Below are 288358 nucleotides of genomic sequence, written 5' to 3'. Positions count from 1 at the left end.
CACACCCCAATCTGGATCTATGCTGGTTATGTGATATATATATATGTACCTCGTGAACATTGTAACTGATACTTGCAATCCCCCATAGCCCGACCCCAGATGTACAATACCTTCCCTCTTAACTTTTGTAAATTTGATTTTAAACATTAACTTTCTATTGTAGGAAGTACTTGACTTGGTTTCTGATTCACTGGAAAGGAGCTATAGAGAACTGTGCAGTTTGCTAGCAGGAGAGGAGCATTTCCATTGATAAGAACGGAAAATGTGGGATGGCTTTAGGGTTACTGTCCAGGCCTGATTAACACTTAGTTGAGAGAATACATTTTGGTTCAAGGAAATACAAGAAGGGCTGATTTCTGGCCCTAACTCTGAGGGGAAAAACTAGTCTGAACAGGTCCCAGCCTTTTTATTTGGGGCATGCTTGGGTCAGAGTCCATCTTTTTGACAGATGTTCTCGCTCCCTATCTCCCCACTCCAATCCACCTCAACTTTCAATATCACGCAATCTGAGTATAATAAATACTTTAGAAGTGTGTATCCAAGGCACTGCAATGACTAGCCCTGCATTATTCATACACACTGTCAGAGAGATGGAGAGGAAATACACAAGCATAGGAGGAGACAGAAGAATTATTTGTCATGTATTAGTGATTTGGAATTGAGCCACAAATGAATTATAGGTTATTTAAAACAAGTGAGAAGACTTCTCAATCCAACTCCCCATTCTGGGTGTGTTGCTTCCACAGTTATTGGAAAATGTAGCTTGTTTTGTTTTACATAAAGCCAAGAATTCGCAACTCTAAAAGGCACATGACATTCTATTCCCATCCTTGCTGGACAGAGGGATCAGAACTCTGAGAACATTCCTTGGAATTATTGGAATTAGATGTGGATCTGAACAAGACCTCCAGATTCAGACAATCACAACTTCTGGGATTCAGGCTTTAAAATATTGGAAACGCCCCTCTGTCCCCGTAGGCTTTAATCAGAATCATTACAAGATCTAGTGAATATCTGTGAAGCACTTGGAGTACAGAATGCACTGTACAAAGACTGAATATGGTCATAAGCCACATGATCAGCTACACAGCTAAGGTGTTTTTTTTTTAAGTCCCATACATCATCAACATAAGAGTAAAGATGCACCCCATTTGTTTTGCAACACAGCTGAAAATTTCCCTCATTGTTTCCCTAATTTCCCTAAAGACTTGCTTCACCTACCTCTGCTTCTCATCTCATGTGCAGCAGGGCCTTCTCCATTGCCTTCCCTGATGATTTCAAAATCAAGCACTCTCTCTCTCTCAGCCAGTGACTCTTCCTGTATTATCCAGTCTTAGCTAGTCTGTGGAAATGGAGCCATTTTTTAATTTCTCATCTCTATCACCTGAACTTCCTGTCAGCTAACAGCATCCTGTCTTTATTACTCTTACTACCATCATCATCTCTTACAAGTCAAGACTGATTAATATTGTCCAGGAGGCTTTATTTGATGTGATAACCAATCGGATAATCCCCTCTAGTAAAAACAGGGCTCTCTTCTAGCTCTAGAAGGGCAGCAATATGCAGTATATTCAAAAAGTGTTTGTTGCATTAGCATCTTGGGCCAGATCCTGCTACCTCTAAAGTCAATGGCAAAACTCCCACTGATTTCAATGAGAGTAGAGTCTGTCCCATAACACAGCTGGTTCTCTAAGAATACCCATTCTTACAGGGGTGTTTTTTAAAGGGGGGTCTGCATGCAAGTAGGTGCCCTGAGATGATGCTCAAGAATACACAGTGTTGTTTCTAGGTTTTGTTGAAGCAATAAAACTGCTTGGTATTGTGCACAGCACATGGTTTTTTGTGTGCAGCTCTGTACATGGTGCTCTTACCATCCATTTCTCTCTTAGCATGTTGCTTGTTCCTTCTCATCACAGGTGAGAACCTATTGAAGACACAATCCTTTCTCGAAAGAGCTTCCTTGCAAAGATGTGGATTGGACAGATTTGGCATGATGCAACATACCTTGAATAGTCAATATCTAAAAAAGCCACAAAGTTTTGATTATTCATGGATTCTCTTACTGGAGGTCTTACTAGTGATCTCAAGCATGTATGGCAAATCACTGGAGGGGATATAATGTTTAATGGACTAAGAGGAATACTTGCCACTTACCATATTAAAGGCACATTATAAGTTATAAGTAATTAGTGCTCACAGCATCCCTGTGAAGTACAGTAGTTGTTAGCCCCATCTTATAAATAGAGAAACAGAGGCAGAGTATTTGTGGTGGTCAAGACTGTAGGAGTCAGTGGCTGGACTAGCGCTCAGAAGCCTTTGGCTCCCACTCAGAGCGCAGGAAAAGGTTTAACTCATGTTAGACTAGTTTAAAGGAAGATTGTTCAATGAGAAGGCTTGGACTAGACACTTCAGAATATTCATCTAGCTCCTTTGTAAATGCTCCAAGTGAAAAACAAAACTAGGCCTTCAAATACAATATTAGATCAACATTCATGACTCACCCTCACTTCAGTGATTTCAAAAAATATCATTTGGGTGATGCTTTCCCCACACCCACACCCCAGACTTTAACGTTTTCTGCAGCATCATATTTGAATAGGATTTATTAAGTAATGCAGCAATGTTAACATGAAGCAGTGTAGGTAAACTAAGTTGCTTCCAGGAAATTATCGTATAGTTATCTCATTGTCACAATGTGTGTTATTATGAATGCTCTATGGAATGGATCAATCACTTTACTATTTAGTTTCCTGAACTCTTCCTCATATATCATTCAAGTGAAATGTGCACTTCCACATGATTTGTAGCAGACAGCAATACCACTGGCAGCTTTGATACACTGTTGTTAACCAGAGATTATAATATTTATGCCAAGTTTTAAATGGAAAGTTAATTCTTTTGTTAGTGCAGGCAGCAAGATATTTACGTTGCTCAATTCTTCCTAGGAACTGAACTGGAGAGCAGGAAATCCAGGGAAGCTGGATGGATTCAGCTGAAAAGAAGGCTTTTCTTTTTCTTCTCCTGTTTTGATGCTTGTCGTCATTGAGAATGGGTGAAGTGTTGTATTATTCTGAGGTTGTACTGGGCAGTTCAGTACAAGAAAGCCATTCAAAGAACTTGGTACAAAAAGCCAAGTTGATCAAAACCTAATCCAGCTCAAATCCCAAATGGAATACGCTTGTCAATGAGCAAGTGAAACTTGCGGAACTCGAGTCTACCTTGCAGTCCTGAGGAGTGTCACCTCAGGACCCACTTCACAAGTATAATTAGGTGGAGTACTGCACAAATAACACTTTCTGCTCAGTAAAGGCCCGGCACTGAACTAGTAAGAAGTACAGATTTTTAGTTCCTCTAATTCAAGGAAGGAGTAATCAGCTACTTGTCAGTAAAAACATACTAACACTAAAATGTGGTAATTTCCCCAAAAGTCAATCAGAAGAATGTGAAGGAATCAGCTGAGTTTATCCTGCAAAGGTTTCAGAGACTCTGGGCCAGATTTTGCTTTTACACACCACTGTAAACCTCTGGTCAGATGGGTCAGAGCCTCAATCTGGATTAACTCAATGACATTGATGAAGATTTACACCAGCAGAACCAAGAGCAGACTCTGGCTCTGTAACTTCAGGGTTGAGAGAAGGCCAATGTAGAATGAATTATACTGGCACATTCACACTGCTGCTGGCTAAAAGCTAGAGGTCTGCACCCAATTTTCTCAACATTAAGTAGGTTGCAGGTGCCTTGATTTTTAATTCAGTTTCCTCTTTCCTGATCCATTGCATGCTAGGACCATAGTCTTCGCTGGGTCATACCTCCATATTGCAGATGCAGTTGGCCACGTGCCACCTTGGAGAACTCCCTGAACTGCATTTTGGCCACAGATTTCCTAACATAATGGTACAAATTATCATCTAACTCAATAGGAAGTGTTTAAACTCTCATCCACTGTTCTAAATTACAACTGGAGAGGCCAAGCATCCTTTGTAGCCTACCTAGTCCATAAAGGCTTTATGACTTGATCAGGGAAGTTACATAAATACTTTAATCTTGATTTTAAAAAGCCACTACCTTTGGAGTGTTCTTAACAGAGGTCTCTTTTTTCCTCCATATTCAGCATATTAGCCTAATTGCCAAACTGTGCACTTAATATGGATTAACTTTAAAACCAGACAATGCATTCATTTCAGTGCTAGTATTTATGGCAGTTAAATTAGACCTGTAATAAGTTCAAAGTGGAAAAATTAGACCACCACTAACAATCGATGTGGCAATTAATTAACTGGCCTTTCTATCATTCACTAAGGTAAGGATCCAATCCTGCATTGTAGTCAATAGTAGCTGAGTACCTTGCTGGCTCATGCTGTAAACTGGCTGAATCTAGAATGAGACATTTTAGGCCCAGTCCTGTAACTGCTCTGCAGCTGGGACCTCCTCCAAAAATACAAGACACTATTGTTAGTAAGATGGTTTGCATAAGCCTACCTGATGCTCACCAGCTATCTGTTAGTGCTCTATGGTGGTTCTTCAAATCCCTGCCAACATTTTTTCTAGCCTTCTGGATTGCATTACCCCTTTCCAGTCCCCTCTGACATGTCATATCCTTTCCAAAGCCCACACAGTGTTTTCCTTTCTAGAGCACATTTGCTTTCTATGATATTTCTAAGCACAGCTCTGTTTCCACTGACTTCACTTGGCATTGACTTAGGCCCTAAGAGAAGCCCTGTATATATTTTACCATGGGCTAATCTCAGCATTTCTTTGAAGCTATCATATGGTGATTGTATCTCTTGGCTTGTATTCAGACCAATGAATTTACACCTGCACTCACAAATCAACTTAATACCCATGTAGTAGTGTCCACTTACACTAGCTTTGAATATGACCATGTGTCACATTTAACACTGGAATGCAATAGTCCACGTGGTGTATTTATGACTAACTGAAGCAGGTCTTTGTGCAGAAGAGTCAACATCTTATTTTGCTTACATCAGTTCAAGTTTCGCTGGTAAACTGCAGTGTTATAGAGGCTTATAGGTACTTAAGAAGTTATTTCCCATTGTCATGGTATAATTCCCCACTCTGAACCTTATCGTCCAAAAGATGGGGTACCAGCATGAATTCCTCTAAGCTCAATAACCAGCTTAGTACTTGTTGTGCTGCCACCAACCAGGAATTCCAGTGCCTGGTACACTCTGTTCCCCCCAAGACCTTGCCCAGGGACCCCCAAGACCCAGACCCTCTGGATCTTAACACAAGGAAAGTAAACCCATTGCCTCTCCCAGGCTTCCCCTCCCTGGGTTACCCTGGAAGATCACTGTGATTCAAACTCCTTGAATCTCAAAGCAGAGAGGAAAATTCACCTTCCCCCCTCCTTCTCTCTCCCCCTCCCAGACTCTCCCTGAGAGAGAAAGTAATCCTAACACAGAGAGAAATTAACCTCTCTCTCCCCGTTCCCTCCTTTCTTCCCACCAATTCCCTGGTGGATCCAGACCCAGTCCCCTGGGGTCTCACCAGAATAAAAAAACAATCAGGTTCTTAAACAAGAAAAGCTTTTAATTAAAGAAAGAAAAAACAGTAAAAATTATCTTTGTAAATTTAAGATGGAATATGTTACAGGGTCTTTCAGCCATAGACACTGGGAATACCCTCCCAGCCTAAGTATACAAATACAAATTAAAATCCTTTCAGCAAAATACAAATTTGAACTCCTTCCAGCCAAATACACATTTGCAAATAAAGAGAACAAACATAAGCCTAACTCACCTTATCTACCTAGTACTTACTATTCTGAGCACATAAGAGCCTGTATCAGAGAGATTGGAGAGAAACCTGGTTGCACGTCTGGTCGCACTCAGAACCCAGAGAGAACAACCACCAAACGCTAACAGCATACACAAAACTTCCCTCCCTCAAGATTTGAAAGTATCCTGTCCCCGATTGGTCCTCTGGTCAGGTGACAGCCAGGCTCACTGATCTTGTTAACTCGTTACAAGCAAAAGAGATATGAAGTACTCCTGTTCTATTAACTCTTAACTATCCGTTTATGACACCCATCTTAAAGTATCTCTTCTTTAACCTGTTTGAGGTTCTACTACATTACATCTCGTGACCTATACTGAAGGGTATATGGATTTGTAACCCACTGGAGGGTTGTGGTTTGTAAGATACAATGAGATTAATTTATACCTAGCTTGGATTCAAATCTTAATGCTAATTGTAACTCAAGTGAACTAAAAACCATGAAGAAAATTATAATCTGAATGAATTTAGTGGCTGGGATGGATAGTCTTGGACAATGGAGTCCTCCGCTTATCCTCAGTACAGATACAAGCTTCCCTAAACTGTGTGTTTCAACAGTGTTCACCAGTGTGCTTCAACACAGACCAAACCATCAAGCATGTACCTACTGTTTGAGTACAGCATAAATTATAGCCAGGGGTGGTAGCGCCGCCTATTATTAAGGCTACCTAATATTTTCCTTTGTAAGATTTTTTTTCAGTTACTTATTACTTTGCCAGACTTTAACTGTTTGGGATGAAATTTTCCTTGTTGAGTGTCCGCCCGAGGCTGAATATGCCTGGAAAATTTCAGCCAAAATAGTCCAGCCATTCCAAAGAACAAGGCTACAGGAAAATATGTTTCAAAGTTTAAGAAAATTCCTTTTCTTTGGAAAGATTTAGCACACATGCACGCGCACACACACACACAGAGCGCTTGGGAGCAGGTACCTGAAATTTGGCAGAAAGAGACCTTTGTGTCAGAGATGTGCCTTTGGTCATACCTCTAAAAATCCCCCTAAATTTGGCCAAGTCTGATAGGTGAGAGGAAGGAACCACAACACAATTTGAACATGCTTAGTAGAGACTTCCTTGCATTTAACAGGTAAAAATCTCCAAATAGTCCATCCTCACGGAGTGTGCTGAAGTCTCTCACAGCTCCTAGTGCTGATTAGACTACACCTGTTCCACCACCACAACGCCACTGAGCATGCTCCTGCCCAGGGCTGCAGGAGAAAAAACAGATTTTCCCTATTATGCTGCTCAGAGCTTGAAACTAAGGTTTTGTGGGGGAGGGCCATGGGAGTAGATTGGGACAAGGAGTCTGGGAAGCAAAGATTGGGAGCTGAAGGGCAGAGACTAGATCTGGACCTGGTGGGGCAAAGGTGATTAAATGGGGCAGGGAGAGAGCTCTGACAAGGATCTAGACTGAGATCTGGTCAGAGAGACTGGGACAAGGAGGCGAGGGCACTGACTGGGGAGAAGCCTGGGAGGGAGATGGGGACTGAAAAGCCACTGAGGTTGGGAAACCTGGAGCAGAGGTCGGTTGGAGACTGGGGAAGATAAAGAGATTGGGGAGGCTGGTTAAAGAAACTGGGAAGAAGGAGCTGGGGGTTGGGAAGAGTGGAGACTGGAAGTGGGATGAGAAGCTGGTTAGGGCTGGGACAGGTTGGATGGAATAGGGCAAAATGGTTTAAGCTTGGGTGAGGGTAATAGGCTAACAAGTCTGTTCTCATTTGAGAACACTCCCTTCCAGAGCTTGGAATGGAACCCAACATCTCTGAGTCTTACCATTCCTGTGCAACCTTAATTTATCCCCCTTGTTCATATGCATGATATAGTCCTAAATTACATTTTCTTTCTCTCTTATGTCTCAGTTCCATGTGGATCATAGGATCCACTTCACCACTGCCTTTACACCTCTCCTGCTGGAGTCTTAGCTTTCAATTCTGCTTCCACTGTGTGTTTTCATGTTGTCCTCGGTCTGCCTCATCACTTCTTGTCCTAGGGGGTTAGAATCCAACACCTGTCGTGTTATGTTGTTTGGGTCTTTCCTCTGTGGAGATGGCTAGGACATAAGCTTTCATTCCATAATTTTCTGTCCCTCTGGTTTCTCTTTTGTCTTCCTCCAGAGTTCTGTGTTTTTTCTGGCCATCTGATATTGAGGATTTCTCTAAGGCAGCTGTTAATGAAAATGTGGAGTTTAGATGATAAGGTCTTAATTAGGCTCCAAGTGTCAGTGCCATATAAGAAGACCAGCTCTACAATGGTGTTGAGTATTCAGAGTTTAGTTTAGTGGGCAAGATTTCTTTCTCCAGATCAGCTTTAGAGTTACAAAGCTTTCTCTATTCAGGCTTTACTATCTTTGTCTGTTCCATGGATTGTACTTAGAATTCTGCCAAGATATGGGAAATATCAAACCTCTTCTATGTCAGTCCCAGAAGGTGTTATTGGTGTTTCTTATTGCATGTTGTCTCATGGTTTTAGTTTTCTCGGTGTTGATTTTCAATCCTAGTAATTGTGCATAGACTTGGAGAGTATTTGTTTTGGCTTGCGTATCTGTATGAGTATTGAATAGCAAGCTGATGTCATCTGCAAAGTCAAGGCCCTCTAACTTCTGTGTGAAAGTCCATTGGCTGTTCCTATGGTCTCATTATTGTAGTGGATTGAGTAAGAGGATAATGGGTGACATAAGACATCCTTTTGTCCCACACCTATAATAATCTCAAATGGCTTAGTCAGTTTGCCATTAAGTATTACTTGGCATGACATTTTCATAGAAGCTTTGAATGATGCTCACAAATTTCTGATAGATTACATAGTGGCATAGCTATTTAAATTACACTCCCACAAATGGTGCTCACTTAATGAGCAGATACTCTACATTTTGTTTTCTCCTCAAAGTTCAATATGTGGGCCCAAGCCTTATTTACTGTAAACGATTCAAATCCTGCTCTGAAGACAGAACCATTCAATTCCTCAGATTTTTCTATGGTGCTCATTACCATAGTATCTGGCTGTTTGGCAAAGATTAATTCATTTATTTTCACAACACCAAATTTGAGATGAGGAAATGTTACCATCCTCATTTTACAGATGGCAAATGGAGGGGCAGAGAGATTAAGGTCAAAAGTAACCACGAATTTTGGGTGCCCAATTTGAAATGCTTAGGACCTGATTTTTAAGAGTACATAACACCTTATATATTCAAGCACAGCTCCCATTATCTTCAGCTGTGAGTCCTCAACACTTCTGCAAATCAGACCCCAGAGTCCCAAGTTGGGCACACAAAAATTAAGGAACACACAGTTAGTAACCAGCTGGGAAAAGTTTGGTTTAAATAACTTGCCTAGCATTACACAGGAACACTTTGTCAGAGGCAGGAACAGAATCTTATTCTCCAAGGAAGTATTCAACTGCCTTAAACATGAGATGAGCCTCTCTCTTCCTGTAATCTTCTGCATCATTCACTACACACCTCCCAACTTCTGCAACAAAAGAGGCAGTGGTCCTACAGACAACAGCCTCCTTCAATATACAGCCCTGATTCATCCCAAGAGCAGAATGGAAAAAATAGTATGTGATCATGTGATTAAAAGACTAACATAATGCATATGAACATGGGGTCAAATTAAATTTGCAGAGGCAACATTACTTCTGTCATTTCCTAACTTGAGTGCTTGCTTTTCAACCTTAATAATGTTATATTACACATTGGGAAAGAGCTCACATGATTTTGACCAATGGTGCAAGTCAGCGCACAGTATGCAGCATAATTTTTCTTCGACGCCCATCCATCAGCTCAACAGTGACAATGGAACTGAATGAAGTCTGGCTACCACTTTCTATCTTGTATCACAGCTTCATTCATCTTAAATATTTTTGTTTTACTTCATTTGTCACCATGTCTATCCAATGCATCATCAGTCTTCCTCTACCTGTAGTTCCTTGCTCAGTCTGGTATGCATCACCGTCTGCGATATCCTTTCTGGGTCCATGTTTGACATGTGTCCCATCAGTCATCTCTCTTGAAACACCAGTGATAGCATTATTTCTTGCTCTAGTCATTTTCTTATCACTTCATCTTTTATTTTCTGCAGTCTTGAAACTCTCATTATTCTCCTTGGCCAGTTCATTTCTGAGTCAAAAATTTTCATTCTTTCCTTGTACTCTGCCTTCTGACACACACCGCAGTACTGGCACAATAGTTGTTTCACATATGCCGATTTTTGTTTTTTTGAAATATCTTTTGCCTTCCAGATCTTGCACAATTTTCCAAATGCAGATACAGCTAGTTCGATTCTTCTTTATGCCACCTCCACAGTTCCCATTCCTTGATACTAGACCCCCAAGATGCACAGATTTTTCCCACTTATTCTAATTCTTTGTCTCCAAGTTTGATCTTTACCTCTTTTCTTGTTTTCCCTTTGCTGATCTTCAATCTGAATTTTCTGCTTTCCTGGCCTACCTTGTCAGTTATTGTCTGTAAATCATCCTTGGTCAGTGCTGGAAGGTCAATATGATCTGCAAATCTAAGGTTATGCACTGTGCTACCACATAACAAGACTCCTCCCATTTCATCTCTCTGTGCTACAGCCACCACTGCTCCCAGTACTGAGCTGAACAAATCTGGTGTGCATTATCCAAAGTGAATTGCACTCACTCACTCAGGAAGAAAGATTAAACGGTTTTTATTAGTTCCAAAGTATAATAAAAAGTCACACCACTTATCAGCTGCTATGAAGCCACAGAATTGACATGAATAGTCTCCACCTCATTTAACTGCATACGTATGGAAAGTCCCGCTTCATCCAGTACTCTGAGATAAAAGCACAATCAGAAAGTATGTTCCAATACTTCATACTCTGCACTTCTGTAGTACCTTTCTCCCAAGGATTTCCACATGCTTTCTGAACAATTATGGATTAAAGAAGTGTTTCCCGAACTGCGGATCACCACCTCCAGTGCTGGGTCAGAGAGTGCAAAACAGTACTGGAGGGGCTGCGAGACGTGCGTGCCCTGCCCCTGCTGCCTTGTTGTGCCATGAGTGCAGTGAGATATGGCTGCATGCCTCAGCCCTGCCAGCCGCTGCCCCCTTGCTATAGTTTGTGCTTCACAAGGAGAAGAACAGCAAAGTGGCTGCAGGGACTCAGAGCTGCCATGCTGACCCCATGGGCAGAAGGAGGGAAGTTGGCCTGACCGAAGCCCAAGGGGGATGGGTTGTTTTCTGAGCCCCAGGTGCCACTGAGTTGAACCCAAAGAGGCTCACAGCATGACAAAGTCTGGGAACCTCTGTGCTAAAGCATCCCTAGGAACTGGGTAAAGTGGGATACCACATTAAACCATGGAGGAAATGAAGGCACAGGGTTTGGAAGTTCAAAACTTCACAAGCTAATCCTGACTTCAGTAAGTCAGAGGCTATCCCAACACTCAGTGTTTCTCTAAGTGCATTTTGGGCAGTTTCCTGTGGCTTCAGCAATGAGGCCACTGGGCAACTAGAAAGGGGGGTAATCAGTGTCACCACAACAAAACCCCCTCACAACTGAACATGTTTATCACTGCTTGTATTCTCATCAAAAGAAATGTCATCTGCCTGTATGTGTACGATATTATTTGTGTTACAGTCATGCCTAGGGCAGACATTCTCAAACGGTGAGTTGTGACCCCATTTTAATGGGGTTGCCAGAGCTGGCTTAGACTTGCTGCGGCCCAGGGATGAAGCCTGAGCCCCATCACCCCACAGCAAAGCCAAAGCCTGAGGGCTTCCGCCCTGAGTGGTGGGGCTCAAGTTATAGGACCCCTGCCTGGGTCTGAAGCCTTTGGGCTTCAGCTTTGGCCCCCCCTCCCTCGGCCAGTGGGACTTGAGCTTTGGCTTTGACCCCCACCCACTCAGGGCAGCAGAGCTTGAGTGGGCTGAGACTTCGGTCCCACTTCCTGGGGTCATATAGTAATTTTGTTGTCAGAAGGAGGTCGCAGCGCAATGAAGTTTGATATCCCCTGGTCTAGAGCACTCCGAGATTGGGCCATGTCGTATATAAACATGCACCCAAAATAGACTAGACAGGCAAAGGGTGGGAAGAGAAGTGACTTGCTTCACACGCTAGTTCTAAGGCAGAGTCAGAACAGAACTGAGGCCTCTCCCAGGCCATTGCCCTATGAACGGGACTACACAGCCTCTCTCTGCCATGCTGTTTGAGTGGTTATTTTGGATATACATTTAATACACAACAACATGTGCTGGCAGCCTACTTAGCCTCAACATGCAAAATGTCATTAGTAGCATAACAAGAGACTTCAACATTTTGTGCAGTTCATGGCTGTAATCCCCCGTGGAAGTCCAGCCTGGGAGAAAGATCTTGACGTTCTTAAAGTTCTGTCCTTCACTGGGGAACGCATGTGAATCACAGGGTAAGAGTCATTAAAGCCCACAGAGCATTCAGTGGTGGGAGTGGATGCTGGGGAAAGTGTATTGAATGTAGACAGAAATAATCCCATGCCATCATCATCCATATTAGAGTCTAATGAGATACATTCATAGTATTTAAAACAGTTGAAAGGAGTCTTCAACTTAACTAGTAGGGTGGAATACATGCAGCGCTCAGTATGTTTGTGGCTTTAAACATCCTGAGATAACTCAGGTATGAGGTCTATAGTGTTTCAGACAACCATGCCCATAGCTATATTAAGGAATCCAATTTCAGGCATAAACATTCTCTTCTTGTCACCAGGAGACATTTAATAATGGGGTAGAAATTCAGAGATGGAATTATGCTAAATGACTTCTAAGAAACACAAGGACAATATTGATTGGCATTTACAATGTGCAGCCCTTCTGAAATTAATGACTATATCAAAATTGTACTATGCGGGGCAAATTGACTGTATGCATTAGCATTACTTAGTCACTCCCTTTCTGTGTCATAACAATGGTGATACAGTAAAATGCAAAATAAAGAGAAACTCTCACAAGGAGATGTGACATGAATTCAGCTATACCAACAGTTTTTATACTGAAGATACTAAAAATGAAGATCTTACCATGTACGCTGTATGCAATTATAAAAACATTATACACACCACCAAACAGAGGCAATAGCCACATAATAAATTGCAGAGCCAGATGTAAACAACTGTAGCAGGGATTATTGACCACCTCACCTACACTCTGCCCATTAATTCAGCTTTTCTGAGATGTATTATAGTGTGTCTCAGAATCTCTCAAACACATCCAGATCAGAACTTTAAACCACATCATCACAGGTGTATTCTCCAGAGAGAGATAGCACTATATTGTGCATAGTGTGTGTGTGTGTGTGTGTATGTATATATATATATGTATAAAATCTAGCTGTGTGTATGCACATGTGTGCACAGGATATCATATATATATATGATATAGACATACCTGAGTCATTTGCTTATTTTTTTAGGTTAACTTTGTTTTCAGATTGGGAAAGAGCACTGGCAAAATAACACTTTCTAATCAGGAAGAAGCTTACCTGAAAGCTCAGTCTGACTCAATTTCCAGTAACGATCATATTCTCCTAGAGGGAAGTCAGGTTGAGGGAAGCTGGGTTGAGGGAAGTTGTGAATATCAGTTTCAATCTGAAGGGCAGAATAAATCACTTGGGAAGACTTGCCAATAGCCATGCTAATCATAGCAGGGTGTACAATCTTGATTAAACTTTCCATATCTAAATTAAACAACATAATTTGATACAGAAATGGTTGTTACATCATCCTCAAGCTTGAGTTAGCAAGGCATCAGTTAAGGTAACAAGCCCTCTTTTTACAACTATAATCCTTAGATTTAACTCCAAAATACTAGTTGTAAAATCCTGGCCCCATTCAAATCTATGGGAGGTTTGCACTGACCTCAATGGAGTCAGGATATCACCCCAAACATATGTTCTGGAATAATACAGGGAGAAATAAGCTTGCTGTGGAGTGTGATTAATATGTTGGTTATACATAAAATATGGGAAAAGACTATCCTTGGATAGTGCTACCTCAGGTTCACCTGCCACACCAAGAAAAGGGAGTATTTCTCGTTCGAAGTACAAACATTGTAGAAGGCAGAACAGTTTTTATAGTATCCTACAAGAGCTTTAATCTATTAAAAGCTGCACACAAATTCAGTTGCTCTATGGCAAAGACTTACATCTGCTTATCCACGGCTCACCTTTCGTTCTGTTCTGAATCCACGGGGATAAACTGCTTTCAAATTAAAGGTCTGGCTTCATTTCTTGTAGTAACTCTTGACTTCTATGAGAGCTGATCCCACTTGTGTCAGGCATGAATTTGGCTTACTATATCTAAAACTGAAATCTTGATCTTTCCTTTTAAAGTACCTCTTCCTCCCCTACACTCTGGTCTGACTGATTGCACCACCAGCTTCCCATCACTCAAGCTCATCACATTAATGACATCTCTGACTTCATCCATTTCTCCTCTCAGATCTGGGCCCTTGCAAAATCTTGCTGCTGTTTCCTCCACATCATCAACAACATTCATTCATTCCTCTCTATTCCTATTACCAATATGCTAGCCAATGCAGTTAGCTATATGTCCTTACTGCTGCAGCCTTCTACTCCCTGATTTGCTGTGTAGAGAGAGAATCAAAATAATTCTTTTCATTGAACTAGTGGTGAGATAAAGGAAGACAGAAATAGTCAGTTTTTCTTAGAACCAAAATGTTTAATTACACCATCAGACACAAAATAAACTAACACAGAGATCCCTTCCCCAAAGTGATAGAAATTCCAAGACAACCAACTGTATCAGAAAAAACAACTAACACCGCCACTCCTCTGACACCTGTTACTATATCAGAGTAATTAAAGGCCAAAAGCTGTCCAAACAGGTCAGTGCCTCTGGGCCTCCTACATGTGTTCCCTACAAGTTTTGCTACCAGTAGACACTACCTTCTCACTTGATGCTATCTTAATTACAGTCATTTGAGAATGAAAGGAGCCTAATTTATCAAGGCTCCAGATCCCTCCCCTTTCTCATCATGCTTTGCTAAGAAGAGAGCAATAATGATGCCTCCTCTTCCCCTCTCCACTCCCTCCTCCTCCCCATCTGTTACCAGAGCTGCTCAATCAGTCTTAGGGTATGTCTACACTATGGGATGAATTCGATTTAACATAAACCGATTTTATAAAACAGATATTATAAAGCCGATTGCACGCGGCCACACTAGGTACATTAATTCGGCGGTGTGTGTCCATTGTCCGAGGCTAGCGTCGATTTCTGGAGCGTTGCACTGTGGGTAGCTGTCCCATAGCTATCCCATAGTTCCAGCAGTCTCCCCCGCCCCTTGGAATTCTGGTTAGAGAGCCCAGTGCCTGATGGGCAAAAATCATTGTTATGGGTGGTTCTGGGTACAGGCTCACCCCTCCCTAAGTGAAAGCAGCAGACAACCATTTCGCGCCTTTTTTCCTGGGGCTACATCTACACTACAGCATAAAATCGAAATTACTAAAACCGGTTTTATAAAACTGATATTATAAAATCGATTTTATGCGTCCACACTAGGGCACATTAATTCAGTGGTGTGCGTCCATGGTCCTAGGCTACTATCGATTTCTGGAGCGGTGTACTCTGGGTAGCTACAGTAAAAGAATGAGACCACTAACTTCGATTTCTGTCCACACTAACACTAAATCGATATAGTAATATCGATTTTAGGGTTACTCCTCTTGTTGGGGAGGAGTACAGAAATCAATTTTAAGAGCCCTTAAAATCGATTTAAAGTGCCTTGTAGTGTGGACGGGTACAGCATTAAATCAATTTAACGCTGTTTAAATCGATTTAACTGTGTAGTGTGGACCAGGCCTGGGTGAACTGTGCAGACGCCATAGCACTGCAAGCATGGATCCCGCTCTGATCAACACTGTGATCTTGAACTTTGTAAACACCTCACACATTCTTGCGCAGTCTATGGTGAACCATGAACTGCAAAGCCAGACGAGGAGGAGGAGACGGCTACGGCAGCGCGGCAACGAGAGTGATGAGGACATGGAAACTGAATTCTCCTTAACCGTGGGCCCCTGCGCTTTGGAGCTCCTGTTGGTAATGAGGCAGGTTCTACCCATCGAACGCCGATTTTGAGCCCGAGAAACAAGCGCAGACTGGTGGGACCGCATAGTTTTGCAGGTGTGGGATGAATCGCAGTGGCTGCGAAACTTTAGCATGCGTAAGAGCACTTTCTTGGAACTTTGTGACTTGCTTTCCCCTACCCTGAAACGCCAGAATACCAAGATGAGAGCAGCCCTCACAGTGGAGAAGCGAATGGCAATAGCCCTGTGGAAACTTGCAACGCCAGACAGCTACCGGTCAGTCGGGAATCAATTTGGAGTGGGAAAATCTACTGTGGGGGCTGCTGTGATGCAAGTAGCCAAAGCTGCTGCTACAAAAGGTTGTGACTCTAGGAAACGTGCAAGCCATAGTGGATGGCTTTGCTGCAGTGGGATTCCCTAACTGTAGGGGGGCAATAGATGGAACCCATATCCCTATCTTGGCACCGGCGCACCAGGCCACCCAATACGTAAACCGCAAGGGGTACTTTTCAGCGGTGCTGCAAGCAATGGTGGATCGCAAGGGACGTTTCACCAACATCCACGTGGGATGGCCAGGAAGGGTTCATGACACTCGCGTCTTCAGAAGCACTGCTCTGTTTAAAATGCTTCAGCAAGGAATTTACTTCCCAGACCAGAAAATAACTGTTGGGGATGTTGAAATGCCTATATTTATCCTGGGGGACCCAGCCTACCCCTTGATGCCATGGCTCATGAAGCCATACACAGGCAGCCTGGACAGTGATTAGAAGCTGTTCAACTACAGGCTGAGCAAGTGCAGAATGGTGATAGAATGTGCATTTGGCTGTTTAAAGGTGCACTGGCACACATTACTGACTCGCTCAGATCTCAGCCAAACCAATGTCCCCTTTGTTATTGCTGCTTGCTGTGTGCTCCACAATCTCTGTGAGAGTAAGGGAGAGACCTTTATGGTGGGGTGGGAGGCTGAGGCAAATCACCTGGCCGCTGATTACGCACAGCCAGACACCAGGGCAATTAGAAGAGAACACCGGGAAGCGGTGCACATCAGAGAAGCTTTGAAAACGAATTTCATCACTGGCCAGGGTACAGTGTGACTGCTGTGTTTATTTCCCCTTGATGAACCCCACCCCCTTGATTGACTCATTCCCTGTAAGCAACCCACCCTCCCCCTTCGATTACAGCTTGCTTAAGAAAATAAAGTCACTATCGTTTAAAAATCATGTATTTTTTATTAAAGAGCTCATTAAAAAAAGAGGGAGAGAACTGGCAAGGGTGCGGTTTGGGAGGAGGATAGGAGGGAAGGAAAAGGCCACTAAAATCATTTCAATGTAATGACAGCCTTTTGGTTGGGCTGTCCACGGGGGTGGAGTGGGTGGGTGCACAAAGCCTTCCCCCACGCGTTCTTACACGTCTGGGTGAGGAAGATATGGAACATGGTGAGTACTGAGGGTGGTGACACAGGGGCTGCAGCGGCACTCTGTGACCTCGCTGCTCTTCCTGAAGCTCCACCAGACGTCGGAGGATGTCAGTTTGATCACGCAGCAGCCCCAGCATTTCATTCCGCCACTGCAGATCTTCCTGCCACCACCTCTCATCTCGAGCGTCTCTCCTCTCTTCACGTTGGTCCCTCCTGTCCTCACTTTCACTGGCATCTTTCCTGTAATTTGATACCACGTCCTTCCACTGATTCAGATGAGCTCTTTCATTGCGGGTTACTTCCATGATTTCAGAGAACATTTCGTCTCGCATCCTCTTCTTCCTCCGCCTTATCTGAGCTAGCCTTCGGGATGGAGTAGGGAGGCTTGAAAAATGTGCAGCTGCATGAGGGAGGGAAAAAAGGGAGAGAAGTATTTAAAAAGATACATTTTACAGAACAATGGTTATACTCTTTCACAGTGAACAACACTATTCACCTTACACAGCACATGTGATTTCACTACAAAGTCGCATTTTGCATCTTAACTTTGAGTGCCTGGGCTCTGGTGTTACAGATCTCACAGACGCAGGTCCGGGCATCAGAATTCAGCTTGCATGCGGCCATGGTAAGCCATTGTCTTTCGGTTTCAGCAGCCTTCACTTCCATTCACAGAAGCCATCCCCACCCCCCCTCCAATTCTCTAGGATGATCGCTTTACCCCCTCCCCCCACCCCACGGCTGGTATCATGGAAGATTACTGCTAATCACCCCCCTTCCCCCTCACCACGTGGCTGGTAGCTGGGAAGATTCCTGCTAGCCAAACGCGAGAAAGCTCAGCGCTATCCTTCTTCCCCTCCCCCCGCTTGGCTACATGCACGGAAGGATTTCTTGTAAGCAACAGGCAAACACGCCTGTAGGAAAAAGGCCATCTCTGTCCCCTTAATTAAATTCCTGAATTTCAACCAGGTTACCATGAACGATATCACTTTGCTGAGGATAACAGAGTGAGATAAAGAACGGATGTTTCTTGAATGCCTGCAATCACCGGGACCATATGCAGCTATGCTTTGTCATGCAGTGATACCCGATTACTTGCTACATGCATGGCGTGGTAAAGTGACCTACCATGGAGGACGGAACAAGGCTGCCTTGCCCAGAAACCTTCTGCAAAGGCTTTTGGAGTACCTCCAGGAGCGGTTCATGGAGATGTCCCTGGAGGATTTCTGCTCCATCCCCAGACATGTTAACAAACTTTTCCAGTAACTTTACTGGCCGCGAATGCATCCCAAGCCCTCAGGGCAAATCAATCATTAAAAAAAGCTTGCTTTTAAACCATGTTTTATATTTACAAAGGTACATTCACCAAAGGTACACTCACCAGAGGTCGCTTCCATGGCTTCACTGTCTGGGCTCCATGTCTCGGCGGTGGGCCGCCTCCTCTTCTTCTTGCTTCCTTCTGTGGGCCAACTCATCTTCTGCTTGTTTCCTTCGGTAGGCCACCTCTTCTTCTTCTAGTTTTCTTTTGTGTGCTGCCTCTTTGGCTGCCTTTTTGGCTGCCTGTTCTCTTTGGTAGGCTGCCTCTTTGATCTGTTCTTCTCTTTCTTTCATCTCCATCTCTTTTTTGTTTTATTTCCAGTTGTCGCCTGTGTTCAGCTTCTTTGATTTGTTCTTCGGCGTCAATTTTTGCCTTAGAAGTCATGGTTCCTGTTTTCTTGTGTTGGGGTGCCCTCCGGTGTTTATCTTCTGAACTGCAGGTTTTCTGTTGCCTCCTGAAGTCTGCCTAGCAACAGTGCCTTTAGCTAATTTTCCTTTTCTCTCTCTAGCTAATGTTCAATGAAGGGAAACCAGAAAAACCACTTTATTTGCATGCCTATAAGTGCTGGTACTCGCCTCCTAATGGGAGGGCAATTGCATGACAAAAGACCCTTAACATGCAAGCCACAAACTGCGAGAGAGAGCAGAAAAAAAAAATTCTCTCTGGTTCCCTTTTAAAACCAACCGTTTCTCTCTGCTAAAAAGCCCTTAGCAGAGAAGAGAAAAATAAAATATTTCCACTGGCTTCTGGATTCTGTCTATATCCCACCGCTGCCACCATGACATAACCTTAGTCCCAGATTTGGACCTTAGCGTCCAAAATATGGGGGTTAGCATGAAAACCTTCAAGCTTAGCTACCAGCTTGGACCTGGTACTTGCTGCCACCACCCAAAAAATTAGAGTGTTTTGGGGCACTCTGGTCCCTCTGAAAAACCTTCCCTGGGGACCCCAAGACCCAAATCCCTTGAGTCTCACAACCAAGGGAAATAATCCTTTTTCCCTTCTCCCCTCCAGGTGCTCCTGGAGAGATACACAGACACAAGCTCTGTGAAACTACACAGAGAGACTCCCCCTCTCTGTTCCCAATCCTGAAAACAAAAAGTACTTTCCTATTCCCCCAGAGGGAATGCAAAGTCAGGCTAGCAATCCAACACACAGATCTCCCCTTTTCTTCCTCCCACCAATTCCCTGGTGAGTACAGACTCAATTTCCCTGAAGTAAAGAAAAACTCCAACAGGTCTTAAAAGAAAGCTTTATATAAAAAGAAAGAAAAATAAGTACAAATGTTCTCTCTGTATTAAGATGATACAACACAGGGTCAATTGCTTAAAAGAATATTGAATAAACAGCCTTATTCAAAAAGAATACAAATCAAAGCACTCCAGCACTTATATTCATGCAAATACCAAAGAAAAGAAACCATATAACTTACTATCTGATTTCTTTGTCCTTACACTTGGAAACAGAAGATTAGAAAGTAGAACTACTTCTCCAAAGCTCAGAGAAAGCAGGCAGCCAGAAAACAAAGACACAGACACTTAATTCCCTCCACCCAAAGTTGAAAAAATCCAGTTTCCTGATTGGTCCTTTGGTCAGGTGCTTCAGGTGAAAGAGACATTAACCCTTAGCTATCTGTTTATGACAAAAGGTACATTCACCAAAGGTACACTCACCAGAGGTCGCTTCCATGGCTTCACTGTCTGGGCTAGTGGCTTGGGAGGGCTGGGACGGTAATTCCGTCTGGGTCAGAAAAAGCTCCTGGCTGTTGGGGCTAACAGAGTGCTGTGTGCTCTCTTCAAGCTCATCCTCCTCTTCCTCCTCCTCACCTTCCTCGTCCACATAATCCTCAGGCATGGCTGAGATTACAACCCCCACCACGGAATCCAAGGACGGGCGGGGGTAGTGGTGGCGCAGTCCCCTTAAATTGCATGCAGCTCAGCGTAGAAGCGGCATGTTTTCAGCCCTGCCCCAGACCTTCCGTTTGCCTCTTTGGTTTTCTGGTAAGCTTGTCCGAGCTCCTTCACTTTCACTCTGCACTGCACTGAGTCCCTGGTGTGGCCTCTCTCCTTCATGGTCTTAGAAATTTTTTCAAGTTTTTTCATTTCGTTTTTTTGAAAGGAGTTCTGTTAGCACTGAATCCTCTCCCCATATAGCGACCAGATCCAGTACCTCCCATGTGGTCCATGCTGGAGCTCTTTTTCGATTCTCAGGAGACTGCATTGTTACCTGTGCTGATGAGCTCTGTGTGGTCACCTGTGCTGATCAGAGCTCCACGCTGGCCAAACAGGAAATGAAATTCAAAAGTTCGCGGGGCTTTTCCTGTCTATCTGGCCAGTGCATCCGAGTTCAGATAGGTGTTCAGAGCAGTCAGTGGTGCCCTGTGGGATATGGCCCGGAGGCCAATACCATCGATTTGCGGCCACACTAACTCTAACCCGATATAATAATACCAATTTTAGCGCTTGTCACAAACAGATAAATAAGAGTTAATAGAACAGAAGTGCTTCATATCTCTTTGCCGGAAAGGGTTAACAAGAACAGTGAGACTGGCTGTCACCTGACCAGAGGTCCAATCAGAGGACAGGATACTTTAAAATCTTGAGGGACGGAAGTTTTTGTGCTGTGCTGTTAGTTTTTGGTTGTTGTTCACTCTGGGGGCTCAGAGGGACCAGACGTGCAACCAGGTTTCTCTCCAATCTCCCTGATACAGGTTCTTACAGATTCAAAATAGTAAGTACTAGGTAGATAAAGCAAGTTAGGCTTATGTTTGTTTTCTTTATTTGCAAATGTGTATTTGGTTGGAAGAAGTTCCAATGTGTATTTGGCTGAAAGGAGTTCAAATTGGTATTTTGCTGAAAAGATTTTAATTTGTACTTGTATACTTAGGCTGGGAGGGTGTTCCCAGTGTCTATAGCTGAAAGACCCTGTACCTATTCCATTTTTTAAAATTTACAAAGATAATTTTTACTGTTTTTCACTCTTTAATTAAAAGTTTCTTGTTTAAGAACCTGATTGTTTTTTTTTTTTTATTCTGGTGAGACCCAGGGGACTGGGTCTGGATTCACCAGGGAATTGGTGGGGAGAAAGGAGGGAAGGGGGAGAGAGAGGCTAATTTCTCTCTGTGCCAGGATTACTTTCTCTCAGGAAGAGTCTGGGAGGGGGAGAGAGCAGGAGGGGGGAAGGTGAATTTTCCTCTCTGCTTTGAGATTCAAGGAGTTTGAATCACAGTGATCTTCCAGGGTAACCCAGGGAGGGGAAGCCTGGGAGAGGCAATGGGTTTACTTTCCTTGTGTTAAGATCCAGAGGGTCTGGGTCTTGGGGATCCCCGGGCAAGGTTTTAGGGGGACCAGAGTGTACCAGGCACTGGAATTCCTGGTTGGTGGCAGCACTACAAGTACTAAGCTGGTTATTGAGCTTAGAGGAATTCATGCTGGTACCCCATCTTTTGGACGCTAAGGTTCAGAGTGGGGAATTATACCATGACAATGGGAAATAACTTCTTAAGTACCTATAAGCCTCTATAACAGTGCAGTTTACCAGCGAAACTTGAACTGATGTAAGCAAAATAAGATGTTGACTCTTCTGCACAAAGACCTGCTTCACTTAGTCATTAATACACCACGTGGACTATTGCATTCCAGTGTTAAATGTGACACATGGTCATATTCAAAGCTAGTGTAAGTGGACATTACTACATGGGTATTAAGTTGATTTGTGAGTGCAGGTGTAAATTCATTGGTCTGAATACAAGCCAAGAGATACAATCACCATATGATAGCTTCAAAGAAATGCTGAGATTAGCCCATGGTAAAATATATACAGGGCTTCTCTTAGGGCCTAAGTCAATGCCCAATGAAGTCAGTGGAAACAGAGCTGTGCTTAGAAATATCATAGAAAGCAAATGTGCTCTAGAAAGGAAAACACTGTGTGGGCTTTGGAAAAGATGTGACATGTCAGAGGGGACTGGAAAGGGGTAATGCAATCCAGAAGGCTAGAAAAAATGCTGGCAGGGATTTGAAGAACCACCATAGAGCACTAACAGATGAGCATCAGGTAGGCTTATGCAAGGATCTGGGTCTTGGGGGTCCCCGGGCAAGGTTTGTGGGGACCAGAGTGTACCAGGCACTGGAATTCCTGGTTGGTGGCAGCGCTACAGGTTCTAAGCTGGTAATTGAGCTTAGAGGAATTCATGCTGGTACCCCATCTTTTGGATGCTAAGGTTCAGAGTGGGGAATTATACCATGACAGTGCTACTCTTCTCGTTGAGGAGGAGTACAGAAACCGATTTAAAGAACCCTTTATATTGATTTAAAGGGCATCGTAGTGCGGACAGGTGCTGTGTTAAATCGGTTTAACGCTGCTAAAATCAGTATAAACACGTAGTGTAGACCAGGCCTTAGATGGCTTACTCCTCTCGCTTGGACACAGACCACACCCGCTGTATACCACACTCTGAATCCATCCTTTAGATAAGGAGATAAAATTTGCCACAATTACTTCCTGGTCTTATCCTCTCTTTGACCCACCCTTGTCTCAGATCTCCAGTCCATAGGTGTGGAGAACAAGTGAAGCTTGTTCTCAAACACTAACACTTTTCGCAGGTCCTGCTCATTGTCTCACCTGGATATTCTTGCTCCAGTTCTGCCATATGTCTCCACCAACATCATCTTTCCTTCCTTATTCTCTGACCACATCTGCCATCTCTTTGAATTTCTGCACTGTTGCTTCCCCTTTTATTCAGCTAAGTTCAAACTTTGTCTATGCACATTCAACATAGACAAATGTTAATATTTTCCCCCAGCTGCATCCCTGCCTTCATCCCCTCCCTTAGCTCTGTTGCCAGAGCTATTGTGCCTAAACCACAACCCTCTGCTCCCTATGCTCCAGTCACCATTTGTTTCATCTACCCTTTCCCAGCTTTATGCCTTCTTTCATAGCAGCATATGCATGTGAAATAGACTCCCTGTTACTATACAACTGGGGTTCTCAAACGGGGGGTTGGGATGCTTCAGGGGGTCATGAAGTTATTACATGGGGGGTCGCAAATTGTTAGTCTCCACCCCAAACCCTGCTTTACCTCCAGCATTTATAATTGTGTTAAATATATTAAAAAGTGTTTTTAATTTATAAAGGGGGGTCGCACTCAGAGGCTTCCTGTGTGAAAGGGGTCACCAGTACACAAGTCTGAGAACCCCTGCTATACAATCACCTTCTTCAAAAACCCAACTCATTCCATTAAGCACTCCACTTATAATCATAGAAACTGTGCAATGTTCCTTCTTACCTTGTACCACTATGACTGTAATTCCTGTTAGAAAAGGGTCTGTGGTCTGGCACATCACCATTTGGAAATAAGACAGAACATTCGAACAGCAGGGTGTACTGATTATTGGAGACACTTTCCACAGGAACTGGCAAATTCTTCACTGCTTAGAGTCTTCATATCAAGACTGGATGAAATATTGGGCTTGATAGTGTTCACTGATTTAGCAGGGAAGTATAATTTCTTCCAGAGCAGAAATTACTGGGTGAAGTTCTATGACCAGTTTTTATAGGAATTTGGACTAAATGGTCCCTCCTGGCTTTGAAAAACTATGGACAGTGCCTTAAAGAGAAAATAAAGGGCCTTACTGTAACTGCGAATCAGAACCTAAGGATCTATGGATCGATCCCACCAAGGGTACAGCATGGGATACACTTACAGAACTATATAAATATTATTAGTACTAATGCACAGACATTCTGGCTCAGCCCTTGCGCTCGGTGATGCTGGTGTCCGTCGCAGGTAACTCCACTGAAGGCAATGGACTCAGGATTTACACTAATGGACGTTGCAAGCACAGTCTGGCCCTTTGTGTTCAACACAGATAACTACAACAGGCTGTATAAATCGGAATCATCTGTAACCAAGGATACCAAATGACCCTTTCTCCTAACAAATTTTAAAACAGGCTTAAAAAGAGTAAGTGTTGTGCTGCAGCAAAAAGGCATGAAGTTAATATTCCTTCAAAAGGAAACTATAAAGGCTTGGCAATAGGTGAGGGTATAAGGTGCCTCTGCTTGGAAGCACACATAATAATTCTATTAACAACAATAATGACGTAAAGAATGTTCCTTTGTTTTTTAAATGACTCATTCAGAACTTTACATTCACAAAAGTGTCTGGGGGGGAATCTGCACATCTCCTAGAATAGCTCATTAGCCAGGGGATTTTATTCAGCACAAAATTAGCACATTTTAGTAATCACATCAACTCAGTTAGTAGCAGGGAACAAAAGAAATTCATCTGTATGCTTTTTAATGCAAGCCTTTCCAATCAAGAGCAATACATGTGGAGAAGGCAACAGTGATTCACAGGTATTCAGATAGTATTCATTCTGTTTTTTTGTGACAGAGTGATGATGACTGGAGCCATCTATATGACAGTGCAGTTATGAGATCCATGAAAAACATGCCTATAACTGATATTAAAATAATAGAAAGTTGATGGTGCTTATTCCTGCTTACATTACTAACAGAGGTGAAATCCAGGTCTACTGAGTAAACTGAGCAACACATGGCCTCTGCTATTTTTGATCTGTTCTTTTCAGGTGCCTAAACCAGATCTATGTCATAGCTGAGCTCTAGAGACTGCAGGCTGCTTCTTTGCTATGCTCTGGGACAATTGAGCATATCATTCTTATAATTTGTAACATCAGTAGCTACAAATGGCAGTTGTTCCAGATTTCCTGCTTTGGCTTATTAACACCTATACAACTGGTGCCTTGCTTTGCACATCCCATGGAGTCCCTAACCAGTGCTCTCTTTTAGTTTGTGTTTGGCCAATTTCCATGATCCCAGGGTGACAAGAAGAGTAAATGGAAGGAAGTGATATGGCTGCTATGCCGTGGTACAGCTGGTGTGCAGAAAGTCACACCTGTGAATATTTCTGGTGTATATTTGAGGAGCGTAACAGCCACAGGAAAGCCATGTTCTGGCCACTGTAATGAAAAAGGTCTGAGGTCAGTGAGAGGAAACATCCTAGAAATCTTCAGCAGAGCCCATGTGCAGTCACTGGTTTGCATTTTAGCTTTATTTAAAGAAATTAAGATAAGTCAGAACTAAACTGCTCTTAGGCAAACTTTACCTTAAAGATAACTATACAGTGAGTGACTAAACGAGTCAGATGACAATGTGAAAGAGAGGCCAGAAGACGGCTTAGGGACTAAATGTATGCATGACACTGATAAACATGGTACTGAGTCTAAAAGAGAATGTTTGGGAGGTGGATATATTGTTGAATGGAGGATTAAGTACAGGCTGGGTGAATGGTATTGATGACTACATACGGTCAGTAGATTGCCCTGGGGGACACTTTTTCCCTGGTTATTGAAAATAGCATCACTGCTCATTGCAGCTGAGGCCTCACTTCTTGTAAATGACTTCAAACATAACAGGATTAGTGAGACCACAGCTTCAGAGTCAGGTGAGGCTACGTTTGTCACTCAAGATTCTTCTACTGAGCCTCTGCAAACCCATCTAGCTGAGTTAACTAGGTTCTCTGGGCAGCTGTATGGTTAATGAATACAGATGATTAACACAATATTTTTGCTGCTGCAGCAGCAGGCTCTGGAAATTAACTTATTGTGAAAGAAAATGGGGCTGCTTTTGTTGTGAAAAAGATGCAGAAACACCACAATGAGCCTCTCTATTATATATAATCAGCTCAAATATTCAACTAGTATCGTATGACTGAGCAGCATTAGACCATTCCAGGTACTTGGCTATCAACAATAGAAAAAATGAACAATCCCCCTCAAAGCCTTTGTTTCCTCTCTAGTCTTAGGGTTACAGAGACCACAGACATCCCCATAAGCAGTATGCTATTTTAAAATAATTTATTCCTTACTCATGATAAATATTACAATCCTCCTCAGATAATGCAAAAGTAGAAGTGCTGTTCAAATTCCTCTCTAGCATTTTGCCAGATTAACTATTGTCTTCACCTGACATCCACAGCGTATAATCAGAGTGGGGAGAACAGAGCAGAGCTAACAGAGGCCTGGGGATAACTGTCTTGTAATGTACTGAATTGTATTTTGGTGTTTGTAAGATACTATTTGAAATGTTTCAGTATATATGTGTGGTGATTCCATTGCTGGCTATGGGAAATATTGGTATTAAATAAAAATATTACTTATAAAACCCCATCAGTCATAACAGAAAACAAGGGATTTCACAGTTGAAGGAGCAACAAAAAACTTTGGGCTGGAGTCTGGTTCTTTTCACTGCTCTTGCAGGCAGCCGACATGTAAAACAGCCCTGTAGGCTCCCATATAACGGCCAGCAAAGAGAGCATTCTGGGAGTTGGAGGTGCAGCCTCATAGCACATATAGCTGTGGGAATTGTCAGCTGCTGTGGAGTGACCCAAAGGCAGCTCTAAGAGATGGGGGGCCACCTGTTGTTCTACTTTATGCTGAGGAACCCCGCAGTCCCTGACAAAACCCAGAACAGGGAAGTTGCCAAGCTACCTTTGCCCCCCACCCCTTGGATTGCATGCTCTGGGCTGCACCTCCTAGAGGCACAGCACTATATCCTTTAAACACTGCTTTGACTCTTTTCCTTGAGCCATCCAATAGCCCCTTTCCATTTAAGGACTAAATTCTTGCTTAATTACTGTTCAAATGAAGAAAACTGAGCTTCTTTTAGAAAGAGGTGAAAGATAAAGCCTACCCTCACTACCAGGCAGGTGATTTTAGATCCAATTTACCTTCATCCCAAACCAGTCTGTTATGCTCTCTTTTTACTCTGGAAAATTGACATTAGAGGAGCTGAATCAGGATAAAGCATCTTCCCCTAATACCCCACCTACATAATTTCATGCTTTGTCACATATTATTAGGCAAGTGTCACACACTGAGGTCCTAAAGGGTTAAGAGACACTACACTATCTGCGGGGGAAATAATCCCAGCTGGCTGCAAACCTGTTTGGCAGCATTTGTCTTCCAAAGAATTTTTTTTCAGCAACGCCCTTAACCTCTGAAAGTATGCTGTGTTCATGAGTTGCTTACCACCTCTGCTGCATCACAAGCTAATCAGTACTTCTCCAATTTACATTTCCTCACAGCTGCAGTGGGAACACTCTGCTTTTGGTGACTGCTTTAAACCTTTAGAATTAAATAGAATTTAGGTGTGATAACCCCAGCTATGGGAACTGTGCTGGGGGAGGGGAGACTAGATGTGGTGTAGGAGTACAAATTGTGAAAGAACAGCTTTAGCAAATTAGCTGTGACAGTCTTGCTATACTGTTAAATATTTGTGTATTTGACATTTTTGTAAGCTTACACCTTTTCAGTACTGTCAAATCCTTAATTGCTTTTGGGTGTTCTTAACCTTTAAGCTAAAAATATTTAGTATTAAATATAAAAAACACTATATTACAGTCCAAGTCCCCAAACTGGCATTAACTTCTAAAAAGAAGGTGAATTAAGCACTGTAAGAGGTTTCTTAACCTCCAAACCCTAAAGTGACTTCATTAACAGTGTACAGAGCCATAATTATATAGCCCAGTGCTGTGGATAGCAATATGCTACCTTTTGAATTATCTGATGCATTCTGTTCTTTAAAAGAGTTTCATAATTCTCATTTTTCAAGGAAGTGTGTGAACATTTGGGGAAAGCACGAGGTTAGGGGAAATTTAATGTGGATGATTTCTGAGAAGGGGGACCACTGCCCCACACTCATCATAGTGACAGAGTGCTCATGTCTTTCGGAAGTAGGTGTCATTTCTGCACTGTGATTTGGTGATGTGGTTTGGTTGTGTATGAGAGTAGCTTCTTGCCTACAGCCTTGGAATTTTGTATGCAGCTATTAACAGAAATAAGACAAGCCTAAGCAAGAAAATTACCCCAGACAAGGGGATGTCATAGAATCACTCCTTCACAAACCATGCAGAATGCAGCCAAGCATAGTACAAAGGCAGTTTCAACAAGGTTTTGTTTCTGAGGTCAAGGGGGGTGGGGGGACGACTGCAAAAAGTGTATATTTATTCAGCTCCCTTGCACTTTCCTTCTCAATATTAAAATTTTCCCCTGGACTACACCTAAACTTTGAACATCAAGAATCAACCGTTCCTACTCCTCCAAAAAAAAAATTCTCACTTTTTATGAAATAAGGCATCTCAGCACATATGCAGTTGGCCTCCCCATTAAAATAAAACCAAAAAGTTACACTCCAGTACCCTGCTCCTATTGATTTATAGCGGAACTGGAAAAAAATCCAATACAGACTTATCCTTAGTGTACTCTGTCTCATTTCCATTTCTTTAGCTTATATAGTACCTGAGACAAAGAGCAGGTCTGTCTTTGACTGCAAGCAGCACTAATGTTACTGGACCAGCTCCTCAGCTGGGGGTAAATCAGTGAAACTTTGACTTCAGTGGATTACTATGATTTACCCCAGCTAAGGACTTGGCCCATTGTCAACTCCTAACTGAAACACAGCGATCAGAAAACAGAACCCAGAAAGACACCAGGGATGCTATTTTTTAAAAACTTTCACAATAAAGTTTATTACATTATTTTCATTAGAAATATTATAAAATAGAATATTCTGCCCAGCAGAAAAATAATGCCAGAGTTTAAGAACCCTGGGTTTGTGCAAACAGTTTGTGTAAACATAAGAAGTCAAGTGTTCAGGTTCCATCACAAAATACAGTAAGTTGCTACAAAAATAAATTTGGTCACTCCCAAACAGACTAAAAAACCCAGATGTCTTCACACATCTCTCTCACACACACATGCGCAGTTAATGCTGTTATTTATATCTGAAATGGGAAGGATTTCAGGTAGTCCTTTAAAACTGGATTGAGAGGGATGTGGTTTAAATTCTCTCTCCCGAATGTTGCCACAATGCTTTTCCGGCAGAGCTCCTGCAATGGCCGTAAACGGACTTTGCGTAGTGGGGTGACCAGCACCTTCCTCGGGGAGCTTATATAATGTTCCAGTAGCTTAAAGAGACAGTCGAAACTCTCCTTGCTGCCATCCAGGTTGAAACGCCCAGACTGGAAGTTTATTCGGATGCTGGTGGGCCCAGTAGCAGTCTTAACACTGATAGCAAAGAAGCAATTTTTTTGTCTGCTGTCCCTGATGAGGAAGGTGCCCTCGGGCTCAGATTTCAGCTTCTCATGGGCTGCGCTGACAGTCAGTGGACCCCAGTAAAAGCCACATGCATCCAGCAGGGCACTCGCTCGGGTGATGCTACTGAAATCTGCCTGCGAGCGGAAAGTTCGAAAGTGTGTGTTGCTCTGCGCCTGCCCAGTGTTGGACCGAGCCGGGCCATGGTAACCTCTAGGCAGAGAATGATCCCGTGCTGGAGGGTCAAGTCGACATCTCGGATCTGCTGCAACTGCATTATCTGCTGCCACCTTACTGTGCGCTACCATCCTATAGACTAGACCAGCGGATGCGGTCTTCCATAGCGTCAGTGGCCAGGGCAGTGCAGCTTTCCAGCGGCTATTCTGAAATTCCAAAAGAAAAGAAATATTAGATCCTCAATCTGTGTCAATTAAGTGACAGTCCTCCAATCACACCCCTCTGCTCCCTTACAAAATAAAGCCCTTACTCTGCAAATTTACACCCAGCAAACAACTGATAAACAGCATCACTTTCTGGCTAGGTTAGCAATTCATTATTCTTGCAACATCTGAAGCTCAGAGGTATCCAGCCAGAGAAACAGTTACAAATGATGCGGTTTTCCTACTATTAGTCATAGAAATGCATCAGACTCTGGATCTCTTTTTCAAAGGTTACTTTCTATGTATATCCTTCTCCATCAATTCCTTAACCTTGCATAAAACCACTTATTATAAAACTACTGATTTGCTCTCTCTTCCCCCTCCCATTTCACAGATGTAGATGTCTGAACTCAGACTGTATTGTTTGTTGCATTATGTGGAAAAAAAGCATGGCTAAAGGAAAGGTAAACTCCGCAGCTGGGTACAAATCCCCAGAAAGTGGATGGAATTGGCTGAAATGAATGGGTGGCATTGTTTGACTCAAACGTGATTGGCAGTGAAATTTGTAACACTGCCAATTTACACATAATCCTAAATCTACTCTCCCTTCTTCAATAAACTGGAGAAACAGCCATAGAAGTCCATTTCCAGTCCCTTGTTCCATCCCCCCAGGGATAGCAATGTTACCATCACTAAGCCTACACAAAGCAACCTCTATGAACTCTTAAAGCATTATTCCTCTGGCTGTCTCTCTCCCTTTTTTGTATTGCATGCACTTTAAGTGGCCCAATCTAAATTGCTTCCTATTGATATATCTTTCAGCACCAAGGGCCAAATCCATCCCTTGAGTAATTCTTTTGAAATAAGCATTGTTGTACCAGCAATTAATTTGGCCTCAAATGTCTACCCCGACAGCATGGTTCGATACATCTCTGCTGGCTGCCTTGACCTTACTGGAAAGCATAGATTTTAGGATTTATCCCTACAGTCAGTTATAGATCTGCACTGGCAGACTGTTGAGAGAGCTTGAGGTATTCTCAGAAATGAATCCCCACCGCTGTCTCACAAGTACACAGCAACATGCGGACATAGATGCAGAGACAGCACTTAGCTGGATTCCGGTCTTTTTAAATGTGACAGCCGGACATTTGAGTTTAGTTTCATTAAGATCATTTTCACTGACTCAAATTGCAATTATAAAATCCTGACATTAGCAGATAACTTAAAACAAGAAAAGTATAGTTAGATTTTCCTTGTATAGCACATGAAAAAAACTGATGTCAGCTTTTCTAATCATTGGGTGAGGATCACTATTCAGCATTCAAATTTAAAAAAAAAAAAAAATCAACGTACTCTGAAGGGTGAATGGTTTTAGGTTTAAAACAGTAAGATTCTCTAGAGTAAACCATTCACCTCCAGGAGAAACAAAACATTTTCTCTTTTTTCTTTTGGGTAGGGGAGGAGGAGTACAGAAAAGGAGTTCTATGCACTCCCCTGCCGGTAAGCTTGAAAACACAGCTGCTTTCCTATGCCGCATTGCAAGGTCCCATGGCAGTTTTTCCTACGAGCAGAGGGTTTGTCCTTGTGTCCTTGGCCAAAGTTTCCCCATCCCGGCCCAGCTAATGCTGGTGTGTCAGTTCGCCGCTGCGCTCTACCCCAGAGGTAACTGCTTTTCAACGATGCCGCAGGATAGACACTTCGCAACGGGCAAGCAATGTGTTAGCTAGAGACTCAGCGACGTGCAGTATTATGATGATTCTGATACCTTATATTGCACCGAGCTTTAGCGCTTAAAAAAAAAAAACAGCGTCGTGCAGGCTCGTGAGTTCTTGTGTCAGGGCCAGAGATCATTCGCCGCGCTTGGAAACTCCTTGAGCGCTTCTCGCTAGGACTAGGGCTCGCTGCGCCCTAGGCTAAGGGACACCAGAGGCTGCGCCTGGAAGCCCGCTCGGGACTGCCCTAGCAATGGCTTACAAAGACAGCGTCCCTTACCTTCTCTGCCCTGAGCCGCGGGGATCAGCGCTGCTCCTGGAACGGGCACGGGGCACCATAAGCCCGGGCGGCGAGCCCGGCCGCCTTGCAAGCCCGTAGCCCCCGCGCGGCAGTGGTGCACTCGTAGGCCTGGCCCCAGGAATAGCACAACCATAATCTGCCTGCGAGTCCTGCCTGGCGCCTGTAGCAATCCCAGCCTGCCAGGGGCTGCGCGGCGCGCTGGAGCCGGACTGCTCTGCCTCCGCTCATGGCTCGCAGTTTTATGGCTCGGGCTTTGCTCCCCGGCCGGCTCCTCCCCCCGCTGCTCAATTCGCAGAAAACACGTGTCCCCGCCACTGGCCGCTCACTTTCACTTTCCATCTGCGTGAGGCGGCTGCAGCCTGGCAGCTCGGGCGGGCTGGGGGAGGGGCGCCAGCCTGTTGCTTTCGTTTCCAGGGAACCGCAAGGCCAGTTCAGAGGAATCCTGGGGCGCGCACAAAGCGGCCCGGCAGCCCGCCCCGACCTGCCGCGCCGCTTCCCCAGAACAGCCGCGCCCTGGGCCCTCCCGTGAACTTGGCTCGCGCCGGGCCGCCTGCAGGGCGGCGCTGGGGCCGGGCCGCGGCTGGCGGTCGCTCGTCTCCTGGCGTCCCTCGGAGAGCCGCGGCGGGACCGCGTCCTGTCACCCCCGCAGAGGCCCGGACCCTGGGGGAGCGGCCGCTGCGGGCAGGTTGGTCCCCGCCTGTGGGCGGTGCAGCGCAGGGAGGGCTCCCGGGCAGCTTGCTTAGGCATCCTCAGCCTCTGGCCATCACCCAGCCTCTTGCTCCCTAATAAAGTTTGGGGGGCTCGCCTCCTCCCCCCCTTTCCTCGTGGCTCTGGGCAAACAAGGCTCCCAGTCGCCAGTAAGAGGTGGCCAACATCGTGTTGGAGAAACTGAGGCAGGAGGAAACGCTGGAGGGGGAAGGGTGGTGGGACGGTAATGCACCACAGCACCAGAGACCGGTAATAGAGATGTGTCGTGACTGAGGGCCAGGCAGCTGGTGCAGGCTATGGATTTACTGGGGCGAACTCAGGAGCAGAAGCCAAGAAAACAAGAGCAACAAGCGGTGGTGGAGCTTATAGTATAAGGGCAGAGGGCTCCTCAAAGGTAGCTGGTCAACATGGATGCCCTGGTGATTAGCCCTGTCGATTAGCCCTGTTGGTTATTTATTAATTAATTATTAATAAAAGCAATGTGTTTAAATGCCATCCAAAATGTGAGGCAATCAGGCAATATGGGTATAATAAAAAACACAGGGGTAGTTTTCTCTGTCTCCACTAGGAAATTTGGAAATCCTCTTTGAAATCTTGTTTGAGCAATTTGCCCTAAACTATGCCAAAGTGTGTCTGTTCCTTGAGCAGGCTCTCCTGAACTTGAGCTCTCCCTGAGCAGGAGCTTTGTTAAGTTACTAAACAGCACCTGTTTAAATGGCAAGGATACCTTTGTTAATTTCAAACCTGACCATGTCAGAATGCCAGCTCACCCAGGGGCTTGCACAGAAACTGAGTCAGCTGATTGTTAGCTTTCATGAAAGCAAGGAGAACACAAGCATTTGACTGCCATTCCTGCAGGCAGTGCTGGCTCTAGCTTTTTTTGCTGCACCAAGCAGCGGGGAAAAAAAAGAAGAACCTGATCGAGCTGCTGCCAAAGTGCTGCCGAGGAGCAAGACAGCGAGTGAAGGACCCGCCACCAAATTTCCACCTATCTGGAGTGGGCCGCCCAACGCACTGCCACTCCTTTCCATTGGCCACCCCAGACACCTGCTTCCTTCGCTGGTGCCTGGAGCTGACCCTGCCTGCAGGCTACAACTTGTTTCTGCCGTATGTTTTGTGGCTTTGTACAATGAGAGGTAGAAATTATGAAGACACCAGTCCTCTATGCTGATGATTTGGGTTGAGTTTTGCACTTAAAGCAGAGTTTTAACATATATATGAAAACTACAGCACATCCTTCACAAAATAAAGCCCTTACTTTATGAGCATAGAATGAATAAACAGTGCTCTTTCATGCCTGCAGAGTGCACATGCTTTGGGATATATGTTATGGATGACAGAGGAGCTTGGATTTCTGAGATGGCTGTTACCGGTTATGAGCAATCGCAGGAGTGGGATTTTTTTCCCCTTAATGGTAGCCGTGGTCTTCTGGGGCCATACAAAAGTATGTTTTCCATCTAACAGAAGGGTGTTGGTATCACCCATGAGTTCCTAGTCTGGGATCAGTTTAAGGGAATATGTTTTCTGCTTGTTCTTGAGTGTAAATATTCCTTTCAAAGGTCTTCCCCATCACAGACAGGACTAACATGATGGTGATGTCATGGCTTGCAAAGAATTCAGTGTTAAACTTGTAGATTTATGCTGTGGTATTTAGACCTTGATCTTCAAAGGCATTTAGGCACCTAATCCCACCTGAAATAATTATCTTTGAGGATCTGGGCCTTAGTTACCTAAAGAGGCTCCTGGTGGTTTTGTTCCATATTTGGATGGCAGCTATAACAAACCAACTCAGTATGAATTGTATGTATTGTAATTAAATATAGAAATCACCATCTTCCAAAGAATTTCTGAGCAATTGAGCTTCGTGTTTGCTTTTTGTGAATATTCATGCTAGTGAAGCTCAAGTGTGTGAATACTTGTGGAAAGTGAATGTAAAAGTATCAGGAACATGGTGAACTGAAATTTTCTTTTGAATTTGAATATATGTTAGTGGAAATTGGTTTGCATTGTTTTCTTAGCTGCTGTGAGTACAGTCAACACAACTGAGCTGATCTATTGGGTGACGGTCTCTGAGGATTATCTTTTATTTGTATTATGGTTGCGTCTAGAGTCACCAGCCAGCATTAGAACTCCATTGTGCTAAGTGCTCTATGAACCTATGCAGTAAGACATGGTCCCTGCACCAAAGAGCTAACAATCTAATTAGACCAGGCAGACAAAGGATGTGAGGGCAAAGAGATGTGAAGGGACTTGCCCAGCCCCAGAGTCATACAAAAGATCAGTAGTAGAACTCAGATCTCCTGAGTCCTAGCCAATGCCATATCCACGTAACCATATACCGCTGGAGCATGGAGCTGAAGTGTTGCTTCTCATTTCCCCTCAGGTATGGGGCAGCTTTTGCATTGCAGCCATCATGCAGTGTAAGAGGAAAATGTTACAAGCATCTTCCAATTGCTATAAAAGCTATATGCGGCTAGGTATAGGCAAACAAGATCAGGTGAGAGGAAGGGGACAGCTGCTTAGCTATTGTGTGTTTTTCTGCTGCAGGGGAAAAATCCCTAGTGTGCATGTGTAGGTATGTCATCAGGCACTGGGTAGAACAGCAGGCAAAGGTCTCTCCAGGAGGGAAACAAGCAGGACTGCCCAAAGAGGTAATTCAGGCCTCGTGGCTCAGCAGGAGGGAATGTGGAGGTCACAGTTGGTAGCTGAGGGTCGGAGCTGGGTAAGGCTCAAAGAAGCAACAGAACTGGTCACTCAAGTGGGAGGAAGTGACGTGAGTGAGTGTTTAGGCTTGGCCATTGTGAAAGCCATAGAGAGCTGCTTCCTGTGAAAGTTGGCAGCAGCCTTAGGTGATCACAGCTATACCCCAATAACCTTGAGGGGAGGTAGTCAGAGACCCTGTAGTGTCCTCCAAATAGTTGATGATACTCTCCTATGTGACAGCCTGTGGTGGATATTCATTTTGTGTAGTGAAGAGCTATTAAAACTGGATGGAGATTATTCCTTTGTGACAAAGTGTTGTAGGGGGACTATTCCACTCTGGATGGAGGAAACATTACAAAATGAGCAGAGTGGGCACAGGGATGGTCATGCCACCTCACCCTATATGCTCTTTAGAATTCCTGGAGATCCTCATTCTTTTAATCACTCCTGCCCCCCAGGATCCCTCCATTATTCCTCCTTCCTTTGTTCCATCTCCTCTTCCCCCACTCACTCTTTCCCTCTCACAGAAGGTGACCAGATATTTAAAATGAAATACAGACTAACAGAATCTTGTTGTTGGAGAGAGAAGTAGAGAAGATGCTCATGAGAGGGTTTGGCCTGCTGGAGTGGACAAGGTCATATTTCACCCACTAGAGCAGAGGTTCTCTTGACAAAATTTTTTGTGGCTTCAGAGTGCGGCCATCAACTCTTGCTGGTGGCCGCACTGACACTTTCCCCTAAAATTCTTAATTAATTTTAGGAAAAACAAATAAACGTGCATGAATACACATCTAGCTCATTGTAATTTACTTATGTAATGTTGGGGTTTTTTTTGGCAGACTCCATAAAAATAATGCTGTGAAAAGTGGTCTTTGTATGTTAGTTAATATCACTTTTCACAGGAAGTCCTGGCAAGTTAAGACCTGGATGGGGGGTGAGGCAGTAGGGGCCAGGAAGGATGGATGGGGGGCCCCACCACTGCCACCTCATGGTCGGAGGTGTGGGTCAGTGCCTGGGGCTGAGGGTCTCTGCCCTAGGCCAGCACCCACTGGAGCTCAGGATTGGCGCCCGCAGTTGTTTGGCCAGGGCTGGGGATCAGCCCCCACTGCCATGCAGCTGGGGGATCAGCATCCAAAGCCGGCACCTGCTGCTGTGTGACCAGGGCTCAGCGCTTGGAGTGTGCGCCCGCTGCTGCACAGCCGGGCTAGGAGTCCGTGTCCTGGACCAGCACCCGCCGGAGCGTGCTGCTGCGCAACCGGGACGGGAGGTTGGCGTCCAGGGCCAGCACCTGCTGGAGCCTGGGGTTCGTGCCCACTGCTATGTGATCAAGGCTGGCGACCTGCACCCAGAGTTAGTGCCTGGGCCTGGGGATCAATACCTATGGCCAGCACCTGGCTTGACATCCAGGAGCAGTGCCCGGGGTCAGGGGCAAGGCTGGGGGTCGGAGCGTGCGGCCAGAGTTTGACTGCCACCATGATTTGGGGCTGGCGCTTGGGGTCTGCCACACGACCAGGGCTAGGGGTTGGCATCCAGAGCCAGCACCCACTGGAGCCCAAGGCCAGTGCCAGGAATCTGCACCCAGGGCCGGTAGATGGCCAGCGGCCAGGGCTGGAGGTTGGAAAGCATGGACTGGTGTCAGCACTTGGGGTCAGCGGCCACAGGCAAGATTTCAGGTTGGTACCACATGGCTGGAGCTGGGGATTGGAGCCCGCCGCCGCTGCACAGCCAGGGGTTGGCTTCTGAAGCCCCATGGCTGGAGACCTAGTCTGCAGCCAGATTCCTTAAGTCCTCTCTGCTCCAAGCCCCTCATCCCTGCCCCACCCCAGTAAAGAACTCACCTTGCCCCTTCAGCGTTGTTCCCCACCTGTCTCCAGAGACATGCAGAGCGGCACATCCAGAAGCAACAGGGAGCGGAGTGGGAGGGGCCAACGCTTTGCTAACTCCCCTCATCACTGCCTAGGAAACCCCTGGTGGCCACATCTGAGAAACAGTGCACTAGAGGGCAGTGGCGCACATAAACAGCTGATACAGGTTTACAGACCTGCACTGAAATGAAGAAAGAAGGCTTCATATTACTGCAGCAGGACCCCCTAGAGCAGTGATTCCCAAACTGGGGTTTGTGAACCCCTGGGGGTTTGCGAAATGTTACAGGGGGTTCTTGGGAAAAAATTCCCTTATGATGGACAGAGCTGTCCCTAGGGATCCCGGGCAGCATGGGGCCAGCAGTCTGGAGCCCTAGACTTCCAAGAGCCAAGCAGATCAAAGCAAGCATGTCTATAACGCTGAGGAGATTTAAACTTCAAGACTACTTATAAGAAACAGAAAGGGAGGTGAATATTTTTTGCTGTTTTTAAAATTAAATAGGCCACTAGCATTGTTTTTTAAATTATTATGAAGAACAAGTTTAAGCTTTGTTGTAACGTGCGTTGTTTGCCTGGGCTGCTCAAGACCTGAATGCTTGTGTAGGAGGAACTCTTTTGAGTGAGATCTTGGAATAGTGTTGCCATTTTTATAATGTAATAAAAATACTGTAATGATAATTAATTAATAATAAATAGTGTGTAATAAGCATGTCATAAAAACAAACTTTATATTTCCAAGATCACTGCTTTTATAATTTATACTCAGGTATAGGACAGAATCCCTGGAAATATTCATTTTTAAGAGGGGGTTTGCGAGACTTGATGTGCTAATGAAAGGGGTTCACAGGCTGTTAAAGTTTGAGAACCACTGCCCTAAAGCTTGAAGTGTGCCTGGCAATTCATATGTTTCTGGTCTGTGTTTTATTACATTTCTCACGGGGTATTTCTCTGTCATACTCTGAGATGCACTGGGCTCTCATTAGAATCCATCCTCTCTGGTGAACAGCTGCTTCCTTATCAGACTGTTCAAAACTCCTCTCTTCCGTATTCAAAGTAGTGTTGCCAACTCTGATGGTTTTGTCATGAGTCTCATGATAATTGTTGTTCTCCTTAAAGCCCCAGCTCCTAGAGTCAAGTGATGATTTTAGCCTTCATTCTTAAAGAAAAAGTACCTTTCTAGCACTGGCATCTATGAAAAAAGCTTCAAAATGTGACCCCAGTGCAGATGGCAAATAAAAAGAACACCAAATCTATTACTTTTATGTAATCTCATGATTTTAAAGCCAGTCTCATGATTTTTGGTGAGCCTGACTCATGGGTTTTGAACATTTGGGGTTGGGAATACTGTAGTGCCATTTCTATTGCATAACCCTGCATAACCCTGGAGGGACAAATCCTGCTTGCCTTATTTAGTGTTAATAGTCTCACTAAAGTCAGTGAGCAGGAGGTAGAAAGAGGAGTGGGAGGGGTTATACAGTGACCCCTTCTTCCCTGTCCCTTGGGGTTGGGAGGTAAGATGCCTAGCACTGACGCATTGGAAGAGGCATGCTGGAGCCCTTGTTTCACCAAGTCCCTTTGGTCCCTGCAAAGGACAAATTCAGCTTTCATTTTAAATCAAGGTCCCCAGCCCTGTTTCTTGCAAAGACAAACTTGGAATCATAAACCAATTGCTAAGAAGTCTACAGCTGGGCTCCACTGCTGCAGCAGATTGGCGAGTGGGCAGGACTCCACTGAGCTGGGGCTGAGGGAGGATTTCCCTGAGATGCTGGTGTGAGGAGGGTGGGTGGGGGAGCAGATCTGCCCAGGATGCTAGTATGGGAAGATTCGGGGTGGGGTGGTGTAAATTCCTCCTCATGCACGCCATCCCTGATGAACCCAACAGGTTCTGATTCCCACAGAGAGGACAATTTGGCCCTGCAGAATCAGTTCAGAAAAGAATTCAGCACCTTATTCTAGCTCAGTCACCTATTTTTGAGAGCTCAACCAGAACCTGACTGAAATATTGTGAGGCTTAATGAATTATTAGGGCAGTGTGTATGTGAAGTATCATTGTTCTTCTGTGGACCTGACGGTACCAAATGGGCAACCAGCACTGAAAATTTTGTTAAAGTGAAGTCAGCGTAAGAGTGTTATTTCTGCAAGCAGTATCAGAAGACACTACACTGATTAATTAAAATGTGCTTCCCTGCACCTTGTACATTGCTATTTCCAGAAAAGAGCAATCCAAATAAATAGGGTCATTTATTATTCTGAGACGTGTTAGTGTTAAGGTAGTGCCTAGAAACCTCAATTGAGATTGGGATACCATTGTGCTAAACTCTGTACAGAGAATTACTGTCCCAGTGAGTTCATCATCAAAATTGACAAGACAGTATTATTGGCCCCGTTTTACAGATGAGGAACCAAAACACACAGATTACATGACTACCCTAAAGTCCCTCTGGGGGATCTGTAAAATACCTGGGACATGAACCCAGTGGAAGTCAGGTTACAGAGTCACTAGCTAGCGCCTTAACCACAAGACCAGCCTTCCTTTATTTTAATTGGTTTTTTTTTCTTCTCTCAAAGCTACAGTTTCATTTAAAATGAAACCCCTGAAATCTGAGGCCTTTTCATTGTATATGTAAATCAAACAGCACACTATTTTTGGAGTCTGTCTCCACATGTACGGAAACCTGTAGCTCCAAGAAAGGTGTGAACCTTCCTCATTCTGCTTAACTAACTATTAACATCAAAGTCTGAAGCATTTAAATGCTGCACTGGTGAAAGATGGTAACTCTCATGTGGCTATCCATTCCCGTATTTATCCTGATATTCCAGTCATTTGACTACATCTGACCACAGCAACCCAAGCACAAAGCAACCTGATGAGTCCAGCTTTAATTTTGTCTTGCAAGGCCAGATTGTCGATTGTCTGCCTCAGATCTTTGCCCAGATGAAAATTATTGTAAAAATTACTCACTTTCCACAGCTGTAAGTGACCATGCTAGATGTGAGACAGTGGAGAACCAAGCCTTTATTAGTGTCCTGATGGCAGAGATGTTGCTGACTGGGTAAGTATTCTTACTCAAAGAACAGAAACACAGTATGAAGTGGTGTGAATCTTTATCAAGGCTTGGAGGAATAGCACTTACAGCCAGATAAGAGCTATCCAGTCTATATGGAACAGTAACTTATGCCTAAAGTTAGAATTTGTGGTGTTCTGCAAATAAAGCTTCCTGTAGATTTCCTCACCCCCACCCCCTCAGTCTTTGCCACATAAATCTGTATTGCTCTTGCCTGTTGAAGCCAAGGGTTTAGGAAGATTCAAAGAAAGATGAGACATATCTATGGATAATGAGGCTAGCCACAGTGACATCTGACAGGATGAAAGGCTGTTGTCTTAAGGGGAGCCTGTGTTATGTGAACTAGCCCCTGCGATTCGAAGAGACTTGGGCATCTCCCTTCCTTAGGTTCTGAAAAAAACAGCCAAAATGTTTCAAAGCTATACACTGTTATGCTTCAGGGCCTAAGGCGACTACTAACTGGGGATAGCAAGGGCTAGATGCTCAAAGATATTCAGGTTCCTAAGAGCTACTGAAATCAATGGCAGGAACCTAAATACTTTTGAGGGTCTGGGCCAGAATGATGCCTTTGGGCAGGTTATTCCATAATTGTTCATTAGAAAGGGGTTTGCTGCCTCCTATGGAGCAGCTTGGTCCTGGCCAGTAACAGAGACAGGATACTGGACTGGCTGGAGAATGGATCTGAGTCAGTCTAGCAACTCCTGTCTTCCTATAAACTCAGCCAAGTCTACATAAACTTGAGCCTTCAGGATTCAAATACTAACAGTTACTAGCAGGAAATGTGGTTTTGGTTTTCCACTTTTTGGTAGTGTAGACAGCTTTTTTGGTAATTAGGTGAGTTTAAAAGGGAAAGCCTCAGTTTATTGGTAAGATCATTGTGTAAGGCCAGCTTGCTTTCTGGTGGTTTATTCATGCTGATGAGATGTTAGTGTTTTGGTTTGGTTTTTATAGGGTGTGCCAGAAATGAGAAAAACCTTCTGAATTCCTTATTTCCCTGTTGGTGTCAACTTGCATAGCTAGCAGACTGGTCCTTTGCAACAGAAATCTTAGCTCAGGCATATTTTTAAGCCCAACCCTCATTTTGTAAAGGTAGGTTGGTTTAAGACACTTTCAGTGGCTACGTTTACCATCAAAGTTGGTTCTATTTCCTGAAATTGGTTTCTGATCCTCCTGAAAGGCTGAAACTGTGGTTTTGCCTTTTTTTAAAGGTTGATTTCGGGGAAACTGAACTGCATGCATGAAACTGTAAAATATCAACTGTACAGATAAACTGCGGTAGCAAGATTGTTACTCATATAACCAGCCTCCAGTTCCCTGAATTCCAATTAATTCCCTGCTTCTAGTAACTGGTGACAAACAGCTCACACTTTGGCTATTTTCTGTTGAACTTTGCCAGTGTGGTTGAGGAGAGGGATGAGGGTGGGTGGGAAGCATTGCACTCTTTCTTTAGAACTGCGAGGTAAATTCATTTATTTTATAACTATGGTCTCAGTTGATTTGGGTCAGAGCCATCCTTGATTGCATCATGCATGCACCATCTTCATGTGATAGGTTCTCTGCACACAGTCTATACTTTTGGTGCAGCCTGCACTTATTCAGAGTATAAACAGACTCTTGTAATTCATTCAGCATCCTCTCTCCTGTTTGCAAGTCTGTCTGATCCCTTGCCTATGCATTGAAAGGAGATGTCAGGGATCAATCATCTAAAAAGTAAAAGTGGCAAATGTCATTTGTGCTGCATAAAAAGCAACCCCAATCCTACAAGGTGCTGAATGCCTCAAACTCTCATTAACTTCAGTGGGATTTGAGAGCACTCAGTACATTGTGGTAGGTGCTCACACATTGCAGGATTGGGCCTTATGCTTATACTGGTCATTAAATAAATAAATAAATGATTCTAGTCTCTAAATATCCAGGGTGCCCAAATTTTGTGATACTGAGTGTGTAACTGTCAACTTCCCAGAAGCCTGTGGGCTGAACCGAATTTGCATATAGAGGTGCATACTTAAAAACTCAACAAGAAACAACTGCATTTATATGATTAGCTTGTATTTGTATTTTCCTCCCTGGGTTAATTCCTATCCTTTTTCCAGGAGCAGGGGTTTCTGACAACACTAGATTGGGGAGGGGGAACATATTTGGGGGATCCTGTGCAGGGGAGTCACACCCCTCCTGTGCCATGGAGTTGTGCTCCAAGAGGGGTTGCCTACACCCCAGAGCATAAGAATGATTTAGGGGTGGGCAAAGAAGGGATAAGTGGGGATCTTCAACTAATCACTCCTCCCAGAGAGTAAAAAGGATTAGTTCAACTGAGGTTGTGGAGCAGCTCCACTGTTGTATGGCCTTGGTGAAAGCATTCCTTCCTCTCCAGCTTTAGTTAATTCCCATACCAGCTCCTGCTGGATTCCCTTGCACGTATGTCTATGATCTAATATATTTCAAAACAATATAAAAATACATTACAGAAATGTTAATTTAGTTTGCAAAATCAAGTATTTATGAGAAATGCTAGATTTATAGTTGCCCGTGCAACCTTCATTCTGCCCCCATGTGCATCCAACATGTGCACTGAATGAGCCAGGGTCCTATGGAAAAAACACTATGTGATCCTGTAATTAAAGATCACAATTTATAAACTCAATAGGGCAAATTACAGTTGCATGGACCACTAGATGGGCCACAACTGCAAATCTGGCATTTTCTAACCTTCATATGGTTGGCTTTGTAACCTAAATAATATTCTTTTAATATAACTTTTTGTGCATAATTTCATAGGTTTTTAAGATCAAATTCTATTATGTACAACTAGAACAATTCCACCCCTTTATTATGCATCATCAGCAGAGTTTGAACCCTGAGTCTTCAGCACTGACTTCTGTTACTTAAACAGGATCAGTTACATTAGCCAGATGCAAAAGGCTGTTATCCCAGATTCTGGGGGATGGGCATCTGGCACCATGTGCTAGGCCCCTGGATGCGATCCACCTGTGCCCTCACTCTTCCATTGCAGGGCCAGGAATTGAGGGAGCTCTTGCCTCATGTAGTGGCCAAGTGGGGCCAAGGAGAAACTGAGGCCATATGCTCATTTTAGATGTAAGCACTTTTGTACAAGTAAAACTGTGTCCGTCCTGGAGGTGTCACCGATTGTAACTATGCCAGTTAGACACAGCTAAAGCAATACAACAATGGAGTGTAGCCTCTGGGCAGCTCAGCCAAATTGGAATTGAATTTCCCAGGACAAAGGACTTGGCTATAGGGCCACATAGTGCCCGGCAGGCTGGGGTGTAAGTCTAAGAGCACTAACCAACCCCACGCTAACTGCTGCTGCTGCTCACTAACAGTTTGGTAGCACACTTTGCATACTGCTGTTTGAAATGGGAGTAGCTCAGAGCACATTACAGAATGTTCATGTTTGGCAACAGGGTGCACATGACCAGTTAGTGTGTTGCAGATTTACCCCTCAGCTTGCTGGGCACTAACTTTCCATACATCTGAGCCCAAAGATAAGGCACTTCTGTAGCCTAATGGGTTTCCCCTTGCTGAATGTCAAAGGCCTGCAGCAACGGAGGTGTTAATGTGTCTCCAAGAAAATGCCACAAGAATCTTTTATAACTGAAAGTGTGAGACAACCTAAATATAGCTACCAGCTACCCTTAAAATGTAGAACTGTCTTTATTCCTGTGAATTTTTAACCATACAACACCAAACATATGTTGTTTCTAAGATAATAAATCAGAATAACAAATAACATGAACTCTTGGCTTTTTTGTGTTTCACAGAACCCTTTAAAGAATAAAGGCATTAAAGCAGAACTGTAACCTTCCCCTGGTATTCCAATTTCAATCAACATTTGCGCTTAGTTTATTTTCTTGCTCATTCAGCTGTTGATTTGTATTAGATAAAGTTTTAGCACCATTTGCCTGCCATCCTGTTTTAAATAATAATAATCTCAATGAATACAAATGAAGAAAAAGGAAACAGACTGACAAGTGTCACCCATGGAATCAGTGCCAATTTGTAGTTAGAACAGGACAATTCTTCGTCCAGGGATGAGATAGTCTAGTGGATGGGTCACTGGATTTGGAGACAAGGCCTGGATTCAAGTCCCAGCTTAAGTTCAGGATTCCAGTGTGATCTTGGACAAGTCATTTAATCAACACTTTGCCTTACTGAGGACTGGGCTACACTAGTGCGGGGGTTAGAACTAAGATACGCAACTTCAGCTACGCTATTTGCGTAGCTGAAGTTGAAGTATCTTAGTTCAACTTACCTGGCCATCCTTACAGCAGTGAGTCGACCGCCATAGCTTCCCCTGTCGACTTCGCTTACTTCTCCTGCCGAGGTCGAGTACGGGCATTGATTTGGGGATCAATTTATTGCGTCTAGATGAGACATGATAAATCGATCCCTGATACATCGAACACTATCCGCCGTTCTGGCGGGTAGTATAGATGTACCCTTAGTTCCTCATTTGTGAAATAGGGATAATACTTCTCTACCTCACTGGGATGTTATGAGGAGGGAATCCATTAATAACTGGGAGGTACTCAAACACAATGCTGAAGATCTAGAAAACTGGCTTTGGTTTATGATACCAAGCAAATGACATAACTTCACAGTGTGACTTACACTAGTCACCTTTAAAATGGGTACAATAATACTGATCTACTTCATGGGTTATGAAAATGCATTCATGTTTCCAAAGTGCTTTAACCAGCTTGGTTATATCTGTGTATCAGAGCTAGCCAGAAAAGTTCCCTCTAAACATTTTTTCAGTGTGAAACTGTTTCCCATTTTTTGACAAGATCCAACACATATATGGCAATGTGTGAACTTAAGCCTGTGAGGAATTAATCAGTGGGACTACTCGCATGCTCAAAAGTATAGACGAGTTTAAGTACCTTGCTGAATCAGAACCTATATATCTTTAAGAAAGCCTTCGCTCACTAACACTCTTCCATAATAGCAATACATAGAAACAAATGAAATCCCGCTGTGAAGATATAGAGATACTTGGAAACTGTCTGCAATGGATGTATCCACATCATCAATGATGATAAAATGATGATAAAATCGTCTACTGAGCTAAATCAGATGGCAGAGCTGGAATATAGCTGTGATCAAAGAGGTAGGTGGTTTCCTGCTAAACAATCCTTCTCACTCCTAAGAACTCACTGTGACTCAACTGTTGTAGTCACTGAGACCTCACAGTAGTGTTTCAGTGAGGTATTTTTGCTCCTGGTTTTGCACCTATTCAGAGTGGTACTCATTCATTTCCTCATTTCATAAAATCATAGACTTTAAGGTCAGAAGGGACCATTATGATCATCTGGTCTGACCTCCTGCACAATGCAGGCCACAGAATCTCACCCACCCACTCCTGTATCAAACCAGTGTCTGAGCCATTGAAGTCCTCAAATCATGGTTTAAAGACTTCAAGGTGCAGAGAACCTTCCAGGGAGGAATTTAGGCCATTATTTGTTGCCATTTAAACAGTGATCTTAAGTTACACAAACAAAATGGTTTGTTTGGATCTCTTATTAGTTAGCACGACGGCAAATGCTCCACTTCTGCAAAGGGATCTACATGGGGTAGGGCTTGGCCCATGTGGATCCCTGTGTAGGACACTACATCTGTAAATCCTGTTCGGTTTGAAAACACTTTGGGTCTGTCACTTTCATCAGTTTCACACCAATGTGTCAATGTATCATGGACTAGAAATAGAATCACCCCTGATTTCCTCAAGTGTAAGTGAGAGAAGGATCCAGGCCATGTTAGATTTATGATTACTTTAAAGAGTGTGTGTTGATGAGCTTTCTGAGTGGAAGGAAATTAGCCAATTGGTTACCACATGTTTTCTGATGTAACTACCATTCCTTCAATAACGGAATCTCTTTGGAAAGACATGGTGGAACTCAAGCAGTTGTGCCCTTAGCATTATGACAGAAATAGATAGTCTAATCAGATTTGAAGGTCAGCAGCATTATAGAATGTCACTTGTCTTAAAATACCCATTTTCAACGGTCAAATGTCATGTCCCTATTTTTCTGGGCTCATCATTTTGATTTCTCTTCTGTCCTTAAGCTTTGTCACTTTCATCTTAACTGACAGTTCCCTCTTTGTGCAAACAGTTCTCTGTCTGCAAGGCTTTAAACTACTGGATTGTGGCAGGTAAGAAACGTATATTGCAGATAGTTGCACACAGAGCTGCTGGGAGATTTGTGGTGCCTTTTATGAGCTAAGTTAAAACCAGCCCTTATGCGATGTTCTCTGTTCTCCTCCTGTCCTTGCCCTACCCTGTCCTGTATCTTGTTGCTTCTTTTCACATTCACTTCTTACCCAGCTGATCTCCTCTACTGCGTTTGCCCTTTCCCAATCTTTCTCTTTGCACTTCCCTCCTTATCATCTCACCTCAGCCTGGCCCCTGATTCCCTAGCACTTATGGGAAACATGCTGCTTTGGTGTTCTGTTTTACCCCAGCCAACCTTTCTCTGTGTGAACTAGAACATGGGCATTAAAGTCCCAGTGTCCCAAGAGGTTTGGAACAGTGCCCAGGGGAATTCAGGAACGTGAGGGATGAACAAAGGTTTGTACGGTGCTTCCAGATTCTCAGGTGAAAGGTGCTCTTGAGTATCAACACAAAATAGTATGTTCATTAATAATGAATGAGTGGGAGGTCACTGGCAGCTTTTCCGTCTTGTGGGCTTTTGTGTAGTTTTTTCTATTACTCATTTTTCACACAAGGGAAAATCTTGTCTTGTCTGGCCCTGAACACAGCAGAATCACTATGATGCTGCTGTGCAGAAGGAAAAGGAGGGTGAATATTGAGTCCCACCCCCCTCCACCACCACGGCTCTGCGGGGACGACTTCTGCTGTCAAACCACAGAGTATTGCAGATAGGGAAGGGGAGTGCTAGAGGCAGGGCTTGTGGATCTGTGCCCCCATTAGCTCCACAGCAGTGGGGCTATTCCTGTATTGCAGCTTTGAGGTTGCTGCAGCAGGTATGGAACAGCTTTTCTCCCTTTTCAGCTCTCCTTATGGAGCTCCCAGCCTGTCTACTGGAGCAGTGCACAATGGCCAGAACATGACTCTGAGGGACAGGGAGATCCTGGTCACACTGGGCTGCATGGCTAAGGCAAGTGACTGTTTACATTGCTGTATGCCAAACACTGAAAATCATGTCCAGTGCCCTCTAATGAAATCTGGAACCTGGGTTTCTTATCCCACAAAAGGATTTTCCCCTCCACCCCCAAGCATAACAGCCAACAGGGCCGTGGCAGGTTTCCATAGTAACCTACAAAGCATAGAGGAACAAAATACACACGATTCATTCAAGGCTCTGCGTATGTCCAAGCTCCACTATAGCTGCCGGCGTTCAGGAAAGGCTGTTGGTAGCTGGCTCCTTTCTCTATCTGAACGCAGCAAGAACAGGGTGAAGCAACTGAAAGGCTCTTCAGACAGTGGGATTCTGCTGGGGCAAGCAAGCTGGTGACCCATTCCATTCCCACATATGCACAGATCCCTCCAGTAGATCATCCCATAATACTTCTCCTTATTAAATCCCTGACCTTTCTTGTGTGCTTCCCCAAATTCACAGGAGTGAGACACTTGGCCAACTCAGGTGCATGCCTCATGACCTCTGCCCTTTGCTCTTCTTCAGCTTTTACCTGACTCTTTCATCACAGTCTGTAATGTATCTTTTCCATTTAACGGCGTCTCAGGAATATTCCCTAATCTCTCGCTGTCTCTGTAGGATATTGACTGAATATTCTTCAGTCATTCTTTGCCTTCTAGACTTGAGTCTGCCTTCTCCCACTGAGTCCTGATTTTGCTTATAATCTGACAATTCGTCTGTGACTCCTTGCTAATGAACTTCCTTTATGAAAAGTTCAATCTTGTATTTTGACTCAGGTTAGCAAGGTTTCAGTAAAATCAAACCAGCATTGTCGTTCATGTAAATTCTCATGACGACACAACTCCCACCACCTTCTTTCTCCTCTCTTCTCCCTCCCTGGTTCCCTCTAGTGCTCACAAGCATGTACTGCATTGCCTCACCATGCTCTGTGCAGTAAGGATTATACAGTAGAAGCTCAGAATTACGAGCTCCTTGGGAATGGAGGTTGTTCGTAACTTTGAAATGTTCGTAACTCTGATCAAAACATTCAAAACTTTCAAACATTTACAACTGAACATTGACCTAATACAGCTTTGAAACTTTACTATGCAGAAGAAATAATGCTGCATTCCCTTTATTTTTTAGTAGTTTATGTTTAACACAGTACTGTACTGTTTTTGCTTTCATTTTTTAAATCTCTGTTGCTGCCTGTCTGCATACTTCCAGTTCCAAATGAGCTGTGTGTTTCACTGGTCAGTTCATAACTCTGAGGTTCTACTGTACACCACCTATCTTCTCTTTAATTAATTTAAAAAAAAAATTAACATGCAACAAATTAATTTCAAAGAATTCTGTATTTAAATGATCACTTTAGTTTTTCTCGACAGATACCCAGACCTCTCATCCTCTTATCTGATATGCACACTCACATTTTAATCTTGAACTTGACAAAAGTTGCTAGGCTACATGAAGGGGGGGGGGGGGATTGACTTACCCTTCAGCATTTACCTGGGAGTGGGGAGAGGGGGCAGTGGCTAGGCAAAGCCATGGCTGCCAGGCCTGGAGCATGCTGATCCCCCTCTCCCAAAGGTTGTTGCAAATGACTCTGCCCTCCCTGCATGAAGATGGGGAGCTGTAGCCTGTGGGAGGCACTGTGCGTCTCTGAGGAGCAGTGCAGCTCCACCCCACCCATTGCTACAGGTGGTGGGTTAGTCATTTACATCCTATAGGCACCATCTGACATATGACGTGCCTTATATCTTGCGTTGGATCATGGCTTTCAACGTACATCAGCATTCCTAACCACAGTGACAGCAGCGCAAGAGGGTGTCAGTCATAGCCACCATGCTGGACTCGTTGCACTTGCACTCCCCCATCTGTCTATAAACAGCTGTTGTCTCTTTTCTTATACTGAGATTGTAAACTCCTTAGGGCCGGGACCAGCTTTTTATTCTGAGTTTGTACAGCACCTACCACAATGGGCCCTGGTCCATGACTTGGGCTCCTAGGTGCTACAAATAAATAAATACAGGTGGCAGCTCATTCTCACCTGTTTAGAGAGATTCTGAGATAAGTGCCTTGATTCCACCAACCTAACTCATGTTGAGAGTGGTACTCTGCAAGCCATCAGGGGTGCCAGAATGAGGGGGAAGGGGGTTTCAATGTCCTCCCACATTTTACTGGCAGTAAGGGCAAGCAATGGGCGGGGTGGGGGAGGAGAGGAGCAAGCATGGGTTGGAGTTTGGTGGAGAAAAGGCAGGACCGGAGCAGGACCTCAGGGGAATGGGCAGTGCGAGGGCAGGGTCTCAGGGAGAAGGGGTGGTGCAGGGACAGGGTGGGAGGGGCACAGTTTAGGCTCTGTTGCCCCCCCACACAAACACACACACTTTTAGGGACTGTCTACTGCTCCTGCGAGCCATCCCACAAAAGGACTTTCTCACAGAGTAAGGCACTACTCAACACGAGTAAGGGGGGCAGAACTCTTCATTCAATTAGAAAAATGCACCTACCTGTGGTCTGCTTTTGAGTGAATGGAAATGCAGCAGGAACACAATTCTGTTGGTACATCTACCTCGAATGATCCTGAACAATGTGCCAAGCCAAGCCAAGCCAGCCTTCTTGGATTCAACTCAGCTTCTATTTCTTAAGCTGTGGGCAATTTAGTTTTAGTTTGTGAGCCCTGATTCTGAGCTGTGGCTCCGGTGCAGCCTTAAGGGTCGGTGGCAAAAGGTGTCTTTTTGCCCCTCCTGGATTCTGGGCCTGGCCCATCTCCTGTGTAATTTCGAGCAGCCCCAGGTGTTGCTCTAATTTATGGCAACTATCCAGAGCTACCTGGGGCCACTGTGTAGCCCAGAATAACTAGAGTTTGGTGTGTGCCAGCTACACCTTCTACTGTCATCAATATTCCAACTCCTGCCTCAAGCCAGGCATAGGGGACAGTCATAGATCTTCATGCTGACTCTATTCTGACTTGGAAGAGCTTGTACTGGGGGTATTCCTAGGGGCTATCTCCATCAGCTTTCTGACCACTTCATGCCACTAGAACAGTTTACAGGGGGCAAATTACAAAAGAGAGGAGGGTCAGAGTTTCAAAGACGTTAGGTACAAAATTGTAGACCTAATTTATGCACACTTATTCTGATTATCTAAATCACTATAACAGGCAATTTGAACTCGAGTCATAATAATTGTATATGCAAATTAGAAATGCAACTGCTCTTTCATTTGGATGCACACCTGGGTACCTAATTAGCTAAAAAACTTGGCCTCAATTGCAAATTAGCTGTGCCACAACACTATATTTCTTGCACTAAGCTAAAGCACTCCATTGCACACAGTTATTTTAGCACTAATGCAATTTAGCATATATGTATGTTGTATATAGTTGACAGGGCCTTCTGCTGAAATAGACAGGCCATATTGAGGAGAAAAAGGAAATAGAGAGAGCCAGAAAGCCACTTAATTTTACTTGTGTGTATTTTATATTTGCATGCATCTGTCATCTTCATAGGAAGTTCTCTTTTTACATACCGTACTTTGCAAGTTCCTATAAAAGTCAACAGTATTACTCATTTTCCAAAGAAAACTTTTAGTTTTGTATTTAGATAGTTTACTGCAAAGCATCCTCTGCCAGAAATCATTAGCTGGAACAATTACATTTTCATCGTAACTACTGCTTAGAGCTGGTTGAATAGTAAATCTCTCCTCCCCTGATTCATGCATTTTTTTGCACATAGAGATGCTGAATTTGGACCACCATGACTTATGGGAGTAGTTTGTTCATTGTTCACATCATGAAAATTTGGCAACTGCACTCGCCAAGTTTTCATACTCATTTACTCATTTGACAATTTAGCCTGGAAATTAATTATCATCTTGTTTAAGACATCTATCCAGTTAGATGAAACCATATAATTGTCCTGTATTTTCCTCCCTACAGCTTCTTTGTACATATTATCAATTGTTCTCATCAATGAGCAAGTTGATATAATTAATGTATATTTTTCATTATCTTTCTTTTCACAAAATAATAAAAGAACTTTAATTGAGAAAATAAAAATGTAAAAAAATCCTTTTATTTAGTAGTCAGAAAATTCAAACTTTTTCAATTACCAGAACTGAGGTCAAGTCCTCACTGGATATCACAAATGGATTTTTCGGATATAGGCAGGGCAGGTTCACACAAGATGAAAAGCAGAAGGTATTGGGTGATCATAACAAGGAATAATAATAATAGACACGATTTACATAATGCTTTCATCAGTAGATCTTAAAGCACTTTGAAGAGTTAGGTAAGCATTTTACATGGGGAAACTGAGGCACAGATAATAAGTTATTTGAGAGGAAGGATGGTCCAGGGGTTAGGTTACTAGCCTACGACTTTGGAGACCTGGATTTAAATCCCTGTTCTGCCACAGACTTTCTGTATCACCTTGATCAAGTCACTTAGCCTATCTATGCCTCAGTTTCCCCTCTGTAAAATGGAGATAATAGTACGTCCTTAACTCACAGAGGTGTTGCCAGAATAAATACGTTAAAGAGTGTGAGGCGTTCAGATACTACAGTAATGGGAGTCTCTAACCACGCCTTAGTGGGTCACAACTGAGGATGACAAATTCAGAATGAACTGCTGAGATACAGGGCAAAATTGGTGGTTATTTTTTATAAGATATACCTAGGGTGACCAGATGACAAAGATGAAATATCGGGACATGGGGGGGGGAAGTGGGGAGGTGGTGGTGGAGAGGAAAAAAAAAAAAGGCTGCCGGAGCGCCACATCCCGCCCCCCGCCACCACTGCCACTGCCACCGCCAGAAGCAGGACTGGAGCAGTTCACAGGGTGAGTCCTGGGGGCCACCCCCTCCCTCCAGGCTTGCGCCACCATACAGCTGATTTGCGCAAGCCTGGGAGGGAGGAGGAATGCGGTGTGCTTGGGGAAGAGGTGGGGCCAGGGCAGGGATTTGGGGAGGGATCCAATGGGGGAAGGAGGCCGTGGGGCTGGGGGTGGGGGGCTGTGCCACAGAGGAGGGCAAAATTGCTTGTTTGTCCAGTGTCCCGACCGACGCAGGACAAACAAGCAAATATCGGGACAGTCCCGATAAAATCGGGACATTTGGTCACCCTAGATATACCAAACCAGCCACAAAAGTAAACTTCTGTTTCACCACACTGGCTAACAAGAAAACATAAAGGCAGTTTCCTCAGGCATTCCACTTCTTGTATCACCACCAAAAACACTGGATTCAGAGATAAGTGGTTTTTTACAACCAGTCTCATCAAATAATAGGTTCTTCTGATCCCAAAGGACCAGCCACACACCCAAGTCAATATATAACGTAGATCTTACCCAAAAATGACACCGATGCCAATCCTTTAGTATCTAAAATCTAAAGGTTTATTTATAAGAAAGAAAGAAAGGTGAGAGTTAAAATTGGTTAAAGGACTCAATTACATGCAGTAATGGCAACGTTCTTGGTTCAGGCTTGTAGCAAAGATGGAATAAACTTAAGTCAAGTCTCTGGAGTACATCCACAGGTTGGCTGGATCAGTCAGTCCTTTTTTTCAGAGCTTCAGTTTGTAGCACGGTTCCTTCAGAGGTTAGAAGCAGGATTTAAGACAAAATGGAGAAGATGCAGCTGCTTTTATAGTCTCTTGCCATGCGGCCGGTGCTTCCTTTGTTTCAAACACAAGCCGCCCAGCACATGACTTGGAAGCCTAGTGTTCTGGCCATAGGCATGTTCCTGCATGCCTTACTGAGTCATAAGGTGTATCTGCCTTCTCTCAATGGATCACTTGTATAGCTGATGGTTCTTAATGGGCCAACAAACAGGCTAGGCAGTGCTGATGCCAAACTGTCTGGGGGTGTCACCCAGAAGACTAGCACAAGTTTGAAATAAACACATAAACAACATTATCATATCTGTAATTCTGAGGTTCTACTGTATAATCCTTACTGCACAGAGCTCTATTCCATGGCATATCTGGCCATAGGCGGCAAGTTATACACATTTGCGATGCTCAGGCTCCAGCAATATTCAGGGCCGGGTGCCCTGCTCCAGCAATATTTGGAGCTGGGTCTCTCCCCTCCTGCCTGGATCAGGCCCCGGCCTCCGCGGGTCTCCCCCCAACTCCGCGTCCCTGCCTGGAGCAGGTCCCAGTCCCCGCTTTCCACCCCTCCCCCTGCGTGTCCCCCCACCACCACGCCGTGTCCCTGCCTGACAAAAAGCAGCAGGGGCGCCTCTCCCCTGCCTGCTCTGTGCTCTGGGCAGAACTGCTGTCTGCTGCCCCAGGGTCCGAGTGCCTGCCCTCCACTAATGGCAAAGCAGGCTGCCCTTACCCTGCCCTAGCCCTGAGCCTCTCCAACACCCCAAACCCTCATCCCCAGCCAAAGCCCTCATCCTCCTGCACCCTAATCCTCAGATCCAGCCCTGAGCCCCCCCTCAGCATGAACCCCTCATCCTCAGCCCCACAGCCCTCACCCCACACCTCAACCCTCTGCCCTAGCCCTGAGCCCCCTCCTGCATCATGAACCCCTCATCCCCAGCCAGAACCCTCATCCCCTCGCACCCTAATCCTCAGCTCCAGCCCTGAGCCCACCCCCGCAGCATGAACCCTCAGCATCCTCAGCCCCAACCCTCATCCCCTCGCACCCTAATCCTCTGCCCCATCTGAGCCCCCCCTACATCATGAACCCCTCATACTCAGCCCCACAGCCCTCATCCCACACCCAAACTCTCTGCCCTGAGCCCCCTCCTACATCATGAACCTCTCAGCACCAGCCAGAGCCCTCATCCTCCTGCACCCTAATCCTCCAGCCCTGAGCCCCCTCCTGCATCATGAATCCCTCATCCTCAGCCCTCACTCCTGCACTCCCTCCTATCCCCAAACTCCATCCCAGAGGGTACACCTCTCACCCCTTCCTATGCCCTCACCTCCAGCCCAGAGCCTGCACCTAAACTCCATTCCAAAGCCTGCACCCCTCACCCCCTCCACCCCCTGCCCCAGCCCGGAGCCTGAACCCAGCACCCAAACTCCATCCCAAAGCCTGCACCCCCCCGCACCCTAATCCCCAGCCCAGGATCTGCACCCCAGACCTTCCCCCCACTCCCCTCCCAGAGCCTTAGGCAGGTGGGGGTGGAGTTTAGAGGGGCAGAGTTGGGGGGGCGGGTTCTGGGCACCACCAAAATTTCTACAAACTTGCCACCCATGTATCTGGCTGTGACTAGTGTTCCAGTGTTGGATAGCTGTGGTCACTCAATTAGGATGAACTGCAAAGAATGGGGCAGCCAATCCCCATAAAGCTGGTGGGTATTCCAATACTTACAACTTCACATATGGAAATGATACATGCATAGAGATAGCATAATCATAACCAGCAAAACCTAACCTTGTCATAGACACCTCACTCGACAACCTTTATACAATATTTGCTGCAAATATATAACAATGGTTGCAACAATGATGTAGATGGTTATATTTTAATTATATATTGTCACAGGGTCATAGAAGTACCTCAGATAGGTTTGGGATGGCGCTGTGAGGTCTTCTGTAGGTTGTGAGGAGAGAGAGTCTGGAGCCAAACAAAACTAAACCTTAAAGAAAGTTCATGTTGAGCTTCTAGGAAGGACTGCATTTTAACCCTGTCCTTTGGTTCATCCATGGAACCAACTTGAGCTAATATGAGTAAGATGGGCTATGCGTGATTCCTGAGATACATGGAATGACAGGTAACCCAAATTCAGAGAGAACCCATTTCAGACCCCTCAAAATGGTGTGTATGTGTTTTTTACATTTTGTATTGGTGAATTTAGAAGTTAAAGGCTTTTCCAATCAGATATTTGCTGATTTATTAGTTTCACTCACATATATGCTCTGATCTTAAGGCATGGAGAGGAGAGCGAGCGCTGTGTGCTGCTAAGTGCAACAAATAATCAGGTTGTCCCTTTCCTCTCCCTTGCAGGTGAGCTGCCTGTTGGAGGAGGATTCCGTGACCCAGGATATTCTCAGGGTACATCTATTCTATGATCGAAGGTGTAACTGTAGCGCCGGTAGCGTACCCCACGCTAGCTTTAATCTAGCCAGCATGGCTAAAAACAGTAGTGAAGACGCAGTGGTGCTGGCTTCAGTGCAGCCTGTACAAGCCTGCCCGGTACCTTGAGTACATTGCTAGCCCACACCACTGTCTGTGCCATCATGTCTTCACTGCTATTTTTAGCTGTGCTCTCTAGAGTAAACCTAGCATGGATATACCTTTATGAAAGGGGGGAGGAATAGCTCAGTGGTTTGAGCATTGGCTTGCTAAACCCAGGGTTGTGAGTTCAGTTTTTGAGGGGGGTCACTTAAGGAGCTGGGGCAAAACTCATACTTGGTCCTGCTAGTGAAGGCAGGGGGCTGGACTCAATGACCTTTCAGGGTCCTTTCCAGTTCTAGGAGATAGATAGGTATATCTCCTATTATTATAACTGCAATCACACCTTTGATTGCAATGTAGACATATACTAAGTAGAACTTGTTGCTCTCACACTATATACGCCAGTCCTTGGACAAAGGTGGTCAAAAGGGCATGCAACCATCTTTCAGGCATCTCGGCCAAAACACCAGTGTTCGGTTCCTATGCCTCAGTAATTGATTCTTAGCAAGATTAAGGCACAGAACAAAGTCCTTAGCTGCTTGCTACAGCTCCTCCACAAGGAAAACACTTTTCTAAATTCATAACACAAGTATTTCTTCAAAGACTGAACTGTGGTCACATACTGTACTCCGAAAAAGAACCTGGAAGACTATATGTAACAGCACCACTGAGGAGCACCTGCTGTAACAATAATACTTGACCCTTCTGTAAAGTCCCTTTTTTGTCTACGAAACTCAAAGGCCTTAATTATGAATGAGACCTCAGAGAACCTCTGTGAAGTTGTAAATATTATCAGCCCCTTTTACAGACAGGAAAACTGGTGCACAGGAAAATTAAACAGCGTATCCAAAGTCACACAGCAAATCTGTGGCAAAATGAAGAAAAGAACCTGGTGACTTCCATTCCTGTGCTTCAACCACTAGACAAAAACAAAACCTGGCATATTTCTGGCATGTGGCACGTGGCTTCCTAGCAAAAACATGCAGAACTTTTCCCTTTTCCCATTTTCAGTGCAAAATTAATCATTTTGCTGAAACTTGGAATTAAGTAAAATGTGTGTTGTGTGATGTGTATGTATGAAATGCAATGCACCTAAAGAGGGTGTGTGGGAATCCATGATATTCTGTGAAATGAAAATCATCAACTTTGCACAGCTCCATAGTTCGTTTAGTTTGAAAAATTGTGACAGGTGTGCCATAAAATCAAACACTGGCCAAATGGTAGGGGGGAAAATGCACTGAATTGATGTTGCATGCTAATAAATCCATTTTTAAGTGGTTTAATGTAATTGTATTTCCAATGACAATGTGAACTAATTAAAAGTTTCCTATAATATACTGTAAGTACAGCATGTGTCCTACTGAGGTTAAATGAGTATTTAATCTTAGTGATAACATCCAATAAATGCTAAAATTAGTGATGGGCCTGAATTGGAAACAAATCCAAATATCCCCCAAATTTTGGAGAAATTAGGAAACCAAAACCAAGCCCAGATCTCAATTTGGGAGTTACAGTTCCTCTCTGTATGGGATGAGCCATAAACCTGAATGCAAACAAACCCAAACTTCATGTGGGTCTGTGTACACTAACTATTTAAAGTACATGGCTGCATTGCATCTCTGCTCAAATTCTCTGCTACTCTAGATTAATGGCAAAGCTGACCCAGCCCCCACCTGGGTGAGTGAGGAGACTTGCTGAGCAGCAGAATGGGCATGCCCTCGCAAGAGCAGGAAATACACTGAAGGTAGGTGCACTCACTGGTCTCCAGTTGGCGAGAAAGCGCGAGCTCTTTCACACTTGGCTGCATCACTGCTCACTCATGAATGGGATGGAGCTATGGCTGGCCCAGTTAGATTCCGACCTAGCCACTTGAAGCCTAGTCCTTCTAAGCCATCAGTTCAGTCTGGGCCAGGACACTAATGACAGAAAGTCATTGGTCAGTACATGAAGCAATGAAAGACAGGCACAGGGATAGATTTAAGCAGCAGGCCACACCTTTAACAAAGGGGTGGGGTGCTATAGGTCAACCCCCCTCAGCAGTCGTCCAAGGCAGGGTTACACATAACTAATAACTTGACTCAGGGAGACCCTCTTCAGATTACCCCTAGTACTCAGCTCACATCTGAATTCCTTTGCCTCCCTGCCTGCTCCCATGAGGAGGACCACAGGGTACAAAGGGAGCTCTCAGTCTATGAAGACTTCAGGTCTCCCTCTCTTACGGGCACATGATCCACCAGAAAAATCCCAGCTCTCACTTATCTCTGGAAGCTGTTTCTCTTCAGGCTTTATGTCCTAATATTACTTCCCAATCCTGTTTTTTACCCAACTGTGCCTCCACAGTACTGTGAGGGAGGCAAAAAGCCTACCAGATTGTTGCCAATTGGACCCAGCAGAGAAAAATTCCATCCTGAGCCAGACGGTGGACTAGAGCTAATTTGGCAGCTTTACCTGCTTATCTTTAAAATCTGGATAAAGGAGGAAATACCCAGTGAAATGTGGGATGCCCTGATTGTCACTCTCTTCAAGAAACGGGGTAAAGTGGATTGTGGAAATTATCATGGTATCTCCGTCCAAGCCATTTCAGACAAAGTTCTGATGTGGATCCTTGCTACCCACCTTCTGCCCCGTCAGAAGAAATTTTACTGGAATTACAGAGTGGAACTGTATCAGAGGGGTAGCCGTGTTAGTCTGGATCTGTAAAAGCAGCAAAGAATCCTGTAGCACCTTATGGACTAACAGACGTTTTGGAGCATGAGCTTTCGTGGGTGAATACCCACTTTGTCAGATGCATGTAGTGGAAATTTCCAGGGGCAGGTATACATATGCAGGCAACTAGAGATAATGAGGTAGTTCAATCAGGGAGGATGAGGCCCTGTTCTAGCAGTTGAGGTGTGAAAACCAAGGGAGGAGAAACTGGTTCTGTAATTGGCAAGCCATTCACAGTCTTTGTTTAATCCTGAGCTGATGGTGTCAAATTTGCAGATGAACTGAAGCTCAGCAGTTTCTCTTTGAAGTCTGGTCCTGAAGTTTTTTTGCTGCAGGATGGCCACCTTAAGGTCTGCTATAGTGTGGCCAGGGAGGTTGAAATGTTCTCCTACAGGTTTTTGTATATTGCCATTCCTAATATCTGGTTTGTGTCTGTTTATCCTTTTCCGTAGAGACTGTCCAGTTCGGCCGATGTACATAGCAGAGGGGCATTGCTGGCATATGATGGCGTATATTACATTGGTGGACGTGCAAGTGAATGAACTGGTGATGGTGTGGCTGATCTGGTTAGGTCCTGTGATGGTGTCGCTGGTGTAGATATGTGGGCAGAGTTGGCATCGAGGTTTGTTGCATGGATTGGTTCCTGAGCTAGAGTTACTATGGGGCGGTGTGCTGTTACTGGTGAGAATATGTTTCAGGTTGGCAGGTTGCCTGTGGGCGAGGACTGGCCTGCCACCCAAGGCCTGTGAAAGTGTGGGATCATTGTCCAGGATGGGTTGTAGATCCCTGATGATGCATTGGAGAGGTTTTAGCTGGAGACTGTATGTGATGGCCAGTGGAGTCCTGTTGGTTTCTTTCTTGGGTTTGTCTTGCAGTACGAGGCTTCTGGGTACACGTCTGGCTCTGTTGATCTGTTTCCTTATTTCCTTGTGCGGGTATTGTAGTTTTGAGAATGCTTGGTGGAGATTTTGTAGGTGTTGGTGTCTGAGGGGTTAGAGCAGATGCAGTTGTGGAACTGTGGATTTGATCTTCACAGCACAGCAGCTGCAAGAAAAGTGTTGAGAGCAAAACCGACCACTGTACATGGCTTTTACTGCTCTAACTAAAGCCTTTGATTCAGTGAATCGCCATGCCCGCTGGACTGTACTTTCTAAGATTGGATGTCCTGATAAATACATCAATGTCCTAAAATTGCTTCAAGATAACATGAAGTGACTGTTCTGAGCAACACTGGCTCCCAAAGTGAACCTTTCAAAGTACAAACAGGAGTCAAACAGGGCTGTATTATCACTCCAACCATGGCATTCAGATACTAATTACAGAGATAGGTGCCATATGAGTACCTAAGGGAAATCAGCTGAATTACATTGGAGGAAGATTATCATGTTGCCGTCCATGCTGTAACAGCAGATATGTGAATATTACTCTCCATGGCTCTCAGTCTAACCCATCCTTCGTGAACAACTAATTCACTTCTGAAGAAGGCCAGTCTTAGGATATACCTGCACTAATGTAACAATGTCCTGTATGGCTCACTATACACATGCCTTTGGGATTAAATAGTAGGGCACATAACTTGCAATATAGGTGCAGGCTTTTTTGAATTCAAGAACAGAAACCGAACCTTCTGCCACCATGCTTGCCAGTCAAAGCATGCCAACAACTCTCGTTCTGAGCTGGTGCCATCTAAAGGGCGTCTTCCTAACTGTTATCTATTTACAGCACTTGGCAACTGCAGGAGAGATTTGCAGATACACAAAGGCAGCTACAGTGATTGGTAGCAGGGAAACTCCCTGTATGAGAAAGGAGAAAAGGGCACAACAATAAGTGAGTGAGTTCACCTTAAAAATCATGAGATGAATGGACAGGGTCCTGTGTCTGCTTTCACTTTTGTTCCCTTTGGTTGGGATTTTTTTTTCCTGAGATGATCATGCCTCCAACCAAAATTCATGGCAGTCAATCATGACATTTATAGGAAAGAGAAGAGAAAGTAACTGCAACTGACAGAAGATGTGTGTAATGGTTCACTGAAGAGTGAAGGCATCTTAATGGGTGAAGGCAGCTAATGGCAAACATACATCTGAGGCACGGGTGGGCAAACTTTTTGGCCCAAGGGCCGCATCGGGGTTCTTAAACTGTATGACGAGCCGAGTAGGGAAGTCTGTGTCTCCCCAAACAGCCTGGCCCCCACCCCCTCCCATTTCCCGACCCCTGACTGTCCCGTTCAGAACCTCCAACCCATCCAACCCCCCTGCTCCTTGTCCAATGACTGCCCTCTTCCCAGGACCTCCTGCCCCTAACTGCCCCTCCGGGACCCCACCCCCTATCCAAGCCCCCCTGCTCCCTGTCCCCTGACCCCTAGTTGCACCCTTTGCCCCCTGAAACGCCCCCCCAGGACTCCCATGCCTATCCAGTCCCCTCCTGTTCCCCATCCCCTGACCGACCCCCCCTGCCCTATCCAACTGCCCCCTGCTCCCTGTCCCCTGTCCCCTGACTGCCCCCCAGGACCTTCTGCCCTTTATCCACCCATGCCCCCCCCCCCGCTCTCCACCCCCTTACCATGCTGCACAGAGTGGTAGAACTGGCTTATTGGAAAGCCTGGGAGGTGGGCGGGTGCAAGCTGCACTGCCCACGCCATGGCGTGACTGCAGGGGAGGGAGGACAGCAGGGGAGGGGTCAGGGGCTAGCCTCCCCAGCTGGGAGTTCAAGGGCCGGGCAGGATGGTCCCGCAGGCCATATGTGACCTACGGGTGTAGTTTGCCCTCCTCTGATCTGAGGCATAATGCTGTGACCTTTCCTGAATGAGGACTGTCACACCCACAAGTGACAGCAAAATCAAGCCCACTATGACAGAGGTGTGGATTTTTCACATTCCTGAGAGGCATAGCTATGGCGATGTACCTTTTCAGTCTAGACCAGGCCTTAGGCTTTTCCTGGTATAAAAGTGTCATTAAAATACCACACACCCCAAGCGACCCCCACTATACTAGCAAAAGTTTTAAGTGTAAATCTGTGCCTAAATTCCCCATCTCTAGCATGAAGATCCATCTCTACAATTTGTTATAAGGATAATTACATTAAAGATAGTGAGGCATTCAGATGATGATGATGGGCAATCACTCATTACCGAGTATGATCATCTTCCATGGGAGTTATGGGTGGCTAATAAGGCCAATCCTTGAACCACATGTTCTATTACAATGAGGGCAGATGTTTTCAGGCTCAGCAAAAGGCTGCTGACCATGACTGGAAGTCAGTCTCTCCTTCCTCCTGTGCCTCTTGTCATCTTCAGCTTGTCATCAAGCAAGTTCAAAATGCAGGGGACCATCACATAGGACTTCACTCCATTTTAAGCGATCCTGGGCAGGTGTCTCCCAAGTGTCATTATCAATATTACACTTTTTTAGGTTGTCCTTCAGCAAGTCCTTATAATGCTTCCATTATCCACTCACGTTACGGTACCCTTCTCTTAGCTGAGAGACCAGGACCTGTTTTGGGAGGCAATGGTCTGGTATCCGGAAAACGTGACCAGTCCAGCAGAATTGCTGATGGATGATCATTGCCTCAATACTGGTGGTCTTTGCCTCTTCCAGAATACTAATATTGGTGCACCTGTCTTCCCATTTGATCTTCAGAATCTTATGAAGGCAGTGTTGATGGTGCTTTTCAAGGACTTTCAAGTGTTGTCTAAAGGGTATCCAAGTTTTGGACCCATACAACAGTGTTGGAAGAATAATGGCTTGATAAACAAGAAGCTGGGTGTCTGTTTGAATGTCATGATCTTCAAAAACGCTGTGCCATGAACAAGAAAACGCTATACTGGCACAGCTCTGGCGATGCTGAATTTCTGCATCAATATCTGCCTTGGATGAAAGATGACGTCCAAGGAAATGATCAACATTCTCCAGTGCCACTCCCTTATTTTGATAGATGGGGCATATAATACCTCATTTGGAAAGGGCTGATAGAGCACTTTAGTCTTCTTGATATTAAGAGTGAAACCAACACATGCATAAGCATCAGCAAACACATTCAAGATAGTTTAAAGATCTTTCTCAGAGTGAGCAAAGATTGCATTGTCATCAACGTACTAAAGTTCCACAATAGATGCTGTGGAGATCTTACTCTTGACTTTCAGCCTGATAAGCCTGAACAGTTTTCCATCTATTCTGCAAATGATTTCAATGTCAGCTGTAAATTTTCCAGCAATTAGGTAAAGAATGACAGCAATAAAAACTGCATTTTCATATTTTCTGTCTTATCTATCACTTTCCTAGTGATTCCTAACATTGGTAGCTTTTTTAACTGCCACCGCTCAGTGAGCAAATGTTTTCAGAGAACTACCCAAAATCACTCCAAGATCTCTTTCTTGACTGGTAAGAGCTCATTTGGACACCATCATTTTGTATATATTGTTAGGATTTTGTTTTCTTATGTGCATCACTTTGCATTTAAAAATATTGAAGTTCATCTGCCATTTTGTTGCCTCATCATCCTGTTTAGTGAGAGCTCTTTGTAACACTTTGTAGTTTTCTTGGACTTAGCTACCTTGAATAATTTTGTATCATCTGCAATTTTTTGCCATCTCACTGTTCACACCCCCCTTGTCCAGATCATTTATGAATATGTTGAACAGCATTAGTCCCAGTACAAATTTCTGGGGGACACTGCTATCTACCTTTCTCCACTGTAAAAACTAACCATTTAACCTTACCCTTTATTTCCTATCTTTTAAACAGTTACCGATCCATGAAAGGACGTCCCTCTTGTCCCATGACTGCCTACTTTGCTTAAGAGCCTTTGGTGAGAGACACTATATCCACTGGATCATCCTTGTCCATATGTTTGTTTAACCCCCTCAAACAATTCTGATAGATTGGTGAGCATGATTTCCCTTTACAAAAGCCATGTTAACTATTCCCCAACATAGCGTGTTCATATATCTATCTGATAATTCTGTTCTTTACTACAGTTTCAGCCAATTTGCCTAGTCTTGAAGTTAGGCCTACCAGCTGTAATGGTCAGAATCGCCTCTGGACTTGCCATTTTTTAGAAATCAGTCTTGTATGAGCTATCCGCCAATCATCTGGTACAGAGGCTGATTTAAGTGATAAGTTACATATCACAGTTAGTAGTTGTGTAATTTCATATTTGAGTTCCTTCAGAACTCTTGGATGAATAACCTTGGGTCTTGGTGACCTACGTGATAGTAGCTAATCTGAATCTAATCATATCTACCTATGAATTACTTTGTCTACCACTGTTCAGTCACTTCTATGGTAAAAGTTGGGCAGTATTTAACAATACACTGGAACACTGTACAATAGATTAGGACAGAAAGTGAAACTCACTGAATCCAGCTGGGATCACAGAGTGAATTTTTATAGTTAGAAAGAAATCACATGTTATAGCTTCTCCAAGACACCAGTGATAACAACTCTGATCTTCTAAAGAGTGCCATCCGTTTTTACTGGCCTGATTTTCAGATAGTTAGATGCATTATTTTAGTAATTGCACATAGACGTGACCAGTCATGATTGGAAATGGCAATTTGCAGACAGTTATGAGTGAGTGTGGAGTTGCAATATTTATGTACTGTAGCGGGATGGTCACCTGCTCCTGCCTTAAAAGGCTTAAATCAGGCCTGGGAGAGGGCTGAGGCTGTCAGAGGGCTGCTGCTAGGAACAGCAGCAATTCTCGGCTGATTGGGGAACCAGCCACAGATGTGACCACACCCGGGGCCGGATCTACTGTTTTCACCACTCTAAGCAGTGCGCTGAATTGCCGCACGTGCATTTCTGCGGCAGTGGCAATTCGGCTGCAGCTTCTGTCTTCAGCCGGAAGACAGAAGCTGTGCCGCCGTGGACAGCTGAACATAGAAGCTGCCACTGAATTGCTGCCGTGGAAACACACGTGCTGCCCTAACGGCACATGGACTGCCCCCGCATCCACAGCGGCAATTCAGCGAGCTGCTTGGGGGCAAAAACACACAGAGTGCCGCCCCTTGCAGATTGCCGCCCCAAGCACCTGCTTGGAATGCTGGTGCTTGGAGCTGGCCCTAGCCATGCCCCAACCAGGGCCCAGCTGGCCCTTATAAGAGGGCAGTGGGCCAGGAGTACACAGAGTCCCTCTCTCTAGTGATTGAGAGGGATGGGCCTGGCTGCTGAGCAGGATACCTAGACTGGAGCAGGGCTGGGGAAAGACCAAAGGAGCTGGGGAGCTCCGGCCTGGAAAACCCCCAGGCTGCAGGCCTTGCTAAAGGCCAGAAAAGGTACTGGGGTTGCAGAGGGCAGCCCAAGGGTAGGGAAAGGCAGCAGGTCCAACCCCCCTGTGCTGCTGATGAGTGGCATTTACACTGCAGTCTGCCCCAGTGAACGGGGGCTAGATCAAGCCTGGCAGTAGCCATAGTCTGAGGTGAGGTGGGGATCAAGCACCCCAGCCTGAAAGGGGCACCAGGGTCCAGGAGGGACTCAGGCCCAGCGGCAAGCAGGACAATAGCCTGCAGAGGGCACTCCAGAGGCTGGCAAGCTAATTCCCTGGACTTGCCATTTTTTAGAAATCAGTCTTATATGAGCTATCCGCCAATCATCTGGTACAGAGGCTGATTTAAGTGATAAGTTACATATCACAGTTAGTAGTTCTGTAATTTCATATTTGAGTTCCTTCAGAACTCTTGGCTGAATAACCTTGGGTCTTGGTGACCTATGTGATACTAGCTAATCTCGCCGGCCGAGTTGTTGCCCTGTTACATGTGCAAACTTCTATACTTATCTGCATGCTTAAAGTTCTGACAATCAATCCCCTTAATGACCAGGACCTTGATTCTATATCCAAAAGATGGCAGGTTACTTTTTTGGTTCTCTTCTTTCTCCTTGGTACTGCTTTGGTGGCTCACTGGAGACTTAAAGATGCCCTAATGAGCCCTGAGGACTCTGCCCAGCTGATGTACAGCTGGAGTAATTAGCTCTACTCCAGGGGTCTCAAACTCAAATAACCATGAGGGCTACATGAGGGCTAGTACATTGGTCCGAGGGCCGAATCACTGACACCTCCGCCCCCTGCTGCCCTCGGCCCCACCCCTACTCCACTGCTTCCATGAAGCCTCACCCCTGCCCTGCCTCTTCTCACCCCTTCCCTGCACCCATTCCAACCTCTGCCATGAAATCCCCACCCCAACTCCACCTTCTCTCTTCCCCCAGGGCGTGCAGGAGGGATGAGGGGTGTGGTGGGGGTTAAGGAAGGAGGTTGGGGTGCAGGAGGAGTGTGGCAGAGGTTCAGGGCAGGGGCTTGGGGTGCAGGAGGGGTGCAGCAGGGGGTCAGGGCAGGGGATCGGGGTACATGAGAGGTGTGGCAGGGGGCTCAGGGCAGTGGGTTGGGGTGCAGGGCGCTGCAAGGGGCTCAGGGCAAGGGGTTTGACTGCAGGAGGGGCTCGGGGGGTGGGCTCTGGCCCTCCGGGAAGCGGCTGGAACGTGGGGGAGCAAGGGCACAGGGGTGTGTGTGGGTTGCTGTTGCTTCAGGCACCATCCCCAGCATCTCCCATTGGCCAGGAACGGGGAACTGCAGCCAGTGGGAGCTGCTGGAAGCGGTGCCTGAAGCAACATCAACACACACACCAGCACCTCTCCTCCCCCAGGTTCCGTCTGCCTCCTGGAGCAGTGTGGGGGAACACTGGGGAAGGGCGAGGGGCCTGCGAGGAGCTCGTGGGCCGCAGAAAATAACCTTGTGGGCCATATGCGGCTCGCGGGCTGCGTGTTTGAGACCACTGCTCTACTCCGTCCCTCCCAGTGCCCATGGTGCAGAGAGGGGGTGTGACCGGAGTGCGCTCGGCTCCAGTGATCTCCACTGGTAGGTTAGCCTTTAGGGACCCATTAGAAGATAATACAGTTTTAAGAGACGGAGGCATGGGTAGTGTAACAGGCGGTGTGGCTCCTCTCCTCATCCGGGAGGGCTGAGCCCCGTCAATCATCCATAGGGGTGGGGCCTCTAAGTGGAAGTCCCGCCTCTCAGAGGGTCAAGCGGCGACCTGGAAGGATAAAAGCCGGCCCTCAGCCCTCAGTTGGAGCCCAGCCACCGTCAGGAGCAGACCTGTCCGCGGGAGCTCCTGACTGGGTAGCTGCTGAGGCTGCAGGCCGGTGTCCAGACTGGCCGGAGCTTCCCCTCGGCTCGCTACGACGAGGGGCTGCCAGAGCTTCCCCTCGGCTCGCTACGATGAGGAGCTGCCAGAGCTGCTGCGGCCCCGAGAACCCCCCGGAACAGGCCTGGCCGGACTTCCCGGAGGAGGCCGTGAGGAGCCTACGTGGTGGGACATCCCCGAAGCTGATCCCACGAACCAGGTAGGCTCGGAGGGGGATACTGGAAGTAGCCTGGGGGCAGCTGACCCGAGTCAGGCTGCAGATTTCCTGGTACCCATGGCAGTGTGTTGCGGTCAGGATCCCCACTGACCACCTGCAGCGGTGATCACCACTACTAGGGCCCCGGGCTGGAACGCAGTGGAGTGGGTGGGCCTGCTTTCCCCCTGCCACCCGTCCATGGGTGGCAGAATCCCCCTCCACCGGCCTGAAGAGGCCAGCTAAACTGGTAACTGTGTCTTTGGTGCCCCACTCGAACCAAGGGCTGGGCCCCCTTTGACAGTGCCACTGCTCGGTCCTGTCCCAACAGACCCGAGCAACCCGCACTCCTGCCAGCCTACCCCTGAACCAAAGGGCTGGAGCTGAGAGAACTGTGTATTTGGTGCCCGCCCGAACCAAGGGCTGGGCCCCCTTTGACTGTGCCACTGCTTGGTCCTGTCCCAATGGGCCCGAGCGACCCGCACCCTTGCCAGCCCGTCCCTGAACTAAGAGGGCCGGAGCTGAGATAACTGTGTATTGTTACTCAGCCCTGCAGCAGAGGGCCTGAGCCCCGAATTGACTGTATATTGCTGCTCCACCCTGAGACAGAGGGCCTGAGCTCCCAACAGACCGTATATTGCCGCTCAGCCTTGCAGTAGAAGGCCTGAGCTTCTAAGTGACTGTATATTGCTGCTCAGCCCTCAGACAAAGGGCCTGGGCTCCCAACTGACTATATATTGTTGCTCAGCCTTGCAGCAGAAGGCCTGAGCTCCTAATTAACTGTGTGTTGGTGCCCGCCCGACCCAAGGGCCGGGCCCCCCTTCCCCCTTTGACTGTGCTGCCATCTGGTCCTATCCACAGGGAGCGAGCTACCAGGGCGGTGGGCGACAGTTCTGAGAATCGAGACTCTCAGACGACAAGTCGAGGCCGGTGTGGCTCCCCTCCTCATCCGGGAGGGTCGAGCCCCGGCAAGTCTCGCTTACAGTAGGGATAAGAAAGTGGTAGGCAGCTATTTTCCCCCACTCCCTCAAATGAGCTGAGTGTTGCTCCACCTGCATATATCTCTGATTTAGCGCTTCCAATATACCAGCACCTCCAACAACAGGCTGGGGTACTGGGTCACTAAAAAAGAAAACCAATTCATTTTGAATTACTGGAATGCAAAAAAGTTGCAGTGGCTTGTATCAAGCAGGAGGTCAGATTAGATCAGGGGTTGGCAACCTTTCAGGAGTGGTGTGCCGAGTCTTCATTTATTCTCTAATTTAAGGTTTCGTGTGCCAGTAATACATTCTAATGTTTTTAGAAGGGCTCTTTCTATAAATCTATAATATATAACTAAACTATTGTATGTAAAGTAAATAAGGTTTATAAAATATTTAAGAAGCTTCATTTAAAATTAAATTAAAACACAGAGCCCACTAGACTGGTGGCCAGGACCCAGGCAGTGTGAGTGCCACTGAAAATCAGCTCATGAGCTGCCTTCGGCATGCATGCCACAGGTTGCCTACCCCTGGATTAGATGATTATAATGGTCCCTTCTGGCCTTAAAAGCTATGAAACAAATAAAAGTGATAATTTAGGACAAAATCTACTACAGATTAATTTCTGGCATCTGCAAAAATAATTATCTGTAACCACAGTGTTATCTGTGCTTGCAAAGATAAAGTGTGGTAAAAACAATATCGCTAGAGTATACAGAGCTGCATTAGTAGGAAAAAGAAACTATGTTAATTTCTCTTTCACTAGGATGGTTTCCCGTAAATGAGGCTGTGTGATCAGTGGCTGAGGACTCCAGGTGGGTTTGGTTTGCAAATTCAGGTTCTTGTTTCATTCTCAATGGTTAGAAAGTATCTCTTATCTGAAATTGATATGAGCTTAAGTTGTATTAGACATGTTTGAATTTAAGGACTTGATTTTCATGTCTTCAAACACATAGGACAGAGTGCAAAAATGTGTGCACAATTTCATGCCTAATTTGCACAAGCTTTTCCTCTGATTGTGCATGCAAACGAAGTATTTACATGTATGAATAGCCCGGGAGGCATGTTCTGTCCATTTACCCTTGTGAATAAAGATTACTGCAAGTACTCATAAGAGAGCAAACAATTGTGGGTACATTTCTATACCTGGACCTGCATGTCTGAAGTTTTGCAGATCAGGTCCATTGGCTTCACTTTTGTGATTTATGACCAGGTCTTTATCACCCAGCTTTTCCTTATTCTGTCATTCTCTCTCTCTCTCTCTCTCCCCCCTCTCCCCCACCTGGAGTCAGATCGTTGGCTGGTATGAACTGGTGAAGCACCCTTGGTTTCAGTGGAGCTAAGCTACCTCACACCAGCTAAGAATCGGCCCCTTTGTACTACTGTATAGCTTGTAAGATGGGACACTCAAGAGTCAGTTATCCGTCTAAGCTGTTCAAGGTTTACTGTGTTGACAATACATAGTCTGATCCCCATCCCATCAAATTCTTATTTGACCCTGCCTGTTCGAGACCTAGTGGACACAGATGTTTCCTAATTGGGCTGGAAAGCCTTAGTGAAGTGTTTAATAACAAATGGTGCCCAGAATACAAACCAGTATCTTTGCTTAAAATCATTAAAATCAAGATATAGAAGAGGTTTGTGGCATTTTATATCAAAGTACATTTCTGAATTTGACATTTCCACTTGATTGGGAGATTGTATCAGTAAATGGGCTAGACACTTCCAACTTGTGTCTTAAATGACCGATTTGTCTCCAAAAAATATTGGAAGCCCAACCCCCTGTGCAAAAATGCACAAGCAATTGTGTACTAATTTGTGCAGAGTGAATGTGTTTCTGTGACAAGGGCCTGAACGAGACCTGTCTACCATGTAGATCTTACCTAAGGCCTGTTCTGAGGGATGAAATGGCTGTTCGGTGGTAGATAGGCCTTAGGCAGCCCTCTGCACTGGGGTGAATTTCATCCAGAATTGCCATTACTATACACAGCAATACGCAATATGCATGACAGTAGCCATATTTTAGATATTCTGTTACCAATTTGCATGTGTAAATGCATATAATATAAATAGTAAATGCATTCTAAGGTTAGGTTTGCAATCTCGCTCTCATTTTGCACATAGCTGTATCCCACAGATAGTTTGAAAACTGGGCCTTAAAAGAGTAAGAAGCAGGAAAATTGAGTTCACTGAGACAGCAGTCCTGCAAAGCTCTTAAGCAGACACTTGAACTTTAAGCATGTAAGTAGTGCCATTGAAAGGGCCCTAGGCAAGAGTTTCCCTATTCTCTACCTCAGTTCGCAAGCAGCGGTACATGTACCACTGGGTGTACACAGAGGTCTTCCAGGGGGTACTCAACTCATCTAGATCAGTGTTTCTCAACCTGGGGGTTGCGACCCCAAGGGGGGTTCTGGGATGGGTTTGGGGGGGTTGCAAGGCCACCATTAGGGATAGCAAGCAGCACAATTGCATGGGGTCCACACCACAGGGGCCCCCACAAAGCTAAGTTACATGCATCAGCCCTGGGCAATGGGGCTTGGCTTCAGACAAGACTCACAAGTGAAAAACAGGCTTAAGTATCACACTGAAATGTAAGTACAATATTTATATTTCAATCAATGTATTTAATTATGATAAAATGAGGAAGTAGGCAAATTTTTCAATAATATGGTGCTGTGACACTTTTGTACTTTTATGTCTGCTTTGTAAGCACGTAATTTTTAAGTGAGGTTAAACTTGGGGGTACGCAAGACAAATCAGACTCCTGAAAGGGGCACAGTCATTTGGAAAGGTTGAGAATCACAGCTTGACCTTATTTCCTCTTCACTCATTTGTACTTTTGCACAGTTACTCAGTTGTCCCTTCTACATTTATGCTCTGCTGCCTCCTCACGTGGAATCTACAAACCACCTCACTTCCTTGGCTTTGATTTCTGCTCTTACCTTTTGCACCTGCCGGTAACAACTTATCCCTCATGGCTGGCCTTATGGGTGGGCAACCACAAGAGGCCAGGAGCAGGGTGGGCCTAGAGTGAGAAGCCGTGGAAGGGAGCTCAGAGCAACGTGGGGAAAGGAGGCAGCAGATGGAGGGGTAATGGAGGGGTGGGGACCCCGGGGAGGCAGTGGGGACTGGGTGGGGACAGGGGTGAGGGGGGTGAGCCTGGGGAGGTAGTGGGGGCTGGGGCAATGGGGGGATAGGTAGGGAGCCCAGGGATGCATTAGGGGTCAGAGGCTATGTGAGGGGAACCTGGGGATGCAGCAGGGACCAGGGGCAATGGGGAGATGGATGGGGAGACAGTGGGGTCCACGGGTACCAAAATACAAATTCACCTAGGGTGCCATTTTCCCTAAGGCTGGTTCAGGTAGTTCTTTTAATCTCCATTTTTGTTTCTTCCTCCAGCCCTGTCACTCAGTGAATAGTGAAAGAAGCATCTTACAAAGTTTAGATCATCCAATCAAGGACCAAAAACAATACCATGTGACTTAGGTGACCAATCACACATCTCGAATATTAACTCATTAAGTCGCCACAAGCTCTTTATTAGCATTTGACTCAGTATGCTAATAGACTTCTATAAGAAACATAGTATATAATGGGTCACCAGGGAAATATGTCTCCTACCCCCTGTCTGGAGAAGTTTGAATCCAGGCATGCTCCTTCTGAGTGACCTGTCCGTGACGTTTCACTCCATAGTCTCTATGAAAATATGCTTATGTTATGAATATGACATTGGAAAGGTTATAATTTACTGAATGTGATCATCCAATTTGTATGCCTGTATCATTTCTGCATCTGAAGTTAGGAATACTGACTGTATCTGTATTTCAACTATGCTACTTTGGGTATCACCCACTGCTAACACTTCAGGTACAACAATGGAAAAGGCAGACAGGGCTGATGGCCCATCAGCGAGGACAATGGACTGTGAAAAGAGTTAGCCTTCCTAGGGACTCTCCATACAGCCAGTGAGTCATGGAGGCTGTGATACTACAGAGTCAGGTGGGCTTGTCACCTGATACTAAAACAGTGGCTCTCAAACTTTTGTACTGCTGAACCTTTTCACATAGCAAGCCTCTGAGTGTGACCTCCTCCTCCCCTTATAAATTAAGGAGGCAAAGTGAGGTTTGGGGTGGAGGTTGACAGCTCGTGACCCTCCCTCCCCATGTAATAACTTTGTGACCCCCTGAGAGATCTCAACCACCCAGTCTGAGAACCCCTGTACTCAAAATAAATAAGTAAATTTACCTGGCACTTCTTGTAACTTTCCACTGGACGGGAACAAAGGATTGGGAAACAAAGGATTCCCGCCTTATGTAAATCCTGCTTAAGGGTGGGGAGGAAGGCAAATGTGAATAGGGATCAGAAGCAGTTAACAGGGGAGTTTTGTGAGGAAGCTTAGAGGTGAGCTGGGTGTGGGGGATGGGGAGCTGCCAGTGGGAGCTGAGCACCCACCAATTTTTCCCCGTGGGTGCTCCAGCCCCCGAGCACCCATGGAGTCGGTGCCTATGCAGAGTGGTACATAGATGAGACTTTCCGGGACACAGTAGAATGGTCCCCCACTCTGACAGCCTCTGTGCTGTTGAGAAGGATGAAAGTCCCAGGGAAGGCGAGCATCTAAGTGGAGCAGAGGGAAACAATCCCATAGTTGGGACCCTCCTTCTAGATGATGTTGAGGTATCCTCAGTGCGAGAGGATACATCTCTGGGGGAGGGAACTCCAGCTATTAGAAAGAGACAGGTAATAGTAGGCGATTCGATCATTAGAAACACAGATAGCTGGGTTTGCAATGACTGGGAGAACCGCATGGTGACTTGTCTGCCTGGTGTGAAGGTTGCAGATCTCTCAAGACATCTAGATAGACTTATGCGTAGTGCTGGGGAGGAGCTGGTGATCATGGTACATGTAGGAGAGAGGTCCTAAAGGCCAAATTTAGGCTGCTAGGTAAGAGACTGAATCTTACTTCCAGCCTGGCAGCTGCGCCACAATGCCGTCCAGGACCGGCTGGTGAAGGCCATTGCCCCACACCTGGGTGAGGTCACAGTCAACCACACCATCCCCGACACCGACAGCCTGCTGCGCCCGGACATCGTCATCACGGACGAGGAGCGGAAAAAGATCATCCTCGTCGACGTGACGATCCCGTTTGAGAACAGGACCCCAGCCTTCCGTGAAGCCCGAGCCCGTAAACTCGAAAAATATGCCCCCTTGGCGGACACCTTGCAGGCAAAGGGCTACGAGGTTTACACCGATGCCCTGATTGTCGGGGCCCTGGGTGCCTGGGATCCCTGTAATGAACGTGTATTTAGGGCCTGTGGGGTGGGCCGTTGCTATGCACGGCTCATGAGACGTTTGATGGTCTCTGACACTATCCGGTGGTCTAGGGACATTTACATAGAGCACATCACCGGCCACCGCCAATACCAAGAGTGAGCTGGCGTAGCTCTGTGCACCCATGGGGGGAGGAGGCCTATAAACCCCCCCTACCGAACCATATCCCCTAAAGCCACCGAACTAGATTCCACCATGCGAGGGTCATCCTGTCCCCATTAGCTGGCCCGCTTACTTATACCCATGACGGCGTGTAACCCACTGTATGAGCGATGTACCCTCACTGCTTCCTTACTGCTTCTTGATCCCACCCACCATACACCCCACATTGGGGGACCTTGCAAACTGTATATGTTATGTGCTAACCAATTCCCACATACCAGCGTCCCCCTATACTCTGTATGCTGCCCTCAATGACCAACAACTGACGCTTTGAACTCTTTGTATCATTTTTATTTAAACATTCTCTCACATGCTCCCAGTTTCACGTGCAGGGCCAGTTAGACAGGCAGAACTGTAGCGTCTCAATGTGTGGATGAGACGATGGTGTAGGGAGGAGGGGTTTAGATTTCTTAGGAACTGGGGAAACTTTTGGGAAAGGGGGAGCCTATACAGTAAGGATGGGCTCCAGCTTTGCTGGCACTCAACATTAAAAAGGTTGTAGAACAGTTTTTAAACTAGGGGCTGGGGGAAAGCTGACAACAAAGTAAAAGAAGCAGTGGGAGGCAAAAAAGGCATCCTTTAAAAAGTGGATGTTAAAGCCTAGTGAGGAAAATAGAAAGGAGCATAAACACTGGCAAATTAAGTGTAACAAAAAAAAAAAAAAACAATTAGAAAGACCAAAAAGAATTTTGAGGAACAGTTAGCCAAAGACTCACAGTAATAGCAAAAAAATTTTTAAGTACATCAGAAGCAGGAAGTCTGCTAAACAACCAGTGGGGCCACTGGATGATTGAGGTGCTAAAGGAGCACATAAGGCCGTTGCAGAGAAATTAAATGAATTCTTTGCATCAGTGTTCACGGCTGAGGATGTGAGGGAGATTCCCAAACCTCAGCCATTCTTTTTCATAACACAAGAACTAGGGGTCACCAAATTAAGTTAATAGGCAGCAGGTTTAAAACAAATAAAAGGAAGTATTTCCTCATACAATGCACAGTCAACTTGTGGAATTCCTTGCCAGAGGGTGCTGTGAAGGCCAAGACCATAACAGGGTTCAAACAAGAATTAAATAAATTCATGGAGGTTAGGTCCATCAATGGCTGTTAGCCAGGGTGGGCAGGAATTGTGTCCCTAGCCTCTGTTTGCCACAAGCTGGGAATGAGCGACAGGGGATGGATCACTTGATGATGATCTGTTCTGATCATTCCTTCTGGAGCACCAGGGACTGGCCACTGTCGGAAGACAAGATACTGGGCTAGATGGACCTTTGGTCTGACCCAGTAGGGCCATTTTTATGTTCTCTTCTCCATGGCCTGTCTGCCAAGGAGAAACACTGCTAAAGCCACCTGAAGGGGGTGTGGGGAGAGTCCAGTCTGAAAAGAAATATAACTGGAACTCTGAAACACAGAAACTTTGCAATCATCTGTCTAAAATAACATAGGGTGAGAATTTACATTTTGTAACCCATTTCTTAAGTATATTGAGCTCAGCTTGCATATTTTGCTTTATTTGGTTAGTAATCTGCTTTGGTCTGTCTGCTATCTCCTATATTCACTTCAATTCAACTTTTGCAGTTAATAAAATTATTTCTTGTTTATAATATAACCCAGGTTATGTAATTTCTAACTGGGGGGCGGGCAAGAAGTTGTGCATATCTTCCTCCACATTGAGGGAGGGAGCGAATTTCATAAAACCTTTGGGTTTGTACTCCTAAAAGGGTGTGGGCACCAGAGTGTTGGGGTAAGTCCCTAAGGCCGAATCTTTCCAGAGCAGATCTCTGTCTCTCTATGCAGCTGGGTGTGGTCCTGCCTCTGTGGTTGGCTGGAAGAGGCTTGTGAGCCTAATCCAGCAAGGCCAGGTAAAGGGGGCCCAGGCTGGCAGAATAGGCTAACTCAGTAACATCCCAGCACATCAGGTGACACCTCAAAGTGCCCAAACCCATCACACTGTCTTTAACTATGAGGCCTAGAGAACATAATTTTCAGTATATTTACACAACTCCTCACACACTTTCTGCACAGACATCTTGCAATGAGTATGATTGATGTGATACAAGCTTTTGTTAGGATATAGCTATTCCGACCTGTCTGCAAAGGCCTATATTTTAAGAATTTAGGTGTATTCTTATCACTTAGCTAGTTATAGAGGTATAAAAGAAAGAATCAAAGATCACTGTCTGTGGAATGTCCTTCTCTTACTGTGACAGGCTAAGGTCTTCAGCTAAGATGTAGTTAGGCAGCCATAAGCTGGGAAGTGTATGGTCACATCCTCACATTCCAAACTAGTCACATTGAAATAAGGTGCTAGTGGGCTATTTGGAATACAATCCTGCCCTGATATTTCTATCACCTCCAGAGAAAGAGAAGAGCCTAGAAGATGTAAAAGGAAACTTAGTCTGATAGCATCCTGTCTGGCAAGAACTCACTTATCAATAGACACAGCTGGAAAACCCTTATGTCTGTATAGATGTAGTTGTGAAATCCTCACTTCTGTATTGTTTTGTATGTTTATTTGCATGGTCTCTGTCTGGTTCTGTAATTGTTTCTGTCTACTGTATAATTAATTTTGTTGGGTGTAAACCAATGAAGGTGGTGGGGTATAATTGGTTAAATAACCATGTTACAATATGTTAGGATTGGTTAGTTAAATTTCAGTAAAATGATTGGTTAAGGAATAGCTAAGCAAAACTCAGGTTTTAGTATATAGTCTGCAGTCAATCAGGAAGGGGGAGGGAAATGGGAACAGGGACTGGGGATGGGGAAATTGGGATCATGTTTTGCTAAAGGAGAAAATGGGAACAGAGGATGGGAACAGGGACACAGGCAAGGCTCTGTGGTGTCAGAGCTGGGAAGGGGGACACTAAGGAAGGAAACTGGAATCATGCTTGCTGGAAGTTCACCCCAATAAACAGCAAATTGTTTGCGCCTTTGGACTTCGGGTATTGTTGCTCTCTGTTCATGTGAGAAGGACCAGGGAAGTGAGAGGGTGAAGGAATAAGCCCCCTAACAGCTTTCATTAGAGACTGCACACGAAATTCTTTTGGTGAACCAGGGGATCGCTGTACCACTATGTACTCTTGTGCCCTCTGCCAGATGGCATCAAGAGGTCCTTGGGTCACAGGAATAGGTTACATTTGGGTCATGGTGGGGACAGCAATGAAATTGCCAAGTATGGTAAGGTTGGCTATGCGTGCTGAAATTTCAGCCCTCTCTGAGGTTGGAACTGAGCCAGCCCTTGCACACTCATCTGCAGCACTGTAGGGGCACCTGTCATTGCCTTGGCAGCCATTGTAATCAGACTCCCTGCATGTGTCCCCCACAGACACCACATGCAGCATGCACTACTTTTTTCCTGCACCTAGCTGCTCCAGTAAGCACATGGGAAGGTGTTTTGCACCTGTTGTACTGTATGGGAGTCCTGCAGCTGTTGTCTCTTACCTTTCTCCCCATTGGTTCCTGTCTGATTTACATAAGGAAATATAAGTAGTGCCAACTACGATTGCTAATTTCTGAGAGATCCCATCAATACATTTTTGGCAGCACTTCACTGTGTAAGAATTAGCTTCTGATGCAAGGCTGGTTTTATGTCTGCTACTCATGGTTACACTCCTCCTCCTCCAAAAGTTGCTGGAATCTCATCTATGCAGGGTTATCTCTCAGCTAAAACTCTGGCAGATCCCTTAGAATTTTCATGTCTCACCATACTATTTGCTTGTCTCCTAGATTAGCATTCTAGACTAATCAGATCCAAAGTTTAAAGGAGAGGTAGCAGACTCACATATTAGGGAGGTGGAATGTGTCTGATTGTTAGCTTATTAGCTTGGCACTATTTAAAAGCCAGTAGAGATAAAGATGTCATAAAAAGCTGGAGGCTGAAAATATCTTCCCAAATCTGGCTCTAATATCCTGTCAGTAGATCACTGCAGCATCTTCTGAGCAGTGCAAAAGCAAGGACCAGCAAAGCATTACATTTTACAGTAGTGTGACCGATTTATATTGCACCAGTCACACACAACCACATAACCCAGTGCTTTCACAAAATGAAAACGTGACCTCTCCCACAACCTGTCTGCCAAGCTGCTGTCATCTGAATACAAAGGAAAGGAAGATAATTTAGCTTGGAGCTCTTTTTCACTTACATAAAGTAACTCCTTTTCATGAAGTACTGTTGTCAGTCTTGTTCCTATTGTACTTCATTTCTATAAACCACTTCCTTTTACTGAAAAGGATCTGCAAGAAACAATCCTGTCACTTGACTCTACTGTTTACAATATGGTTTGAGACAGTAAGGCCCAGAGCTACAAAGATATTCAGGTGCCTAACCCCTCCCATCTCTCTCTCCCATGGCTCAATGATTGCTCAACTGTGGATACTTAAATAGTCATTGAGCGAGAGAGAAAGAAAATGACTCTAGTCAGGTGGTTAGGGAATCTATGTGAAGGCGGGAGACCTAGGACCAGTCCCCCAGATACAATCGCTCTTTGGGAGTCACACATTAGAATACCCCACAGTGATTAGCACACTCTCCTGAGAGGTAGGATTTGAACAGGGGTCTTCCTTCACAGAATATCAGGGTTGGAAAGGACTCAGGAGGTCATCTAGTCCGACCCCCTGCTCAAAGCAGGACCAATCCCCAACTAAATCATCCCAGCCAGGGCTTTGTCAAGCCTGCCCTTAAAAACCTCTAAGGAAGAAGATTTCACCACCTCCCTAAGTAATCTAATCCAATGCTTCACCACCCTCCTAGTCAACAAGTTTTTCCTAATATCCAACCTAAACCTCCTCCACTGCAGCTTGAGACCATTACTCCTTGTTCTGTCATCTGCCACCACTGAGAACAGCTGAGCTCCATCCTATCTGGAACTCCTTTTCAGGTAGCTGAAAGCAGCTATCAAATCCCCCCTCAGTCTTCTCTTCTGCAGACTAAATAATCCCAGTTCCCCCAGCCTTGCCTCGTAAGTCATGTGCCCCAGCCCCCTGATCATTTTTGTTGCCCTCTGCAAGACTCTTGCCAATTTTTCCACATTCTTCTTGTAGTGTGTGGCCCAAAACTGGACACAGTACTCCAGACAAGGCCTCACCAATGTTGAATAGAGGGGAATGATCACATCCTTTGATCTGCTGGCAATGTCCCTACTTATACAGCCCAAAATGCCATTAGCCTTTTTGGCAACAAGGGCACACTGTCAACTCACATCCAGCTTCTTGTCCACTGTAACCCCTAGGTCCTTTTCTGCAGAACTGCTGCCTAGCCACCCAGTCCATAGTCTGTAGCAGTGCATGGGATTCTTCTGTCCTAAGTACATGACTCTGCACTTGTCCTTGTTGAACCTCATTAGATTTCTTTTGGCTCAATTCTATAATTTGTCTAGGTCCCTCTGAATCCTATCCCTACCCTTCAGTGTATCTACCGCTCCTCCCAGTTTAGTGTCATGTGCAAACTTGCTGAGGGTGCAGTCCACGCCATCCTCCAGATCATTAATGAAGATATTGAACAAAACCAGCCCCAGGACCGACCCTTGGGGCACTCCGCTTGATATCGGCTGCCAACTAGACACGGAGCCATTGATCACTACCCATTGAGCCCAACGATATAGCCAGCTTTCTTTCCACCTTATAGTCCATTCATCCAGCCCATACTTCTTTAACTTCATGGCAAGAATACTGTGGGAGACAGCATCAAAAGCTCTGCTAAAGTCAAGGAATAACATATCTACTGCTTTTCCCTCATCCACAGAGCCAGTTATCTCATCATAGAAGGCAATTAGGTTAGTCAGGCATGACTTGCCCTTGCTGAATCCAGGCTGACTATTCCTGATCACTTTCCTCTCCTCTAAGTGCTTCAGAATTGATTCCTTGAAGAACTGCTCCATGATTTTTCCAGGGACTGAGGTGAAGCTGATTGGCCTGTAGTTCTTCAGATCCCCCTCCTTCCCTTTTTTAAAAATGGGCACTACATTAGCCTTTTCCCAGTCATCCGTGACCTCCCTGTATTGCCATGAGTTTTCAAAGTTAATGGCCAATGGCTCTGCAATATGTCAACTTCTTTAGCACCCTCGGATGCAGCGCATATGGCCCCATGGACTTGTGCTCGTCCAGCTTTTCTAAAAAGTCCTGAACCACTTCTTTCTCCATATAGGGCTGGTCACCTCCTCCCCATGCTGTGCTGCCCAGTGCAGTAGGCTGGGAACTCACCTTGTTCATGAAGACAGGGACAAAAAAAGTATTGAGTACATTATCTTTTTCCACATCCTCTGTCACTAGGTTGCCTCCCTCATTTAGTAAGGGGCCCACACTTTCTTTGACTTTCTTCTTGTTGCTAACATACCTGAAGAAACCCTTCTTGTTACTCTTAACATCCCTTGCTAGCTGCTACTCCAAATGTGAATTGGCCTTCCTAATTTCACTCCTGCATGCCTGAGCAATATTTTTATACTCCTCCCTGGTCATTTGTCCAATCTTCTACTTCTTGTAAGCTTCTGTTTTGTGTTTAAAATCAGCAAGGATTTCACTGTTAAGCCAAGCTGGTCATCTGCCATATTTACTATTCTTGCTATACATTGGGATGGTTTCTTTCTGCAACCTCAATAAGGATTCTTAAATATACAGCCAGCTCTCCTGGACTCCTTTCCCCCTCATGTTAGTCTTCCAGGGGATCCTGCCCATCAGTTCCCCGAGGGAGTCAAAGTCTGCTTTTCTGAAGTCCAGGGTTCATATTCTGCTGCTCTCCTTTCTTCCTCGTGTCAGGATCCTGAACTTGACCATCTCATGGTCACTGCCTCCCAGGTGCCCATCCACTTTTGCTTCCCCTACTAATTCTTCCCAGTTTGTAAGCAGCAGGTCAAGAAGAGCTCTGCCCCTAGTTGGTTCCTCCAGCACTTGCACCAGGAAATTGTCCCCTATACTTTCCAAAAACTTCCTGGATTGTCTGTGCACTGCTGTATTGCTCTCCCAGCAGATATCAGCGTGACTGAAGTCTCCCATGAGAACCAGGGCCTGTGATCTAGTAACTTCTGTTAGTTGCCGGAAGAAAGCCTCATCCACCTCATCCCCCTGGTCTGGTGGTCTATAGCAGACTCCCACCATGATATCACCCTTGTTGCTCACACTTCTAAACTTAATCCAGAGTCTCTCAGGTTTTTCTGCAGTTTCACAGCAGAGCTCTGAGCACTCATACTGCTCTTACATACAATGCAATTCCCTCACCTTTTCTGTCCTTCCTGAACAGTTTATATACATCCATGACAGTACTCTAGTACTCCCCCTTCTAGGAGGAGAATTGCAGCTGGGTCCCACACATCACAGGTGAATACGCTAACCATTGGAATAAAAATTATAAGGTAGGCATCCCCTCCTCTGGTAATTTTGTGTGGAATGAGCCAGGTGCTGAACTCATTCTTGCAAGAAACTACTTAAGTGCCTAAGGGTATGGCTACACTTACAGTTTTGTAGCGCTGGTAGTTACAGCTGTGTTCGTACAGCTGTATAGGGCCAGCGCTGCAGTGTGGCCACACTGACAGCTACCAGCGCTGCAGTGTGGCCACATTTGCAGCACTTGCAGCGCTGTTGGGAGTGGTGCATTGTGGGCAGCTATCCCAGCATTCAAGTGGCTGCAACATGCTTTTCAAAAGGGGGGGGGGGTAGAATGTGACAGGGAGCGTGGAGGAGACAGACAGAATAGATTTTTGGAGTTGACACTGTTCTCAGCTCCCTGCCTTGCAAGTTCTAAGGACTGTGCCTACTTTCAATCATTTTAAAAGTTCTAACTCCTTTCCCCCACTCCTCTCTCATTCACTAATTGCAAATTATTTACTGCTAAATACCCGTCAGACGAGATCAGCAACTGCTGAACACGGACTTCCCCCTCTCCCCCTGCCGTGTGAGCGTGCTGTTTCTCTCTTCAAGCAAACAGCTGTGAACATTCCAAAGTAATTCCCCTGCCTGCCTCCACTCGCTCAGCAAACAGGAGCTGTGTTTGTTTTTTAAATAAGCAGTTTGGATGAACTCCGAGCTCTCCCTTTCTTCCGGTTTGTTGTGGACAGGAATTCTGGGATACCTCCTTATACCCCGGAGGTCAATAAAAGCGCTGGTGGGTGTCCACACTTGCTGACCAGCGCTGGATCCCCAGCGCTGAAATCGCTACACCCGAGGCTCAACCGGGTGTAAAGCCAGCGCTGCAACCAGGGAGTTGCAGCGCTGGCCGTGCTTTGCAAGTGTGGCCACATCCTAAGTTGCAGCGCTGTAACCCCCTCACCAGCGCTGCAACTCTCTAGTGTAGCCAAGCCCTAAGATGCCTGACTCCAGGCAGTGGGTTTTAATTCGTGAATTGCTAAGCAGAGATAAGACACCTATCTCCAGGAAAGGGGCAGGGCTTAGCACATAACCTTGTCCATGGCATCTCCCACTGGCTAGCTCAGGCAGCTCCTTGTCTAGCATTCTGGCTTTTGTGGACTGTGTTCCTAGGCGCCTCTCTCTATCCATTCATTGTATAGGGAGCCTAGGTGCCCACTTCAGCTTTGTGGATTGCAGTTGTTTCTGTTATTTTTTAAGCACCTAGAAGTTCAGCACCATTACTCTCAATGTTGTAACAACTGTGTCATTTTGTGGACCCCACCTTCAGTGTCTGGAAGTACACAAAGTATTACAGAATCTGCAAACAGATTCTAGAGCTGTAGTCAGGGCCGGTGCAACCACTTAGGCAAACTAGGCGGCCGCCTAGGGGGCCTAATGATTGGGGGCACCTAACAGTCCCCTCAGGCGAGGAGGTGGAGTGGAGGTGAGCTGGGTGGGGGGGTGCATGCGGGGAGGGCTGCCCGCAGTAATGGAGAGTGGGGGAGGCGCACAGGGGAACAGCTCCCCACCCCAGCTCACCTCCACTCTGCCTCCTCCACTGAGCACATAGCCCAGCTCTAAGTCTCCTCCAATCGGTGCCGCACACCTGGGCGCGGAGGAGAATTAGAGCGGTGCCAGCGTGCTCAGTGGAGGAGGCAGAGCTGAGCTGAGCTGGATGGGGGAAAACCCAGGCAGGGTTAGCTGCCGTGAGGTGAGTCTCCCCAGGCAGGGTTAGCTGCCATGGCGGGGGAGGGAGAGGTCTCCCCAGGCAGGGTTAGCTGCTATGGCGGGCGAGGGAGAGGTCTCCCCAGGCAGGGTTAGCTGCCATGGGGGGACGGGATTGGCTGAGTGGGGGTGCAAGGTGGAAGTTTCGCGGAGGGCACAAAATTTCCTTGCACTGGCCCTGGCTGTAGTTAGCACAACCCCCAGGGGATGCTCCTCTGAAGTTCTGGGGCTGGCATCAACAATGTTTCCTAAATCATTTGTTTTGAGAGTTTCTAGGCCATTCAAATGTTGTCATTTTAGCCCACATGTTGGTTGGTCTTATGCATCATGTTTCATCTTCCAGTCACTTACAGGTCATCTGTCTAATGCTAGTATTTTTTTTTTTAAATCAGTGACGAAAGTCTTGGTTGTTTTGAATACCATCACTGCCTTTAAAAGTTGTTTGAAAACCAGTTAGCGTGGCTTGCCCACCCTTTTGGATTTTGGGGGCAAGAAACCGTGAGGAAGAAAACTCAAGCAACTCTTCTATGTAACATTAATCAAGGGCTGGGACACAACTCCCTCGCTTCTATCTGATGGGTATGTTGTTGTTGATGGTCACTACAATGAATTTCTGATCTGGGCAAAAGCGTGATTTTCTTTTCTTTAATTTGCTCCTTCTGCTTGTGAAATGCTGCTTTTCACTTTCAACAAAAAATAGAGGGGAAAATTTAAAGAGGCTTAATATTTCAGCTGACCCTGTGATTGGTAGGTAGTGGTTGAAGGCATATGTCCTGAAAGAATTTACTTCAGGCTGCTTTTTCTTAAAAAGCAAGGCTCACAGTCTCTTCTCCTTTACCCTGCCACCACCCAAGGGAAGCAGTGCCAGTTGTAACTGGGGAGAATTTGGTCCCAAATATCTATTGAACTATATATAATACTTGTCTTTATATTGTCTGAGTTTATTACCCAAAGAATACGATCCTCCCTCACGTTGGTGTCCATGAGAATAATCTTGACCTCCTTGCCAATTTTTTCAAGGCACGATATATGGTGCAAGAGTGGGCAGAAGGTGATGGCTTGCTTATTTTTTTCCCAAGGTTAAAAGCAAAATCAAAGCAACAAGTAGGCTAGAGTAAAAAAACAAAGCAAATAGGAAAAGTTTAACCAATAAATTAAAACAGTTTTGTTGCAACACTCACCCCTCTTTATCCTCTGACAGGAGCCTGCATGTTCCCCCCCTCCCCAGCTCCTGCGAACCCTACCCATGGCGCTTGTTACCGCAGGCAGCATGGGCCGAGCAGCCTCCCCGCTCTAAGGCGAGAGACGCACGGGCATAGCGGCCTGATGCGGCCAGGCCTTAGCGTGTAATGCCCGGGCAGGGCCCCTGCCTGCTCCCAGAGCCAAGAACGCGGAGAGCCATGGCTGGACAGGGCTGTGCTCAAGGCCTTTCTCCCCACGACACTGCGGGGCCCTGGGGATAACCACGTGCTAGCGATGGGGCCGCGCTGCGACCCCCGGCAGCCCTGAGCGCACACATCCCTCCGCCCCCCGCGGCAGCCCGGCGTCCGCCCACCCCCCTGCCCGCCACTGGGGCCTGTGGCGGGAGCCCCGCCCCAAGCGGGGGCGGCAGGCGGGCCCGGCCGCGCTGGGTGCAGCATGGCAGGGGAGCCGCGCAGCCCGCCGGTGAAGGTGCTGGCCGCCCAGCTGAGGCAGTGCCGGCGGGCCGCGGGTGGGCCCTGGCTGCTGGCACGGGAGGAGGCCGGGCGGGGCCCGCTGGCGGTGCCGGTGGTGTGGATGCAGGGCACGGTGCTGGCGGTGGAGGCTGGGGGCGCCCGGGGCGGCTCGGCCCGGCTGCAGGACGAGAGCGGCCCCTTCACGGTGCTGGGGGTGGAGCGGGTCCCCAAAGGGCGGCCATGCCTCAGCGCAGGTACCGGGGGGGGGGGGAGTGTGGGGGACCCGTATCGAGGGTGTGTACTCCCGCCCTGGAGATCCAAACTGTCCGGCGGGGGGGACCCCCCCCGTCCACCGCCATTTGCGGGGGGGGAGCTGTGCCTACCCCGTGGGGTCCCCCACACCAACTGCCCCTAGGACCACCACCCAGCGCCTTCAGGGGGAGGAGCCCTGCTGCTCCTGCCCTATAGGGACCCCCACACACAGGGGGGCCTACTGTTCCTGTCCTTGGGGACCCCCATACACAAACAGGGGGGGCTTACTGTTCCCATTCCTTGGTGGGCACTCCCCCACATGCTGGAAGGCCTACTGTATTGCCTTGTGGGGTTCCCTGCACACACACACCTGGGAGGGTCTACTCCCACCCCATGGGTCCCACACATGCTAGCAACATAGTGATTTCAGTCCTACAATTCACACGAGCACATACACAGCGACTCACCACATGCATGCAAGGGGGTTATACTGCAGAGGATAGGCAACCTGCCAGATGCTTTCAGGCCCAGATCCTCAGTGCACATAATCATACACCTTTGGCTCAGGATTGGCCTGGCTGCCCCCAAACTTATATGAATAGTGCTGTTACCTGTCACACATGCGATTCTAATTTCGCACAGTCAGAGGGCCAGCCACACCTGAGTGTCACTGCAACCCTGAGTGTCAGGGGCCAGGTCATAACACCTGGAGCATGAAGCCAAGCCCTGTCAACCCTGTGTGACACAAGCATCTTCAACCAGGACAGGAGGTTTTGGGGTCAAAAAGTCCTGCAAAAGTTGGGACTGTTGGGAGGTATGTATAATTGTTGCATGAGGGCAGGAATTTCTTCCTACCTGGTGATCAGTTTATGCTTTGAAGCAGGAGGATGTAATAGCCCACCATATATGAGCTAGTGGGACCGCAGATGCTGTTCTTATTCATACAAATACCTAATCATTTTTCTTAAATGTATGGTCTAATTTTGTGACATGGTAAGAATTCTCAGCTCTTCACACTATCAAGCCTTTGATGACTCTTAACATTTTTCTCAGAGGCTCTGCTCTGCCTCACATTTTGGCAAGTTTACAACAAAATAATTGAATAGTTTAAAATGAAATAATCTTGTTTCCTGAGCAAGAATAATGAAAATGTTGAATGTTAATTGCGTTTTGTTTTCTCTTTTTTAGGAAAGTATGTAATGGTGATGGGCTTGGTACACTCCTGCAGTCCAGAGCCTATTCTTCAAGCTGTGAAGATGACAGATCTTTCTGATAATCCTATACACAGGAGCATGTGGAGCTTTGAAGTGGAGGATTTGCACAGAAACATTTCTTAGATGCCGTATATTTTTGTCAGCAGCCTAAGGGACCTGGAAACATAAATGTTTGCTTTTACGCCACATAGACCTCAGCTCAAAGCATTAGACTGTCAAGAATAGTTATAGCCTCATCTAGAGAATACTTTGATAGTCAAATATCTTAGTCCACTAACTAACAGTTTTAAGAGTTATGGACAGGAGACCAAATTTACCATTGGAGAAAATGGGTACAGCTCTATTGACTTCAGTGAATTTGACTGAGATTCAAGATTTAGAGATCTTTATGCTCCTGATAATCATAGGGAGATGGTTCATTCCCTGCACCAATAATGTTTTATGCCAACAGCATGAACTGCATTAACTTTTCAAATAATAGTGGGTATTTCAATACTAGCTCCATTATTATAGCTGTCATCTGTTAGAATGTAGGGTTAGGCAGTCATCGTACTATATTCCGTCCTCCATTTTGCATAATACTCTTGCTCCCAATGTGAATTCTATACCTGGAATGAGGGCAGAATATGGTACATATTGTTGAGACTGTGTTTATGGTAAGGAAATGGTACCTTGGCTCCATGTTTTTTCTTTCAATAACATTCATATCCAGTTTGCTTTGTTTACAAGACATATGTCCTTTCTAACTGTAACTATAGTTTGGTGCCTAAAACTCTGCAGGTACAGCATTCATCCCTACAATATTAAGAGTAGCCTGGTAACAAAACCTATACTTCCAGTAAACTAAACAGAGATTTGACACAGACTCACAGGGAGAAGATATATCTAGGTCCAAAAAGTAAGTACTCTCACCACATCACACAGTAAGATTACCTCAGCCTAATTATGCATCTTTATATTAAGTTTTCTCTGCCTGGAAAGACAGTGTTTTCCAATATACACTCTCTTTAAAGTTACTGTTAAATGTATGTAGTTTTTACCTTTGTTACTTCCTTTTCCTGTAAAGGACAAGTGTATGATACTGCTCTTTTGCCCCCAAAATAATGTATTTGGTCAAGTTTCAATGATAATTCGTGCATCCTAAATAAATACTACATTATCCATAAACTGTAGCTCTGTAGGTTGTGGAGAAAGAGACAAGTTCAACAGTATCAAATAGTTAACAATGTTAACTAACTTTGAGCATATGAAAACAAGCTTTTTGTCTTACTATAAACCACAAAGTGAATTTAAGATCAGGTATTGTACTTGGAATAATGCTTTTTCTCACAATTCTATTTTGAAGTAAATATTGTCCCCATATTTACAGAGGCTCCTTGGAGGGTGTTGATGAAAGCACTGGGATTAGAATTTTGGGACTGCGTACTTCCATCCCTGAGTTTAGTATTTGAGACCATGTCACTTCAGAGGCCTGGGTATAACTAAGGGGTTGTATTAAATGAGACCTTGTTGATTATACGTGAGATTAGCCAAGACAAGTGTATAGAATTTTGACAGTATGGGTTAAATTTTTTTTTTAAATGTTGAGGAAAAAGTCCATTTGTAAAATGTAGCCTGCCAGCAAATTCTCGGTGTCAACATTGTCAGACAACCATTTTTATTTGTTTGGTAGCGGGTCCTTTCACATCTTAGTGGTTCTTAGTCTAAGAACTTGAATTTCATCTCAGAATGAAGAAAAACAAAGTTCACCTTGACATGCATGGGAATTAGATTGCGTGTAAAAAGTTTTGATGAAAAGGGCCAAATTCAAACCTCGTGTAAGGGAGTGCAACTCTGCTGGCTTCAGGAGACTTGTACCACTCACATCACAGCTAAATATGGCTCAAAGACCTTTTACTCATAGTGAGCAAGTACATAATGCAACAGATGTGAGTAGTTCCTGTTCATTAAATGTATATCTCAGAAGCAGTCTTTACTCAGTGTTGACTTAAATATTGCTGTCCTGAATTTAATTAACAATATCTCTATGTCCTCCCCACCCTCCTGTTCATGAGTCAGGGAAGCCCCAGGGATCCTGCTGCCATTCTGGCTGCTGCCAGGGGCAAGCCCTGGGGGTCCTGCTGCCACTCTGGCCTCTGCCGGGGAGGGAGGGGGGGAGAACCCCAGGGGGCCAGCCACTGCTCCGTCTGCCCTGGGACTGCTGCTGGGAGACACTGAGCTGTGGCGGTTCCCACCGCCCCTGGGGCCACTGCTCAGGCATTCCCTGGGTCAGCTGCATCAGCCATTGCTCGGGCAGCCACAGGGCCAGCCACACACTCTGCTACAGAAATCATGGAGCCCTACTTATGAGCAAGCTATGCAGCTCTAGTTTTTGGTTATTAACTATTCTGTTCCTTAAAGTTGAGATTGGCCCAAACTAAATCACTAGATCTGACCACCCCAAGCTTTGAGATGTTCCAGAATCTACATGTGGATCTAAACTTTGTAGTTGGTGTTCTCTACTTCTATAAAAACTCAAAACTGGAGACAAACTCTAGGAAAATTGGTGATCTTTGGCCTAAAGCTATTACTATATTTGACAATTGTTGGCTTGTAGAAGTGGCCTAACTGTAGTGCAGCTTCAGAGTTTCTTTGTAACAAAAAGCAACTTACAAAGTATATTGCAAAGATTTTGTGTGGATATTTTATAATAGCGTTAGATCGTTACACCAGCCTGAGTCGTTGAAACTAGGTTCTTTTCTGGGAACTCAAAACTGAAACAGGTTCCTAAGAAAGTTGAACTTGGAGCATGTTAGCAAATGAACAGTTCTCTCTTTTCAGAACTTGTGCCCTTGCTTCATGTTTATAAAACAGCAACAACCTTGTGTTTTGCTCACTGAATTGCTGTTGACTAGGCATGTGGACAATATGTCCCAAGTTTTATGGTATTGTCTGTGGTACTTGTGTGTGGTTGTGTAACTTATTGTGCAACAATGTGAGTAGTGAAATAAGTTTCCTTCAAGTCTTTCCATTTCCTAGTCCACACAATGACTTTCTTTTTCTAGAGCCTAGGACTCAGAATGGGAATGGGAGGGGTACATATTTGTGCCCATATGAATTTGAGTGCTTTAGGGTAAATAAAGGAAATCAGAAATGGTTACTATATGAGTTGTGGGCATTAGAAATACTGAGTACTTAGTATTTTTCAAAGGGCTCAATACTCTCCATCTCCCTGGAGGGAAGGCCAGTATTGATATGTATGGTTGTTGAGGTACAATGAAGTGAACTGATGTAACTTACCCAAACTGACACAAACTTCGTGATAGAGATCAGTTAAGAAGTCAGGAGTTCCTGGCTCTTGCATTGTGTTCAAACTGCGCACCTGGTCTGACTAAACCACACGCTTATTTGAGAGAGCATTGATATGTTCCTTATGCAGCCTTTCTGCTGTTTGCCATTTGCCAGTCTCATTGGCATACTAAAATACTGTCTTTATGTGAAGCATAAATATGTCCACAATACCTTTTTGCAAAAGCACTTCACAAATCAAGCTGTCCTGAAATCTTCAGTAGCAACTTACATCACTAGTCCCACTCTAGTTAGCAGCTTAGTGACCAAGCATTTTTTAAATATCTAAAATCCTGAAACTGCAGGTTTGAATAGAAGCAGAGTCAAATCCCAGTGACTCTTAAGGGGCATATTCTAGGAGGGCTTGTGACTTCTGAGAATCATAAGATTTCATGTGGTCTGAGTGATGGTTTTTGCTCTGCCTCAATCTGTGGCCGCTGTATGTTTTACTCTTCTTTGTCATGTTCAATAGATGAAATAGAAATGCACTGCTGGCATTTTAGCTGCAGAGCTCCCTAAGCCAATCAACAGGAGGTGCAAGAATGTGTATTTTGCATCCTCCTCCTCCCCAAAGGCTCTGACATAATCCTCTGCTAGTTTGAGATATGAAAGACCTGATCTGATCCAGCTCAGGGTTAACGGGAGCTGCTTTACCATCACGCCACCGTTTCTAGGGGAGGCTATAAATTGCCCATTTAAAAATCAAGAAGAAAACTTATCATGCAAAACAATAACACAAGAATGCTTAAAAAATGATTGGCCTGTTTTGTTAACAGGAATGGATAAGAAAGATATTACAGGTTTCAGAGGTTGCTGCTTTTTAATTCAACAGTATTTTTGTACAGATGTTCACTTTACAAGAAGCACTGCTCAATGGCTACTTATTGGCATCTCTGTTGGCAGGCTCTGCAGAGAATGGAGTAGTCCCTCCAAGACACAGCTGTAGCACATTTATGGGGCAATGTGGGGAAACTTGTGCTGCTCTTGCCCGTGCTGTACTTATTCTGTGGATAAAGCAAGAACGTCAGTCACAGACCTTTCACCAACCCTAAATTCACCAGCAAAAAAACTATTTAAAAAGTAGCTTTGTTTTTTAAATTGGTATCTTGTTTTCAGTAAGTGCATTGTACAGACACTTTTAGAACAACCTGTTTTCTTTCTTGGTTTGAGTTCTATATTAATATCACAGTTTACTTTGTTAGGGTGTTTGGAGAGAAGCTTTTCTGTGTTTGAACAGCAGAGATAAGAGGCAAAAATCAAAAGTTTTCTGTAGAACTTGGTGTTAGCACCACCTCCTGGTCATTCAGTGGCATGAGTGTACTGGTAATACATGTCAGCATAGCTCAGTATGCATGTGTGACTTTAGGTATATTACTGAATGCCTGTTAGCTCTCTCTCATGTTTTACTGATAGGAATGAAAGGGTGAGCATCCATATACCTATAAGGTGGATAGATCTTAGACTCAGAAAGGCTCATGATGGGTTTAGTATTGCCCATCACACCCCAATTGTATATCATATTTGACATTGTTTGTAATAGAAAATGTTGAATATTTAAACACTGATTAAAGAGTAATTTTTTTAATGGTTACAGTTATTTTAATGTTAAAAGTCAGTATGAAAGCATGATGCAGTCTGTTAAACACGTGTTGCATTTTGTGCCAGAAGTGTCTGCACCTTGTACATCACCTAGTATCTTTCCTATCTTGCAGGGGCATGATGTGAGACTTGATTTTTTAACCTGTGGAAAGAATTTTGAGCTTGCCAGATACTACAGGAGAACAGAATACTCCACCACTAGGCTTTTGCTTGGCACAACCCATTTGTCAGTGTCTTGCTTAATCTCCTCTGGGCCTTCTTCCATGCACCACCCTCCTCGGTGGGTACAACCACTCAGTATACCTCCACAAGGCCCCTATTCCAAAGTCCCTCTTAAAGACCTCCTGCCTTGTCATCTACAACTGATGTGTATAAAAAACTCCTCTGTCTACTTGTCTGTATGTCCTTAAATTGTGAGCTCTTCAAAGCCAGGATCAACCTCTTCTTGAATGTCTGGCAGGGGCATAGTACAATGTAGAGGCTAAACAAATAATAATTGGCCTGAATCTCCTTTGTGAGCTCTAACTGCTACTTTAATATAAATACTAAAAAGTATTAAGAAGAGCTCTCATTGTTGCTTTAAATTAATTTCTATCTGACTGTTCTCATTCTCTGTTGCTCTATTTGCTGACATTTCACTTTGTCCTTGCATTTCAAATGTTTCCATGAGTATGATCTCAGCAGGCATATGAGTACTTGGAATTACTAACACAAATTGGCTCATTTAAAAAAAAAACAGATGAAATTTGTATAACAAAGTCAATATTCACCATTTACAAAGCTCCTATAAATCATCAGACCAACTTCCAAATAATTTCATGGCAACCTAATCTTCGTATGTTTAAACCTCATGCTTGCTAGCACCACTTTTTTGATCAGCGTGGGTGGGATTTTTTTTTGTCTTCCTAAAATTATATATAGTATAAAACCATACTATGGGCAGTCTCTCAAGGAGCATAGAACTTGGTTTTTTCTGGGGTGGGGGTGGGGGTGGGGAGAGTCTCTGTCCACACTGGTTAGAGAAACTAGGCTAGCAATGGTCATATTAAAATACCTTAAAAACAGCCCTTACTATAGTTTCAGATATGTGCCCTGATCACAGATCTACTCACAGGAAGTCTCCTGTGCTTGCAAGAACTCCCACTGACCTGAATGGGGCTTCCAGTCTGCCCATGTGGAGCAGCTTTGCAGAATTGGGCCTGTACAGTGGAAGAAGCCTCTCTATTAACATCAAAACTGTATTAGAACCATGATATGGAATTGTTCATTAGCTCTGTGAATGCTGCTTAAATATGATAAAATACATAGTGTACACAGGACCTTAGAAACTAACAATGTTGCAAAAATGGTGGAGCCATAGATCACATCCTGGATTAGAAACTTTTTCTACTGTCAAGCTACATTAGCCATGAAACGATATCCCCATCTATTCTTGGATAAACATCAGGGACAAAGGCAAATCATTCTTGTTTGAACACCTCGTAAGGACAGCACCTACTCTCATCCATTGATACAAGTAACGTGGAATTTGACTGTTTTAGCTAAGGGTACGTCTACACTACGGGATTATTCCGATTTTACATAAACCGGTTTTGTAAAACAGATTGTATAAAGTCGAGTGCATGCGGCCACACTAAGCACATTAATTCGGTGGTGTGCGTCCATGGTCCGAGGCTAGCGTCGATTTCTGGAGCGTTGCACTGTGGGTAGCTATTCCATAGCTATCTCATAGTTCCCGCAGTCTCCCCCACCCCTTGGAATTCTTGGTTGAGATCCCAGTGCCTGATGGGGCAAAAATCATTGTCGCGGGTGGTTCTGGGTAAATGTCGTCAGTCATTCCTTCCTCCGTGAAAGCAACGGCAGACAATCATTTCGCGCACTTTTTCCCTGGATTGCCCTAGCAGATGCCATAGCACGGCAACCATGGAGCCCGTTCAGCTTTTTTTTACTGTCACCGTATGTGTACTGGATGCCGCTGACAGAGGCGATACTGCAGCGCTACACAGCAGCATTCATTTACTTTTGCATGATAGCAGAGACAGTTAGCAGTCATTCTGTACCATCTGCTGCCATTGTAAATTGTCAATGAGATGACGGTTATCTGTCGTTCTGTGCTGTCTGCTGCTATCATAGGTGCCCCTGGCTGAAGTCAGCTGGGGCACAAAGGCAAAAATGGGAATGACTCCCCAAGTCAATCTGTCCTTTATGGTATCTAAAAATAGAGTCAGTCCTGCCTAGAATATGAGGCAAGTGTACTAGAGAACCAAAGAGCACAGCCACTCCGTGTCAGATCCCACAGAAATGATGAGCTACATGCCATTCACTGGGGGTGCCCCGCAATAACCCCACCCGTTGCTTCCCTCCTCCCCAACCTTCCTGGACTACCGTGGCAGTGTCCCCCCCATTTGTGTCATGAAGTTATAAAGAATGCAGGAATAAGAAACAGTGACTTGTTAGTGAGATAAAATGAGGGAGAGGCAGCCTCCAGCTGCTATGATAGTACAGAATCTTTTCTTTACACATGAAAGGGAGGGGGCTGATGGAAGCTCAGCCCCCAGTTGCTATGATGAGGACAGTTACCAGCCATTCTGTACCATCTACTGGGAATGACCAGGAATCATTCCTATTTTTACCCAGGCGCCCCCAGCCAGCCTCACCTGAGACCAGCCAGGAGCACTCACGGGCTGATGATGACGACAGGTTGCTCTTCTTGCAAGCAGTGGACAAAGCAGGGGGCGGCCAAATGATGTTATAAGGAAGCATTGTGCAACTTTAAACGAGTATGTTCCCTAATTGAGCAGCAACATAACAACGTTAACCGGGACGACTTTAAGTGAGGAGTTACTGTACTTGGCACTGGTGAGGTCCTAGGCGGCGTACCGTGTGTCATACTTTAGGAAAGATGTGGACAAATTGGTGAGAGTCCAGAGAACAGCAATGAAAGTGATAAAAGTTTTGAAAACCTGACCTCTGAGGAATGGTTGAAACACCTGGGCATGTTTAAGCTTAAGAAAAGACAATTGATGGAGGGACCTTAGATAAGAACATAAGACTAGCCATACTGGGTCAAACCAAAGGGCCATCCAGCCCGGTATCCTGTCTACCAACAGTGACCAATGCCAGGTGTCCCAGAGGGAGCGAACCTAACCTTCAAATATGTTAAGGTCTGTTATAAAGGTCTATGCCTACTGAAGGTAGGACAATTAGTAATGGGCTTAATCTGCACCAAGGAATCTCAGATGATAAAAAGGCAATTAGCGAACCAAACTATATAAAATAAATACAATCAAATGTCACACTGAATTGACACCAATAAAAGGGATCAATAGAAATAAAAGTTTCATTGGGTTATTCCAAAGCAGGACAGGAAGTTTTACTTACACTATGAATATGTGACTTTGTACACTTAAAATAAAATCAGGCCCAGATATACTCCACCTTAGGCTGTATTTAGAAGAAGGAAGTCCTTTTTTTTTCTTTTTAATGAAAGTTTGGCAACACAGACAGGATCCAATACTGAAATCCCTACTCGGGAAAAACTAGCATTTAAGTCAGTGCCAGTCTTGTTCGAATGAGAACTGCTAGCATTGGCCCAAATGTTGAAAGGTCCCCAACAGTACTGAACTCTTAAGGAATTATATAGCTTAATACTACTAGCTGATTTCACAAACTTCGTCATCGGCCTATTGTAAACATGGTTTGCAGATATTAACTGAATAGTCAGACACTTTTTAAAATTTAAACATATCTGTCTCTGTATTTAGAGAAGTTAATTCCTCTGTGTGTGTCTTACATATGCTATTAGAGATGGAGCCCAAACAAAACTGAATACGCCTGAGATTTAGTGGGTTTAGAATAAAGTCCAGATTCAAATTTTGCAGCTGGGTTCTGTCTATATGCTGGGCAGCCCAACCCCCCGTATTCCCTACTGATTTATCACTAGCTCCTATGAGAAGTATGTAATACAAATGCACACACCTAGAAGTATGCATGCACATACACGTGTACTGAGCGTTCTTTTGACAAGGCTTTATTTATGTGGCCTCATTCACAAATATCTGATGATCTTCCCCTGTGGTCATGTGTAAAAGAATCTTATACTCTTGTAGTTTTTCTTGCTTCCTAAAAATGTAGTTGTACATTTGTAGTCACCAAATCAATCAATCTTTTGTGGTGGCAATGAGTTTACAAATGCCAAATAACTCGTCATATCATTTCATGTATCAAGAGAGCCTCCATTTTCTCATTTCCAAGCCTCAGCAGTGCATACAGCAGACAAATTAGGAGCGTAAATCTAAGTACTTCAATCCTAGCAGCTGCATAATTGCCTCATCTGCAGAGTCCTATCAGTTACATACAGTATATGCTTTTCTTTGCAGTAAACAAGTTGTAAATGGATCATTACATCTTAAATGATTATTTGGACAAGTGTGGTAGTAATTAGCATGGCAATGATTTGTATGTCTGTTTCCTTTAATGTTCTCAACAAGTGAAAGTGATGTAAGGACTTCTTTTCTCCCAAATAAAGGACTGTACTGTACATGTAAACAAAATGGTAATTATTGGGGTCAGTTTCAAAGATTCATATGGCCATTTTTCTGAAAAGATGATTACAGCCTCAAATGTTCCCATATTTGAAGCCATTCTTTATTGCGCTTAGGCAGCATATAATACAGAGCAAGGAACCATGTCAGCAGTAGTAGTAGGTTTTTAATTATCTATCTACTGTAGTCAATAAACAGCACGTACAGTTCAAGAAGGGTGCTGTTATCTATAATATCTGGAAACAAAGAGCCAAAAAGAGCCAAAAAAATTATATGTGCAGGAGAAAGTTGAGGTGTGTTGTAATAATTCAGGAATGCGTTTGATTATATAGAAACCACCTAAAGTTCAATGTGCAGTTATTGATAATCCCTAAACTACAAGATGTATCAAAACATTGCAGTCCTGCCTAACCAGATTGCTTTTCATTTAGCTACTGGTATTGCACACTTATGTTTACAATGGCTGAGGATCAGCACTAGAGCTACAAGTAGGGAGGCAGAGGACAGATGATTCCAAACAATGTAAATGGGAACAGTAGTTGTCTCTTGCAATTGTGAAATGAGCACTATAATTCAGCTGCTTAGAAGAAATGGAACAAGAAGGTAACCAAAATATAGATGGAATAATGGAATGTGCTACTCCATATGCTGTTGGGCACCATCACTTAGATCAGGTGATGGGCCTGATTCTAATTTCTAATTTCCACACCAGCGTAAATCATAAGTAAATCTGTGGAGATTTATCAACCTACAGCAGCGGCCCAATCTTTCTCTAAATTACTCAAGAGTAACAAACATTGTTTCATCTTGGCAGGGACTCTCGTCATGTAAATGGTTACAAACCCCAAGAATCACTCCTTTGAAAGTTTTCTACCTCTGCATTCTAACGAGAGAGCAGCAGAGAGATGGATCTGAGATAACTGATGGTCAGATTAAAATAGTGGTTTTGATAATCTTGGAATTCTAAGGAATACAGATCTCATTTAAAAAGAGTGGAAGGAAGGGAACCTTTTTTGTTTTTTGAATCACAAAATATATATTTTTGATAACATGAATCCAGATAAATTATTCAGAAGAAAAACAAAGGAACAAAGCAAAAAGATCATCAGAGAATTAGAAAACATGGGAAAAATAAGTTTATAATACTGTAAAAATGTTTTCACTAAGCAAATTCAGAGGAAATAAAGCAGCCAGCAGGGAATAAGAAACGGAGGTGGTGTCTGCTCTAGAGAGTTAAAAACAAAAGCTGAAATATAAGCTGGAGGGACAAAACTGAATGGAGATGAGCAAAAAACTATGGAATGGTGTTTCTGTTACTTATAGCCACGTTACTAGATAACATTTGAATGTTAAGTCTGGCATCCCAGGTAAAGTGTTTGGGATGACCAGAAATGAAACTTACCACATTGAGAAGGAATTTCCAAAGGGACAAAATTTCTGCTGCACAAGTGGACAAATGCAGCTGCCAAGTTGCAGGCAGCTTTCAGCTCACTGGAGTCACAAGCATCATACACGCACATGCTGTAGAATGGTTTGGGGTCCACCTTAAACATGAACAGAGTTATACGTAATGTTTCAGTTACATGAAGCAAAGTACACAACTCTTCTAACAGGTTGATGATAATATGGAAATGTGAATAAACCTTGTCTTGGGTTGTCAGCCTCAGCTGCACATGAAAACTTAAGTGAAAGGAAGGTATTTAGACCATATCAATAGTCTATAAAATAACTCTCACAGTTAATTTGCCTATTTGCTGTAAAGAATGAAATCAAGAACTTCAGAGGAATTGACTTTTTTCATTCCACGTCTGTTTTCTGAAATTATTAATACATCTTTTATTATGACTGATTCTAGGGTTCTACTGTATTTCCATATTCTAGACCAGTATGATAAACTACAATGTCAAGCCAAGGTAACATTTCATAGATCAGAGAAATGTATTTATGTGGTGAAGAGTGTGTGACATTTGGATAGTCCTTCTGTGATACTGTTCTGATCACTACAGAGGATGAGTTTCAACTAAACTCCTGATAGTTAAAAGTAATGACACTGTGGAATGTTCATCCTCCCTGCAATCTTTCATAATTCATTAATGCAGCTTTGAAGAGTGGTGTTAGGAGGTTCAAACCTTCCTTCATTGATTCTTAGTAATACTTACAACTTTGAAACAGTTCCTAAGAAGAGAGTGGGGTTCTTGAAAAAACACTTTACAAACGTTTTGCTTAGCTGTGATGGAACACGGTTTCACCTTCTTCTGTACATAGCTGCAGTGACTGCTCACCTGAGAAAATAGGACTAGTCAATGAATAAACACGGTTTTTAAAGCACTAATGCACTGTAAAGCCCTCCATTTACATTGGGAGATATCACTGCAAGCACTATAGATGAAGGCTTGTTAGACTTTTTTTTTTTTTTTAAACACTGCTCTGAATAATAGTTTATTATTTCATTAATATTAGGATGTGCCATGCACTCTTTATAAATGAAACAAAGATTGTATTGTCTTATAAATATTACAGGTTACAAACATTGTTTCCTTTTCCTATTGATTTTTGTGATTCATTAAGGATTTTTTTGTATAGCTGCTGAAACAAGTTGTTGGCTCGCTGTCTTTTTTAATCTATCATTTATAAGGTTATTAAAAGTAGTGCTTTTATTAGGTCCTTTTATAGAGAGAAAACAGTTACTCGGATTCTTTCTGACCACTGCACTTATTAACAAGAGTATTTATAAAGTTTTAAGAGAAAATCACAAGTTGAAAGTAGCAGCAATGACAAACATTTCTGCACAATGAGATGTGGGTGGATTTTCGTGATGCTTGGTTCAGGTCCAAACACAAAGTGGTGATATGCAACATCAACAAAATAAAAAATGAGCAGCATTCAAATCACTGCAGCTTATGCCATGATTTGTTTGGCATAAACATTGCAAATGCACATTTGTGCATCAGATCAGTACGCCATGTGGTCAGGTTCTACTATCTCCTTAAGGAGAGAATTGTAATGTGACAATTTAGCCTCCCAAACAATTCTTTTTCTATGCAGGCATTCAATTGCATGGCTCCTGGCCTGGAAAGTCTCCTGTGGCCTCATGTGCTGCTCCTTTCCTCGCTACGGTTCCTGGGAGAGTTCTGCAGTTCAGGGCTCTCCTGGGAACCGCAGTGAGGAAAGGAGCAGAACACCAGCGGCTCCTCCGGCATTGCTCTGCTGTCCCCAGCCCTGTCCCCCAGCAGGGCTGCTGTACAGACCCCAGAGAGACGCAGCTGCGGGGAAGGGCTGGGTGGTAGAACCACGGCAGAAGAGCTGCTGGCATTCTGCTCTTTTCCCCGTTGTGGTTCCTGGGAGAACCCTAAACTGCAGGGCTCTCCTGGGAATTGCAGTCAGGAAAGGAGCAGAACGTGGGGCCACCAGGCAGCCCCACACCAGCAGCTCCTCTAGTGCAGCTGTACCACCCCCAGCCCTATCCTCCTGTGGAGCTGCTTTACAGACAAAGGAGACCCCGTGTGGAAGGGCTGGGGTGATATAGCTGCGCCAGAGAAGCTGCCGGCATGGGGCCGCCCAGTGGCCCCATGTTCTGCTCCTCCTGTGTCTTTGCAGTACATCATACCAGCTATAAATATCGTGCTGGTATGGCATACCATACCATACCATATCACCCTACTTGCACTGCTGGACAGATGTAAGCTCCATTTCTCTGTCACAGCTAAATACATTGTCCAGCAGGTTATTTCCACTGTATTGTCTCATCCTACCCCTTTAAAAAAAGTCTAATAGTTAGAATGAATTCCTGACTTGGCATATTTGTATTCCTGGCCGTTGCTTTAATGATGTATAACAATGGTACATTATCAGCAAGTCAATCTTTTTATTACTTTTTCTGAACGGGATAGGAGACAAACTGACTGCAAGCAGCACACAGAGTTCAGCTAAAGTCATCTATAGATTCTTCTTGGCGGTGTTCAGCACTCCAAAGATGCTGTGTGGCATACAAATAAAATGTAGCAATCAATACTATAAGCAGAGTCATTATGACATCAACCACTTCAAAAGGTCATGCATGCCTCCATAGCTTATTTACGGTATTACAAAAAGTTTCTTTTATATTGTGTTAAATTAATTATTTTTACTAACTCAGGTTGCCCAGGTGCTTTTGCATTGGGTGCTAATATGTATTCTTAAATAAACGGAAGAAAATTAATAATAAATAAGTAGCTTATTTTAACAATACACCTCTGTCCGTTCCACCAAGATTCTGGCCATATTACCCATATAAGTGTACTCTGCACACTCATTAGAATCCATCTGATTCTCCAATAGCAGAGCAGAAGTAAGATATCTTGAACCCTTCTGCTATTTAGGGCAGAGTTCAGAAGCCTTGAATTGAGTTAGATTGTTGCAGTGGTTCTGGGTGTGGAATTAGGTCATGGTCTTGCAAGTGAAGAGAAAGGGAAGAGCCACAAAGTCTCAGTGGCATCATCTGCGTTGGGTGTTTTTTTGAGTAAGTTCTTTAGTAACTGATGTGGAATGGCCACAGAGGAGTTAATACCAACCAGAGTTGGTGCTCTCAAAGGCAAACAACTTGGCCAGGCACTGCAAGCTGAATTTTCCTTTCTCTGCGTTAGTCCTGTAGTACAGCTTATGAGCTCTGTTCATTTTTCCTGGAGAGAATGCTATCAAATACATATTAACTAGTCGCAGTCTTGGCTTGACTAGCTATAGGCCTCATTTAACTGCACACCTGGGTCCATTTTAGAATTGGGTGCATGTGGTTGTAGTGGCTGAAAACACATTCAGTGAAATTGTCTGTGCAAACAATCAATGTGATGTTACCTGGTCATAACTGATGCATTTATTTGCTTAAACTTTCCAAGAAAATTCACCTTCAGGCAGAAACCAAGCATGGAAACTTTCAGCCCAGGGGAAAGATCCCAAAATTTCCATGCATGGTTTCTGCCTGAAGGTGAATTTTCTTGAAAATGTTAAGCACTTAAATGCAGTTTTCCCCCAAATAAATGTAGGGTGAATATTTTGGTCCACATTTCCAGTATTCTGTGGCTAACTCATGGGTTCCTGCACATTTTCACTGTATGGTTTTAACCCCTTCAGTAAAACAGAAGTTCTCTGTCACATATGTATGGTACAGGTGGCCCTTTGTGTTCCAAGTGCCACATGTGATCTCAAAAGACAGATATCTTGCAACAGTGCTTTCTGATAGCAGTGAGATAGCCAGCATACCTGCCAGCTCCGTGTGAATTCCTGCACGCTACCAGTGTAAGAGTGATTGGGAAACATCCATTCATTTCCAGCTTCGTTATCATTGGTACCAAAAAGACCAGCTGATACACCTGGAACCAAATGAAAACAGAGGAAGATAAAAACAGAGCCACGGGAGAATTCTAGTTTTAAAAGTCACCTCTGGCCTTTTACTATCCTGCCTAATGGAGCTTAGGTGTAATGCAGAGGTAATGAGTTTGGGTTCCAGAAGGATGGTATCCCTTGGCAGAGTAACAGGTTGACGGAGCTACCATGTGTTAGCTTTTCACTCTGCCCTCCTGCCAGAGAAAGGAGCTGCCATGACAGAAGACGTATGTCTATAAAGATACAGGGTGGCGCATTGTAAAGTTTGGGATGGTGCATTTCATGAATGGTGAAGCCATGAGTGGGGTATGTTAACCATACCAAAAGAATGAAGGTTTTGTACCACACATTCATATGCTCTGTTATATCTGACATATTAGACAGCAACTCTCAGACTGGCTTGCGGAGGTGGACTGGCTGGTCACAGGTCACCTCAAGCTGCTATACTCCATTAAAAGACTGGAAAATTATAATAATTCTATGTAAACACTTGCTGCTGTTACTATAGGAACATATTACATGTCTCATCACATTCACTGGCAGTGTCTTGTGCCATCTCCAGGGCTTGAGGGAAAGGCTGATGCAAGACAGCCTGTATTCTGAAACCTGAGGTTTCTAGAATTCAGAGAAACAAATTTGAAGCAGAAGGGAATGGCTATGCTGAATGTTTAGTACTTACCATGATGCCATCCATCCAAGGTAACAGTACAGAGATCATAGTGAAAGTCACAGGAGACAGAAATTCCATTTTCATTCAATACTTCTATTCTGTTAGCTTCTTTTCTCATGGTGATGCCGTTCTTTTCAAGGGAGTGATCCAGACTGAGGCAGTTCTCTTCCATCAGGGAAAAATTGTACATCTTGTATGTCTATTTTAAGATGATGATAAAAATGTTCAGGGTAACTAACTTAGGATGGACCTTGCAAGGTGCTGATTCCCCTGAACTCCCCAATGAAGTTGTACTTTCAAATATGTGGAACATAACTTATGTTAGAAATGGCAACTCCTGGTTACTGGGTCAGCTCAGTTTGCACTTTTGAAAATGGATGATGCCATTTATGCACAGCCCCATGTGGAGGATAGTGTGGAGCTCCTGAGGGAGCAGTGAAGCACAAAGCCCCTCAGGTGGACACAAGGAGTGAGGTACAGCTTGTTTCTCCAAGCACAGGTGCTGTAGTTCTTCCTGGCTTACATGGGCCATGCAAGAGTTGGGGAAAGATACCTTGAGCCTTCCCCATCCCATGTATCCACATATGGGCCAGGCAGAATGTGGTCCAGGATTGATGGTATTAGTTTCTCTTATTGAGGGCTATTCCCTTTTGCTGATATATTAGTGGGATTTTCCTATCCTTGCATTAACTTATGTGAGTCACTGTATGCTAAGTCTGAAGTGCAGATAAATTCAGGCTTTGGCTTCTTTGTCAAAGTGCAGTGATTTCAGTCTGGCATATTCTCTCCTGGAAAGGAATGAAGTTTGAATCTCCCCTCCTACCTTCAGTCCTGGGTAAATATCAATGGTAGTCTGGTTCATCTCCACGTGAAATGATCTTAAACCACTACTCTCCTGGTTCAGCACTATGGTAAAGGTATTGTGAACAAAATCCTTGGCAAGAAGCACACTGCACTTTGATGTCAGATCATATATTCTTCCATCAAAAGTCCTAAAATGCTTGTTGCCCATCAGCACAGCATGATCTAGAGGATGATATTGCAAAAGCAATGTCATTGTGTTGTTCACAGAGCTCAGTGGGTGGCACTTATTAACTGCTTGCCAGAATCAGAATACCACCTTTGGCTATGTGTTCTCTGGAAAACTTTCTAAGATAGCCATCAGCATAAATTCTAAAGCAGTTACAAATTGTCCCCTATCAGCAAATTCTCCAGCAGGAAAAATGCATCAGTTTCCTTATAATTATATACCATGCTGGATCCCAGTGTCCCGGAACTTTGGGAAGTATGAAGACAGGATCCAAAGTTTACACTTGAGCCCATCTCGGTTTACAATTTTACTGCTAAATATACATATTCTTATCCAGGAAGCAGGAATAAATATGAAGGGTGTGCCTCAAACAGAGGAAGGCCAGCAAAATCAGAGATAAGACTGGGACTTTCACAGGTGCTGAGGATTCAACTCCAACTGCAGTCAGTGGAAACTGTGGGTGCACAGCATCTCGGAAAATCTTACATCAGAAGCATCCTTTTAAAGCCCTCCATTCTGGCCAGGTATTGGAGCCAATGAAGCATGAGACACACTGTCCAAAAACTACTGTTTCAGGAAGATATGTTGTCTAGTAATTGTTGGTCAGATGTTCAGTGAGGATTGCTCCTATTAGCAATACTCCCTATCTAATGCAGTCTCTGAAGTGTCTGCAGAGCCATCTTGTGCACTCCGAAGTTAACAGGAGTTATGTCATTGACTTCAATGAAATCAGGATCAGGCCCTCAATATGAGACCCAGATATTACCTCAGCCAAAATGCATGCTCTGAGACCTCATCACAATGGGATGTAGGTAAGATACAGATATAGTCTTCCTGCTCACTCCCCATTTCTCAACATAGTGATGTTATAACACAGCTTTTTTTACGGTATGTAATTTAAAAAATAAGAAAAATTCTCATGGAAATTTGCTGGAGTTGAAAGCTCACAAAAATGGCTTATTTACTGGTAGATGACTGTTACTCCACCAAAATATCAGTCTACATAAAATACTATAAAATGCCATCCATTGAAATATGGTGTTAATTAACAATCCTCTCTAGTTATGCAAAATTCTGTCCGGAGCTCAGAGGGGACTGGGACCAGCTGAGAAATATATTAGAGCTGTCAAGGAACTTACATTCAAAGGGACTCTCCATCATCCTCTGTTTGATTCTATAATACTCTGCTACTGGGTTGATGTTGTAGAGGTCCCAGAGGGGCCTCATTAGCTTTTCTTCAATGAGGTAGTTAGTGATGTTTGCCAGGTCCACAGAGTGGTCTCCTTTAGGCAGCATTGGTAGTTTCACTGCCACTGAACAGTTCCTGTGGGACACAAATGATTCATTCGTGTTGTTACTGGTGTTAAATTGATTCAATGCAGTTAATGTATCAAATGTTATAAAATGGGAACAAAAAGTGCTACTTAAGGCTGAGTGTACCAGAGTTATTCTATTTGTTGGTGGATATTTATTCTCCAAAGTGGAAAAAGCGGGCCATGATAGTAGATGATAACGTACATTGTCAATGTTAACTGGTATAAAGGGTGTCCAAGGATAGTTGCTTGGTTCTGTTCTCTAATAATGTAACTTGATGTGAAAAAAATATGTAAATATCTGTTTAGAAGACTCTACTGCAGGAATACGCATATCCAGGAATACCCATTGTTACCTGGCTGAAAAACTGTACAGGTTTGATAAAGGCTTTCGGATCTTGCTCACAGCTCTGGAAAACTTGGCTTCTGCCCACCTCAGCATCTGGTGTGTTGCCTAGTGGGGAACCAGAACAGCACATTATAAAATCAACCGTGACATTTTTCGGACCAGCCAGAACATTGCCTTGATATCAAAAGACGATTCACAAACACAATCATCCCTCACATTTGTCACTTGCCTGACAGCATGTCATCCTGTTATTTAGAGATAGCTTGTGAATGAGAAGTTAGCCATATTGATATCAGAGAGAAATACAGCCTTCCTATGAGGATCTCATTTAACATGTACCAACACTTCAATGAGTTGATGTGCTACAGTTGCTACTACAGATGATTGAGATCTCTGTTATATGCATTGGTTCTGCAGCACAGACAGCCTTCTTTAAATAGTTTTAGGTATATCTTACCTCTGAAGGTTCCCAAAGCTATTTACAAACTGTAGACTGACAGGAATTACACAGGTAGCTCTGGGGTGGGAAGACAGTAACCGTGTGGACAACAAGCACAGTGCTAGTGGTGTCATTGTGGCCAAAGACACCAGAGTGACACACCCTCTAATATGAAACATGTCACTGAGATACCAGGCCACTTTTTCAAAAGTAGCAAACAGCCATACCCATATATTAGCGGTATATGCACAAAGCAGGAAGAGGGAAATCTACCTGTGCAATTTGCATACACAAAAATGTTGCTTAAAATTTTAGGTGCAATTTCAGTAGCTAGTTTGAGGGCAGGTTGAGAAATATGGCCCTTGATGTTCACACAGAGCAGGCAAAACCTTGAATTTTATTAAGATCTCATGTGAACAGCCCCAAAACAGAAAGGGATCCAATGATGGCATCTACCTTGAAAAGATTCAAGGTAAATCAGCCTGAGTGGGACCTGAACCAGACCTGTATATATAGAGATACTCTTGATATTTCAAAGCTGATGCTTAGACCTGTAAGCTATCCCCTCTAACCCATATAAAAATGAAGCATTGTTTTATACTAACCATATCCAAGCCTGTTTTCATGGCTCTTAATGTCACCTGGATTGGTTCCATTAACCATACATCCTTTACAATACTGGGCACAAAATCTTGGATTTTCTTCATATATGCCTCTGTTTTCTCTTGCCAAACGTCATCCAGTGGCTTCAAAGTCACATCATAGTAGGCATCCTTCAGCGTTGCTAATGGCTCTGAAACAAGTGTGAAACTGACCTTAGCAAATAGATTTTAAAGTGGTCCCCAGCTGTACCTCAGGACAAAATCTTCACTGCCCCAGCACAGGTGGAGGGTGGGAGTGCAAGAGGGAGAAAAGGGGATCTTTCCCTGCACAGGAGATGGGAGCTTCAGTCCTTAATCTTCTCTGCAGGACAGGCTATTGAAAACAGGTATGGCCCTGGTCTGCCTTTCCAGCATCCAGCAGCAGACACTGAGATGGTGGGGAGTGCATGCTGCTTTTTCAAATCCACTGTAAGGAATGTTACATAACATGCTTTCCTCGGGCTCCCTCAGTCTGTTCCTATCTGTGCTGCATGGGCAGAATGCCTCAGCGTCTGGCTGCTCTATCACTGCAGGCTTCCCTCCCACCTCGCCACCCTCCAAGGAGGAGCAAGGGGACAATTTGGTTATTATAACCGAAAGCATAAATACACATTGAACTTGAGTCCAAGGACTAAGTCCTGGTATTGGCAATAGGGGGACAGATCACATTCCGTGACTTGGGTAGAAGTTTTCTCTTGTACCATGATGGAGACAGCTGATAATCACAGATGAATACAATTCACTTGATTTTCCTCTATTAGTTTGACTGCAAATGTCATCCATCTGAAACATCATGCGAACTGCTAGCAATGGAATGGCCTGGCAGCATACTACCCATAGAACAGGTACAGTGCTCAGAATCTAGCTAACACAAGTTCCAACAGGCTAGTCCTCAAGTTAATGGTCCTTTGGTTTAAATGCTAGGGGTGGGGGTGGCATTTTCAGCATGTGCTCCTTCACTGAGGAATCCACTGCCAGTCTTAGGCCTTGTCTACACTACAGGGGGAGACAGATCTAAGTGATAACGATCTGCATAAATAACGTAGCTGAAGTTGATGTACTTAGATCCACTTATCATGGGGTCCACACTATGCTATGTCGATGGGAGATGCTCTCCCATCAACTCCCCTCGTGCGTCTCATTCAGGGGGAGTACAGGAGTCGATGGGAGAGCAATCTATGGGTGATTTAGTGGGTCTAGACCTGCTAAATCAACTGCCAATGCATCAATCAGCCATGCATCTTTCCCCCGGTACGTGGGGCACTGTGGCAACTGGAGAAATGATCTGTGTAAATATGGATCCAGTGGAGTTTGTATAGATATTTATAAATAACCTATCACAGCCCAGAGTCTAGATTAGTGCTTTTTCATAGATCAAAATAAAACCTATTCAGCATCTAAATTATTAGTTTTCTAGCCCCTGCTTATTTCCTGCACGGACTTCACCCTGTGCAGAATACCCCCGTGCTTTAGATGGTTCTGCTTACTTTGCAGTTCATTTTGCATTTGTTGGACAGTGTCTTGAATTTTTTCCAAGTAAAGTGGGAGGTTATTCCTCAAAGTTTGCCTGATTCCACTCTGCTTCCACATCTGAGTGACAGCTTTCCCCCCATTTTGGAGGATTCCAGCAACCTCTTGGGAGGCTTTCAAAGGCCAGCCAGCTGCTTCATACAGGAAATCAATTTGCTGCACCTGCAGTGGGCCCCAAACAAGAAGAAATGTAGACATATGCAGTGATTTTTAGCAAACTTTTGGAGCCTGTTTTCCTATGACAGTAATCAGTGCTTTGGAGCTGACTACCATGTCTTTATCAGCAAACCTCACAGCTTTCCCATAATGCTTTTGTGATGAATGTGGGAATTTTCTGTACTATTTGTATGCACTAGCTGTACGACTCTGTACCCATCAGCTTCGCATCACTACCTATGGGGGGCAGAATTGGTTTTCTCCTTAGGCATGGGAGATCAGATTAGGTATGTGAGGCATACAGCCACTAGAACTGTCTGGGCTGGAATCAACACATTTGACTGGAAGACCCTACAGAAACAATAGGAACTCCAGTGACCAAAAATTACCACTTAGCTGCAGAGGCAGCTGCGGATGTGAACACAGCATGGTTGTGTCTGGAGAACAAGCCAAGAGGTATCAGGTGTCTGCATTAAGAGGAACAGGGTACACAGAGCACTCCTGGAACTAGGAGACAAAGGAGACAAAGCAGGCAAGCATGGGCTCAGGGAAAGTACAGCATGGTAACACCCTGGCTTCCACCAATAGGAACCATATCCTAAGCCAGACCCTCTCATGCTAACCCAAAGACTTTGAGATTCTGCATGCCAGGTGACTAATACGTTGTTAGCTCCTATTGAAGAGGCTGCTGGGTGTAACTGCAGATATATAGAGTAGTGCACCCTAAAGGTGTAAAGAACAAGCCTCCCACAGGAATGTGGCCTGTCTGGGCTCACTGTAGGGAGTCACAGAGAGAGACAGGGATTGCTGGTGCCCAAGGCCCAGTTTCAGACTTGTGGGGGCCATGGGCCTGCCCCTGTGGAACTATGGGGACCTTTGGGGTCTGGCATGCTAAAGGGATCACTCCAAAAGGACTGGCTACAGGCTGGCACGTAGAACAGAGCCTGTGAATCTGTGACAAATTTGTATCTTTCTTGCTAGATTCCTATAGAAAAGGGCTACCTGATTTATTGAAAACCAAAGGTAGGTTTATAGGACCAGATCCTGGAAGGTACTGAGTGCTCATAATTCAACTAAAGCCTCTGGGAGCTGAGGTGGGTCAACATTCCTTAGGGTTTGTTACAAAGACATGGAACCTTTATAAGGCTGGAGTGTGCTTTTCCTTTATATGAACAGCAGTGTCCACAAAGGATGAACCATTTAATAGTTCAAATTAAACAAAACAACAAGAGTTAATACAATGATGTTTAATTTGTATTAATGACTGTGACCGAAAGCACCAAAAGACCTGTATTCACACCATACACACTATTGTCATAATCTTTGTACAAAATATACCTTGTGAGATATCATTTGAAAACTAATAATTCACTGACTAATAATATGATGGTGAAATGCAGGCAGCAAAATTATATGTAAAGTTATAATTCCCCCATATAACATTGTTAGCGTATATTCAAACTCATGTAGCCCTGACTAGGCAGAAGTTGTTAAACAGTCTGTCCTAAACAAAGGCAAGTGTGTTTACCTCAGTTTACATATAAGTAGTAAACAGAGTCCCTGAGACAGCAAGAGAGGGTAAATCAGTTTTGCAAAGATAAAGGAAAAGCTGATGCCTCTAGCCAGGTGTCATCGATGTTGACTGTAAATCACCAGTTAAGTAGCCATTCTTTGGTAGTGAAGGGAAGGCAGGAACAGATTGATCTGAATTTTAACAAATAAGATGGAACATCTTTCACCACGAGCCTCCATGTCTCAGTCTTCATAGCGGGAAGGAACTTTATCTTGGGGGTAACCCTCAGGAAAATGCATTTCAAAGGTGGACTGGACTATAAAAGTGAGGGGCAAAACCACCCCAGGTAGTCTGTGTCTCTTGTTTCTCTTTCTCTCCCCCACTGAAGACGACAAAGGGATCAGCCTGTTGACTTTGGAAGGGATCCTGACATGAAAATTTGCTGGAAACACATGGCAAGGATTTTACCTGGAACCAAGAGTAGTTTAAGTTTTAGCTACTAGAAAATGTTCTCTCTATTTCTCTTGTAACCATTTTTTACTTTAATACTCTGTACTTGCACTCACTTAAAATCTCTCTCTTTGTAATTAAATGAATTTGTTTTGTTTTTATTCAAAACTAATCCAGTGTTGTGTTCAAACTGAACTGTTTGGGTAACTCCAGTTAAAGGAGCAAGCTGCTGGATATTGTCCCCTTACAGGGGCAATGGACCTCTAATATCTGAACTGCCCAGGAGAGGACTAGACTGCGCAGAACACAATTTTTTGGGACAATTTGGGACTGGGAGTGAGTTGGGATCACCCTGCAAGTAGTAACCAAGGCTGGTGGAAGCAGAGTGTGAATGACAGGCTGCTGGGATCGAGCTGTTGATCCAGAACTGCAGCTATACACAGACCCTCAGTCTGTTACCTACATGCTGTTAGGCTGTTTGTGAGCTGACTAGCTTTGGAGCTACACCAGCAAAGCATTGAGAGACACCCAAGGTTGCAGGGCAGGTGGTGAGACAACCCCTCACTGGTCTGGACTGCACCCCACAATGACTCCTTCCCAGAGAATAGCAAGGATGGTTCTTGCACAGAATTTCATGGTGCTCTTGGGTATACCGCATGACAGAATGGAACCATCCTGCATTAGGTGATTTAGCCATTTCTAAGATGTTAATCTTTAAGCCAACTGGTCATGTTCATTACTTACTGATCTCCTGAATTTCAAAACAGATTCATCAAACTTCTTGATCTTCTCCATGAGTTTGGCTTTAAGGTGGGACCCAATTTCGTTAAGTTTATTCTGTGAAAATATGAAATATCAGGATTTTATGATTTAGGAACCACTTGTGCTGGGCCAAAATCAATAAGAGTCTAGTCAAACTCCAGCAGAGCCCCCTGGTTGTTGAACTTCCAGTGGGGAAACAAGCTGCACATTGCTCCAAAAGGGTGCAGCCTGGGCTAGAAAGGGGAACAGGAGATATTTGCTGACTCCACAGCTCTCTGAAGATTCTCCTTCTTGCAGCACTCCTAGGGAGCCCTGGTGAGAGTTCAGAGTGGGAACTGAACTAGGATTCAGGAAACCTGGGTTCTATTTCTGCTGGATGACATTGGGAAATTGCTTCCCTCTCCCCTTTTGTCTGTCTCTTCTGTTTATACTATCAGCTCTTTGGGGGCAGGGTCTGACTCTTACTATGTTTGTACCTAGCACAAAGAGGCCCCAGCTGAGATCAGGGCCCCTGGGTGCTATTGTGATACATATAATCTCCACCCCTCCCCCAATGGATAGCACACAGGAGGCTGCAGCAGAAACTCTACCCGCCCTCCACGGGAGTGAATCTTGCAATGCAAGGGGCCTTGCCAGTGCAGTAAGGCATGTTTTCCATATCTCTGCCGAATCTGGCCCACTATCTTCTTACAGTAACATTGTCACACATGTTCTATACTCTCCCTGTGGTCTGAGCACAGAGTTCTGTAGGATTTTTATGCGGTGACAGCATCCTTACTGTCTAGCTCTAGGTGAGTTGATCTTTTCAACTCCACTTTTTGCAAGACCCACCCAAATGTTGATTCATCCCAGATATAAAAATGGTAGCATAATGTACATTGTTATCAGGGGAGAATCCCAAACACCTCTAATGTGCCATGTTATTGGATACAATCCATAAATGAAACCCATCTGGAGGATGTTCCACTAATTTGATGAGGTAAGACAGAGATGGGCAAACTACAGCCCGTGAGCAAACTACGGCCTGCGGCCCCCAAGCTCCTGGCCCAGGAGGCTAGCCCTAGTCCCTCCTCCACAGCTCCCCTTCCCCCACAGCCTCAGCTCACTCTGCCACTGGCGCAATGCTGTGGGCAGCAGGGCTGCGAGCTCCTAGGGCAGTGCAACTGCAGAGCCTGGCCTAACCCCGTCTCTGTGCTGCGCGGTTGCAGCGCAGTCCAGTTCCAGCCGGGTGATGCGGCTGTGGTGCCACCAGCCACTGGTGCTCCAGGCAGCGCAGTAAGAGGGCACAGAGCAGGGGGGGTTGGATAGAGGGCAGGGGAGTTAGGGGTGGTGGTGTGGATAGGGGTCGGGGGGAACAGGGGGTTGAATGGAGTCAGGGCAGGGGTCCTAGGGGGGCAGTCAGGAAGGAGGGGGGGTTGGATGGGATGGCAGGGGGAAGTCAGGGGCAGGGATTCCAGAGGCAGTCAGGGGACAGGGAGAAGGGATGGTTGGATGGGTTAGGAGTCCCAGGAAGGCTGTCAGGAATGAGAGGAGGGGTTGGATAGGGTGGCAGGGATCCAGGGGTGGTCAGGGGACAGGGAGCAGGGGTGTGTGGATGGGGAAGGGGTCCCCGGGGGGGGCATCAGGGAACAGAGGGGGCAGATAGGAGGTGGGGGCTAGGCCACAACCCCCTCCCCTAACTGGCCCTCCATACAATTTACGAAACCTGATGTGGCCCTCATGCCAGAAAGTTTTCCCATCCCTGGGTTAAGAAAATATTCTGTAGCTCAAAATGCAGCACTACTATCAACTGCTGCTAAAGGCATCTCACCTCAACTTTAACTACTGGATCTCCACAACCATGAGCCACCAAACTCAAGCTCTGATTAACTGCAGTGAAGATCAATTGTCCCATCCTTTCTTGCCTTATGCCATTAACACTGAGATAAGCATTAACGGTAGCCATCTGTTGTCCATCAGTACATGCAGTGAGCTCTACTCCTTCCTCCAAGTCCCCTGGGAGAGTAAAAGGAGATATACATTTGCCCAGACAACATTGCCAGGCATTGGTGTTTTAAAGCCAGCTTTATAATTAATTGAATAGAGCGGTATTTATGCAATAGCTAGAGGGGTTATGTCCTTGCAGAGAGAAGCAAGGACTAACTAGGAGAAATGTCAAATCAGCTTCATTATTAGGATTTCTCCCGTTGTGTAACTTGTATCTACTATACACAAAAAACGTGCAGGCTTTTTGAAGCATTGGATTAATATAATAAGCTGGTGACATTCTTCTCAGATCTCCATAATGAGTCTTGTGCTCTCCCTTGGACTTCCACAGGCTTTCACTGCTGGAGACTAATTCAAATCCTGCAGAGGTCACAAATGAAAATGTGTTGGGCAGTCTAATCACTCATTCACCCCGCCAGAAATGACTATATGCAGTAGTTCCACACACTGAGCCATTTCTGTGCAAGAGAATCCCAAGAAGGGAGAACTGAGGTGTTGCATGGCTTTTGCCGGCATTTCTCACAGCCGCTACATACACAGGTTCTGAGTCAAGCCATTGCTATCAGCCATTGATTTGCACATTAAACCCCATGTAGGCAAGGGGAGGATCAGTCACTCAAGACAGCTTTTCAACTACATCACCACCTATTCAAATCCAGACTTGGTTAGGAGTTATTCACAAGTCACTACCACACAGCCTATATGAAATGAGTTGTTGGGCTCAGTACACAGGGTCCATATAGTGAAAAACTATCATCATAATTGGCACCTTTGTTAATAGGCTCAACTCCTCAGATTGAATGGCAACGAAAACTGAACGGAGCTGGCACTTTTTCCTCTCCTGTGTGTGCAATGCAACTGGCTGTCAATCGCAGCTTATTTTTAACAATTGCAGCCCTTATATACTTACCCTTTACATAGCCCATGTAATACTGATGACACTCCTTTCCTTTAGAAGCAGTTACTTTCACTTTCTCTTTTGGATCAATATTTCCCTCCATCAAGACTTGGCTTTGAACAGCTGAGGAAGTAGCAGTTCCTGTCAGGCCCAGCCAAATATCCTCAGATGCTTTTAGCTGCATTCATAAGAAAAAAAATACATTGATGCAGAGCCAAGGCAAAGAATAAACGAAGCAACATTCAGTGATGATGTTGGAATGCCAATGGATTCTACATAAGACTCGATGGCAATGGAGATATTTTTTCAATGCCTGTGTTGAAAAGTTCAAGCAATAGGATTATTGACTTGAGACAGAACAATTTGATAGCAAAGTGGAGTCAATCAATTACAGCATTGCACACTATGCCAGGCATGTGGATAATCTTTTAATGGTAGCAATGAAAAAAACACTGATCGTCAGTTACTTGCTATGCTGTCAGCTTGTGCCACTCATTGATAGTGCATGTGCTGGAGCATAAAGCTCATATATGCATGAGTTGAGTCTCCCACCTTTAATGTCTCTTCTTTTGATATAGTTCTTTTAGAATAATGTCCAAATCATTAAAATATTTGAAGTGGTAGCGAATGTTGCATGAAATAATTATGCTTAGCTATCTGTGTTCCTCCCCTAAACATGCTCAACACAAGTCAGGTGTTGACCTCAATGCTTTTCTCTTCCCCAGGAGTTCCTCTATCTTACTTGCTATCTACAAGTTAAAAGCGAGAAAGAAAGGTGTTTGCCTGACTGATGATCATGGTATCAGGCAGTTCTCCATCTCTCTTGTAGAGACCACTGTTGTTTTCTGGCAATGGACCCTTTGTTTCCCTATTAATATAATATGCTTGTTTTGGCTGAGATCCTGTTTTATGCTTCGTCAACTAGGGCAGCCACTTAAACTGCAGGTGCTGAATACAGTAGCAGGCTGTGGAGATCATTTTAAAAGCGTAACATACACTCCAGTAGAGGTACACTTACTGCATTTGTCACCAAAATCTGCAGCTGTCTAGTCTTGGTACTTTCTTTTCTCTTGTGGTCACACTGCATCTGCAGTGCATACTAACATGGTAAAGAGGGATACTACCAAAATCATGAAGCAAAATCCTTTTCAATTTTAAGCTTGCATTTTCCATATTTTACTTAGTCATTTACTGCACTCGCACAGACTGGAGGCTAGATGGCAGTATGCCTTCAACAGAGAAAAAAAAATGACAGTGCTACAAAGCCGTTATTTTAAAAGACTTCACAGATGTCCATGCCCAGCATTAAACTCACTTCAAATTCCATCAAATATTTCTTCACTTTAGCTGTGCTGTTATTCTTTAAGGCTATTGTGAGCACCCCATCATCTCTGACATCACCAGTATGGTGGAGTCTGCCTTCTGACTGCAGGATGACGTCTCCTCTGTTGAGCTGATGCCTTCCAGAGAGAATAATTACCTGAACATGGAAAACATCCCTATTTAGGCTTAGTTTTACTATGGAAATTAAGAAGAGTAAGAGAATCTGCAAGAGTTGCCACAGATCTTGGCATTCTCTCAGTCACACAGCAAAATGATGAACCACACTTGTCATTTCAGAAACCAATGCCTCTTAACACTTGCAGCTCCCTCTTACTCTATTGTGCCTCTAAATCTTTGTGATTTAACTACTGTACATTCAATGATCACTTATCTCTACAAGACTAGATGAATGGCTGAACTAAAATTGCACTTCTAATAAAACAAGTGAATTTCTTTCTGGTCTTGTACTGAACTACTGCAGCTGTCATTCTGGTAGATATATATAAATAATATATATATATAATATATACACACACACACACACACACACACACACACACACACACACACACACACACACACATATGAGCAGAAGATTTTTAAAGCAGAAGGATATATCAGATTTTAAAGTGACATGGTAAAGATAGGTCCAAACTTCAAAAATAAACATCCACCAAACTTTGAAAAAGTTTTACTGGGACCGAGATGAGAACCTATTTTTAACTGGGCTCAAACCAGAGGTGAAAGTACGCTGCTATGGGCTGGCACTCTGTTCCGGTAAGAACAGCACCGGCCCATACCCAGCCGTGGCAGTGCTTTAATGTCCCTGCCCCTTTTGCCTCCCATGTTGGCGGCACTGCCGGTAGGGTCCCATACCGGCAGAGCTGCCGACAGGGGAGGAAAAAGGGGCAGGGACATTAAAGTGCTTTAAGGATGGGTCCTTTGCTGCGGCAGCGCTTTAACATTTCTGCTTTAATGTTAAAGTGCTGCCACGGCAAAGGATCCTGAAGAGCTTTAATGTCCCTGCGCCTTTTGCCCTCCCCCGCCCCAGCCTCCAATGGGTGGGGGAGGAAAAGGAAGCAGTTGCATTTAAATCAACATGGGAGTCCTAGACAGCACAGGCCAGGGGGCCTGGAAGGCCTGGTTGGGAGATGCTGACCCCCAAGCCTCACCCCTTCCGCCTGAGGCCCCACCCCTTTAGGGGGGGCCAGAAGGACCCCCCCGGCCAATACCGGTAATTGTCCTGACTTACTTTCATCCCTGGCCCAAACCTGCTGTGCTTGCCAACAAGGGAAGCAGCTGGGAAGAGACCAAATTTATTTTACAAATACAAGACCTTAAGTATGCTGGTGAATATTGTGACGCTTTTAATATCTACAGGGAGCTCTGGATTCTAAGCATGAAAACAGGACAGAACACAGAAAGATGTCCAGTTTGGGGTGTAAACTAAAACAAACATCAAGCATGGGACCAAAGCTTGACCTCCAAATTCTACCACTAGCACCAGAGCCAGCAAAGGCTGGGAATGCTCTCAAGGCAATATAGCTAGGGCTGAAGGAGAGCCCGATATATTGCTCTCTGGTGACCTCTCTGACCAACTACTGGAACTGCAGAGATGAGCTCTGGGAAAGGTGAGGGCCTTTGAGTGAGGGCATGGGAATGGAGTGACTGGCATTCTTAAGGGGGACTAGAGAATCTCTCCAAATGGGACATATATAAAAAAGTAATGAGAGTTTGGTGGTAACAGCTCTTTTTCCCCATCCCAGAATGCCATTCAATTTTTATTTATATTTTGCTAAATTCTAGAAACAAATATCTGGTGGTAATTTTTGTGGAACACTGAGGCTCAATGAAAATCAGTCATTTAACTTGCAAATACTTGTGAATTGCAGTAGGAGCAATATACTAATATCCAACTTACATTTGGAAGGTCACACAGTGCAAGACTCATGTAATTATCCAGCCAAGTTGAGAAGTCTGTTTCTATTTTACCTAGAATATGTTGCCTGCTGCACGAGGTCAGAAAAACATTTTCCAAAGTGGCTTCTAACTGAACTTTATCTGGATACAATGGTCTGTTTCTCTGTATTAAACCAAGAAAATACTCTGTTAATGTAGCAATTGAATGAAAAATTATAGTTATCCAAAACAACCGTTTTCTCCCACACATGAGGTTGCCAACTTCACTCTCCATCCCATGCTCATGGTTTGCTTCTGAACCAAAAGAAGGTCCAATATACATATATTGCCAGCTAACTGGTGGTGTCAGTGCCATGTCTCACCCAACTCCTGTTACCCAAAGAGCCAAAGCTTCAACATAATCCAAAAATACAGTTCTTTCACTAGAAAGCATGTTGGTTTATCAGCATAACTACTGGGCCCCAATACATACCATCACTACAGTATCATTGTATACTCAAGGCAGAAGTGATGCCTGTATTTTATTTCATTTGATTTATTCTTAGCTATTCTACAAATCTCTCTCTTTTTCCATGTGAAAATAAAGGAAATCCATAAATAGTGATAACTTACAAAGTAATAAGAAAGGAATCTCCTTCAGCTCCATGGAAAATGCTTATAAACTGTGCTTCAAAATCCATTCTTGAGTTTTCACTGAGTTCTAAGGTGATTCATGTGAAATTCAAAAACTAAGGATAAACCCTGTCAACACAGAAATTGCTCCTGCAAAGTATACGATGAGTAAACAGATGTAATAGTCTTTTGATACCTCATATGTCAAATTCTGTGAGATTTTTTTTCCATCCCAGTTCAGATCTAGATATTCAGTAAACAAGACTGTTGTTTGTTTTATAGACCCACATGCCTGAAGACTTCCTACAGTTAGTACTTTCTGAAGCTGGAAGAGAGAAAAATGGAATATACATGTTAGTGCCTTTGCCTGTCTTGTATTTCCTTTCTGGAAAATTAGTTTGCAGTTATACAAAATGCATTTTATAAACTCCTAGAGAATTGCTATCATGACACATGCGCCAAAGCAGAATCCATCCCGCTGCAGAGAGCTATCACAAGCGGAGCCTTTAAGTTCTGCTTTGTTCCTGTTGCGAAACCTAAGTAGTGTGTAGCCCTTGCCATGGTCATCAGCACAAGAGTGTTTCATTCCAAATGCACAAATTATTTTTAGACTTGAAACGGAATTTGTCTGCACAACTGTGAGAACACTTTAGATGGAAGGTTTTAGTTTTTTTCAAGCTCAGAAAGTAAAATGTGCCTACTAATATTGAACTCCAAATTCATACCTGACCTGAAGAAATTGCCACACAAGCATTCCAAAGGGTGATGTTGAACTTAGATTTATCTTCCAAAGTAATTTTGAAGTCAGCAGGCTGCCCACCATTCCAAGTGAGCTGTATCTAAAACCAGAAGAGATGGATTTCTACATTGATCCTGGGCTGCAGGACTAGAATTAATGGAACAGCCTGATAGAATGCTCCCAAAGATGATGTCCAATGGAAACAACCATATTTGTTGCAATAACTACTATGGAAGGCCAGTATTTTCTATTCACAAAATGTTGAGGCATTTCTAAATCCGTCCATGTTCCATGTCCTGGTGAGTGTGAATGTTCTACTGACTTGCATGCTGTCAGACCTCAAAAACCACCTTCTGCACCACAGGAAAACTGCACTTTTAGAATGAAGTCAATGAAAGTCTTTCTGTTGACTTCATTGGGAATTGGTTTGGGCCCATAGACCTTCCTCAAAAAAACTACCCTTGAAATTAATAATTCTAGTGGGAGTTTTGCCTGTATAAGAACTGGACAAACAAGACTTATCCCTAGGCAAATACTGATCACTACAAATACAATCACTTTTGTACGAAAACAAGTTGAGACTCTGTTATCTGTGCAAGGATCAGAAAGAAAACCCCAGAGAGAGTACTGCACAATTCATGCAGCTTTATTATTGGGCATTATTATCAACTTCAGGTGATAACTCACTGTGCAAATGCCCTGATACTGCAGTGCAAATGCTGTGTCATGCATACATCTTTCAGATAGGTCATGTAATATTTTCCATTTTTCTTATTTTGCGGGGTGATTTGCAAACTATTTTTTCCATTCCTAGCATAAGCACTTTGCAGACAAACCTGGTTAAAATGTATTTTAAATCCTTTTTCCTTTCATGCAACAGATTTCCTCGTTGCTCCCTACCTTCTTTTTTGTGTGGGACTTTCATCTGGAGCCTAAAAACTGAAGTTCTGTCTGCTCTGTGTATACATTAAAGAACTCAGAGCAGTTTTTATAGGAATAGAGATTTATGTGGCCGTTCTAGGCCAAAATTCATTTGAACCCCCCCTTCCCACTGTTGTGCCCACCAAAGTGTCATACGTACACTGGACATCAGTAAAATGTTATCAGTTCCCAACAGTTCATGCAAGGGTATCTGATAAAGCACATTTGTGTGTCTATACTTAGAAAAGGAAATAAATCGAGGTATCTGTGACACTAGGACACAGCAAAGTTTGGTAACTTACATCTGTATAATGATGACCACTGTATACGGCTCTGGAAATGAAGGATACAGTATAAATATATTATTATAGATATTATTTAATTTGCAGCATCTCATTATCGTACCTGCTGGTTGTACTTTCCACCTTTTCTTTCAGACAGGGAACTGACCTCCAATTGTCTCAAGGTGAAATTAAACGGCTGCACAACAGTGGCTCGGTACTTTACATGCTCTTTTCCAAATTTCAGGGACGATGAAATTAATACCTGGGCAACATCAACAGACACAGAAGTGGCATGAGTAACAAACCTCCTTACACGCACTGAACTGGGAAATCCAGCATAAAGCTGGTTTTGTAGTTCTTACTCACATGAATGCCATGCTTAGCACTAGAAGTCAATTTTAGAGTAAGGTATTCTTACTATCTAAATCTCCTCTGTGGTTTCAGCAGGATGCAGCATTTCTCTTTACCAGTGCACTAAGGCCATGATCCTGCAAAGACTTACGTATATGTAACGCCAACAGATGCCGGTTGTCGGCAGGCAGGATCAAACTTGGGACCTTTGGGGCTAAATACATGAACCTCTACTGCATGAGCTAAAAGCCATATGGCTGTTAGCTAAGACTGTAGAGCAGATTCATTAAATCTTTCTCACTAAGTGGTCTCAGTGCCACTAGCTGGGACAGAATACCACACCCAGGTCGTGTGTGGGTTACACAGGCACTTAACTTTAAGCACTGCAAGCAGTTCCTTTGGCTTCAAGAAGACTTCCCATGGCATGTGAAGTTTAAGTATATGCATAAGTGATGCAGAATTGGGGTGTAATTGTGTAGTGTTATGCAAGAACTGTTTAACATCACACACTACAAATGGAAATGGCAGTGGTTGAAGGGTTCCCTGTATATCCCTCTTCTACATTTCATTAGGGATTTTGGTGCTTGTACATTGTTACTCTAAGGGAAGCCTGATTCTTTATGGAGGCAAATTCATTTTCCGTTATGGTAACGGGTTTTGTACTTTACTTTTCCCCTTCCCATCATTAAGAAAATAATATTCTTTGAAATATACCTGTCTTGAGTAACATTATGCCAGTGTAACAACCTGTTTAGTGCCTCAGTATGTTGGCAATTATACCTTCAATACAAATTCAGAGTATACACAATATGCTTTAAGTCAGTCAGAGCTTGAGATGAACTCAATTATTCACCCACGTTTTTATGTTATAACTGAGATGATTCTGATTAAATTATGGTCCTTTACCAATTATTTTTAAAGGCAGATTTGCTCCTTTATTTTAAACACTGAAACTGGTTTACCTGTTACAGTGTCAAATGTATTAAACATTTTATGCCAAATGTATCATTCTTATTGCCAATTAGGAGAAATCAAAAAAGAAAAGGCTGTAATTAAATCACCAATGCTAAAAATGCCTGCCACTTGGGGTATTTATTGTCTAACTCCTGTTAGTATGAATCTGACCCACTTCATTGAAAGAAAATCTCTTAATCCCTTACAACCACCTCCCCCACTTCAGTGGCTTCTCACCTAATTCAGAATTCTTCTTTAGGCTTTGAAATTCCCCAAAGACTTTCTCCATTCTACCTCTTTGACCCTATATCCATCCTCTGCCCCATCCTGGTCATTTGCTCCTCCAATCTTGGCCTGCATGTTATGAACAGCTGTTCTTTGCCCTTTAATTTTCAGTTCAAATTCCTTCAGTCTTCCACTCTGGACCATTTCCATTTAGCCATTGGTTGCCTCTCTTTGTAAAGCATTTGTAGGGTTGCTGTATGAAGGATGCATTTAAGTAGTTCCACTCATAAAGACCGCTCCACAATCGTAGTTTTACAAAGTTCTTAATAAGTCTACCATTTTTCTCCTGCTCAAATTCCTTGACTATCTTTTTGTCTCATTTAGTGTTTTCAGACACACTTGATATTCTACAAATCTCTTCTGTGCTGTGTGCTGTTTTACCTGGTCCTTGTTGTTCCAACCAATGGCAATGTCATCCTGATGATTGCGTGTTGAATGCTCCACATACACGTTGACCTTGGAATGCCAGGGAAAAGGGATGGAGAGAGGATGGAAAAACTCCACTAAAAGAAAGAGTTCAGACAGATTAACTTCAGATTACCATGCTGGTTTTCTGTTACTTTTAATTAGTGACAGGACACATGACATAGCACCTCAAGAAGCCAAGGACAACATTTGGCACTTAGCAAGAATATCTTTTTCTTATAAAATCATTTTTTTGTGCCATGTGTTGATTTCTACTGAACCACAGAAGGGGGGAAACTTCTGTATTTACTAAATCAATCAATCATACAGTAATTAAAATTATGACATCAGCTCAAAGGAAATTCCCATAGGGAACACCAGGAAAGTTGTTATTTTCAAATGAAGAAATCTCAGCATTAGGGGCTAGATAGTCTTTCTAGACAGATCCCTTAGGAAGGTGGGAGCAGTAGAGGGCCACTGTCCTAGGGAGAACACCACAAGGCAATGTGCATAATGCCCCTGGGGCTCCTGGGCTGCCTTGGTGGAATGTAATTTATTACAAGCAGTTTCTGAAGGCCATATGAAATAACCTAGCTCGCTTTACAGTCTCATCCCAAAGGACAAAAACAAAGGGCCCAGTCTTGAAGTTCTTACTTCTTGAATTCATTGGCAACTTTGCCTGAGAAAGATCTCTAGGATAGGTTCAAACATTTTGGGACCAATCTGGCATTAAAATATTTAGGATAACCAGCTTTTGTGTCTTTCACTTTTAAGTTTCCTTTATTTTCTGCTATCAAGGCTTCCTAGAAATTTGAGAAACCTACCCTTAATGTCATGACCTCCAGATAACTTTGGGAAGAGTCCAGTGTAAGTGCCTGTTACTTTTACCTCCTTGCCGTTCCACAGCACAATGTGTCTCAACAAATGAGTTCTGTTACTTTTTTGGTAAACCGTCATGAACACAAGCTGCCTTGGAAGAATTTTTAACTGAAAATAGAATGGGGGGAGGAATCCATTAAAAACCAGGGCTTTGGAGACAGAAACATCTAAAATGTGTAATTTGAGATTGAATTCACTGGGGCCGATGGTCCGATTTTAAATAAATGTTTGTCTGGTGTCTTTAATGGAACCCTGATCCTTCACTGAGGCTTTTAGTTACTACCATTATATAAATGACAGTGCATGTCTGCTGTCAAATATCCAACTCTCTCTAGTGTAACCAAACACACAGTAAAGTACTGTAACCTCTTAACAATATGTTTTCGTACACTTATTGCTTACTCTACCATCTCTAGCTTACCACACATTACAGTATTCTATTACACCACAGTGTCACCATTTAAAAAAAAAAACCAGCGTTTGTACAAGCAGTTACTATAAACATGGTAGAACAAGTTTTCACAGTTTTCTTCTCTACTAAGACTAGGAAGCAATAAACTGATCTTTGATTATTAGCAGTAAATATGTCCGATGGCCTGTGATGGGGTGGGATCTGAGTTTCTACAGAGAATTCTTTCCTGGGAACTGGCTAGTGAGTCTTGCCCACATGCTCAGGGTTTATCTGATCGCCATATTTGGGGTTGGAAAGGAATTTTCCTCCAGGGCAATTTGGCAGAGGCCCTGGAGGTTTTTCGCCTCCCTCTGCAGCGTGGGGCATGAGTCACTTGCTGGAGGATTCTCTGCACCTTGAGGTCTTTAAACCACAATTTGAGGACTTCAATAACTCAGACATAGGTTAGGGGTTTGTTACAGGAGTGGGGAAGGGGGGTGAGATTCCGTGGCCTGCGTTGTGCAGGAAGTCAGACTAGATGATCATAATGGTCCCTTCTGATCTTAAAGTCTATGAGTAGGTGTGGTAACTGTGCAGCAAGAGTTGGTCAATATTCAATTTTAAATATATTACAACATTTTCTATATAGCATGTATTTGTATATACTGTGCACTGTCTGTATGTATGCGCAGACAAATCCCAAACCAAACAGTGGTTACATTGTTGGACACTAAACTAAACTAACCGTGATCCGTAGAATACTATAGGCCTGCTCCTGCTGCTAATATAGTCAATAGCAAAACTCCTAATGGTTCCAACAAGAGCAGGGTTAGTCCTGAGCATGAAACACCAATGCCTGGCAATGTTGTCTGGGCAAATGTATATCTCCTTTTACTCTCCCAGGGGACTTGGAGGAAGGAGTAGAGCTCACTGCATGTACTGATGGACAACAGATGGCTACCGTTAATGCTTATCTCAGTGTTAATGGCATAAGGCAAGCATGAACACAAAATGACAGCGGTTATTTAGCTAATGGTACCAACCTGGGGCATTGTGTGCATCATTTCAATTACTTTTCTGTAGCTGGTCCCAGTGAAAGTTAACTTAGTTGTAAGATGGAAATCCTTTTTCTCCATCCTGATAGAGAACCTGGCTTCTGCTTCCCTCATGGAGTAATTTACCTACAGGAATTGCAGTTAAAGTGAAAGAGAAAACCGACTTAACTAGACTCAGACTATCGTTTCTGTGGCAGAGTATATTACATGGAAAGGTGGGTATGATTTGTCATTTTCTTTCTTACATTCATATTGTAGCATGAAAGGTTACAAAACGAATTCTGTTCTCAATGCTGACCCTCTCCCTAAGAGCTGCAGCTGTGGTGGCTCCTTCTGTGATTATGTTTGGAGAGCAGGATGGCACGTGCCAAGTGGCTCTGTCTGCACCTAAGCAGATCCACAGGGACATGCAGCGCTGGGTAGGGAGACTGCCAGCCCTGCCAACTATTCCCCCACCCCAGCACCAGCAGGGATCCCAGGACGTGCGCCACTTGTCTTCCCCCACCGCAGCACCAGAGGGGGTCCTGGGCCATGCACTGCTCACCCCCCACCCCCTAGCACCAGCAGGGGTCCCAGGCCATGTGCCGCCCACCTCCTCCCCAGCAACAGCTGGGGGTCCCAGGCCACCACCCCAGCACCTGCGGCACCCCTGGATCTCCCCACCAGAGCACCCCCCTCAGCCCAAATCATGGACAGGTCATGGGCCGTGAATTTTTGTTTATTGCCTGTGATCTGTCCATGACTTTTAGTAAAAGTACCCATGACTAAAACATAGTCTTACGCATAAGGAATTAGGCTTTGTTACTCTGGCAATAATTGCTCACACACAAATTGTCTCCAGTGAACAAATGATCATGCTATTTTCCCTCCACTTTGTTTTGTATTCCACATCCACTGCTTCTAGCCAGTCTCCAGACCAGTTTTCTCACTGACCACTGTTTTTTAAAATAACCAACGTAATTATAAATACAGCTTTGGAACTGCAAAAAAAAAATTCTTTATGGATACAAAATTCTGGCATTGCTTTATCCAGTGCTTAGGAAGTGGAATCTACTGAGCTAAATGAATCCCTCCTGTTGTGTTAGGAATGCTGATAGTATTACCTTGGAACATATCCAGCATCTTGGAAATGTGCTGTGCCAAAAAAAGCCGCCAATAATAAAAAATTAATAGTAATTAGTGCTAGAAATCCTGCTGTCAGAATCTTGAAAAATTAGATAGGTGTAGCAAAAGACATGGAGGGTGGATAACCTGTAGATAGTTACCTTTGAAGAAAGTTCAGCTGTGCTGGGGAAGTATTGAAGAAGGAAGGGGGCATTCTGTAGGGCTTTTATATTCAGTTCTTCACTAGAGAAAAGAAATACATTGTTTGGACAAAAATATTTCTAAAACTACCCCGAGTCACTGGAACACAACACTCAAAAGGGTCCAGACCACTGCTGGGATATGTGAGTGCCACTGCGTAAGCCTCTGAATCTACCAGAGTCTGTGAATTATGAATTGCACTTAATAGACTTGTTTAAGGCAAAAGAAAAAAAACAACAAATCCTGACCTCTATGGAAGAAGATGTGCATTCCAAGGAAGTATATATAGGAATATGATTTTTTTTGAATGTATCACATGTGCACCACTGGTTTGAACGTGGGACTTGCACTAGGGAATATGGGGCTATTAATGTATTCACAGTCATTGTTTCCAGATGAAAATTTGCTATTGTCGGAATTCTAGCTAAATGTGAATGAGTTCTTAGTGCAAAGGTCTCTGGCTGGAATATACTGAAACACATGAGTAATATTCCAGAATTTCAAGAGCCAAAATAATACAACCTCTCTTAGACCCCTTAGAAAGCTCATAAGTTTGTGCATTAGTCTTTCCAAGTCCTTTCTATCATGATATTGTCTATCTAATCCTTCTGAAGTGAATCACATTTCTATTAATCTTTCTTAGAACAGCCTTGAAAAGTTTTAGAAGAATTCTGGAAATAAACACCATAAATACCACAAGTGTTATGCATCAGAGTGCCCCCAAATTAGAAGAATCAGGAAGTCTTCTCTATTTTTATTGATGCTTAACTGTGCTGAAGTGACTTTAATGGGAGTTAAAACACATGCTTAAGTACTTTGCTGGGTCAGAGCCTCAATCGTCTGGTCCCCTCCAAAGGAATGCAATGGCAAAACTTCCATGGAAATGCTGCCTCTCTCCTGCATGGGTAAGTAGGGAAGTGAAGAGTGCTTGCAGAGGGATTCTACTCTCCATGCTGCATCTTCTTCATAGAAACGTGGGAGGAGGCGGCGGATGGTCAAGAGGCCAGCACAAAACATGCATCTACTTTCCCAAACCCCTGTGTTTGGAGCAGGCTAGGGGAACAGCAGACTATGCCTGCTAAATTTTCCCCATCACCAGCAGTTAGGGACTGATACCATTCTTCAGCCCTGCATACATTTCCCTGAGCTAACAACCGGTTTATTAGGGCTGTGTATTTTATTTAAGGATTTACTATCCATTTCATTAGTATTTGGGTGATTTAATAAGGACTTAATTGTATTTCTGTGATCTCACCAGCCTAATTAAGTCTTTATAATTACCAAAATCACCCTCTCACCTTTGCTGTTCATTTTTCACAGTGATGGTGACTAAGAGGTTTGTGTTTGTTTCACAGGTCAACTTCAGAGAGCCTTCAATTTCATTTGCAGTCAGGACTTCGAGGAATGCTATCTGAGGAGTAAGCAGAAAGGCAGCAAACAGAATGACTAAAGGGCAGTCTCTCACTACAAGGCTCTCTGGTACAAGGCTAGTCTCTACAGCTATGGTGTTGGAGCTTCTAACTCAAGCAAAGCCCAATGCAAAGTGCCCCATTATACAACACACAGTAAAACATGCAGGGTCTTTTGGCTCTTCATAATAAGTTATATGGGTTGTATACCCCATGCAATGTTCCTCAGAGTTTCCCAAGTCTTGATGTTGCTTTAAAGTATCTTAAAGTGTTGGGCCAAGAAGTAACGAGCTAACCGGCAGATGATAATTCTGCTTTGTGGCAACTTTCAAGGTTTCAACATTTGCTTTCATTCCATGAACAAACCTTCTGAATGATTTAATGAAAGTGGGAGTGTACGTTTGTCAGTCAGTCTCACTCAATGTAGCCTGGTGGTCCGAGCACTGGCCTTGGGAGACAGGAAGCTCATGTTCAAATTGCTGCCGTCTGATTCAGTGCAAATGTTTTCATCCCAAATCAGGCAGAGCAGAGACTTGAACCTGCGTCTCCCACAAAAGGTTTGTGGAAACCGACACAGCTCTACAAAGTGTCTCCGCTTTAACAAAGCAGCGTATTTACTGAATGAGCTCTACTGCTCACATTTGATGATGTAATAGTTGGTGACTTTAAAACTGAGCTATAGTGGAGCTCCAGGAGACTTAAGTCATATTAAATGGTATTACCTGCCTTCGCAGTTATAATGCTGACTTACATATTTCTAAATGGGTTTGTTTAGAAGTAGATTCCCCCCATTTTCGGCCTGGATCCCTTGATTATCATAGTTAATCATCTTGAAACAGACAATGCAGGCTTAACTCCTGTAACCTCATTTGTACCAAACTCTGATGCACTCCAGAGCTGTACTACATTAATACAGTACTGTGTCCATGAACACCAGTTAACATAAATGTATCCATAGGACTTACATGTTCATAGACTTATTGGGAGATACTTCATTTAGAGCTTGATCCTACAAGGTGATGAATTCTCCCTCATGGTACTGAATACCCTCAGCTGCCACTGAAGTCAGCATGTGTCATGTATGCTGAGTCAGCAGGAACTGAGGGCATTTAGCTCGTCGCTGGAATGCTCAGTAATTCTGAGTTACACCCATGCTTCCTACATGCATAAAGCAGTGAAGGAGTCAGCCTCTCAGTCCTCTTCCTTTTCTCATGGAAATTTTTAGAGGATAAGATATTACAATAGAAGATCTCAAGGTGAGAAAAGCGAGAGGGTAGTTCCTGTCCTCTTTAGTAAGATGTTAGCATTAAATACTTAATATTAATTTCAACACTGACAATATGAGGATCCAATATGGATCTAATATTTATTTTAAGAAGAATGTACCTTACTCTACATCGGTCTCCTAGCTACATATTATCTCATCTCAAGTAGGAAGCTACATCAGGAGCTTACTAGTACTGCTTCTATGATTAGCCAACAGAAGGTGAGGAGATATTCCAACCAGTACCCTTCCCAAGAGATGAATGTGTGCAGTCTTTGCTGACCCCTGGTGAGTGGCTTGGAAACTTCAAAATATTGCTTGAATAGTAAACGAGTATGGTGAGAGGCAGTGAAAAGTGCGGCAGTCATTGCATCTGGTCAAACGTCCCTGCTGAAGTGCTACAAATGACTTAAACCAAAACACAGGAATTCTATATCAGGGTTGTGTGTATAAAGCTGTTTTCAGTAAAGTCTTTCTGATTTGCTAAGAACCTGTTCACATTAGAAAATGTGTTCACCATGGCTTATTTTAAATCTGCTCCTTTTTCAAGTGCAAGTTTAACCCGTAAGAACAGAAATTTCTACTACCTACTGGATTTACTTGGAAATGGACTGTTAGCTCTGCATGATATTTATTTATATTAAATAAATATTTGGATACACTGAGCCAAGGCCTGCTCTCACCTACACCATTCTAAATCACGAGTACTGCTATTGAAGTTGCAACCGATTTGTGCCAGTGTAACTAAAATTAGAATTATCATCCATGGTAACTCAACACTCTCCTCTAATCAAAGCACACAAAGCTATCTATGTTTTATTACCTTAATCATGAAGGGCAGTCCCAGATGCTTGAGACCAGTTATTGAATGTTTTACCTCTGCCATCAGTTCAAACGTATCATACAGTTCAAAGTCAGTAACAACATCCATATTCAGAGTGATATATTTCTCATCATATTGAATTTCAAAGGTTGCCTTGGCTTTGTTTTCTAAAAGCAATGAACAGAACATTAATCATGCCATTTGAATGGGTGCCATCCCATTCAGTGCAGGCTTATGTAAAACCAAAAGTGCCAGTGAATATGCACCTTTTGAGTAAAGCCATAAAACATCAGACACTCTAGAATGGCATGGGCTGTGGTCTTGGGTTTGCTGAGCCCAAACACTGGCTTCTTTAATTGCATTTGTATATATTAAGCCAGGATCTAGCAAAGCATTTAAGATTGTGTATAACTTATGTATGCAACTGGTCTCTTAGGAGTCAATGTGTTTTGCAAGATCAGGGCTTTATTGTCTGTCAATACACATGGTTTTTATAGCACCCAGCATACTGGTATAGTTTCCTTTAGCAAATAAGACCTGTTTTGAGGTAAATTGCTCCCCTCTATTACAAATAGAGATCATCATCATATTTCAAATGATATTTTTTTTCTTTTCCCCCCCTTCCACTCCCACTTTTTCAGTAGCAAAATGGAAAAAGGACATAAAAGGAGGGGGAAAAACAGGAGGGAAAAAGGGGGGGGGAACCTGAACCCCAGAAAAGCTTTAGAGAAGCAGAGAAAAATATGGAGAGGCATGCAGTATGCTGGCTTATGATCCAGTCTCTCTTTAGTGGCTGGCTCAAGAGAGAGTGAGCACCTATTAACAGCTAATAGAGGCACACCTTTTGATTTAAGTAGTAGGGCTTTAGCTATTGGTACTGAAAGTATTAGCTTGGTCTCTGCTGACCTCCATGACACCTGTGCTTATGTGACTGTGGATTCCTTACATCACACAGAGTTTACTTAAATGTGTCCATTCTTCCATTTGGGCACAGAAGACACTTGTTGCAGTGGGAGATAGGAAGTGAAGATGGAGATGAGGTCTGCAACCTCTAGTGCCATGCAGCTGTGGTGGCTCCTTCTGTGTTTATGTTTGGAGAGCAGGATGGCACGTGCCAAGTGGCTCTGTCTGCACCTAAGCAGATCCACAGGCCAAGCCATGTGTTGCCTGACCACTCCAATGCAGTGGTACCTGGCACACAGGGTTGCAATGCAACTCAAATTTGGCCTGGCCACGCCTCCATCCAGATATGGGGCAACACCAGAAATGGTGTTGGCAACCTGGCACAAAGGAAATCTGTTCCTGTACAGCAGAGCGCAGGGGGAGTCTGCCAAGAATTCGACTCCTAGCAGCACTGGCTGTGTGAGCAAGAGAGGGGGAGACTCCTTGCCTGAGGGAGACCCGGCATCCCCATGGAAAGAAGGGTGGGGGAAGATGAGCAGGAACCAGCACATGCTATTAGTGTCAACGGCTCTTTCATTTTATCTAAGCATTATGAGGCAAATCTTAGTGATTGTATATGGCCTGAATAACTGGACTGTGTGCTCAGGAGTTCCATATGGGCTCGAGGAAGGAACTTTTCCCTCCACCTACGCTCGGTTGCCAGGACTGCAGCAATGTGTGCTCCAACGGAGTCCCTGTCATCCCTATTGACAAATAAACCCTGCACTGTAAATCCCTTTGGATCCGTGCTCTGCTGCTGCACACAGTGGTTGGTTTCTGCACCCTGTGTGGGGGCTCCCAATCCTACCCTCCCGCCCTGCATACAGCAGAACTGCATTGGTTCCCTGTGGTCAGGGCCCTCCTACTAAACCCCAAATGGAAATCTCATCACTATTGGAGGCACTGCTATTTTGGGGATGTAGGGAGAATTTCATGCTGCAAGTGGTGTTTGGTGGATCTGGTTGTTCCTTTTTTTTGGGGTGGGGTATGCAACAGATGGCGATGGGTGGGCCATTAACCAGATTGATCATTAATTGGTCAATGTTTGCCTTGTATCTCAGTTCTTCTACATAAATGGAAAGAATGTATGTGATGGAGACATATGTGCAATAGTTTGACTGCTTAATAAAAAGCCTAGAGACTCATCTGTCAGGGCATTAATGATTTTAGAACTGCTGAATTGTTTTCATCGGAGGCAGCTAAAATAGCCTATAAAAGCTGGTTGGAAGCTGAAGACAAAATTATAGCTGAAGCAATTTGTGGTAGAGAGAGTGTCCTCTTGGGGTTAAGGCTCTGACCTAGGACTCAGGAGATGTGGGTTCAATGCCCAGCGCTGCCACATATTCTCAGTGTCACCTTGGCAAGTTATTTTCCTCTCTGTGCCCCTCATTTCTCCATCTATAACACAGCAATAATGCTGACCTTTCTCCCACACTTGATCAATTGTGAGGTCTTGGGGCAGAGACTGGTGTTTTGTATTGTGTTTGCACAGCATCTAGTACAATGGGGCCCTGACCTCAACTGGAATACAAAAAATAATAGATCTAACTCATCTCATGACATACACATTTTTAAGTGCTACCATTTTTATTGGAGAAAGGAAATACTGTGACTTTTTAGACAGTAGCGATGGCACACAACAAATTAACTTGCAAATATTACACAAAACAGTAGTAACGACCACAAAGTCCTGTTGCATAAAAAGACTACAAAAAACAGCATCCTACCTAGTTTTTGTAACACAAGAGTCAGATTGGTCGCCTTAGGGTAGCCAAATGTCAGTAGTGCCTCACTGTTATGTACACTTTGGCAGAAAATTTCCATTTGCTGGCCAACATGACGAGAGTTAACTGTGTACGTGACTGATGTTTGTCCAGCCATAATTTGCATACGTCTCTCTTGAGCAGAATTTAATCTTTGAAGGGATACAACCATCTGATAAAAGATATGTATAAGTACTGAAAACAGACATTCAAAAACAATATCCTGGCCTGTTCCTTTTCAGAGAAGGGCAGCAGAAGGAAAAGTGACTTATCTATAATTGTTACTAAAATTGTCCCAAACATAGCAGAGCTTTAACCCATTCAATTGTTATCCATTAACATTTCTAGTATCAGATAGATCCATTGAAATGAACTGCCATTTAACTTAAGTTTAATCAATTGTAGGAATCAATTTTATGTCACATATTGCTCAAGTTACACCTTATCCCATAAAAAGATGAAAATATAACTAAGATTATACAATAAACTCTTGATGTGCGCGCACACACACGCACACAAAGTTTAGAAGACAGGAGGATTTTTCTCCTAATTCCATGAGGGGACATTTAAGAAAATATTTCTCTGTGAAGTACACAATTCCCATTAAAATCATGGGAGCTGTGTCTTACCGAGCAATGCAATGCTCTGAAAATCTATTTCTTCAGGACTTGCATTGCATTTTAAATTCCTGATCATTGTATGCGCTACACTATCAACGATCAAAATGGAACAGACTGGTTCACAAACCAGCAAATTCATCCTTAAGGTTCATATTTTGGCCTTCCTTAGATTGTAAACTTTTGGGGGCAGATACCATCTTTACATTCTGTGTGTGCATAGTGCCTAGCATAGCAGGATTCTGGTCCACGACTGGAGGTCCTTGGTGCTACTGGATTACAAATAATAAGTAACAATTCATCAAACTATTTTAAAATGAAAAATACCTGGATCGATGCTGAGACTCCAAGTTGTGTCAGCCATGGCCAATTGTGCTGGAAATTCCCAATCAAGTCAGTTCTTGCCTCAGTCTTTTGGATTTGTCCTCCCAGAACCATCAGGCAAGAACCATAGAGTGTTTTGATACAGAAACTCTTGCTATCCTTCAGGTCAATGGTAGCCTGTGAGTGATAATATCAACGGTATAAAAAAGGGTGAGTTTACAAAAGTTAGTCAGGATTCTCTTTTCAATTCAGGATGGATCTTTGAGATGAGGTATAAAAGAGATGTCTCAGGAGCTTGTGGGTCATTAAGAGAAAGTTTAACTTTGGTGTTCAGCATGAAATTCCAATTTGGGTAATTACATTCTGGTTACCTCAGTGTTCCCAACCTCCATCGTGTCCAGATGGTTTGTTTCTTCTCCCTTGTTTTTCTGTTCAATGTTGTTAAACACGTGGTGCCCTGTTTCTCTGTTTGCTCTCAGGTGCAATTCAAGGTAGTATTGACATTGATTTATAAAGCCCTAGCCGGTTTGGGGCCCTGCTATTTGAGAGTTTGCCTCTCTCCTTGTGCATCAGCACAACAGGGGAATTTAGCTCACACATCCTCCTTCTTAGTCACTGATTGCCCAGGAATAGCGGAGGGCCCTTGGTTCTGGAATTTATTTTCTCCCTGAGAGAGCCCAAATCTCAGGGTATACGGCAAAGCCAGTGTTGCCTGAGGTGGCCCCTTCACTTCCCTTGTTCCTTTCAGCTTAATTAATAGAATCAGCATTGAAACCCTGCATTGACGTTTATCCAAACATTTCTGTATTGCTTTGCAAATGTCTGTGCATGTGCCCAGAGACCTACTGTGTGAAAGAAATTTTAAAAAATAAATAAGGAAATAAATTTCTCCTGCATTTTTTAATTCCATCAGCTGCTCTCTCTTCCCAGTCTAAAATGCTGCATTGCTACATGTTGTTAAACAAGTTGTGTTTCAACCTAGAGGTGGCCTTAATTTGGAGATGGATCCTTAATGGGTGATGCACTTTGAGGGGAAAGGCATTATATACGTGTCATATTACTAAATAGAAGTGTATTACCATAGTGAGGCCAGGACAATTAATTGCAATTATTGTTCATTAATTAGTACATTATGAATTTTTTAAAAGCATAAGGTGTGACATTTACAAACAGAAAATTAAATTCTATTTTCCAGAGACGTAGTGTACTATAAATGAACAGAATACCTTTCATTTGTCTATCTAGGTTAAAAAGTTAGTAGTACCAGACAAACTTTTATTGGGTGTCTGCGATGATCGAGCTACTATTAGGAGGAAGCATTAAACTGTTTTCAGCTTCTGCTTCCTACCCCATAAACAGAGTGTGTGGTTCTCTCCATTTACTTCCAAACCCTCTGAGGGAACCTGGTGTTCTGCAAATAAATGTCAAGCTTCAAAGCCACGTTTCCCAAGTATTTATGTGGCACAATCTCCTCCCATCAGGCCACTTTACTGCAGAAGAGTACTTGTAGATATTTCAAAAGCTGCACATTTTTTTCATATCTCTCCAATTTAACCCAGACATTTATTCATAAGCTTTTACCCTAACCTCTTCCATGCAGCTGTGGTGTTAATGGGCAGCTGGTGCCATTTCAAGGGTCTCTATCTTACGAAGGTTCTCAAGTGTTTAAATTTCATTAGGCCATTTCAGCTACATATTGTTGAAATGGAAGAGCCCAAAATCATATGAATAAAACCTGTCCAGCTCTATATATTGCATTGCTGAAGTGGCTCACAGCATGTTGATCACCTGGGGACAGTGTGCTCACACCTCACCAGTGTGCTGCACTGGGCAGTACATGATGCCTTGGATCAGATTGCCCTGCTGCACCATTATCAGGTGGTGTGTGTGCAAAGGAGCATCAGCAGGTGAGAGGCATGTGAGGGAGGAAACCTAAATGTTGACAGTTTTAAAAGAGGAAGCAGGGCAGGCTGCTTCAGTTTTTCACAGGACAGAAAGGGGGAAAATAAAGACAAGTGCAAAGTGCTTCACTTAGGAAGGAAACATCAGATGCACAACTGCCAAATGAGGAATAACTGAGTAGGAGGTAATACTGCTGATCAGGGATCTGGGGGTTGTAGTGGATCAAACTGAATCTGAGTCAACAATGTGATGAAGTGGCAAAAATGTCAAACATCATTCTGGGGTGTATGGACAGGAGTGTTGTATGTAAGACACCAGAGGAAATTGTCCTCTTCTACTCAGCACTAGTGAGGCCTCAGCTGGAGTACTGTGTCCAGTTCTAGGCACCACACTATAGAAAAGATGTGAACAAATTGGGGAGAGTCCATAGGAAAGCAACCAATATGATAAAATTTTGGAAAACCTGACCTATGAGAAAAGGTTAGAAAACTTTGGTATGTTTAGTCTTCAGAAGAGAAGACTGAGGAGAGATCAAATAACAGTCTTCCAATATGTTAAGAGCTGTTATAAAGAGGACTGTGATCAATTGTTCTCCATGTCCAGTGAAGGCTGGGCAAGAAGTAAGGGGCTTAATGTGCAGCAAGGGAGATTTAGGTTTGATATTGGGAAAATCTTTCCAACTCTAAGGGTTGGAATAGGCCTCCAAGGGAAGTTGCAGAGGTTGTTAAGAACAGGTTGGACAAACACCTGTCACGGATGGCTAGGTTTACTTGGTCCTGCCTCAGAGAAAGGGGCTGGACTATACAACTGCCCGAGGTCCCTGCTAGCTCCACATTTCTGTGATTATATGAAAAGGAAAGTGGAGCAGGCCCTGAGCAGCTGGGCTCTTAACAAGCTAGAAGCCTCCTTTGCCTCCTGTGGAACGTATATTGGTCCAGCTTACTCCCTTGGGACTTTCCCTCCTGGGGAGCAAGGCCAACTCCTGGGCTCCCCCTTTTTGAGATTTGAAAGCAAAGAGCAGAGGCCCAGAGCTGCTGAAGCAAAAGTGGAGCTCTGCAGATATGGTAGGGCCAGCCTAAATTCATTGCCTTTGGGTTAAGAGGTGAGGGGCAGGAAACCTAACTTGACTGCACTGGAAGCAGCCTGAGACCATCCCTGCTCCCTGGAAAATCTTATCCCACAAGAATCCTGGTTTATTTAAATAATATGGTGAGAATCCTGGTTTATTTAATTAATATGGTGAGAAAGTTACTCACCTTGTGCAGTAACTGAGGGTCTTTGAGATACGTGTCCCTGTGGGTGCTCCACTTCGGGTGTCGGTGCATCCCGGAGCCGTCTATCGGAGATTTACAATAGCAGTGTCCGCGCGTGCACAGTCGGTGTCTCGTGGTGCCATTGGTGCTGCATCTAGCACGCGCACAACCCAATCCCGCCAGTTTCTTCTTTACCACAGAGTCCTTCCTGCGAACTCCGAAGTAGAGGGGAGGAGGGTGGGAGACCCACAGGGACACACATCTTGAAGAACTCAGTTACTGCACAAGGTTAGTAACCTTCTCTTCTTCTTTGAGTGCTCTCCTTGTGGGTTCTCCATTTCAGGTGACTGTAGAGCAGTGCCCCTCAAAAGGGAAAAAAGGACTTCGCGTTTGAGTCATAAAGGTAAGTACGATTAGGCCAACTATGGCGTTAGCTCAGAAGTCTTAAGTAATTACATAGTGGTCAGTGAATGTGTGGACAGAAGCACAAGTGGCCACCCTGCAAATCTCTAATATCGGAACATTGTTTAGGAATGCTATCGAGGTTGAAACTGAGCATGTAGAATGAGCACTGATGTGCCCAGGCGGGTTCGTGTTTCGAATACAATAGCATTGTTGAATGCATGTGGAGATCCATTTTCACAGTCTCTGAGTGGACTGCTGGGAATGTTTTAAAATGGAATGCTCGGTAGTAGAAACAAAGTCTGGGAGATTCTCTGAAAGGTTTTGTTCTTTCCAAGTAAAAAGCTAATGCACGCCTAACGTCCAAAATATGCAAGATGGTCACTGTTGGATTCCTGTAAGGCTTGGGATAGAACATGGGAAGATGTATTGGTTGATTCATATGAAAGGATGATGTGACCTTTGGTAGAAGGTTGGGTGTGGTCGTAGCATGACCTAGTCTTTGAAGAATATTGTGTAGGAAGGATCGGCCATAAGAGCCCCATCTCACTTACCCATCTGGCAGAAGTAATAGAGACTAAAAAGGCCACTTTCATGGACAAATGAGGAGGGAACAGGTGGCTAGGGGTTCAAATGGTGGTCTGGTGAGGCATTTCAATACCAGACTGAGGTCCCAGGCCATAGTAGGTTGGGGAACCTCTAGGTACATGTTCTGGAGTCCCATGAGGATGCGTTTAATAATGGGGTGTGAGAAGATCAAGGTCCCATCAATCTCATGACGGAATGCTGTAATGGCTGCAAGATGGACTTTGATCAAGCTCATGGATAAACCTAAGCGTTTCCCCTCCAGTAGGTAACAGTGTAGTGGAGGCCGTCAAATGTTTTTCTTGATACCAGTAGGAGAATCTCTTCCATTTTTTAAGGTAAGTATTACGCGTGTTCACTTTCTTTCTGTTTAGTAATACATGTTTGACTTATTCCAAGCAGGCTAATTCGCCATGATGGAACTATTCAGGAGCCATGTTTGTAGGTGAATCTTTGGATTCAGGTGAAGAGTGTGATCATTGTCCAGAGACAGCTGGTCCAAGCGGCAAGGGAAAGCTTGAGGGACACATATTGCCATGCACAGCAGGTGAAGGTACCATGCCTGTTTGGGTCACTTCAGGACTATCAGGATGACCATGGCCTTGTCTAAACATATTTTGTGGATCACACATGAAATTAGAGGAATCGGGGGGGGAATGTGTACATGAGTTGTGCCTCCCATGTGATGATGAAGGTGTCCCCCAGTGATCATGGTCCCATTCCTGCTCTCAAGCAGAACACTGCATCTGTCTGCATCCCCAACAAACCACAAGTCAATGAGGGGAGTGCCCCACCGGTGAAATATGGATTGCAGGACTCCCCTGTTCATTTCCCATTCGTGGTCCAGAGAGAAGTACCTGCTCAACATGTCTGCCGTCAAATTCTGACAGATGGGAAAGTAGGAGGCCGAAATCTTTATGTTGTTTATGTTAACCAGTTCCACAGTTTCATGGCATCGGTGCATAGTGAGTGTGATTGAGCACCCCCTTGACGATTGATGCAAAACATACAGGCAATGTCGCTGATCATTATGCAGACTGATTAATTCCTTATGTGTAGTAGAAAATGTCTGCAGGCATTGTGTACTGCACATAACTAGTAAATTGATGTGCAAATGAGACTCCACAGGAAACCATTTGCCTTGAGTCATGTGCTGATGCACGTGGGCTCCCTAGCTTATCAGCGAGGCGTCCTTTATGATTACTATTGATGGAGGTTCCTGTTGGACCAGGATGCCCAGGCATACATTTTCTGGTTTTGTCCACCAGTGTATAGGCTGTGTTTGCTGCATATGTATGCTGAGCTCAACCAGCACATATGTAGTCTTGCATGTAGTAACAAAAACGTTGTGACTACCATGTGTCCTGACAGTTGTATGACAGTACGAGCCAGTATTTGGAGACTTAGTCTGACCTCCGAGATGAGGTTTGTCAGCATTATGAATCTGTTCAGAGGTAGGGATACCTTGGCCTCTGTGGCATTGAGATGTGCCCAGATGAAATCCAGTTGTTGAACAGAGATTAGAGTAGTTTTTCGTTCATTTATCTGTAGCTCTAGATCCCTGAAAAGTGTGATCGTCAACTGGACTGTGTCCAGTGCTTCTTGTTGAGTTGGACCTTTGAGAAGGCAATCGTCCAAGTATGAGAAGAACATTATCCCTTGTTTGTGTAGATGTGCTGCTACTGCTGCTAGAGTTTTGGAGAAGATACTTGGCGCAGTGGACAGGCCAAATGGTAATACTCTGTACTGGAAGTGGCCATGTCCTACTGTGAGTGGCAGGAATTTCCTGTGAGCGGGGTGTATGGTAATATGGAAATAAGCATCTTGGAAGTTGAGGTCAGAAAACCAGTTACCCTTCTGCAGCATTGGAACAATCATGCCCAGTGCGAACACCTTGAACTTGTTGAGTGCAAATGAACTTGTTGAGCTTCCTGAGGTTCAAGATAGGTCTCTACCCCCCATTCTTCTTCTGGGTCAGAAAGTAGTGGGATTAGTACCCCTTCTCCTTTTATTACAAAGTACCCGTTCTATGGCCCCTAATTGTAGAAGATGATTGACTTCTTATCATAACAGGTGCTTGTGAGAAGGGTCCATGAAGAGGGACAGGGAAGGGGGTACAGTAGGTGGTTGGGAGGTAAAAGGGATCATACTATCTCCCACACCCACTGGTCTGTGGTTATTGATGCCCAAATATGGTAAAATGGGTAAAGACGATGACCAAAGCATAGGGATGGATAAGGGTGTAAGCGCTGCCTGGTGAGAGAGGTCTCAAATCCAGGACCAAAACTGCTAAATTGTGGCTTGGGCAGAGCTGATTGAGAAGTCGACAGTTGAGATTGAGGTACTCTTCGTCGCTGCAACCATTGATGCTGTTGTTGATTCTCGTATTGCCGCTCTTGTTGTCAGTTAGAAAAGGAATCTCTGGTTCTCTAATAAGGCTGGTGGTATCTTCTCTTTGCAGGTGGAATATACAATCCTCAGAGTGTGAAGGATGGCTCAAGAATCCTTGTCTGTCTTGGTCGAGAACAACTTCTCTCAGTCAAAGGGCAGGCCTTCGACCTTGGTTTGGAGTTCCTTGGGAATGCCCCAGGATTGCAGCCAGGTTGCTTGGTGCATCACTGCAGTTGTGGCCATGGTTCTGGCTGCCATGTCAATTAGGTTCAGGGACTCTTGAAGAGCTGTGTGAGCGACAAGTTAGCCCTCATTTAGAATGGCCTTGCATTGTGCTTGTTGCTCCTCTGGAAACTCCTCAGTGAAAGAGCTCAATTTCCCATAGTTATAATTGTATTTTGCTAACAGAGCAGAATAATTGGTGACTCTGAATTGTAATGTCGCTGAGGAGTAAACTTTTTATCCAAAGAAGTTGAGCCTCTTGTGTTCCTTATCTTGTGGGGTGGATCAAAACTGTTGTTGTTTGCCTGGTTGATTAGCAGCATCAAACATGAAGGAGTTGGGAGGCAGGTGGGAGGAAGTTCACCCCTTTGGCGGAGTCTTAATATTAGTTCCTATCTGCCCTTTTGCATGTCGGCAGAATCAACCCAGGGTCTGCGAAATTGTCTCTGCTGGTTCCAGAATCACATATTTGATGAGCAGAGTGATCTTGGAAGTAGAATTTGTACCAGTTTGTGCTGGTTTGTCTGAACTGCCTCCAAGGGGATATCCTGGCTTTGGGTGATCCACCAAACAGTTCCTGGAACTGTTTGAAGTCAACTGCCAAGGTTAGCAGTGGTGGCATGTTTGCTTCATCCGAGGAGGAGGAGGAAGAATTGTGAGCAGGAGATGTAACTTCCTGATCTGTGCCTGTTTCAGTGTCATCTCCAACGTCCTTAGCCTTCTTTGGCTGCGGGATGGAGGACACGGGATTAGACCAGGTCACCCACGGCTCATAGAGGTGAGCTTAGAAGTAGGGTCCTCAGTAAGCTCATCAGGGTTCCCAATGTGCCCATTGCATTGGAAAGGCCATCGGTGGGGACATCCACAGCAGTTCGTACCAGGGTTGATCCTTCTGGTTGTAACAGTATTTGGGCCCCATATGGCTCCAGGATGGTCTTCGTTCGGTCATTGATGATGAGTGGTGTGGTGAAAAGGTGCCTGGCCCCTGCACATGATCATAGAATATCAGGTTTGGAAGGGACCTCAGGAGGTCATCTAGTCCAACTCCCTGCTCAAAGCAGGACCAATCCCCAACTAAATCATCCCAGCCAGGGCTTTGTCAAGCCTGACCTTAAAAATCTCTAAGGAAGAAGATCCCACCACCTTCCTAGGTAACCTATTCCAGTGCTTCACCACCCTCCTAGTCAAAAATTTTTTCCTAATATCCAACCTAAACCTCCCCCACTGCAACTTGAGACCATTACTCCTTGTCTTATCTGCTACCACTGAGAACAGTCTAGATCCATCCTCTTTGGAACCCCCTTTCAGGTAGTTGAAAACAGCTATCAAATCCTCCCTCAGTCTTCTCTTCTACAGACTAAATAATCCCAGTTCCCTCAGCCTCTCCTCATAAGTCATGTGCTCCAGACCCCTAATCATTTTTGTTGCCCTCCGCTGGATTCTTTCCAAATTTTCCATATCCTTCTTGTAGTGTGGGGCCCAAAACTAGACACAGTACTCCAGATGAGGTCTCACCAATGCCGAATAGAGGGGAATGATCACTTCCCTGGATCTGCTGGCAATGCTCCTACTTATACAACTCAAAATGCTGTTAGCCTTCTTGGCAACAAAGGCACACTGTTGACTTATATCCAGCTTTCCGCCCACTGTAACCCCTAAGTCCTTTTCTGCAGAACTGTTGCTTAGCGACTCAGTCCCTAGTCTGTAGCAGTTCTTCTATCCTAAGTTCAGGACTCTGCATATGCCCTTGTTGAACCTCATCAGATTTCTTTTGGCCCAATTCTATAATTTGTCTAGGTCCCCCTGTATCCTATCCCTACCCTCCAGCATATCTACCACTCCTCTCAGTTTAGTGTCATCTGCAGACTTGCTGAGGGTGCAATCCATGCCATTCTCCAGACCATTAATGAAGATATTGAACAAAACCAGCCCCAGGACCAACCCTTGGGACACTCCACTTGATACCGACTGCCAGCTAGACATGGAGCTATTGATAACTACCTGTTGAGCCTGATGATCTAGCCAGCTTTCTACCTACCTTATAGTCCATTCATCCAACCCATACTACTTTAACTTGCTGGCAAGAATACTGTGGGAGACGGTATCAAAAGCATTGCTAAAGACAAGGAATAATGCATCCAGTGCTTTTCCCTCATCCACAGAGCCAGTTATCTTGTCATAGAAGGCAATTAGGTTAGTCAGGCATGACTTGCCCTTGGTGAATCCATGCTGACTGTTCCTGATCACTTTCGTCTCCTCTAAGTGCTTCAAAATTGATTCCTTGAGGACCTGCTCCATGATTTTGCCAGGGATTGAGGTGAGGTTGACTGGCCTTCAGTTCCTTGGATCCTCCTCCTTCCCTTTTTTAAAGATGGGCTAATGTAGTGCCTTTTTCCAGTAATCTGGGACCTCCCCCTATCGCCAAGAGTTTTTAAAGATAATGGCCAACGGCTCTGCAATCACATCTACCAACTCCTTTAGCACCCTCGGATGCAGTGCATCCGACCCCATGAACTTGTGCTCGTCCAGCTTTTCTACATAGTCCTGAACCACTTCTTTCTCCACAGAGGGCTGGTCACCTCCTTCCCATATTGTGCTGCCCAGTGCAGTAGGCTGGCAGCTGACCTTTTTCGTGAAGACAGAGGCTAAAAAAGCACTGAGTACATTAGCTTTTTCTACATCCTCTGTCACTAGGGTGCCTCCCTCATTCAGTAAGGGGCCCACATTTTCCCTGACCACCTTCTTGTTGCTAACATACCTGAAGAAATCCTTCTTGTTACCCTTAACATCTCTTGCTAGCTGCAACTCCAAGTGTGAGCTGACCTTCCTGATTTCAGTCCTGCATGCTTGAGCAATATTTTTATACTCCTCCCTGATCAATTGTCCAATTTTCCACTTCTTGTAAGCTTCTTTTTTGTGTTTAAGATCAGCAAGGATTTCACTGTTAAGCCAAGCTGCTCATCTGCCATATTTACAATTCTTTCTATACATCGGGATGGTTTGTTCCTGCAACCTCAATAAGGATTATTTAAAATACAGCCAGCTCCCCTGGACTCCTTTCCCCTTCATGTTATTCTTCCAGGGGATCCTGCCCATCAGTTCCCTGAGGGCATCAAAGTCCAGGATCCATATTCTGCTGCTCTCCTTTCTTTCTCGTGTCTGAATCCTGAATTCAACCATTTCATGGTCATTGCCTCCCAGATTCCCATCCACTTTTGCTTCCCCTGCTAATTCTTCTCTGTTTGTGAGCAGCAAGACAAGAAGAGCTGTGCCCCTAGTTGGTTCCTTCAGCACTTGCACCAGGAAATTGGATGATCATCATCATCTTCACTAGACAAATGTAAAGCTACCTGAGAAGTCTGGGGATCACTGCTATAGAGTTCAGGGAACCCTCAGTATTGAGCAAAGGGGACCGTGGTGCCAAAGAGATAGCCAAGGCTCTCTGTTGCAGCAGATTCTGTGGCATTTCAGTTGGCCATACCATCAGTGCCAATGGGGGTGCTCTCGTCGGTGCCACCAGGTGTTTTGGCAGTTTAATCAGTGTGGTTGGTGCTGATTTAGCTTTCTCTACTGGTGACAACAGTGATGTTGGTGCCAGAGGAGGAGGTATGTTGCCAGAGGAGACACTCTGTATCAAGTTCCTCACCGGTGAGGTCAGTGCCATGGAGGAGGCATGTCTTCATCTGTGCCTCAACTCCATCTCCTTTGCTCGGCACTCAGCTGTGCCAGAGGTACAACTCAAACATGTGTCAGCATTGAGGGTACTAACCTGGCAGGAGACCGCTGTTATTTCTGCAGTGTTCTCTGCAGAGAGGTCTGTGCACTCTTCCTCGGTCTTTTAGAGGAAGGCATGTCTCCTGTCCCTGAGAGGGGTGTGCCTGGAGAGGTGGTCTGCGGGTAGATCTCAGGTTGGAGAGATTTCTTCCTCAAGATCATTTTGAGGCAGATAGCCCAGTCACACCAGGCTCTGACCTTCAGATTGCTACAGTCAGCGGCAGCTCCAGGCACCAGCACTCCAAGTGTGTGGCTGGGGTGGCAAGCCGCAGGGGGTACCCTGGCAGTCCCTGCGAGGGCAGCTGTCAGGCAGCCTTCGGTGGCTTGCCTGCAGGAGGTCTGCCGGTCCTGTGGATTCGGCGGCAATTCAGCGGTGGGTATGCCGAAGCTGCGGGACCGGCAGACCTCCCGCAGGCAAGCTGCCAAAGTCAGCCTGACTGCCATGCTTGGGGCAGCAAAAAAGCTAGAGCGCTCTGGCTACAGTGGATGCATTTTTGTGGTATACGCGCCTCCCTGAGACCCCTTACACATGACTGCCTGTCAGAAATGGGCATTGCTTCACAGCAGGAGCTGCATCACTTAAAGCCTGGGGAGCCAGGCATCTCTGACAGTTTCCCCACACCGGGGTTGGTTAACCATGGGGAGGGTAAAATAGGGAGAAGTAAAGTAAAAAAAATTAAATAAAACTAACACTAACTATGATTTTCTAATTCTTTAAATAACTATTTAAACTACTATTTCTAAAAGTATGGGAAGAGTTGTGAACACTGCCCCAGAACCCTGTCTTCAGACAAGGATGGTTGATAAGAAACTGGAAGGGTCAGGTCATGTGCAAGCTAGACGCAGCACCACAAGATATCTACCGTGCAGACGCAACACTGATACCGTAAATCTCTGATTGATGGTGCTGGGACGCTCTGACACATGAAGTGGAGTACCTACAGGGACAGAACTCAAAGAAGCAGCAACAGATTTATAATCTGCCCATTATGGCATGACATGCAAAACCCAAGTGTTCGGCCATTTTTCACACAGTCAACTGGCTTGCGTCACACACTGGCAGGTTTGAAGATTGTGAGGTATATTTGTATACAGACTACAAATGTCCTAGTACATTAAATGTCACAACTGGTACAACAAATAACCATTAAAACTTTGCACACTTTGTGATCAGTGCTGGGACTACAACATGTGTGCTCATGAGGTAGTGTCCAAGTGTGGGAAATAGCAGAAGGCTCAAAATTAGGTTTTGGAGGACAGGAACAATAGCTGTTCTCTAGGACAGATGGATTAAAGGCAGAGAAGGTTCTCCTGGGCCAGAAACTAAGGAAGAAACAGTAGCCTGGCAGTGATTATAGAAATAAGAAGGGAAGATGAGTTGGTGGGATGGAGCGAAAGAGATCATCTCAGATGCATTAATATGGAGGCAGGAAAAAGCCAAGTCACCAAACATAAGATTAAGCAGCTAAAATATTGAGAACAATCTATGCTGCCTGCAGCTACTGGAGCCTATTTGTTTGTGGTACCAAATTGCTACTCATGCTAATTTAACTTTGTTGAACTGGGACGTTAAATAAAGCAGTATTGTACAGCTGCTCTGAAATCTCCAGTGTTGTTGTTTCCTCCAGAAGAGATAATACAGTAATAAAGGAGATAATACAGTAATAAGAAGGAGAGAACAAGAGCAGTACATGAAGATGGAGAAGCATTCATCATGTTCTATCAATAATGAGTCCTATTTTTTCATATGTCATAGGTGCCGCACACAGTAACATCTACATTTCTCCTCTCTTTGCCATTACAGTTCTGTTGTATTCCTCTTGCTTCCCTCATAGCCTGGTTATTGTCTGGATGTGTGCCACTTTTGTTACCATACAAACCAAAGGACAACATACCTGCAACTCAATCCTGTCTTCTATTCTCAGTGCCTTGAGCACCTCTACATTATGTGTGAGCTTGTAGTTAATAGACACATGGTCCAGCTTCCGAATAAAGCTCAATTCTTCTGTAATCTGTTTTGTCAGCACAAAATATGTTATCACTTGTATGTAGTGCATCTCCAGTACACACTGCATAGTGACCAATCAAAACCATCATTTCTACTGCATTAGAGAAAACATTTCATAATGGATATCATAACACTTGTTTACGTTATAAATAGAATGTGGGTTTTGTCATACTTACTGTTTTTCTAAAAACTAGAGGGAATGTAATAGTGATGGCACAAAGAAAAGACTCTTAAAAATGAACAGTTTTGGTATACCTTTGGAGATGGGCATTCTGGATCATTCCTGACATCAAATGCATTGTTGTAAGAGATAGTGCAGTTCGAAAGATTGAAAAAAGTGTATTGGGGACTGGGCAACCCAGAAGGTTAGGGCTCAATCTGCACTCAGTGAAGTCTATGAGAATCTTTCCATAAATGTAAAGGACATTGGTTTGGGGGCCCTAGGCCCGATTTAAAACCGACTAGAGTCAATGAAAAAACTCCCATTGACTTAATGGGCTTTAGATCGGGCTCTTAATTAGTTAGACTTTCTATTTAAGAATATGGATAAATATCCAAGGTGAGTCACAGTAGTCTCGTGAATGGTCTCATGCTATTACTGAGTGGGCATGTGTCTGTGGTGCAATGATTTTCAAGCCTTCTTTAAGTGTAGCTTGTAAGGCCATGAAAAAGCCCATGCATAGCATATCTTTTAATGCATCATCCATAGTTCTAACAAGGCTCCCTCTGTCACCTATTCAAAATGAAAAAAATAACGGTCACCAAATCAGCTCCATGTTTCTAACCTTTCCTCTGAACAATAGGTATGTGGAGACACTTACTTGTTTGCCGTCCACACTAAACTGAATGAATCTTTTATAGAGGTCACCATTTTTTTCTGAAGTCACATCCACTAATGTTCTTGCAGGAATGCCAAGGTCAACGGCTCCTTGGATATTATGAGTTATCACGCCATCCAGCTCTTGTTTGTCCTGTTAACAATTTAACACACACAAAGGTTTAAAATATGATATTCTTCTCAGTGTGTGTAAAAGAGCTTAGCCCTTGCAGTTTATACACAGCTCAAAGGACAACTCAGTGAGTCTAGGTCTCCTCATACTCTGGTGTAAATTAGACATAATTGTATTGAAGTTAATAGCATTATACTATTTGTACTCTTCTATCTAGCAATATCTGACAACAAGAAAAGCTACAACCGCCATAATTTTATTGTGGCATTGAATAAAGAAATAGAAGATGATTGAACTAGCCACTGCCCTTTCAAGTTGCACTGTTAAACACAGAGTTCACTTTATTAATCAGAAACCTTTTATTTCTCCTATTATGTGCATTGCTATAGACTTTTATGACTATTATAGTAGGAGGAGATATACTGCATCTAGTCTGATGTTAGCTTCTGTATCATTGTATTGAGCATGATATTTACTGTCCAAATATAATTAAAGCCATAATAGCACAATATAAAAACAAACAAATCTTCAAGGAACATAAATAAGTAATCAAGAAACTTGAGGTGGGCTGTATTATATTATTCGTAGCATTTGACTTGCTGTACATTATAGCAGTGAACTGTTCAATTATCTAAATCACATGCTGGACTTTAATGTTGCCTCAAACTATATCTTTGTCCATTACTTCACAATTGATCAAAGACAAAATTTCAGTTTCCCTACCTGTTTTTCCTAATAATAAAACAGCAGTTTGCAAGTATGAGTCACACTTCACCCCACACTCATTCCAATAATCAGCATGATACTTACGTTAGTGGCTTTTAGTATAAGAAGGCCCTGTAATGTACTTTCATCAACAATTATTAGCATTTGTGAATCTAGGTTCATTCTATCTATCAGGATGTAGCCTGATCCATCAATTTTTATTGGTGTTCCAAGCTCCTGCAATAAATAAAATAAACAATCCACTTGAAAATGACTTGCTGTAGCATCTTTTATGTTTATGTAACTTCTTTGCCCCTTAATAAGTGGACTCTGTGGCATCTGGCTGGAAGACTAGTAAATCAGACAGCATGACTGTATCATGCACGGTAAATATCAGAAACCTTTTACAAACAGTAAAGAGAGCATATACAATGCTTCTTCCTCCTGCCTGTTTTAAAATGTTTGCTTATACTTTAGTATGTGGTATAGCGTAAATAGGGCACAAGATAATGTGGAAACCTCTCGACTACTTTATGTCAGATTCAGTGTTGTGACATAATGCAGCCATAGATTCAGTGAAGCCAAGTTTACAGCTGCTTTGCATGGCAGTGGTGCAAAGCGGCCAGAATGTCCTGGTAAATCTGGCCTCATTCAGTGATAACATATTTCCAAAACTTTCCACCTTCACCTCTTCATTCCATCTCCTACCTACCTGGAAGCACTGTGGTTTATGGCAGTGTTTCTCAAACTGGGGTCGCCACTTGTGTAGGGAAAGCCCCTGGCGGGCCGGGCCAGTTTGTTTACCTACCCTGTCCGCAGGTCCGGCCGATTGCAGCTCCCACTGGCCGCGGATCACTGCTCCAGGCCAATCGAAGCTGCTGGAAGCGGCGCAGGCAGAGGGACTTACTGGCTGCTGCTTCCAGGAGCTCCCATTGACCCGCAGCGGCGAACTGCAGCCAGTGGGAGCCATAATCAGCTGGACCTGCAGATGAGGCAGGTAAACAAACTGGCCCGGCCCACCAGGGGCTCTCCCTACACGAGGCAACCCCAGTTTGAGAAACACTGGTCTATGGGATCTAGGCTCATAGTACAAAAATGTAGGACTGCATTAGGATTTTCCATAAAGGACTGTGCTATCTATCACTTAGCTTAGCTGCCATTTTTACTAGGAGTCTGATTCTCTTCACCCACAGCATACGGATGTAAATGCATCCACATGGTGCAGGACAGTAAGGTGCTGCCAAGTCCAGAGTGGCAGTGTTTTGCATTCACTTCACACAGGTGTATATGGCTAACAAAGTGTTGGGGCAATGAAGAATCAGGCCTCTGGGGTTTTTAAAGGTGGACATTTCTCTTCTCTTCCCTACCCCTTTCCCCCCCCCTCATTTCTTCTGCCCAGGAGAGGTGTCAGCTTGCCCTCAAGCTCTCTTTTTGCGAGCAATCCTACCTGAAGAGATGGGGTGGGTCTTTGTCACTGCAGCTGCATAGTACAAAAATCATCATTCAATTTTCATTTCATACATGGTGGGTGGAATTCACCATCTATAACCAGTGGGTGGAGTCACCAATGCTGCAGGTACCACTGATAAAGGCATGGATAGCTATGTAGTGAGCAGACATACCCGTGTGGATGGCAAAGCTTGGCTCCTTGCCAGCTCCACATTGCCCTTTTGATGTAAGATGGTTTAGAAATAGGCCAGGGGTGAGGCAAGGTCATTGCAGTTACTGACTGCAATAACATGGATCCTGTGGCCACAAACTCCAAAATTAGGACCTATGCAGAGTTGTAATTTCCACTGAAGGTCAAGGATTGGAATAGAGGCAGTAGACATGCTACGGAGCTGCACCCATAGGTTATAGAGGGTTGCTTCTATCCCCTCCAATCCCCTGTTTAGGTACCTAGACAGAGTCTATTTACTTTGACTACAAGTAATGCAGTGGGGTAAATGCCATCCAATGTGAAGAGCCTATTTGTACTATGGGCTTAATTTTGTGTCTGTTAAATTAATAGAAACATTTCCACTAAGTTTAATAATGCAGGATTAGGCCCCATACTTGCTGGTAGTTGCACTGATTTCCTTCATACGAAGTTGGCTGGAATCAGAACTGATACTGTTCTTTAAGTTATTCTGCTTTTAAAAACTATTCCAAAGCAACAGACATTCTCCAAATGAAAAGGTGCTGCATAATTTCTAGGACCACTAAGCCCAGAGTAGGGTCCACAACTGCACAATTATACCGGGTACTAAAAAAAGAATATTTATGTATATACAGGGATGGAACTTCCCACTTTGGAGAGAAAAATGTTTTAGTGCTGCTTAGGCATCCTTACCTGATTCATAGATTCATAGACTTAAGGTCAGAAGGGACCACTGATGATAAACCGTTGTGGAGAAGATATAATTTTTTAGGGCTAAATATCTGCTCATGTTCATTTTCTCCAACTAATGGCTACACTGTGAAGGTTCATAGAATGACAGTCCCTCAAGCAGTGATTAATTACAAAATAAATGGAAACCTATTGCATTTATTGACTAATAAGCTAAAGGTGAGAGTAGCAGGACAGGGCCCAGACACAGTATATGATTGCAATATATCTCGACAGATTTAGGGTTTTACGTCGGAATGACACAGATGAAGAATTCTCACAAAAAATAAAATACAAATGAATTAACTGGCTGATACTACTGGGATATTTGCTTCCTTATTCTTTTCTGCTGTGACAGTCACAGCACCCTTGTTTTATCATCCTGCCAGAAACACATTTGCTTAGAAACATAGTACTGATTGATACATACCACACTATGATATGTGAAACACAGCAATAGTTTCATGTACTAAGATATGGAAGCAACCAGAATTGCTTGAAAATTTTTCAGCAAAAGAATTTTTTTGTTGAAAAAAATGGCTTATTTAAAAAAAAATCAAACTTTTTTGCTCTCCCCAAACACCTCTCCTTGAATTTTCAGGTTTTCCTCCCTGCGTCCCCCAAAACTTCCTTTTTTTTTTACAGTGGAAAAAAGGAAAAAATGAAAATTTCAATTTCCAGAAACTTTGGTATAATTTCCAACCCCACTCCCTCCCCCAAAACATTTTTGAAAACTTTCAAACAAACTGTAGTGGATATGGAGCTGCTATGTAATAATCTAAGAATACTGATCTATAATAATTTTATGAATACTGTGTGTGACCTGGTCAGTGAGGCAAATTAACTGTATTACTATATGGGCTTCTTAAACTTTCCTATATGAATATATTAATCTAGCTTAACAGGGGGCGGTTGGAAAAACAAGTAGGAAAGAAACACAATGGATCTAGACATATAACTTCCCAACAAACACTTTCGGGGCAATTACCAGACAATTGCTTACTTCCAGGCTCCAGCCAGTGCTGGGAACTAAGAGATCAATCAAAGGGCTATAAACAATTTAAAATTACCTGTTTCCTTAGAAGGGAGGTGATCAGAGAACTGGCCAAAATGTTTTCAGCATAATTTGCTCATTTGTTGAAGTTCAAATGTTTTTCAGAGTCTTTCGACAAAGTTCCTCCAGAAACCAGGCACAATCTTGACAGGGCCCTGCCTGCCAGGTTTTAAAAACTGCTTGGTTTCCTGTCAGCCCTCTGTGCAGACTGCCTTGGAGTCAGGGGCAATTTTTTGTTTGTTTGTTTGTTTTAACTCTGTTTCTCTCTGCTAGCTAAGTTTCTATGGACAAATAAATCATACTTGTTTTTGATGAAGCTGTCCTGAGTCACTGCATTTCATACTAGTCACAGACTTCCAGAGAGGATTCTATATGGTAGTTGGATCCAAACATAGCTGTGCCATTTGATTAAATACAATTGTGAAACAAGGGGAGTTGTAGCTTGTGATCCAGTCTAATGTGAGGTGAGCTATGGGTTCTATTCTGGGAGAAATGCAGGTAGAGGCCTGTCACTTGGAAGGAATGCCCATGGACAGATGGGGGAAGAGATCATGGTGCAGTCCAAATTGGAACCAGATCACAAACATTTTTTGGGGGAAAATTATACATGGATTTTTTAGTTTTTCAACCAGCCCTTTAAATCACTCATTTCTAACACTACAGTATGTGGCAACTATTGGTAAATACTGACTTTTTAAATCTGTGATTTCTAAGCAACCAGGGTTTTTTAATCAGTCTATCAGCGATCTCAATTTTCTATAAAGATGCATGGAAATTTCCATAGCTTGAAATTATCTGATTAGTATTGTATTTACATTTTGTCTCCACGGGTGATTTGGATATTTTTTACCCAGTTTGGGACATGTTTTTTAGCAGTGCTGAGCAACCACAACTACAGCCAAAGCCAATGTGAGAACTCGGTACTTCTGAAGATCAGCACCTGAGGTGATTTTACTGTTGTCCTTTACAAAGTAAATACCAAGTGTGACAAAGTTCCTCCTCTACCTTGGTGGGTCCTTGGCAGATTTGCACACCTCAGTGATCTTCCCATCTGGTGGAACCCACCGTCTGGGTCAACCCCTCCTGTGTCTGATCAGGAGTTAGGAGGTTTGGGGGGGAGGGGGGGAACCTGGGCCCACCCTGTACTCTGGGTTCCAGCCCAGGGCCCTGCGGATTGCAGCTGCCTATAGTGCCTCCTGTAACAGCTGCATGACAGCTACAAATCCCTGGGCTACTTTCCCATGGCCTCCTCCAAACACCTTCTTTATCCTCACCACAGGACCTTCCTCCTGGTGTCTGATAACACTTGTACTCCTTAGTCCTCCAGCAGCACACCCTCTCACCTCCTTGCACCTCTTGCTTCCACCTCCTCACAAACCCACCACAAACTGAAGTGAGCTCCTTTTTAAACCCAGGCCCCCTGATTAGCCTGCCTTGATTGGCTGCAGGTGTTCTAATCAGCCTGTCTGCCTTAATTGGTTCTAGCAGGTTCCTGATTACTCTAGTGCAGCCCCTGCTCTGGTCACTCAGGGAACAGAAAACTACTCATCCAGTGACTAGTATATTTGCCCCCTACCAGACTCCTGCACCCCGCTGGTCTGGGTCTGTCACACAAGGTATTTTAAAGTAAATATCCACAGACAGTACGGGCCAAATTATACAAATCCATTCACTTTGGGGTGCAAGTCAGGGCAGAATTTGGCTCTGTGTCCTGTGATAGTATTGCTACAGTGTTTTTGACTCCAAGAGTGGAACATTATTTTTTATACACTCAGAAAGGAGCATGGAGTCCCTACAGGATTCATTTTTGTTACATTAGCATCATCTAAATTTCTTTATAGCAAAGTCCTGGCTCTGCTCCCACTGACATCATTAGCTAATCCTGTACTGAGCCCTGTGTTAGAACTAGCTGCAGCTAGTAACAAGTAAAAGCAGTTATCTTACTTCATCTTTTTTATGCCAGGCAGTACCTGCATTGTTTTGCATTTGTTCTCCATAAGCATTTTCCACTGAAGTTTGTTTTCCACTTGAAGGTCCCCATTGGCTTGAAGTTCACAAGAGCCTGATTTCAATTCTATGTCAATACTATATTTTAACTCTTTTCCTGCCATGATGGACAACTTGTTTTCTCCTGGTATTTCCTTCAGCTGAGGCAGTTCATGACTGAATTCAATTTCCACTGTGACCTTTGGCTGGCACTTTGTTATCACTTTCAGATGGGCAGACTTGCCATCTGTTTTGAGGGTACAGAGAAGTTCTGCTTGGCAGCCATCCCTCTGAATAGATCCAATGAGCTGCGACTGAACCGGGATATTGAGATCCTATCAAGAGACAAATATCCTTTTGGATTATAAATTCACTTTGAGACTTGGATTTACCTTTTCCCCCATCAGCTCATGGGACATGAGATGGTCACATTAAAAAATTCAGAGACAAAACCTGAAGTCTTTATGGAGCCATTTACTCAGGCAAAATTGCCACTGCAGCCATTGAAGTGGGAGTTTTGTCTGAGTAAAGACTGAAAAAGGACTTTGGGATTTGGCCCCTAGAATTTACTTACAACTCTTTTACAGATAGTATAAAGTCTTTAAATTACAAAAATTCAAAACTTCCTAGTTCCTCAGTCTAGGAAAGTTTATTGACCATCCCTTGTTTAATTCAGTCCAGAACCATTTGGAATTTTGAGAATACACTCATCTGCATAAAAACAGATAAGTTTTTTCATGTGGGATTCTATGCAACTGATGGAAAAAATGGAAAAACAATTTTGCAAAACCAATTGAAATTCCAAAGCTGCTTCTGCATGGTTTTCATGGTTCAAAACTGAATATTTTTTTTCAAAAGTTTTCAGGAAAAAATATTTTAAAAATGTTAATATTTTGAATTTTAGGTTTTCATCTTTCTATCACTGAAGGCAACACAGTGAATGGTAGCAATTTTCTGCCTTTTTTCTTTTTGACACCGAATAGCCTTTTTAAAAGAAGTTCATGTTGGAAAAATTAATGGCAAAAATATGAATAATTAGAAATAACCCACAAAAAGCCCCAGGAATCATCCTTTCTAATACATTCAGTGGGGATACAAAGGAAAAACCCAAAATTTCAATATTTCTTGATTGAAGGGAAAAAAAACCTGAACTCTTTTGAAAGAAACAAAAACTTTTGACAACCTCTGCTGGAGCATGGCGTTCAAACCTTGCCATAGTGGCAACAGGCAATAATTTTCATCTAGTTCTATTCTGTAGGGGACATCTGTTAACATCAGAGATCTGTGCAGTTTCCAGTTCCTCAATCCAGTGCTGTAGTTGAAGACTGAGATCTGCTTGCAAAGAAACACAGAGAGGCTTGCGCTACCCACTCATAGCATACTCTAGCTGAATCCCCATTAGTCCTTATTTTACTGATCCAGAATCTCTTGTAAAAGCCACTCAGACTACCTGCAGAAGCTGACATTCTGTTTCTGTCTCCAATGTCCATTCAGTTTTATTCTGGGTCTGTAGATCTCCTCTAGCCTTGAGCTTGCATTCACCAGCCTGTAGCGACAAAATGCCTTCAATGGTGGATCCTTTAGCTGCAGAAAGTAGGATGGAGTTTTCAGCAGGCAGCCCTATGTCACTGAGCTGGGGGACTGAGTGCCTCAACATTCCTTGGAAAGCGTGTTTGTGTCCGCAGGAGCTATCTATTTGCACATCAGTTGTTTTGCCATCGCACTGGAGGTTTATTGTTAAACTAATATTGCAGGTGTTGACAATGAATGAGCCCCCAGTGACTAGAATCTGAGGTAATCCCACCTTCTGTGACAGAAGAGAAAAGTTGTGTCAAAAAATAAGCCACATATTTTTGTAGAAGAAACTGTCCTATTAATCTCATTCTATTTGATTGCAAGGCATTTCTCCTTCCTGGTCCAAAAAGCCCAGGGATGGGACCATTTAATGCAGCCTGTGTTCTACAGAGGAATCAGAAATGGCCTCAGGAATAAGCAATGCGTTGAGAAAAACTCTTTAATAAATACTGGAGAGGAAAAGTAAATTTCTAAAATCCTAATTCTAGACAGAAAGGATATGATTTTATTGGAGTCTAGGGGGAAGGAGTTATTTTAATTATAAAGTTGGGATTAAACATTATTTTACGGCAATGACAGTAACATCTGTCACTGTATTACTCCAAGCTCTCAACCTTAAAACATCTGTCTCTGCAAACACTAATTTGCTGCTACTGCAGGACACATTTGATAACCGACCCTGTCTCCTCCACCTACAAGGCAAGATTCTGCCACTCTTCCATTGAGTAGCTTCTTACTCCAGGAGTAAGAGTGGCAGAGGGTGTTAAATATGGAAGTAGTTCTTTGTGCCCACTCAGAACTTGAAACATAAAGGTTAAAACACTTTATAGAACAGCAAATTGGATAATTACCTGAAGGGTGACACACGAATTCATCAGAGTAACAATCCATTCTATATCTGTTTCATTGCTTTCTGGTCTCACTTCTCCATCTGCTTTGAAAGTGCACTGTCCAAGGACAATATCCAGCAGGCCATTATACTTGTCTCCTCTTACCGCTGACATCTTCAGTTGGTTCTCTTTGGCTATGCCCAGAGACTGAAGCTGAGGCAAGGAATGCTTGAAGCCAATCTCCACACTGTGCTGGAGGCCACAGGTGGCATGGAGGTGCATGCGGATGAAGGTGTCATCGGAAGAAACATATCCAATGAAGTTGGCCATAGAGTCGCTGGTGAACACTGACCCATTAAGTGAAATTCTTGCTGGTGTCTAAAATAGAGAAGAACTGTATTGCCAATTTAGTTGCCATGTTACCCTGCATGTTGTTTTAAAATGGCTCCTTGGAGAAACAGGGCCCAATTCTGCACCTCAGTGCACGTCATGTAGTCATTTATATTTGTTCTAACAGGATGTAAAATGCTAACTGGCATCACGTGAATAAATAATTCTCATCTGATACCATTTCCTACCCACTTTGCACAGATATAAATGACTACACAAGTAGAGAATCCGGCCCAGAGTCTTTATACTGAGTTTTCCCATCACTTTCTTCATAATACTAATAAAATCAGACTGGAGTTAGCTCTAGCAATTTGGGGAGCTTGATATGGCTAGCTGCAACCAACAGGCTGAAATCTGACCTCAAACAGAGTCAGTTTCCTATTGACTTCAATGAGAATTTGCCCAGTGTTAGTGGGGATTAGATGCACATAAATTAGGTTAGAATTAAACTATATTTGTCTGTTGTGACCTATGAGCATAAGCAGGAGCCTCTGTTAGCCACAGGCATCTCTCCCTTTCTGATGCCAACTTTAATATCCTGTACAAATTGCTTGCTGTAAGCATATTTTAATTAAAATGTTCAGAAAGTGTTAGAACATAAGGAATGTCTTTCCAAAAACTGTTCAAATTTGCAGGTGTCTTCCCAAGCAAACTACCAAATAGGGAAAAAAAGAGAGCTTGTACGAGAAAATTCAAACACTGAGTTGCACTGGCAACACAGCTATATCAGGATTGGAACAATATCAGCTCTGTTCCTCTTGGCTAATGTGTTCAGACGAAAAACTTTGGGCGTATTTGGTATCTGTCTCTTTGAACTTGCTGCCACCATTGAAATAACTCGTCTAAACTAACAACTGCTATCGTTATTTAACAAATACATGATTTGTCAAACCCCAGTCCAGTTACAGTATATCATCATGACCATCCAAAGATTCAGTAACTAAAGGTCTCTTTCAGTTTTGCTTTTTTTAAAAAATAGTCCTATTTCCGCAACCCTTGAATTTATGTAGTATAAAAAACGTACATGCTGATTTGGAGGGAGAACCATAAACAGTCCCTCTCTGTGGTTCTTTGGCTGTAACATCTGATTGTTAACCATCCCTAAGTGACCAAATGTAAAACTTCATTTTCAGAGTGATCACATTAGGGGTGTGGATGTGCAAGAGTAGCTAATAGGTGAAAAGGCCAGACAGGACACAAAATAAAAATAAATCTTTGCTAATGGATATTGCTTACTGGCATGATCATCCGACCATATACCTCTGTTGCAACCACATGTTGTGTCATGAACTCAAACAGTAACTTGTGTTCTGATGACAGGCTTCAGAGCAGCAGCCGTGTCAGTCTGTATCCACAAAAAGAATAGGAGTACTTGTGGCACCTTACAGACTAACGAATTTATTTGAGCTTAAGCTTTCGTGGGCTACAACCCACTTCATTGAATGCATATTCCATTCTACGCATCCAGTGAAGTGGGCTGTAGCCCACGAAAGCTTATGCTCAAATAAATTTGTTAGTCTCTAAGGGTATGTCTACACTACACTGGATTGGCAGGTAGCGATCGATCCATTGGGGATCAATTTATCGTGTGTAATGTAGACGCAATAAATCAATCCCCGATCGCTCTCCCGTCGACTGCTGAACTCCAGCTCGATGAGAGGTGGAAGCAAAGTCGACAGGGGAGCAGCGGCCGTAGATCCCGTGCCGTGAGGACGCAAAGTAAGTGATTTTAAGTTGATCTAAGATACATCAACTCCAGCTACGCTATTCTCGTAGCTGAAGTTGTGTATCTTAGATTGATCCACTCCCCCACCAGTGTAGATCAGGCCTTAGGTGCCACAAGTACTCCTGTTCTTTTTGTGTTCTGATGGCTCCACCATACATGTAAGGGCAATGCACTGTCATTTTGCAAATTTTCATTGCGGTTGAGAAAGACAACAGAATGAAAGGACTGAATGCCTTTGTGTGACTGAGACCAGTGCTGGAACACCATTCTTTCAGTACAGCCATTAGCAGCTTTTTCATCTGATCAGTTTCAGTGTTGTATAGATCCTCAGACACACTTCCTCTCTCTCACCCTAATTCCTTCCCTAATACACCAAAAGCTTCTCTCTGCTACCTTTTGTGAGATCACTGTAGCCACAGCACTATTACCAGGGAGGGATAATGTCAATGTGTTGATAAACCAGCTAAGTGGTAGTGTCAATGAAAGAGAACCTTCCTTTGAATCTCCTGCCCTGCTCAGAATGGCAGAGGTTTCTTATCTGAACAACACTGCTGGAAATCCAATTACAGCACTTCACACATGCACATTTGGCTCTCTTGAGCTATTATAGTCTCTTTCTGGGATAGCACTCCTCCTGTCATGTGCCTTCTCTGTGGGGTGGGAAAAGGATGAAGAGAAGTGTTCCATAACACTGAAGGACAGCTCACACTACAATCAGTTTCATTAGGTTCTTTGCTTTTTTCATAAATGTTCATGGCATAAAAAGGGATGAACAGGGAATTTGGGGTAATCCAAACAATGAGATGAGTCCTCTTACATGAGACTTAAAACTCTCTCTTTTATCATTGGTCCAAGGACCACTGCTGGGGAAAAAAAATACTGATTCTGATCCAGTGGGGAAAGGTAAAAAGGGTAACAAACTAATAGGTTTTTAAGGTTTATAATCTTGTGATTTGACAAAGATACAGACAGTTTATTGGACCAATGCAATCAGTACATTCAGCAATTTTCTCTGAGGCAGACATTCTCTTTCAAACCCCCCACTTTTGCTCCTAGGTCCAACTTATTCCAGGTTGGTTGCTCAATAACAGAAGAGCTCTGCTCATGTTGAAGTAGTTTTTAGTCCTTTCCACTTCTAGTTTACAGAGACGGTTGGTTTTTTGGACTTCACCCAACAACATCAATGAGATTCTTTTGCTTTTGCATGCTCCCTATGTTTCATGATGCCACTGGATTTTTTCCCAGGTAAGACCACTTGCACTGAGTTTTGATTTTAAATCATGCAACTTGTCTGTTGACTGGTGCTCAGATAGCACCTTTGAAACTGCACCTGTCTGGTCTGTAAACCTCCTGCCTCCACTATGGGTTTTAAAGTAAGTGTGTATGGATGTACCAAGGATGCAAACGTATGCCACTGGAATATAGGTTTCAGAGTAGCAGCCGTGTTAGTCTGTATCCGCAAAAAGAACAGGGGTACTTGTGACACCTTAGAGACTAACAAATTTATTTGAGCATAAGCTTTTGTGGGCTACTTCAGTGGGCTGTAGCCCACGAAAGCTTATGCTCAAATAAATTTGTTAGTCTCTAAGGTGCCACAAGTACTCCTGTTCTTTCCACTGGAATATGAATTGTGTTGATGCTTCTAACTCAGAATTAATCTCCCATCCAGCTGTGGCAAGACTAAACATTGACATGTGTATGTCCAGTTTTTGTTTAACAAGTGCTTTGTCCTGCATGTCCCTGGTGCTATTAAAGGAGTGAAGATACTTGAAAGTGTGTACAAAACCTCCTGTTAACTCAGACCCATTTCTGCGCCTACAACAAGCTCCGATACTTACTCTATGGGAATTAGGTCTTAAAACAGTACATTGTTGGTGGCAGAGTTCTGAGAACAAAACTGGTACCTCAAATAAACAGCTGGCAACCTCTCCACTGCAATGACCAGAAAGCTGATTAGTGGTAGATTCTCCGTTGCAATTGACCTGCAGGCATATCAGCATAACATATTAATAAAAAATGAGAGTAAATCAGACTAAACACTGAGCAGATAGTTAAATGAGTAAGTGAAGAGATTGCTTTTTAGGAGAAAGAATAAGGAGACATAAAAATATCAGCCTGAGGCCATGGCTACACTGGAGAGTTGCAGCGCTGGTGAGGGGGTTACAGCGCTGCAACTTAGGATGTGGCCACACTTGCAAAGCACGGCCAGCGCTGCAACTCCCTGGTTGCAGCGCTGGCCGTACACCCGGTCGAGCCTCGGGTGTAGGGACTCCAGCGCTGGTGATCCAGCGCTGGTCAGCAAGTGTGGACGCCCACCAGCGCTTTTATTGACCTCCATGGTATAAGGAGGTATCCCAGCATACCTTAGAAGCCTCTCTGGTAATCATGCACACTCCACTGCCCTGGGCTCAGCTGACCCCACCTTTAAATACCCTGGGAATTTTAAAAATCCCCTTCCTGTTTGCTCAGCCAGGTGTGGAGTGCAATCAATCAATCAATCAATCAGTGACCATGCCTCCACGCCCCAGACGAGCCCCAGCATGGAACAATTCCGAGCTGCAGGACCTCATCAGTGTTTGGAGTGAGGAAGCTGTGCAAGCCGGAGAAATTATGATACCTATGGGCAGATATCACAGTCCTTGCTGAGAAGGGGCCATGAACGGGACGCGTTGCAGTGCAGGGTCAAAATAAAAGAGCTGAGGAGTGCTTACTGCAAAGCCCGTGAGGGAAATCGCCGCTCAGGAGCTGCCCCCACAACCTGCCGTTTTTACAAGGAGCTGGATGCCATACTTGGGTGTGACCCCACTGCCAATCCGAGGAGCACGATGGAGAGTTAAGAGCAGGGAGAAGTGGGGGAGGGTGTAGAGGAAGCTGATAGTGAGGCTACTGGGGTGGAGGGAGACACCCCGGAGTCCCAGGAGGCATGCAGCCAGGAGCTCTTCTCAAGCCAGTAGGAGGCTAGCCAGTCGCAGCAGCGGGAAGTTGCTGGTGAAGAAGAAGCTGCGGAGCGTGCTCGGGGTAAGCAGATTTTTATGTTTTGGGAGAGGAGGGTTTGGGTTATGGCTGCCTGCATGCATGCCTAAACGTGGAATAGCCCATTAATTTGCTCTATCACGTCTCTGTAATCTGCCTCGGTAATCTCTTGAAAAGTTGCAGCCAGAGCGTGCGCAATGTGCTTTCTCAAGTTTATAGGGAGAGCCACCGTGGTCCTTGTCCCGGTCAGGCTAACTCGTCCGATCCACTGTGCAGCGAGGGGTAGGGGGACCATGGCTGCACACAGGCAAGCTGCATAGGGGCCAGGGCGGAATTCACATTGCTGTAGAAGACCCTCCCTCTCTTCCTAGGTAACACGCAGCAGTGATATATCTGGCAGTAGGAAACCCTGTTGAGAATTTAGGGATACTTGAGTGCAGGGCGCCAGGTTTGCGGTCCCCCCCCAGCCCCGCGGTGCGTTCCGGTCTCCCCACCCCCTTCCAGCACGTAGCCAGCCCCGTGGTGCTCTCCGGTCTCTCCCCCCGCTTTCCAACAGGCAGCCAGCCCCGCGGTGCACTCCGGTCTCCCCCCACTCCCCTTTCCAGCAGGCAGCCAGCCCTGCGGTGCGCTCCGGTCTCTCTCCCCCCTTCCCAGCAGGCAGCCAGCCCCGCAGTGCGCTCCGGTCTCCACCCCCCCCTTTCCAGCAGGCAACCAGCCCCGTGGTGCACTCCGGTCTCTCCCCCCACTTCCCAGCAGGCAACCAGCCCCGTGGTGCGCTCCGGTCTCTCCCCCCACTTCCCAGCAGGCAGCCAGCCCCGCGGTGCGCTCCGGTCTCTCCCCCCCATTTCCAGCAGGCAGCCAGCCCTGCGGTGCGCTCCGGTTTCCCCCCTCCACCAGCAGGCCGGCAGTTACGCGGACCGCCCCCCCCCGCCAGCAGCTCGCCACCTTCCTGTTCACTACTGTCCCCTGTGCAGGACACCAGCTACTTCCTGTACCCAGTGCAGATAAACCCCAGTGACCCATCGGTCAATTCCCCCTCCCAGATGCAGTCGGGGCAGAAACACTCACCCCATTGCTCGCCATGCCTTCACTTCCCTGGCCTCTCTGTGTTATGTTAGGTATGTGGGAAAGATGCTACAAAAAGTCTAAAAACTCCTTCACTGTGTGATAATAAACAATGTAGCCTCTGTGTATTACATGTTTCTATCTATGTTTTTTTTTAGCGACCTTGACTAATGCAGCCGGATCACCGGCCTCACGTCGCTTGCAGAACTTGAGAAAAAATCCGCGAAAATCAAAAGAAGAATTGATCAAAGCAGTTATGATTCACTACAACAGAGAAAGTAGGAAGACGCAGGAATGGAGAGAGAAAATGTATGAGTGGAGGCAAACAGAAAGCAGGAGAAAGGAATTGGCTACCAAAAAAACCTCAAAGCAGATGATAAGCCTCCTGGCTCGCCAAACTGAGTCTTTCGAGTCTCTCATAGCCATGCAGGCAGATCTGTACCATGGTAACCCACACCCCTCCCAAAGCTCTCTTTCTTGTTCCCTAGTACTTGCACAAAACACCTTTCTCCAGCAGCCAGTTTCTTATTACCCCCAGCTGCCCCCAACACCTGTACGATCACCTACCAGCCCTGATAACTACAATTCTTACCCTGTGCACTCCACCCCCATTACCCTGCAGCATAGTAATCCTGAAGTGCAGCAGACATTGAACAGTAATCCAAACAGGACATATTCAAACCTCTGAATGTACAGTCCACCACCCTAACCCCCCTGGCCTTTTATGTACTGTACTTTGAATAAAGGATTTTATCGCTTTTACAATACGTTTTATTATTGCAGGAAGTGGTAAATATTGTACCCCAAGGTAGAAAGGAGCACAGCAAAGGCACCAAACATTACTGTTGGCTCTCAGCATCAAATTGCTCCCTTAAGGCATCCCTAATCCTTGAAGCCCTTTCCTGGGCCTCTCTAGTAGCCCTGCTCTCTGGCTGTGCAAATTCATCCTCTAGGCGTCGAACCTTGGAGGTCCATTCCTCACTGAATCTTTCACCCTTCCCTTCACAAATATTATGGAGGGTACAGCACGCGGATATAATAGCAGAGATGCTGCTTTCCCCTAAATCTAGGTTCCCATAAAGACACCTCCAGCGGGCTTTCAAATGGCCAAAAGCACACTCCACAGTCATTCTGCACCGGCTCAGCCTGTAGTTGAACCGGTCCTTGCTCCTGTCAAGCTTCCCTGTATACGGTTTCACGAGCCATGGCATTAAGGGGTAAGCGGGGTCTCCAAGGATCACAGTGGGCATTTCGACGTCCCCTACTGTGATCTTGCGGTCTGGGAAAAAAGTCCCGGCCCTCAGCCTCCTGAACAGGGCACTGTTCCGAAAGATGCGTGCATCATGCACCTTTCCAGGCCATCCTGAGTAAATGTCAGTGAAATGCCCACGGTGATCCACAAGCGCTTGCAGAACCACGGAGAAATACCCCTTGCGATTCACGTACTCTGATGCCAGGTGAGGTGGGGACAGAATAGGAATATGCGTCCCATCTATTGCCCCTCCACAGTTAGGGAAACCCATTTCTGCAAAGCCATCCACAATGTCCTGCACGTTCCTCAGAGTCACAGTTCTTCTTAGCAGGGTGCGATTAATGGCTGTGCAAACTTGCATCAGCACCATTCCAATGGTGGACTTTCCCACTCCAAACTGGTTCGCCACCGATCGGTAGCTGTCTGGAGTTGCCAGCTTCCAGATTGCAATAGCCACCCGCTTCTCCACTGGCAGGGCAGCTCTCAATCTCGTGTCCCTGCGCCGCAGGGTAGGGGTGAGCTCAGCACACAGTGCCATGAAAGTGGCTTTTCTCATCCGAAAGTTCTGCAGCCACTGCTCGTCATCCCATGCTTGCAGGACGATGTGATCCCACCACTGAGTGCTGGTTTCCCGAGCCCAAAGGCGCCGTTCCACGGTGCTAAGCACATCTGTTACTGCCACAAGCAATTGAGTGTCTTGAGTGTCAGGCGTTTCAATATCATCGTCTGACTCCTCACTGTCACTTTGCAGCTGAAGGAATAGCTCCACTGCCATGCGTGATGTGCTGGCAACATTCATCAGCAAGGTCCTCAGCAGCTCAGGCTCCATTTATAACAGAAATCTCAGAAATCGCGCTGCAGACTCACAATGCCACCAAACTGCTCGGAATGTGCAGCAAAGCACCACGGGGCGTTGGAACAGGAAGCGGAAAGACCCGCACACTTCCTTCCCCTTCCCACAAGCCACAGCGCCAAAATGGGACGAGGTGCTCTGTGGGATGGCTGCCCACAATGCACCACTTCCAACAGCGCTGCAAGTGCTGCAAATGTGGCCACACTGCAGCGCTGGTAGCTGTCAGTGTGGCCACACTGCAGCGCTGGCCCTACACAGCTATACGAACACAGCTGTAACTACCAGCGCTGCAAAACTGTAAGTGTAGACATGGCCTGAGTTGAGAACGATAGCTCAAATAGGTAAGTAGCAGGTCAGCTCTGAGGCTAAAGCTTGTCTTTAAACTGACTAGAACATTTACAGGAGAGAGGAGAATGTTCTCAAAACAGTAGGCAAAGTTTATTTACTGAACATAGAGTGAGATCCATTCTTAAAAAAAAAAAAAATCTATTGGCCACACTGTGAATTTGAGTTTGCCACGGTATTGCGAAATTTCCTGCTTTTAAAATGAAAATGACATAGTAAACATAATTATCACCAGAATAAATATGAATGTGTTTAATGCTACCTGCTGTACCATGGAACACATTTTCAAGTGATATAGATTGTAACCTCTGTGGGGCAGGAACTGTGTCTGCACAGTGCCTAGCATCTTCTGGCCATTACTGCAAATCTCAATAATGAACAGTAATAACAGCTGGACCCACAAAAACCAAGCCTGCCTCATCTGTAAAATCACATATTAGAACATGAGTTACTAGACACCTGGTTAGCTTATAATGATGTAAACGTGCTAATGGGTCTGCATTTTGCATTTTGGTGGGTTCAACCATTGTGTCTTGCTTTGAAAAATTAGTCCCATATGTCCTGCAGTGCTTAAAAGAACAATGGGATTTTGAATGATGGGTCTTTTCATGCTGGTCTTGTTTGGGAAAAGGGTCCCCCCTTTTGACCCACTAGCTCTCTTCTTTACAAGATTTAAACCTGAGAAACAGAGCATGAAGGGCAGTGAGATATATCGCATATACCCCAGGCAAGGATTTTTCTACCAACCTGTACCACTGGTGGGACAATGTTAAGCAGTCCTCCCAGGTCATGGTGGAATGAAAGGGCAATTTTCACAGTACTGCTGGTGCTTTTCTTCTCCACTCCCACCGTGAAGTGTTCCTTCTCCACCCTGGTTGTTACCCCAGCAGCTATCCTCTTGCTGAAGTTCTAACCAGAAGAGAAACCAAACTGTGAGAAAAACCAAACAGCAACAAAATAGTAGCAGCTAGCAAACAAGTAGAAGTTGTTTCCACAGGTTGTGAAGACAACAGCCTCTTAAAATGAGAGCACCGTTCAGAATCATAATCAAAGGGGCACTGCACAGGCTTGCTCAGCCTGGTTTTGTCTTCGACATGGAATCTTCATGTAAAGCTAAATCCTGCAAGGTGCAACTCCCTCAGCTCCTTTGGATCCCAATGTGAGTGGAGAGCACTCAGTACCGTGAAGGACCAGATCCCGACAGCTTGGCCGATTACAACAATAGTACCAGTAACTGAAAGAGCAATTGCACAGAGTCCTCTGGAGCAGGGGACTTCATTAATTTTACTACTGTTCCTTCCCATAGTATCTGAGTTCATCACTGACAAGAATGATCTTAGCCTGGCAACACATCTGAGTGGTAGGGAAAGTACTTTGCACCTCAGTTTCTCCATTTGTACAACAGGGGTTGAAGAGGTTGTGCTTTGCTCGCACAGAAAGTCTATGGCAAAGGATTGTGCTTAAACACAACACCAGAGTAGGAAATAACACAGGAGAAGAGGGTGTTGATCAACAGCTTGGAAGGAAAGGGATGTGAAGTTTATCTCTTTAGAACAGACATGAAAGCGAAATTGTTAAGGTTGGTTACAGCAGTGTTAGATCCATCAGTAATACTTTGGTTTGTGAGCACTCTCCTGACAGCAGCCTGTGTGCTGCACTATCCCTGTAGGCTCTGCCTACCGGCTTCATTTTTCTGTGCAATCAGGCTATACAATGGAGAAAATTCTACTCTTGTACAACGGGCTACTAACTTAAATCCAGAATTTAACATAGTTTATTTAGTTTAAATCCAGTCCATATTTGAGATGATTGATGTAAAGTATGACTAAAAGCTGTGCAGAAATCTGTCTTCAGTACAGCAATTCAGAAAACACATGTGTAGGGATCTACTCTGCCACCACTAAATGCAGTTACCTCTAGAGTGAAACGCAGCATTTGATTAACAGCCCACAGGAACAATCTACAATTGTTTCACATTGTTTTGCCTGAGACTGAACTAATCAATCACTCTTACCTGGGCATAAGCTTTTGTGGGTAAAAAAACAAACACACACTTTTTCAGATGCATGGAGTGAAAATTACAGATGCAGGCATTATATAATGACAAATGAAGAGAAGGGAGTTACCTCAGAAGTGGAGAACCAGTGTTGACAGGGCCAGTTCGATCAGGGTGGATGTAGTCCACTCCTAATAATAGATGAGGACATGTCAATTCCAGGAGAGGTAAAGCTGCTTTTGTAATGAGCCAGCCACTCCCAGTCCCCATTCAAGCCCAAATTAATGGTGTTAAATTTGCCAATGAATTTTAGTTCTGCTGTTTCTCTTTGAAGTCTTTCTGAAGTTTTTTTTGTTCACGTATAGCCACATTTAAATCTGTTATAGAATGTCCAGCGAGACTGAAGTGTTCTCCTACTGGCTTTTTACGTTACCATTCCTGATGTCCGATTTGTGTCCATTTATTCTTTTATGTAGGGACTGTCTGGTTTGGCCAATGTACATGGCAGAGGTGCATTGCTGGCACATGATGGCATATATAACATTAGTAGATGTGCAGGTGAACGAGCCCTTGATGGTGTGGCTGATGTGGTTGGGTCCTCTGATGGTGTCGCTAGAGTAGACACGGGGAAAGAGTTGGCAACAAGGTTTGCTGCAGGGATTGGTTCCTGGGTTAGTGTTTCTGTGGTGTGGTGTGTAGTTGCTGGTGAGTATTTGCTTCAGGTTAGGGGGCTGTATGTAAGCGAGGACTGGCCTGTCTCCCAAGATCTGTGAGAATGAGGGATCATTTTCCATGATAGCTTGTAGATCGTCGTTGATGCGCTGGAGAGGTTTTAGCTGGGGGCTGTACGTGATGTCCAGTGGTGTTCTGTTATTTTCCTTGCTGGGCCTGTCCTGTAGTAGGTGATTTCTGGGTACCCGTCTCACTCTGTCAATCTGTTTCCTCACTTCCCCAGGGCTGTATTGTAGTTTTAAGAATGCTTGATAAAAATCTTGTAGGCGTTTGTCTCTGTCTAAAGGACTGGAGCAAATTCAGTTGTATTTTGTGAGGTAACTCCCTTCTCTTCATGTAGCATTATATAATGCCTGCACTGTAATTTTCACTCCATGCATCTGAAGAAGTGGGTTTTTTTCCCATGAAAGCTTATGCCCAAATAAATCTGTTAGTCTTTAAGGTGCCACCAGACTCCTTGTTGTTTTTGTGGATACAAACTAACATGGCTACCCCCCGATACATGTCTTCTTACCTGGTAATAGCAGGCACCTTCTACAGTAAAAGGGATCCCGTGTTTCTTTAGCTTTGTGATATTGTGCTTCAAACTTGCAGTTAGTTGGGACTTCGAATCTCCTAAGGACAGTCTCTTAACTCCAAATGCAGCATCAATCCTTTCGCTGCCACTCTGTAAGGCCATAGTAACAGTGTGGTTGGCAATGACATGGTCGTACATGGCAGTGATAGTGCCATCTATAGGAAATCCTATTGACAAATAGAGCCAAATCAGAACAAATGATATACAATGCTGCAAGAAGCATTCAAGGAATTTTCAGTACCACTGAGTGGCAATTATCTATAAAATGTTATAAACGGAGAAATCAATAGTTTCTATCACATTTCATAATAATAGCCTAGCTTTTTCTAACATTACTATAGATCAGTGAGTTGCATCTTCTATTACGTATTCACAATAGAGACTGATGGGAATGAAACCCCCTACAGTGTTACAGGATTAACAAGGCTAAATTAAAGATATTACTTGGATTTGGAATGTATTTTGGAAACCAAAAGATCATCTTTCCTAAATAAAGGGATGGATGATTCTTAACTCTCCTGTTCTGTATAGTCTTTGAGAATCTATACCTGGGGCCTCGCTGGGACATTCCAAAGAATTCTGCATGATAGGAGTGTGTTGTGTGTAGCTCCACCAGATTGCATTTAGAAATTTAAAAAAAAAACAAAACAACCAAACCAGACTATTCAAGAGCAGAGGGCTAGGTGCATTCAGCCAGGGAGCTTTCAAAACCTACATACCAGAAAAGGCTAAAACATTTGTTTTTACTCAGAAAACGGATGCTTACACTATCTTATTCCACAAGGTGGTTCATTCAAAGACAATCGGAGTTTTACAAGAAACTATTCTGACTTGTCCTAAGGAAAAGATGTACAAAAATGATGGACGTGCATTAAGCAGGGATACACATAAGGGTTTAAATGACTAACAGGTCTTGCATCCATTCTGTTGCATTTTCTTAAGAATATCAATAAGAATGTTGCTGAAGTTAAGGAGATGGGGCAAATTTGGCCCTGGAGTAAGCAAGTGCAACCCCACTGACTCTAGATTGTTTGGGTTTGCACCCACTTACACTGAGATTAAATTCACCTTTACCATGTTTTGTTACACACCAATTTGATTGAGGTGTAGTTTTTTCATACCTGCATTTTTTAAAGAGGTGATGTTATGTATGAGAGTCCCAGCAATTCCTCTGTGTCCCTGATTCATGACATTGGAAACATCTACATAGAGAGCTTGCTCATCCACCTGGAAGCTGGCTAGACCCCTTTTGATTCCTTTATTGAGCTCCAGGTGTCCTTTTAACTTTGCTTCCATTGGGATTGCCTGGCTTCCGTTCTGAGTCAATGTGAAAGTGACATTGTGCAGGCTGATATTCCCAAATACATTTCTGTTCCTGAGATGCAGCCCATATAGTGCCTTGTTGATCATCACACTAATGTTACCTGTAAGGGACAGAAATAAGAATTGCACAGAGCCCTTTGGGTTGGGAAATCGGCATGAGAGGAGAAAAATAATTAGATTTGACAAACATGAACAGTAACCCTTTAATTTAACATGGACAGGAATGAAATGCATTTCTATTAGCTGTAATAAATTATTTAGCTCATTCCAGTTAGGGAATCTGCTTACTGAAAGAGAGAGACAGCAATTAGTCAGCTAGTGGAAATACCTTTTGATGAAAGCACATTATATTATAATAGTATTTCTATAATCTGCTATCTACAATAGGTTTCTTCTTAAAAAGTTGCTTGATACTTAAGAGCCAAACTCTGCTTTTCAAGGCTCGGGATTGAGTAAAATGCATCATCCGGGGAAACTTGGGGAGGGACTGTGACCCAGGAAGCACATTGCCCCAGAGGCACATTGTACTACAACAGTGCATGGTGTAGGATGGGACAGCCGCCATGTGCACAGTCCCACCCAGAGCTCCGCAGCACACCTGTCAGCTACTCCCCCACTGAACTCCACAGACACAGCCCAGAAGGGGACGGGGCCAGTCCCTCCCCCCGCCACACACACACACACACACACACACACACACACACACACACACACACACTGTAGAGATGGTTGGGAAATGTTATAGCTCCCGAAGAACAATGGCAATGAAGAAAAACCTGTTTCATTTTCCCCAAATTTTCTTCAAAATGTTTTGGAGTTTTGTCAAAAAATGAAACCTTGAAAACCCAAAAATTTCATTTTAGGCCTGAAAGAGTTTAAAATGTCTTCCAATGAAAATGTACATTTTCAGTCAAAATAGAAACATTTTAATGAATTTTGTTTATTGTCAATTTCCATTGAAACCCTCTCCCCAGTTTTGATCACCCAGTGGACAACTGTTCACATCACAAGAAACCATCACCATAGATACTAAATTTATACTTTTCATTTTAGGCTGCTAGTAGGTTTTAAATGCACCAAGACACCACAGTGGAGGACATCTTATACTCGAATAATAATAAATTTCCTTTGGTAGCTGCATTCTTAACTATCCTCTTACAGCAAAGCACATAGTGAGGAAGCACCTTCATGAATGTTGTTCTTGCGCTTCAGAGATCCATTCAGAGAAAAGAGCTGTGGTATGATCTTCAAGCCTCCAATGTTGTGTTGGACTTTCCCATTCAGGGACAGGAGAAGACCAACTTTCTGCTCCATCGCTCCCAAAAAAACTAGATGAAGTCTGTTCTCATTTAGCTTCAGCTCAGAAGATAATAGAAGTCTACAAGGGAAAGAAACAAACACAAGTAGCTCACACACTATTATCAATAAAGATTTGTTACTGGTGTTCAATATTTAATGTCACTCTACCTCTGTTAATGTAGTGCAAAACTGACCCTCCATTTTGCTTAGTGTATATTCTGTGCTTATGTTAGACAAGCGTAGAACATGGGAAAAAATCCATGAAGTATGCCAGAGAACAATTTTTCCTTCACTTAGATTTTGGTGACCATAAACACACCAAATATAAGCAAGCTTCCTTCTTATTATTTTCATTTGCTTAGAGCAGATTTCACTGCTTCTCACTAGAAAAAAGAATTCCAGAGGTTACCCTCAACAGGTCAAATTTTAAACAAGATTCAAGGCTGCTCTTATTTATTTACACTCATATCTGTGCGGCAACAGAGCTTGTTTGGCATCCTGCTATTGGCTGACTGCTTACCACACCCCTCCGCAATGCGCAAGACACTCTTTGTTTGTGCAAAAATGAACACACAGGCTGAAATTGTGGCCCAATGTACTCAAAGAACTTTTAAAATCTACTGTGGAGTACATTTTAAAATCTTGTAAAACTAGCTAATTTTACCAGCATGGTCTAGTGGATAAAGTGGAAAAGGACTTGCACAGTCTGATTGAGAGTGCATGGGCACATGCACGTCCAGCATTGGTGCTCTCATAAGAACATATACTCGAAGTAGTAATTTCACATTTTTCTCCCCCACTTCAATGAAATTTTGCACAAAATACTTGGATTTTTGTAAAAATTTAAAGCCTCTTTCAGTGGATAATTTTACATTTGAGAAGTTTAAAAAAAACTGCTAGAGGAGTGAGAGGTGGTGCTGGTGCCAGTGCCCTCTAAAACAGTGTTTCTTAACCTTTTTGATAGCAGGGACTGTCTTGCTGCCTTCCTAAACTGTTTCAAGGAGATCTCAGCAACCGGCGCCAGTCCATGGAGCAGCTGTTGAGAAACACTGCTCTAAGAGAGACATGGTCTAATGCAGGGATGGCCAACCTGTGGCTCTGGAGCCAGATGCGGCTCTTCAGAAGTTAATATGCGGCTCTGGGGCTGGAGCTACAGGCACCAACTTTCCAATGTGCCATAGGTGCTCACTGCTCAACTCCTGGCTCTACCACAGGCCCTGCCCCCCACTCCACCCCTTCCCGCCCCTGATCCTGCCATGCCCTCATTCCTCCCTGCCCCCGCAGAGCCTCCTGCATGCCATGAACCAGCTGATTGCGAGGTGCTGGGAGGGAAGGGGAGGCGCTGATCATCAGGGCTGCCGGTGGGCAGCAGGCACTGGGAGCGGGGGGAGGGGTGGAGCTGATTGAGGGCTGCTGACGTATTACTGTGGCTCTTTGGCAGTGTACGTGGGTAAATTCTGGTTCCTTCTCAGACTCAGGTTGGCCACCCCTGGTCTAATAGATTAAATCTAGGGCTTGGAGTTAGACAAGCTAGAGTGCTAATTCCATATCTGCCCCCAAAGGTTCTTCACAGAACTTTTCAGATATTGGTTAATTATGCTGGCTTTCATGATTCCCCCCAGTGTAGCTGCTAAATATCAATTCTGCTTCATCTGACAGAGGACAAAAAATGAGAAAAACAACTGATAACCTAACATGAAGAACTAATTTACTCACAGGGAATCTCTCCTGTTCTCTCCATTATCTATGAACAATGATCTAAGAAAGCAACCAGTAGAGAGAGGGCTACAAGATTGTTTTAGTGTTTCAAAAATGCCTGGTCTACACTACGAGTTTATTTCAAATTTAGCAGTGTTAAACTGAATTAATGCTGCACCCGTCCACATAACAATAATATAAAGGGTTCTTAATATCAATATCTGTACTCCTCCCTGATGAGGTGAGTAGTGCTGAAATCAGTATTGCCATTTCGGGTTAGAGTTAGTGTGGCTGCAATTAGATGGTATTGGCCTCCGGGAGCTATCCCACAGTGCACCATTGTGACCGCTCTGGACAGCAATCTGAACTCGGATGCACTGGCCAGGTAGGCAGGAAAAGCCCCATAAACTTTTGAATTTCATTTCCTGTTTGCTCAGCGTGGAGTGCTGATCAGCACAGGTCCCAGAATCAAAAAAGAGCTCCAGCATGGACCATACGGGAGATACTGAATCTGATCTCTGTATGGGGAGATGAATCTGTTCTATCAGATTTGACAAAATGCCAAAACATTTGAAAAAATATCCAAGGCCATAATGGACAGAGGCCACATCAGGGACTCAACATAGTGCTGCGTGAAACTTAAGGAGCTGAGACAAGCGTACCAGAAAGCCAACAAATGAAATGGAGGCTCACGGAGGGAGGGTAGACTGATGACTGTAGCTATCCCACAGTTCCCGCACTCTCTGAAAACTATTTGAATTCTTGGCTGAGCTCCCAAAGCCAGAAGGATCAAAAACTTTGTCGCGGGTGGTTTAGGGTATATGTCATCAGAGCACCCCCCCGCCCCATGAAACCAAAGGGAAAAAAATTGTTTCTCGCCTTTTTTCAATGTCACCATATGTCTACTGGATGCTGCTGGCAGATGCGGTGCTGAAGCGCTACGCAGCAGCAGCCCCTTCCCTTCCCTTGCCTTTCAGATGGCAGATGGTGCAGTATGACTGATATCTGTCATCGTCGTCCTGCGAGTGCTCCTGGCCAGCCTCGGTGAGGTCTGCTGGAGGTTCCTGGGCAAAAATGGGAATGCCTCCCTTCTTTAAGTTTTATCATTCTCTTCTTTAAGTTTTGTCTCCTGGAGATTCACTCCTGCCTGGAATATCATAGCAACTGGAGGCTGTCCTCCCCTCCCCCCTTTGATCTCTGCTTGCAGAGGCAATAAAGTCAGTGTTGTTTCTTATTTATGCATTCTTTATTACTTCATCACACAAATGGGGGAATAACTGCCATGGTAGTCTAGGAGGGGTAGGAGAGAAGGGAAGCAACGGGTGGCGTTGTTGCAGGGGCACCCCCTACAATGGCATGCAGCTCATCATTTCTGCGGGATGTCTGCGGATCTGACCCGGAGCGGCCACTTGCCTCTCTGGTTCTTTAGTAGGCTTGCCTGATATTCTAGGTAGGACTGACTCTCCCTTTAGACAAAACTTAAAGAAGAGAATGACCTGGGGAGTCATTCTCATTTTTGCCCATGCGCTCCTGGCCAACCTCACCGAGGCTGGCCAGAAGCACCCATGACAGCAGCAAACGGTACAGTATGACTGGTAACAATCATTGTCAACTTTCAAAAGGCAAGAGGATGCTTCTGTGTAGCACTGCAGTACCGTGTCTGTCAGCAGCATCCAGTAGACACAGTGACAGTGAAAAAAGGCTAAACAGGCTCCATGGTTGCCGTGCTATGGCGTCTGCCCAGGCAATCCAGGGAAAAGGGCATGAAATGATTGTCTGCTGTTGCTTTCACGGAGGGAGGATTGTCTGACAACATTTACCCAGAATCACCCGCAACACTGTTTTTGACCCATCATGCATTAGTATCTCAACCCAGAATTCCAATGGGCGGGGGAGACTGCGGGAACTATGAGATAGCTACCCACAGTGCAACGCTCCGGAAATCAACGCTAGCCTCAGTACATGGATGCACACTGCTGAATTAATGTGCTTAGTGTGGCCACGTGCACTCGACTTTACACAATCTGTTTCCAAAAATCGGTTTCTGTAAAATCAGAATAATTCCGTAGTGTAGACATACCCTTCAAAAGCAAAATACTCAAGTAGCAAGGAGAGTGCATGGAACATTGCACTCTCAATGGCTTTCTGCACATGTCAGAATGCAAACTGCCATGCTTAAAAGAGAACTCAGATTTATTAGGGAAGACTCTTCAGAACTCTTTTTAAGGAAGGTTACCACGACATTGTTTTCTTTACCTTGATGGAGATGCTTTGCCCATTAGCTGCAGCTGTACAGACTCTGGTTCTGTCAAAATTGCCTGATGCAGGAGAGCCCTCACTCCAATAATCCTGCTGTTCTTTCTGGTCTCCTTGCTCATATCAACTTCCAGCAGCGCTAGATCCTTTCCACTGGAATGAAGGTAAAGTGATCCATTGAGACTGTTCTCACCATAACTCTTAACAGTTGCATGGGCCTACACGCAGGGGAAAATGAGAACAAGACATCTGCTGCATTAGGAAACTCAGATGACACATGACAAAACAGTGCGGTGTCACATTCAGCAACCCTACTGCTGAGAGTAACGTACAGGACGAGGGTCTCAGAAATCCCTGATTAAAATATGACTAAGAGTACTAAAAGAAAGGCTGGAGTGATTTCTTTATCTCTGATGAAGTCATCCACTCTGGACACTGCTAAATCATTATCCGTGGAGCTCAGAAAAAAATACTTCAGAGCAACAATTGATTTTGCCTTTGGCATTTACTGATTAGATATTTTCAGTACAGTTTCCCACTGAAGGATAGTACAAGATCTTCATCAACACAACAATTTCAAGTTACTCAAGCTGGACACTGGGCTAGACCACCAGTTCACATGGGACATTTTTGAGGAACCAAATGTAAATATTTCCAGTGAGGTGCACTTAATAGAAGTTTGTTTGCCAGGTGCTATCACTAGTCCTTGGTTATGTGAAAGCATTTTTGCTTAAATGGAAAAATGAATAGATTCCCCAACCACTCACTCCACTGTTTTAGACATATAATCCTGGTATGAGGGATTTATTACAGGCTAGAGGGGGCCCCAGATCAAAATATTGGTAGTATTTCATTGGCACCAGTGAATTTAAATGACACAAGTTAGAAGGAAGAGACCTATTGGATCATTTAGTCCATTCCCCTGTCAGAACAGATAGGGTACTAGAAGAGGTAGGAGAGAATGATTTAATAAGAGACTACATATGATCTTAGCCAGGGAGTTATTGCCATGTCAAAGCTTTACATACTTATATGAACTTATTGTACATCTGCTTGCAATCAGAATGAAGCATTGATTTTTTAAAAGAAAAGTCCCCTTCCCCCCCTGTTCTAGGGAGTTTGGCTTCATTATTGTATTTGTATGATATGATACTACCATATTTATTGCTTTAAGGAAACTTTCTCTGTGCAAGGCAGGAGGGCCTTTTGGCAAGATAAGCACATGCACTGCTTTGGAACTGCCATATGGCCCTACATTGACTAATCAGACCAGATGCAAGTGATTGGCCATATCTCACTCTGTTTGGAACATGTAATAGGAGGAGGATACAATACCATCCTTGACTGTGGTGATTAAAACTGGCTTTCCTGAGCAATCACCAGCGAGGGCCTCCCCTTTCTATTGTGTATCACTCCTCAAAGACCCTGTGCTGCAGCCAACCCTGCCAAGGTTAAGTTGCACCCAGATCCCTCCGCAGCCTGTTCACACTGCTCTGTCAAGCAGCAGTAACTCCAGAGCAAACTGAAACATATTCCCCCTAAAGAGACTGAGCTTTCCCAGATCCTGGTAGTATAGGAGAGGGAGACAAGGCTAGAAATTTGTGGCCTCAGCTCAGATGGTCAAAATACTGTTACTAAACTGCAAAACCAATTTTAATACAGATTAAGTGGGATGTAGGCTACTGATTCAAATGTCCTGGATATAGAGTGATTGATACTGTACATTCTACGGCTGACTCCAGTGACTAAGTTGCTGAACTAATAATAAAACTGAAAATAGTCAAAGAGGGAGAATGAAAAGAGATAAAAAGAAAACATACCCCAATTAAAATTTCAGTTAAAATTAGTCTGTACCTGAAAGCTTTGGGGGAATTTTGACTGATATGGATGAGTAAACTGGGAAGAAAATCCAAAGTGAGTATTTGATCCATTTAGTTGAGCAATGAACTGTTGGCACAAGAGAAGTTACACAGCTGAAATGAAGAATTATGGTGAAATTCCAGCACAATTTAACTTGAGTTTCAGGATAATTTACTCCAAAGCTTTCTGAATTTTACCCAAATCCTGCTCCCTGTGCATGTGTACATACACCAATACCTATTTAGGGTATGTCTTCGCTGCAGAGTTAAACCAAGCTTTTACTCTGAGATTCCATGTAATTCCCTTCCCATTCACACGAAAACCCTTCTCACCTAAGTTTGATGCGTTTACTCCCAGCCAGGTCAGTTAACGTGGGTTTTAGGCTAGAGCTTGGATGCTGATTTCACTTAGACACAGTAAAATGGGTAGAGCTTGCAGTGTTGCTACTCCCACCTGGGCTAGGTTAACCCAGGTGCTGATCACCTGAGTACACTCTGCAGAGAAGAACATTCACTTAGGGAGAAGGAACCTCCCAGCCCAGGTCAAGAGACTCGGGCTAGCAAGGCTTGCACTAGCACTCTAAAGAGGACTGTGTAGACAGAACTTTGAAGATGCATCTCAGGCTTGAGCAGGCTCTGAAGAGCTTTGTGTGGCTCAAAAGCTTGTCTCTCTCACCAACTGAAGTTGGTCCAATAAAAGATAACATCTGGGACCGGCATGGCTAGAACTACACTTTTCTTAACATGGGTCCATCTCCCAGTTCTGAGGAAAATATCCACCTTCCCAGCATTGATACTTTCAACTAGCAAATCTTTTCTGGAAGCATTCTATGTCTAGTGTGTTACTAAACACTTGGAAGGTTCTGAAGTTTAGGCATCAGAGGTATTTTATTTGAGGATAAATTCCTCATAGCAAAGGACATTCTGTAAACTTTCCAAAGTTTGCGATCTCTGAAATAAAAACAAATTCTAACTGTGCACAGCAGTCAAGCCACAATCTAACCACAGAAACCTAGCTAGGTGCTCTGGGTTTCTCCCTCTCCACAATAAGACTCATCTGACTCCCCATGAACTGCATGGCCTTATGAATGTTGTGCTCCCCTCCTTGAATGCTGTTCCCCAGGAATTTATTGTACAGAGTTAAATCAAACCATATAAACTTTCCAGAGAGTTAAATTCACTCCTATGGAAAGTGCCAATACAAGACCTAGAGGTCATGAGCAACACACTGGTTTTATGCTTACCCTTTGCAGGAGTGAATTAATAAGCAGGTGCATCACAATAACTCCAGTTCATGCAATGGAATCACAACAAAGAGGAACCTGACCTGTGAAGAATCATTTCTGTTGATGGTGGCTTTTATATTCACACCATAGTCAAAGACTTCCACTTTGGTTTGCGCGGAAAACAGTTCTCCATTCAGGGCCAGTGCTTGTGGAAACTGGAGCTGTTCAAGTAAAACACAATTTGTGCATAATGGCAATTTTTATACAAGTTAACTTTCATCATTTTCTACCCATACATTTACTGCAAAGTAAGTGTATGTGTGTGTAGATAAAACTTTAACTCAATTCATAGAATGACCCCTTCCCTGGTTGAAAAAACCTCCTAATTATTCCAATTAAAAAAACCAAATGATCAGTATATTTTAGCTTCCTCCAGTCATATTAATTATCTGTATTGTGGTAGCACCTAGGAGCCCCAGTCATGGACCAGAATCCCATTGTGCTATGTCCTGTGTAAACACAGAAAAAAATGAATGTTAACTAGAACTCTCCAAATCAAAAGAATGTTAAAGAAAAACAATGGAATGTACATTGAAAGATTATTGAATGGCAGAAGGGAAGAGACACAAAGAAAGGAGAAACTGTATCTTGGTAGGGAGGAAATAATAGTTCTTAGTAAGTATGTAAGGTGTCAGCGCAAATACCTGGAATGAGTGAGTCACGTCCATGTGTAAGAGATGTCTGAAATCCATCTCACTGGATTTGTTGAGGTACTTGCCCAGAAGCCTGATGGCATCTTTCTTATTGACTTTCAGAATAGCTTCAATCTCATGCTTTGCCTGTGTGTTGAGATTTGAGCTGTTAGAATTAGCAAATCAAGCAGAATATTAGCCCGACCTATTATGAAATATGAGCGATATCCCGTTACTAGGGAGCTGTTGCATTATGACTCTGAAGGAACTTGCTGAGCAGCATAAGAAAAGTAAACTAATTTTGGTAATAAAGGTGAAATGACTTGCCCAGAGCCAGGATTTGAACTTACAACCTCCTGCTTTCCAATGTACATTCTTAATAATAAATAATAATAATGCTGCTTAACATTAATTTACTCAGAATATACTTGTTCCTCTAACACGGAAGAGACACCTCCCACAGCAATCCACTTTGTACTTCAGCTTCACCACCTACATTCTGGTAGATGCTGTGAGCAAATTGGCAAAACCAACCAAACTTCTAACTAGATCTGGTAGATCTTAAATTGCTATGTTATACAGACATGTAATGGAGCCTCTCTCATGGATTAATCTTAACAAAAAGTTTACTTACACTTTGGTGACCTCGGGTTAAGGCACATAGTTCTACATTTTGGGGGAAAATCTTGCTGTTATAAGGATGCACTAAGCCAGCACACATCTAAAAAAATGAGAAACAAAAGCCAGAGATACGAGTTACAATAACCTGTTTATTTTCTGATTATGTCACTATCCGAAGTTACAGGCAAATTCTCACATCAGGTATCACTCACATAGGGATGTTCAGCTTGGTAGCCAAGTGTAAAGGTTTGAACTGATTCATCCAGCCCATTAATCAAAATTTTAGTTTCCAAGAAGTAGTGTTTTTGCTTTTTGTCTACAATAAATGTCTCCTGGAGAAGGAAGCTCTGGGGAATGGGCAGTTTAAAAGGATGTCTGGGACAAAACAAAAACATAAAGATTTTAAGGTAAAACCACAGAAGAAAAAAAAAACAGTTTCTTTCTTCAGCTGAAACTCCTAGACTTTTAACTGCAAATACCTCTAGTGTCAATTATTGAAACAAAGCAAGCCTACATGAAAGGTTGAAAAGTTACAGGGGTAGAGGAAGGATCAAGAAGGAAAAAAATGTTTGAGAATGGTACCTGTATGAATATGCTAGAATGACACATACTGTCAGAGTTTCATGCTAGTTCAGAATGTAAGCTTTTGGGGGCAGGGATTGTCTTTTTTTGTTTTATATTTTTTCAGAACCTAGCGCATTGGGCTCCTGATCCATGACCAGGGCTCCCAGGTATGTGGGAATACAAAGAATAAATAATAATACATAACAATAGCATTACACATTAGCCAGCATTTCTGACAGAAAATTCCTACCCTAGACCACATAACCTACCCAACATCTTCTAGCATTTAAACTAACTGAAATGATGTTGGATTCTATGGGTGTATGAAGGACAGGTGCAGAGCACCTGAATCAGTGCCTCACATTTCTGGGGCGTAGCCGTGTTAGTCTGTATCAGCAAAAACAACGAGGAATCCTTGTGGTGCCTGAGGCCTGGTCTACGCTGGGGAGTGGGGGAGTCGATGTAAGATACACAACTTCAGCTACGGGAATAGCTGAGGTCGACGTATCTTATTTCGACTTACCTCCCTTCCTCACGGCACAAGATCAATGGTCACGGCTCCCCCATCGACTCCGCTTGCGCCTCTTGCCCTGGTGGAGTTCCGGAGTCGATGGGAGCAGGTTCGGGGATCGATATATCGTGTCTAGATGAGACACAATATATCGATGCCTGATAGATTGATCACTACCCACCAATCCGGGGGGTGGGTAGTCTGGACGTACCCTTAGAGACTAACAAATTTATTTGGGCATAAGTTTTTCCAGGCTAGAACCCACTTTATCAGATGCATGGAGTGAAAAATACAGTAAGCAGGTATAAATATACAGCACACGAAAAGATGGGAGTTGCCTTACCAAGTGGGGAGTCAATGCTAACGAGGCCTCAGGTATCACTCACAGAGAGACTTTAATGTATCTTGCAGCTGAAGTGTGTGACTGTCAAAGCCTCCGGGAAGATATGGATGCACAATTCCCATTAATTTCTAATGGGAACTGACCCTCTCTTATCCTTCAGACAATTTTGAAAATCTCAGCTAACAAGTACATTGTTGTACTCCACAGAAACAATACAACTTGCATGGAATTCACTGAACGAATTTAGATGCCCTAGGAAACCGACGTTCAACTAATCCTCAGCCCAGGGTGTCGTTTATTACTTAGCTGCAGCATTTTATAGACTTCTCTGATTAGAGTAAGCTGAAAGCTTAGGACGGAGACATTCACTTTTATAATCTCACACTGGACTAAGTTCATGCACAGCAGGACAGCTGACATCATTCCTCATTTTTCATTTGTGTTCTTTTTCCACTACTTAAACAGCCTCCTATACAAATGTTTGGCAGCTCCTAAGGGATCCTGGGTACTTGTAGCTCCTCCTGACCATCCTGGACATTGAGAATGCTCAACACCTCTCTGGAGCCCACAGACTCAAGCCCTGAATTTCTGTAGAATCCCCGAAATTACTGAAATTTCAGTGATGACACATCAAGGGGCAGATTCTAGAGCTGGCCAGAATCAAGAGACCATAAATTCCTTCCCATGAATAAATGGAACACATTCCCAAACTAAAACAACATGTTTTAGAGGGGATATATTTGACATTAAGGCAGTCGTATTGTTCCCTAGGAAATGGGAGAAAAATAGGCATCTACATGGCTCAAGGAATTGATTATAGGTGTTAGAACCATCACCACCTGAAAGTCTGACCATCTTGTGACTTTTCTGTGGTCTTTGTGAAATGAGCTGATGCTCTCTGTAGAGTTCCTAATGAACAGATGTCCATATTACAAAATTAGCTATTGCGATTAGCACCCTTGTCAATAGTATACCAGAGAATGGATACAAAGACTCAGTCTATGTATTGCAAGGTTAGGCACATAGGCAAAATGGAGACTTCAGTCTTGTCAAGCCCCCCAGCACCTTTCACAGGAGCACTAAAACTCACATTAAAATTTAAGGTAAAACATTCTGTGAAGATATGAAAAAAAGTGACGACACCTGATATGGATGGTTCCACGTTTCTGGTAGAACATCTTATCTTTCTTCAGCTCTTCTATCTGACCCTCAAGCTGCATCACAACTGGCAGACTCTTGTGGTCTGTCCATAGAGCCTTCATGGAGAGGTTAATCTTTTTAGGCTGCAGTCGAAGTAGCAGGAGCATCAGGGTAGCATTGAGAGAGGAGAGTTGAGTAAGATTTGCTGGACCCATGGTGTAGAGGTGGCTAGTCACAAACCACAGAGTGAACCAGGCTGCAGTGAGGTTGTTGTCTTACAGGACAAGCCCATTCCTGTTCCCCATAAAGCCAACAACAAAGCTCCCAATGGCCCAATTCTGATCTTATTTACACCAATTTCAACACTGATATAACTCCAGTGACTTCATTGGAGCTACTCCCAATTTACACCAGTTGAAGTGATGTTAAGATCTGAACCAATGGCTTCAGCAGGATCAGACCTTAAATTAACTGTTTTTAATAAATCAACTGTTATTAATAAATAAATGGTTGTTATTGTTTTTCAGTGGAGATGCTCATCACATTTATGCAGCAAAACATTGGGCAAAAATGAGAGGTGATTGCTACAAAACTTATCACCATTATACAGCAAAGTAACCCAAGAATACCATAAAGTACAAATATTTTTATGTATGATTTTAAAAAAATCAAAGTAAATTTGAAAGTATTGCTTTTATATCATCATAATATTGGAGGCAACAAGGATCAGTCCTGCAAGATGCTGAGCAGCCCTGACTCCATCTGAGCTCGACTCTTCACAAGATCGGGCTTACAATAGTGACTAAATTTAGAACACAGTGTCTTGTAAAAGCAACGCAAGCATGCCTACTGTGTATGTGTCCTAAAACGTGAATGCACAGCAGTTTCAGAATATGCATGCATTCAGTACTGCATAAGATTCTATTTGAAAGCGCCATCAGGTTGCAACAGATTAAAACCTGTTCCTTTCTGTGAAGAGCAAAAGGAGTTACCTTTGTGGAAATACAAACATGAAGTACAAGTGCAAATTACAGGACAGGAGTTGCATTTGTATTTCTGCAGGGACATAATACTCATGTTTTAGATAAATTATTGTATTTTAAGATCTGTTAAGCTAGTTTGATTTGCAAAGCATCTGAGTACCATGAATGGAACAGGGTTGTTTTTTCAAAACATATGGTATCCTGAGCTGGGTCAAAGTATCTTTTAGAGGACAGGCTGTTGATTATCTGCCATGCACCGTAGATACCAAACAAAGTAAATAAAGCTTCAAACAGCATTGTTCTCTGCATATTAAAGGCTAGTTTCTGATATCGGATAAACTAAAGTGCAAGTGGTGGTGCATGAAACCAGTTACTTCTATCTAGAGCTGGGTGAAATGTTTTAACCAAAACTTTTTTTTGGCAAAAACTCCAGATTTGGGCCAAGGAAAACATTTTTGGGGGAATTAATGTTGATTGCCACAAATTGTTACAGTAAAAAAAACCGAAACTCAAAATTCTAAAAAAGTCAACACATTTTGTTTTAATTTTTTTAACTAAACTTTTCAATTTAAAACCACTTCTTTTTGAAATTATCTTCAATTTTAATTTTTAAATTAAAAAAGATCAAAATCAAAACAATCTTCTGTTTGACCCAAAATGAATTTTGGTTTTTGATTCACTGAAAAAATTTGAGATTTTCATTTTTAGGTCTACTGGAAGCAATTTTTCCCCCTCCATATTTCAGAATGGCCAGAAATCCATAATTTGCACAGCAATTTTGTTATCCTACATGCAAGCATGGTACCTGATAGTTCAGAGTATTTAGCAATAGCATCTGCACATATCACACACTCGCATTAAGGTCTAAGTATTTAGGGTTTCACGTTTTCCGTAAGTTTTCTAGGAACACAGCATCCCTTTGCACTCAGTGTGTGCCACTGGTCCCTAAGAGTTGAGAGAAGAACTCAAACTGAAGTACACCATAAAAATGAAGGAGAAAACTAGTAGTGATGATGGATTTCTTTAGCCTACATAAAGTGTTTTTAAAAAAAAAAACAAAAAAAACCCCTCAGTTTTACATTTCAGCATTTCTCATAGCATGCCAACAATTTAAAAGGATAAAAAAAAAAAGCTAACTACCGATATGCATGATTGAAGTCTAATAAATGCATGATGCTCCTCATTTGGATGCACCTGCGAGACGCAGTCCCAGATCCAGAAAAGTTAACATTTATACAACCGTCTTACCCTCTGCAGGTGTAAATAGTCAGCTGACAAATTAAATTCTTGCTTTGTACTCTTTATCTTAAAGCAAAGAAACTTGGCTCGCTCGCTATTCTCCAAATGAATCTCAGTCCTCAAGAGCTGGTTCCACACTGATACTACTTCACTGTAGCTATGCAGAACATTCCTCTCAAGGTGATTGACTGTGGATGCCTGAAAGATAAAGATAAATATTTTGGACCTGTTGAGTTACAGCAGGTAGGATCCTTTTCTTTCTGCAGTATAGCAGAGAAATGAATAGAAGGAGTTTCCTTGGACAGAAAGCTCCGTGACGATTATAATAGCATCTATTAGAGTTAAGTTGCCAGCATTTCCATTGTCAAGACATTAATCTCACTTTCAGGGTGTTACGATTCCCATCAGGAGGTCAATGTCTATCTTTGGTCTTTTTATTTTATGCTCCGTCCAAACAAGGGAGGGATAGATGGCTGGACGTCTTCAAAGAAATTAACAAGTAAGCCAATTTTTTCTTTCCAACAATCCTCAACTGGGTCTAGACCAACAGAGATCTAATGGGGAAAGGGTGGGACGCAAAACAAAGGAACACCCTAAAGTAACCTGCATTGTAGGTTTGTTGCAGCCTGAAAGACATTTCAGCTGATGGTTGCTTTCTCTTAAACCTTGACCCAAAGTTCTAATTCTAAATAATGTATGCTATAAATAGGACTGACTTTTCAAACTGAAAGATCCTGATTCTGATCTCACTTGGACAGGGATACCCAAACTACATCAAAACAAATGGAGTTTCTCCAGGGAAAATCTAGTGTCTAGTGGCAGATGTTAGTTCTGTTGTTTAATGCACAACTGAGAGGTGCTCAGAAACTATAGGGTGATGATCATGGTATTAGAACCTGTATGGACCACAGTTGTGTTAGTGAAATTAGAATCAGTTCTAGAATCAGTAGACTTGGTGTCCTTGGTTAAAATCTGTTCTGAATGTCAAATATTGGAAGTGCTGCACATCCAGTGGCCCAAAAACTTTGAAGAAAGGTGGGCCATAGGCTGGATTAGTGGCAGGGGGGAACTCCATCCCCCAAATACTTTGTGCAGAGAGGGATGAATGTCACCCTCAGGAGAGATGTGCTGCATATGCATCCACAGCTAGCATGCACCACATGTTTCAGAACTGGTTAGGAGGTATCGACTATGCTTGCATTACAAGGTAGGGGACAGAGAGGCCTAACAAGATGCCAGGGTGAGGATGAACAGCACATTATACAAATCCAGGAAACCAATGAACATATGCATTTCAAGCCGCTATCTGGTAGATTCACACACAAAGATCACTGCATGCTGTGTGCTGAGAATTGCTGTATAACTACTGCTGTATGATATCCATCCATGCTGGGCTTTACGAAAGGAAGCAATGAGTTACTAACCCGCAGGTAGGTAGTAGTTGGTGTATAGATGTGAATTTTCCCCTCTTTTTCATTGCCTTTGTCTTTACAAAACATTTCCACCACCAAGTTCTTGATGGAAAGGGCTTTCCCAGCTGTTAGCTCCATTGTAGACAGATAAGCAGATCGCTCAGGTTGGTGTAGTTTGTGAGCCACATATAGATATAGCCACGGGGTATCCATGTTTAATGTACCTGAAAGCAAATGAACAGGTTGTAGTAAAGCTGGTTGAAATGTTAGGTCTTGTGCTACGTGACTTCTAAACTTGCAACACAATTGTTGGTATACTGCAAAGGTCTTTGGACTATGATCTTATGAACCATATGTGCTGCACTACTGAAGGCCCATTAATGATGGGACAAAATGTTGCCTACTGGTTACACGGCAAAGGCCCTGGATTCCACTGAATGATCTGCCACCATGTGCACAATCTTTATTCACACAGTAAGTGATTCTGGAGCCTTTATGCACATATTAGTCCCATGAAAGCCAACAGGACTGCACATATAAAGGCAGAAGGTGAATTTTGAACAAGCTTTATAGGGACAGCTCTTTTCAGGACTCTGTCAATTATTATTGTTTATAATTAGATGTTATGACCTTGAAATTTTATCTAAAGATTCATCAGATTAATGCCATTCACAGCTTGTGATATGTTCAGGTAAATCACAGATAAATATTGCCATATCAAATGACATTTATGACCAGACACTGCAAACCTTCAAAAGAAAACATCAAAAAGTATCTTGTTAGGGATCAAATTAAACTCTGGTGCAATTCAACTGAAGTCAAAGGAAATACCGCTGGGTGAACTTGGTTCTTTACATCAGACTACTCAATTTGCAACAAAATGTCTATGTGTGCGCATACAAATGAGTTGGTACAGATCGACTTTGGCTCTTAATATAGCTCTTAAGGGCCAGTACACAGATTGAGCTAAATACTACCCAAATACTACACAACACATAATCTCACTGAAGTCAATGGAGTGTAAGTTGGGGTGGAATTTGACCCAGTTTGTTTGATCAAGAAATATCAGAAAATAGATTTTTTTTTTTTACAGACAACAACGAAGTAGGTAAATCAATATAACTCCCACTTCCCAAGCAACTCTGGAAAGGCAAGATATAGAATATAATAATAAAGGCCTAGTTCTTGTTCTCCTTACTAAAACAAAATTTCCTTGACATAAATGTGTGGTTTTAAACACTCATACACAAAGCTATTGATACACACACACTGAAATGAATTACTATAGATAAGTGTTTGACTTATAGCCTGAGATACCCTTAATACTGGGTCTGACGAAGTGGGTATTCACCCACGAAAGCTCATGCTCCAATACGTCTGTTAGTCTATAAGGTGCCACAGGACTCTTTGTCACTTTTTACAGATCCAGACTAACACTGCTACCCCTCTGATACTTGACACCTTGATATTCAAGTCACTGTCACCTCGTATTTTTTCCTTTCTTTAACATCAATAACGTAGATCCAGTCAGTATCTGCTAGGGCAAACAATTCAAAATATGGCTCCTTTGAGAACAAATAATCTCTTAATGTATTTAATCTATATCTGGAGATATCTGCCTCTAGAAAGCATCTCACCATTACCTTACAGAATAACTCTCTATGACTAATTCATAAAAATACTAGGAGCACCTTTATGACTGCTTTTCAAGTCAGAGGTTGGAAATTTTTAGTGGTACTTCACCTTCCCACTTCCTAAGGTAATTTCTGGATGTATCTTTCCACTGCAGTCCTGCCACAAATGGCATGCGGTCATTATACTGCACCTTAAAGTTGGTGCTAACCTCCGAATGGCCCTGAGAGGTACGTGAGTGCTGCAGCTGAGTTCTGTAATTCACCTGCTTTTCTGGGACTTGCATGGTAAACTGGAAAACAACAATGAATTCTGATTAAAATTATCTCTCATCATCTGGACCATCAAGACCAACAGAACATGCACTTGTGTTTAGAATCAGCTAGGTCAAGTGGTTCTGCTTTGCACATTTGTAATTTCATTTTATAGCTGTTCAAAAGTCCTTAGACCTGTTACAGATATTTTATGTATGGCATCTTTATATACAGTTAATTATGCATTTACAGCCTGATCCAAAGCCCACTGAAGTTGATGGAAAAACTCCCATTGACTTCAGTTCGCTTTGGATCAGCTCCTTAGTCATTTTAAAAAAGTCATGATAATAATTTCATGTCATTTGGTGCTGGTGTCTCAGGTAAAATCTAGGCTGCTAGCAGGAGGTCACTGCTAAAACAATATTGAAATATACAATATACTTTAGGATAGTTCAGATATAGGCTACATGGAAAGGTCACCATCTATTCTAAAACAACAGTGTTTGTTTTCATGTGCAGCTACTGCCTGAGAAGATTTGTAAAATCCGTGCCCATGCAATGGCGTGTACCTTGCCATTGTGGTCCACTGCCAGAGGCTCTGTGGTCCTACTACACCTCCACCCAGGAAAGGAGGCCTGCCTAGAGAGGCTGCACAGAAGCAGCGAATCAGAGCCCAGCAGGCTCAGATAAAAGGAGCTGCAGATCATTAGCAGATAATTCCTGGCTGGGACCAGAGGAGCAAGGCAGAGTGCTCCTCTCTGGCCAGTGGTGCTTGAGGGATAATCAAAGTTTGGTTATGGCTGAATTTGCTTCAGCTGGGATGGGGAGGACCTGAGAACTGTAACTCTGAAGTATGGGGTGAAAAGAAAAGGGCCAGGTGGGAAAAGGCCCAGGGAAATAGCAGCAATAAATTGAAATGAGTGGGATGTAGCTGCTGTTTATAAGGCCTCTGGGTTGGAATCTGTAGCTGTAGGCAGGCCTGGGTTACCCCATTGACAAAGTGGTGTAAACCCCAAGAAGGGGACAAGGCTTGTTTGCACGCCTGAATGAAGGTCTAAATGTAAAGGCCCCAGAGCAAAGTTTGAAGAGCCCGGTGAAGGCAGATAGATGGTTTTATTGGACTTTTGCTACCACAGAAGGGGTTTCTTCTGAACTTTGTGACTTGGTTGGCGGGTTGAGACACACAAGGCCTCAGGCCACTGAAGCTCTGTCAAGCGAAGCTGAGAACCTAGGGGGCGCTAGGAGCAGGAAAAGGACTAGAGTACTGCATGCAGCAGCAAGAGGCACTGAAGAGGCGAGTGTTTCCTGTTACAGTCTCCCTAAGAACTAAGATAGAAGTTTATAGGCATAGTTTCTGTAAAGATCCATTACAAATCCAGATAGGACAGGAGTAACAGGAATTGCCATATGGTTCATTATTCTATCTCTTGCAGCACTCAATACTGCATGCTTCAAAGGAAGGCACAAACTTACCATAATGCATGTAATTATTCTCTACTATGTTACTGGGGAAACATTCTTCTGATCCCACAGTTTATGTCTGGAGGAATCAGGAGAGACAGTTTTGTAATATAAACTAGCTATTGTAATTCTACAAGAAGACTTCTATCTAAATACTATATGCTCTGGGTCCCTTCTTGTGTTTGATTACTAACATTACAGATACCACTGCAGCATCTTGTGAACAAGGTAAGCTATATTAGGACTGGCAAATCAGTTTGCATAAGCCAACCTAAAACTTCACGAAACTCAAACCAAATCAAGCTTGAACTTTTTTTTGAGGTTTGAAAAAAGTCCAACTAATGAGTTTTCTTGATGTTTGCTTTAATTTTCATGCATCTTTGAACTTCTTGGTCTCCAGTGGATCTGAACTTTTTCCACACATCTAGATATGTGGTTCATCTAATCCACACACCGTAATTTTACCTTTAAAACTCTTAATAGGCCAGGTATACTAAACACTAAGTAAGGGGCATCCCTTAATGTAGAGGCATGAGTAATGTCCCACAACCCACATCAAATAATAAGATATCACATGAATGAAATACAAAGTTTTCAAGTAATATTTGTGTAAGAATTCAGTCACTGTCACATAACATTCTGACTGCACAATGAACAACATTTGGTGAGATGGTATCTCTCAAAACAAGCATGCTTCAGAAAAATGCCTATGCAAACAATGGAGCCATCTCACTCAGATTATTCTTGACGTGTATTCTGTCAGTTTGCTTTAATGAAAAAAAATTTCTATGGGGCTAAAACCGTTGAGAGAGAGCGGGCTGGACTCTATTCCCTGTGCTCCAAGAGAATTGTTTAGTAAGTTCCACTTACTGCATGCAAATTGTTTGCACAGGAGTAAGTGAGGGAACATTTTGAACTGCAAAAATTATATTATTAGTGATGGTTGAGATGATAAGAATTCAGCTTGACTCTCAGATCCCAGGTTGAGTTTGCTAAGCTAGTAGTTAGAGAAAACCTCTTTTACTTCCAAACTGAATGTATTTGACCTTGATGTCACTGAAAGACGAACATGGCTGACCACTACACCATAATCACTTTTTCAGAGCACAAGCACAAGTTATGCCTCATTTCATTTTTTTTTTAATACAGTTTGCCCTTTACTTCCTGGCAACGCAGGTGCTATCCAACAGCAGGTGCTATTACCTCCATGAAGTAGTTGACCTGAGATGGACTTGAACTATTTTTAAATGTCTGGCTGACCAGTAGCTTCCTCTTGTTGTTGATTTCATCCCAGTGTTTGCCATAGTTGACTTCCAGATGGGAGTAGAGCCGAGATGTACTCACTTCGTGCAGCAAATGAACCTGCAGAAACAATACACCATTTCCCTGTGACATCCTTTCTCCCCTTATGGATGGTGCTGTGCATATACAGAAAGTTAGTAGATCTGCCTACAGAAATACCCCTTTGTAGCAGGCAAGTGATAGTAAAAAGTTACATCACAGCTAATGCTCAATATTTAAACTAGACAGCATTATATGTTATTAAGCTTCAGCTCTGCCTCCTAACAATTCAGAGAACAGGGAGTTTTGAAGATGTTAATCAGCTGAAGGTTAGTTAGTGTCCAAAGGACATCACAAACTGAACCTGAAAAGTGTTACAAATCCAGGTAAAAGAGTCTAATTTCTGGACATGTAAGTATGATGAAACCATGACTTGGATTGTCTTTGTATGCTTAAGAGGATTCCCGGATTGCTGACTACAGAAAATACAATGAAATCACATATTAATATGTAAACACTGGGATTAAAAAGCATATGCAAAAATATTCCACAGAAATTATATGAATGCATATATAAGAATTGAAGTCTCTGGAATTACTCTGGATTTACACAGCTGTAACAGAGAGCAGAAACTGGTGACTTATTTTTGATTCCCTAGGCCATAGTAGGTAAACAAGTTATAAGCTAAAACAAGAGGAAAAAAAGATTGTCCCCAAACTGACCTCTGAGCTATCCCTGTGTGTGAAACCCTACACTGCTAATATATTGCAGCATATTGAACTCTCTACCTTGTGGTTATAGGATGGAGTCTGTGTACAGTGAAGCTCATGTCCCATATCCAATTTGTATGCTTCATTTGAGCTGGTCTCCACTTTAATTTTCTGTCCTGCATTACATTCATGCCGAAAATTTTTCGCATCTCCTGTTTGAGTCAACATACACACATATGGAAATGCTTTAGCTTTTCAAAAGTGGAAGATTCAACTCATACAGAATAAACTAGCAATATAACCCTAAGTCTGCATTATAGTTTTAATTTCATGTAATCATAACAGGTTCTTCACAGAAATATAATTTGTTTTATCCTAAGAATCTTGAGGTAAGAACACTCTTATGGTATCAATGAGCATGTATTTAGGGATGATGGGTTTGTGTTTTCTACATGAGAACTTGCCTCTGAAAATGAAAACGTTAATTAACAAGCTAATAACCAGATGATAAAGAAGTATACACTTCGTTCATTTAAATGGGCTGACAGTTTGCAATCAGTAATATCCTTATCTAAATCCTCTTCTAACTGAAACCAAAGGTTCCCAGCTACTGGTATGTATTACCAGTAACAGCACTTCAATCTTTTAATCCAGGTGTCCCATGCTCTTCCGATGGGGCCCAGAGGTGTAGCTAGTCCCTGTCTAACATGCCAGGAAGCAGTCCAAGTGCTATAGTAGGTTAAAGTGCATGGAAGTGTGAATGAAAGGTATCTAGCAGAGGCTGTTTTAGCCAAGGTCTGTGTCTGATAAATCTGCTTATCAAGGTTGGGGATGACTGGCTTAGGTCACACAAACTTTAATTTATCCCACAAGTTTCATTAGAGATGAAAATCCTAAAACGATGGACCACATTATAGGATTTATTTATGATTTTGGGCCTCTGTTTATTTTATTTTCTAATAAAATAAAAGATGTTTCCAACTTCCTTAATTTGGAAACATCTGTTTTACATCAGAAGGCAAAATGAAAATGGTCCAAGTCTTTAGTCTGATTTTGGCCTAAGGAAAATCAAGATACTGCTTGTGTTTGTTCTGACATATTTTCTACAGTTTCTCTCTCCCTCTCCAATCCAGCAGTAACAGCAACATCCAGGCATTAATTTTACTTCTTTGGTGGAATTTTTATCTGGGTAAAAACTTTTCAAAACCCGAGCAAGTAGCTGATTGCCAGCTTTTGCATTTTATTGTGGGTCTCGCAATACCTGGGGGTTTTTTGTTCTTGTTTTCAGTTAAAAGCTTAGGTTCTGGAGCCACAGGATGACATGAAAATCTTGGCTTTCATTTAAATAAAAAGTAATGGCTGATGAGAAGAGTTTGAACACTCAAACCCTTTAGGCTCAAACACCAGAAGACACAAAAAAACCCACAAAAATTTATATATTTTTAAAATTGCATGATTGTTAAGCCAAACTCATGATTGAATGCTTATGATACACTGTACGTAAGCCTGGATTTGGTCCCTTATTTTTAGCACCAAGCTCAAAGATATTTGCTTTCAGTGATTATTTGTACAAACCAGAATAGCCATTGTACTGCAAAAACACTTTCCATTTACTAATATGATTGAAGAATATTTGTTTCCCTGTCAATGATATTCTAACTAACATGACACTAAATGATGATTTTTAGCAAAATAAACCAATCTGTGCTGGTTTTAAAAAGGTTAGCTAGTCATACCACTACACATGACCCAGGATTAATATGCCATATGCATGCACACAGTCAGATTTTAATGCATACTGTGCACCAACTGCTATAGCTATTCAGCTAAAGCCATATAACTCCTTTGATTGTCTGACTGCTTTGGCTGCCCAGTAAATTTAATAGCTCGGTATTTCTAGTTTATATAATGTAGCTGGGGAAATACTGCAAAACATTTTCTGGATACATTTTCTCATTTTTTTAATGAATTCATTGAATTTGTGCATCTGTTTTGTTCACTTTTCATAAACATTCTAGCAACTGTGGAAATATTTGCAAAAACAGTGTATTTTAAAACAAATACTGGAGAATGTTCGCAGAAACCACTTTTTAAATTTATTCTGGGGTTTTTTCATTGGAATTCTGAGAGTTACATTTATCCAGCTGGGTAACAGAAGACAGTTCTAATGTTTTGGCTTTTCTCTTTAGCATAACAATAAATGTCATTTACACAGTACCTAGAAGTCCATATTTTATTCTCAGAGCATTAGACCACAGGCTCCCCCGTTGCTGCAGCAGGCCAATGGTGTGAGATCCAAGAACACCTGGAAAGTAGGTCTCCCCTTCAAGTGAGTACTGCCTCAGTTTATCGTCAATCTTTTTCTCCAGAAATACTACAGAAAGAGCAGAGGTACCCATGCAGCAGCACACAATAAGAACTGTACAGTCAGAAAAAGGAAACGTTGTTGGCAAAAACATACACTGCCTTCTAAAAAGCAGCCCTAGAGCCCAGTCCTGTGAGACAGCAAGTGCCTTCAGCTCCCCCAATGAGAGAGTGTACTGCCTTGCAGGACTGGCCCTTTTAGGTAGTGGTAAGGACGGGCCAATGGCTGTAGGGCTTTTCATGTCTACAGTAGCCCATTGGTTCAAAATCAGTCCAGATTACAGTGTTCATACACTATTACTATGAGGTCATCTGCATGAAAAGAGGAGTAGATTCAGCCAAATTCCCAGTGGATAAGAATCTACAAAGAAACAACATTGCAGCTGGCCGCAACAAATGCCACTCTTGGCAGTATCAGCAGCCTGGTTCAGGAACAAATAGGGACAGAGACTGAACTCTCACCCTGCAGATGATCTCCCTGGAACAGGGATGATATGGACAGTGTGGGGAAGCTCCCACAGGGACGACCTGTGCTATAGAAGACAGGAGCTCACTTTCAGGCCTGTCAATCTTTCACCACTTTACAGCTCCTTTTATTTATTTTTTCCTATTTATCTAGACCTCTCCTTTATTATGACGTAATAAATATTGAGCTCTACAAGATTTCTCTATAGAATCAATGCTGGGAGGTCAAGCACGACCCACAGGGGATCCTTGGAGATTCCATTAAGACAGAGCTTCTCAATCTGGGGTGTGTGGAATGTGTTCGGGGGAAGAGGAAGAGAGGGGACTACAAGAAGCTGCTCTGCCTTCAGAGCTGGGTGGCCGGAGAGCAGCAGTGGCTGGCTAGGTGCCCAGCTCTCCAGGTAGCGCTGCCGCCAGCAGCAGCAGTAAAGTAAGGGTAGCATGGGATCTCTTACTTCTGTGCTGCTGATGGTGGCAGTATATGCACTTGTGTGGCAGGAGCTGAGTGTGTGCGTAAAGGACGACAGACACAAAAAGGGGGGAGTGTGCGATCAAATAAGTTGGACACTCACCACACTAAGATATTTTGTCAGAGGGGAAAAAATAGGGAGTCTAAGTGTTACATCTTTGATTTATTCCAGTATATGAATTCTCCTTTTTATCTAGCCACATTACAAGCAGCAGGGTTTTTAACACAATAGTGAATGATGGAAAATAGGATTCGAATTTTTAAAAATAAATGACTCCTTGCAAATGTTAATGCTACTTAAACTTTTTCTTTTCAGACAAAGGAATTCAAGGAAGATGTTTAATTTACTGTATAACTGCTATTATTTTTCAATGGTAAGTAAGTGTCACACAAACTCATACATTTTAAAAGGCACCCCAATTAATTTCAAAGGAATTTTAGTTCCTATAAAAGCAGGGAACTAGAACATATGCTCTCTCTCGGCATACATCCCAAAGACTCCAGATCCCACTCATTTACGTGACAAGGACTTTGTCCACCAACCTGAAAGAAATGCTGCATCCTTCAATAAATTATGCAGGGACACTGAAAAAGCCATTTTCTTGCCAAGTTGCTTAGTGATGTTTCCTGACAGAATGATTGGGCTGCCTTGCTTTATCAGCTTTGCCTCCAGCTGGGCTGTGTATCTCTGCTCTCCACTCACTGTTTGCAAACCCGTCATTCCCTAAAAAATCCCGATCCAACAAGACAGTTTGATTATGTTTTGAGAAACAGACTCAGTCAGCATTTGGTGACTAGATACTAGAGATGGGCACCTTACCAATGCGGAAGGAGGAGAGGGAATATTTATATTTTCAATTTAGACAAATGTTGACAATGTTGACAAATAATGGGTGAGAAGACAGTGGATTTATTTTCCAAACAAGACAAAGAACCTAGTCTTGTGAGGTGCTAGGTACCCTTCACTCCCACTGACTTCTATGGGATTTGAGAACACATAGCATGTTGCAAGACTGACCAAAAAACAAACACAAAATGAAAACAAAATTTGTTTGATATGATGTTATTGAAAAAATTGACTGGATGGCAGTTTGGAACTTTATTTTGGTTGGCTAGAATGCAAGTCAGCACTCTGCAATGTTAATTAGTGTTTGATTTGCTGCTCTGCTAAAGAGAAAAAAGGTTCAAAATGTCTGGGTTGAAATTATATTGTAGGAAAAAACAGCTGGCAAACTACTGTAGTTGTTGAAAAATGTGTACCAGTTAAGTAGGCTTGGGACTACAGGCCCACGTTGATGCAGCTGCTAAATTGCAAATTAAGTAATGAAAAAAGGTGAATTATTACAGTCTAAATCTGTGGGGAAATAAAAATCTCAGTACAATTTCAATGTTAAATTTCTACCCACGTGATTTTTTTGCTTTTATAGTTCTAGCATTGGAATGATCCTGTTTCTCTCTCAGCTACGATGCAAATCATATCTTTAAAAGAAGAATATTTGGGATATTCCTGTATCTACAAAGTTCATGCCAGTGAAAAGCTAACTCTGGGTTCAGTCACAGACATTATGCATGACCATTGTAAAAATTTGTGATTGCAGCTGAAAGCCTGCTCTAAGAAATCACTTCAGTTTATTCATTTAGCACCAAATGCAAGTGAAAAATAGGCCAAATATTGTTTAAAGTCCCAATCCAGCATATAGAAGCACATGGGGAAATGGGCTGCTGCAATCACACAGAGCTTCATAGACTTGAGTAGGCTCTGAGGGTGCAGAGGTCTTCCTACTTGATTTTACTTTGAGGATCAGGCCCTCAGAGTAATACCACAATGAACTAGATTAAGGCCAAACTCATTTCACATAAGCCACAGTGATAACTTGTAACCTGGAGACCGGGGCAGCGGTAGTACGTACTGTAACCCTGAACTATGTCGACGACCAGGGCCAGAAAATAGAGTTCACTATTAGAACTCTCCAGTCTGACAGTTCATTAGTCAGTGTTGCTGTGGGCACAAATGAAAATAGCTACAACAGCTGGAGGTAAAAGGTTTTGTATTCAGTTACCAATCTTCCAAGCTACCTATCACCCAAACATCTCAGATCTCTTCAGAAGTAGCTGTGGGGACATAGGAGGTTAAACTATATACATGCTTACTAAACCAAATCCCACTGAAGTCAATAGGAGTAGTCCTACTGACTTTGGGTCAGGCTTATAGTGCACAGCTATTGGTGGTTTTAAGGACAAAATCTGAATGGAACAAAATTGCTTTTGCTTATATGTTGGTGCTTAAGGATATTGATTATAAAAAATCGCAATTTAGGGATGATCTGTCAGTATGTATTATCCCTACTTGAGCAAATGGATGTACCTGTAATAGAGAACTCACTCATTCCACTAATTGATTATTCAGATACTGTTTCAGTATACATGGATCTTATTGTCCTTCTATGGGGATTTTTTCATCCCATTTCTGTGTGTCTATTTCATCCTAGTATTGAAAACTTTGTATTTTGAGGATGTACCTTAATGTAATAGACATCCTTGTCATCTAGTATCAGCTCCAGGTGTCCAACTCGTGAATTCTTAGATAACTCAAGTTTTCCTTAGAGAAATAGGGAACACCACAGGTTTTTTCTTTTATTGGTACATATAAAGCTACAATATATTTTTTACTGTATCTTACGTAAAAACGTATCACAACACGTTATTCACAATGACTGTGAATAATACATTTACAGAATTAAGTAACAAATAATAGCAGAGCAAAGGAAAAAGGTGTGGGGTAAAATTTGACTTTGGAGCCTAAGTCGCATTTTCAAAAGAGACATAGCTTCTACATACTTAAGTCTCATTGATTTTTCAGTGACACTTAGGTTCTTAAGTGGCTATCATGTTGAAAATGGGACTTAGGCTCTTAAGTAAAGCTGGCTGGAACCACTCGGTCATCACGGCTGTAAGCACAAAAATGCCCCAATGCCAGAGACACTGGTAAAGAATCACAATGTGCAGGCTTGAAATCATCCAAACGACAGAATTCCCACCACAAACCTGGCTCCCAAAGCACTGGGGGGATTTGGGTTTGTTCTCTTTGCTTAGCCGTGTGCAGTCGCACAGAGAGCGCGTTTCCTGCAGAACAGTATTCCTGTTCTGCAGGAAATTCCAATTATTTTTTTTATTCTGATTTTCAGCTCCCAGTGAGCTCGTGAACCTTTGGGAGCATCTAGGATTAACAAAGATGCAATTACCCCAGCTAATGGAGAATCCATAATATGTCATCTACATTAGCTGAATGGCTATCATACAATTCAGTAGAAATTTACAGCTAGATCCTCCACTGGTGTATATTGGAGTAACTCCATTGCCGCTAACAGAGGATCTGGCTGCTAGTTGAAAGACCTACCATCAACTTGGATTTTTTTCTTTGGCTGTATAAATTTGATTCTGAATTTTTTCTGTGGGACATTAAAATTGAGGTCAACCCCAACATCCCTTTTCAGGTCTGACTTTGGCGTCCCGATAAAGAAATGAAGGACAACTTCACTTGGAACCCAAGAATCCTCCTAGAAAAAAAAGAAATGATCATGACATCTGCAATTGGCAACGCATTTACAAAATGGAGCTGGCCATATGGAATTATGTCAAGGCATCACAGCAGGCTCCATTGCTGGATATTAACACTGTTTTTCCAATCTACTTCTATAATCCTTGTATAAACCGTTTCCAGGTGTGCATTTCCCATTTAATTTTATCTTTTATTCCAAATGTTTCTCATACATATGATAGTATTAATTTGCAACTAGCTGAATTTTCCAATCCCCGCCCAGTGATAGACTTATGAACTCTCATTTGAACACTTAGGATTTCACAGCAGCCTCAGAGCCTCTTGAAATTTGCCGCCCTCTGCCAAACTTTGAGAAAATTCTAACCATGATCCAGGTATAGAGCTTAACTTACTCAAACCTTTTCTATTATTTTCATTAAGTACCTTCACATTCTAGGGCCACCTTTAATTTAACATTAGAATGGTTTTCCCCCTACTATTCCTGGAAGCCTTTGAATTTAATAGTACAGAGTTTGACAGTAGAATGCTAAGTTTTGGACTAAAATCATAATGAACAAAATAATTTTTATAAACGTTGCTGAAAACACAGATTGGGAGGCACTAGTTTATGTGCCATTTTAAATGATAGACTCTGTAATTCTGTACTAAGTGTGTGACCAGTTCAGAACATTGTGGGCCAATCAGAAAGGAGCTCTACTGATGTGCCAGTAATTTTACACAGTCAATCTCTGCGTTTCTCTTGCCCCAGATCTGGGTATCCCAAAACCACAGTACTTTTCTCAGTTACAGTGTCTACAGCATTGCAGGCTGCAGTTATCAACACATGGCTTTGCTAATATCACATCCTATTTTGCCTGGAATTTCTCAGCCCTGTTTACAATTTCCTGTTGGGTGGGACAAAATGTCTCTTTGTCTGTTTCAGACCAAAATTATTTTTGCATCATCTTTGGCTACTCCTTGAATTCATGCTCCAGTCACCTTTTGCTTCCCTCACTTGGCTAATTACAAATGGCTAGGGTTTTTCCTGGTTTTATTCACAATAATGAGATCACCCCAACCCAGATTTATATCTTCCATCACCATAGGCACCAACTGGCTAAACACTTTTCCAAAGCAGTTTCCTGAAGATATCATCGGAAACCTTGGAACATTAATACAGCCAGAAAACAGCCCTCAAATATTTTGAGTCTATAGATTTAGAAAAAAGTCAGACATCCTTGCTGTCCTCTCCACAGTGCAGAAAATCCTCTCTCTTAGGCCTTGTCCATACAAAAAGTGCTACATCAAATTAAAAACTAATCTTGTTAAACTGGAACATAGCTCTAAAGTAGACACACTTAAGTCTGTTTAACTCTTGCTTAATTAATTTAGCTTAAGTTGGTTTCTTATTGATATCAGCAAGTTTTAAACTGGCGACAGTGCACCTAACATTAGCAGTTCATACTGGTTTAAGTAGCTTGATTTTTAGGGCAATTTTACACTGTGCTAATATAGAAAAGTGGTTAAAGAGAGACAGTGTTGCTTTGTGGTTAGCTCAAGGCACCAAGTAAGAAAGCCTGGGTTCTGCCCCCAGCTCTATCAGTATCTGAATGAGTGACCTTAGTCAAGTCACTTAACTTATCTGTTCTCTAACTGTTATATAGGGATAATAATAATTATCCACCACAAGTGTCAGGTAGTAGTTTCCATGTAACTTTTTTCTTTCTATGCCAAACTGGATCCTCTAGCTGTGGGCAACTGGCTGGGCTGGAGCACGCAATGTGCTAAAACACTGTTTTTTCACTCAAGTCTATGGAAATGAATAGATCTACCAAACCAACAATAACAGGTGCTGTAATTGTACCTGAGGAGTATAGTTATAGGCAGCTTCCATCAGGTACAGTTGCAAACCTCTGTCTTGCTTCTTTAATGTCATAGTTGCTTTTGCTGGTCCAGAGAATGGGAAAGGCAAGCTACTGGTTTTGCCAGGGTAAGACATTTCAGAACACAACTGCCAGCCAAAAATCTTGGACACTGGTGAAACACAAGAGCATTGGGTTCAGTTAGAACAGCATTATGATATAGCCAAGAGGACACACAGACTACCTGAGGAGAATTACTAATGTGTAGATTATTTTGAGGTAATGGGATGAGAAGAAACTCACAATTGTGTCAAATGTACTGTTTGTTATGATTCAGACCTCTATACATATTTGAGAGTGATTTAATTCCGTATGATAGATACAATATCCACAAGCCTACCTTCCTCACTAGTACAGGATTTGGTTTCTATATGGTCTTGGAAACCTTCAATATTTTCCATCCCATCCATTGTTGTCAGGTAAAATTTGGAGCTATAACAAAGAAATGTGAATAGTCATTCAAAAATGATTTATTTAATCACTGCTACAAGTTTTTATACATAATTGGCTGGTGTGCCTTTCTTTCAGGTCTGTTTCATCTTCTCCTAGGTGGAAAAATATTATTAGAAAGGTGACATTCTACTGCGGTCTCTACATGTTTATATTCATTAGGAGAGCAAGTCTCTTCTTTGTGGAAGTCTTGAACGAAGCTTATATACCACTTCAAGTGGTGCATAGATGGGCCTCAACACAGGGGTTAATTTGCTCCTAGGAGATGAAGAACAATCCTTACTCTAATCTTTATTCTAATCCAGGGGTCTGCAACCTGCGGCATGCGTGCCAAAGGCGGCACATAGGCTGATTTTTAGTGGCATGCTGCTGACAGCAGAGGTCCTGGCCACCAGCCCCACTCAGCCCACTGCCAGTCTGGGGCCCCGACCACCCCTTGTTGGACTGGGATCCCGGCCACTGGCCCCTTGCCATTCTGGGGTCCCGGCCGTCGGCCCCTTGGCAGCCCGCTGCCAGCCTGGATGGACAGAACCCAGGCAGGCAGCAGGTTGAGCAGGGCCAGCAGCCAGGACCCCAGACCAGCAGCAGGATGAGCCATTCAACCCGTTGCCAGTCTGGGGTCCCAGCTGCTGGCCCCTTGCCAGCCCCAGTCCCAGCAGCCGGCACCGCTCAGCCCACTGCCAGCCTGGATGGACGGTACCCGGCCGGCAGCAGGCTGAGTGGGGCCAGCAGCCGGGACCCTCTGGCAGGGGGCAGCAGAGGGAACCCCAGACCGGCAGCAGGCTGAGCACCTCAGCCCGTTGCCAGTCTGGGGTTCCATCTGCTGCCCACGCTGCCGGTCTGGCATGCGAAACCTTTTACTGGCAAATGACTCCTTAAATTAATGAAGACTTGGCACACCACTTTTCAAAGGTTGCCAACCCCTGCTCTAATTCTTACTCTTTAGAAATAGAACCATCGTATAGGGTCTGATTCTCCCCTGATTCACACCAGTGCAACTCCATTGACTTCAGTGGAGTAACTCCTAATTCACACTGAGGAAAGTGAGCAGAGAATAAGGCCCATAAGATTGTACAGAGGAGGCAGCTCCTATCTAGTGAAAAGGAGGGACATAATGCATATAAAACAGTGAAGGATAAAAGCAAACCAGTCCAGAGAATTTAAAAGCAGCAAATTACAAAGAACTCTGTGCTAAATTGTGAGCTGACAAGGCCAGCAGTGTTTCTTGCTTATAGTTGCTGGCAAGTGAAGGATGATGCCATGAATGGCTGCCATCCATTTGGTCTCACTCCCTCTCCCCACAGCCATACCCTCATCCATAACAAGGGAGCACCAAACCCATAAAGGAGGGTGCTGTGAAGTTGGAAAGCAGGAGGACAAATTTAGACATAACTCCTTCCCTAACTAGTTCAGCCCAAGTTAATGTAATTCCTGGCTCTCCATGCTTCTCTTCTCCCCACCAATTTAGGGTATGGTCTGGCCATCAACTGTGTTCCAATCCTGAATTTCTTGCAGGACTTCAGTGGGAGTTAGGGTGTGCAAAGACTCATCCTTGATAGGCATGAAAGGGTTAATAAAGTGGAAACAGAAATAACGCTGATGCAATATTATGGTAAAATGATTATTTAAGATTATTCTGAGATGAAAATGTTGGAAGTGGGGAGAGAGAGAAGTTGTGTGCATTTGGAATTGGATGGACATTGCACTACACTGAAATAGTTGCCATAAGCCAAATACTCGTGTCATCTGCAGATTTGCCTCCTGCCCATGCACTGTGAATTACAGCTTTCTAATTCTGCTGTGTTATTTAGCTGAAAACTCATCAAAAGTAAATTAATGCTCTATCCCTTGACTTTTTTTCTGAAAGCCCCTGAAGACAGAATGCAAAACCAAGACATAGATTAAAAAAAGTAGCCATGATCCACATGCTGTAAATGTTTTATAAATCTGTTGACTCGTCTAAGAGGCTAGAGCATGTGGTTTATAATATGTCAACACATCCAGCCATCTTGCTGATCCAGAATTTTCCACTTGGACTTCTGTCAACTCTGAAAGTAAGAAGAAAAGAGAAAACTGCTGGACCTATACACTACAAAGCCTAGCCCTCATTAGCACAAACAATTCATCAGTTTAACTTCTGGAAGCTGTTGAGACATGAAGCATCCTTCACCCAACATTCAGTGATGTCAGCAGATATTCACCTGATGGGTACACCTCATGAAACATGGTATACCAAAGAGCCCAGCTATGTTGCTACATACTATCAATCTGCAGGGATAAAGCCACGTTTTTTCTGCACTGGTGAAATTCCCTGAAATATAGACTGCTTGGATGCAAAAGCTCCAGAGAAGACAGAGCATTGCTAGTCAGTGAGAAATTGGGGAAAGGAGAGGGAATGTCTTTTGCAGTTCATTACTGTCATATCTCTAATTAAAACAATACTGTACAGAGAAGTGATTGTGATATGATTATATCTCACTCTGATAATAGGAAATACACAGTTATAGTATGTAGAGCAATATAATTGTACAGTATAAGAGTAAAATTCTCCCATATGGGCATTCATTGTTAAATAGGAATTTCACATTTTTTCCCTGTTATCAAATAGATTAATTGATAATGAAAATGGTTGTATATGCTATTAGACAACCCTACAGCTTTGACCCCAGCCAGATCTGACTATTTCCCTGACTTTTGGCATCAGTCTTGAATTTAAATACCACTTTGATGACTGTGCGATATGAGAATCTTCAGTCAATTGAGTTTGTCTTGTTATTTCAACTCTTGCCTTCCATGATGCCCTTGCACAGATAGGAACAATCCCATTGCATTCCTGGTAATATTTCTGTTTAGTTTGTCACATATTCCCACCCATCATTGCCTTCTTGCTGAAACACATTGTTATCATATGCAAGACACTTCTCTGCATTTCTTCTGAGCTGACCCACAAACACCTTCCTTTTACAAGCCCCAGAACAAAACCCCAGATGCTTTTGCTAATATCAGCTTAAGTACATTTTCACCAAGTGGCCACTGCAGAACCATACAGAAGAACCAAAGGAAATAATGCACTGTTCACATCTCATGATCCCAGCGGCATCTACAGTCCAGGAACCTTTTCACTCCCAAAGTTACACATTCTCATGAAACTGAAGGGGTAAACCGGTTCTCCTCTGTGGGCCAGTAAAACATACAAGAATCCTAATCACTTCAGAGACCAAGAGTCAAACCAGTTTCACTTTCCTGCCCCACCAACCATTAGCCTATGTAGACAATCATAATGAATAATCAAAAACCTTCTGTGTTTTCTCTCAGTCCTTACTCAGCAAAACCCCCACTAAAGCAATGGGAGTTTTGCCTGAGTAAGAATCAAGCAAAAATTGAATGAGGATATCAGGATTTGGCCCAGTGCTTTTTTCAACTTTTAATAGCTGTCACTGGGCCTTCATAAACATCATATAAAAGATCTGAACTGTGAATAGACCCAATAAGTGTCTATTTTTCAAAAGAGCAACTTTGTACGGGGCATAGCTACACCATACTGAGTCACCCTGTTCAGTTTAGTACCAAAGTACAGTCACTATACCTACAGGGAGAAAACTGAATTCAAATTTAGAGCCCCGCACTGTTAACAAACCTGCCAGTTAAGTTCAGATTTTAGAACGTTATCATTGTTAGTGTTCTCTGGACATTGGGTAACTCACACACCTCCTGGGTGTGGTGTTCTGTCCCATCTAGCGACACTGAGACCACTTAGAGAGATAAAATGAGTCTGATAAAATGAGTCTGCTCTCTAGCCTTAGCTAATAGCCAGTTTGCTTTTAGCTCATGCGGTAGAGACTCATGCACTAAGCTCCAGAGATCCCAGGTTCTATCTCGCCTGCCGACGACTAGGATCTGTCAGTGTTACAGTTGCACTCATCTGTTTTTACCTGAAATCGATTATCTCCATTGATTCTTCAGGGGTGTTCAAGAAAACTTTAAGTTCTTGTCCTTTTTTCACCTGGATTCCTCCATCAAGGCTGGTTGATGTCTTCAGTCCTGTTACCCAATTCAAGCCAGCTCTTCCCAAATTCCCCACAATTCCCATTTGGGCAGAAATCTGGATCAAAGCACTGACAAGATGAAAAGAACACAGTTCCCACTGAAAAGCACCTCCTTATTTACCAACATCATTATCTAAGCCACAGGCTTCTTATCCTCTGTGGCACTGTACGTGTTTCATTGCTAACTTTAAAATTGGATGAACATTTTGTTTTTTAAAAAAACTTTGAAATATTCAGACACACGCATCTTAACACAAGCCACACCAAAAGTCTGTTATAACAGAGAGGTATACAAGCTGAGGAATCTAGACCTGGATTCAAATCCAAACTCCACCAGAAGAGGCAAGGGAAGTGGTTGGATCCAGTGCTTTGGTTCAGGCCCATCTCTATTTATACGAGACATAGCAAAGATCAAGTAAACAATTCAAGAACACAGCCAAAAGTCTGACAGAGTCAGGTAAGCTAATATAGGGCTAGATCCTTGTCTGCTATAATCTGAAATATAGCTCTGTTGACACCAACTGGATATATTTGACCCATAATGCAATTTATTCTCATATGCAAAATTAATTCATAATACCACAGATTATGAAGTGATGCTCATAAACATAGAGGAATAAGTGGGCAAACATTTTTTAACCAGTAGCCTCAACAAAAGAATAAATACTTTGGTCTCCCACATTTAATTTTTGGGGCAAGGATTTCTATCCATAGCTCAGAAAAATCTTTAAACTAACATCTCATCTTCAGGAAACTGCTTTGGAAAGTGGTATAGTTGTGGAAGAACAATGTGAGTATGTAAGACAAACACAGGAGGTGTGTAACTTATCTAATTGGATTCAGAACAAACCCTCCCTCCCAATATTTTGTTTTAACAGGGCTAACTTATTGGTAGGAACACAGCAAAAGAATATTCCTGCCTGAATGACTTCAGTGGAATGGCCTCATACAATTAAAAAGCACTCAGACCATACCCCATCCTCCAGGTCCCATTGGAAACAAAATCATGGAGATCCCTATGAAATCCAAGGGAGAATCAATTGTATTATATGAAAAGCAACTCGTGAGATCGCCTGCCTGCAAACATTTGTAAACTTGACTTTGAGGTATTATAGGTGGGCTGGCTAAAAAAGCAGGGCTGGAGAAGCACAATAGAGACTTTAAAATTAAATAGACAGCATAAAAAAACTGCTGCTTCCTGATAACATGGCAACATATAGCACACTGCTGGTCACTGACCAGTTCTCTGTGGATTTCCTAATTGATTGCAGGGCACATCCGCATGGAACTTGTGCCTAAAGTATCACTCCATTCTCCTCACTGTCGGAAGTGTGGGGAAGTAATAAATACATGCTAACACTATGCAGTTATGTAGCACTTTACATCCACATGCCTTATAAAAGTGAGCTCATACTATTAATCTCATTTTACAGATGGGAAACTTAAGGAACAAAGGGTACATCTACATGGCAATAAAAGACCTGTGGTACAGCCATGGCTAGATAGCCAGCTGGTGGGGGCTTGTGGTGCTTGGACTGCTGGGCTAAAAATTGCAATGTAGACATTCGGTCTGAAACCCCAGAAGAAGTTTTTAGCCTTGCAAGCCCAAGTCAATTGACCTAGGCTCTGAGACTCAGCGCCACAGGGGTTTTATTGCACTGTAGACATACCCAAAAATGCAAAATGTCCTGAGGCAGGAGCAAAACCAAGGACTCCTGATTCCCATTCACATGTTCCAGACACTAGACCATGCTGTCTCTCTACTATTACTACAGTTCTTAAAGATGTCAACCAAGCTCTTTCAAAGATTCCTAGGGTACATTTCATGATATTGGTATACAACCCACAGTTTGTAATCACAGTATGGTTCAAAGTAATTACAGTTTAACTACAATGTACCTGAATTATGAAGCTATATAGACATTGCTACTATATAAAGCATCTTTTACCTTGGCTTGATATATCCATTTATGAAAAAATTTGATCGTTGTTTGAAATCCACATTCCCTTTGATTTTTACATTGGTTGCTGCAGATGCATTTAAAGCCAGTCTAACCTGAAAGCCTGAAATTGATGGAAAGAACAATTCTTCGGTAGCCAGACTCAGTCTTTTATTAAACTGGACCTCTTGTCCCTATGGAAAAATAATAAAACAAAATAAAATTGCTATGAATATCATAAAGTTAGCTGCAAGGATTTTTCCAGACTTTTGCTTGGGACAGAACCATCTGCTGTGTTTTCCATAGCAGGTCCTTTTCATTGAGCTAGAGTTGGAAATCAATGAGAAACCAGCACCAAAGCTTATCTTTGGCAAGCCGCGTCAGTGTTTAAAGACTAAGTATTATTTTGCTCTGAAGTATGAAAGGTTTTGGACAAGAACAGGGACAAGGCATTAAACTAAATTTTGTTCACAATGACACAAACACATCCCCTTCTGTTACAACCCAGAGTAGATCCCACATAGTTCCCAGTTTTGGAGGTTTCTAAAAAATATTCTGATTTGGTTAGATTTGAACAAAGAATAACCCCCGTTCTTCCCCTCTTACATATCAATTCAAAACTATTTTCTCCAAGCACCTACGTTCAAACAGCAAAATGGTTCCTTTTACCTTTAGAAGCTTGACAGCTAGCTCCGCTAGGTTCAGGGAATAATGTTTCACTTGCTTCTTTATATCCTCGCAGTCCAAAAAGCTGAGTTCATTTCCAAAAATCTTGATGCTCAGTTCGCATTTCAGCTCCTTCTTTTTCCCCATCCTTTCAGTAAACTGACAGAGTGGTACAGAGTTATTTACGAACAGGGGCTATTTACACAAAATGCCATTCAACTTCATACATCACCAGTGCAGTTCAGATTATTAGCAGAGGGGATAGTGGGGCATTTGAACCCACACAAATATGACAAGCCCACATAAGCTCTTGGTTATTAGTCCTGCTGTGTCCTGTACAGCATTCCACACACCAAGGATCAGCTACTTTCAGCCAGGAGCAGAAGTGATAGATGCTCCCAACCCAGCATATTCAAGATGGGTGAGTGACAGGGCTCCTGAAATGCTGAACACTGCTATGCCAGAGACAGATATGGCTTTGGGGAAACAAAACCGCCGACTCCCCTAGAATAATCATGGGTGCCAGGTTTGTATCATTTTTGGCAGTGCCCAGAACGGGTCCAAGCAGAGCTGTTCCGTCCATAGGACAGACCAGGGCAACCGCCCCAGGCCCAGCACTTTGGGGGACCCCACGATTCAGGGGAATGCAGGGTCCAGGGCAGCCTGCGGAGTTAGCGGGAGGCGTGGCACTGGCAACAGCGAGTGACACGGCCCCATCCTGCCCTGCTCCACTCTGCCCCGCCCCGCCCCGCCCCGCCGGCTCCCAGCTTTGCTAGGGGGAGGGGGCAGAAGCTGGGAAGGGGTGGGGCAGGGGCTTGGGGCAAGGGCTAGAATGGGGATGTGGAGGGGGCAAAGCAGGGGTGGGAAGAGGCAGGCTGGGGGTTTGGAGGGAGGGGCAGAGCAGTGCTCAGTGGGCTGGAGCCAGGTTGCTCACTGCTGCCGGCACCAGGCCCCCTACTAACCCTCTAGACCACCCTGGACCCCGTGTACCCCTGAAGTGCAGGGCCTCCCAGAGCACAAGACCCAGGGTGGTTGCCTCCATCTGTCCTCTGAAAATACAAGCCCAAATATTGGTGGAGCACAGGCACAATGGGCCCATACAAATCGCAGCCTATGGAATAATAACCTTTGACTCTTGCTATGAATGGAACTCACCCATCCTGTGGGTGCCATGTTTGCCTCGAGATATCACTAGCCTTCACTGACAGCCACTGCGACTTCAAACCCTTCAAAGCAAAGCCTCTCCCCCTGACTACAATGTTGAGGAAGTGGCAGAGGTGGACATATTGGCATCATGTGGCTCCTAACTGCTGTGAAAATCTGTTTAGCTATTTGTCCATATGCCCCTATATAATAATTTTAGTAAAACTGGTTGAATTTTTTTTTAAATTCTCAAATTTCAACAAAAATGGGGCAAATATTTTCATGAAATTTTCATGAATTATCTCGGCAATTTTTTTATCATCTTTAGTTTTTAGGGGATGTATGTCCTTAAAACTTTCAGCCTTTAACCCATGTGTTGATTTAGGGTTTCCAGCTTTACTGCTTCTGAATTGTGGATGAGTTTATGAAACTGTATCACAAAATTGATGTGTCATGCTAAGCCTATACGTATATGGATCCACGAGGAGTTAGCAGGGTCACATCTCTGCCAAACCTGAGGTAATGATGGATGATCAGCACTCAGTGATTGTCTAGTCAAAGTAAGACACTTTGGGGACGATGGGTTTGCTCCAGATGGGAGAAAACACTCTCTCCTCTTGCTCTAGTTTGGAAGTAGTGGAAAGTTACCAAAAGGCAGAACAAAAGAAGCAGGTGACCCCAGCAGGAATCTACAAATGGATGGAGGGGGGGAGAGGGAGGAACATAAGACAGAGCCATTTTGCACCAGATTAAGATGAGAGAGGCTGCTGCAAGGGCAAGGCAGGTAAGGGGGCAAAGGACCCTGCCTGCCTGAGGGAACACAGATGGACTGCCAAGGGAAAGTGAGCTAGTGAGGAACATTGCATTTAGGAAGTGTTATTGTTCTCTGTGTGATCTGTGCTTGCTTGTGCTTTACGAGATTATGAACAACAGAGCATTAATGTGTTAGATTCTGAACAAAGTGTCTCTGAATGTTAGTTTCACAACATCTATGTACCGCTCAGTGAGCTGAACTGTGAACTAGAAGCTTCATGCCTTTGCGGTAGAATTCTGGGAAGGGGTTTCTTGGTGGCTACAGCTTGTTCTGGGGCCTAGGGTGGTGGGCTGAGGAGCTCCATTTCTGAGGAGTAACAGACAGAGTCAGTGTCCGGAAAATGTGCCAGAGCAGTGGTTCTCAAACTTTTGTACTGGTGATCCCTTTCACACAGCAAGCCTCTGAGTGTGACACACCCCTCCCCTTATAAATTAAAAGCACTTCTTTATATTTAACACTATTATAAATGCTGGAGGTGAAGCGGGGTTTGGGGTGGAGGCTGACAGTTCACGACCCCCAATGTAATAACCTCGCAACCCCCTGAGGGGTCCCAACCCCCAGTTTGAGAACCCCTGTGCCAGAGAGAACAAAAGAGGAACTATCAGCTGCGGCTTCAGAAATTTAACACACACACGCACACACACAGGCTTGGATTCCCCTCACAGCAGTCCTACTGGGTAGCAGGAAGAAGGTGCTTGCTAGGATCTGTGACACCCTGGCAGTGAAAAATAAAGCCTATCGTGCAAACATTGACACACATGCTCAACTTTAAGTGTGGGAGCAGTCCCCTATTAATTTCAGTGAGACTTCTTAGGAGTTTAATGTAACGCACTTGCATAAGTGTATGCAAGATCAGGATCAGAATCTATATATAAAATAAATACGTTAAACAATGATTATAATAATAAAGAGTTGAACCGACAAATTTTAACAATTTAAATATTTGTTTAGTCTCTGTTTCCAGAATGACCATGAACAGATTTTGCCTTTCTCAGTTGTACTTGTTTTTTGAATTTATTAGACAACTTTGTTTACTATTAGAAAATTGGCTTGTGTTGAGTAGTTGTGATCAGTCAAGTAAGTTTCTGTTTCTGTTTCTCTGCTCTGATTAGATTAAATAGCATGCTTTTGCTGAGTAAATTCATAAAAGAAAATGTAAATTTCTCCTTCCCTGAGTATTCACATAAGCCAAAAAGCTGCTTTCTGAGACCACATATGCTAGTGAAAGTTGATTACAAGAATGTCCGTGGAAAGAGGCACAAATACAGCCAAAGAAAATCCAAACCCAAAAATTGTCAAATTTAGAGCTCACAGAAATATGTTTCCATTATCTGCTCAGCTATAACATCAATCATGTGCAGGCTCCTATAAACTGTGGCTGTCTCTTTGTTTCCAGTAGGAAAAAAAAAGATGGTAAATATACTGTATTCCAAAAAGACCAGCCTATCTGAGCAATTGGGGTAATTTACTAGACTATAGCTCAGCTGTTGCAGCTGGTTCCCACCACCTCCCAGTCAGTTCTGCCTAGAGCATGGATTGCCCCAATCTCTAATCTTCATTTCATGATCGCTGTACAATGGAATTCCACTGCAGTTCAGAGCACACTCAGCTGAATAAGAAATAAGTAACAATAGTGCATCAAGGCAGAGGCTCAACATTAAGGGTTTGCTTGTGTTCCTCTTGAAACCAATGGATTAAAAAAAAATCAATAGAACAATATTAAGCCTCAGATTATGTAGCGACAGCCCAAAGTATTGGTGACTAATACTTTGAGATAATATAGCTTCTGCAAAACAGGGCATGATTCTCCACATCCTTGATTCTTGCACAGTCATTAACACCTGTGCAAAGTGATTGTAAAACACTGCCACATCCAAAGGGCAGCATTCTACATCCTTTTTATACAGGACTTCTAGGCAATTCTAGATCAGACCCAGAGACTACTTTAGAGCATCACAGGCTTTAGCAGGATATGTATATTCAGTTACCTTTTTCACTAACTCACTCATCTTATTGTACTTTCCACCTGGACAGCTCTGCTTTGCATTTCTTAACTTGGGCTTGGCACCTTTGGTCACAAGACGATGTCCATGGCTGTCTCTCTTTGAAGTCAGCTTCTTTTGTTTGGATTTTCCAGCTGCCTCCACCGGATTTTCTGACTTGGAGTTTCTTTCATCAGTATTTGTAAACAAGTATTCACTAAAAGTAGCAGAGTGCTGGCCAACCATCTTCTGCATGAGATCTTCTGCATTCTCTAACCGTATATTAAACTAGAGGAGAATATATTTAGAAAACCACACATAGCTGGGGCATAACCATGTCCATACTCAGCAAATAGAAATTTAACTACCAGCATGGCTCTGGACTGGCAAAATGTAGACTTCTATAACAACAATGAATTAGCCATACCAGGCCAAACTGTTAGTCTGTTGAGTCCACTACCCTGCCTCAGGCAGTGGCCAATACTGGATGCCTCAGTAATAACTTCCATATCACAACTATAGCCAACCATGTGATGCTCTATATTGGGGAAACATTTCTTTCTTAATCTGGCAGCAATCCATTTGCACCCTGAAGCATGTGTTCTGGCTACATCTAGTTGAGCATATTATAAATAATATTGGTTGTAAAATTACACACCTCTTTTTTCTGTGCTACATAGAAACTTCAAGTGTAGTTCTGTTCAGAAATCTGACTAACATGGCATTATGAAGTCAATATCCAATTGGTACACATTTCATGTAAAAAGATATTTTTTTCCTAACTACTCGCCCTGCAAATGGTAACCTGGAGTCTGAAAATTAAGATGAATTCTTTCCCTCATGAGCATCTTCATCAGCAACAAAGATTCTGGAAGCCAAACTGCACCTTCAGTTCCAGCTGTGCAATTCCAGGCATAACAGGGCACAATTTAAAGACAATGAGGTTGCATATGGGTCACCATTTTGTAATGACCACAACCAGGAGTTGTCAGCTGGGATTGAACCTGGGGCCTTCAGCAACAAAAAGCAGTCTTGAACTAAAAGGAGTAACTCTGTTGGGTTGCATCCAGCTCCCACTGAAGCCAATGACTTCAATAGGAGCTGGATTGGGGTTTAGCTGGCAGCAGTTCTAGACTTTATCTCCAGTGTGGATAAGGCACTCATGGAGGATATGAGCTGCTTGGCTAGTCTGCTACATTAACACAGTAGAGAGAGTTATCAATTTGAACACAATTCAATCTATTAATTGAAGCGTTGAAAGGGCTGATTTGTGTCCAAACTTTCATAAACTCACCAGATGAATCTCATATACAACATTCATTAATCTCAAGAAAAAATATACAACTTGATGAAGAAATTGTAATTGGAAACTATACCCAGAAACTATAAAGCACTTACTTCTATTTCAATACACTAGGCATTCCATGAAGAGGGAAAAAACAGAATTTACCTCCAGTAGATTTATAGCCCGCCCTAGCGTGTATATAGTCAAGTTTGTCATTGTTGATCGTGGGATGAAAGATGCAGGAGAAAAGACGAGTGCTGCCTCCACATTAGCACCTGCAGTTGCTGCAATATAAAATATCAGACACTGGGTCGTTTTAAGATCAAATGTTGTCATTTACTTTTCAAGTTCCAGCCTTTCTCTGGGAAATGGCAGTTTTGTCCTTTATGGAGAAGAAGAAAACATTCAGCCAACAGATTAATCCATTTATTAACCCTTTAACATAGCAAAAACTCAATAGACACCACAATATGCACAAATCCTAGCTCACCTACAGGAAGAAGCATTTATGGTTTATGTCTTACATATATAATTAAAGAGGAAGAGTGTTACAGTACATGAGCAAAAATACTAATCTTACTTTGCTTTTGAGAAACTAAAACAAAAAACAGATGTGCAGGAAAAAAAAAAGAAAGAATTTGCCTTAATCTCCTCTCAGATTAGCGTAAATCCAGAAAAGTCAACATAGGTGCTTCAAAATAAAAACAATGAAAGTGACAGGAGAAGCAGGCCCCAAATATTTCACAGAGAGCTCTGTTTAGTGGTATATTTGGTGCCTAGCGGTATGGGGCTTACTACTGATATGTAGGAAGATAAGAGTTCAGAGGTGAACTCAGGGAACCTCCTCCCCAAGTCATTTTATAACACAGAGGAAGCTCAGTTGCTAATCATATCTCCTTAGTGTCCATGATTGCACTAGCCTGAACACCACTCTTCTTGCTGCTTTGGAGGTCCATGTCCGTATGGAAGAGAGTGTAGTAGAGTCAAAGGAATGACTGGAAAGTACCAAAACAAAGTCAATTGGATTGGATTTTCCTTTCATTCACATCTGTTGTACACCGTCACATTCAATGGAGTGACCACTGATTTGCACCAACAGAAGTGAGAGCAGAATCAGGCCCCATGTTTGCATATCTGGGTTCTATTCATTCACAAAAATTAAAATATTCTGTGGGAAAGTGAGGAATAAAGGAAAAAGAAAGCCACATAGGGATTTAAAGCATGCACATGTGGCACAAGATCTAATTTTAAAGCGAAACATACCTGAATGGAAAGTGACATCTGAATACGAGGAATATTTCCATATCTCCCAGTCAAACTCTCTGCTGAGAATGTCATCAGGAAGAGAATCTCTAAGATATTGCTTCAGGGGATCATCTGTCTCCAGGAGCTGAGAGAGGTGACTCCAAACAAAAGAACCCACTTAAATTAGACAAAGAAAGAGGCTTGTCAATCACAGAAGAGGGTTTTTTATTTTTTAAGGAACTAAGATACAGTAACAGATTCCTCACTTATTTACACCTGTGCAAATCCAGAGTCACTGCCCCAACTGCACTGGAGTTAACTCCAGTTTACACCAGTGTAATAGAAATCAAAGTCTAGACCACTAGCTAATCTCATCACTGGCAAAGCTTTTTAAAACACCCAACTTTAATGAATCCTAGTAAAAGCCAAAGTTTGCTTTATGTTTCAGTAATGGTATTTACAAACTTTCCAATTGCTGTAGTTAACTAACTAGTATTTAAAGTAACCAACCTCACTATTTGCAGTATTCAAATTTTTTTTAATAATAAGTACAGAATAGCACAAGGGAATGCACTGGATTGGAGGTAAAATGGACATGCTGCTCAGTACCAGCAGTGTAGCTCCAAAGATTTAGAATGATTCTGGATTTACATTAGTGTAACAGAGCAGAATCTGGCTCTCTGGCACCAAACAAACCCATAATGAAAAGGTCACTCTTATGTAATTACATTACAAAACTATATTAAAACAGCATTAAGGCTGCCCATGCAAACTTAATTCAGCCCCCTTGTAAGTATGCATTATGATCGGTTTTTCCCAACATCACATAGGAAGTCTATTGAAAAATCTAGAGTGGAACCTTGCTCTCCTGTGTTTCAATCCAGTGCCTTAAACACAAGAGAATGGTCTCTTCTTGAAACCTACTGCTCCATTTTACTGTCCACCCTGTACTATCTTACACAAAGATCTTGTACAACAAATAGTCATATAATTAAAGATTGCATATGCAGACATAGGCACCAACTCCATGGGTGCTCTGGGGCTGGATCAGCCACAGGGAAAAATTGGTGGGTGCTCTGCACCACTGGAAACTCCCCCTCCCCATCCCCCCACTCCAGCTCACCTCCACCTCTGCTCCATCTCCTCCCCTGAGTGCACTGCCCCGTCCTGCTTCTCCCCCCTCCCTCCCAGCACTTGCGCTGCAAAACAGTTGTTTCATGTAGCAAGCCTGAGAGGGAGGGAGGGAGGAGGAACATGGCGCACTTGCGGGAGGAGGTGGGGGGGATTTGGGGAGGGGTCCAATAGGTGCAGGGAGGGGCGGAGTTAGGGCAGGGACTTTGGGGGCAGGGGTGGGGATGGGGATGGGGGAATGAGCACCCACTGGAGGAAAAAAAAGTTAGCACCTGTGAATGCAGAAGGGGCTTGAAACAAGATTGCGTGGGCAATCCAGCACAGGCATTTCCTAAATTGTGAGTGCCTGGAGTTTGCAACACTAACATTCTTTTAATGAAGTTTTTGGCATATAATTTCTTAAGTTGTTTTAAAAAAGCAAATGTTAAAAAAATATCATGTGGACTTATACCAGTGATTCTCAAACTTTTGTACTGGTGACCCCTTTCACATAGCAAGCATCTGAGTGCAATCCTCCCTTATAAATTAAAATCACTTTTTTATATATTTAACACCATTATAAATGCTGGAGGCAACGTGGGGTTTAGGCTGACAGCTCACAACCCCTCACATAATAATCTCACGACTCACTGAGGGGTACTGACCCACAGTTTGAGAACCCCTGACTTATACTGACCCCTTTCATGGATATTCAGCACAAAGCTCGATTACTTAAGCTACAAGTTACTGGCAGCAGTAGTAGTCTTTTATCTTCCAGGTGGATCACCTGCTATATGGCACACACTTTGCCAGTGGCTTACACAAATGTTTGATAGAAAACAAGGGGATCTGGGGAATCAGGAATATTGTGTTCTATCCTGGTTCTAAAGTACAGTCTAGTTCAGAGATTGGCAACCTTTGGCACACGACCTGCCAGGGTAAGCTCCATGGCGGGCCAGGCTGGTTTGTTCACCTGTCGCATCTGCAAGTTCAGCCGATCACAGCTCCCACTGGCTGAAGTTTGCCATTCCAAGCCAATAGGGGCTGTGAGAAGCCGCTGCCAACGCATCCCTCGGCCCTCACTGCTTCCCGCAGACCCCATTGGCCTGGAACAGTGAACCACGGCCAGTGGGAGCCTTGATCAGCCGAACCTGCGGATGCAGCAAGTAAACAAACCAGCCCGGCCCGACAGAGGGTTTACCCTGGCAGGCCACATGCCAAAGGTTGCCAATCCTTGGTCTAGTTGCTACAGACAGCATAGCCAAGCATATAGGCTACATCTACACTACAGGATAAATTCGAATTAGCTTAAACCAATTTTATAAAACAGATATTATAAAGTCGATTGTGCGCGTCCACACTAGGCACATTAATTTGGTGGTGTGCGTCCATGGTCCGAGGCTAGCGTCGATTTCTGGAGCGGTGCACTGTGGGTAGCTACTGTAAAATAATGAGGCCAATAACTTTGATTTGCGTCCACACTAACCCTAATCCGATATAGTAATATCGATTTTAGCATTACTCCTCTTGTTTTGTAGGAGTACAGAAATCGATTTAAAGAGCCCTTTAAATCGATATAAAGAGCAGTGTAGTGTGGACGGGTGCAGCGTTAAATTGATTTAACACTGTTAAAATCGGTTTAACAGCGTAGTGTAGACCAGGCCATAGATTAGGCACATTTATTGTGGAAGGCAATTCCTGCTACTGCTGCTGCATTCTTCCTCACACCCAGAGTTCTAGTGCTGTGCCTGGGAGCACACTCCCAGTATGTGAGAGAACTCTGAGGGTGTGTCTACAGCGCACTTAAAAAACCACGGCTGGCCCATGCCAGCTGACTCGGACTAGCAGGGTTCAGGCTATTTAACTGCAGTGTAGACTTCTGGGCTTGGGGACCCACCCATCTCACAGGGTCTTAGAACCCAGACCCCAGCCTAAGTGCAGAAGTCTACACTGCAATTAAATAGCCCTGCAGCCTGAGCTACGTGAGTCCGAGTCAGCTGGCACGGGCCAACCACAGGTGTCTAATTGCAGGGTAGACATATTCAGAGAGTCTGGACAGTATGCTTAGTGCAGATGGAATGTACAGAGATTTTTAACTCCAAGCCTCTAACAAGCTCTACTAAGCATGTGCAAATGGTGATTTTTTCAAAATCTTAAAACTTGACCAAAACTAGAGGTATTTTCATGGGGACAGCACGAGGTCTCTTTGTCCATTGGAGCATCCCCCTTGCCACATTTCGAGTCCCTGCTTCAAAGAATGGAGGCACTAGGACGCCTCAAAAATGATTAAAAAAAAAAAAACAACATTGGCCACATGATCAATTATTCCCTAACCTCATTCTCAGAAATGGCAGATCCATTTCAGTGAAACAAACAAAAAAAAAAAAGGGCAGGCTGAGACGAAGAGCAAGCACAGAAAATTCTGGAGTAAACAGTTAAAGTCTGGCAAAGTTGTAAGCAATTGAAAACAGAGATTTACAATGGAAAGTATTAGGCAACCTTCAATACAGACATCACTACCGGCTCCATTTACAGTACCACCTAAATAAACTCATGTAATGAGCAGTTTTCTCAAGGTTAACAATTCCACGTGCAATTCTGTTTCCATCATACAAGACAACTGGCAATGAAAGCTCTTTACATAAAATAAATAAATCTGAAGCTGTTATATTTTTGGAACCCAATTCTCTAACAGGAGACTGCCAATTGCTTGTTGCACGGGCTGCGGAGATGCGTTCCCATCAGGGGCAGCTCTATGTATTTTGCTGCCCCAAGCATGGCAGTCAGGTGGTTTTCGGCGGCGCACCTGTGGGAAGTCCTCTGGTAATACGGATTCGGCAGCATGCTTGTGGCAGGTCCGCCGGCTCCATGGCTTCGGCGAGTCCACTGCCGTATTGCCGTCAAAGCCGCCAGACCGGCAGACCTCCTGCAGGCAAGCTGCCGAAGGCAGCCTGACTGCCGTCCTCATGGCGACCGGCAGGCCGCCCCACCACAGCTTGCTGCCTCAGGCAGGCGCTTGGCGCACTGGTGCCTGGAGCAGCCCCTGGTTCCCATGCTCCAGCTTCACATATAGAGTTGCAGTATTTATATGATTGTTTGGGAGGGTTGTAATGCAGCTTGATTTTTCGTGTTTTTATTCTGAACAAGAATCCTGAAAACCAATATGTGCTTTATGCCCTGAAAAGCATCTATTACCCATGAATCTATTATATGACTAGTGTAAATTCCACATGCTCAGAAGCCCAACAGAAAAATCAAGACAGTTTCTAGATTTTAGGGTTCTTGCCTTCAGTCATTGGTGCAACCAGACAACAGCTTTCATTTCTGTGCAGATCTGGCTCATAAATCAAAAGTAATACAGATTTTGTCTTTTCCAGGTTACAGAGAAGAGGATCACTATCTGTGCTGATTCTGGACAGGGTTAAAAGCACCGGATCAAATTATAATTATTCCTTGTTGATTCTAGTGAAGTTGTTTATAGAAAATCCCTCCTTCATCCCAAATCCTGGATCATTTTAAACATGTGTTGCTTTTGTATAGGAAGCTGGTGAGATTCTTCACTTCTATGTAACCCAGATGTTTATTTTCACACTAGTTGAAATGGCTTCTCCTCTGGAAAATCTACCACGTAAACAAAGGCAGTGTTTTAAACCAAGCACAATGGATTTTCTATGCAGCATCAGTTTTCAGTTCAGCATCTAATATCAGCAATCTGACTCAGGTCAGGCGGCAATCAGTCATGGATTGGGCTGGAATTACTGAAACAAGCAGTATGAAGTAAAGAAAAAGACTGCAGTACTGTTGCCTAGAAACTATGCATCTGGACATATTCCAAATACATAAAACAGTCAGAGAGAGATTTTTAAATAACATCCCTTCTAATCCAGCATGTTCCTCTTCCCCCACTTTTCTTCTTTTCTGGATTATTAATGTTTCGTTCTTGCTGTTTGCGCCTAATTGTTTGCCAAAGTTGTCAAACTTTAGTCTCCAGAGCATTTCCAGGTGGTCTGAAGAGCTGCTTCTGTCATAACGACGAAGCATCTCTCAGTAAGTCTTGATGCTATTTGCAGTTGAGTCCAAAACCCTTAAGGTTTCCACTGACTGTGCGATCAACTAAATTAAAATTAATACACCACTCTCTGTACCCTTCAGAACTGTGTTTGTCTCTGGTGCAAATTCAACCATGATTAAATATACAGATGACACCAAAACTGATGCAGAACAAATGCAAAGGAGGACACCACTAGAGAGCACAGTGTCCCAGAGAGAGAAGTGGAGGTGAAGCTGTAGCAATAAGAGGGGATTCAATATTAATAAATGTGTAGTACTATACCCAGTGAACAACTAATATAAAATGGGGAGAAGGGGAACACTTTAAAGGGGCACTGTGAAATACTTTGTAAACAGCTTTTATAATACCTATTACCTGAAATAATTTTCAGAAGCTTGGAAATCTGTTTATTTTTTTGCTACTTTTTTCCTTCTCCATTCAGCAAACTTTATAATTAGCCATTTGTGTTTGTAATATAATAAAACTCAGCATGGCCTGTTGTTCCTCTCTCAGGCTCTTTGATGATGTATGTGTTCATTAAATGCTGCCAGCCAAGGGAGATCACACCGGATTTTCTTTTGTGCACCATACCAACTTGTTGACAATTAAAAGAAAAATTAAACCCCCAAATTCTAACAGTTTTAAAGTAGGTAAGGTGGAGCTCAAATAGGTTGGTACCTCACGCATCTCTAATAGGAATCAAATAAAAAAATCAAGTCTAGAAAATAACATATTTCCTTTTTTTTAACATTTCAGTAGCTGTCTGCTGACCTTGGCTGGATGTCTCCTCCTGCAAAGTCTGTTGTACTTGATTAAACAGCTCTTCACTTGGACATTTCATTGCTATATAATATGAAGCAATTCTTATTTCTACATCATCATCGGCTGCTTGATATAAACGGACTAATACAGTACGCTTGAAAAAAAAAAGAATTGAGGTGCATTAATTTCTTGGTACAAGCAGCTAGCTATTGCAACAAGCATTACGAGGAAAGTAAGTTGTTTTATAAAATATCAACACACACATATATATGTACAGCACAGCATCCTGTTCACAAAGTCCCAGGATGCTACACTTTTACACAGATTGGGATGGATCGATTGAGCTATTGGGGAGCATTACTATTAACATAAATGAGTTCAGGACTGGACCCCAATACAATAATCATTAATATAGTTTCAAGTAGCAGAATTTACTAGTCCAGCACCAAATCTTCGTTTCCTTATTCAGAGCCTGATCCTGTTAACACTTCTGTGTCCGAGTAACTTTTCTTCACATGGACAGATCTTCTTCCATATCTTACAGATGGAAGGAAGTCATTTTGTACACCCAGTGTTTAGTTCATACAATGTCATTTATTCTTTTCTACTTAACAGTACTCCACATGACAATTTGTTTTTACCAATGAGAATATAGCAATGGGTGGTATAACCATATAACCCAGTTATACCCTTGAACTGTACACAAAATTTCAATAGATTTCAATGAGCCTCTGTATTTGTCACAATGACAGGATCAGGCTGTATGTCAGCATGGGAAGTAAATCAATTAAACAAATGAGGACGAAATGCTTTGTATTTCTTAGTATACCTCAGAGTGCGAGTTCTCTTAAGTGTGGGAGGAAATTCCAGGTCTATCTAGCAAGACATGTTATAGGCTAGTTTTGCTTCAGGAAGGCCTGGTGGGTACGGCTTTCTATTTTCTACCAAAGGCTGTGTCAACCTTTTACTTCTCTCTAGCCAGCTAAGAATGGGAATGTCTCAGTTATAATTAGGCTTATGCATTGCATAAAACTTCCAATACCGGAGGTTAAAAAAACACCACCACATGAGCCCCTAAGGGGCTTCACCAAGGCAAGGCAAGCCAGGCAGCTCAAGTTACCCCGTTTTATCAATTCACCAACAGTTACCACAGTGGGATGCTGAAGTTATCTAAGCACAGCGCTACAGCGATACCTGCAATATTACAATGTGGTAATTGTACTGCACTTCCATCATGTAAAAGGGACCTTTTGCATGTGAAAAGATCACATTTGTCAAGAAAAACATCTGAAGGCTTTTTTTGCTTCTCCAGCAAGAACACAGTTCTTCTCAACCTCCCCTGCAGCAGAAAGAGTTCTGCTGCGAGATGCTTTTATATTCAGTTCTTATTTGTTTGCACACTCCAGAATTATTTCACACAGGGGCACCATTTTAGATTTTGCGGAACGGGGACAACTTTAACCATGATTCCAAGGGCTACCTAGGCACCTGAAAACTCTAAGGTTTGGCGCGTGCATGTGCACGTGCGTGTATGTCAGATAATAACTTAGAAATTAGCTGATAGGGCACTGTATCCAATTCTTATATATAAAAAAAGGATTAAATAAATATTAGACCCACTCAGCTCTAATAACAACAACATGTTCTCACATCATGTATCAAGTCACTTAAGGGACACTGGTTAGGTTTAACATTTTAATGTATATTCTTTGTTACTGACTCTTGAATACAGCAATTGAAACAATTATAGAAAAATCTAGATTATTTTCTATCACTTTTTTGAAGTTCATCAAGTCTGAAATAGATCATTTAACTTTGGAAACATCCTGCTAGGGCAAGGCCCCATGAGTTTATATTGTACCTGCCTGGGGCTTTAGAGGTGTAACCTCACTACAGATAACAGACTAGAAACTGACTTTAAACAGGAATGAAACGGACACTTTCAAGTCACTTTCACAGTGTTGCCAATCTCAAATGTGCAAAAACCACGAATCAGGCTCACCAAAAAGCATTAGATTGTTTTTTAAATCATGAGATTATGTAAAAATAACAGATTTGGGGTTCTTTTTATTTGCCTTCTGCTTATAGAGCCTTTAGGGTGCACTGGGGTCACATGTTTAAGCTTTCTGCACAACCACAAGGACTAGAACTTTTCTTTAAGAAATGAAGGCTGAAATAATCACATATCCAATTGATTCCAGGAGCAGTGGCTTTAAGGAAAACAATCATCATGAGACTCATGACAAAATTATGAGAGGTTTCAGAGCTGTGTTAGTCTGTATCAGCAAAAAGAACGAGGAGTACTTGTGATACCTTAGAGACTAACAAATTTATTTGGGCATAAGCTTTCGTGGGCTAAAACCCACTTCATCGTATGCATGCAGTGGAAAATACAGTAGGAAGATATATATACACACAGAGAACATGAAAAAAATGGGTGTTGCCATACCAACTGTAACGAGACTAATCAATTAAGGGTCACTCAATTACAGACCTAAAAGTAGCAATACTCGAACAAAAAAACTTCAAAACCAGACTCCAATGAGAAACTGCAGAATTGGAATTAATTTTCAAACTGGACACCATTAAATTAGGCTTGAATAAAGACTGGGAGTGGATGGGTCATTAAACAAAGTAAAAACTATTTCCCCGTGCTATTTTTTCCCTCCCTACGGTTACTCACGCCTTCTAGTCAACTGTTGGAAATGGGCCATTCTGATTATTGCTACAAAAGTTTTTTTCCTCCTCCTGCTAATAGCCCACCTTAATAGATTCATCTCATTACAGTTGGTATGGCAACACCCATTTTTTCATGTTCTCTGTGTATATATATCTTCCTACTGTATTTTCCACTGCATGCATCCGACGAAGTGGGTTTTAGCCCACAAAAGCTTATGCCCAAATAAGGTGCCACAGTACCCCAAAATCATCAGAGTTGGCAACATGACTTTTACTTCTGTTTAAAGGCTGGTTACTTTCCAGAAGGTTCTTCAACTCAAATCACTGTAGTGTTGTGTTTCAGTTCTCACAGGAGACTATTTAATGCCAAACACCAAGAAAATTCTATATTTTAAAGTTGAGAAAAGAACTCAGACTTCTGAGGAATATCAGGGCCATGGCAGGCAGGAAAGGAAAATAAACAGGCAAGGGAGCTCTGGGCAGCTCTTCCTCTTGAAAGAAGGTTGGAGGGTCAAATCTTGTAGTCTTTAATCTAGAAAAACTTCTATTGCCATCAGTTCCTCCATTCATAAATATAAACATCACAGTGAACATGTGTAACATGTGTGGTCAATAACTCTACACTTCACACTTAAATATCTGAGCTTTCTTATCCTGAGTTACATCGCTTTTATGCACTGGCTTAGGGACTGGATCTTCTGGCATATTCTCAACAGTGCTGCATCTGAGCACACAGATGATGCCCAGAGAATAATGCAAATCATGCCAATAATCGTAGACTTTATGGACTCTGTGGATGCAGTTTCTGTTCTTTGTTCTGGAATTGGCCTGAATACAGCTGAAACCCTAAGAATTTGAGGCATAAACACATCTGGTACTCATACAGCACTTTCTCATTCCTTCCTTTTCTCAAACTCAGAACAAAAAATGACTGAACAAAATGGTCTCCAATTAAAATGTAAAATTACACAGCAGCCATTGCTGTACAATCCACCATGGGGCAGAACCTGCCACCCCCTGGGAATTAAGTCATCTCCTCTCATCTGATTCTCATTCTCCATCCTTCCTGACTTCTGTGCTGCTTTACATGCTGTCAACCACAACACTCATTCCAACCTTCTGACAATTTGCTGGAGTCTCAGAGAACTGGCCGCCTTGACTTTGCTCCCATCTATCAGAGGCCTTTTTTTTTTTTTGCAGCATGTGGGGCGGGGGGTGGAGAGACTGGTCTCCTCTGCTGGATAGGGAGCTAGCCCTGAAAGACCTAGGTTCTACTCCCCCCATGGACTTCCTGTTTGACCCCAGGCCAGTGCTTTAAGGACACAATTTCAAAGGTTTTTAGGCACCTTAAGATGCAGCTAGATATCTAGTGGGGTTTACAAAGCACCAACCTTCTAAGTAGGATGACCAGATATCCCGATTTTATGGGGACAGTCCCGATATTTAGGGCTTTGTCTTATATAAGTGCCAACTACCCCCCACCCCCTGTCCCAATTTTTCACCCTTGCTATCTGGTCACCTTACTTCTAAGTACATTTGAAAATCTCACTAGGTGCCTAAATGCCTTTGAAAATCTGGCCCTTAGTCTGCATGTGCCTCAGCGCTTCATCTGTACAATGGGGATAACAGCACTGCTCTACCTCACCGAGGGGATGGGAGGAGAAATAGATTCAACATTGTGAGGTTCAGCCTCAGATACTATGGTGATGGGGCCACATAAGTACCACAGGTACAATGGGAACTTCTCTATACACTGGTAGCCCTTCCCTGGGTTTGACCCCTTCTTTTCACCATGCCTCCAAATCTCCCACTTTTCTGAATGCAACCTTGGTTCAGTGTTTTGCTGTACTTTTACTGAGTCCCCCACGTTCTCTCTAAAACAACCCCTCCTCCCTCTCCCCCCTCCACAGAGGGATTCCTCTTTTACAGGCTAAACTTCCATATCCCTAATTTAATCACCAGCCCTTTCTTATCTGAATCACCCTGCCTCTGTTTGTAAACAAAATACTGACTCCCTGCCCCAGGGGCACCTCTTCTCTGCAGAACTTAGCCCTCGTCTACACTGGCGGGGTGGGGGGTGTTGACCTAAGATAGGTAATTTCAGCTATGAGAATAGCATACCTGAAGTAAACGTATCTTAGGTCAACTTACCTTGCATCCTCACAGCACGGGGTCATCTGCCGCCACTCCTCCATCAACTCCGCTTCTGCCTCTCACCACAGTGGAGTACAGGAGTTGCTGGCAGAGCGATCGGTTTATTGTGTCTACATTAGACGTGATAAATCAATCCCAGATAGATCGATCCAGTGGGTAGTGTAGACGTACCCTTAGATTTCACACTAATGCTGTGCTATAGTTAAGAGCTTCACCTGGGAGCTTGCATACCTGTATGAAACATGGGAGGGGGGGCTCTCACCCTCCCTGCCCCCTAGTTGGTGACCCTGATTTCACACAGCACAGATTCCAATACAGGACCAGTAAACCATCAACCACTGAACACATCACTTACATTGGCAGTGCAGGGAATGCGTCTGAAGGCCTGTATGGCAGCCAGGCGGATTTCAGTGGGATTGCTTCTCAGGGATGCGCAAGAACTCAGGATAGGTGTTAGAGATGTTGCTGCCAGCCCTGCATTTCCAATTGCTTTTAACACTAGCTGCAGCTGAAAATACAAAGCAAGGCAAAATGGGAAACAGAGGTTAGGGTTGCTAAAAACATCCCATCACCTCCACAAGATATTTTATTACTTTTGTATTATCACATTTTCTTTCAAAATATTCTGCCTAAAACAGATCTCTGCTCACCATTTTATTGTCGCACAGGGAATTCTCAATAATGAACCACAAACATGAGCAGATCTGTAGAATGAACTGTGGAGAAAAATTGCTTGGACACAGGATGCAAAGGTATTATTTCAGACACTTCTGTATCATTGCTATGTTGTTCTTGCAAAATTTCAGAACAGCAAATACTGAGAGTGTCCTTGGAGATCGCCTGGAATCAATTGTTTGGCTCAGAGAAGGTGCTAGCAGAATATCTTCCTATCTGCCAGAGGATCAGGCTGGGTCACAACTCAAAAGATTTGCTGGCATAGCTACGTAAGTTCGGAGTGTAAAAAATTTGCACCCCTAAATGACACTGTGCCAGCAAAAGCTAATGCAGTTGCACTGGCAAAAGAGTCCATATGCTTATATCGCGTATTTCATTCAGGGAACTAGTATAAAGTACAGTTCCACCAAGGGCATGGCTACACTTGCAGATGTAGAGTGCTTTGAGTTAAATCAGCCTTCAGAGAATGCAGTAGGGAAAGCGCTGCAGTCTGTCCACACTGACAGCTCCAAGCACACTGGCATGGCCACATTTGTGGGACTTGCAGTGGCATTGGGAGCGGTGCATTATGGGCAGCTATCCCACAGAGCAGCTCTTCCCATTCTGGTGCTGAAGCTTGTGGAAAAGGGTAGGAGGTGCGGGGCATTCTGGGTCCTGTCCCAACGCTCCGTGATGCATCAGTTCACATCCCAGCAATCACTGTGCTTCCGTCCACATTTGGTGCCATCTTTGGATGTTTTTTGTACTGCGCGCTCTGTCTTCCCTTTCAGTCTGCAGGAATGGAGCCTGAACTGCTGAGGAATATGCTGACGAGTCTCACCAGCACATCACGTTTGGCAGTCGAGTTACTCCTTAAGCTCCAAGCTGACAGTGTGGACTCCGACAATATCAACTCGAGTAACGCATATGACATGAGATTGATTGTGGCATTCACGGACATGCTCACCACCATGGAATGCCACTTTTGGGCTTGGGAAACAAACACTGAGTGGTGGGATCACATAGTCCTGCAAGTCTAGGAGATGACCAGTGGCTGCAGAACTTTCGGATAAGAAAAACCGCTTCCATGGGAGGGAGCTCGCCCCCATTCTGCGGTGTAAGGAGACGAGATTGAGAGCTGCCCAGATGGTGGAGAAGTGGATGGCTATTGCAAACTGGAAGCTGGCAACTCCAGATAGCTACCAATCGGTCACTAACCAGTTTGAAGTGGGAAAGTCAATCACTGGAATTACGTTGATGCAAGTTTGCAGGACCATTAATCACATCCTGCTCAGAAGAACCATGACTCTGGGTAACATGCATGACATTGTGGCTGGCTTTGCACAAATGGGTTTCTGTAACTGCAGAGAGGCGATAGATGGGACGCATATTCCAATTCTGGCACCAGCCCACCTAGCCTCCCAGTACATTAATCGGAAGGGGTATTTCTCTATGGTTCTCCAGGTACTTGTGGATCACCATAGGCATTTCATTGACATTAATGGAGACTGGCCTGAAAAGGTGCATGACACATGCATCTTTCGGAACACTGGCCTGTTCAGGAAGCTGCAAGCAGGAACTTTCTTCCTGGACCAGAAGACCACCGTAGGGGAAGTCAAAATGCCCATTGTAATCCTTGGAGACCATGCTTACCTTTTAATGCCATGGCTGATGAAATCCTACACAAGGAGCCTTGACAGCAGCAAGGAGCAGTTCAACAACAGGCTGAGCTGGTGCAGAATGACCATGGAGTGTGTTTTTCACTGTTTAAAGGGCTGCTGGTGCCCTCTTTATGGGAAGCTGGACCTGGCCGATGACAGCATCCCCGCGGTTATATCCACGTGCTGTACCCTCCATAACATTTGTGAAGGGAAGGGTGAAAGATTCACTCAGGCATGGAACTCGGAGGTTCAAAACCTGGAGGCTGAATATGAACAGCCAGAGAGCAGGGCTATTACAGGGGCTCAGTGCCGGGCTGCAAGGATTAGGGATGCTTTGAGGGAGCAATTTGAGGCTGAAAGCCACCAGTAACGTTTGGTGCCCTGCAGCGGTTCCAATGTTAGTAGGAATCTGTGTTTGCTATGCTGACTTGCAGTGCCTGTTGATTTCCTGGGCTAAGGTATCTTTTATTTTATGCAATAATAAAGAATGTTTTCAATGCAAAAAAATACATTTATTGAAAAGAAAATTCATGTACTGAAAAGAAACACAACTTCTTGGGAAACAGAAAGGGGAAAGGGGTGGGGAACAGTACAATCGCAGATTTGAGTATGTCCTGTTATCATACTCAGCCTTCCTGTCTGGAGTGCTGTGCAATGAGTTCTGCACTTCAGGATGGCTATAATGCATGGTGATGGGGGTTGAGTGCAGTGGTCATAGTTTTCAGGGCTGGGTGGTGAAGCTGCAGGTGTTGGAGGCAGCTGGTGGCACAAGAACCCGGATGTTGGGGAAAGTGAGTTGGAGGTGACATAGGGGCACAAGGGAAAGAGTTTTGGGACAAGGGCTGTGGGGTGCGTGGGAAACAGGAACGGTAGTGCTCTGCCTGCATGGCTACGAGCGCCTGGATCAAGTCCTCTTGGAGCTCCATGATGCTTATCAGGCTATCCATGCTTTGCTGCCGGAGTGCCGTGCTTTTGTGCCGGCGCTCCTCATTCTGCTGGAGGATGAGCACTCTCCCTTCGCTCATTTTAGATTCTCGTTAAGGGACTGCTGTATTATTTCATTCAGCATATCTTCTTTGCTTCTACATGGCCTCTTCTTGATTCTTTGCAGCCTCTCGGATAGCGATAACACAGATGGCTGAGATCTCAAGGTTGCATATGTAAAGGCAAAATGCAACACTTAATAGAGACAGCATTGTTCACAACAGACAGAGCAAGGATTCCCACACACTTAAGGGCAGGCACAGTCTACACAATAGCATAATTTGCCCATTGCAAAGAGAGCAGACATAACCCACGGGAGTCCCAAAATTGTGAGTAAGCACAGGGTCAAGGGGGACTGATTGTTTCATGGCCATACTGTTCTCTGGGTTTCTGTGCCTTGGGAAGCGCCAACAGCTGGAGGGGTCCTCTATACTGAACATTGTCCCCACATTTTCCACAGGAGTTTATCCTGGAAGATATCTCGCTGCTGAGGGTGACCTGGGAAGCAAGGGAGGGTCTTCTACTACAATGCGGCTTCCGCCCTGGCCCATATGCAGCTTGCCTGTGTGTAGCAATGGTCCCCCCGTCCCTCACGGCACAGTGGCACAGACATGTTAGCCTGACTGGAATAAGGACCACAGAGGCTCTCCCAAGAAACCTGTGCAGGTGCATTGCCCAAGTTCTGGATGAGACCTTTGAAGAGATCACTGAGGCCAATTACCACAATGTGAGAGAACACATCAATGCCCTATTCTGCATCTAATGAAACCCTAACCATCCTCACTCCAAGAGCCCGCACTGAATAACTTCCTTCCCAAAATAAAAGCCACTTTCTGTGCACCTCTTCTGGTGTTTGTCCTTCTCCAAGCACCAGCCGCCACGACTGGCTACCTTCCTCCTGGCTTGAGAACTGCTCCTGGCTACATGCATCTAGGGATGCCAAGGTGTCTTGCTCCTCCTCAGCACCCTCACTCCCGCTTTCCTCCTCCTCCTCCTGCCTTGTTGAACTGGGCTCTGAAGTGTCCATGGTGGTATTCAGAGTGGAGGTGGGGTCGCCCGCAAGTATCACATCCAGCTCTTTGTAGAAACGGCAGGTCACGAGGGCAGCACTGGAGCGGCAGTTTGCCTCACGGGCTTTGCGGTAGGCATTCCACAGCTCCTCACTTTAACCCTGCACTGCAGTGCGTCCTGGTCACAGCCCCTTTCCATCATGTCCCTTGATATCTGCCTGAAGGTATAATTCCTATGGCTGGAGCGCAGCTGGAACTGGACAGCTTCCTCCCCCCAAAACACTGATGAGGTCCAGCACCTCGCCATTGCTCTATACTGGGGATCGCCTGGAGGCATGGTCACCTGGAAAGATTCGCTGAGAGCACTCCACACCTTGCTGAGCAAACAGGAAGGGGATTTTCAAAATTCCCAGAGAATTTAAAGGGCAGGTCTGAAGGTTGGTCACCTGAGGGCAGGGCAGTAGAGTTCAAAATGATGACCAGAGTGGCTAGAACAGGTATTGTGGGACACTTCTGGAGGCCGATCAGAGCGCATTAACAGACCAGGGTGTCCACACTGGTGCTGTGGCGCTCCAGCGGGGGCACACCAAACGTTATTCCACTCGCCGAGGTGGATTACCAGAAGCACTCTAGCCACGGAGTCCGGGCGCTCTATGTGCCTTGCCAGTGTGGCTGCATCATGAGTTAGAGCACACGAGGCTGCTTTAATGCACTCTAACTTGCAAGAGTAGCCATGCCCTTAAAGGGTTTGCCACTATAGGTCAATTGGCAAACCTTTCCAGGTGTAGACAAGAGCGTACATACCCATAGTTTGCTCTTCTATAAACAATATAACACTTTTTAAATGAAATTTAGTTTGGAACTGTGATGCTGCAAAAGAATCCAAAAGATATAATGCATATTAATTTTAATGTGAAGGCATAGACAATAGAACAAGTGGCGGGAGGGGGACTATTGTCCGATATATGAAAGCTATGTCTCAGTTTGATTATCTATCGATCAAAATGCTACAGAGTAAAATGCTTAGTGGTAAAGGTTTGGGGTTCTGAATGCCGTGGTTGATTAAGTCATTTACCACAATGTTACCATGGTCATTTCCTATACTAAGTATAGAGGAAACCGGAGGAATTTCAGAAACCAATGGACATAGTAACTGTTGGAAAATTACGACTTTTCAATAGCAAGCTCTATCCCTACACTCCCTATACCCGTAAGTTCAACTCCTCATAGGCTGACCCACCTTGCCTTTTTCTTAGCTAAACTGTGGTGTATATACACACACACTGGTGTAGTTCAGGAGTAACTGCAGAGTTAAAATGTGTCAGAAACTGCTGTAACTATGTGAGCTAAAGGAGACTCAGATCCTATTTAATGTAGGATGCTTATGATGAGGCTTGAGACATGATACTCTTTCAACCGTGCATGGATATTAAAGATGACATGGCCATTTTAGTAGAACTGTCCTATGCCAAAAATATCCTCTTCCCCGCACCCATTACACCATATTATTGCTCAGCTGGTGCCTGGCCTGCCCCTCCTGAGGTGACTGCATTTCAGTGGGTCTCAAAAATCAAGCCACTTTTATTTAGGTGCCTTGCTTTGTGTTTGAACATCTTCGCCAGATTCTGTACAGTCCTTTGAGATACTTCAGGACTGTAAATGTAAATTATTATTTTCATGACAAGCTCATGCATGTAACATCAAGGAAAAAGCTCTTCAGTTATTTGAATGGCCTTTTAAAAGAAACCCAGCTTTAGTCAGAAATGCATGTTGAAGAGATTAAGAGGAGTCTGGCTTACTCTCAGGAAATAGTTCCTAATGGTGAGAGCTATTAGACTGTGGAATAGTCCCCCAAGGGAAATGGTGGAAGCCCTATTGTCCGAGTTATTTAAAACCAGACTAAGCACAGCACTAGAAGATACACAGTAGGGAGCAATTCTGCCCTCCCTAGGAAAATGGACTCTATAACCTCATACAACAGATTTTTCCTGCCTGTCTTTCCATCTGCCTTCTACAATTCTATTGCCCACAGCAGCAGTCAAAAAAGTTCAGGAATGAAAATTTTATCTTAAAAGCTCAATTGAAAGTTCCATAAAATAAAACCTGGTGTTTAAATAACTGCTGTAACAGAACTGAGAGTGACAGATTGCTCAGATGATATGAAAAAAATAACTAAAATCAAGTGTGCTTTGTACATTGGGACCTTAACTTCTGGAAGGTGCAAAATACCTTGGCTAGCATAGCAGTTGGGGGTCCTGCTACACTTACTATCTGGTGCACTGTCACTGTGGTCTCTAAGAGTGAGAAAGGAGGAGCCAACTGCTTAGGAGGATGGTGAATCAGAAAGAAGATATTTCTTTAAAGGTGAAGTGCAGTTAAAATGAAGAATCCAGAAATATGGGATGAATTGCTCCCAGTCCAACAGAGAAATCACACGCAATCAACTAACACAATATCATTTCCCCTTTCCTTGGCAGGTCCTTCAACATCATGCCAGTCAACTCCAGTAATGCTGTGACTCTCCAAAGTGCATCATCCTATGATGTCACAGTTACCACTAACTGCATGAAGCCAATCAAAAGAAGGGTCAGGTAAATTATTTCTCGTGTTATCTGTAGTTTTTAAAAGGTTCTTCATTTTATATCCAACAGCTTTTAAAATAATATGTTACAAATAAAATTTTAAAATCTGTAGAAAGGATTTAAAAAGATCCAATACACTTGTGCCTTTTAGACAATTTTCTAAAAGGTTTTTTTGTCTGAATACCCCGAATATCCATGAAAGCAACTCTTTTCCATCCAACAAGCCTCTTTTGGGCATATGTACTACCAAAGACTATAGCTGAAATGAGTAAAAGAACATTTGCTTGTAGATTCAAAGGTATCCATATTTTCACTCCATACTCCATTGCATGTCATTTTCATCATACAGGTTCTTATTTTGATTGTGTCTAAAGGGAGAAAAAGGGAGGGATGGCTGTTTGAAACTTGTCTTTGGGGTTACTCCACTCTTGCCTAAATGACTGTTACCTGGCTGAGTCCTGATTCTTGCAAGGTGCAGTTTCCTCCCAAGTATCCTTCCAGAATACTTGTCACCCTCTGTACTGCAGGCAGAAGGTCACAGGCGCTGTTCGCTGAACAAAAGTGATGCACCAAAGCAGTTATTCCTAGGAAGACACTCTGACTTGCTCCTGGTGACTGCAGCAAAGGCTGTAAATCAAGACAAGAATGACAGGCTGCTTAAAAACTCTACACCTCCTATTTATTATAATACCCCAAGCACTCTGACAGCATGTACAACTTCACAGAGATTTTTACAAGCATTAATTAATTCATTCTTATACACTTTTATGAAGCCACAGAAAATACCCCCCACTTTCAAATACTGACTATTGTGTCTTTGAAAGGTTTTAATAAAAAACATGCTGGGGAGACTCAGAGGAAAACCCCAGATAATATGGAGAAAAATCTATCACTCTCATATGTTTAAGTGAAGACTGAATTAGTATGATCCTTGAGAGGACTCCAGGCCCTTCTATAAAGTGAAATGCATTCCAAGACACTCCCGGTGCTTAGAACACTCACATTGTTTATGTTGCAAAATATACTGCTTGTCCCCATAGCGATGGGCTCTCCAAGTCAAGATTAAGCTGTAGCAAATAGAAGCTTTTGATGCAAAAGTGCTATACAGTGCATGGAGGAGATTAATACAAGTGGCCATTGTCCAGCACTCTCAACAGGGCAGTGCTTTAAATTAAGGATACCAGTGCAGTGAGAACCTAATTTAGATTGGCTATAACATTATCACCTACACTTTTATTGAGGTGTAGCAATAGTGCGGTATTTCATAATGAGTCACATTTTATATTAAGGTTCCACTGATAAATAGCTTATAAAAGACAATAAATGACTATAACAATTTATTAACCATTTATTAGTTTGTTATTGTGTCCAACAGGTTGTTTATGACTAGCAGCACCTACCACAACTGGGGTTCTGGTCTAGGACTAGGTGCTACAATAATACAAAAAATAAACAAACAACCTAAAACACATGTTCGTGTATTACAGATGGTTATATAAGCACATGCTAATCATGTCTGTAATATGCTTACAACACCTATAAATCATTTATTAGCCTTTTATACAAGGAACCTAAATATAAAGTGTGACCCATATATCTTACAGGGCTTTATCCTGCAAACCACTATTCTAGTAATTCTATTGAATTCAATGGGACCAGGACTAATTGAGGCCAAAACAATTGCAAGATTAGGCCTATGGTTATTCACAGTTTGCATCTGTTGTGGCTTGTTTTCTTTTTACACCCCCCCCCCCCCAAATTTTCTCTTCCTGCCACTTTGGCAGCTGCTGTTTGTTTTTTAGATGCAGACAGCTCTATAGGAGAGACACACACCATAAGCTCTCTCGGATAAACCCTACTTTTGTTCTTTCTTGTAAAAGCAGTTGTTATAAATAAATATGATAAATAAATGGTTGCTGTTTGTATATACAAAACCGTAACAGAGCCCCTAGATGTGAATACATATAGGTTAATGCTTGACAGAATGGTCTGTTATTTTTCTCCTAGAAAACAACTGGAGTTTGCAGTCAGCACAGACGATTTTTAAAAGTGCCCTCTAGTAGCAGGTCTCTGTTGCACTCACTGGCAATCAAGCAGTTTCTGATTGTTCTTTATGTAATAAGAGATCAGCCAAGAACTTTTCAAACCTCTCCCAATTTAGCTTTCTAAATAGAAAGTTAAAAGTAGCAACATTGCAAACCCAGATCCAACCAGCAGACTGAGAGCAGCTGTAAGACTCCTGGGAGGAAAGGAGAGAAAGAGCAGCTGGAGAGGGTGGACAGAGGAAGAAGAAATGGAACAGGAAAAGCATCTGGAGGGAGAAGAGGGGGGAGAAGGGCCAGAGGAAGCAAAAGACAGAAAAAAACTGTAGCTGAGGGAGGGAGGGAGATTTTGCACAGAAAGTTATAGTCCTAGCATTCTAACGACACAAACAAGTTCAGCCTCATCTCCTTATGAGGTCAGTGTGTAATGAATTTCTGTGCATCTATCAGAGCTTTTCATTTTGTGCACATCAGTCAATATTTTAACATACCATACAATAAATTTCAATGTGAGCACTTGCATGAGTAAAGAGACACACATGTTTTCAGGAACAGAGCCCATGTGTATACATGGGAACCTACTCTGAACTGTTTGCATTCCATAATCATTAGCAGATTCTTTCCCACTAGACAAACTTGCCATGAATTGTAAACATTTCTCAACTACGTGCATTTTGGAGAAGAGGAGCACTGGAAGCTAAGTGGGTCCAAGGCAAAACTATGTTTCTATTTGTCCCATAAAGCTGTAGTCAAACCCCATATTTCCATACACCATGAAGTAAACATGATTCTGTTGAAAATCCCATAATTTAAGTGATGACCCAGAAGACTAAATGAGCTGGATATGAATTATCTCAAGAAGGAATTCTGGAAAGCCTTCAAAGTTCTGGCAGCCATCGCTTTATTATCGTGGCCTGTAATTGTTTGATAGGAAACAGCAAGTTGTGAGAAGGATTCTTCAGGAGTATGACCAGTCAGTGGGCCCTTTGTTGCCAAGCCAAATAGCCTCATGCAGTTATTTTACTCTGTTTAAAAATAATTTGCAATTGCTGACTTTCCCTCAAACTGATCGCAGGCTTTTCAAACACAGTAAGCTACAGAAGTAGCCATTAAGCTATCCCCACCTGAAACGGAACAGGACAACCTCAGGAACAATGTACCAGGTCCAAGTTCTCACGCACTGGGCACAGATAAATCAGAAAGTCACAATCCCCCTGCATAAACCCAGCAAGAAAATTCTGCTGTAAGTCAGGGCCATTGCCTCCTGAACCATTAGGTTTCCTCACACCATTAAAGGCAAGAAATAGAATTTCCTTCCTTCCTCCCTTCAATGGCTATGAGATACAACACACACACACACGGAGCCAGTTTCCAGGGTACCCCAATGACAAGCAGCCTATAATTTCTACTCTTTGGTCTGATGCTGGCTGTGGACAGAAGGATCTGTGCAAGTTTTTCCTGTCTGCCTCCACATGCTCCATCTGGCCTGGATGTTGCTTTCTCCACCAGAGTATTTGGGATTCATTATAGCTGAAAACTGGAATAAGTCCCATGGGACTTTTGTGTCCTGACTAAATGAGTCAGGAAAAAATGTCAATGGGCAAGAAATGCTAAGCCCACGTCCAGACTAACCCGCGGCATCGGCGGGTTAAAATCGATTGCTCGGGGATCGATATATCGCGTCTAGTCTGGACGCGATGTATCGATCCCCGAGCGCGCTTACATCGATTCCGGAACTCCATCAACCCAAACGGAGTTCCGGAATTAACAGGGAGAGCCGCGGACATCGATGCCACGCCGTCCAGACGAGTGAGTACCTCGATTTTAGAAATTCGACTTCAGTTACGTTATTCACGTAGCTGAAGTTGCGTATCTAAAATCGATTTTAAAACCGTAGTCTGGACGTGGCCTAAGGGTATAACATGTCCCATTGCTTCCCTTCCTATGCCTAGTCCCCTGTTCACTGCAGGGCTGTGGAAGAATGGCCATTTTTTCACAGATAAGTTTGGGACATTTTGTACCTTGGTCAGAATTTGGTCTACTATTTATTTTATCCATCAGTCTTATTATTACCTTGTTTTCCAATCACTAAAAAAACCAAATCACAAGTAATGCTGCTGAGGCAGAGGAAACTAAGTGAGAATTGCCCAGTATGCTGCAATAGCTCTCTCTCCTTTTTACAAACACCCACCCACCTCTATTCATGATCCCAGAGTAGAAATATTACAAGACAGGTTGCTCATTCCAGTCTGCACAGATGTAGGAAGTACTTGGAATCTTGCAAACACATTGCCAGTTTGCTCAGTTTTTAGCTCAGTCCTGAGCTCAATTTTGCATACCCAAGAAATCTGGTTACTTCTTCAGAGAAGCACAAAAACGGAACCAAATCTTTTGAGGCCCTCCCGTCACTAAAAAAAAGCCCATTTACAGTAGTTTCCATAATAGCGTCCTGCAGAAGGTGAAGCCCAAAGAAGAGGGCACTGTGCAAATGTAAAAACCATAGACCAGTAGAGCCCTTTAAGGCGTATGTATAATTCCCTGTATCCTTTCCTCCAAATCTTGGAAAATGATACATGAAAGGTGATGAATGCCATTCTGAGCTGAAATGCATGGTGTACATCATAATCCACATAGGGACTGTATTACATGTTACCTTAGGGGAAAACCACATTGTGAAAATGTGAATACTCAGCACATATAATCAACTAACAAGTCAAAATCTGAAAAGCAGCTGTAGGCCTGGAATGTCTGCAGGTGTTAATTATAATACTCCTGAAAAGTTGCTGAATTGACAGCATTGGAGAATGAAGCCCTCTATCCAAAAAACAGGGACAGCAGAATGTGCAATAGTATCAGCTTCCTCACACTGTCCTGCCTTTGAACCTCTACCTTGACCTTCAGAGAGCACCCTCGAGGGGCCATTTGAGTCTCTTCCCTTCTATCTCTACACTGGCGGTTTAAATTAAACTCCAGTAATTAAAGGCCGTTTGCACCCTCTGTTGGAGTCTTACATGAAATGAGCTGGTAGTTTCGGTCCACTCCCGAACACATCACTAAAATCACCTCCAGAAGCAGAGTTTCATGTAAATCTGAGTGTGAGTGAGACTAATAGTCTAAATGCCAAGACTAGGAACCAGTTGGTTTTAATGATAAAATGAAAAACCAGTCTGCTTACAGCAAGAGAGTCGACCATGCCTGTGGTGGGCTCAGGAATGAATGACAATGACCAAAGGAAAGATTCCATTTTGTCATCCTCCACTTCTTTTGCAACAATAATTTCTTTCATCAGTACAACACAGGCCTCTGTAGCACACGACGGGAGAGCATCTACTAGTGGCTGCCTGAAACACAAGAGAAAAACGTCAAAACCTACATGAACTGAAGTACCTAAGAGTCAAAGAATATTTGCCTTCTGTCTTCCTGAAACTGAGGTTGCTTCAATGGAAGTAAAAGCCCACTAAAAAACTAAGTGGCATATCCTGACCCTACAAAAGTCACTGGGAGGTTTGGCATCTATTTCAATGGGTGCAGCACTGGACCTCCTAGGACAAGATTTTCAAATGTGACTAGTGAATCTGGGCATCCCAAGTTTTTGTGTCTCCTCAAGGGACTTGATTTTCAAGAAAAGACTCAGCGTCCCTCTCTCAAAAATAGATCCTTCTAAGACACTGGTTCTCAAACTTTTGTACTGGTGACCCTTTTCACATAGCAAGCCTCTGAGTGCGACCGCCCAATAAGTTAAAAATACTTTTTTAAATATTTAACGCCATAATAAATGCTGGAGGCAGAGCGGGGTTTGGGGTGGAGGCTGACAGCTCGCGACCGCCCATGTAATAACCTCATGACCTCCTGAGGGGTCCCGGACCCCAGTTTGAGAACCTCTGCTCTAAGATGTCTCAAATTGGGCACCTAAAGACTGAAATGTCATAAATCTTAGTCATTTAAATCTGCAATTCAGAATTACGTCACTTGGGAAAACTGAAAAAAAGCATTTATATAGCAGAAGAAGAATGTCCACACAGGGAGCTATACTGGTGTAGCTATACTGGTATAATTGGTAAGACTTTCCCATGTAGATAAAGCCTTAGACTACTATGGGAAGATGACGACCTGCAGTTGTGATTTTTCTCTGAAGACTAATGTAGCTATTTGTCAGCATGAGAGAAATTAAGTAATTTAGGGTTTTTATTATAACTAATATAGAGTTAATTTTGTGTCAAGTGAAGCATGAACCATTGTTATAAATCCAGAGCAGCTCTAGATAATATTTTGGCCTGAAAACACTTTAAATGCCTGTTTCTCTGCTTGCAGTTCTCAATATATTTACTTGTATTTGCTAGAAAAGCCCACATTGTTGAAAGGAGGAAAAAAAACAAGATTATAGGCCTGACCCCACTTTTACTGAAGTTGAGGGACAAACTAATTGACCACAATAGTGTAGAACTAACTAAGCCTTATCAGGTTTCAGAGTAGCAGCCGTGTTAGTCTGTATCCACAAAAAGAACGGGAGTACTTGTGGCACCTTAGAGACAAACAAATTTATTTCAGCATGAGCTTTCGTGAGCTACAGCTCACTTCTTTGGATGCATAGAATGGAACACACAAACAGGAGATATTTATACATACAGAGAACATGAAAAGGTGGAAGTATGCATACCAACAGGAAGAGTCTAATCAATTGAGATGAGCTATCAGCAGCAGGAGAAAAAAAACCTTTTGAAGTGATAATTAAGATGACCCATAGAAGGTGTGAGGAGAATTTAACATAGGGAAATATATTCAATTAGTGGGTGAGGACAAAGCCTGGTGGTTGAACTTTGTGACTTTGACAGAGCCAGAAGAGTACCCAGAAGTCACTACTACAGGACAGGCCCAACAAAGAAAATAACAGAACGCCACTAGCCATCACCTACATCCTCCAACTAAAACCTTTCCAGTGCATCATCAAAAATCTACAACCTATCCCGAAAGATGATCCCTCACTCTCACAGATCTTGGGAGACAGGCCAGTCCTTGCTTATAGACAGCCTGCCAACCTGAAGCAAATACTCACCAGCAACCGCACACCATACAACATAAACACTAACCCAGGAACCTATCCTTGCAACAAAGCCCGATGCCAGCTCTGTCCACATATCTATTCAAGTGACACCATCACAGGACCTAATCACATCAGCCACATCATAAGGGGCTTGTTCACCTGCACATCTACCAACGTGATATATCCCATCATGTGCCAGCAATGCCCCTCTGCCATGTACATTGGCCAAACCGGACAGTCTCTACGCAAAAGAATAAATGGACACAAATCTGACATCAGGAATCATAACATTCAAAAACCAATGGGAGAACACTTCAACCTCTCTAACCACTCAGTGACAGACTTGAAGGTGGCAATTTTGTAGCAAAAAACTTCAAAAACAGGCTACAAAGAGAGAATGCTGAACTCGAATTAATATGCAAATTAGATACAATTAACTCGGGCTTAAACAGACTGGGAATGGTTGGGTCATTACACTAATTGAATCTATTTCCCTATGTTAAGTTCTCCTCACACCTTCTTTGGTTTTATCACTTCAAAGGTTTTTTTTCTCCTGATAATGTTAGCTCATCTCAATTGATTAGACTCTTCCTGTTGGTATGCATACTTCCACCTTTTCATGTTCTCTGTATGTATAAATATCTCCTGCTTGTGTGTTCCATTCTATGCAACCAAAGAAGTGAGCTGTAGCTCACGAAAGCTCATGCTGAAATAAATTTGTTAGTCTCTAAGGTGCCACAAATACTTCTGTTCTTTAAGCCTTATCAAAGATCCAAACCCTCAGATCTGAACCAGCCCCAATATCAGAGATGTTTGGATCTTGATCTAAATGTTCTGAGTGAGGCCCAACTCTAGATTATATCAAAGAAATAATTTCCATCTAAAAGTTTCTTCAACCAAAACTGGGAAAGCATTTTCAACCACATTTTTGTGGACTTTAGTTGAGGGTGTTTTTTAGTCAGCTTTGGAAAGGCTAGAAAGGGATTTTTGACCTTCCGTGCATGCAGTCAGCATTGTTGGTGAAAGAACATTCCATTAGGAAGGATATAATTTTAGTGTTAGGTAAACTGGTCTGGATCAGTTAAGAACAGATCAAAATTTTTGCAAAAAAGAATCCAAAAGTTCTGTTCACTTTTAAAATTACTTTTCTTTTTCACCTTCCTCTGCTATTCTCCTGGTATTTCTGATAGGACTGAAAGGAGGAAATGGCAGAAATCTCATAAGAAAACCTTTTAATAAGGTCTCCTCCAGACCAATTTTGCAGCCTCAAAAGGTTTGATCATGTTGAGTTAAGCATCTGTTTTGTACTTACCTTGAACTAGACCAAACCTCAGAACTTTTTAATGTGCCCACAACAATAATAATTTGACAATGTCCAGGTATTCCTGATTTCACCAAGGTAGGATTCTCCTTGCCCTGATTCCAACCAACATGTATGAATAATTTCCAGATTGTTTGGTTTATACTAACTGAGGAGGCATAACTGGACAAGACACATAAAAATTGAAACAGAAACAATTTGTTTGGTCATGCAAAAATGTCAAAGACTGAGCCAATGTTTCAAAAGCACAACACACACAGAGAACTGAACAAAAATAGTTGGAATCCCAGTGCCTAGGGAAATCCTCATACACGCACAGAAATATCCCATCCTCCACTCCTCCAGTCATGTTTCCTGCACAATTGACACTGTTAATCTGGAAAAAAACTGTAGATGAATGTAAAACAAATTGAACGCATAATCTTTGGTGAACATCAATCAAGATTTGTTTCTCCAATGAAGCACATCAGGAGCAGCTGCCACTTTTAATTCATTCGACATTGGAAAGTTCATAATGTTCCCAGTGGGATTTTCCCTACCGGGATTTTCCATATTTTACCATTATGGCAGGTGCCTAACAACATAAATCTTGATTTACATCGGATGGTGGAAGCATGACCTGAGCTTCCTGTTGGTTTTGTTCCTGGAATGGCTGGAAAATTCTCTTCACGAGGAAGCGGACAGCGAAGGCAACACTGGACACTGTGCTGGATCAATGACCAGCACTGACAGGGTGTTTCTAGAGGAAAAGGCTTTACACTGATACCATTAACAGTGGCCACTTTTATTATCAGCACTAGCATTCAATACCAAAACACAAAATTGGGAATTGTAGAATATACACATAAAACACCCTTGAAACAGAAATTCTCTTCTATGTGTTCCCTCTTCCCATCCTGTTTGTACTGTTTTCAATGGACTCATTTAGTGTATTTAATTCATTTGTATAACCCATTCTCTAGAGACCTCTGGGCCAAATTCTTCCCTTCGTTTACATTCATACAGCTGTGCTGACTTTGACTCTGTGGGCCTGAGTCTCTTTTAACCTCCGCTGGTATAAGTCAGAATCAAGACCATTAGAGGCAGTGGACTTACATCAGTTTAATACTGATCAAGTTTGCAGATGACACAAAAATTAGAGGAGTGGTAAATAATAAAGAGGTCAGAGGTCACTGATTCAGAGTGAACTGGATCACTTGGTAACCTGGGTGCAAGCAAACAATATGTGTTTTAATACAGCTAAGTGTAAATGTATTCATCTAGGAACAAAGAATGGATGCCACACTTACAAGATGGGGGATGGTCCAGATAATGTTCTTCCCTTCCTTTGCCCACCCCTTCCTCTGAGCAAGAGGAGAGCCAGAAACTGGATTATGACCCATCAGTTTGTCCCTGGTCTGATCCTGGGGCCATGTGTCTATGTGCTCCCCCTTCTCAGGAGCAACAGGGTCCTAAATCAGGATCGGTGTAGCCTGTTGAAGATGGGGTAAGGAATCAGCCCATTCACATAGGCCGAAGTTGTTCACACTTTAAGCACAATCAGGTGCACTGCCTGCTGTCACTAAAAGCTGTGTGGAAATCCTTGGGGGGAAGCAGTGATTCTGAAGAAGATTTGCAGATTGAGGTGGATAATCAGCTGAATGCAAGACCCCAGTGTGATGCTGTGACTACAAGGGCTAATGTGATCCTGGGATGCATAACAAGGGAATCTTGAGTAGGAGTAGAGAGATTATTTGACACTGATGCAAAATGCTGTTGAAATACTGTGTCCAGTTCTGGTGTCCACACTTCAAGAAGGATGTTGATATGTGAAGAGAAGAACCATGAGAATGAATAAAGGATTAGAAAACATGCCTCAGTGATGGACTCAAGGAGTTCAGTCTATCTAGCTTAACAAAGAGAAGGTTAAGGGATGATTTGATTAGTCTATAAGTACCCACCTAGGAAATAAATATTTAAGAGTGGATTCTGCAATCTAGCAGATAAAGATCCAACACGATCCAGTGGCTGGAAGATGAAACTAGACAAATTCAGACTGGAAATAAGGCATACATTTTTAACAGTGAGAGTAATTGACCACTGAAAAATTTACCCAGGGTTGTGGTGGATTCTCTATCACAGACCATTTTAAAATCAAGATTGAATGTTTTTATAAAAGATCTGCTCTAGGAAGTTCTATGGCCTGTGTTATACAGGTCAGTTTAGATTATCACAATGGTCCCTTCTGGCCTTGGAAGAGAAGAGAATCAGACCTGCTAGGTGGCAAAAGGAGACACTACCATGGTTATCATTTATATTACAACAGCATCTAAAGGCCCCAAAGAGATGGGGCCCCATTGTTCAGGTCACTCCAAAAAACACATTGTAAGAGACCTTTCCTGCCCCAAAGCACTTACAGTCTAAACAGACAAGTCACAAAGAATGGGAGAAAGAAAGCATTGTTATCCCCGTTTTACAGATGGAGAACTGATGCCCAGATTGATCAAGAGACTTGACCAAGGAGTCCAGGGAATCTGAAGAAAAGCTGGTCACAGAATCCAGATCCCCTGAATCCCAATCCAGCATCTTAACTACAAGACCGTTGATCCTGTCTAAAAGCACATCTCAAAACACATAACTTTGAACCCAAGGCAGGGCTTTGCCACTGGCGGTTTAAGAAGCTTATTTCAAACATGAGCCAGCAGATTCCTTTCTTTTGGAGAGCTATGCAAGTCTTCTTGTGCACTTATCACTATATTCTGTCACAGAAATCACCCGGCTTTGTAGGAAGTGGGTCTTGGAATTGCTTGAAGACACTCTGATACATACCTTGGAAAGTTATCAAGTTACATGCTTGAAGGGGAGCATCATCTTTCTGTCATTGAAATGAGACACCCACAGTAGAGCAGAGCAGAACTTAACACAACTATTTTGGCGTCGGATCTGATCAAAATAAAGGTAAAGGAAATACATTTCTTTACTATAAAAGAAAACAGCTGATCACTGTTATAGGGATCTTACCAGTTGTCCCTGCATTTAAAAGAAGATCTACGCCAAAGGCCTATTAAAGCATCAGCAGAGAGACTTCGAAGCTCAAACACCAGAGTTATGAAGAGGTCTGCAGTCTAGGAATAGAAGAGGACATTACAGGTTATATAATAGTTATAGAGGAAGCATGATTCAGTGGATAGGGTACTAGAGTAGGACTTAGCTCAACCACTGAGCCTGCAGTGTAATCTTTGGCCATCCCTGTTCTGTGTTTCTGCCTCTCCTTTGGTCTGTCTTTTCTATTTAGATTGTAATCTCTTCAGGAAAGAGACCGTCTGCACAGTCCCTACCAAACTTTTTGGCCCGAGGGCCTCATCAGGGTTCCGAAACCGTATGGAGGACCGGGTAGGGAAGGCTGTGCCTCCCCAAACAGCCTGGCCCCCACCCCCTATCCATACCCTCCCACTTCCCGCCCCCGACTGTCCCCCTCAGAGCCCCCAAACCGTCCAAACCCCCTGCTCCTTGTACCCTGACTTACCCCCTCCCGAGACCCCCTGCCCCTAACCACCCACCCAGGACTCCACCCCCTATCCAACCCCTCTGCTCCCTGTCCTCTGACTTCCAATCCCTATCCACATCCCTGCCCCCTGACAGGCCCCCCGAGACTCCCATACCTATCAAACTCCTGTTGTTTCCCGCCCCCTGACTGTCCCCCCATAACCTCCCCCCCAATCCAACCACCCCCTGCTCCCTGTCCCCTGACTGCCCCCCAGGACTCCCTACTCCTTCTCCAATCCCCCTGCTCCCCATTCCCCTTACCATGCTGCTCAGAGCACCAGGACTGGCAGCCGTGCCACCCAGCTGGAGCCAGTCATGCCACCCCACTGCCAGGCAGGAGCTCACAGCCCCACGGTCCAGAGCACTAGTGGCACAGCGAGCTGAGGCTGTGGGGGAGGGGTCGGGGGCTAGCCTCCCTGGCCAGGAGCTCAAGGAAGAGGCAGAATGGTCCCTTGGGCTAGATATGGCCGGCGGACCGTAGTTTGCCCACTTCTGCCCTACCACAATGGGGTCCCAAACTTACTTAGAGGCCTTAAGGCACTACAGCAATACAAATCAATGACACCGTGACTGGGTATAATTTGGAGCAGGGACCATCTTTTTGTTCTGCATTTGAATGGTACTTGTTTGCAGTGTTCTTATAGATGTTTTGTTCCCAGGACATTAGAGAGACAAGATGGGTGAGGTAATACCCTTAATTGGACAAATTTCTGTTTGTGAGAGAGACAAACTTTCGAGCTACACTGAGCTCTTAGACACAGCACCTACGCCTCGCACACAGCACTCTGCACATTGGGGTGCTGCTGCATGACCGGGGTTCCTAGGCAAACAACACAATAACAACGTATAATTTAATACGATACCTAGCACTTACGCAAAACATCATTTATCGCAGTGATTTATTAATGAGTTACCTCTCCCCTCTGTGAAGTAATGTACACAAAGCTGAGAGAATTTATTTCATGTCAATTTATTTAAAAACATTAATATGTGGGCCTAAATTGAACAGTGCCTCTTTTAGTATTTAGTTCATTGCCATATCAATGTACATGTAGCTGGAGGAAATTAACGCTGATTTGAAACTAAATCAGGTGTTCCAGTTCTAAGAAGGCACTGAAGTAGACTGTGCAAGTCCATGATACACTGATAAAGAGTAAAGGACTGCTCTTCCCAAACCCCTTTGGATGTATACCGCACTATTAGTGCCAGTTTTCATTCTCTAAAGCCTGATGTTGGAAAGATTAACTAAACAAGCAGATCTTTTGCAGTTGGCCAGTTTTTGCAGACAGACAGTCATCCCTTCCAGGAATGGTCATAGTTAAAGCTCCATGTTTTTGAGTCCTCTTCATTCCATGCTTACTCCTGATGAGACTTATTTTGGAATCTACCTGCTCATCTTGGCCAATACTCAACTGTGATATTTTAAGATGGATACATCTGGAGAAAAGCAAATGTTTCTCTGTAGTTCTCACAGTCACTTGTAGAGCTGGTCAAATTTTTTTTTTGATGGAACACTTTTCCATCAGAAAATATCATGTCTTCAGATCAAATCTTTCCAGGGAACATCTCAATTTTGATTAAATTTAGTTTAGAAAAACATCTAAAAATTAAATTTCCTGCAAATTGGAAATTCTGGTTCCTGTACAGTTCTAGTCACTTGTTCTGATTTTTTTCAAGTTTTGTGTAGAGTTTTACTATGGAAACTCACAAGTGATTGATTGATTGATTGATTGATTGATTGATTGATTGACTGTCTCCTTCTTTAATGGAGGTCTTTTCCCTAAAACAAATAGCTGTGGTAGCTTCTCTTTTCATCTGGTTACCGGAGCTGGTCCCCCTTTTTCATATCAGTACCACTGTCACATACAAATGCTCCAAGCTAGAAATCACAAAAACAAATCCTCAAAGACTACACAACTGTGAAAGTAATGAAAGCTGTGCATCAAGAAATCACATTAAACCAGCGTAAGACTGTATTCTCCACATATTGCACACAGCTCACTTAATGTAAATAGAATTATGCATGCCCAACAAAGACAATGTGCTTTTGATTTTTATAGAGGAGTCTTATCTATCCAAACCCCAATTATCTGAAACTCCCTATTATCCACATACAGACTGTCTTCTGGTGGGAAGGGAATTACTTACCAAATAACACCTCTGATTTTGATAAACCCTATTTATTCCAAATATTTTTGATCTCTTGTAGGATTAGGAAGATATTTTATTACACCTGGAGATTTGTGTGTTTCTTTTAACATACCATACATTTTAAGGTGTCCCAGCTTTAGTTGATGTTGCACTTTAATTGAATTAATTTAAATTATTCATTTCAGATTTGAAAGGCTCTAAAGTAAAAATATTATTCTTACCAAAAGACATTACTATGGGTCATATATATATATAAAACACACACACACACACATACACATTATATTCATCTATCTATATATACACACACACACACACATATACATACACGAGAGAGAGAGAGAGAGAGCAGGTTTAATTCTGCCAGATCACAGCTCCAAAGAACAGGGGCCAGACCTAATTTGGCTCCCTAACTTCTAGCTGTCCTGAAATTTCCTGTGATCCTATACACTTGCAGTGGTTTCTACACAGAACTGCCTCCTCAGTAAACAGCCCAATTATTTACAGGTTTCTAACTATTTATGTGGAAAATGAGAGCTTCAGAACTGCTTCCAAGAGCAATGAGAACTTGATATAATCCTGTGCCAGAATTAGATCTTCATTAAAGCCTGCCAGGAGGTTTTCATTAAAAAGGAGCTGGCACTATGTAAGAAGATGGAGTAATCTCTTACCATATACATTTTTTTTAGAATACTTTCACAGGTTCGTGTGTGTATTACTCTTTATGTTTTTGTTCTAATTGGACTTTGCTCAGCAATAGCACATTAATCTGACCAAAATAAAATACACCAAAAAAGAAAAGAAAAAGATAATTCCAGCATTTCAAAAATGAAACCACCAGACCCTAACATTATAAACTTAGGAGAGTCATTGATACCCTGGATCTGGCACAACCTCCAGACAAGTATACTCAATAGACTTCTTCCAAAGCATTGGTAAAAATCTGCGTCAGAACGTTTACTGTACAAGCAATGGGCGAGAGTGCGATAACCCTGTAGCTACTCACATGAGTAGCCCTGCTGAAGTCAATGGGAGCACTTGTGAGAGTAACTGCTGACAAATGCGAGTAAGGGGTTCACAAATTGGCCTTAAACTCCACTGTCCTTCTATAAGACTGTGTTTCCTAAACTTCTGAGACACTTTTGAAACTTTTACTCAGTTTCAATTCTAAACTAATGCAAAAACTAAAGGGTCTGATCCAAAGCCCATTGAACTCAGATTTCAATGGGCTTTGGATCAGGGCCTAAGACCTAGGAGTTGTGACTTTCCTCTATCCTTAATATCAGTATCTCACTAGCTTCATTTTAACTACATGTACTAGATAGGCCCCAGTTTAGCAAAGCACTTAAGCATATGTTTAATCCCATCCCTACTTGGCAAGTACATAACAGTTTTCAGATGGTGCTGAAATCCCATTGACTTCACTGGGATTTGCACACCCTGAATTACCTTGCTGAATCAGGGCATTAGTTCTTTGATGAACAGAGTATGGGAGCGCACACAGGCTTAAAATTAACCATATGTTTAAATACTTAACCTTATTATGGCCCTGGTTTAGCTAACTGGAAATGTGTGACAACTAAGGAAAAGTCCGACAGAGAAGGAAAGGGATGAAAATGTCCAATCAAAGTGAGAAAGAATTGCTGATGACTGGTGTCTAAAGAAAGCATGTCAGGAGATTGGGGAAAATGCCCCAAGCAGTATGAATGCTCAGACGACCAACTCCACTTCATTTCAGCACTTATCTTCAATTCAAGGAAGCTATATTTTTCTAACACATGTTTAACTAAAGAAAGACATCTAACACACCTTCAGTTTTCAAGAATAAGTAAGGAGAAGAGCGAACTATGTAATTCAGAAGCAGCATGCTAATAGTATCAGATAAAAGGAAACCATACTTGCATAAAACCATACACTAATAATCAGGCTGAACACATTTTCAAAACAGCCTCCCCTGTGACTTTATAAGCTCTAGTAGTTGGCAGCAAATAAGGTATTAAGCATTAAACAGAGTAAGTGCTTGTATTTAATGTCACCAAAAATACTTTTATCTGGAAAAACCTAAACACCTCTTCAGTTCATAGTTTATTACTTACCTCCCAATTTCAAATACACGCTAATATTTATGTTGTCAAAGCGGGGGAAATAATGTTTATGTTTTTGCTAGAATTACAAAATTTCTTGAGGTGTGTGTAAGAGGAAAAACAAATAATTTTTTAATGACGAGTGAAGGGTTCTCAGTAAGGTTATAGTTTACCTGACTACACCATCTCAACACAACCTAACATCAAGGTTAAAAAAGATCATTGCACCCTGTAGTGAAGCAGTGAAAGAATATTTGTATTTCTGGGCCAAGTTCAGTGCTGATTTATAACAATCACAATACCACTGAATTCACAATGGATGTGTCAGTGGAGAGGGAGAATGGTCCAGTGGTTTGGGTGTTAACCTAGGACTTGTGGGGAGCTGGGGTTAAAACCTTGCTTTATCATAGACTTCCTATGTAACCTCTGGCAAGTCATTTAGGCTCCTCTGCCTCTGTTTCTCATCTGTAAAATGTGAAGAATAATACTTCCCTAACTCACAGAGGTGTTGTGAGGATAAATACACTAAAGATTGTCCTCCCATCACTATGGTAATGGGAGCCAAATAAGTACCTAAGATAGATAAATAGTGGCACTTTACACATGTATATGATTAATTTCTAACTGAGTAAAATAGGAAAACCACTCGTAAAACTTCTAGAGGATAATGGAATCATGAGCTATAACAGGATTGGTGGACAAGGGAAAGCAATAAATGGATTTGGGTATTGCTAGCAAGTCTCCAGAAAACTTGTTCTCAACTAGTGCTGGTTGAAAAATTGGATTCTTTTCTTGTGGAAAACTCTGACTTCTTATTGAAAAACTGAAAATTTTCATCTAAAACCAGAAGTTTTCAGCCAAAAAAGTGTATGGTTTTCACAAAACATAGGTACTTTTTCATGAAAAAATTCATTTATTTAAAAAAAGTCTGACAAAATGCAGTTTAGACAAAAAAAATTTCAGCCAGCCCAACTCATAACATTAATTTGAATGGCCTGAGATTAAAACATGTAATTCAGACTAAAAACCAGCAGTACAGTAAATACAGGTTAATAATTTACATCAAAGCTTGAAGGAGTTGCCTAGCAAGGTGCCATACGGATCACTGTTAGGCTCAGGCTCGTTTAGTATTTTCATTAAACGTCTAAGAGAGGGAGTAAAGAGCACGTCAATGAAATGTGAAGATATTCAGCTGGGAGGAGCTGTGAACCCCAATTAGTACAGCAGAATAATACAAAGGTGCCTGAAAATAACAAACTGTGATTCCACTTGGAAAAAAGCAGATTAATATTCAATGGGAAAGAGAAACTTAGGAAGCATTAATGCTGGAAGAGACTTGGAAGTGGGAACAGAGAGCAAATGAAACATAACTTTACTACACAGTAGGGCAGTAAAAAACAGCTAATGCAATTTTAGGTGGCATATGTAAAAGCTGGGGTAAAGGTCTCCCTCTTAAACAGCTGAAATGCACAAATACCGGGAATATTGTAGTCATTTCAGGTCTGGGCATTATCAGGAGATACTGACAAACTCCAAGGAGTTCACAGAAAAGCAACAAAACTGGCTGTTGCCTGGGTGGAGGAGATGGCTTACAATGAAAGATTTAAAAAGCAATCATTTTGCTAAATGACAGCTAAGGGAAGGCATAACAACTGTCAATAAATGTGTGGATCATGTAAACACCAAGGAAGGAGAGGAATTATTTAGATCCATACAAACATAGTCTGCAAATACTGCTTGACAGTGGGCTCCATTAAAGTGTGGAACAATCTCCCACGGGAAGTGGCAGAAGTCCAATCACTTGGGATATTTAAAACTAGACTGGACAAAACAGCAGTAGATGTTTAGTGGGTGCAGTCCTGGCTTGGCACTGAGAGGAACAAGGTGACCTAACAGACCTGTTCCATTTCTGTCTTCTAAGCATTCAGGGTATGTGACGTTTTCTGTTCATAACTGAGGACAACTGTGCACTAAGAGTGAGTGCTGACAAGTCCAGGAGGTAAGGAACAGTCATAGCTGCTAAAAGCAAAGCAACCTATACTGTCTCCCCATCTCCTTTTCTCTTCCAATACCTATGTTACCAGGGTAGGATTCAGCTTTGCTCTCTAGAGTCAAAAGCCATGAGTCCAAGACAGAGCCCACAAGTGTCCACACCATAGACACCACCCAAACTGGTACTAATTAGCAACTTTTCTGAACGCTTTAGGAGTGAGGCCAAGGAATGAATGGGGATGGAGAACAAACTAACCTCTTGATCCTAGAGGTCATCCATCCAGGTCAGAGCTGGGAGGTGGCATGGGGGGATCAGTAATAGGGCAGTGTGGGGGAGCTAGCTGTGCCACTGCCCATGCTGCACCTGTTTGGTGAAGAGAGGGCTGCGTTCTCAAGGGCTGTCAATCCAGTACCACAACGTTAATGGAGGCCACTGCAGAACCTGCATCAGAGCCTCACTGCATGAGTCTCTGAAAGTGACAGTTGTTTCTCTCCTTTCTTTGACTTTTTTTTTTTTTAATTCTGCGCTTGTTCTGTTAACGGTCCATTAGCTAATCTCCATCCACATTGAAATTCAATCCATTCTCATAATGGCATTTTAAAAACCCTCAGCTTCCTGGGGAGTGACACAATTTCCCCCTCCTCCTTCGCACTGTTCACTGTTTTGGGGGATTTTCCTCTATTTATTCTTGTTTTTGTTTCCTGAACAAAATGCATAATCTTGCCTCATTCAGAGCCAGACAATAGGGAGACAAATAAGCGACACATGGATGCCAAGGAAGTAGTCTCCCAGACAACGCCGTGACCATTCCCATAACTCCCTTCCTGGTCCATAGGACATTTTATTGTTTGGAATGAGGTGAATGAAAAACAGAAAAAGGGGGATGGGGGAATAATACAAGTCTCATTTCAAATTTCTTGTCACACAGAAGGGGTCTCATGGAACACTGAAAACAGCTGACAACCAATTGTTTCCAGTGTTGGGACATGCATATTATGAATAATTTAACTCTCTTTTGGGCATTTGAACAGACAACAGCTACTTGTGCTAATCTTAGCAATTTACAAAACAAGTCTCCCATACAAGAAATCAGTGTGGCTTTTTGGAGACATACGTGACACTCAACGGCTACTGGGGAAACTAACTATCATTCCCTTGGGGACACTTTCTCCTGGATTCTGCATTTTGAAAAGGCTCCATACCTTATTTGAAATAGCTTTTTGAGTCCAAAGTGGCAGTATTATGACATTTTCCAAACAGCACAGAGCCTCATAATCTGTTCTTAAATGCCATCACACATTCTCTTTACAAGGTCCAGCACATATAAAATTAATCACTCATTTACTAGGAGAGATTACTTTTATAGCTCCGCTAGTCACACTTAGCTTCCGGTTGTTCAGATAAAGGAGCTGCGGAACTATCCAATACTCAGACAGGGAACTTTCTGTCATGCCAAACAAAGATCCAGGCAGTCCTCCTTCCTTCTCTCCAGCCTTACCCTTACTCAATGGCCTTTGCTGGCCTGTGATACAAGGGTCAAACAATCATAGACATCTAATAGGCTAGGAGTAATTACTGAGGGTGTAACTTAGCATGGTTGACTTGGAGTCCCCCTGTTCCAGCTGTGACTGTGACCTCTCTCCCCAACCCTATCCCTTAACCCCAAATCTCATGCTACTCTGAACAAATACCTATACTCACCCTTTGAGCTCATTAACCACTGCCCAGAACCAATTATTGCCTGAGATATCCACACTCCCTCACTGGAGACGAGAGTTTGTATATTTATATTAAAACAACAGGCACCAATCCCCTGCAGAGCTGGGTTCCACAACTTCAGGGCAGTATGCACACCCTCCATATGCTCCCCAAATCCTGTGCCTCACCTCCCAAAGTCCCTTTGGGGCTTAAGTGAGCCAGAAGGATTTGCTTCTCTGGGTTAAATTTCATCCCAACTGTTGTTGTTTGTATTCCAGTAGCACCTGGAGGCTCCAGTGGAGACCAAGGTCCCATTGTGCTAGGTGCTGTATATACACATATTAATTAAGAGACTATCCCTGCACCAAAGAGTTAATCTAAAAATAGGGGGGGGAAACTGAGGCAGAAGTGACTTGTCCAAGGTCACACAGCAGGTTGGTGGCCATACCAGATATAGAACCCAGATAAACCCTACCCACTAGACCATGCCACTTCTTTAACTATATGTTTAACATAAGTAACATTTAAGTGACAGGCACAGTCTTCGGTTTTTATATCTATTTTTTTTCATTTTGTTCTACTTTATTATTGGCAAGAAACATTTTATCTGAAGGATAATGGGATATGGAGCCTGTCTCTTTCAGGTCACTGCTATAAATTTACCTCAGGTCAGTAGTGATCTGACATCATCTCTTGACTGCTCAGTATCCTACATGAAAGGCATCATGATGATCTCTGTATTTCCCACTGGACAGGTATCTACATTACAAAGAACATAATCAATATGAACTGACACTCGTGTTGCCAGTCTAACAGAAGTCAAGGAGAGAATGAACATAGCTAACAGACAGGCCTCTCACTTATCATGGAGGCCCCTCCAATGTAAAGTGGAAGCTCAGTGATGCACCAAAAACTCACACTGCTGCGACCTATGAGGCTCTCAAAACATTTCACCCATATTTTAATGGCATTTGCCCTTCATAATGCCTTAGATGAGGGGGAGAGATTCCTTCTGGAAAGTTCCTATTTCTCAGGGTGTGCAGGCAGCTGACAAATAAGTTTTCCCCAGAAAGAAGCAGCTTTGTAGGTCATTACTAGAACTTACCACAAACACACACAGCCATTTAAGGCTCAGCAGCAATGGTTTTGCTTGAAGTATGCTAGACTGGCTTGAGGGGATTAAGGCCATCTTGAGGAGCACCATCGAATCCACAGTCATCGCCCCGTGGAAGTGGGCTCAGTCCTGCCAGGCATCGAGCACCCGTAGCTCTCACTGAGATCCGTGCTCTACAAGATTGGACCGACAGGGCCAAGTTCTCCACTCTCCCTGTGCTGATGTAAATTTGGAGTGGCTCTTTTACACCAGCATAGCTGAGAGCAGAATGTGATCCATAATCTTTATGGTAATTGAAATGTAAGTAATGGGTCAGATTATTAACCCCCCTTGGACTGCAAGCATGGACTGTGCCTATGGACAACCCCCATATCCCTGACTGGGGCCCCTCAGGATTACCGCAACAACAAATCACACAGACCTTAGGCTAAACTCTCATTAACCTCAAGGATCAAGCCCTTCACAATACCACTTTATCACCCTAGTCCCTATGTTACACAATTAAACTGAATAACAAACAGAGCAAGAGAGAATGAAGCCATCATCTCCCTGCCCCCCAAAAAACAAAGATGTATGACAGCAAATGTTGTCCCAAGACACCCTTTACATTTAACAAATCCATTTATGGGGATCTTTCATCTTAATTCTGCAGCCTGGAAGAGAATCTCAACACGAGGTCATGCCAGCAGTACTCAAACCTATCAGCCTGTGCTTTATGACAATGTTAACTGCTAATTCAAACATTCCATTTTGGGTCCTAAGCTATATACCACGTGAAAGCGTCACTCTCCTATTTTATTAAAATTAATACAGAAATATGAAACTGAGACATTTCAAATTATTACATATTAAGTTGCACCTCATACATTTTTCCAGCCTTTTAAAAAGGTTAGTTAAATAGATATTTATTTTGGAAAGAATTAAGAATAAATAAATGAATATATTTTTTATGTCCTAAACACTGAACCGATTTGAAAGGTAGTTACAGTACATCATTCTCTCTTCTCTCTGCCTCCCCAAAGAGTTCTAACAGGGACAAATTGAGCCAAACCTCAACTCTGATGTAGCTCAAATTAATGCAAAAAAGTTATGCCAGGGATTAATTTGGCCCAAATCTATTCAGCATATTAAATAAATATATAATCATTTTCCAGCTGTGTGATATAGGAAACCAGATATTTTGCAACAAATAAAAGAAATTGTGGTCACCTCTACACTATTGCTTTAAAGTGATTTAGCATGATATCACACAGCAATTGTAATATGGTTACATTAAAGCTAAAATTATGAGTAGATATTTGAGTCTTTCCTGTTACATCTCAAGAATAATTCTTTAACAATTTTAAAAGCATTTAGCATGACCCTGGACACTGCACACACTCCTATGAAAAGGACAACTACACTACAAGGAAATAAATGCAAGCTTTACAGCGGCACTCACCACCATAGAATTCGAGCCCCTCACACACACTAGCTACAATTACTTCCCCAGGGAACTAAGGGAGGGAAATATTATGACCCTTATTTTACAGATGGATAATTGAGACACAGAAAGCTTGAGTAACTTGCCCAAAGATACAAAGGAAACCTATGGCAGGGTAGAAACAGAATCCGGCAAGAAGTCAGCAGATTTGAGCAACAGTCAGGAGTAGCTGATTTTCTTTCAAATGATTTGGAACCATGTGTGCAGTAACTGACCTACAAATCCATATAATCTTGTTGCTGTTACCCATATCCTCCTTCCTTCCCATTGTTGGTTATGCTTTTTTGCTATATGTCGTTTCAATTTAGATTGTAAGTTTTCCAGGGCAGTGATCGTGTTTTCCTCTATTTGCATAGTACTAGCACAATGGAGCCCTGATTCTGCCTGGGACCGCTGCATGCTTACCACAATCCTAATCTTAATAAATAAGATCACCCTATGCCTCTGGAATCCCAGATAAATTCACACTCTTCCTACTGAGGCTTTGTTCCTATGGAATGATTAAAAGGGACAATGACATTAGGATATTAACTTGCCTTGCTGGGAGTCATGGACTACGTTTGTGAAACATATCATGCCACCAAATGGTTGGTTATGCCACTAAAAAGAGCATGAGGTGGATGTTGTATAAAAAAAGGGCTTACCTCAAAACTCATGCTGTGTGCTAAGCAGAGCTTCTGCACCAGTTCAGCTACCTCCTCTCCTGTGGATGGCCTCTCATTTTCTTCCCTTTCATACAGCATATTACTCACATAGAGATCATTGGAGTCCACTGGAAACACATGGGAAAACAAACCAACTATGCAGCAGTCAGCTATTTTCTGTGGCTAACACTAACTTCCAGGGAATCTTATGCTCTGAGGCTATGTCTTCACTGCCAAAAAAGGTGTGTTTTTACTGTGGGATAATTAATATTTATGTAAAATCTGTAAAATCAGTGTAGACAAGGCACTGTAGCTCTGCAAGTTAAATAAATAAGGTCAACCACAGACAGGAATTTAGCACTGATCGTGCCCACCTACCCCACATTAAAAACTACCGTGTTTTGTCTCCACTAGGATTTTACAGAGGACAGCTAACAAGTAGTTAAACCACAGTAAAAATACACCTTTTATGGCAATGAGGACAACACCTATAGCTTCAGTTCAGCAACATTCTAAAATATATGCTAACTTGAAGTCAACGGATATACTCACATGCTTAATTTTAAGCATGTGTTTAAGTACGCTGCCTAAAGGAGCATGTAACCTGCAAGGAAAAGTCATAGAAAGATATGGAACAAACAAGACACACAAATCTCCACTCCTTAATCATTACTCACGCATACCTTCCATTGACTTCACCAGATTTGTTCTGCCAGTGGAGAGAGGCCCAGGGAGATGAGGAAATGGATGGAAACAGAGGGTCTACTTGGCATATTCCTTTGAAGTCCATTGGAATTTCTGATATTTTAGGTACTATACACTGGGGAGAGTTAAGCATCACACTCTGCCACTGCAGGGGGAGTATGGGAATTGGGGAGGGCCTGAATCAGTGCTGCAGGCATAGGCGTCGACTCCGTGGATGCTGCGGGGCTGGAGCACTCACAGGGAAAAATTAGCAGGTGCTCCGCACCCACCAGCAGGCAAGCTCCCTCTCTCCCTACCCCATCATCACCTCCTCTTCCCCCAAGTGCTACTCCCCCTCCCAGCGCATCTCATCCATTGCCTAAGAGCTGTTTGGCAGCACTTAGGACTTTTTGGGAGGGAAGGGAAGGAGTGGGGATACAGCACACTCAGGGAAGGAGGCGGTAAAGAGGCAGGGCAGGGACTTGGGGTGAGGGGGTGGAACTGGGGTGGTGCGGGGTGGAGCGGGGCAGAGCAGGGCAGGGGATGTCATGCACCCACATGGCAGAGGGGAAGTCAGGACCTATGGCTGCAGGTCCAGGGTTAGGAAAGACATGGAACAGGAGTCAGCCATGAAGGAAGTCAGATCTGTGAGCTCTCGCTTGTGGATAACAACCTCACCATTTTTGGAGACTTTCTTCCAGGCCTATAGAACCTCAGGGCCCTGTCTCCCAGAGCAGGCAATGGGCAACAGCCCAAGATCCACAATTACAGTCTCCAGCTCCAAGCCTTTTAGTATGTGACAGGAAAGATCTGGTAAAAAAGGGAGTTCCTACAGGCAGACTGAAGGCAAGAGGCAGCCCACATACTTTTTCCTCCACCTCTCCCCAGGAAATCATTTTAATTTGCTGTTACTGGAAATATCAAGTAACCTGTTTTGTGCAACATCTCTGCAGCCACTTGAAGTAGTTTCAGTGAGGACTGGGTCTGTGTCTTCGCCCCACTGCCCTTCCTAGAGAAAGGTGTGACAAGACTGGATTCAGTGCATTTGGCCTCTGCCAGGATTCCATCCTTAAAGCTCTGAGCGCATTCCAGTTTGGAGGACAGGATCTGCTGCTGCGACTGAGAGAAACAAACATTTCAGAGAAACTCTTTGCAACCTGTATCCATTCACAGGATCTCTTCTGGGAAACACAGACTTCACAGAGAACCCAAGCTCTGCGACATTCCTGTGTAGACCTGTTGTGATTCCTAGAGAGGGATGCATTAATAAGGTCCCAATTTCCGAGCTGCACTTCCCTTTTCTGAAATGGAATTCACACCAACTTTAATTATGAACTGGACTCGTTTCATTTTATTCCATAAGGCACCACTTTTACCAGGTCTACTTTGCCAGCAAAGGTTTGAGTGCAACAAAAAGCTATTCATGTCCAGTAGCTGACAGCTGGCGGTACAGCATGTGTGGTTGACTTATTTCTGTTGCTAGTGTTTGTGAAAAGCAGACATGAACACTGATTGTGCTTGGGAAAGCCTTAAGTTTTTAAAACAACTTTTAGTGATTTTTCCAAAAACATGACACTTTGCTCACATACGCCTTTTTTCATCCACAGCTTTCTATTTTTCCCCTCCAATTTTAGTTTTAAATCACCTCTTTAAGCACCATATATTTGGAGCGGTGGAGGATTATCCAACCGATGAGTTTTAACCAATCCAGTCCCTCCATACATTGCTGTCTGCTAATCAGTTATGTGATTAATGATTCAGTACAAGAAGATCAATAAAATATATTTATTCATTGCCAGAAGAGCTCAGACTCAGTTTTAAACAGTCTGCTACTCGGGTTATTTAAGCATTGCCGTTCCAAAGGACCTTCCTCAGTTGCATAGCTATAGCACGTAGTGAAAAGCCAGGTGTATAATGTAGTGACTGAATCCAGAGTCCAGAAGATCCTTATTACACTCACTGTATAGGGGGAATGGTGTGTTATGAATGAGGCTGGGATCTGCTCACTGAACAATGAGGATAAAAAAATAAATACTGATCAGTGCCCTCATTTGCTACTTAAAAGCTAGGGAGACGGACTCTCAGAAAAACCTCAGACAGATATATCGAAAGGTTGACTATGTGTTGTCCAACCTGTGCATTAAATGATGAAGAAAGCCTGATAATACAGTCGATTGTGATTGTGTCATTAAAGATGTTACTATAATGCAATAATGCAAGGGGGCATGAGCCTATAGGAACGTGCTGTATTTGTCACAATGTTCATCAAATACAACAGCAAATCTCAGCAAAAACAAAGGAAACTGTAAACCCAATGACTATCTACCACAGTTTTATTTCTGAGGACTTAAGGAGGGATGGACATACATAAAGTGTAATTGGGCCTGAGTAACTTTTATTTAAATAATCAGAAACAGTTTGATTAGCAGAAACACACGTCACTAAATATATCTGACATCAGGATTTGGTTATAAATACTTAGCAGGCCTGGCACTTTTTAATCACTTCAGGAAAATAGTAAGGACTCCTGTTAGGACCACAACCAATCCCCCCCAATACTTACCAGCATATCAGGCAGAGCCATGGACTGCAGGGAACTAAAACCTGAATACCGGTGAGAACAGAGGTTTAAGTCTTTTGTCTTCAAAACAAGAGAGCCTTTCCGCTGATATTTGGTTGGGCATTTTCCCAGAATATCCATCTAGTAACAAACATACAAAATGAATAAAGCTACCTATCTACATATACTCACACACAATACAAACAGACTATATCAATCATTACAGCTGTTAACTATAATTGCTTTCCTGGAGTAGCAAAGGCTAGAGGAACTGAATTATCCCTTGCAATGCATTAGCTTTGCCACAGATACCATGGGCAGGCACATGCATTTAAAATGGCCTGGTGAGGTGATCTTACATTTTAAAAGTCAGATTGGATGGTTTAACTTCAATCTGAAAGATTTTTAATTACATAATTGCTTAAACACATATTACATGTTGCTCCACCTGGTTTGTACCTTAAGCCCTGATTCAGAAAAAACATTCCCAATCAGGACATCACTTAACCATGTGTTTAATATTAGGCACATGCTTAAGTACCATTGAGACTTCAGATGGCTGAATTGCACTCATACAAACCCACTGACTTCAGTGAGTTACTCCAGATTTACCTTAGTGCAAAGCAGCAGAATTTGACCTTATGTTTTCAAACACAGTGTTCAAATGATACTCAGCTAAGAGCCTTGAAGCCTGATTTCCAACCCCTTGAAGTCAATGACAAAGCTCCTGTTGATTTCAGTGGGTGCAGAATCAGGCCCTTGGTTAGGAACATCTGGACTTTGCCACAGAATAGGTACAGCACAAGTCTCCTTTCACCACTCTACCCTGCTGTGCTCTGGAGCAAAATGGAGCCAGGGTAGCAGTTGAACCAACTCTGCTTAGACTTCCAACAAGAATGCCGAAAAGAGCCAATTTTATGATGTGTCCACTTGGAAACATAGTGACACCATCAGATGCTACTGACTGGCCATGAAGCGGCAACAACTTTTGGTCATTTAAAAAGGAGAGAGCTGAAAGCCAGCCTGGAGTACAACAGCGCACACCTCTTCAACAGTTCCACCGCCAGCAGCTGCAGGTGATGTCTGAAGAACGCTGAGAATGCCCCGTTTGATGTTCAGCACCCAGGCCTGTTCACGCTGCCAGGGGCAGATCTTCAGAATTTTCCCATCATGGAAAGAAAAATGAAGTGGATGCTGCTCTAGTACTTCCCTGCAACAAAGAGGTTCAGACACTGGCTGCAATGGGAATTTGAGAGCTTTGATGGATGCAGACATTTTGACTTGGTAGTGTCCCTCCAATGGGACTGGCTCACTCTGTCACACACTCCCACACTTTATAACAGCCCCTCCTATTTCACAAAGTCATCTGGTACCCTACAAGACTTCTAAAAAACAAACTATCAAGTGAGTTGCTTTGAAACACAGCACAGTCCACTTAATTGGGACATAATCAGGACAACTCCCAAGGAACCGATTTAAGGCTAAGTATACTTAATGGCACTGGCTCTTGCTGAATAGAAGACAGTAATACCACTTAATGGTGAAGACTTGTGGCAATCCAGTGAATCTTGGGCCATGCATGATGTGTGTGTGTCTCAGTTACAAACTGTCCCTCTGATACCTTGCTGCCCTTCAATAGCTGTGGTACATGCAGAAAGGGGAGGAATGGCTTCCCAACAGACTTGTTGTTCATGGCTCCTTCCATGATGCACACACATGCCTGGCCACCATAACAGGGTCATATAGGCAGCAAGTTCAGTCTCTTTCTCAGGGTAGATAGTGCTTCTGCACAATTCCATGGCCATGAGGGGCTGTAGGCAGCGTCAGCATTAAAATGTTGACTTCTGTTCATCAAGAATTCCTCTGAACAGGGAAGGAAAGGCCATCCATGGGCAAAGGTGCTGGAACTAAGGGTGCTGGTGAGGTGCAGCAGTACCCCTACTTGATTCCATCATATACAGAGTTTATAGTTTTGTTCAATGGCTTTCAGCACCCCCCATTACAAAAATTCTTCCAACACCACTGTCTCTAGTATCCCTGTGAAGAAGGTTCTACTGTATTCCTATCACAAGGATTGCTCCTACTGTGAGAGAATCCGTGGAAGAGACACATTTCATTTGCTCCTTCCCTACCAAATGAACCATTCTCCCCACCACTGAGAGCAAAAAGTCGCCTTAGAGAAAAATGTCATTTGTGGATCAAGTTCTCTCCAAGGCAGACGTGAGTATTTCCCACGGATATGCCTCTGTGAGTCCCATTAGATTCAGTGGGAGTTGCATACGTGTATGGAGGGCTGGCTAAACCACAGTATACACACTAGGCTGAAGAGAATGCAAATAAGGTGTCACTCTTCTGAATAATTATTTTTAGTAGCCAAGCTTCAGTGAATCCTTTTTTCACCATTTCTGCCACTGCATTTTTGGCTTCTCTGCAGAGAACAATAGACACAACAGCTCTTATCTCTACAGAAATCCCCCTAGCCAGCATTCCAGAAGAAGGTGCATCTGTGCCTGAAACTATCTGAACTCCAATATCAATGCTCATATTGTGGAAAAAAAGCTTTTCATAATGAATGCATTTACTCAAAACGTGCTCTTTCTGACCCTTTGCATTGAACTAATTATATTTTTGAGGGCCTGGTGTAGACCTCTGTGTTATTTAAAGGCTGGGAATCCAAGCCCAGGGACAATACAGGCAGATTAGCCAGCTCAGCCTACCAGACAACAAAACAGCTTTTCTTGGTGATGCAAGGAACATCAGCTCTCTGGGAAAATACCACCCCCCCAAAGCTTGTAAGGGTCTTATTGTATAGTCATCCCCATAAGTGTCTATACATTAGCTAGCCAGAGGGGCTGCCCAGTAACAGCATGCTATGAATGAGCTACTAAGAAATATACAAGGAAGAAACTGACATTTGAAAAATATCCTGTAAAGGCTACAAAACATATTTTCATCATGCAAAGTATAAATACTCCAAGATTATACCTTAAGAGTCAGGTTTTCAAAACCTCAGCAACCCAGGGCCTATTTGTGCAAGAAACTATGAAAATTGTGATCAAGATCAGGTATCTCTACATGCAAGTAGCCGGCGAAGTGTCTGATGCACTGCACAGCCATTCGTGGTAATCATCCACTGAATGTACACAAAAATCCCAAAGAGATCTTTTTTAACCATGTGGCCCTTAGCTATTGTTAACAATGCTGTAATCCTGATCAATGCTTGCTCAACAGACAGCTGAAAAGTAAGAGAATGGTAATATGATGCTGCTACAGAAAGTTTCTAAAGAGAGGAACTGAGCCAGATAAGAAGCCATGTTACCTTAAACTGTCCATTTCCTTCAGAGACTCCTCTCTGGATGCCAGGGTTGTCTTTATCCGTACATCTTGCAACTAGGAAGGAAAATGCCAGTGCAGCAAACATCACTGTCAACAGGAACTCGTGGGCTTCAATTCACACAAGGACAAGGAAACACAAAATAGAATACAAAGCAATGGCCCAATTCTCCAGCCCTTACTCGTGTAAGTCAACGCTACTCACACACAAGCAGATTAGCTGAACCCAGGTGAACAACTCACAAGTCAGATTAATTCCCAGAATTGCTTGCTTGATATTTACCCCCCATGAATAAGGGTTGCAGGATCAGGCTTTATGGGGCATGTCTAACCTGCATCCGGGACAAGCCTCCCAGCCTGGGTGGGACTAATGTATGAAAGATACATTTTGATTTCAGACAGAAAGGGAAAAGCTAGAGCTTGGCTACACACAATGCCTTGAACAAAATACTTGGCCAACAAACCATGAACTGAACCCAGGACCTCCAGAGCTAACACCACAAGCTGCAGCTTGAGCTAAAGCTTTGCAGCAGGGGATCTAACAGGCTCGTATCTTGTGTGGGTCACGTACAATAGGGGAAACAGTAACACCCAGCAGGTTAAACATTACATATTGTCTGAGCCTTCTTTGAGACATTATTGTGCTCTCCTCCTAGCCCCCAATTGTTTTTACTTTTATAGCAAAATGTGCTAGGCTGCATTTCCCATGCTTGGGGGAATGTGTGTGTCTTGTACAGAAGTTACAAGCCGATGCTGGAGGTAGGCCAGTGAGAAAATGGTGTGTGAAGCTATCACCTTACAGTAGTATATCCTTTGGCACAGAGTACACAGCAGATAGAAATATCAGTAAGTCAACCAGTTACCACCAAAAACAAGTATAGGTCCAATTCTGAGCACTCATATTCTGGGCACCATCTCAGTTAGGTGGGGCATTGACCAGATCAGGCCTGGGGACAGATACCTCTAGAGTCCTTGGTAAGAGGAAGAAGGATCCAGGCTCTCCTCTCCCAAGCACCCTGTGGCCCAAGTTAGTGTGGGTGTGGTGGCCACATTCCTTCCCACTTATCTGACTGGTTCAGGGGTTGCGGGGAGACACTACTGGCTTCTGGCCTGCTGGGTATTATACAAGCACCCAGCCTTAAGCCTACCATCATTGGCTCTGGGGCGGTGGAGGGGGTGGGGGAGAAGAGGTATGCTTGGGTTGGTTGCTGGACTTCCTAGGTATCTGGGGATTTGGCTGTTTACTGTTTGAGGTCAGGAAGGAATTGTCCCACAGGGCAGAGCTGGCAGCCCACGTGGTGACCTGTTTATCTAGCAGCCTCTCAGTGCCCAAGAGGCTGAACCAGGGTCGCTGTTTATTTTGGTTTTAATTTTTGTTGCAGATTCTAAAAGAGAGGACAGTGCAGATAGTTTTGGCAGGAAATGCCAGTTATAAGCGGGCCTGAATCAAGACAGAGCACTGGAAGGCAATAGGCTTCGTTCTTGATGTTGCAGGGTGGTGGTGTTGGCTTGAGTATCTCATGCAGCTCAAAGACCCCTCATCTGGACCCTTATCCATCAAGTGAGGTAGGCAGGGGATCATAGCAGCTCCAGCCACTCCCCTTTATTCAGTTGGCATGGATGGGGTAGGAGTAGCTTCCCCTTCTTCTGTTGAGGTCTGCTTGGATACGGCCTTGGCCTAGTTCTTGCTAGTAATTTTGTAGGGAGCTGCTCAATCCCCATGTCTGTTGTTAGATATGTTAATAAATTTGTGGTCTCCACTTGAAGCACATTTTTGTGCCTTCTTTCAGTGTCTGGGTCAGTGAAAGCACAGATATGCCATAAAAGCAGTTTACCTTATTCCAGTCACACACATCCCTGAATACAGACTCTTCCCCCAAATTATCCCCGCAAGGACCTAGGTGCTCAGACAACATTACGACTGTGTAAAACAAGAATATTGAGTAAATATAATATTAAATGAATAAATATGATATGAGCAAAGGCATGTGCATAGCGTTCATGAATAAAACAGACTTCATATACAGATCAAAGCGTGGGCCTTCCCCTGACCTAAAGGCTCACCGTAGAGCCTCTGGGGGCCTTTGTGCCCAGAATCTATGAATTAACCTCTCTGAATTTGAAAGGAAGCCAGAATTGGTACAGACAATTAATTTCTCCTTGCTCCCCCTGCTGGGCATCTATGCATAATGCCCAACCTGAATTTGGCCTGGATAAAGCGTCCCATCTGAGTCTTTGGGCTGATGCTCCATTTCGGTCAGTGGCAATTTACCGATTGAGTTCAATGTGGCCCCGTGAATTTTATACTGTGCTAGACATGCCTTATTCCCAACAGATCCCAGACTTTTCAGAAGTTCTCTCTCCAAGAAACAACCATGGCTATTTTTAAATTGCTGATGCAGATCTGAAAGTGATAAAAGAAACTAAGGTGATTGTTAAAGGGCATCAGCTACATCTCCTCCTCCAGTTCGCTTGGCACAACAGTAAAGCAGCAGTTTTACTCAGGGAAGGGAGTGATTTATGTAATTTAGCCTTTAAAATTCTTTACCACTTAATCTGGAGTTTAGTCCTAGGGATTTGTCTATTTGCAGGTAAACCAAATATTTATGGAGCAGCCACCCTAGGGAGAGGCACTCTCCTGTGTCAATTAATTGCAGTCAGTCACTGAGGCACTTGTTGAACTCATGACAATACTCACTTTTAAGACCATCTGGCACTTTCCTAGGGCTTCAATGATCACTGTGCTCTCCAGAGACATACCACTCCTTTTGTAGATGCTTCCCTGCAGGAACGTATTGGTGGCTGTTGAATACCTGTAGCTATATCTGGATCCTTTGGGGAAATTCAGCCCACTGTGTTCTAGGAAAAAACAAACCAACCAACCAGCCAAAAACCTGTGTGTGCACTTTTACATTTTATCAGCAAATCAAGAGAACGTTGGTAGATTTAGGCCATTTAGGCACCTAAGCAAGAGGCCAGATTTTCAGCAGGAGCTCCTGCGTGGAGGGCACAGTGAAGAGGAGTGCCCTCCCTCCCCCTGCACACTCATACAGGACCCAGCCACCATATGGCCCACAACATCGAAGGCCCTGTAGCGTTAAGAGTCAAATCATACCACAAGCAGGGAGGGGCGGTAAGGCAGGAGTGTCATGGCACAGCAGTCTTCCCACCCTCCAAGCAGGATATTTTGATGACAGCAACATGAGACAACCAAGACTTTACAATTCTCCAAGTACATTTCATTACATGTAAAAACTTCCCAGCTGTCAGGGTGGTTAAGCACTGGAACAAATGACCTAGGGAAGCTGTGGACTCTTCATCATTGGAGATTTTTTAAAGTGAGTTAGGCAAACACCTGCCAGGAATGGTCTAGTTATGACTTAGTCCTGGTTTGAGTGCAGGGAACTGGACTAGATGACCAATTGAGGTCTCTTGGGGCTGGTCTACACTAATGCATAAGATGCTTTCCCACCAACTTATCTTCCAACTCTCGGGGAGGTGGCATACATATGTTGTGAATGGGAGAACTCTCTGCCATCAGCTTAGCTTGTCTTCACCAGACCTGCTAAAATCGACACTGCTGCATCGATCGAATCAGTACCAATTTAGGCGGAAGTATAGACAAGCCCTCGGAGTCCTACACTTTTAAGATAACTGCACATCTGTTATCAGATGAACTGTGGAATGATTTCTATGCCCCAGTCTACACTACAAATTCATGTTAGTATAACTACATCACTCAGAGGTGTGGAAAATCCACAAAGTGACACAATTATACTGACCAATCTCCTATGTATGAGATATGTCAGCAGGAGAGCTTCTCCTGTTGGCATAACTACCACCTCTCGGGGCTTGTCTACACTTATAGCCCTGCAGCAGTATAGCTGCTCCACTGTAGTGCTTAGTGAAGATGCTACTTATGCTGACAGAAGAGCTTCCATTGCCTGAGCGACATAATTACACTGACGTAAATTTGTAGTGTAGACCAGGGCTTGGGGAGATGGTGTATCCACGCTGACAGGAGAAGCTCTCCCATTGGCATAGGTAGTGTCGTCGCTAGTGTGACAGCAGCACAGTTGCAGCGCAGTAAGTGTAGACAAGCCCTATGTCAGAACTGCCAGTTTGAAATACCACCCTGGATTTTGCCAAAATCAGCAGGAGTTCACAGAGCATTTCAATTTCAACAGAGCTGTATTTTAATAGATTTACTACTGATACGTGAGTTATTTATTATATAGAATGCTACCTTCTGTTTCACAAAGCGAGAATAGCCGGCAAACAATGAAAAAAGCAAACAGCAAAAGAAGGTAACAGGGCAGGAGCGCTGGAACAATTTGTATAGTGGGAGTGCTGAGAGCCATTGAACCAAACTGTAAATCCTGTATTTGAGGGAAACTCCTTCAAAAAAGAGGGGTGCAGCAGCCCTCCCAGCACCCCATAAAGCACTTATGGGCCTTTTTAGTGGCTATGCAAGGATTAATGTGTTTGCTCTATCCTGGAAACATGGAACATTGCTGCTTTCAAAATGTCTTCTCTAAAGTCTTTTACAGTTACATGATGAATGATTCAATTTAAATGATAAAGAGGTTTTGATGTAAACTGTGATCTGATTGCATGACTTGGCTTTCTCCTACTGAACACATGCATCAGAGTAATATTGCTGCTTTCACTACAATCCCCTACAAGATGTGCCATCTAAAATAGCCACTTGATTGTAATGAACTGGCTAGTGCATGTGTGCTGTGCTGCCCTCTACTAAAAAAGTCAGAAATGCTAGTGTGTGTCATAGACTCTATACAGCTATAGTCAAAGAAGAATCTCCTTTAGTTCAGATGATAGTAAGCTGTACTTTACGGGCTGGAGGATCAGAGTTGTAATCCTTCCACTAGCATGAGTTCTGGGGGCCAGGGCACGCACGGTGACATTCATGACGACAGTGGTGAAATCCCTAAAAGATCACAAATTTGTTGCATTATCTTAGCCATGGAACTACTGTAAAGAGGAAGCAAGAGAGTTTGTTTAAAATGTCCTCTCTCACATCAGGTTAAGAGGGTGTTGCCTGGAAAAGATGGCCACAACATTTGCCATGCTTGCTCTTCATTAGCTCCACCTGCAGGATCAGTGTGGAATTGAAAGCCCTCTAAAAACACCAGGTTTTTGTTAGGAATTATAAGGTTGGATTAGAATGACGGCTGAGCAAAAAGACTCTAAGCCACACTAGCTATGCAGGACAGCATATCGAGGGACCTGGGATCAGAGCGCTCTCTGAGTCTCCTATTGTTGTTCTGTAAAGGAGCAGTGTGAACTCAAGCACCTGCTGTCAAGATGAGCAGGAAGCTTTGGTTACTGATGCATGCACACAAGCTAGCTGACCAAACATTGAGTCTGTGGAGCACCCTCAGGAGCAATAGCCAGGCCCTGTGGATAGAGTGCTAGGTCTTTCTCCTAGTTTGCTACTGTGCAGGTAGGATGTGGAAAAGGAGACTCAGGACAGGGCAGGATTTTGCGTTGAATATTTTGTAGCACTGTAGGCTAGTTTTCACTTTTGTGTGATCTGAGTCTGTAGAATGTTAACTTAGAGCAACTCAGTGCAATATAAGACTCAGCCGTGCTAGGCAGTTTCCTCCATGAATATAAATTAGCTCAACAGCAGTAAATCTCATCTCAGTTATTACTATCATCCTTCCAATAAAGCAATGCCCACTGAAAAGTCCAGCATGTTACAAACTGCAAAGTCGTGCGTTGCAACTATAAACCTGCTCTGAATACCAGCTTGGCCTTACTTACCAGCACACTCAGTCATACAGGCAGCTTCTGGGCTTAAATTCTCCTGCGATCCTGCAACAATAAATCAGAATTAATTGTAGAAATCCACTAAGAAAAAAAAAATCTATCTGCGGCTTCAGTGACTGATACCATAACTGTTCATTTACAATAACACTAAGATTAAAGAAACAACATACATTGCAAAGTCCTCGAATAGCAATTACTGAAAAGACTTTATTAGGGGAAAACACCATATTCAGCAAGGGACTCGTTATCACACAATCATTTTGTAACAATGATTTTTCATTCTTTTCTGGCAAAGGATAAAAGCTCCAACATTTGAACATCATCTCTTTTCTAAATTGGGTAGAAGCCAACATCTTTCACAATATAAAATATTCTTACAATCTTCAGATCAGAAGCTTTAATGTGTGAGTGAAATGGGCCACATAATGGAGTCAGAAGTTCATTCCATGACTGTTAGTCCAGGCCAGGACTCTGTTGTGAGACCCACTGGCACAGGTTCTGCCTCATTATTCTGGGAGCCAGAGAACCAGAGGGACAGTCTGGCTGGCAGCTGGCTGGCAGCTCCAAGTGAAGAACCACCATTGTATGCATAACAATAGAGTCTTGTCTCCTCTGTACCACCAGCATTATTACAGGCCTGAGCAGCAAAGTGGAGATCTGTGTATTAAAAGCAGGGTTTAGGTGCTGCTGCTTACAGAGATAGGAGTCAAAGTTCTAATGAAGGCCTGACGTTCATTCAGGGGAGTTCAGCCTCAGAGTGGTGGTTTTGGTCCACCTCTGTTGATGTTAAACCATCAGTAACTATGTGCACATTAACACTCATGATTTTCCTTTCTTCCTTCTTCTGCTCTGAAGAGGATAAACACTTTTTGAAAACACAAGCAAATAAATGAGACGACTAACACGTTTCCTGTTTCTCGCCCATAAGATGAGAAAAGTCCCATCTTCCACTAGAGCTTTTCCAGCATATGTTGACGATCTTAATTCTTAGTGCTTGAATTAGAGACTAATTACTCCGGTTAGATGGGTGGAAGCAAAGTGCTAGATTCCTCTTTACAAGTTCTACCACACCTCATTATAACCATATCTAAATAAATGCCTTCTATCCACACCCTGGAAATGTCTTGGGAAGTTATATTTTTATTTTCTAGATTCCACAATCACCACTGATATTTTCAAGACATGCGTTAGACATACTGCAGCCTTTAGAACAAATGACTTCACAGTCAGCCATAAAAAATCCCTCCCCAGAACTCTCAAATCAGGTTTTGTTTTTTAATCTTCTTGACAAACCAAGTATACTTTAGCCTTCTCAATATAAGGCTCATGGAAGGCTGGTGAGGCCAAAACTTGTTTTCCTGCTAAGTTGTCCAAGGTCTGACAAAAAAAAAAAAATCACAGAAAATAGCACTGGACAAGGCCTAATAAGCAAAGGACAAACAAGACGTAGGCCAAGATACATGTCTCCTATCACCCGTGGTGGAACTGATTGCTGAATAGAAAAGAGATCCTTTTCCAGCAAAATTGTGCTTTGTCATTCTTTTCTATTGGCAGTAATCAGCACAGCACCAGTAAATACTGCTAACTGACCAGGATTATTAATTATTAATTATTATTATTATTATTATTATTATTTTTAAAAGGAGACTTTTCTGACCATCTAAAGTAAAAAAACCCTGCACCACCTCATGTCTACTCTTTACTGTAAAGGTGGCTGTGACTAAATTTTCTGATAACACCGAAGTTAGAGTACCACCAGCATAGCGCACACATAGATAAACAAAACCAAGTACAGAATGACCTGGAGTGCTTAATGCATTGGAAGCTTCAAGAGGAGAGATTTGGGAGTATTAAATTACTCCTTATACCCCAGGAGAGGAAATAAACAGCACAAACATAAACTGAGAGGCAGGAATAAGAGAGATTTACCAAAGCAACCTCAGAAATGGTACTGACTGTCTCTTTAAAACTTTCATATTATTCTTTCATCTAACCAAGCTCTGTAGTTGCCGAGGGGAAAGTACGGGATTTAGAAGGGAAGTGTTCTACAATGAGAGAAATTTTGAGACCCGCTGAGTTATTCTACAGCAAAATTATATGAATGTTCTGAGTGTAGCTACCTTTAAATAGAACACACAGATGTGTTAACTTACTCTCATCCTCATCCTCTGTTTATTACCATCAGCCATTACGTAAGCTGTTCAGGGCAGGCTCATGGGTGAAATCCTCAGTGGGAGTTTAGCCATTGTGTTCAATGGGGCTAGGATTTCAGCCCATGTCTTCCTAAATGTCTGTACCATACCAAGCACATTTTGGACACTACTGTAATGTAAATACATAACAATCCCCTGGTAGATTTGCTCAGGTGGGTATGAAAATGTAATTACTTTTCTTACCAACAGAGGAAAGGAAAGACTTTAGTTAAGGGCCTAATTCTGCCATTCTTGCCCGCCTTGGGGAGCACCTAGAAGAATTCTAGGCACTGGACTATCATAGCAGCTGGAGGCTTCCTTCCCCTCATTTTATCTCACTAAAAAGTCAGTGTTTCTTATTCCTGCATTCTTTATTACTTCATCACACAAATGAGGAGACACTGCCATGGTAGCCCAGGAGGGTTGGGGGGGCAGGGAAGCAACAGGTGGGGTTGTTGCAGGGGCACCCCCTAGAATGGCATGCAGCTCATAATTTCTGCAGGATCTCTGGGGCTCTGACCCGGAGTGGCTGTGCTCTCTGGTTCTCTAGTACACTTGCCCCATATTCTAGGCAGGACTGACTGACAATTTTTAGACAAAACATAAAGAAGGGAATGACCCGGGGAGTCATTCCCATTTTTGTCAGTGAGGCCAGCCAGGAGCACCCATGACAGCAGCAGACGGTACAGAACAACTGATAACTGTCATCTCATTGCCAATTTACAATGGCATGGCAGACGATGCAATAGGGATGGTAACCGTCTCTGCTACCTTGCAAAGGCAAATGAATTCTGCTGTGTAGCACTGCAGTACCATGTCTGTCAGCAGCATCCAGTACACATACGGTGATAGTGACAAAAGGCAAAATGGGCTCCTTGGTTGCCATGCTATGGTGTCCGCCAGGGCAATCCAGGGAAAAAGGGCGCGAAATGATTGTCTGCCGTTGCTTTCACGGAGGAAGGATTGAGTGATGACATTTAGCCGGAATCACCCGCGACACTGTTTTTGCATTGGGATCTCAACCCAGAATTCCAATGGGCAGGGGAGACTGCAGGAACTATGGGATAGCTACGGGATAGCTATCCACAGTGCAACGCTCCAGAAATCAACACTAGCCTCAGTACATGGACGCACACCTCCGAATTAATGTGCTTAGTGTGGCTGCGTGCACTCGACTTTATACAATCTGTTTTACAAAACCAGTTTATGTAAAATCGGAATAATCCCGTGGTGTAGACATACCCTAAGAGAGAATGCAAGCGTCATTTGAAGCATGAACAGCAGGAAGTTTCCACACTAAAGCTATTCTTTTCCAATGCCGGCACGCTGAGGAGCCAACACTAAACATCACGTCACAAGGACTTTTTGTTGTTTCATCCGTCCCTGAACACTAGAGAGTCTATTCTCCTTCCTGACTTTCATTCAGGTTTCATGGAGAGGGCAGTGACTCTCTAGAGATGTGAGAGCAAATGCATTGAAATGAATGGACTGATGCCAGACTTAGGCAGGCATAAATGAGAGAGCAGTTTGGTTTATTACATACAGATACTCTGTCTGCTTTTTAATCTCAGTGCACGTACAGTGTCCGTTAAAACTAATGGCATAGCTCACAGTCATGCTTAGACTTTGAAATGATCTTCCAAAGGAAGTGGCAGAATCCCCATCACTTGATCTGTTTCAGACACAACTAGACAAAGCACTAGATCAAAAACCATTAAGGAGCAGGACAACAGAGTCAGATTTTCATAGTCTATTAGGCATGCACATGTGTGGCACATTGCCTGCACAATTTCTGCAATTGCATGCACAAACATCAGGACTGGGCATTCAGATAACCAGTTAGGCTGCATCGGAGAAAAATCAGGTGAGCAAAAGGTCCATAGATTTGTGGGTTTTGTCCATCCAATGGGCACTTATATCAATATAGTTCTGAAGATCTGACCCAATAGGCCTTTTCCACTGTTATAATAAGTGGGAGTTAACTAAATATACTGTGATGAGAATAGCCCCTTTTATGGATGCTTCTAGGACATGACCCCCATCCAAGACCTGATCCTGCATTCCTTGCACACACCAAACTTCCTTGGAATTCATTGGGAACAAACAGTGTTGGACTGAGTCCCGGGTATTCTATTAACAAACCTTGGTCACGCTGGTACAGTAAAAACAGCCAAAATCAGATGGGTGATGCAGATTCACTACTGTTTATGGCACTTTCACATGCCTGGACAGAAATGAAGGTGAATTTGCTAATTTTATAATAAATCATTTACTATTAAACCTCTTTAAAAAGCACCCAACGTTAGCTTGCTATAATCTATAAAAAACTTGGTTTAAGATAATTCCCTTCAGTATTAAGAACAGCAGCAGTATTTACACCTCTTCCACAAGTTCTGTGCTAATGAAACATACCCTCCAGTTATAACCAAAGGTCCTCCGTGCCCCTTAGGTCAATTATTCCTACAGGAGACAACCGTTAACAATACCTCTCTCTTTACTTGCCATTGCTGTGCTGTTGTATATTTCATATGTTCCATCTGCCTTAAGGAAATCCTTTTGGCAAACTAGCTCATTTAAAAAACCTATTCAGATTATTTGATTGAAACCACCTTTTCTCTTCTCTTCATATAGACTTAAACTACTAGGGGAAAATTCACTGTTTTTGCAACAAAAATAAGTGAGCAGCTTTTCCCTTTGGTGTCTTTTCTTGTATCATTCTTGAAGTAGAGTTAGAGCTTAATTCTCAGAAGAGTAAAATTACTTTTCTATCAAAATACATTTATCACTCACTTATTTTCCTCCTATACAAGATTCTGTTACATCTTTGCAGAAACTGAACTCCCTTATGGAAGTACAAACTTGAACTAAAAGAGCAAAATGCAAATGAGTTGGTTACTGTTGTTTAAATAAACTTTATCTCAGTTCAGTCAGTAAGTAGAAAGCAAGAAGATTTCTGGAATGATGTTGTCTATCTAATTGACCACACCTGCTAACAACATTCTAGGACTAGAAAATCTTGCTAAATCTATATACCTGTATAAACCAACCTTAAGATTCCAACTGCACTGCTTTTGGAAAGCAACAACACTATTCTGATTCATTTTCTCATAATCTCATTAGAAATTTAAAATACACAAAAAGAAAAAATTGCAGCCATACAAATCTAAATAACCAAGTTTGGGTCTGGAAATTCTTTGGAAAATTTGAATGGCTTTTTTCTTTCTTGAAAAAGTTGATTGGAAGCGTAGAAAGATTCATTGTCAAGTTAATGGCCTTTAAATGCAATAAATCAGCAATTTCCTTTGTAAGAGCATAGAAATAAATGCAACACACACAAAAATCGCACACGGTTCACTTTAATCATGGAGGGCCAGATTTTCAAGACTGTTCAGCACTCACGGCTAGGGCCAGATTTTCAAAAGAGCTGTCAGCACCTAAATGATACAGCCAAATTGTCAAAAGTGCTCAGCACCAAGCTAAGCAAACAGAGCTGAGGCGTGCAGAGCCCTTTGGAAAATCTGGCCATTTAGTTTAGGTCTCTGACTGGGAGCAGAGTCCTGTGAATAATTCATTTTATTGTATTGTTTTTAGTTTGTTTTCCATTTAGGAAACAGCATGTGTTCGGATCTATTTTCAACTAAAAATGGACAATATTATTAGTTTCCCTGATTTGCAGCTAGTTTAAGAACCTTTCATTTTCAAGATATTGTAGTAACCATCATTTCTAATCATCAAACTAATGCAGCCTTTTATAAACTCAAATCATTCTGTAATGAGTGCACATATCCACTATAGCAGCCCTATCATTTTCCTGGGCTTCCCCAACTAATGCTGAAGGAAGATACAGTAATACTGTGCTCTTTAACATGCAGGATACCCTCCCACCTGCAAAAGCACCACCCAGGCAGGCCAGCAATACAGAACTGATGTACAGAAAGCCAAGACAAAGTTACTACAAGAAAGTATTCCTACAAGAGCTGCAAGTCCCAACTTAATTTACACTCTCCCAGACGCTTTGCAAGTGAGATCACTGCTGTGCAGAAACACTGCATTGGCGAGCGAGCAAGCTGCGATTTTAGCAGAGGAAATAATATTTTCTTCTACTTACTCCTAGGCACTCCTGTGACAATCACGCAGAATAAAAGGACTGAACGCAGCCCCATGACCATCCAAAGTGCCTCCTTAGCCCAGCAATAACAAACCCACATCAGTCCTCCTCTCAGAGGCAGCTCTGAGCCAGGCAGTGAAAGAAAACTTTCTTCACAAAGCAGGACCTGACTATTTCAGCTCCCCTCTTCCAGCCAGGGGAGGGGCTGACGGGGGAGTGGGTGGTGGTGTGTGTATGGGAGGGAGGGGGGAACATCTCAGCCACTCAGAGTTCTTTGATAACATTTTAGACCTACGGCTCCCACCCAACAAGGACCATTTCTAACCTATCAGAAAAGGGTCACTCCAGAGGAAGCTGGAGTATTTGGCATCAAAAGAGGTCAGACAGCCTGAACAATCCTGGGCAGTGAGCGCCCTGCAGGTGATCTATTCCTGCTGCAGTAATTACAGCCATGTAGGGGAATGGGCCAAGACTTTGGGGCTGAAAGGAAGGTGCTTACGTGGGGGGGGAGCGAACTAGTGAGCTTTTCTCCTCTGTGCTCACCCAGGGCAGCAACATCCTCTCTGCCAAAGTGCCACTTCTCAGGTGACTGAATGTGTGCCTAAAACCACAGACAAGCACGTAAAAAAGAGCCCTGAAGGTAGCTATGGAGGTTTAATGACATGCCAGATACGTGGGTTCCAGTGCTCACTAGCCTAAAGACTCCCCCTGCAGCAGCTGCCTTGAGTTTGCTTTAATTTCCCCAGCTCCTGCTCCTCACCCAGGCCCTTTCCCCTGCTCTGCCTGCTGTGCAGCACTCAACCTAGGAGTTTCTGCACTTCCTCGTCACCCTTCCTCCCTGGGGGTTAAAGCTAGAAAGGACCTCTAGGGTTCAGCCCCGTGAAGCAGGGCACGATCACAAACAGCTGAGAGGCTGCCTGGTTTAGCAAGCAGAGCACCAGCGATGGGGGTCCAGGGCTCTGCTTCCAGGTTTGCTATTGACAGTGCGAGGTCTTGGCCTCGCCTAACCCCATCTGTAAAGCAGGGCTCTCAGTGAGGGCCTGCACCACAGAGGTGTTGGGAGGCTTGGCTTCTTCACGCACTTTGAAGTTACTGTAAAACAGCAAAGAATGATTTTGCTCTGTACTAAGCTCCCATGTCCTCTGAAGGATCATATGTGTGGTGGCCTGGTGCTGCTTTCGCACAAGGGATAACAATTCAAGTCACTGGAGTTAGGCTCTTCCACTCTGTAGGTAGTGTCTTCAGAGCAGCAAGGATTACCTCTACCCTTCCCCCACCACTTTTAATAATAGGGGAAGGCGGATATTCCTGTGTACTTAAAAGGCGAGGCCAGGGGTAGCCAACCTGAGCCTGAGAAGGAGCCAGAATTTACCAATATACATTGCCAAAGAGCCACAGTAATATAGTTATCTAAAGTTGATAATGTATATTTATTATACATTTAGAATGTATAGTTAACAATAACTTAATCTTTTACTTAGTGGAACTTCTGGCAATCTTTGCTTTCAACAATTCCCTTGAAGTTGGTTTGTGTTCAGTTGTGCTCACACGCAGCAGTTCTCTTAAGTGGCTGTCTGTCAAAATGAATCGGTGCTTGGATTTCACATTTGAGGGTCAAGAAAACAGACTCACAAAGACAAGTCGAGGCAAATACAGATGAATTTTAGTGCTGCATCTCTGATGTTGGGGTATTTATCCTTTGGTACAGATTTCCAGAAAGTAAGGGTCTGCTCTGTCTTCTGAACAGATTTCAGTCAGTCAGTCATCTTCCAGAAGTTCTATTATTTCCATCTGGGATGTTGCCTCATCAGTGACTAAAGGAGGCTTCAAACAATCAGCTTCAACACTAAAAGGGTTAATCAGAAATCTGATCGGAGGTCTTTTCTGCTGCAAATCTTGGAGTCTTTCCTCAAAACTGTCCTTAAGATCTTTAATCACGCCACATACCTAGTTGTGCTCTGTTTTAGGGGTTCTGCTGCATCTTCTTTGGATCTGGCTTGAAGTTGTGATATTGAGGGAAAGTGTATCAGCTCTTCCTCAAGCATTTGTCTGTGAAACAACTGCAGTTTGTTCATGAACACAAATACACCTTGCACTAGATCAGACAGCAACTGGAATTTTCCTTGTAAGTCCACCTTTAGTTTATCCAATTGCAGCAGCATGTCTGCAAGAAATGCCAAGTCTAGAACCCATCCAGGATATGTAAGCTGGGGGTTTATTTTGTGCTTCTCCTCCATAAACAATTTCACCGGTTCCAGAAGCTCAAAAAAAACTGGGAAATAATTTTACCGCTCGAGAGCCATCAAACTGCACAGTGACATGGCAAATTGTCAGGGGAGTCGTCTTCATCCAGTTCTTCAGTTAGATTTTGAAATTGTCTGTAGTTGTGAAATTCATTCTCTCAAATGCACTCAATGTGCAAGACAGGTTTCATGACATGATCAGATTTGAGATTTTTCAATACCAGTTGCTCCCAAAGAATAATACAGTGAAATGTCCAAAATTCAGGAAGGCTCTCATCAGACTTACAATGCCCTACTAATCCATTCGCAGATCCCCACATGGACGAAGCCCATCCACTGCAATGGCAGTGAGCTTATGTAAAGGCAAGTGGCTTTTCACAACTACCATCAACATCTTCTTTAGATCTCATCCACAAGTTCTGTCCTTTAGTGACATGATATTGAGGAATTCTTCCCTTACATTGCAGTCGTCAGACACGGTGCGGACAAATACCAATAATAAGGTTTATCCTGTGCATTTCACAACTCATCCAAAGTGATGCTCAGATACTCACACTGCTGAAGTTGTGAGAGCAATTGCGATTCCATGTCACTGTTCAGGTCAAAGATTCTGCGTTCTATTGTGTGGTGTGAAAGCTGCAGGCCAGAAATTTTCTTCTGTAGATTCTCGTTCTCTGGTGACAGGACTGAAACCACAACAGTGAGGCATGTTTTTATAGGCTCTCCTTCAGAGAAGGGCTTTTTTACATGGGCTATGTGCCAGGCCACATAATAGGAGGCTATCATTACAGTCTGCGATTGGTTGGCAAATCTGGTGAAGTACTGGGCTTCTACATCTGTTTGTTTTTTCAAAGTTTTCAGTTTTAAAGTGCAGAGTTCAGAACCTTGTGGGAATTCTCAATCCATAAGCGCTTGGCTAGAAGCAAAATGATGCTGGAAGTTTGAAGATTTGAACCGAGAGATACACGCCTGGCAAAGAAAATACATGGCCTTACCATTTGCGTTCAACGAAAAAGTACTTATTCTCCCACTCCTGTTGGAAGCCTCGATTTTCATCTGTGTATTTTCTTTTCTGTTTGCACTTGTCTTCCACTGTTAGATGGTGTAAGAAAGATTTTGATTAAAAATTTCCACACCAGATTATTCAAGGAGACACTGGTGCTGGCCAGGGGGTGCTGGACCCCTGGGTCTGTCTCAGACCCCGACTCCCACTCAACCCCTTTCCCCAAGTCCCCATCGGCACCTTCACTCCACTTCTTCCTGCTCCCTCCCCTGAGTGAGTTGTGTCCTAGCTCCTCCTCCCCTCCCAAGCCTCCTGCACATCGCAAAACAGGTGATCGTGGCGGTCAAGAGGCACAGGGAGGGAGGAGGTGGTGCTGGGGGAGGGAGAGGTGAGGCTGTGCACCACGTCCTCTCTACTCCCCCTTCTCCCCGCCGAGCCTTCTCAATGCTGCATAACAGCTGATCATGGCAGGCGGGAGGCGCTAGGGGAGGGAGTGGGGACTGATAAGGCTGCTGGTGGGTGCTGAGCACCCACCATTTTTTCCCCAGAGTTGGCCAACCTGTGGCTCTGGAGCTGCATATGGCTCTTCAGAAGATAATATGCAGCTCCTGCTAGGAACCGCATATTATCTTCTGAAGAGCCACAGGTTGGCCACCCTTGGGCTAGGCCAAGGAGAAACAGTGGAGAATCAGGTCCGCTATGCTAGACAGAATCAGCTATCATTAAAGATGGGCCTAAAGACTGGGAGAGCTGAGGACCGAATCTAGATCCAAAATTCTCCAGCTTACCCCAGGAGTTGGAATTTCCTATAATCAATCCCAAATGTTCTGTGAGAAAGACCAGTTCTGTCTCCTAATGTAATTTTTGAAAACATTAGAGCTTGGCTGTTAAAGCACTTCAGAAACTGCATTATAGTGATCTAATAACTGTGTTTTTTTTCAAATCTGCAGAGAGTTATTGAATTGAAAGTACAAAATCATTGCACACTTTATACGATATCAATTCATTTGAAAAAGTTTATAGTAAGTTATCTCGTAGTCAATTACCTCTGCAGTTAGGCTGCAATCAGAAGCCATAGGAGGCAGTAGAAGCAGGGGAAGTGGGGATTTGTGTTAGCAGGCTGAATTTGTAGCAGAATTGTTTTACGAGGACTATTTCTGCTTTTTCCAAATTAATGCTGTTGCCAATTCTCCACAATAGTCTGACTTCATAAGCTACTTAATAACTTTCACCCAGGCTGTTACACTGAATACGTCACCATGGCAAAACTTTCACAGAAGTCAGTGGGACATCTGCCTGTGGAAGGAGGTCAGAATTAGGTTTAGAGATGACTTTTGTGCATTAGTCTGACTCTCCTAAAACCTACATGGCACACTAACAATGTACGCAGCAGTATTTGTTGGATTCATGTTGTTCAGTCCAACCCTCATAGTAAAGAGAACATTTGTGACACATCAGGAACGCCAACATAAGCTAGTCTTTAAAGGAATTATTGTTTCACTTTTTGAGAGTATGTTGACGTCACATACAGCAGCAAGGTCCTGAGCCTCCGGCGGATCAAATCAAGCTCGACATAACGTGATTTCACCTATAACACGGTAAGATTTTTTGGCTCCCAAGGGCAGCATTATATCAAGGTAGAAGTGTACCTAATTCAAGTGGTTTGCTGGAGTGGGCAAAATTAGTGTTATTGGCTTTGTATCCCTAATCCAGGCACCATAGACTGCTGGAAGACAGCATGCAGGATTAGCAACACTGTAAATAACATTGCTAGTTATTTGTCTAGTTGGCTTTATGTCACTATTAAAGAAACAATTTTACCCTATTTCCTCTTCCTTCAATTAAATCTCTAAATGTTCCCCAAAAGCCTCTCTGCATTGCACACATCTTTGTAATATAGTTAACAAATGTAACTCATGGCTATTAAAACCAGAGGGGATCATTATGATCATCTAATGATCACCTGACCTTAAACATAAGGAAGGATGCCTTGTTTAATGAGCGGAGCACAATGGAGTGGAGTCCAGACTACAACCAATAATTTCTGCATCAAACCAAGTAAATTTGTAGTTGAACTACAGCACTGATTGTAGAGAGTCATGATACAAGTATTTGGACACCTATTTAGATTGAATATTTTATAAACTACCCTCTTATAGCAATTTTTAAAAATACTGCCAGTTCTATCATGACTCCCAGAATCCCAGAGCACTGAAAGTTGCAAATGGAACACAAGCTCACCACCATGTTAAAATGTATTGTGTGCGCCAGCATGTATGTCATGGCTTAGTCCTTCTAAAGAACTAACTAATGACTTTTCTCAGATGGATCAAGGACATGGCATTAACATTTTCATAGGGTTGCTTATGAAGTTATGGGCTTTGATACCTGTCTTGCAAATTCTTATGCATCTCTTAATTTTAAGCACAAGTAGTTCCACTGATGTTAAAGGTATTTGTGACAGTTCTTAGGGTTTCCAGGACTGTTTGTTTCCAATCAGGCTTCCAATTCCCCAGCTGTTGTCTTTCTTGGGTGGAGACTCATGTCTCTCTCCCTCTTGATCAGAGTATTGTCAGGCTGCACAGTTCCCTGCCTTCACTGCGTTACTCCCAGCAAAAGACAGACTGTCTAAGCAGATCTGCTTGCTGTCTCTTCAGAGTGATTGCCACAGTTATAGGTTACCACTCAACACTTCCTATGCACGTTTACATTATTCTTGTGGTGAAAGCATTACAGAGAAGACATGTTAAAAGCAATAAAAGAATCTACACGCATGCTAATAAGCTAAGTAGAGATCACCCCAATTCTAACATGCGTTCTTGCAGGAACAGTCCTTCAAATCCTCACAAAGCAGCCTCTCCTATGCTCACAAGTTCATAAGAGCCTCAGTTCAGAGCTAGCACACAGCCTAATTGGACCTCAGGGAGCCAAGTCCTTCCAATCCTTCCCTAATGATTGGGGCCCTCCATGAACCAGAGGTCCTGTCCATTTGCTGCATCAGAAGGCTGTTTAGCTTGGTTTTAAACAGGCTTTGAGCTAGAACTCTTTTCTTTGTTGGTCCTTGGAGAATCCAGTTTGACCTAGTATATGCGAACCTCTCCAGTGGTTAGCTTCAAAGGGCTGATAACCTGAGGAATTATATTAGCATACACCATTCCTCCTAAAGTAATAACATACAGTGTCACAATAACACATTAGACACTTGCCTTTTAAATACAATGAACTCCAAAAATGTTGAACTTAGTTCAATGAGGTTTAACTAAGTTAAAGTTCGTCCAGGATATTGTCCTGTCACATTTACATCGAACACCATACAGCTTACTTTCCAAAGAGTTATGTAATTCCTTAACTATTACCCATAAATACACCTCACAAGGATTATGAGGCTTGACAAGTTACAAAGTATCAGCTGGCCGTTACCCTTTACGAATAGAGTATACCCTGCAAGACACGTGTTTGGTGTAGCAAGTTTGTCAGATCTCAGATGAGCGTTGTTCACAGTGAACAGGGACCCTTTGCCAACAGGCCTCTGTGTCACAGGATTACTCATACATGTGAAATTAAGTGCATATACAAATGTTTCTAGAATCATGGCCTATATTTGTGTAAGTGACTAGTGATTCTTGGTGCTCAACAGGAGGTGCCTTGAAGGGGATGATTTTCAGAAAGTGCTAAGCACTCTTGAGGTGAATAGTACATCCAAAATTCCTAACAACTTGAAAATGTAGGCTCATATGCCTGAGGCTGAGTACTAATCATTAAAAAGCCCATGATAACAATTGATTTGGCTTCCTGTATATACACACAACAAATACATTTATTTAAATAGGAATCCAAATTTGGTTACATTTTTATATTACATCCAAAAGATCAAATGTTCAAACATGGCCCCTTAAAATTTGGCACCTACATTCTGATTTAGGCAACATGTGCGATCCTAAACTGTAGTCCTCCACTAAAATAAATCTTTCTACCAAAAGGGGCCAGCTACTTGGAATCTTTTGCTTTAGGCATTACTCCTTGCAGGCCCCATCTGCCCTTTCATTGGCCACAGAGACCACCAGGGACCCCCAGGGAGGGATGACAGTATAGGAACTCATAACCTTGGACGGGCACAAAGTGCTTCCTTTTGGCTTTTTTTGATGTCGGGGGGAGGCAGGCAGGGGTTTGCCACAGGGCTTTCACTGGGTCCATAATGGCCTCATTGAGAAGAAGGGCCACTTTCGACTGGCCTGCAGTGGCCAAGATGCTGACCAGGCTATGGAACCCGGATTCTTTCACTACCTCTGTTTTTAAGCCTAAGTTAAAGGCCACCCTGTCTTCAGCAGTTCCTGGTGACCCTTGAAGTCGTCTTGAGGGGGTAACACACTCATCCCTGAAGCTCCTTATCAAGGTCAGGCCACTCCTCTGCCTGGGCATTGCAGGCAGCACCATTGACTCTGGCCCATTCACAGGCACTGTTGAGTCCTGCCCCGGATGAGCTGTTAGCACCAGAGAACAGTGCGGCTGGAGGTTTTTGCCACAGTCAGAGACCTGCTGACATGCTCAGTACCACTATTGCTGGCAGTACAGAAATTGGTAGTGTCGGTGCTGATGGGCAGGAGGGAGCACATAGCCCCAAGATGCCGTCCAGTTCCAGGCCCCACAGTACTGTCCAGAGGGAAACCATCCTTGCTGGCCCTGGTACAAGCTTCCCCGCCCCAGCACCAATCTCTGGCACTGGTCGGAACTGATCCCTGGAGGAAGGCTTGTCGTTGGAGTTGAAGGTTGCGTCTTACTCCTCTGATCCGAGGAGTCACCCTTGGTATCCCTCCTGTCAGCATTACCACATAGGAGTATCATTGAGGGCTTGGCCCAGTGGTCACTGGCCTATACCAATGCAGTGGCCCTTTGGGAACCCATGGGGATTTCCCAAGATGCCAGGACCCCACTTGAAATGCTGTTACTTGGTGGCCTCTAAAAGAAGGGTACCTCTGTCCCATTGGGCAGCACCTGACCCAGACTCCAGTACTGATCCCAGTACCAATCTTCAGGATCTGGATCTGTGGTATCCCATTGGCACAGAGGGGGAGGTGACTGATGAATCCACTTATGGCTGACAAGCGCAATTCAAGCACGACACCAGTTTCACAGATCCATGTGTTGTCTGAGTTGGAGTCCAAGATTACAGCATGCTGCTTTCTTCTTTCTTGCTTTGCTTCCATCCTCTGGATCAAAGCCACTTCACGTTGAACTGCAGTCTTTGCCAGATGTCCCTTCCGAATCGAATGGGATTCTGTGTGCTCTTCCCAGCTGTCTGCCTTGATGTTGAACAACGTCACATCATTTTTGCAAACATCGTGGTACCTCCATAAAGGGCAACCCTGACTTCTAGAGCCGGCTCGAATCTCACCATACAAAATATTCTTGGGGATACGGTCTCCTCCCATTCTCCTGACATGACCAAGCTATCGCAACCGTCTCTTCCTGGTAATAGTTTCTATGTGAGTCAATGCCACAGCCTCCAGCACTTCTGCATTTTGGTATTTTGTCTTCCCACTTTATTTTCAGGATCTTGTGCAGGGATCTCATGTGGAAGCTGTTCAGTCTCCTGATGTGCCTAGCATACGTAGTCCATGTTTCTGAGCCATAGAGCAGCAGTGACAGCATGCAAGTCTCAGATTTGCATCCTCAACCTAGTTAAGAGTTTGCTGTTATTACATGCACGTTTCTCTAATAGCCCAAATATTCTTAGCTGCTTTTCCGGTTCTCTTAGTTAGTTCAGTCTGACAGTCAAGATTCTTTCTGACCATAGAACTCAAGTAGAAAAGCAGGCAATGAAGCCAAGAGATTTACCCTTCAGAATAATATCAGGCACTGATTCTTCCATCTCCCGGTACATGATCAGTCTTCTTGAAAATCTTCCCAAGAGATTTTGCAGAGAAGATTCACTGTGGGCCATTATTCCCAATGAGACACTGTAGAGAAGGAAACAATAGTGAACATAATTAAATCATAATGAACAACAAGAACCAACCAATTTCTGCATACTCAGATATATGGAGAGAGGTAAGTAGCGGGGGTCCCTCAAGGATCTGTACAGTGACCTGTGTTGTTCGATGTATTCATAAATTATCTGGAAAAGGGGGCAAACAGTGAGGTGGCAAAATTTGCAGAGGATACAGAATTACTCGAAATAGTTAAGTCCAAAGCTCATTGTGAAGAGTTACAAAGCATCTAAAAAAACTGGGTGACTGGACAACAAAATGGCACATGAAATTCAGTGTTCATAAGTGCAAAGTAATGCATATTGAAAACATAATCCCAACGATGCATACAAAATGGAGTGTAAATTAGCTGTTACCACTCAAGAAAGATCTGGGAGTCATGGATAGTTCTCTGAAAACATCCACTCAACGTGCAATGGCAGATCAAAAAAAAGCAACAGAATATTAGGAATCATTAGAAAAGATCATAACATCTCAAAACAAATATTAAAACTGGAAAAGGTATAGAGAAGGGCAACAAAAATAATTAGTGGTGTGGAACAGCTTCTATATGAAGACAGAAGGAAAAAGACTGGGATTGTTCAGCTTAGAAAAAAGAGACAACTAAAGGGGGGGCAATATGAGAGAGGGCTATAAAATCATGAATGGTGTGGGAAAAGTGAAATATTATTTACCCCTTCAGATAATATGAGAACCAGCGGTCACCCTCGGCAACTGGTTTAAAAACTAGCATAACTAACTTCTTCACACAATGCACCATCAACCTGTGGAACTCGTTGCCAGGGGATGGTGGGAAGGCCAAAACGATAACAGGGGGAGGGAGGAGGAGGAGTCAGATCAAAAAAGAATTAGATAAGTTCATGGAGGATAGGTCCATCAATGGCTATTAGTCAAGATGGGTCAGGGATGCAACTGCATGCTCTGGGTGTCCCTAAATTTCTGACTGCCAGAAGCTGGGACTGGAGGACAGGGGATGGATCACTCAGTAATGGCCATTCTGTTCATTCCCTCTGGCACTGGCCAATGTCGGAAGACAGAACACTGGGCAAGATGGACCATTGGTCTGACCCAATATGGCCATTTTTATGTTCTTATATAAAGTAACAGTATAGAATAGACATAGCTCAGATTCCAATCCAAAGCTCCTGACACAGCAAACATTTACACATGTGGATATTGAATCCCTGCTGACTCACTATATTAAATATATTTATGTGCCGAAACCTTTGCAGGACCATGGAGTAAATGAATGAATGAGATTGGAATACATAGAATCACTAGGTCTATTTATATTTGTGAGCTGAAAGGACTTGGAGTGTGATCAACAGAGAACACAGCAGCAGCATTCACAGTGCCCGGCGTTCAAGCTGGAAGAAGTATTACTATTAAACTAGAAACGCTGCTTTATACTCCCTTAAATCAGTTAAACATGGACACTGCTGATACATTTACTCCTTACATTGTGTCCATTATAAAGTTGAGCAATAGTACCATTGAGTCCCAGTGCCAAGAATCAGTGTAGACAGAGCACGGTGTTGCTATCTGTGCCAGACTGGACTTTAAGGAATCTAGTATGTTGTTCTTATAATACCAAGAACTGAAAGTTTAAGTCAATGCAAAAAAAATATAAAACGTTCAATCATGCCCACACAGTGACTTTAATAGCTTCCCTTAAGGAGAAAAATTCACCAGCATCTTCTCAAAGAAGCAAAACACAGAGCAAATTAAGCATAACTTATTGTACATGCCATTTTGCACACACACACACCCCTGATTATGCCCTAAGGAAAAACACTTTCTTTGATCTTTGCTAGGTAAAGGACATCTGACTTGGATTTCCCTTCCCCCTTTATAGGTCCTACTGCCTCAGGGAATAACATGAGCACCCTCTTGTGGTGAGCAATTTAACACCTGCAAACAGCAGCTGCTAAGCAGAAAGAGTATATAGCCCAGTGGATGAAACAGGTAATCTGTGGTGCAAAAGTTCCTAGTTCAAATCCTTTTAGGGTTCATTTTTATTTCAAGTGCCTCATAATTTTTTCCTCTGAAGACTGAATAGGTTCAAGACAACTTTGGCCCTCTTTAATACTCTTTAGTAAACTAATAAATACTTTAACTCTTACTTGAAGAATCAGCTAATATTGTTTGATTAAATCTTACACAATTCTGCAAAGCCCACATGACACCAGGGTGATCTCACTACCAGCCGCATAATAATCTTTATCATAAAAAAATGAAGATTTGATGCAGGGCCATGATAATTGACAGGATTGCTCATGACAAGAGATGGAATCTGGAGTAAGGGCCTAGCAGCTGCTGATTTACAGAAATCTGCTGCCTTGCTCTCCAAGGCAGTAAGCTGATTGTGATCTGCATATCAGGGTGCCCAGCAAAGCTAGCATAAGGAGAAGAGACATAGGAACCATCAGAGCTAAAGTCACAGATGAAAATCCCATGTAGTAATCAGTAAAGAGGATTGCTAGCTCCCGCAGAAAGCCATGAAGCCTACTTGGCTCCATTGGTGTCTATGAACAACCAGTGACTAAAGGTCCTGTGTTGTTTGTATTAATGCACAGAGAGCTGGTCCATTTAATTCAAACATTACAGAACACAGCCACGAGCACTTCTGTAAACCACAGCAGTCTGCAATTCTCTGATCGGTTTCTGCAGCCTAGAGATGCACCTGCCAAGGTGAACAATAACCAAATGTCTCTGCAAAATACAAAGAACCTTCTTACATAATTGCTGCTCCACACCATCTGCCCCATCAGAAGCTAAGGCAAATCCTAGTACACACATGTATGCAAGTATCTGTCCTTGTAAACTATTCTGATGCTTTTGTGAGACCTAATAATTTAAGTTCATTTATTGCTGAACTTCTGTGCTGTGCTTTAGGACCACTTGGTTATTTGGTATTAGATATATACATCAGATACAGTATTTCAGGAGTCCTTGTGACCGCACATCAATCATCATCATGTTCCTATTAGCCTTCAGCATTTAGGGCAGTGATGAAGCTCCTCCACTCCTGTCTGTTTCTGGCAAGTCTTTAAAAATGTGGTCATGAGGAACCATTGAAAGTATTTTATTGAAACATCTGTTGTCAGATGAGCTTCTAGGTATAAGAGACAAAAAGGAAAGAAGTGGGTGGGAGGTCACATGTGGCAGAACAAATGGCTGTCTCTGGCAAGAGATTTTAATTTCCCAATGGACTTTACCTGAACTCATTCTCTATTGTGCAGGGCTATTTTTAAGCTCTCCAAGCCACAAAACAAGCTGCTCATCAGACATGTTTAAATTCTTACATCCTTAAACTAGAGAAAGATGGGGGTGTGGAGAGAATAAAGTTTGTATGAAAGGCTTTTTTTCTCTTAAGCCACTAGATCTTAGTATACTATACACACACACACACACACACACACACTTTTTTAGCATCCTGGTTAAAAGACAGTAGATTAGCAGTGTCCATAGTAGATTAGCATTATATGTCGTCATAGTTTAGCTGCTGGAGGATTACATCAGAATGTAGAAGTCACAAGAACCCCTTAAAAAGTCACACTGAGATCACAAGTTTTACATCTTGTAATTTGATCATGAGATCAAGATTGAAAACATTTTAAAGTAAGTAGAGCCACAAAGATTGGTTTACCATGAAATACAAGTAAATGTGCGTCCCAGTGTATAAGTCTTTATCATTTAGATTTTTCTTTTTAAATTGCCAGGATGGTGTTGCTCAGATATGAAGTGCATTACAGCTGTTGTACGTTAACAAGGTCACGTTGATGGTGCCTCAGAAGAATGAGTTGTGATTAGACAATAACCACGTGTAATGAGAAGTGATTTCAGGAGGGATGCTGTGAATACCCACTATGAAAAATGGTTTGTTTTTATTCCACAAATCTGCATCTTACATTTCATCTATTGATAGCTTCTTGCTGTTTGTTCCTCTTAGCAAGACAGCAAGTTCAATTCTATTCTGGCTCGCAAGTCTTCAGATTTAACTTGTCAGTTGCTCAATAGCAAAGCCTATTACATTTGCATCTCCAATGCCATCATTTTTTTAAATGCGGTTTCCCTCCTATTTTTTGGATGTTATTGCTGATGGCCATCCAGGCTGACTGCACCTCACAGGGTTTAGTTCCTGAAGGCCCCTCCTTGCCTTTCCCTTTGTCCCCTTCCTCTAAGATTCCCCAGAGCAAGGGGAGATTACTCACCCTGTGCAGTAACTAACGTTCTTCGAGATGAGTGTCTCTGTGGGTGCTCCACTACCCACCCTCCTCCCCTCTACTTTGGAGTTGGGGTAGCCTCCGTTGTAGAGAAGGAACTGAGGAGACCGGCCGCACATGCTCACTAAATAGGTATACTCAGAGTGGGGGGGCAGGCTCTGTGCATGCGTGGCTGGTATGAGTACTGCTACAGAAATCTCCGATCGAAGGCGCAGGGACACACCAGCACCTGGAGTGGTGCACCCCCAGCAACATCTCTCGAAGAACCACGGTGCTTTCTTACCTTCAAGGTCTTCAGTGTTCAAATTTCCTGTGCTTTTATTATAGGTCAGTTCAGAAGTGACTGATTCTTCCCGATTCCAGCCACAGTGGAAGCCGGAGCCAAACTGGGGAGCTTGGACCCCTCCACCTGCATAGGGTGCTCCCCCAAAGAGGAGCACCCAGTCCATGTCCCCTCCCCCAGGTTCTGCCCAGAGCAAGTGGAGGGTCCGTGGCTTCCCATAGCTGCCCACATGGCTCTTACCCCAACCCCGCTTCCGGCCAGGCCTGGGGGCAGGGCCTCTGGGGCTGAAGAGCTGCAGCCAGGCCATGGTAAGAGCCTCCCTGCAGGAGGTTCAGGGGGCAGGGACACAAGCTGGGGGCTGCTCTCTGGCCCCCCCCACCACAGGCAGGCGAAGGGCCCACAGCTCCCTGGGCTCCCCAGGCCACTCTTACCCTGACCAGGCTCCAACTTCCAACCTGGCCGGGGGAAGAGGAGGGGCAGAGGGCTGGGCCCATGGCAAAGAGCAGATGGGCCAGGCTTGTCCACTTTCTAAAGTGGGAGGGTGTCAAACAGATAGCTAAGGGTTAATGTCTCTTTCACCTATAAAAGGGTTAACAAACAGTAACCTGAAACACCTGACCAGAGGACCAATCAGGAAACAAGACTTTTTCAAATCTGGGTGGAGGGAAGTTTTGAGTGTAAGTCTTTTGTTCTTGGTCTGTTCCTTTTTCTCGTCTCAGAGTGATCTTTCTATCTCCAGGCTTTCTAATCTTCTGTTTCCAAGTTGTAAGTACATGGATAGTATGACAATAGGTTTATATTGTTTTCTTTTGTATTTACATGTGTGTAGTTGCTGGAATGTTTTAAAATTGTATTCTTTTTGGATAAGGCTGTTTATTCATTTTTTCTTTTAAGCAATTGACCCTGTATATTGTCACCTTAACAGAGACCATTTTTAATGTCTTTTTTCATTCTTTTTATATAAACCTTTCTTTTTAAGACCTGTTGGAATTTTTCTTTAGTGGGGACTCCAGGGAATTGAGTCTGCAGCTCACCAGGGAATTGGTGGGAAGAAGTAGTCAGGGGGAAAATCTCTTTGTTAGATTTACTAAGCCTGACTTTGCATGCCCTCTAGGTGAGGGGAAGAGAGATTAGATCTCTTGGTACTTGTGTTTCCAGGACTGGAAGCAGGGAATCTCCTAGCGTCGTCCAGGGAGGGGAGCCTGGGAGGAAGTAACAAGGAACAAGGGGAGGGGGTTATTTCCCTTTGTTGTAAGACTCAAGGCATCTGAGTCTGGGGGTCCCCCAGGGAAGGTGTTGGGGAGACCACAGTGAGCTAGGCACTGTATAATTCCTAGCTGGTGGCAGCGATACCAGGTCCAAGCTGGTAACTAAGTTTGGAAGTTTTCATGCTAACACCCATATTTTGGACGCTAAGGTCCAGCTCTGGGAGGAAATGTTATGACAGAGGGCCATGGCCCTTTGGCCCCTCGGGTCAGTTTACTGTTGTGGGTTTTGGAAATTTCTTTAGGGCAACCAAATACAAGTGTTCCCATCTCTCTAGATTAAGGCCAAAATGTTCCCACTTGGGACCTAAAATTAGACACCCACGTTTGAAGAATACATGTATTTATCTCAAGAATCACCTTTCCAGCCCACATTTTCATCCCTCTGCCAGACCCCTGGATGCAATATTTCATAACATTACAACTGTCACTCTGTACAAAAACCAAAACACAATTTTATTGTAAAAGATATTCAGCAATAAAAGCAGACAGTGACTTCAATGTAACCCAGAACACAAATGCGTTTTCCTCATACACAACGTAGTATTTCCTGCATTTCCTTGATACACTTATTTGAACACTGAAAATTGTTTTGGTCCATTCAATTTAAAAGTCTCTACATACACAAGAAACAATATCTGAGGAGCAATGCTCAGAACAAGACCATAGAGGGGGTAGTAGATAGCTTTTGCAGGTGGTTTAGCAAGCCTAAATCAAGCTCAGAGAATCCTCCCACGCAATAAGCCTTATTCCGGTTCTGACAAGACAAAAAGAGATGTGGCAAACCGCACCCTAAACAAAACTCAAACTCTGTGCCTTGTGAGTATGAGGGGCTATCGCTACAGGTTTTCCATGACATCACTATGTAGGGATAGGGGAACTTAGGTGAATACTTCTTTGACAATGTATCTGTTGTTCATTTGTTGAATAAACAGGGTTGCCTATGTGGAAAAGGAGTGACGTGACCAAAGACAGAGGTGCAATTTAAATCTGCCTTTTATCAGGCAAATGAATGAAGAGTTAATAAGTGTCACATGCTTTTTTTGCTCCATCTGTCTCAAAACAAAAACACTGAGCCAAGAATTATATTTTGAGATGTGGATAAAATAAAAGCATTATTTGTCATTGTGGCACATATAAGGTTATAAATTAGGATCAACTAATGTTTGTGTAAAGTCTCTTCCAATAGCCTGATTGCAAATATTTTAACAACTGAATTGCAGCTCTAGATCCAGATCCTACAAGATGCTCCGGGGCAAGCTGACTCGAGCTCATCGCAGTTCACTGGAGTATAAGCTCCTCATGGGACAGCTTCTAGGTCTCTGCTATTAGCATGTTACAGTCAATACAACGTGTGTGCAGAGAGTTAATATAAATTGGTATAATATTGCAAAACAAACAGCACAGAATAGGTGCATATATCCAGTACCAGTGGGAAACAGTAGGAAAAACTACTTTAAATGTAAAAATAGTCAAAATAAGGACACTGATCATATTTGGGGAAAGCAGCATATCTGAAACTACAGAAAATTAAACTTACCCAACCACATTTTAAAAAGAAGAATATTCTGTTATTAGGGTAGTGTTGCTTATGCTGATATAGTAAGGTTTGAAAATAAGTCTTATGGAAAAAACAGAACAGTCAAACTGCAAAATAGAAAGCAGAATCTTCTATTTGGATTACAATACCATAAAAACAACCTCACATAAACCTGCTTTTCTGCTTTCCACATAAGTCACCCCTACTGACACTTCTTGGCACTATGGGGTACTGCTATTGTCATCAAGCTTTGGTTTTCTTGAGTTAATGTAACCTCTGTCTACAGATAGCACACATGTAATACACAAACACCATAAATGCAGAGTGTAAAGTACATAAAATAGTTTCAGCTCTTTACCTCCATTATTCTGTTGTCAGTTAGCTGCTACTTTGGTAAATTCTTGTGGGGCGCTAAATATCAGACCTGAAACTTTTTCTAAATATAGAAGGAGTTCTTAAAACCACTTGCAAAGTGAACCACAAAAAGCATAATCAGTTTAGAAAGAGAAAGAAATAAAAGTCAGCTATGTATCTGTAGTACAATAGCCACCGCATTTCAATGTTACAAGTTGTAATGTTTTGGGGGAAAAAAAAAGTTACCTCTATTCCAATATTTAGAGAGACTTTTTTTTTTTTTAAAAGAATTATAGTTGCAATATTTATTGTTTTCATGGGTTAATACAACTTTACAATCACAGCTCATATTTAAACTCAACTTCTAATGTTGCTTTTTTACACAGACCTCATTCAACCAAATCACAGCAAACACATTTGAACCTTCAGCGGTGGAATCATGCTCTACTTGACACAAGGAGCAGCGTTAGGCAGTAGTTTCTGTCAGACAGTTCTACCCCAATAACGAGAAGTATTTCAAATCTTCAGAGACTCAAATCTCAATTCCTGTGATCAGTCTCTGGAAATTCTACCCATATTTCATTTTGGAAACTTCTCTTTCATTTGAAATATCACCATACAAGTCTTATCCAGCTAGCACTCACTCAGTGAAACTCCTTAACAAAAGAAGTTACCTTCTTAATGAAAAGATGTGATCAGATTACACCAATAGCAAGTAAAAAGTTGTTTTGATTTTAACATTTATGCAGATGGAATCCAAGCTTTATAAACTTAAAGGCCTAAGGGGTTTTTTTTTGTTTGTTTTTTAAAGATTTACCATTTGGCTCATGTAATTATATTAGAGGAAAGACAACACTGATAGAGCCATGGCTCTATCAGCATTTCCATCAGAAAGCTAATTTTCACAGATTTATAACTCAGCAGTAAAAAATATATATATATACACACACAAATATTTATAAAAAAATCCTGCACAAAAACACTCTGTACAGTGCTAAAGGTCTGACTGAACTCACAACCAGCAAGGAAACTGGGAGACCATGTTGAGAAGCCATCTGCATGGTAGCCTGAGTGGGCTGGATTTGGTAAAGCAGCCTAAGGGAAAAGCCAAAAAAACTTAAGGCTATTTTTGGTTCTGTTTCTTTTAAAGGCAATTTTTTAAAAACAAATTTAAAGTGAATTTTAGTGCATGTAAAAGGTATCAGATTGACTACACTGGCGACCAGAAGTCCTTTTTAGCCACAGAATAGGACCATCACAGGCAGTCCCCTGCCAACCCGCTTCAATACTTTCCCAGAAGCATCACTTCTAGGCGTAAGAAGGTAAGTCTGCCTGCATGCAAGCTCAGACCTGGGTCTCTGTGACACGGGTGTCAATCCACATGGGGAACTTTCTAATATTAACCAGACCCACACCATCAGCTATTTTGCATAAGCCATAGAGGGACAAATTTGGTCACTACCAACTTGACTAAGTGGCCTGTGAAGTGACAGACTATCTATCCCCTTAACAGTCCTGAGTCCCCCTAAGCAGATTCTTACTATTAAAAGAACAGTGAGATAAATCTTGATCCATTCACAATGACAATGCACAGAGATCTTCAAGAAGTTCAGAAAGAGCTTGAAAAGGTGCTGAACAATCTTGAACATCCATCTTCACTCAATATTTGATATTGCCTACAAACGCTTGTAGGTACCAAGAAGGGCTTGGCAGCTCGGACAATAGTGATCCACATCCTGGAGGGCATCAATACAGAAGGGGATGAAACAGCAACCAGCTACGCACCTGCAAAGATAAAACAGCATCCTTCGTTCTGCCTTCAATTCATGGCAAGTAACATTCTTCCCACGTACAGTAGTTGCCAAACTGAAAATGGGATAGTGCAGCACTAGGAAGAGCAATGCAGAGTTTGGCACTGTACTTCACTCTGGTTTTTAAGCAGGGTTTGTGAACCCTGCAGGGGTTGCGTGAGAGTCACTGAGACCCTGAGGTGTCCCATTCACAGGAAGAGCAGCTAACCAAACCCAGCAGGTATGGAAAGACCATAAATCTACTGAAGCTGCTGACAGTTATGCCCAGGATTTTCTCCTCCCTCGTGTTAAAGGTCAAAGGGATTCTGAATGATTGCTCAGAGTGGGAGGGGGTTTTTCCACACACATTCAGTGGAAACTTCTCTGCATTATTAGCTTGTTTAAAAGGCTTTATGTTCATATTTTAATAAAAACAAGACTGGGAGTTTCCTTCTCCGGAAGAGGGAGAGTAATGAAAGAGTCCCACCAGGCATAGACTCCACCCCTTTCTGAGATCAGCTCCCCAGCCATTCTTTGAGCTATGGAAATCACATGCATGGAGAGAATCACAAATGAGAGCATTACATGTTGTATCAACATACCCCAGTAGACAGAGGCTGCCGCATGACAGCCAGGTCAGTGCTCCTGAAGTGTGCGAGAGACGTGTCACTATCATCTTGTTGCAGGAGGGGCAGCACATCTGAACCGGGCGATCATAAAATGTTACTGGCTGCTGCACATACACAGTCTGAACTGTAACTGAGCAAACAAAAAGGCACTGTTTACCCCAGGTGTTAAAAAAGAAAGAACATTTTCATGTCTAAACCAAAACAATGTGCAATAAAAATACACTCAGTGCTGAGGACACTATGAATTACAAGATAAAAGGAAACCACACTACTGCAATAGACGGAACAATATCTCGTGATTTAGAAATAAACCTGGCTTTGAAGCAGTAGAAAGTCAGATGAGGCAGTTATAGGTGATATCTTGAAAACATGTGGGATTCACTTCACTCTAGTTCCACGTAATGTACACAG

At 43.3% G+C, this 288358-nt stretch overlaps 5 protein-coding genes across 18 annotated transcripts in view; 1 reads left to right on the top strand and 4 right to left on the bottom strand.

Annotated features, from left to right (window-relative positions):
• Positions 1-17088: 17088 nt before the first annotated feature.
• LOC127057599 (uncharacterized) lies at positions 17089-20587 on the bottom strand. Of its 2 annotated transcripts, none has more exons than XM_050966486.1 (2): positions 20226-20587; positions 17089-17652 (listed from the first exon to the last, which is right to left on the bottom strand). In XM_050966486.1, the coding sequence occupies exons 1-2, from the start codon at positions 20419-20421 to the stop codon at positions 17159-17161; spliced, it is 690 nt and encodes a 229-aa protein (XP_050822443.1). In that variant the 5' UTR covers positions 20422-20587; the 3' UTR covers positions 17089-17158. The 2 variants fall into 2 exon arrangements, with proteins under 2 accessions (XP_050822443.1, XP_050822444.1); XM_050966487.1 differs by having other exon boundaries at positions 20241-20585.
• Positions 20588-29094: 8507 nt separating this feature from the next.
• Positions 29095-32303, bottom strand: SOCS1 (suppressor of cytokine signaling 1). Of its 3 annotated transcripts, none has more exons than XM_050966491.1 (2): positions 32054-32303; positions 29095-30064 (listed from the first exon to the last, which is right to left on the bottom strand). In XM_050966491.1, exon 2 carries the CDS (start codon positions 29987-29989, stop codon positions 29366-29368), a length of 624 nt encoding a protein of 207 aa, XP_050822448.1. In that variant the 5' UTR covers positions 29990-30064; positions 32054-32303; the 3' UTR covers positions 29095-29365. The 3 variants fall into 3 exon arrangements, with proteins under 3 accessions (XP_050822448.1, XP_050822449.1, XP_050822450.1); XM_050966492.1 differs by lacking the exon at positions 32054-32303 and adding an exon at positions 31827-32036; XM_050966493.1 differs by lacking the exon at positions 32054-32303 and adding an exon at positions 31475-31496.
• Positions 32304-83826: 51523 nt separating this feature from the next.
• RMI2 (RecQ mediated genome instability 2) lies at positions 83827-86503 on the top strand. The gene is made up of 2 exons (XM_050966508.1): positions 83827-84124; positions 85311-86503. The coding sequence occupies exons 1-2, from the start codon at positions 83854-83856 to the stop codon at positions 85457-85459; spliced, it is 420 nt and encodes a 139-aa protein (XP_050822465.1). The 5' UTR covers positions 83827-83853; the 3' UTR covers positions 85460-86503.
• Positions 86504-88825: 2322 nt separating this feature from the next.
• LOC127057570 (uncharacterized) lies at positions 88826-277822 on the bottom strand. Of its 2 annotated transcripts, none has more exons than XM_050966400.1 (74): positions 277709-277822; positions 262322-262372; positions 259233-259393; positions 256521-256591; positions 254246-254411; positions 253205-253342; positions 251571-251760; positions 249958-250085; positions 238266-238369; positions 232079-232244; positions 227309-227488; positions 220326-220478; positions 215147-215291; positions 209233-209391; positions 208135-208253; positions 206691-206972; positions 202749-202904; positions 202089-202273; positions 200026-200208; positions 195984-196075; positions 195586-195755; positions 193581-193740; positions 192703-192782; positions 190727-190907; positions 189104-189259; positions 186964-187097; positions 186098-186256; positions 183291-183471; positions 181560-181771; positions 180145-180333; positions 177917-178056; positions 175568-175730; positions 175369-175455; positions 174747-174881; positions 174144-174263; positions 172812-172904; positions 170958-171175; positions 166889-167082; positions 165503-165805; positions 164319-164548; positions 161824-161985; positions 156493-156570; positions 152494-152850; positions 151518-151874; positions 150052-150402; positions 144765-144896; positions 143826-143975; positions 142892-143008; positions 130471-130644; positions 129491-129698; positions 126822-126988; positions 124624-124736; positions 123286-123367; positions 122009-122146; positions 120520-120682; positions 119672-119793; positions 117822-117962; positions 116482-116595; positions 115953-116081; positions 115146-115307; positions 113217-113381; positions 111914-112079; positions 110828-111012; positions 109000-109092; positions 106094-106298; positions 104571-104758; positions 103534-103631; positions 103004-103188; positions 101658-101860; positions 100844-101033; positions 100042-100151; positions 96966-97088; positions 96209-96350; positions 88826-89667 (listed from the first exon to the last, which is right to left on the bottom strand). In XM_050966400.1, the coding sequence occupies exons 1-74, from the start codon at positions 277812-277814 to the stop codon at positions 89663-89665; spliced, it is 11715 nt and encodes a 3904-aa protein (XP_050822357.1). In that variant the 5' UTR covers positions 277815-277822; the 3' UTR covers positions 88826-89662. The 2 variants fall into 2 exon arrangements, with proteins under 2 accessions (XP_050822357.1, XP_050822358.1); XM_050966401.1 differs by lacking the exon at positions 277709-277822 and adding an exon at positions 268628-268749.
• A 7996-nt stretch (positions 277823-285818) lies between these two features.
• The window catches only part of LITAF (lipopolysaccharide induced TNF factor), a 23141-nt gene continuing 20601 nt past the window's right edge, over positions 285819-288358 (bottom strand). For 9 of the 10 annotated variants that reach the window (XM_050966505.1, XM_050966498.1, XM_050966499.1 and 6 more), the window contains 2 exons: positions 287921-288077; positions 285819-287313 (listed from right to left, as the gene is read on the bottom strand). In XM_050966505.1, coding sequence (XP_050822462.1) covers positions 287205-287313; positions 287921-288077 — 266 coding nt within the window. In that variant the 3' untranslated portion in view covers positions 285819-287204. The remainder of the gene's footprint in view (positions 287314-287920; positions 288078-288358) is intronic. The other variant, XR_007776127.1, reaches the window with a different exon arrangement.

The sequence above is a fragment of the Gopherus flavomarginatus genome, chromosome 9, assembly GCF_025201925.1.
Source record: "Gopherus flavomarginatus isolate rGopFla2 chromosome 9, rGopFla2.mat.asm, whole genome shotgun sequence".
Lineage (NCBI taxonomy): Eukaryota > Metazoa > Chordata > Testudines > Testudinidae > Gopherus > Gopherus flavomarginatus.
Note: the sequence above shows the minus strand (reverse complement) of the source record. Positions and strands in the feature narration are given on the sequence as shown.

Coding starts and splice junctions, on each gene's coding strand:
- LOC127057570 (XM_050966400.1), bottom strand. CDS start 277,814: ATGGCCCACAGTGAATCTTCTCTGCAAAATCTCTTGGGAAGATTTTCA. Junction 144,897..150,051: donor ACAAATGCAAAACAATGCAG/GTACTGCCTGGC, acceptor TATTTATTGCAG/GAGCTTGGAACACCAATAAA. Junction 97,089..100,041: donor AATTCACACGGAGCTGGCAG/GTATGCTGGCTA, acceptor CTATTTTCTCAG/GTGAGCAGTCACTGCAGCTA.
- SOCS1 (XM_050966491.1), bottom strand. CDS start 29,989: ATGGTAGCGCACAGTAAGGTGGCAGCAGATAATGCAGTTGCAGCAGAT.
- RMI2 (XM_050966508.1), top strand. CDS start 83,854: ATGGCAGGGGAGCCGCGCAGCCCGCCGGTGAAGGTGCTGGCCGCCCAG. Junction 84,125..85,310: donor GCGGCCATGCCTCAGCGCAG/GTACCGGGGGGG, acceptor TCTCTTTTTTAG/GAAAGTATGTAATGGTGATG.
- LOC127057599 (XM_050966486.1), bottom strand. CDS start 20,421: ATGCCTGAGGATTATGTGGACGAGGAAGGTGAGGAGGAGGAAGAGGAG. Junction 17,653..20,225: donor CTCTGGTGAGTGTACCTTTG/GTGAATGTACCT, acceptor TCCCTCATGCAG/CTGCACATTTTTCAAGCCTC.